General features: G+C 32.1%; 33 protein-coding genes, 3 long non-coding RNA genes and 3 pseudogenes across 63 annotated transcripts; 17 read left to right on the plus strand and 22 right to left on the minus strand.

The window, feature by feature from the left end:
• Positions 1-814: 814 nt before the first annotated feature.
• Positions 815-4,963, minus strand: LOC107622662 (uncharacterized; annotated as a pseudogene).
• A 93-nt stretch (positions 4,964-5,056) lies between these two features.
• LOC107622661 (pre-mRNA-splicing factor ATP-dependent RNA helicase DEAH10) lies at positions 5,057-13,186 on the plus strand. Of its 2 annotated transcripts, none has more exons than XM_016324642.3 (13): positions 5,057-5,487; positions 5,552-5,598; positions 5,684-5,764; positions 5,888-6,104; positions 6,464-6,887; positions 7,214-7,417; positions 7,907-8,067; positions 8,645-8,830; positions 10,101-10,332; positions 10,912-11,111; positions 11,634-11,768; positions 11,934-12,141; positions 12,628-13,186. In XM_016324642.3, exons 1-12 carry the CDS (start codon positions 5,396-5,398, stop codon positions 12,115-12,117), a joined length of 2,163 nt encoding a protein of 720 aa, XP_016180128.1. In that variant the 5' UTR covers positions 5,057-5,395; the 3' UTR covers positions 12,118-12,141; positions 12,628-13,186. The 2 variants fall into 2 exon arrangements, with proteins under 2 accessions (XP_016180128.1, XP_020969826.1); XM_021114167.2 differs by having other exon boundaries at positions 5,136-5,487; positions 5,899-6,104.
• Positions 13,187-16,107: 2,921 nt separating this feature from the next.
• Positions 16,108-20,579, plus strand: LOC148578925 (heparanase-like protein 1). 2 transcript variants are annotated; one of them, XM_016324702.3, is made up of 10 exons: positions 16,108-16,349; positions 17,530-17,794; positions 17,904-17,940; positions 18,171-18,351; positions 18,474-18,622; positions 18,704-18,937; positions 19,183-19,372; positions 19,490-19,615; positions 19,708-19,810; positions 19,901-20,579. In XM_016324702.3, exons 2-10 carry the CDS (start codon positions 17,585-17,587, stop codon positions 20,312-20,314), a joined length of 1,644 nt encoding a protein of 547 aa, XP_016180188.1. In that variant the 5' UTR covers positions 16,108-16,349; positions 17,530-17,584; the 3' UTR covers positions 20,315-20,579. The 2 variants fall into 2 exon arrangements, with proteins under 2 accessions (XP_016180188.1, XP_088359111.1); XM_088502985.1 differs by having other exon boundaries at positions 16,121-17,023; positions 17,208-17,794.
• Positions 20,580-20,625: 46 nt separating this feature from the next.
• LOC107622716 (SNAP25 homologous protein SNAP33) lies at positions 20,626-23,222 on the minus strand. Its single transcript, XM_016324703.3, has 6 exons — positions 23,041-23,222; positions 22,067-22,633; positions 21,790-21,883; positions 21,571-21,701; positions 21,087-21,184; positions 20,626-20,914 (listed from the first exon to the last, which is right to left on the minus strand). The coding sequence occupies exons 2-6, from the start codon at positions 22,556-22,558 to the stop codon at positions 20,815-20,817; spliced, it is 915 nt and encodes a 304-aa protein (XP_016180189.1). The 5' UTR covers positions 22,559-22,633; positions 23,041-23,222; the 3' UTR covers positions 20,626-20,814.
• Positions 23,223-24,465: 1,243 nt separating this feature from the next.
• LOC107623602 (uncharacterized) lies at positions 24,466-27,326 on the minus strand. The gene is made up of 3 exons (XM_016325933.3): positions 26,917-27,326; positions 26,153-26,545; positions 24,466-25,174 (listed from the first exon to the last, which is right to left on the minus strand). The coding sequence occupies exons 1-3, from the start codon at positions 27,151-27,153 to the stop codon at positions 24,653-24,655; spliced, it is 1,152 nt and encodes a 383-aa protein (XP_016181419.1). The 5' UTR covers positions 27,154-27,326; the 3' UTR covers positions 24,466-24,652.
• A 911-nt stretch (positions 27,327-28,237) lies between these two features.
• Positions 28,238-31,425, plus strand: LOC107624365 (uncharacterized). Of its 2 annotated transcripts, none has more exons than XM_016326863.3 (4): positions 28,238-28,593; positions 29,317-29,469; positions 30,342-30,421; positions 31,065-31,425. In XM_016326863.3, the coding sequence occupies exons 2-4, from the start codon at positions 29,356-29,358 to the stop codon at positions 31,141-31,143; spliced, it is 273 nt and encodes a 90-aa protein (XP_016182349.1). In that variant the 5' UTR covers positions 28,238-28,593; positions 29,317-29,355; the 3' UTR covers positions 31,144-31,425. The 2 variants fall into 2 exon arrangements, with proteins under 2 accessions (XP_016182349.1, XP_016182350.1); XM_016326864.3 differs by having other exon boundaries at positions 28,257-28,593; positions 29,323-29,469.
• An 814-nt stretch (positions 31,426-32,239) lies between these two features.
• On the minus strand, positions 32,240-34,438 carry LOC148578926 (septum-promoting GTP-binding protein 1-like). Its single transcript, XM_088502880.1, has 6 exons — positions 34,099-34,438; positions 33,910-34,021; positions 33,732-33,828; positions 33,575-33,614; positions 33,376-33,459; positions 32,240-32,791 (listed from the first exon to the last, which is right to left on the minus strand). The coding sequence occupies exons 1-6, from the start codon at positions 34,396-34,398 to the stop codon at positions 32,627-32,629; spliced, it is 798 nt and encodes a 265-aa protein (XP_088359006.1). The 5' UTR covers positions 34,399-34,438; the 3' UTR covers positions 32,240-32,626.
• Positions 34,439-39,946: 5,508 nt separating this feature from the next.
• Positions 39,947-49,467, plus strand: LOC148578927 (uncharacterized). Of its 2 annotated transcripts, XM_088502874.1 has the most exons (6): positions 39,947-40,463; positions 41,803-41,905; positions 41,988-42,053; positions 47,595-47,750; positions 48,216-48,312; positions 49,190-49,467. In XM_088502874.1, exons 1-6 carry the CDS (start codon positions 39,992-39,994, stop codon positions 49,310-49,312), a joined length of 1,017 nt encoding a protein of 338 aa, XP_088359000.1. In that variant the 5' UTR covers positions 39,947-39,991; the 3' UTR covers positions 49,313-49,467. The 2 variants fall into 2 exon arrangements, with proteins under 2 accessions (XP_088359000.1, XP_088359003.1); XM_088502877.1 differs by lacking the exon at positions 41,988-42,053.
• Positions 49,468-55,303: 5,836 nt separating this feature from the next.
• Positions 55,304-57,762, minus strand: LOC107624479 (uncharacterized). The gene has a single exon (XM_016326968.3). The coding sequence runs from the start codon at positions 57,126-57,128 to the stop codon at positions 55,482-55,484; it is 1,647 nt and encodes a 548-aa protein (XP_016182454.1). The 5' UTR covers positions 57,129-57,762; the 3' UTR covers positions 55,304-55,481.
• A 10,915-nt stretch (positions 57,763-68,677) lies between these two features.
• LOC107623000 (uncharacterized) lies at positions 68,678-72,885 on the minus strand. The gene is made up of 3 exons (XM_016325099.3): positions 72,060-72,885; positions 70,944-71,100; positions 68,678-70,551 (listed from the first exon to the last, which is right to left on the minus strand). Exons 2-3 carry the CDS (start codon positions 71,092-71,094, stop codon positions 69,086-69,088), a joined length of 1,617 nt encoding a protein of 538 aa, XP_016180585.2. The 5' UTR covers positions 71,095-71,100; positions 72,060-72,885; the 3' UTR covers positions 68,678-69,085.
• Positions 72,886-74,996: 2,111 nt separating this feature from the next.
• Positions 74,997-79,465, minus strand: LOC107624118 (plant intracellular Ras-group-related LRR protein 7). Its single transcript, XM_016326580.3, has 9 exons — positions 79,159-79,465; positions 78,322-78,391; positions 78,148-78,194; positions 77,347-77,455; positions 77,127-77,212; positions 76,523-76,613; positions 76,043-76,128; positions 75,628-75,714; positions 74,997-75,511 (listed from the first exon to the last, which is right to left on the minus strand). The coding sequence occupies exons 1-9, from the start codon at positions 79,255-79,257 to the stop codon at positions 75,401-75,403; spliced, it is 786 nt and encodes a 261-aa protein (XP_016182066.1). The 5' UTR covers positions 79,258-79,465; the 3' UTR covers positions 74,997-75,400.
• A 2,156-nt stretch (positions 79,466-81,621) lies between these two features.
• On the minus strand, positions 81,622-82,673 carry LOC148578928 (mitogen-activated protein kinase kinase kinase 20-like; annotated as a pseudogene).
• Positions 82,674-83,044: 371 nt separating this feature from the next.
• LOC148578929 (mitogen-activated protein kinase kinase kinase 20-like) lies at positions 83,045-83,936 on the plus strand (annotated as a pseudogene).
• A 2,931-nt stretch (positions 83,937-86,867) lies between these two features.
• On the minus strand, positions 86,868-88,594 carry LOC148578930 (transcription factor MYB98-like). Its single transcript, XM_088501851.1, has 3 exons — positions 88,083-88,594; positions 87,704-87,830; positions 86,868-87,515 (listed from the first exon to the last, which is right to left on the minus strand). Exons 1-3 carry the CDS (start codon positions 88,592-88,594, stop codon positions 86,868-86,870), a joined length of 1,287 nt encoding a protein of 428 aa, XP_088357977.1.
• Positions 88,595-90,826: 2,232 nt separating this feature from the next.
• On the minus strand, positions 90,827-94,263 carry LOC107623321 (triose phosphate/phosphate translocator, non-green plastid, chloroplastic). Its single transcript, XM_016325529.3, has 9 exons — positions 93,585-94,263; positions 93,069-93,191; positions 92,840-92,992; positions 92,521-92,606; positions 92,318-92,402; positions 92,058-92,177; positions 91,880-91,948; positions 91,344-91,473; positions 90,827-91,230 (listed from the first exon to the last, which is right to left on the minus strand). The coding sequence occupies exons 1-9, from the start codon at positions 93,954-93,956 to the stop codon at positions 91,154-91,156; spliced, it is 1,215 nt and encodes a 404-aa protein (XP_016181015.1). The 5' UTR covers positions 93,957-94,263; the 3' UTR covers positions 90,827-91,153.
• A 3,940-nt stretch (positions 94,264-98,203) lies between these two features.
• LOC107623147 (3-isopropylmalate dehydratase large subunit, chloroplastic) lies at positions 98,204-103,224 on the minus strand. The gene is made up of 15 exons (XM_016325305.3): positions 103,010-103,224; positions 102,792-102,929; positions 102,522-102,692; positions 101,953-102,105; positions 101,775-101,843; positions 101,564-101,680; positions 101,101-101,175; positions 100,885-100,962; positions 100,671-100,766; positions 100,247-100,296; positions 100,011-100,065; positions 99,778-99,909; positions 99,332-99,379; positions 99,035-99,193; positions 98,204-98,533 (listed from the first exon to the last, which is right to left on the minus strand). Exons 1-15 carry the CDS (start codon positions 103,064-103,066, stop codon positions 98,393-98,395), a joined length of 1,539 nt encoding a protein of 512 aa, XP_016180791.1. The 5' UTR covers positions 103,067-103,224; the 3' UTR covers positions 98,204-98,392.
• A 1,623-nt stretch (positions 103,225-104,847) lies between these two features.
• On the plus strand, positions 104,848-107,449 carry LOC148578931 (uncharacterized). Of its 2 annotated transcripts, XM_088506893.1 has the most exons (7): positions 104,850-104,989; positions 105,100-105,300; positions 105,596-105,709; positions 106,056-106,136; positions 106,209-106,381; positions 106,633-106,729; positions 107,149-107,449. In XM_088506893.1, exons 2-7 carry the CDS (start codon positions 105,175-105,177, stop codon positions 107,269-107,271), a joined length of 714 nt encoding a protein of 237 aa, XP_088363019.1. In that variant the 5' UTR covers positions 104,850-104,989; positions 105,100-105,174; the 3' UTR covers positions 107,272-107,449. The 2 variants fall into 2 exon arrangements, with proteins under 2 accessions (XP_088362785.1, XP_088363019.1); XM_088506659.1 differs by having other exon boundaries at positions 104,848-105,300.
• Positions 107,450-117,422: 9,973 nt separating this feature from the next.
• Positions 117,423-118,333, plus strand: LOC107622074 (uncharacterized). Its single transcript, XM_016323999.3, has 2 exons — positions 117,423-117,777; positions 117,876-118,333. The coding sequence occupies exons 1-2, from the start codon at positions 117,423-117,425 to the stop codon at positions 118,331-118,333; spliced, it is 813 nt and encodes a 270-aa protein (XP_016179485.1).
• Positions 118,334-119,338: 1,005 nt separating this feature from the next.
• LOC107624248 (uncharacterized) lies at positions 119,339-122,475 on the plus strand. The gene is made up of 11 exons (XM_016326733.3): positions 119,339-119,467; positions 119,595-119,999; positions 120,109-120,243; positions 120,805-120,902; positions 121,017-121,101; positions 121,198-121,275; positions 121,384-121,473; positions 121,563-121,697; positions 121,907-122,028; positions 122,108-122,177; positions 122,290-122,475. The coding sequence occupies exons 1-11, from the start codon at positions 119,339-119,341 to the stop codon at positions 122,473-122,475; spliced, it is 1,533 nt and encodes a 510-aa protein (XP_016182219.1).
• Positions 122,476-123,755: 1,280 nt separating this feature from the next.
• On the minus strand, positions 123,756-126,402 carry LOC107622873 (protein FAR1-RELATED SEQUENCE 5-like). Its single transcript, XM_021113195.2, has 3 exons — positions 124,228-126,402; positions 123,936-124,133; positions 123,756-123,812 (listed from the first exon to the last, which is right to left on the minus strand). Exons 1-3 carry the CDS (start codon positions 126,400-126,402, stop codon positions 123,756-123,758), a joined length of 2,430 nt encoding a protein of 809 aa, XP_020968854.1.
• Positions 126,403-130,873: 4,471 nt separating this feature from the next.
• LOC107622165 (uncharacterized) lies at positions 130,874-134,321 on the plus strand. Its single transcript, XM_016324056.3, has 8 exons — positions 130,874-132,186; positions 132,603-132,636; positions 132,739-132,966; positions 133,110-133,199; positions 133,288-133,353; positions 133,436-133,527; positions 133,629-133,676; positions 134,011-134,321. Exons 1-8 carry the CDS (start codon positions 131,771-131,773, stop codon positions 134,126-134,128), a joined length of 1,092 nt encoding a protein of 363 aa, XP_016179542.1. The 5' UTR covers positions 130,874-131,770; the 3' UTR covers positions 134,129-134,321.
• A 1,000-nt stretch (positions 134,322-135,321) lies between these two features.
• On the minus strand, positions 135,322-141,043 carry LOC107622162 (uncharacterized). Its single transcript, XM_088502904.1, has 5 exons — positions 139,119-141,043; positions 137,741-138,727; positions 136,792-137,017; positions 136,226-136,368; positions 135,322-135,903 (listed from the first exon to the last, which is right to left on the minus strand). The coding sequence occupies exons 1-5, from the start codon at positions 140,790-140,792 to the stop codon at positions 135,592-135,594; spliced, it is 3,342 nt and encodes a 1,113-aa protein (XP_088359030.1). The 5' UTR covers positions 140,793-141,043; the 3' UTR covers positions 135,322-135,591.
• Positions 141,044-142,984: 1,941 nt separating this feature from the next.
• On the plus strand, positions 142,985-145,248 carry LOC107622166 (uncharacterized). Its single transcript, XM_016324057.3, has 3 exons — positions 142,985-143,885; positions 144,463-144,510; positions 145,048-145,248. Exons 1-3 carry the CDS (start codon positions 143,060-143,062, stop codon positions 145,092-145,094), a joined length of 921 nt encoding a protein of 306 aa, XP_016179543.1. The 5' UTR covers positions 142,985-143,059; the 3' UTR covers positions 145,095-145,248.
• A 435-nt stretch (positions 145,249-145,683) lies between these two features.
• LOC107622164 (anthranilate phosphoribosyltransferase, chloroplastic) lies at positions 145,684-149,281 on the minus strand. The gene is made up of 10 exons (XM_016324055.3): positions 148,995-149,281; positions 148,761-148,904; positions 148,448-148,609; positions 148,267-148,350; positions 147,646-147,834; positions 147,018-147,108; positions 146,853-146,912; positions 146,574-146,692; positions 146,095-146,229; positions 145,684-145,973 (listed from the first exon to the last, which is right to left on the minus strand). The coding sequence occupies exons 1-10, from the start codon at positions 149,208-149,210 to the stop codon at positions 145,944-145,946; spliced, it is 1,230 nt and encodes a 409-aa protein (XP_016179541.1). The 5' UTR covers positions 149,211-149,281; the 3' UTR covers positions 145,684-145,943.
• A 2,120-nt stretch (positions 149,282-151,401) lies between these two features.
• On the minus strand, positions 151,402-154,331 carry LOC107622167 (glutaredoxin-C1). The gene is made up of 4 exons (XM_016324058.3): positions 153,885-154,331; positions 152,832-152,920; positions 151,879-151,977; positions 151,402-151,781 (listed from the first exon to the last, which is right to left on the minus strand). Exons 1-4 carry the CDS (start codon positions 153,986-153,988, stop codon positions 151,696-151,698), a joined length of 378 nt encoding a protein of 125 aa, XP_016179544.1. The 5' UTR covers positions 153,989-154,331; the 3' UTR covers positions 151,402-151,695.
• Positions 154,332-155,313: 982 nt separating this feature from the next.
• Positions 155,314-160,550, minus strand: LOC107622163 (uncharacterized). The gene is made up of 13 exons (XM_016324054.3): positions 160,146-160,550; positions 159,656-159,800; positions 159,428-159,564; positions 159,082-159,283; positions 158,742-158,980; positions 158,535-158,646; positions 158,309-158,450; positions 158,088-158,230; positions 157,821-157,987; positions 157,426-157,719; positions 157,275-157,330; positions 156,951-157,165; positions 155,314-156,617 (listed from the first exon to the last, which is right to left on the minus strand). The coding sequence occupies exons 1-13, from the start codon at positions 160,374-160,376 to the stop codon at positions 155,443-155,445; spliced, it is 3,258 nt and encodes a 1,085-aa protein (XP_016179540.1). The 5' UTR covers positions 160,377-160,550; the 3' UTR covers positions 155,314-155,442.
• Positions 160,551-174,521: 13,971 nt separating this feature from the next.
• Positions 174,522-177,277, minus strand: LOC107624451 (uncharacterized). Of its 2 annotated transcripts, none has more exons than XR_015902696.1 (4): positions 176,664-177,277; positions 176,467-176,579; positions 175,218-176,341; positions 174,522-174,761 (listed from the first exon to the last, which is right to left on the minus strand). It is a non-coding gene; the product is annotated as an uncharacterized LOC107624451 (long non-coding RNA). The 2 variants fall into 2 exon arrangements; XR_015902695.1 differs by having other exon boundaries at positions 175,218-176,319; positions 176,664-177,263.
• A 2,296-nt stretch (positions 177,278-179,573) lies between these two features.
• On the plus strand, positions 179,574-189,893 carry LOC107623478 (protein MICRORCHIDIA 6). 7 transcript variants are annotated; one of them, XM_088502919.1, is made up of 21 exons: positions 179,574-179,624; positions 179,784-180,099; positions 180,216-180,281; positions 180,815-180,889; positions 180,976-181,010; positions 182,321-182,399; positions 182,518-182,607; positions 182,690-182,765; positions 182,955-183,033; positions 184,567-184,695; positions 185,761-185,859; positions 185,948-186,049; positions 186,136-186,282; positions 186,537-186,629; positions 187,732-187,783; positions 187,887-187,998; positions 188,180-188,337; positions 188,420-188,526; positions 188,699-188,778; positions 188,999-189,041; positions 189,358-189,893. In XM_088502919.1, the coding sequence occupies exons 2-21, from the start codon at positions 179,799-179,801 to the stop codon at positions 189,448-189,450; spliced, it is 2,016 nt and encodes a 671-aa protein (XP_088359045.1). In that variant the 5' UTR covers positions 179,574-179,624; positions 179,784-179,798; the 3' UTR covers positions 189,451-189,893. The 7 variants fall into 7 exon arrangements, with proteins under 7 accessions (XP_088359045.1, XP_088359041.1, XP_016181238.1 ...); XM_088502915.1 differs by having other exon boundaries at positions 179,579-179,687; XM_088502912.1 differs by lacking the exon at positions 179,574-179,624 and having other exon boundaries at positions 179,711-180,099.
• Positions 189,894-190,300: 407 nt separating this feature from the next.
• LOC107624272 (uncharacterized) lies at positions 190,301-194,012 on the minus strand. Of its 4 annotated transcripts, none has more exons than XR_015907393.1 (4): positions 193,691-194,012; positions 192,883-192,972; positions 190,727-192,783; positions 190,301-190,616 (listed from the first exon to the last, which is right to left on the minus strand). It is a non-coding gene; the product is annotated as an uncharacterized LOC107624272 (long non-coding RNA). The 4 variants fall into 4 exon arrangements; XR_015907420.1 differs by having other exon boundaries at positions 190,727-190,789; positions 192,732-192,783; positions 192,883-194,012; XR_015907340.1 differs by having other exon boundaries at positions 192,883-193,820; positions 193,900-194,002.
• Positions 194,013-197,398: 3,386 nt separating this feature from the next.
• LOC148578932 (uncharacterized) lies at positions 197,399-200,725 on the plus strand. Its single transcript, XR_015902698.1, has 2 exons — positions 197,399-199,532; positions 199,682-200,725. It is a non-coding gene; the product is annotated as an uncharacterized LOC148578932 (long non-coding RNA).
• LOC107621725 (uncharacterized) lies at positions 199,558-224,279 on the minus strand. 12 transcript variants are annotated; one of them, XM_088502945.1, is made up of 10 exons: positions 223,968-224,272; positions 223,357-223,661; positions 222,959-223,042; positions 212,560-212,866; positions 205,020-205,110; positions 202,946-203,253; positions 202,339-202,579; positions 200,852-201,533; positions 199,920-200,674; positions 199,558-199,833 (listed from the first exon to the last, which is right to left on the minus strand). In XM_088502945.1, the coding sequence occupies exons 2-6, from the start codon at positions 223,388-223,390 to the stop codon at positions 203,074-203,076; spliced, it is 696 nt and encodes a 231-aa protein (XP_088359071.1). In that variant the 5' UTR covers positions 223,391-223,661; positions 223,968-224,272; the 3' UTR covers positions 199,558-199,833; positions 199,920-200,674; positions 200,852-201,533; positions 202,339-202,579; positions 202,946-203,073. The 12 variants fall into 12 exon arrangements, with proteins under 12 accessions (XP_088359071.1, XP_088359085.1, XP_088359088.1 ...); XM_088502959.1 differs by having other exon boundaries at positions 222,959-223,028; positions 223,357-223,622; positions 223,968-224,270; XM_088502962.1 differs by having other exon boundaries at positions 212,560-212,827; positions 222,959-223,028; positions 223,357-223,622; positions 223,968-224,232.
• LOC107622979 (F-box/kelch-repeat protein At3g23880-like) lies at positions 210,830-212,375 on the plus strand. The gene has a single exon (XM_021114175.2). The coding sequence runs from the start codon at positions 210,873-210,875 to the stop codon at positions 212,172-212,174; it is 1,302 nt and encodes a 433-aa protein (XP_020969834.2). The 5' UTR covers positions 210,830-210,872; the 3' UTR covers positions 212,175-212,375.
• Positions 220,610-221,914, plus strand: LOC110267845 (F-box/kelch-repeat protein At3g23880-like). The gene has a single exon (XM_021113673.2). It carries the CDS (start codon positions 220,610-220,612, stop codon positions 221,912-221,914), a length of 1,305 nt encoding a protein of 434 aa, XP_020969332.2.
• Positions 224,280-227,574: 3,295 nt separating the features above from the next.
• LOC107619891 (F-box/kelch-repeat protein At3g23880-like) lies at positions 227,575-228,933 on the plus strand. Its single transcript, XM_016322129.3, has one exon. The coding sequence runs from the start codon at positions 227,575-227,577 to the stop codon at positions 228,931-228,933; it is 1,359 nt and encodes a 452-aa protein (XP_016177615.1).
• A 1,503-nt stretch (positions 228,934-230,436) lies between these two features.
• On the minus strand, positions 230,437-234,855 carry LOC107619892 (uncharacterized). Its single transcript, XM_088502933.1, has 2 exons — positions 232,143-234,855; positions 230,437-231,063 (listed from the first exon to the last, which is right to left on the minus strand). The coding sequence occupies exons 1-2, from the start codon at positions 234,451-234,453 to the stop codon at positions 230,474-230,476; spliced, it is 2,901 nt and encodes a 966-aa protein (XP_088359059.1). The 5' UTR covers positions 234,454-234,855; the 3' UTR covers positions 230,437-230,473.
• Positions 234,856-239,032: 4,177 nt separating this feature from the next.
• LOC107619894 (uncharacterized) lies at positions 239,033-243,398 on the minus strand. The gene is given in 6 exon segments (XM_088503010.1): positions 239,033-239,782; positions 240,108-240,451; positions 241,046-241,258; positions 241,261-241,449; positions 241,944-242,010; positions 242,941-243,398. Coding segments are annotated over 6 exon segments (1,131 nt in total). The 5' UTR covers positions 243,043-243,398; the 3' UTR covers positions 239,033-239,566.
• Positions 243,399-261,493: 18,095 nt separating this feature from the next.
• LOC107623113 (protein neprosin) lies at positions 261,494-268,212 on the plus strand. The gene is made up of 7 exons (XM_088503016.1): positions 261,494-262,083; positions 262,187-262,273; positions 262,623-262,841; positions 264,010-264,174; positions 264,712-264,765; positions 264,895-265,041; positions 267,490-268,212. Exons 1-7 carry the CDS (start codon positions 261,772-261,774, stop codon positions 267,865-267,867), a joined length of 1,362 nt encoding a protein of 453 aa, XP_088359142.1. The 5' UTR covers positions 261,494-261,771; the 3' UTR covers positions 267,868-268,212.
• Positions 268,213-270,073: 1,861 nt separating this feature from the next.
• LOC107623961 (arginine-specific demethylase JMJ20) lies at positions 270,074-274,708 on the minus strand. 2 transcript variants are annotated; one of them, XM_016326374.3, is made up of 9 exons: positions 274,375-274,708; positions 273,675-273,833; positions 272,827-272,989; positions 272,622-272,739; positions 272,397-272,466; positions 272,228-272,308; positions 271,696-271,752; positions 271,484-271,595; positions 270,074-271,343 (listed from the first exon to the last, which is right to left on the minus strand). In XM_016326374.3, exons 1-9 carry the CDS (start codon positions 274,585-274,587, stop codon positions 270,877-270,879), a joined length of 1,440 nt encoding a protein of 479 aa, XP_016181860.2. In that variant the 5' UTR covers positions 274,588-274,708; the 3' UTR covers positions 270,074-270,876. The 2 variants fall into 2 exon arrangements, with proteins under 2 accessions (XP_016181860.2, XP_088359139.1); XM_088503013.1 differs by having other exon boundaries at positions 273,675-273,838; positions 274,375-274,594.
• Positions 274,709-281,855: 7,147 nt separating this feature from the next.
• Positions 281,856-283,782, plus strand: LOC110267382 (F-box/kelch-repeat protein At3g23880-like). Its single transcript, XM_088509761.1, has 2 exons — positions 281,856-281,977; positions 282,050-283,782. Exon 2 carries the CDS (start codon positions 282,051-282,053, stop codon positions 283,368-283,370), a length of 1,320 nt encoding a protein of 439 aa, XP_088365887.1. The 5' UTR covers positions 281,856-281,977; position 282,050; the 3' UTR covers positions 283,371-283,782.
• The last annotated feature ends 1,803 nt before the right edge of the window (positions 283,783-285,585 follow it).

Raw genomic sequence — 285,585 nt, forward strand, 5'->3', positions numbered from 1 at the left:
AGTAACTTAGTGCCTCCACATTTTTGGGATACAATGGCGAGTGCTTATATTATCAGTATGAACTTCATATATAGTTATATACACATCAACACATGCTAGCAAAGTGCTTGTTACCTGTAAAAAAAAAGTGTTTTTTATTAATGGCTAGTATGCACAAATCACTTCACCATGTTGGCCACTGAAAGCCTCTTGATGGTTAATGCCTTCGGTATTCCCGATCCGACAAGCTAAAGACTAATCCGTCACAAATCCGAGCATGCACAAAGTGAGATTCGAATCCCTGACAATTGTTTAAGTAAACGAGTGAGCTCACTGTTTAACTAACCCAAGTTAATTTACATAGCTTATAATTTATTATTAAGGTTTAAGTTTGGTATATGAATTATACCTTTTGTTGGAAAACGCTGGAATGTATAAACATTTGAATATCTTTGTACTTTTTACAAAAAATACAAAAATGAGCACGCATCCATGCTTTGATTTTCATATAATGGCTGTTACACATCTAACAAAAATACATTAATTTCTTTCGATTATTCGTAGATTTAGTTAATATTGATTTGAAGGTGAAAATACAAAAAAATTACCACCTTGCACAACTTTAACTCCCTAAATCATAGGATGACATGCAACTCTTATGGAAAAACCACAATTAATTAAAAGAAAAAATAGTAAATAATGAACTGAATTAATTGAAGTAGACATCTTCAACTCGTTATTTGACATATTTAACTAACTTACTTAATATAATACGTATTTATATATTTAACTATCATCTTTATATAAAAACATCTTCATGTGAATAGGCACCCTAATTAAAATACATTGTGATCTTATTCCCAAAACGAATATCTACTAAGGCATAGTACTTAATATAAAACATGATATGCAAAAGTATAACTACAATTCTACAAATGTTCCTTCCTCCTGTTTGCTGCTTCTGTATTGTGAGCCACTGAGCCCTCATTTACAATATCTTGCAACCTCAAATTTATTCTGGATGAGTCAAGAGGATTCGTGTATAAACGTTCAATTAGATTTTAACATTTTGTTGAAGGTAAGAGGAGCTTTGATCCACGGGAAACGGATCTTCTTAGGTTGATTTTTCACATAACCTTGTTAGATGTGATCTTTTACCCTTCATTTAAAATGAGGAATAATACAAAACACTTGACAAGCAGAATGAAAGGTGAGAGATTACACATGGAAGTTCGTATGAAAAATCAACATGAGAGGATCAATTCCAAGTTCTAAACAAACTTTACAAGGAAATTGTTTACTTTTACTGCGCTGCGGTGGAAGCAGGAGGTATAAATCTCATGAGGAAGCTTGACAGGGACCAAATGCAAATCACACCAAGGAATTGTAGGACATTCAAAAGGGTACCCAGAGAGTTATTTATAGCCATGTTGTGTGAGGTCATCTCAGCTCCTCTAACTGTAAATGATAAAGCAGTCACCAGTTGTGCTGCTCTATTTAGTTGGTGCAATCTATACACCTGTCAATAACAATCTATTAGTAGAAGTTGTTGATGTAAATTTGCATTAAGATCTGTATCATTGATGATGCACCAGATTTATCTCACTGAATCTAGACATAGTCCTTAGTTCCTTATTCATACATAACTCATCAAGTGAAATTTTTAGTCGATTCGTCCAATTAAGAAGACCTAGAGAATCAAAATGCTAATTTAGTGTATCAATTAGGCAGGCAAAACTCTGTAAGGAAAAGGGTGACTGGATAAATTAATCTTTTTGTGATTACACTTTACGGGGAGGACAAAAATACATAATTTGATCAGCATGGAATTGGATTGTACTTACTTGGATGATTAATGGAATAGCAGACCATGAAGTTGATTTTCGATATCTTGCATACTGTTCAAATGCAAATTGGACAACTATACCAACCAGGTATGGAGCAAGAGTTGCGGATGCAGCAGGACCAGTCCACGGCCAAGACCAAACCCATAGTGACCATAGGAATTGCGAGACTAAGCACCAGGGTAGCAACAGAAGAGACGTGATGTCCCAACAAGAGTTGCGGTTTCTTGTTGCATGGGTCTCCTTAATCGGTCTAGTAGATAAAGATATACCGCAACACCACAATAGAAAATTGCTTCTGTGAAGAATAATATGAGGAAATCTGTAGATGAAGAAAGCAGTCAGTTCAGAGAAGAGAGCCAAATATGTATAAAGAAAGAAAGAAAGAGAACTAAAAAGATTTCAAGCAAGCAATTATACATGCAGACCCCAAGAATTACTACAACTACTAAGTCAGCTAAAAAATTGAATTTCTAAACCAGGTTCAATATTTGTAAAAGTTTTATCAACTTCAGCCCAAAATTTATGATGAATTATGCTTGTGGTTTAATTAAGTCTCCTTTTCAGTCCAATGACTATTGTTAATTGATTTTATATCGAGAAACAATAATTCCAAATTAATCGATGAGCAGCATATCCACGTTCAGAAAGTCCAAAATGCTCCCCTAGCAATATCCAATTACTAAATACCCCAAATGAAATTGGTTCCCTTTTGCTCCACAGGTTTCTTCACCAGCAGATGGCACATATTACCCACATCGGTTCAATAAGTTACTTAATATGAACTACATCCAAAAGCAAGAACAGTAAGTAACAAAGATTGCAGAGTGAAGACAAAACAATGCATCACCAAAACACATACAATGAACAAACACAACAGAGAGGCTTTCTGCCATCGAAACTTTACCTGTTAACAAAGAGTCTTCGAAAATGATGGAGAGCACTTTGCGCAAATAGAGTGAAGGAAAAATGAAAGAAGCAACAAGGACCGCAGGACCCACAAACCACAAGATGCTATTTTGACTCTCTTCTTTTGACGATAGTGTCTCATTGTCTTTTCTATATGGACGGTTAAAGAATGATATAAAGCCTGGTTTTCCATCACTTCCCAATAAATTAAAAGATGAGTTGCCAATGGTAGATATGTCTTCAGCAATAGCATCTTCGCTTTCTGGAACTAAAGCAGCTTCATCAAGCTCAGTGCTTTGTGGTTGATCCTCAGAGACAACAGAGAGAGCATTATGACTGTTTCTGGAACCTTCCCTTTAACTTTGGAATTCCATATATAAACTTGAACTGGCATGATTTGTCTAACCATGATAGAAATACAAAAAAGAACATTAACTGAGAACACTTCCAGAGGATTTCATATATGTCAGGAAACCCATAGATCACATCATTTGCGCTGATGCAGGTACAAATTAGACTTGTGAACTTCACACTTTGTGCCAAAGGATTCCCTCCATTAAGCAACAATTAAATATCTGATGGAACTCTCATGAAATATGCACATGTAAAGCCTTTTCAGCATTAAAACCTCCAATAATACCATGATTAACAGTTCTTACTGGAGGGAATTTTCACTGAAGTGTGAAGTTCAGGGGTCATTTGCACTTTTCAACCCCAAGATCTAATCAGCACATGGACCAAGGTTTAAAGGTGTAGAGCCATTTACCCCCTTAATATTTATAAATTTATACAGCTAACAGACTTATCTAAGGAGTAACTTGTAACATTCATATCTCTAAAAGAGGAAGAAAAAGCAGCTGACAGAAGCTTACTGCAGAATGCAGAGATTCATGAATCACCGAATAGATAAGCAAGCTACCTTTAGCATATATTTGCAGCTGGGCAGCAGTTTGTTTGTTGACAAACAACCCTTGTGATAATCTTGACTGAATATAGAATGAAAAGAAAGCCACACAAGTTGAAGAGTAAATCAAGCAATACTCGAAGATAATGAAGCAGAACAGGATAATGAAATGAAGTTTAACTAGAAGATAGCAAGAGTGAGTTACTAAAGTAGCAAAGCAAGTTACACAATTGCTTGATTAGTAGTTTAAATATATGGAAAGCTCTAAGTAGACATCGTTGAGATTCATACATGTCACGCCTATCATCACCATATTGAAGAAAAATAATTATATATACAGTCACTATTGGAATGCATACATCCATTGACCAAGTGAATTGCGACCATTAGATTACATATCTTCCACTTTCGTGCAAGTTCTACTGATGAACGAAAATTCAGCAGCGAAACCATATCCAGTCTTAATCCAATGCTAACAGGGAGATCCACATTCTGCAACTTCAAGAGCTACACCGAAATCCAACAGATTCGAAATGTCCTCTAAAACCAAAAGCTGTCTATCTAAATCCAATAAGTTGCGTATAGTTGAAATCAATCAAAGCTTAAAACTAGGGAGAAATTCTTGGATGCTCCTAGCGCGCTCTTACCGTTGAGTGTGTCACCATAACAACAGTAAAACCATCAAATTGGAGACAGCAGCTAGCTAAACACACAAGATAAGTTAGGTAGCAGCTTTTTCCTCTTTCAATTTTTTCTTTTGAGCCCTAACACTAAGAATAGCTATCACCAAATGAGGGCCAAATTGCACACTACCTCATGCAAAAGCATAACCCTAATCAACAAATGCATAAGCCATACATACATAATCCTATTCAAGTAACTATTAGTCAATCCAAGCACTAAGTTTTCATGGAACGAAAATGGATACAAATAATTACACCCTAAACATGAAATTAATTAATAAAACAAATTAACACAGGTCATAATTAGGGGTGATTGATATAAAAACGTACCTGGAAAAGTGTTGTACGGTGAAAAGGGGAAGGAAGAGGAGCCACTAAGCAAGAAGAAAATGATGAACCAATTCTGCTACTGCTTCCCATAATCATAATCATAATAACAACAATAATAATAATAATAATTATACTAATGATATGTTAGTTAGTGTGATTGTAGAAGCTGTAGTAGCTTCGAATTAAGCTCAACCTGAGAAGAACAATTCCTGAACGAACATCAACCCATATTTGATGATTTTGGGGGAATATTAATATTAAATTAATATTAATACGAATTAGTGATGATACTTATATTATATTATATTATCATCTTCAACTTTTCACAATACAGCTAACTTATTTTCAATCTTTATAATTTTTTTTTCCTAAAGATATAAAAGTCATTAAAAGTAATTTAAATGCTTGTACTTAAAACTCTAACCGAACCGGTTCACTAAAAAAAGAAACCCTAACAAAACCAAAACACCCCCCCAAAAAAAACGTGACCACCTAGCCGCCGCTCAAAACACTCACTGCACTCTCTACAGCACTTCCTTCCAGCACCTCCCATCGCCGGCGAACCCCTTCCCCCTACCACCTCCCAACGCCGCCGAACCATTCCTCCCAGCACCAGCCAGCACCACCCTCGCGGACAGATAGGCCCTAACTCGGTATCGTCTTTGCTGCTCTTTTGCAGCAAGTCTTTGAAATCTCAGTGGTAGCCAGTGCCGCATCTCCAAATTAACAGTTTTGGATTTGTTGAAATGCCTTCCATGGCTAAGGGAAGCCATGGCCCTTGTTCTACCGGAAAATTCTCTAATGGAAAACAGAATCGTCAAACTGAGTTCTCTGCACGGTATGTATTTCTGGAAAACTTGACTTTGTTGTTTTTCAACATTTATAGTTGTTTTTTTTTTCAGGAGGCAAAAGATAGCACAGCAGAGGAAGTCTCTCCCGATAGCTTCTGGTATTGGCTGAGCTTGATTTTATATTTTTCTTCCTTGTTATTCGAAGCTTGTGTTGTGATAATTCGGATTATGCTTCTCTTGTAGTTGAGAAAAGACTCATTGAAGAGGTCCAAAAGAATGATATTTTGATTATCGTTGGAGAAACAGGAAGTGGGAAAACCACACGTAGGTTACATCTTATTTTTTATATAATTCGTGATTTAGCTTTTCTATGAAAGTAAAGGAAAAAAAGGCTTTTGGACATAGCAGGTTTTCACCATGTTCTATGTATTCCATTTTACTGTGTAGAGATTCCACAGTTCCTGTTTGGTGCTGGATTTTGCCGTGATGGAAAAGTGATTGGGATAACTCAACCGAGACGAGTAGCTGCCATTACAGTTGCAAAACGGGTTGCTGAAGAATGTGGTGTTGAGTTGGGCCAGAAAGTTGGGTACTCTGTTAGATTTGATGATACTACTTCCAGCTCAACAAGAATTAAATATATGACAGATGGATTGCTTCTAAGGTATACGTGTAACATGGATGTTTGGATATCTTTTTTCGTTTTCCATTAAGATTCATTTTGTGAGACTTTTACTGGGAACTTGGCCAATCAGAATTTGTTGCTCTTCTCAATACTGAAATACAGAAGAAATTATGACTTTGCTTTGGTGGAGGTGTCTTTCTGCCATTTGTTTTAAGTTGTTTTCTTTAAGAATGGACTAACCAAACCACGTTCTTCACAAATCGCCCTCTTTGACATGGATTTTAGTTGTATATGATTTGAAGCAGCTAAGGAGATTTCAATTTGAAATATTTGTTTTCTGTAGATTGTAAGTGCAGATTTTTGTATAGCATAGCTGATGTGTTTCTTTATGCTTATAGGGAAGCATTGTTGGATCCATATCTTTCCAAGTATTCTGTTATAATTGTTGATGAAGCACATGAGAGAACTGTCCACACTGATATCTTGCTGGCCTTGCTAAAAAATGTACAATCTGCTCGGTCAAGATCTGTTGCTGATGATCAGGGCATTAACTTTGGAAAAAAGAATGTGAATGCTGGCATGTCACTAGAGAAAGAATACGGTGGTCAGAGCAGCAGTTTTCTTAAAAAGGATAACCACGACAAGTATGCTCCATTGAAGCTAATAATTATGTCTGCTAGTCTTGATGCTCGCACTTTCTCCGAGTATTTTGGCAGTGCCAAATCTGTTCACATCCAAGGGAGACAATTTCCTGTGGATATATTTTACACATGCCATCCAGAAGAAGACTATTTAGATGCTTCCTTGATAACAATATTCCAGGTGATAGGTTTAATTAATAACCACTTCATTTAATCTAATATAATGCAATCGATATTTTACTTGATTGTAATGAGAAATCTTTGGATATTTACAATGCATCACTCTTGGTTTCTACATATGCATTTATGGTATTTACAGCTTCATAACTCATGCGATGGCTCACTCCATTCATTCTCATTAGCACATTGAATCATCCAGCGATATTGCCGCGTATATATTATAAATTAAATCATATGGTATACGGTTATAACAATGTAGTGAGTGATGGATGACTGAGAAACAAACTTCATAGCTCTGTTGCTTAAACTCATGTCATTGATCTATAGATTCATTCAAAGGAGGGCCCTGGTGATATACTAGTATTTCTGACTGGTCAAGAAGAGATTGAATCAGTTGAAAAGCTTATCAATGACAGACTCACTCAGTTTCCTGAAGGGAGTCAGAAGCTTCAAGTTGTGCCTATATTTGCAGCTCTTCCATCTGAGCAGCAGTTGCGGGTCTTTGCACCAGCTCCGTCTGGGTTTCGCAAGGTATCTCATCATTGGCTCTGTCTCTCAACTGATTCAATAAAACTAAAGGGAAAATATATTTAAGTTAGATGTTTGTAAAATTGGATTCACATATTTAAAATGATTGATATATTTGGTCTAGGTTTCCATTAAATATCATGAAGCATTCTGTTTTGTCTGACCATGTCTATAATTTAAAGTGAAATGCGGGTGGCCTCATTTTAGTGTTGAATATGCATATGCACATGCTTTTAAATTCATATATAATCTATTTTCAAGTAAGGTTCACTGTAAGTGCTACCAGCTTTTCCATAACAACTACCTTCTATGATTTGGTAAATTTCAGCTCAGCTAGACATAATCCCTATGAACACTATGATTTTTTTTTTTAAATAATTGAGCATCACCTGTTTAATGGGATCTGATGCAAATTTTAAATAATAATCTTTATCGAATGGGTACTCACTTGCTTTTAGTTGCATTCAAGTTATCTTTCTGTTTCTTTCTTAGGTGATATTGGCAACTAATATTGCTGAGACATCAGTAACGATTCCTGGAGTAAAGTATGTAATAGATCCTGGCTTTGTCAAAGCACGTTCTTATGATCCTGGAAAAGACATGGAATCTTTGATTATAGTACCTACATCCAAATCCCAGGCACTGCAAAGAAGGTATGCTGCAAGATTCTGTTTTAGTGTGCTTAATGTTGATTGTTGCTTTAATTTAGTCAACAAAAACCCGACAAGCTTTTCTCTGTTTAACCGAGGATGTCAGTTTTCCAGTGTTAATGTAGTTTAGTGTAGAAAACCTTTTCCGCACATCACACAGCATTGCTGAACAAATACCTTTTAGATGCAAACCTAGCATATTGTTTCTGGTATATTTTTCAATTTATTTTTGTCGTGTGTTTTTTTTTTTTTTTTTTTTGGCTATGCATGTCCATTGGGAATCTCTTTATTATAAAGCTTGTAATATATTTTATCAGAAAATGAAATTAAACTGAGTGATGTAACCTTTCATTTTTTTTTTCTTTATGATGCCTTTTCAAGTCTTGAACTCTCTTTTCTGTATAATAGCTCATTCTTTAATTGTGATTTTATGTGTAGCTGTTCTTACATATCATATGTTGGTTATAATGAGTGATATCATTTGCATAGTTACTCTCGCTAAACTATCTTACTGAAATTAACATATACATGGAATTCTTCATTAAGTACGAGCAAACTGATTGTTAGCTTTATTGTTCAGTGGCCGTGCAGGGCGTGAAGGACCTGGAAAATGCTTTCGTCTATATCCAGAAAGTGAATTTGAGAAGCTTGAGGATTCGACAAAGCCAGAGATTAAGCGGTGCAACCTATCTAATGTGATTTTGCAGCTTAAGGCCTTGGGTGTTGATGACATATTAGGGTTTGATTTTATTGAGAAACCTTCACGGTGAGAAACTTGTCAGCATTTTGGTTTCATTGTTTCCCTACATTTACATATTTATCAGTATTTATGTGCTCCATTTTTGCTGATAATTATTTGTCGTATCATTTTTTTTAGATATGTCTATGGTGAATCCTTTTTATTTTTGACATATGGTTTTTGATGGCACAATGGTAGAATTCTCCCTTTCCTGAACAAATTCTAACAAATTCCAACCAATATTTCAGAGGTAATACCCATTTTACTCTCTAAAATTGAATGAATGAGTCAATTTAGTACCTCATTTTTCAAAATGACAAATTCTGTCCCTCACTTTCAGAAATGTGATTCCCATGTTAGTCTTTGAACAAACTTCCGTGTCACAACCGTTAGTGTACTGCTAATTTGGTTAGTTAAATCTACTGTCATAGCTAGTTGACGTGGAAACATTTTAATTATGGTCAATATGGTGCTTGAAGTTGGTTCATGTGTCTTATTGATGTGTATCAATTTTTTTTTTAATTAAGACCTATGGACCAATATTAAATACCATTTGAATACAATTAAGAATTGTTACACATTAAAAAATTATTATAGTACCAGGGTGGCATTTAAATGTTCACTTCAGCATTACCCTAACGGATGTGAGACGAAAGTTTCGTTGTTTCTAAAAGTGGGACACACACTTGGTCATTTTGAAAAGCTGGGGATCAAATTGACCCATCCAATCAATTTCAGGAATCAAGATGCACATTACCTCAATATTTTAGCTTTTGATAAATAAATAAAGAAGGTGGAGTTTTGTGATTAATTTTGGAAGAAAAAAAACAACTTTCTGAATCCAAACAGATCCAAATGATTCTATTATCTTCATTATAACATCAACCACAACCACTTTCTAAGGTAGTAAAAATGAGTTTTAATGGTTCATTCCACTTATTATCATAGTGCAACCTGAGAACAACATATATGGTTGTTTGTACTGTGGTGCACATTATACTACAATCTTGGTACAATGACCACTATTTGGAAGCATACATGAGGTAAATAAAAATTTCTGTCTGACTAGATGTAATTTCTGATCTCTTTGATAATATATTAGTGAATTATTCTTCTGGCATCCCTTGTTAGTGAGCTTTTGAAATTTCTTTTGATCTCTTGTAAGCTGTATCATGTATTGTACTGTTGAACTGAAGTAGCCGCGGTCAGGGTCAGGGATATATATATTACTGTTTCTATATGCTAATATACTATGCAAAACATTATTGAAAGCTTGTTTCCTTTCATGTTTGAACAGGACAGCGATTATCAAATCATTGGAACAGCTATTTTCACTAGGTGCTCTAACAGATGACTGTCAACTCTCTGATCCTGTTGGGCATCAAATGGCTCGGCTGCCCTTGGACCCTGTTTATTCCAAAGCTCTTATCTTAGCTAGTCAGTATAACTGCCTAGAGGAGATGTTGATAACCGTAGCAATGCTGTCTGTGGAATCCATATTTTATGCTCCTCGGGAAAAGCAAGTAGAGGTTTGAATAACGAATTCTGATTCTACTGCATATCTGTTATATTCTCTTTGATGTTACTATGAAAAACAAGGCTTAAAAGGATTTTGATCAAATGCCTGTCTTTTTTTCCTCTTGTCCTTATAATTTTTTTGGTTTTCGTTTAGTAAAATTTCAAACTTGGTTATTTAAGTACCTACAATTAATTTGCTTGCTGATGTGATATGTCTTGCCACATCAGCATTCAACCTGCCAGTTCAGCACTTAATGGAACAAACTAAGACTAAAATAGGTAACTTTAATTTTACTCGACTAAAATCAGAAGAAAAATTTTAGGGACCAAAACATAAGAGGTGTTTCGTAGGGACCAAAAATTTATTTAATCCGACAAACAAATATGAATATTAATCATTGATTGTATACTTCCATAGTCTACCCCTCTATTGACTATTTAACAGGATGTGTAAATAGTGTATAAATGATTTATAAAATAAGCAATGAATTTCTGTAGGAAAATTCTAGTGTTGGTATAATTACAGGTGTCATTCATTGTCTATTCCTTGCATGCAATTGAAGTTACTGTTTTTCTCATCTTTTTACTAGGCAAGAACTGCAATAAAATGCTTCTCTAGTCCGGAGGGAGACCACATTACTTTGATTAATGTGTATCGAGCATCTAATGATTTCTTAGAGAAGAGATCAATAGAAATGGGCAAAGCAAAAATTGAAAAGGCTTTCAGAAAGTGGTGTAAGGATAATTTTATTAGTAGTCGTTCTCTTAGACATGCTCGTGACATCCACAGGTAGTTGTTATTTTAAATCTAAATTCATGATATCTTTAAGGGTAAATTACACTCACAGCCCCTGAGGTTTATCAAATTACAGGCACCATCCTTTTATTTGAATAGCATGCACGCACTTCCCCTCTATTTGTGTCATTATATTGAAATGACATTAAATAGGTTGTATAAAGTCATTTTTAACTCCACTCTCTTTATGCATAGAGAACTTGTAGAGACGAAAGAACAATGGCAAAATCTCTCTTTCGTTTAACATTGTTATGTAGGGCATTTTTGTCATTTCAATTCAGTAAAGTAAAATAAAACAAAATAAAAAGTATTAAGATACAGGTATAGGCACATGTATAAAGATTTGATAGTTACATTAATACCAGGAATCTAAGTGTATTATTTAGACGAACAATTGGTGCAATGTAGGGGTGGTGAGTGCATACTGGTCAAAAAATGTGGGTAGGGGTGAATGTAATTTACCTTGTCTTGCTTGAAATCTACTCTATGCATTCTCATCTCTGATAACTACTGCAGGCAAATTAGGGTACATGCTGAACAAATGGGGCTGAATCTAGCTTCTTGTGGAGATGATATGCTTCAGTACCGCAGATGTCTTGCTGCTTCCTTTTTCCTCAATGCGGCTGTAAAGCAGCCTGAGGGCACATACAGGTTGTTGTCTATTCCCTCTATTAAGTTCAAACTCCTGTGGAATTTTATATTTTTATTCTTTAGCATTTTGACTTGTTTGCTAATTGGCAACTGTATATAGTGTTCAACTCAGATATTTATTTTACTTATATCGAAACAATTTTCTGCTTTGTCACGACATGGCAGGGCCTTGGCAAGTGGTCTGGTGGTGCAGATCCACCCATCTTCTGTATTATTCAGGCAAAAACCAGAGTGTATTATTTTTAATGAACTTGTTCAAACTAATAGCAAGTACATTCGGAATGTAAGCAGAATTGACTACCTATGGTTAACTGAGCTGGCTCCTCAATATTATGCTGTGAAAAATTAAATTCTTCATGGTTTTGACAAACAGGTAATTAAAACTTTCTTTATTTTTGCATCTCATTTGTGCTTTGATAATTTTGGGCAGTTATATACTTTTATTATGTTAATCTTTGCCATTTTTACATCCATAGAGAATAAAGCAACTTGCTAAAGTGGCCTTGAAATTCCCAAAAGTTTCCTATATCTTTGTCGCCTTAACACTATGCTTGGCATATTAATCATGTTACACTTAAACTGGAATAACTGCTGATATCAGCTTAGTAACAAAATGGATCTGATTAGCTTGTGATGTCTCTAGGTTTTCTTTTCTTTCTTCCCAGAAATCCTAGCTTAATGGAACTGATAATCTCATGTACAGTCAAATTGCTTTGCACCTAATCTCAAGATGTGAAACATAATATGCTAATGATTGTTCAAACCCCTTCACCTGGAAAAATTAAAGAAATGATTTGTACAAAATTTATCCATTCATTCCACATATAAATGGCACTGAAATGATTGATTTTTATCGTAGGACATTTATCTATTACAGCAAGATCAGTGAAAGGTTCAGAATATGTCTACTTTATGGATGTTGAAGATCGACTTTATATGAAATGACAACAGTTTTAATGGCTTGTCTTTGCTATCATTACTTGTCTGAAACTATGGAGATGCGGCTGGATCCTCCAATGACATACACCTCTTACTGAGTTGTTCCTGCTTCATTTTCTACTACTTGGGTGGTTACTGCTATCGAGATTCGGTAACGGGTGAGTGATGGAACCGCAAACCTTGCCGTCGATGGCTACATTTGAGGTGGTGGATTAGCTTGAGCAAAGGAATTGAGTTAGACCAGTTAACAAATATTTTGAGCTGCCAAATTCTATCAAACTTTAGGTGCTAGTGGTATTATTTGTCTAATGAGTTCAATAATCAGTGTATAAAGTTATTTTTTCTAGATCTGCATATTTATCTAATCTTGTATATTAATTTTAAGGGTAAAATATGTTTTTTGTTTCTAACGTTTTCAAAATTTCTCAAAAATACTATTAATGTTTAATTCGATTCAATTTTGTCCTTAACGTTTAAAATAACTTTTAATTTTATCCTTATTATTAAATTTTAGGTGGTCAATCATTAGTCAACATTTTAATTCTAATTTTATCCTTTATTTTTTTCTTAATTTTCAATGTCAATCCTAATAATTCAAAAAATTCACCCCTCTTAACCTCGAATCCCACTCTTGACCATTGCCAAACAATCTAAACACTCTTCACCTCCACTGCCACCAGCTTACAACAATCATGTCATTGGTCCACTTTTTTTTTAAAAGAAAGTTCTTATGGTCCACACTTTCAAAAACTTTTTTTTATTAGTCTTTCGATACCTTTTACCACCATTCTATCTATGTCCCTCGTGGTATTGGCTCGATTTTCCCATGAAGAGCACCAATAAAATGTAACTTACAAAGACATTGAGTCTATATTCTTATATTTATTATATCTTATCGTTATAAACAATACAATAAATTTATAACCCTAATAATTAATTTATTAATTTCTATAAATAACTCATTAAATGTAATAAACATTCATATTACAAATGTCATCATATCGAATTTAACACAAAAAATTTATTTTCGAACTACACAATATCTCAAACTTAGGGAGCATCATTCTTTCGACAATATCATCAAACAAACAGACAATTATTTTATCAAAGTTCGCGTGGTTCATCTATGGAAAACATTAATTCCCACAAATGAAGAGAAACTTCTTTGCTTTAGAAATGATTATATTAGATGAAAAGATACAAAACAAACATATTTATTGTCTTTTTAAATTGAATTTACAAAAAAAATATTTTTATTATTTTTATTTTTTTATATTTTTTATATTATTTTATAATACTTTATATTTAATTGTATTTTTAGTATCATTAAAATTATACTTCTTTCAATATATTATTCATTGTTCCTTTTCTAATAACTTAGAAAAAATAAATGTAATCAATTTTTTTAATTAATTATTAACTATGATTTACTAACACTGCAGGGAACACATCTTCATGTAATTGTAAAAAAAAATATGATGAACAAATTCAAATATTTGTTAGAAGAAAAAAAAGTCTATACTATAAAAAATTTGAAAATAGAATATGCAAATGATTTATATAGAAAGGTATAATGAAAGCAAATTTTTTATTCACAATTGTTGTGAAAGAAATTAAAGATTTAGTTTTGAACATTCTCCAACACTATTTTGAATTTGCATTACTTGAGACATTATCTGACAGAATGGGTCAAAAAAAAATATTAACAAATAATTTTACTTTATACTATTTCAATTATTTTTATTAAAAATAACTTATTTAAACAAAAAATTTATATATTTTTATTCTTTTTATTGTAAATGTCATTAAAAAACTACATACACTAAGAAAAGAAGAAAAATAGATATTAAAAGAAAACCCACAAAAACAAAAAAAAAAAATAAAATTAATACTTAAAGAGTAAAAAAATATACCAATAATTTATTTTTTATTTATATATATAATTATTAACAAAATACTAATAATTTTAGGAACATCATGTTAAAAATCATATTGTAGAGATTTAATATCTAAATTTTTTGTACTACAAATTATTTTAAATAAAATATCTTTTAAATTTAACTTTAATTTACATATATTTAATTTAATTCTACAAAACATAATAATTTTTAATATTTATTATTCCGCACATCGAGTCTCATTTATGGGTGGATCTTATTCTACTTAAAAGTAATTTAAATGCTTATACTTAATTTAATTGTTGAAACTTGTTGTAGATTAAAGTATATAATCTTGAATAACTGTTTTTCTTTTTCTCCAATGATTTGTACTCAACTAAGCCACTTCTAGAAATAAATAAAATGCAATATGAGGTAATGTCTTCCCCCAAAAGAGTAAGCTTAATGTAACTACTAACTACCGACACCTTTGATAAAGACAACCCTATCCAAACCGCAAAATAATTATTTCAAAATCTAAGTCCCTATATTGGAGAGCTTACATTAAGTATTGTCGGTAAGCTAAATAGATCAATCTATTGAAAGTGAAAATTCAAGTTAAGAAACATTTTTCATGCTTATAGCAAGAGTTTAAATTTCTGACAACCAATTAAGCATCAATTATGTACTAGGCCTTATGCTTATTTAACTAATGCATTGAATTGATCTAATTTAATCTAAATTTATATAATTCTTTTAAAATATATTTTTAAACTATTAATATGATATCATATGATTTTCATATCTCAATTCCTAAATATATCTATTCAATTTTCGCGACTCTTGTTCAATTAACACACGTCATATTAGAATCTATTAATATTAGCTATAATGTATAGACACTGACACGTACACGGGACACTGACACGCCGACACGCGAATTTTAAAATCTTACATGACATGAGACACGCATATATATAAAATATAAAGTATTTTTTAGATAAATCGTAATGATATTTTGATATTTTATTGATATTAAAATATAAATTAAAATTTTTAATTATTTTTAATATCTTATTTTAATTATATCAAGTATTTAAAATATTTTTTTTGTTTTAATAAATAATAATATATAGTATATCTAAATTTATTTTAAAAATATATGTTAAGAATAAGACAGGACACGTTGACAGGTGATGGTATTTAGGTGTGTCCGAAAAAAAAATTTATTTTTTATTAAAACACGATTGGACACAGCAGACACACGTGTCCGAAATGTGTCCGACATGCTCAACAAAGTGTCCGTGCTTAATAGGATATTAATAATGATTAGGAATTCTAATTTATTTTTTTAATACTTAAAAAAATTAAAAATTTCAAATACATAATGTTATATTTTAAAAACATCAAAAAGAAAAATTATTGAAAACCTTTTTTTTTTTTAGAAATTAGGAGAATAATTTGAAGAATTAATTAGAATTTTTAATCATTATTATTATTATTATTATTATTATTGATTAGAGTGGGGTGGCTAACAACTCAGATAGGCACAACCGCTGTTGTACGGACACTGGAAGTGTCTCTGAAAAGTGAAAACCATATCAACATAAAAAAAGAAAAGAACCTTTTTTTATCAGTCACAAGAAGAAGCAGCCACCGCCATTATTGACCCATCACGCAGCTCAAAGAGTTGGATGGAACATTGATGTTTCTGAAGCTGCACAACAACAATTGACCCTTGTTCATTGATGATGTAACTGTAACTGTAAGCATTGTACTTTCTCTCATCTGGGTTCTTATGTTCTTATCAAAGTTTGTTCCTTTCTGTTGATCTGTGTTTGCATCTTCTTTGGGGGGTCTCTCATTTTTCTTTTGTCTTGTTGGGTTCTGATTATACATCTGGATTTAGCTTCTGGGAGAGTGATGGCAGCTGAAGAAAACAAACATCTGTCTATGACTTATGAATATATTTAGATTTAGATCTTTCATTATATTTAAATATTTTGTGTGACAATTTTTTATTTTAATCAGGAAAGATTTATTTTTTTTTTGAATTTCTTTTGACTGGATCAGAGATGAATTTATAGTGGGTTTTCTTAGATAAGAAAAGAATAATATAACTTGTTTGACTGAGTCTTCAAACTTCAAACTGAAGATTAACAATAGATCATGATTATTACTATTTTCTTTTTCTTAACTGAGATATCAACCATCAACCACTGCTCAACTGATTATCATGATTAATTAATGGCACAATGAAGTTATCCATCTATTTATTTATTTGTTACATGACTTTTCCATTCTAATGTTGTGATGGTATTTAGTTAGACATGTGATTCTGTTTTTGTTGAAAATTTGTTTTTCTGATAAAGTCTTTTCAGTGTGGGTAAAATTGCTTAGGGAATACTATCATTACCTGGTGAATTCATCACTAGAATTGCTACCTAAATTATCACAAAGCACTGGTGTTGCTCTTCACCATTACTATTTGACTATAGCTAATCTATATCACATGCCATCCTTAATTCAGAAGATCATAATATTCATCTCTTTTTTATTTTATTTTTTAAAGTATGTTATTGTTATATTCAATACTTATGTTATTGTTATATTCAAAATAAAGTATGTTATTGTTATATTCAATACTTATGAGTTATGACATGCCATCATTAATTCGGAAGATCACAATATTCACCCTTATTATTTTTCTGTTTATGAGTAAAGTATGTTATTGTTATCAGAATGTTCATAATATTTATGACATACCACATTAATTCAAAAGATCGTTGTATTCAAAATATTTCACTTTAGGCAAATCAAACATTTATGTAATATTAGTCTCAAAACATTTATCATTTCATATCTTCGAAATCAGACACAACAAAATTGCTATACTATATAGCTCCAGAAGATCTGTGTGTAATTTAGCTTTTCATCCCTTACAGAACTTAGTTTGGATTAGTTGTGTTGGACTTGGATAGCACTGTAACTGAGCCAATAATGGGAATCCATCTTGCATTGTTTCTTCTTTTGAGTGTTCTTCGCGTTACTTTAAGTCAAGATATTGCACATGGTTCACTTCTGGTAGATGGAGCTCAAGCAAAAGCCGAAACAGGTGATAACTATGTCTGTGCAACTATTGATTGGTGGCCTCATGATAAGTGTGACTACAACCATTGTCCATGGGGACATTCTTCTGTTTCAAATTTGGTGAGTATTTCTCTTAATTCATGTTTCTATTCAACTCCCTCTCCCAATTAGGACTTTGGAAAAAGAAGCTTTAGTCATTGTTCAATTCAATGTGGATTGATTTTTCCAGGATTTGACTCATCCTTTCCTTGCCAAAGCTATCCAAGGTTCGTGTATATTTGCATTTGTTAAGTAACAATATGCTTTCTCTAATACTTGCTCTGTTACTTTTTATCTGTCACTGTTACTTTTTGATACATCCTTGGATCTCTGTATTTGGATATTAGGAAGTATCAGAAATTGACAATAACATATAAAAGGGAAGGGCGTGAGTATCATATCCGGTATAGTGACTTAAAGTATGATGTTATTCTTTGAATAATGGTTGTGTGATTAGCTTTCAAGCCTTTGAGGATAAGACTTGGAGGTTCTTTGCAAGATCAGGTGCTGTATGATATAGGACTGCAAACTCCATGTCATCCATTTCAAAAGATGAGTGGTGGATTGTTTGGATTTTCGAAGGGATGTTTACACATGCAAAGGTGGGATGAGCTGAATCAGTTTTTCAATAAGACAGGGTGAGAATTTCTTCACCCTTTGTTGAGATTTCGGAATGACTTCCAACTTAGCTGCATTCTAATATTCAGTTGTATACTTATATGGCTGCTGTGGTAATTTAATTGGACTTTGACACTTGCAGAGTCATTGTGATTTTTGGACTGAATGCACTCCATGGGAAGCACCAGATTAGGCATAATGTTTGGGAAGGAGCTTGGGACCCTCAGAATACTTACGATTTTCTTAAGTACACTGTCTCGAAAGGATACAAGATTGATTCGTGGGAACTTGGTAGGAAAACGGATACTTATTTGTTAAAGTCATCCTCTGTTTGATGCTTGTGACTTACCTTTCTTGAATATTCTGCTGTAGGTAATGAGTTGAGTGGTAAAGGCATTGGTGCTAGTGTCGGTGTTGCGCAGTATGGAAAAGACTTGATAAAACTCAAACAAATTATTGATGTATTGTATGAGAACTCCAAGTTCAAACCTTCACTCGTAGCACCGGGTGGATTTTATGAAAAGCAGTGGTATGACAAGCTTCTTCAAGTTTCAGGTTCTGGCATAATCAATGTTGTGACTCATCACTTGTATAATTTGGGGCCAGGTTGGTCTATACTTACCTAACTCTTTCTAGTTTCTACTGCTGTCATTTTTACCAAATACTGTTTCCATTTCATTTTATCTATCATTGGAAGTGACAGTGACAGATAAAAGGGAATGGACCGAGTATTTGATATTGTAATATATCTATGTAATCCTTTCTTTTTCTACTTTTCCAATTTCTTGTAAGCAGTTTAGACTTTTGACTGGAATCAGTCAGAATCAGATGTAGTTAATTATCATTTTCAGGTAGCGACCAGCATCTCGAAAGGAAAATTCTGGATCCTATACGCTTGAGCAGGGTAGAATATATTTTCCGCAATCTTACAGAAACCATTCAAGAACATGGTCCTTGGTCTTCTGCATGGGTAGGAGAAGCTGGCGGTGCATACAACAGCGGCAGTCCTTCTGTTTCCAACTCATTCTTGAACAGCTTTTGGTAATCTTCATCGTCCATTCGAGGATTATGACATTGACATTCTATCGAGTTTATCTTGTATGCACTGACAGTACAGAGTGCATTAATTGTAAGTTTGGAAATTTCAATTTCTTACAGGTACTTGGATCAACTTGGAATGGCTTCCACCTACAACACTAAAGTTTATTGCCGGCAGACTTTAATCGGAGGGAATTATGGCCTTATCAATGTTACCACTTTCACTCCCAACCCTGACTATTACAGGTAAGTGGAAGTTGATAGCTGCAAAAACAACAAAGATTTATAACACTAAATCAGTGCTGAACATATCTATTTCTGTTCTTGTGTATGAACAGTGCACTATTGTGGCATCGGCTAATGGGAAAGAGGGTTCTTGCAGTTTCAAGTGATGTTTCTTCCCCATTTTTGCGCACTTATGCTCATTGTTCAAAAGACAGAGTAAGTGCATTAACTTGGAAAAATACAAGCTCTCTGTTTGTTTCAAAATTATCAAGCTTTGTTGAAATTCTCATCAATTTCATCATACAGGAGGGTGTAACACTACTACTTATCAACTTAAGTAATCAGACTCGTTTCATACTCAACATTCGGAACCCTGTGACCGCAAGTGTTGAAGAGAATAACACGGCCAAAACCACCCAGAAAGACGACGACTCATTCATTGCTCGCCTCAAGAGGGCGTTCTCTTGGGTCGGAACGAAAGGATCAGATGTGACATTCAGAGAGGAGTACCACTTAACTCCAAAAGATGGTTACCTTCGAAGCCAAACCATGGTGCTGAATGGTGTTCCATTGAAGCTAACAAACGAGGGAGATATACCAACATTGGAGCCAGTTAAAAGCAATGTGCATTCTCCAATATATATTTCTCCTTTGTCTATTGCATTTATTGTATACCCCAACTTTGATGCCCCAGCTTGTTCTAGGCACCGAAAACTTTAAAAGGATGTGTGGTTAGAAGAATGTTTTTATATCAGAATTGTTTTACAATATAAGATTTCAGCAATTTGAAAATCTTTTACAAACCACACGTCTTCTAAAGTTTTATCTATTGAATGTTGTACACTACACACTAGGACCATGGAATTGCATATCTCATGATAATTGTAAGTAATGAGCATTATTATAGCTTTTGCAATAACATAATATTTGAAGAAACATATAAGTTGTATAATGAACTTGTGAATAAAATTGCTGGTTTCAATTATTTTAGTTTCAGTTGAAGTTAACCCAAATTCTATCTTAATTGCACGTTTATGTATGAATCATATAGATTTCATAAATAATCTCAAAGATCAAATCAATACTATATTACATAAAAACTATAGTTTCATAGAATGTGCAAATCCCCATCCACAGAATAATGAAAAGTGTTGAAGCAGGGTAGGAAGGAAACAATACAAGTTGAAACCAATCTTATTATGATCTGCATCAGCACCGGCCTATTTTCTGAGTAGGTGACGCCCGCGTTGATTGGCACCATTCATGCGGATATTCAACATATCCGCATCAGTTTCAAAACCATCCAGGGCTTTGTTTTGTCTGCAACATTATCAAAATCACTTATAGTTAATTTCCAGTTAAACTATAACCGGAGAAAGCATCAATGTTGATCAGTTAAACTATAATCCTCACAAGAAACTACATTGGTGTTCAATAATATCTACAACTTATTAGAAAGTAAAATTAGAGAACACATAATCAATTGACTTACATATCGATTTCGGATCCCATGTCAATAGCCATGCCTTTAAGTTCTCCCAACAGATCACTTAAATCGGACAATGCATCGTCTTGCTTTCCATGTTCAACCTGTTTTGGGACACTATTCAGTATCTGAATTCAACAGTAACAACAAAGAAAACACTGTACAATAATATGAAGGGGAGTATGACAAACAAAAATTGCAGCATCCAGGCTGGAATAATAATAATAACTATAGCATGGTAGGTTATTGGTATGAGAAAAATACAATATTCTAAATAAGAGCAAACTACTAATTTGGTCCCTAGAAGATCAGTATGTATACTCTACACCTCAAGGCCAAAGAAGCTCGTGTATGCTACATGTCAAGGTATTAAATCATTCATGTGATGCTTCTATCAAAAGTTATTCGATGATATGGTTTATGACAATGGCAAACTATCTTGATCACAACACAAGATAATTGGACACACTTTCACTGCATTGACACATACCTCAACTTTTTCAAGTGCATTTGTTGGTTCAGAATGTGCCTTCTGTGTCCTTGACTGCCCTTTAGAAGCAGAAGTCAGTCCCAACTTCTCTTTCTGTTCCAAGTGGCTGCCCTTCGTTCTAACTGGATCATCTGTGTCATGAAGAACATAATGTCAATGGTCAAGATACTCCTAAAATTACTAAAATTTACAAGGTGAACAGATAAAAATAATATTAACCTCTGAAAACGACAGGTCCTTTAACTGTGCCTGGCTTCTTTGGTTTCCAGGTTTTGGAGAACATGCCACCAAGACTTCCCAAAAGCTTTTCTCCCTGCAACCAGTAATAAGATAACGAACATTTAGTCGATAATGCCATTCATATTCTCTTTGGAAAGGAACGCACAACAAAAGCGGCAACATTGTTTTCACCAAGGTATAACACCACAAAGAAACCACCAATACACTAGGCCCAAAACAACTGCGCTAATTAACTATGCAATAACAAGAACAATACCCGACTCAAATCTTGGTCAATGTCAACAGCGACATTGTGACTCCTGGTAATCTGCTCGCCTTGTTGATGCAGCATCACCAAAGTTTTGGTCGCATCCTCTCTTATCTCCTCGGCTATCTTCAACGAGTTCTTCACCGACTTGGTGGTCTCTTCAGCCTTGTAAACAGCATAATTCTCCAACTCTTGCACTGATTGACTCTCCAAACCTCCAGAGTCACGGAAATCACTCTTAAATCTGTTCCGATCGGCAGATGAAAAGGCATGAGATGAAGATGAACCGTGCCCGTGGGTATCAACATCATCAAAGGGGTTTGTGCTAACTTCATGCGAAACTAATGCATGGTGATCAGACTTCCTGGCCGAATTATACTTCCTGTTACCATTTGCCTCATCATCAGAATCAAACGGATTGGAACCTGATTTAACATGATAGGCAGGGTCGGCAGAGCTAGGCTTAGCAGCTTTCAGAGGAGATTTCTTTGAACCAAACATTCTCTCTCAGAAGGATTTGATCAGATATAGACAAAACAATTATCCTATCTGATATCAAGACAAATTAACTTGTACCTAAAAATGCAAGCAAGAATTATTCAATAATCATTGATACAAGCCAACAAACAAAACCAAACAAACAGAGTCGAGATTCTTAGCACACTCATCAGGTAATCAATTACAGCGAGTTTGGAATCCCCTCAAAAATCGAATTTAGGGATTCCTAGTTTTACTCTTCTCACTCTTCCTAGTCAACACGAAACCAAAATTCACAACAAACTTTGAAGTAAAAAAAATCGAAACTTCACAAAATAGCTGCTAAGAAAAACAACAAAAACAGCATCCCAAGTTTTTCTTTTTTCCAACAGAAACCATGTATAACAGAAAATGAGAAAGAAATCACGAAGGAATAGCAGAAACCACATGAAAAGATCGAAAATTGAAGTGATAAAAAAAGTAGGAAGCATGAGATAGTTAGTTACCTTGAAGAAATGTAAAGAAGAGCGCGAGAAGTGAGAAGAGCAAAGTTGAAGAACACGAGACGCGCAATGAAGAGGAGAGAGAGATAGAGAGGGTTGGATTGAAGTTTGAAATTGGCAAAGTAAACGCGGACAAGGAAGCTTTGTAAATGCAAAATGGAAATGGAAGCAGTCAAGATTCAACCTCGTCAAATAGAATTTATTTGATCATTTATTAACTTTTTTTTTTTTTTTTTTTACCAAAGATAGGAGACTCGAACCTGCAACCTCTTAATTGAGTATGGGGAATGGGGAGTCTATGCCATTTGAGCTATTACTCATTGGCAAAATTTGGAAAGATAGGAGACTCGAACCCGCAACCTCTTAATTGAATATGGAGAGTCTATGTCATTTGAGCTATTACGTATGGGGAGTCTATGCCATTTGAGCTATAACTCATTGGCAGTTAACTTGTTCTTTATCCATTCTGTAAAAAAAAAAAAATATATATATATATATATTGAATGATATTTATACATAATCCAATGCTAATAACTAATTAGTAATTACTGTAAGTATGTATCTTTTAAATATTATCTTTTAAAATTAACGGTAATACTAAAAAAATAGTCAAAATTTATTTTATTTAGTGTTCATTAAACAAATTCTGACTGATTTTGGCTAAATTTTTTTTGTTACTAAATATTTTCGATAACTAATAAATGATATGATAAATTTAAAAATTAGTTTTTTTTAATGATATGATAATATTCAATTGAATATTTGTGTAAAATTATTTTACTTTTTTATTGATAAATAAAAATTAAATTTTTAAATATTTTTTTTGGATATTCAAATTCTTAAATATTATTTTTGGATTTTAATAACTTACCAATTGAATAGTGAATATTATAGAAAGAAAAAAATAAGTTGCAATTAATAAAAGATATTTTTTTGTATATTTTTAAAATTTATAAATGTTCAATTAATTTACTGATTATCTTAATAAATATGATATATGATATATAATAAGACATAATGACATTGTTTAATCCATCTAATTAACCTTATCTAATGAAATAGTTATTGTGTTGTCATTTCAATAAATATGTATAGTTAAATTTAAAAAAATTTTGAAAGAAAGAGAGCACAAAAGTTGATTGGTGAACTATGCAACATATACATCAAAATCAGTAACTATAAATTACATATTAAAATACAAAATAAACATAAAAAGTAAGTTAAATACTACATGTAATTATATACATACATAATAATTAATTTTTTGTGTAGCCGTAACATTTTTCTATTAAGAATAGCATATCAATTTATCCTTTCTTTAAATTTGGACCTTGTTTTGAATTAGATGGTAATGTCAGTTTAAACTCAAAAATGTCAAACAGAGTATGGTTGACAAAATGTAATAGGATAAAGAAGATTTGATGTTACTAAAACAACAGAACTCTATTGTTCCATCTCCTTCCACCAATCCAAACATAAAAGTACGCCCTAAGAAGCTATACAATACAATGCCAGATCAAAGACTTTGAAATTGAAATGACAAGCAAAAAAGTAGTGATCACAGCATTAGCTCTACAAATTTTGATCACATGTTAGCACTAATAAATTAATAATCTCAGCTAGCAGTTGTCCCATTTGACTCCAAATTTTGCTTCTTCACCATAGCAGCATGTTTATGGCCAATAAGGTGAGCATTGAAAACTGTCTCGCTGTTGCATACAACATTACAAGCAGTGCACGTTCTAACAGAATCTGCAGCAGTGCCACCTTCTACAACCTTGAGCTTCTTTGCCTCGATATCCAAGTCCTTAGCCTTCTTTGCTTTTGGTTTATCGGTATCCGGCTTTTCCTCCGATTTCACTTTATCAGTATTCGGCTTTTCCTGCGGGCCAATTAACAGTTTGGCGGCATTTGCACTGGCTTCTGGTTTTGACTGTTTCTCCAAGTTTTTGAGATGTTTCTTCCCCGCTAAGTGTGAAACATACATATCCCTGCTATTACAAGTAACCTTGCAAGTGTCACACCATACAGGTTGCATAACCTTGACCTTCTTTGGTGCTTTTTTCCAAGGACCAATACCTTGACTCTTAAATGCAGCAATGTATGGACCAATCCCGTTGTTGGACATCAATGCAACCTGTCAAATGATCAAAGATGACTTGAGTTGGAAAAATCTAATTGTTCCCTTAACCCAGAGAAATGTGGTCTTTGAATACAACAAGCTTAATTGATCCAAGTATAAAAATACAAGCAGAAAAAGTGAGGACAGAGAAATAATAAGGATTGCAAGCAGTTAACCATAAGCCAATAACATCGACAGACCCAATTTTAAACCTGATAATATATAATTTAAAACACGAATTTAACAATTCATAGTATCCTCCGTCATCAAAAGTTAAATATCGGATAATGGATATACTTGATTGGCATATCATTTAAAGAGAAGTCATTAAATATGAAGGAGTAAGTATTCCAAAGTTATTGGCTCCAAGGTTAAACAGTCATAACCATTCCATTAGTAGCATTAGCGAACCAGTTCTACAAATCAAAAACCGTTTGGAATTCAGTGGTTAAGAATTCATAAGGTTTAGTGATTAATGCTTAGGAATAATAAGAGAAAGGAGCTTCAGATTAGCATTATGGCACATTCAACATAGCTGCAACAACTCGTGTACTATGAGAACACGATGCGCAAATATATTGCTGCAGCTTATGCCTATAATACTCTCATCATCAGCTTCTCCTTCTGCTCCTACCATACAATTCAACTTGCCCCCAAATACAAACATCGCCAGAAATTGGCACACCTTAATTAGGGTTTTTGGTTTCATCCAACTTTCGTGAGGCAGGGTGCAGGGCTACGAGAGATCCCTTTAAATATCAAGTGATTCATGCTGCGATGTCGTTTGGACACTTTGGAATTTAGCTGGGTAATATCAATTTCTTTGTGAAACAAGTTTAATACAACAAGTTATGCCTACAAGAGGGTGTTTGGATAAGCTCTAAAAGAAATCATGAACCATGGCATAAATATACATGAATAAGGAGAAAAAAAGGAAGCAAAATCTACAACCTATGCATCGAAAACAAAAGGATAATTCAAATTACAGTTCACCTGAGCCGCATGCTTTTTTCCTGCTATATGTTTGTTATATACATCTTGGCTGTTGCACACAATGTTGCAAATTGTGCAAATCTTCGTAGAATCAACCGGTGCACCACCATTTGAAAGCTTCCGTTTCTTTACCTCGCTGCATACACTTGTTTGACTTTGTACATTTGCTTGCATGGGATTAGCAATTATCTGCATATTCTTCTTGTGTTTCTTTCCAAATATGTGCTTTTCATAAACGTCTTTGCTATTACAATCGATTTTGCAAACTTCACATCTCATTGATTTGGAGCCTTTGGTTTGGTTAGCCTCCTCATGAGTGAAAATTTGCTGTAACCATGTGCCGTCGTAAGTCAAAGGCAAACTTGAAGACATTGATGATGATGATCCAACAGCCTGCATTATCAGAATCAATGTAATCCAGAACCAAAATGCAAATTTGAGTATAAATCATCTACAATCCAAGAGGACAAAGGTTAAATAAACTTTTCCTTTTTCGGTACTGATATCAAATGCACTTTACCTCCCTAATTGCATTTCTATCATCCCTATAAAAAACTAAGCATTCCATAATCAATACCTAAAATTCCATAATCAAGATTCCTCCTCCCACCGTTAATCATGTTTATATGCAAGTTATATAAATAAATAGCCTTCTAAGTTCAAACAATATCAATAAATGCACCCCAAGTAGCATAACACAAGAAAAGAACCAAGAAAAGAACCAATGTTATCGTTCCCAAAGCTGAAAACTTTGGTATACTTACAGCATCATATCCAACGGATTCAGGTTGTTTAACGATCCAATTCTGAGGATCAGTTGATTGTGGGGCAGCATAAGAGTAAGAAGGAGCAACGGAAAGGGTTGAATTTGAAATATAGGAGCTGCAATTGGGAACTGGGTCGGTTCCAGGAGGGTGAATAGAAGGTTCTGAAGCCCAAAGGAATGGGTTTGAAGATGGATAGAAATGTTGCATCTGCTGCTGCTGCTGATGTGGATACATATTTTTGGGGTTTAGGGTTTACAGTGTGGCCACTCTCTCAACTGATGATGTTACATTTGCAACAACAGAAACACCATGATCGGAATTCGGAAGGTCGAAGAAAGAGAAAGATAGAAAAGAAGCGCACACAGGTGAACCTAAATCGGAAATGAAATTGCAGAAGCAAATCTCCTAAAGAGAAAGGATTCAAGGGCTAATAGCTGCTTCTCTTTTTTTGGTTTCTGGGCCTTTTTAATTAATGGGCTTCCATTTTTTTGGTGACTAATGGGCTTTCATTTAATATCTCCACTTTTTTTTCTTTAGTTTTTATTTTTTTTAAGTTGACGAGGAAAATACTAAATTATCACCTTCATCGATTTCAGCTGAGTTTTTACCTTGTCTTAAACACGTGAAATTATTAGGGGCGGTCGTGGTACAGTTTGGATCGATTTTGAGTCAAAAACTCATCCGATCCGAACACTAGTTTTACTTACGGTGCGGTTTGGATTGAATGCTTTTTTTAAAAAAAAAATCTGATCCAATTTTAAATAGTTTGGATTAGATTGGATTTGTGGTTTTGTAAATTAAAAAAATTAAATACATATAACAAGTCTTAACATCAAATTTTAAATAATCAACAATGACACTAGACAAAAAAAAATAATCGATAATGACATAACAAATCTCAACAATATCTTTAAAAACTAATGATAACATAACAATGGAAATAAAATTTTAGATTAGTTAAAATAAATAAATAAATAACATTTTGAACATAAAATATTTATTAAATAATAATAATACATGAATAATATAAAAATGTATAACAAATTGAACATGTTAGAAGTATAATTATAAATATAATAATAAAATAATAATATTATAATACATTATGCGGTTTAGATTGAATTGGATTGGTTATATCCGAAATCTGATCCGATCCAGCGGTTTACAAAAAATAGAATCCAATCAAATCCAAATTAACATGATTTTAGTCTATTTTCAATTTAGATCGAATTGAATAAACGATTTAATGATCGGTTTGAATTTGAACACCCCTAAATTGTCAATTGCAAGTGAGTCGTCACCGTAAAAAATTTGAATAAATATCGAATTCGTCTTAAAAAATTGAATAAATTCGCCTTACTCACAGTCATCCCCGCCGTTTTCTCCATTGCCGGCACATCACCCTCCAGTCGGCATCGCTTCTTGCTCTCGCCGGCGCCCCTAAGCTCCGCAGCGATTCTCTTCCCTGTTTTGCTGACGTTCTTTCTCTCCCCGAGGCCTGAGTTCTGCCGCTTCTGTCTTGTACTCGAGTTCCGGTGCCGCTGCTGTCCGCGAGTCGTCGTTGCTCGGTGGCATCAGATCTGCTGCCTCAAGCTCCGCCGTTCCCTTCTCCGGCTTGTCTGCTGCCTTCCTCCACTTCTTCGAACTGTTCTGCAGCTGATCTGGCTCTCTGTGGTACTGTTTCCCAAACTTTGACAGTTAATTTTCAAACTTTGCAGCTGATAGACAAAAGCAACTGGTAAATATTTGCTGGCATAGAAGCAAGTGCGGTTGAATTTAGCAAGATTGCAATTGATTCTCGTGATATGCATGTTTGGATACATTTACCTTTTACCTAATGCCAAAAATTACAAAATTTCATCACTTACACTGCTGTATTATCAAACTATAAGTTATTAGCCATCAATCCAGCATTGAATTTTTCAATTGTTACAGAACTTTAGAAAACCGAAATTTTATAAGTTCATACAAAAAGTTGTGATATTAGTATTTGATATCAATTTAAATCGAACTGCATTGTGAATATATATCTGATATGAGAACATGACATTGCTACCAACAATATTAGGGAGATTTTTTTTTTCTTTTTATTTATTGATTTACAATCTCGTGGATCAAATGTTCAATGTTAAATGATAATTCTAATAAGGTTTGAGCTTGCTAGTACTGTACTTCCCCTTAACTTAGCATATTCTAGTATGCATAATGCGTTTTGATTTTCTTCAGTCATAAATTTTGATGTTTAAACTTGTTTGTGAATTTTTAATGATAAATTATAGAGAAGTTATTATGTAAAATTGTGAAAAACTTTGAATTTTATTAGCTTAGAAATCATTGAATTTAAATATTTAAAATTATATGTTGAATCTTTTATAATGTTATTTCTATTTAAAAAAGGTTCAGTTGAACTAAGAAGAAGAGGATTAGAGGAAGAAGATGAGCGAACCGAGGCCAGTGCCGAGGAGAGAGAGTCCATGGGGAATCACCGGAGAGGGTCATCGTGAACCCAAAGCCCACCGGTGTAACGACCGTGTTGAAGATGTCGTTCAGGTGAAACCCCCTTCATCAATTTCACCCCATTTTTTCCAGTTGTCTTCTTTTCTTTCAAAATCGTTTCATTTGTGTTCCATAGTTTGCATTTTTATGAGGTCCATTTTGTAATGTCTATTCTTGTGATCACAAACCGCCAACCCTTCGGCCATAGCCATCAGAGCAGAAGGACCGGGATAAGTTATATTGTTAACATAAAAAAATCCGATACAATCGGTTCCAAAATCGGGATGGTGAAAACTCAGGTGAAGTCGACTTCACGGGAAGCTGACATCTGAGAATCGTTGGATGAAAATTTAGTCAAATCAGTCAAATCATCTAACGGCTCTCAGGTATCAACTTCACGTGAAGTCGACTGCATTTGAGTTTCTACCGTGTATCTGGCCCAAGGGGATTTAACTTGGATCTCCTTAACCATTCATAAAGGGCCAAAACATATATTTAAGTCGCATGTTGCTTTTGTTGTTTTTCATTTTGATTTTATTTTGTTTTGTTTTGTTTTATTTTGATTCTTTCTATATTCATGATTGTTTGGTTTTCATTTCGTGCAATTTTGCCCTGAGAAAATTGTAAATGAGTCCCAAGTTTCATAGTTTTCACAGTGACAATGGAAGCATTCTTGCTACTAACATGACTCTTTCTAAATTGTGCCTCAATGTGTAAAATTTGTCGAAATCTCATATTAGAACACAAGATAGAGGATAGAAATATGCAAATTTTGTATATGTATATATATATATAAGTATATAACCTATTAGAATGGCCATGATAGAATGGCTAATGTGAGTTGAGTTTTGAGGTCTATGGTTATTTCAGCTTGTTATCTTTATTTAGTTGGTATAAACTTGTTGTTATTGTCTCAAATTGTGCAGGCTTGTTTCGAGGGAAACCCATTTAAGACAGTTCCAGGGCCTTTCAAGCTCTTCTGGAAATGCATGCGTTCTAAACCTGGGTGAGTATTATTGGTATCATCTATCTATGCTGGACTATGAATATCTTTACTACTGAATGTTGTGAATTAGTTCAACATTCAATTTCAACATATGCATGTCTATATAGTATATACTACAACAACAACAACAAAGCCTTGTCCCATTAAGTGGGGTCGGCTACATGAATCAAACGACGCCATTGTGCTCTGTCATGTATCATGCTAAAGTAGTTAGACTATAACCTTGACGAAATAGATGTTAGGGCAGTCGTTTCGGCATTCATTGAGAATGTGGACCCATAAGTAAGTAGGGCGCTTTGAGTCCGTTCTTTTGGGTATTATAGACCCTGGTATTCATTGAATTTCTAAACGATTGGGAGGATTCAATGAAAGAGAAAGAGTCAGCCTTCTTGGTAATTACCTAAGTAATATTGCTATATTACATTAGGTTACTCCATAAGTTCTTGAAACCTAGAGAGGCTTTATGCAAAGAGTTAGTCATTATTAGAATCATATCAACTATTTCTTGATGCGCATACAATGAAGCTGGCAATTTTATTGTGGGCAGGAGTTTTCCTATCTCACAAATAGCCCCTAAAAGTTTTCTAATTGCATTTTTGCGAGTGTTTTGTCATGTTGCTTATGACAGTTTTGGATTTTGCAGTGAGGAACCAACGGAGCCATTTACCTATCTGGATTTGGAACCTCCAAAGAGAGAGGAGAAACCTGTAAAAGTTGAGTAATGCCATTCCTACAAATCCCTTTGGTTTCAACTTTATCACTCAACATGGATGCTTTTTATGCAAATCATATGTAACTAAATCTATCTCTGTTGTTTTGCCATGCAAAATAGGCATTATATGCATCTTGTTCTGCGGTATATGTTGGCATGTTGCTTGTCCAATAAAAAGCATGGCCACTTGCATTGTTGAAATAACTTTAACAATAATTTCTTGATCACATGTTCATTGTTATAATCGCCACAAATAGCATGTTTGTTACGTAGAATATAAATTCCAGTGTTTGCAACTCCTTGCTCCACCACTTGCTGTAAAATTAAAATGATAAAACATACCTCTTTCCTAAGGAATGATAATGTTGTCTTTCAAAATTTAAATATCATTCTTATTACATTGGGACATTGAGTTACTTTTGAAATGTTTGGAATACAAATAGAAGGGAAAAAAAATTAGAAACAATTATTTATCCAAAATGCAGGGACAAAAATAATATTGTAACCAATAATTTAAATTAGACAAATGAGTTTGTAATTATATTTACTTTGTAAGGTACTTGATTATTATCTTTCAAATGTCAAAGAAAAACTTAAATAACGATTCCAACTTCAAAGATTAAATTGGCGCTTTACTCTGTAATATCTTATATCAATGGAGCCATGTGATAAGTCTTCTGTAATTAGTTTATATTAGGTTAAATTATACAGTTGGTCCCTACACTTTTAGTGAAATTGCAAATTAGTCCCTATACTTTAAAAGTTTGTAATTTGGTCTCTAAAGATAATTAAAATTTGTAATTTAGTCACTATCGTTCAAAAAGTGTTTGATTTAATAGAATATTCTCAGTATATTCTCTATTTTAACAGAATATTCTATTAAATCAACACTTTTTGACCGGTGGGACTAAATTGTAAATTTTAATTCTCTTTAGTGATCCAATTACAAACTTTTAAAGTATAGGGACCAATTTGCAATTTCACTGAAAATGTAGGGACCAACTGTGTAATTTAACCAAAATAAGTTTCAAAGTAAAATGTTCATTTGCAAAATGAGTTTATATTGAACTCATTGAATAAAAGTTGCCAAGGAAAACAACATAACATGAATGAAAAAGGCACAATAATTGTGATCCATGAGGAAACACGCCATTATTTTCACTCAATCTAAATACATATCACGTAGTCCTATTACATTTTGATGGTGGGTTGAACATGTCCCTGTCCCTCATATAAAAATGACAAGAGCATGAATTCAAGCTTAATCCTTGGTTCTCTATAGAAATATTTGTAGTACTTACTATTTTTTTAAAACACCAAGTTGATTCATCATCTCCACTTTTAAATAGAGTGTAGAACTTTAAAAAAAAAAAAAGGATCAATATCTCAACCTAACAACTCGATTGCCCTATGAGGTTTGCCAACTCTCTTGAGGCCCGGTTGACAGAGTACTTAATAAGATGAAAAGCACTTTGATCATTCTATGTATCCTTTTAGAAATCAATTATTGGCTCTCCAACATTAAGATTTCTTTCCAATGTCCATGGTAAGTCAAAAAGTTTGGCAGTGATGAATTTGAAGACCTTATTGACATTGATATTGTAGGTGGCACTTGAAAAGAACAATGTTGCATTGAGGGCTTTGGCATATGCTCTTGCCTGTTCCATGTGACAAACACATCACAAACATCAATTATCATCTTGTTTAATATATGATATTCTGTCTTCTAAAGCTTATGGTACTAAACATGCTGTGCTTGTTAATTAATAGGCATGAGAATATGGGGTGGTGGTGGATTCGTTTTCCTTTCCTTTAGGTTCAATGATCATTCAACATGCATTGTTTTTTACTTTTTTCCAAATAATCAAACATGGGGTCCCATATGATTAATTGAATATTAGGTATGAACCAGTTTGCAGAGATTCTTTAAAGTTATGCAGGCAATTCTACCCGGTTTTAAAGGGAAATAACTGGTTTATTTTGGTCTATTTTGATATACTATCAGTGTAAAAATAACTATATTGATACTGACCGTGTGAATAGTCATAAAAAAAATGATGTGATTAAACGGTTATGTAAAATGTTTTACACTGTCAATGTATCAAAATAAAACTCTTTTGACATTATATGAAATACTACTTGTTTATGACTGAGGGTTAATTTTATTTTCACTAGATGCAGGAGTATTATACCTTAACTTTTTTATGGTAGATGATCAATTAAGAATGTCTTTAAATTTTACCTGACTGGCTATGGTCCATTGCATATCAATTGGGAGCTGAATGAAATCATCAAACTTGGTTCCTACCAATACTGGAATTGCTGTCTGCAAAAATTTAAGCACACATCATTAATAAACATTCTTGCAAAACTGCCTTAACACCTCAATAAACAAGATTCATCATATATAAATCACAATGCCAAAATATATAATAATATACCCTGTTCCATTTCCTGGCTTCTTTATACCACCCTATGACACTGAAATCAACCAATTCACAACCATGCAATAAAATTGAAATCAGATTGGTGGGAACTGGGAACTCATCTAAGCCAACTAGATTGAATTCTAAAACAAACAGCAGATCATGTTCATACCTGTTTAGTGTGCATCTACTAGTGAGATCAAACATAATCAAAATTGCCACAGAGTCCTTGCATGCTAATGGGATTTGGTCCTCTGATTTTTCATCACCTGCATGGATTAATTAGTTAACTAATTACAACAAAAAATTCTTAACTTGTATCTTAATCATGGATGTATGTAGGTAGGTACCTGCTATTTCCCAGATAGAATATGAGATTCGAGCACCTTCTACAATTAAAGTTTTGCTATGGTGTTCACCTTGCTTGTTATCTTTTTCAGTTTCAGCACCTACATATTTCATCTACAACAATAAAAACCATTAAAATTTGAATTCAATAGCTGATCAAAATAGATTGAAATTTGATTAAGAAGGCTAACCAAGAAGCTTGTTTTTCCAATATGGGAATCACCCAAGAGGCTTATCTTCAATGAAACCAAGTCAGAGTCCATGTCATGTGTGTGAAGAAGCTGATGAGGTGGTGGTGTTACCGGCTCCACCAACTCCACGGCGGAGGAGGAGGAGGAGGATGGTAACAGCATGCGGCGGTAGAGAGAAGGAGGGGAGCAGAGGAGGAAGTGGTGGAAGAGGCGATGAATGTATCGCCGGAGGATGGAAATGCGGTGCTGAATGCGGCGGCAGAGGCTGCCTCGGATGATACTCCGGCGAAGCTGGAACATGTTTTCTTGTTTCTTTTCGTTGAAAAATATGTTTGCTGTTTTGTTGTGTTTTGTGTGTGTGCTTTGTTACCTTCATTCTCATGAGTATATAAAGAGAAAGGGCATTGTTGGAATAAAAAAATATGTATATATTATAGGAGTATTCCCTATTATATTTTTACATGTTCTCAAGAATAATTGATGATACCTTCAGACTCAAGTTACTTCAAAATTAGACTGTACATTTATGGAAGGGAAGAGGCACTTTAATTTAAATTAAAAAGAGTTGACTCAATTTGAAATAACTCTACAAAAAGAGGGGAAAAAATGAAAAAAAAATTTGGATAAATTGTCATTTTTAAAAAGTTTAATTATTTTATTAGTCTTTATAGTTTTATCAAATTTACAATTTTTTTTTTTTGGTGACTAAATTTTTTTTTCTTTTTTAATTTTAAAAACAGTGTAAAGACCCAATTGAAAAGAAAAAAAAAAGTATAGAGATCTAATTGAAAATTTGATGAAACTGTAAGGACCTTAAAAAAATTAGATATATAGTCATTTTCAAAAGGCTAACATGCTGAAATATGAAACAAAACTTGATCACAAGAGATTTATGTAGTTGTGAATTGATTTTTATTTATCTGAAGGTTTTCAATATTTGTTGGAGTAAAGCTAATATGAAATACATTAATCATTTGCACAGACACATCTTTAATTTCTTGATTTAATTAAGAATTATTTTAATTTATTAAATTTTAAGGCCATATTAAAAATGATGAAGAATCATTTTTGGCTTGCCTTTGTCTTTCTTTTTTTATATATATATTTTGGATTAATATCTGTGTATAATTTTGTTAGTTATATATTATTGGCAGTTCAATTAAGCTGGCAATAATATTAATAGACTATATCTTGCATTTTCCCTAGGCAAAATTTAAATTCTAAGAGAATTATAGACTACTCTAACTAACTCATATGATTGCATGATGAAAAATCAAAAATGTATTGTCAGTTATAAATATTAAATAAAATGTAATACCAAATACAAAGCATATATGAAATCATTTAAAAAATAAGCTTTTGCTTTACCCAGAAAGGATAAACAAATAAGCTTTGCAGCTGAAAAACAAGACAAGATCATGCATAGGTTGTAAACATGTTCCCATAGAAAACATGTGGAATGGGAGACTGCCCATATTGTAATATTGTTTATTTAGATGAATAATTTTAAAGTAAGTTTTATAATTATAGGCCATAAGACCCACATGCTGAAATTATTTAATCAGTTATGGAGTCTTGCCGAATTCTATAATAATGCATAACTATTTATTTATTTATGGAAAAGTATATGGAACCAAGAGGTAATCAGCCAAAACGTAAATAACTTAACTAATTTATAATTATATTTAATTAATTTTATTTATTTTTAATTTATAATATTTGATATTAATTGTTTCTCACCCCAAATTAAAATTTTGAATGATACGTTGGAGAAATAGGGACGGAAATCACGGAACTTCCAACAATCTCGATTCTTAGTATATAAAAGAACATCCATTTAGTATGAAAAATAAACATTCTGATACTTACTAGAAGAAACATCCTAATATTTGCACCATCCACGTAAAGATTTTAGATTTACCCAGAGACATTTAGCTGATTTTTTGCTGATACCCTCTTAGTTCCCTAGCATTGTGTCGTTTATTTATTTATTTATTTGTAAAGATTTGTGTATCTAACAATTATTATGACTATCTTCCTTTAAACAACAAAGAAATAATATTTTTAAAAAACAAGGAGCAAAATGGAGGCATCTCTCTCTATAGGATAATTATATATAGGTTTAGTTAATCAGTGTCTTAAGAACTTATATTAATATTATTATTATTATTAGAAAATTTTAAATTTTTATTTTAATAAATACATAGTAAATACATTATAAGTTTAATTTTTATATATTTTTTTATAAAAACTTTTTTAATAGATAATTTTATCATGTTAACACGTATGAGAACACCTATAAGCTAAATTCTAATTATAATACAGAAGTACAGAACTCATTAACCAAGAAAAAATCTTAATAATATGAATGCAGTTGGTGAGTTACAAAGATTCCTCTAAAAAATTACTAGCTTTGATGGTAGCTGAGGCCTGAGGGTCTAGATCTATAGGATAAGATCATTAAATTTAATTTGTTATATTTTATTGCAAGAGAGAACAATTTGTTACTGATTAGGGGCTAATAGCCTAATACTTTTGGATAAACCAATTAAATCCAAATTAAAACGTTTAACCCTTTGAATAATGTTACTTATAACAATATAAAAGTGGTGTTTCTTAGGATAAAATATATTTTTTATTTTTAAAGATTATTAAAAATTTTCAAAATATTTTTAAATTTTATTTTATTTTAATTTTGTATGAAAAAAATTTTATTTGTATTAAATATATTTTTTAAAAACTAATTTTTTTAAAAAATTAAAACTAATTAAGTAACAACTTCACAAAGATAATTTTTAACACAAACAATTAGCTTTTATTTGTCAGGTATTAATACTAAATTGGTCCTAAAATTTTTAAAAAGTTAGTTGTCAACAATACATTTAATGTAAAGAAAATTTTTAAGACAAAATTAATTATCAATAATATATTTAATATTAATAAAAAAAATTTAAAATAAAATAAAATTTATGAATATTTTTAAAAATTTTAACCAAATTTTAAGGATAAAAATTATTTTTTACTCTAATCCGGATCTTAGCATATATTGTATTCCTCAAAATAAAACTACTTACATTTTACAGTGTAAAAACACTTTGTATATATGATCATCTATACAATTGTATAACAAAAGTAAGAGAAAGATTACAAAGCATAAAAGAAAAACTTTGAAGGTTGATTAAGAGGGTTAGGAACTAGATTAATTCACCACGAAACTTGTACTTTTATCTCTCTAATTTCTGCTTAGCAATTTTGATTCTAGGCCTTGTTGATTGAATTTCTTCATCATCAGATTGCTTAGCCTTTGATATGAATTTGGTGCATTGACAAAGCATTCTAACAAAGAATACAATCAAAGCAAGGAAGCATGCAATGGCGCAATCCTGGTCTGAAAGCCATTTGTCATGGATCGAAGAATTGCAGCTGATAAATCATCAGCAAGAGGAAAATCCCTCTGGAATGCCTGTGATTAAGTTAACAATCATGAGAATAAGATACTTACTTAACAAGCAAGTAACAACCTTACTTCAATTGGAGTTCTAGAACAAAAAACTCTGGAAATTAAAAACAGACATGCATATGAAGTTCTAATACTGTGTCATGTGTGAGAAGAACATTGTTGAGAAACTAAACTTGCAAAAGTTCAAAGAAACTTATCTCAGTATAAGATATTACTTGAGGTTTAAGCAACCTGTGGAATGGTTTGAAAATATTAAATATACTAACCAACTGACAGTTACAATTTGTTAATCCCACAAAGAGAAAGAAAAATAAATTACCATTTGTACCAATAAAAGATACAGATGCTAACAAATGTACCCATATAAGAATAAAATGACAATTATAACTACGGAAGATGGTTTCCGTGTGCCAAGAGTACCCGGACATTGGTTACACAATTGGTCCGTTAGGGTATTCTTGGCACACGGAAGCTATCTTTATTCTTATATGGATACATTTGTTAGCATTAGGATATTTTTGTCGTTTTATTCTTATATGGATACATTTGTCAGCGTTTGTATACAAATGGTAATTTATTCGAGAAAGAATGCACCAATAACTAACCACATTTCAGAAAATGGAGAAAAGACCAAGGGCTAGATTTGTTACAATTGTAATATCTCCAACAAGTGCATCAAATTTCTGAACAAGGAAAGTACGAAATCAACAAAACTAAATGCTGATATAAATGGAAAAGTCTAAGGGGCCAGCAATTTTATTGCATTTTGGCCAGCATGTAACCAGCAGTGAAAGGTGAGCCATTGGATGAAATTTCATACCAATCTCACACCATCAAATCATCATTGATGGCTAATTGATGGCTACCAATCACAAATGTTGCTGCCCCTAGCATTGCTCGATATAAATAACAGGACCACTAACTTAGTCTGCAAAATAAACAAAGAAACTTACAATTTTGTGCAACCTGATTCACAAGCTTACTGTAATCTGGATCACTATCACCATCACCATCTCCATGGAGTATATATTGTCGCAGAACAAGTTGATTGCTGCTAACCAAACAAAATCATATGCATATAATGCATAAGAGTTTATGCCAGCAGTTACATTTTCAACCGGGAGATGAAACTCTTCTTGAAATCAGTATCAGGTGTGTGATTCCTCAAAGCAACAACACCTTGCAGGAGCTTGATTGTGTCATCATTAACTGTTGCAATCCACACATAGCCACTACTAATCATTCCATGCTTGTTAGCAATATCAAAAATTGATAAGCCAGAATCAGGATTAACATGCAGCACATAGATGTGAGATTCCATCAACTTCACATTATTCAACAAGTCACTGATGTCACTCGTTGCAACTCTTGGATACAGTGCCTAAATTTTCAAATAAGGATGCAATTAATTAGCTACAAATGAGGTTTGGGACTGTGGCGCGAGTCTCGTGTTAACTTTTGACAAACTCCAGAGACAATAAAAAAATATACTTTACTTATGTATTATTAATTATACGTAAGGTAATATCAATTTTATTAAACCTTTATTTACTCTAAAGTATATTAAAGTACATGAGAAATACTAGATGAACTTAGTCGTGTTAACTTAGTCATGAGAAATTTAATTACAATTCCGCTACCTTACCAACATCATTTCTGTCAACTTCTGCGAATTCTTATTTATAACTGTGTTTAATAGAAGTGTTTTTATGGATGTGTCTAATAAAAATATATTTTTTATACCTGTGTTTAATAAAAATGTCTTTATAGATATATTTTCTGAATGTGTCTCTTTATATATGTGTTTAAAATATAATAATTAATTATTATTGGTAATAAGTTGACAGATAATATGTTGTTACCTATATTTTTCCATTTAATTAAAGTACAAATTTAATTGAACTTAGTTAGTAAAACGACTTAGTCATGTAGGATGACCGTTTAATACACCTTAAAACCTGTGAAAAAACAGAGCTTTTCTTTTCAAAATGAGTTCAAATGCTATTTATTTGTAATCGATGAGAGCCACGTGTATTTTACTTTAAATTTATACTTGTATTTATTCATACAAGCTCATTCATGATCATGAAAAACATACTAATTTTTTTAAGATTCTTGAATATCATATTAAAAATGGTAACTTTTATTTTTACTTTTGTTTTATCAATTTTAAAACAATATCCAAGCAATGAATCATGGAAGAATAAGTTGATTGTTTGAGAGATAGATTCTTGGTGAGTCCAAATACTAATGACAGGCTAATATGTAGCATTACTAAATAATTAGAGCCATTAATTAACACACAGATTGCTCTATCTATGTACCTGTAACTGCAAGTAACTAATTCTAACCATGAATAACCGTTTTTCCCTCCCAAAACAATAGTAACATTCCTTTCTGTCTTTCTCTCCTGATTGAACTTTGAAAATTAACATGTCAAAGGTGGTGGTTTATCTCTTGATAGCCACCGCCATATTGGGCTTCATAGTCTTTTCACCATGTAACCCTAACGAGGAACCCAATGCTCGCCTTAACCGGAGGCTAGGGTTTATGCTACAAGATCGAGCACCGCACTTTGATCCTCTCATGGTGAAGATCAAGACGCATCCTCCTCGGAGTTTGGACAACAGCTCATCAGTGAAGGATGTTGCAGACACCTACCAATATCTGACGTCGGCCGGAAGATTGAACACGACGCTGCGATTGATTATCTTGTTTCCGTTGCTGGATCGAGAGCCCAAGGATGGTGCCGTTAGTTTCAATGAATTGCAGGCTTGGATCACGCAACGAGCCTTCGAGAGGTTGGATTATGTCACGCAGGCTGAGTTGGATTCCAAAGACATGGATCAAGATTCATCTCTCTCTTTCCGAGAGTATTTGCCTAATTTTTCTCAGAACGATATAGGTATCTTTCTTTTCATCTTTTGTGTCGGTGAAAACTCACGTGTAGATATTTTCATGCGAAATTGATAGTCGAGAATCGTTAAAATCAAACATGTTCCTAAATTATTAACTTTCAGAAGAAAACAACTGGTCGTAAATTTTTATTGATGAGAAAATATAGGGAGCTAATGACCTAAACGTATAATGTGTACAATGGAGGTTTAGAAAGTATTAGAGATATGACCATTAGTGTTACATTGTCCTATCAGGTTACGCTTTTGGGATGAGTGGTTTAATGACATGGTATTAGAGTTCTAGGTCCGAACTTTTGAGATGAGTGATTTTATGACATGAGATGTTTATTATGTATGGTATCCAGATGGTTATTCTAGATAGTATGGGTGGTATCCGGATAGTTATTCTGGATAGTATGGGTGATGTTCATTTTATTCATGGACCAAAGATTTAGCCCATTGTACACATTGTACGCTTAGGCTATTGGCTCCCTAGCAGTACTCTCTATCGATTATGCCCCTGAGTTATGACAGAAAGTTTATTTATTCACAACTCTTTTGTTAAGAAACTCAAAGATAATTAGAAGGATGAATTCGATTTTTTTTTTCAATTCTGCTATGTTATCAACAGCATTTTTGCCAATTTTTACCAATTCTTATTTATAATTGTGTTTTTAATGGAAGTGTTTTTGTGTATGTGTCTAATAAAAATGTCTTTTTTATGATTGTGTTTAATAGAAGTGTCTTTATAGATATATTTTTTAGATGTGTCTCTTTAAAAAAAAAGAAAAGTATACAGTATCAACATATTATCTGCCAACTTATTACCAACAATAATTAATTTTTATATTTTAAACACATGTATAAAGATACATCCAAAAAATACATCTATAAAGACACTTTTATTAGACACAGTCATAAAAAAAATATTTTTATTAGACACATCCATAAAGACACTTCCATTAAAAACTGTTATAAATCAGAGTTGGCAGAAGTTGGTAGAAATGTTGGTAACGTAGCAGGATTGTTTTTTTAATTGTAAATTACATCATATAATGTGCAGTCGAATTCACGTGAAGTTGATAAATGAGAGTCATTAGATAATTTGACTAGTTTAACTAAATTTTTATCTAATAACTCTTAACTATCAACTTCATGTTGAGCTGAATATATATGACTTCTAATGATAATTTAAAAAATGTGAGAGATCTAAGTCAAAACCTCAAAGGTTGATCATTTAATTGTGTATTTTACTGCTTTATAATAACTTGTTGTAGATATGAACATTATGAATGACTTAATATAAATTGAAAACAAGTTTAACAATGTAATTATTTTAAGAAACAGAGAAAAGAGAGATGGGGCATGGTGAAGCAGGATGGTGGATGGAGAAATTTAATACTGCAGATATTGATCACAATGCAGTTCTCAACTTCACAGAGCTTAGAGAGTAATATATATTTTATTATTTCTCCTTTTTTTTTTCATCTTTCATTATTTCAATATTCTTTTGGTTTACTCATATATTGCAGCTTTTTGCACCCTGAAGATAGTGAAAATCAAAATATGTTGAAATGGTTGTTACGAGATAGACTTAAGTAAGCATTATTCTTACCATGTTAATTTTCAATTTGGTTTTTAAAATTATCAGCGTTCATCAAAATAATTTTTTATTTCAAAAATAACTAAATTGGTTCTTAAATTGACAAATTATAATTTTTTATTTGTCTGTAATTCAACTGTTGTTAATACAATATTGAAATAGAGTATTATAATACCAACATAGTATCTCCAATGATAAGATAACATAGCTAAAACTTCTGAATGATTAAATAGATATCTCGAGTTGATTAATTTAACTCATTTTAGTGTCAATACTCAATATCAATATAAAATTAATTAATTAACTAAAAGAAAACTAATTCACCAATTAGCTAAAACTTCTATGTTTTAACCATATTTTGTTATTGTTGGAGATGCTACTTATTAAAGTCTTAATCACGATTTGTAATTTTAGAGGCTAATTTGATTATTTTCAAAAGTCAAACACAATTTTAATCAACTTAAAAGACTTAAGAGTCGAGGAGTTTTAAAAGTAATTTTTTTGAGTTTATAATTTATGAAAAGTAGTAGTATTAATGTCTAGTGTAATTTTTAAAATTAAATCGTAACTTTTTAAGAAATTATTTAGAAATTTATAAAGAAGTTAAAAAAATGACTTCTCTCATAATACTACTATTTTTTATCATATTTTTATAAAATAAACACTTTTAGAGCTAAAAATCTAAATACAAAATAACTTATTTATAAATTATTTTTAATATAGTCATTTATTATTTAAGCAATTTTATCAAAAAGAATTTAATTAAACTGTTTACCTAAACTGAACTAATTGAACATTATCATCTAAAGATTATTAAGGCGGCCATCACTGACTCGCGTGGAAGGACGCCATCCAATGTTGATGACGAAGGGGTCCATGATGAAGTTAAAAGCAGCCGTGGTAATGAAGGTCACAAGCGAAACGGGCGGTCAGGGGGTCGACGGTGTAGCGTGCTCTGCAAAGGGGATGAACGCAACCAAGATGACGGAGGTGATGCCAGGGACGACGAAGTGGGCAATAGTGGTGGGTCTGATCCAACAGCGGCTGTAGTACGTGATGAGCAAGCCGCGGAGGGCCCAGGTGTGCTGGTTGCTGGCGGTGGTTGCTCTCTTGAAGACTTGAAGGGGGGTGATGCGAACGTGATTGGTGACCACCCTAATGAATGTGATGTGGAAACAGGGGTTGGGGAGCATGTTCAAGAGGAACTCGTGGAAGATGATTTGTTGGTTCAAGACGGGGAGAGGGTGGATTCCGAAAACAATAGGGAAGACTGTGGAGAGGCTGAAGTTTATCAAGGTTGTGACATTGAGCGCGCCACGTTGGAGGAACAATTACTTGAAAACAAAAGAACCTGGGAGCTAGGGGTTGAGTCAGGTGCTATTTTGTATGACGAGGAGGATGATATCATGGCAATTCTCCAACAACAGAATGAGGAGATAGCAAAGAAAAGAAAAATTGCAAAGCAGAAGGCAAAGATGAGGCGATGCAGACCCAAACACAAAACACAGGTGTGTCAGAACAATTTTAAATGATTTTTGGTTCTTGGAATGTTAGGGGGCTACGGGGTGATGGGAAGCTAAGAATGGTAAAGGATCTAAAAAACAAACATAGATTAAGCTTGTTCGGTTTGATAGAGACTAAAAGACCCGTAGTGACGAGATTTGATGTTACAAGAATATGGGGGAATGATGGTGCAGGGTGGGATTTTGTAGGCTCTAATGGTGCTGCGGGAGGACTGTTGATCATATGGGATGAAATGATGTTTAAAATGAATAATTGCTATAAGGGGGATAGATGGTTGTGTATTGAAGGGGTCGTGTTAGAAAATAGTTTCAATTGTGCTTTCTTCTTGGTCTATGGTGCACATAGCAGAGAAGAGAAGAGTCATGTTTGGGAGGAGTTGAGCTATATAGCTGGGCTATGCCAGGTCCCTTGTTGCTTCATGGGGGACTTTAATGAGATTATCCATGTAGAGGAAAGGAAAGGTACAGCTTGTCTACCTCTGTCTGCTGAGGAGTTTAAGACTTGGGTACAGGATATGCACTTGGTGGATTTGCCGCTATCTGATCGTAAGTTTACATGGTTTCGGGGTCATTCCTGCAGTCGTATTGATAGGGCTCTGGTTAATGTGGAGTGGTTAGAAGAGTTCCCAGAGACCCGGTTAAAAGGTGGACCAAGGGGTTTGTCAGATCACTGCCCTGTAATTGTGGAAACTAATATGCAGAGAGGGGGGCCATGGCCGTTCCGTAGCCTAGATTCTTGGTTTACTCATGAAGGGTTTCTTCGAATGGTGAAGGAGGAGTGGAGAGGCCTAGGGGAGATGCAGTTCACTGATAAGTTAAAAGCTTTGACGGAACCGTTGGGAAGATGGCATAAGGCTAACTTCAGTGACATGGACAATAAGATTTCAAAGTTTGAGGAGGAGATAAAGAGGATTGATGATAAGGTAAGTAGTGGTGTGTATGATAGCACGATGGAGGCAAGAAGAAAGGCGTTAGTTACTTGCTGTGAGAAGTGGTACGTGAGAAAAGAAGTGCACTGGAAGCAGATGTCGCGATCTCAACAAGCAATGCACATGGACAAAAACACGAGATACTTCCACAATATAGCTTCAGCAAGAAGGAGGAATAACAGGATTGATACTCTGGTAGTTAATGGCCGACTCATAAGGAATCAAGCTAGAATCAAAATAGCTATTAGAGAGTTCTATAAAGAGCTATATCATCAGGAAGTGGGCCCGTTGGTGGGGTTTAGAGATGGTCTGGTGGGGAGGATAGATGAGGTTGATGCTGCGGACCTGGAGGCTTTGCCATCGGCAGAAGAGATCAGGGAGGCGGTGTGGGATTGCGAGTCTTCTAAGGCGCCCGGTTGTGATGGATATAACATGAATTTCATCAAGAGATGCTGGGATGAGATTGGGGCTGAGTTCACGGCAGCTGTCATGGGATTCTTTCAGACGTCCAGGCTACCGACAGACGCTAACATCACTTGGGTGGCTCTGGCTCCCAAGTACGTTGGTGCGAAGGAGATAAAAGACCTGAGGCCAATTAGTATGGTTGGGTGTCTTTATAAGGCTATCTCGAAGGTGCTTGTTAGAAGGATGCGATCAGTGATGCCAGGACTAGTTGGGGAGACTCAGAGCGCATTTGTAAAAGGTAGGAAAATTCATGATGGGGCTCTCATTGCATGTGAAACTGTTCACTGGCTTAAATCTAAGAAAAAGGAGGCAGCAATTATTAAACTGGATTTTCAGAAAGCATATGATAGAGTCAAGTGGAGTTTTGTTGACATTGTGCTACAGAAGATGGGGTTTGGAAGTAGGTGGAGGGCTTGGGTAATGGAGTGTGTGACTACCACATCCATGTCGATCCTGATAAATGGATCGCCATCTAGGCCATTCAAAATGGAAAGGGGGCTGAGACAAGGTGACCCGCTCTCTCCGTTTTTGTTTGTGCTGGTTGTAGATGTTCTGCATAGAATGGTTGGAGAGGCAGTCAGAAACGAGCGTATATCACCGTTGATGGTTGGAAGAGATAGCATAGAACTGTCGCATCTTCAGTTCGCGGATGACACTATTCTCTTTTGCCCACAAGAAGAGGAGACTGTGAAAAATTACAAGAGGCTTCTGCGGTGCTTTGAATTGATGTCAGGGCTCAGTATAAATTTTGACAAATCCAGCTTAATACCAATCAACTGTGAAGGGCAGTGGGTTCAGCGCATGTGTAGCTTGTTGGGTTGCAAGGAAGGTACCCTACCGTTTAAATACCTTGGAGTTCCCTTAGGAGCAAATCCGAGGCTAGTCAGGACCTGGAAGCCTATTATTGATAAGGTGGAGGAGAAACTTAGCCTGTGGAAAGCTAAGGTGTTAAATAAGGCTGGAAAGCTGGTACTTATAAAATCAGTATTAAATAGCTTGCCAGTGTATTACTTGAGCTTATATAAGATGCCAAAGGCTGTGGCTGAGAAGCTGATCTCTTTACAGAGAAGATTCCTGTGGAGTAAGGAGGATGGGAGGAATGGTATAGCTTTAGTCAAATGGGAAGTGGTACAGACTCCTAAGAAACTTGGGGGGTTGGGAGTTGGCGATGCTATGATTCGTAACACTGCACTGTTATTTAAATGGTGGTGGAGGTTTGCAAAGGAAGAGTGCCCATTGTGGAAGAAGGTGGTTTGCTCGTGTAATAATTTGACACCAAATGAGCTACTATCTACTCAGGTGCTACCGACTAGAGGGGGTCCATGGAAAGATATTTGCCAGATCCAAATCAAGGAGGGAAGTATAAGACAGAAGATGATTACAGGATTGTCCATGGAGGTTGGCGATGGGAGGCAGACTCGTTTTTGGGAGGATATCTGGTTACATGGTGGCTCTTTGAAAGTTCGGTTCCCCAGGCTGTTCTCTGTTTCAAACCAATGCGGATCGGTTATAGGGGATTGTGGTTTTTGGGATGGGCTAGAGTGGATTTGGAACTTCCAATGGAGGAGAGAGCTTTTCCAATGGGAGTTGGACATTCTGGGGCAGTTACATGAGGCTTTGCGACCTGTGAAGTTAGTCAATAACAGAGAGGATAGAGTGGTGTGGAAATATGATAGGCAAGGTGTTTTTACAACTAACTCATTTGTGCAGGTTTTGCAGGAGGAATTGTTACCAGAGGATATATCCAGTTACAACTTCACTAAGACCCTTTGGAAAGGCGTAGTCCCCCCAAGAGTGGAACTATTTGTTTGGTTTGCCTTAATAGGGAGGGTGAATACAAAGGAAAGGCTGAGTCGATTCGGAATTATTCGACAGGAAGATAATGGGTGCGTTCTATGCAACAAGGATGTTGAACGGGTCCATCATTTGTTTCTTGGTTGTGAATTTACATGGCAAGTCTGGTGTGCGTGGATAGCTGGGATTGGCAGGAAGTGGACTTGGCCGGGGTCACTAAAGGAGCATTTTCTTAGCTGGACAGAGGAGCCGTGTAGAAAAGAGGATCGCAAGCAGAGGTTAATGTGTTTCTGTGCAATAATATGGAATATTTGGCTAGAAAGGAATAGAAGAATTTTTCAGAACAGTGCTAAAGGTGTAGCTGAAATAATCAACTTGGTCTTGTCTAGCTGCAATGAGTGGAGATGTGTGGATCCCTTTAGTTGTTGATGGCTATGCCGGAGATGGCTTAAGGAGTATCGAAACGTTTTAGCTTGGTTTTGGTTGTCTTTTGTATTCATTGCCTAGTTCGTTCTGCTCCACCATATTGTGTTGAGCTCCTTTGTTTCAAAAAAAAAAACTATCGTCTTTACATAATAAAAAAACAACTTCATATATATGAGTAGTTACCATATTTCATTATGATTACTTATATATATGTAAAGATAATACGTAAGAACCATTAGATGATACTTAATTAAATTATCGTTTAATAATTTTTAACTATTATTTTTGTACGAAAATAATTTTATAATAGTAGTAAGCATCAATATACATTAACCCTTAAGCACAAGGTAATGAGTTAACCAAAAAAAATGTTGTTTAATTTTATTTATTTGAATACAGGCGCATTGATGATGGAACCGATGGGAAACTAGATTTTAAAGAATTTGAAGACCATGTATATGTCACATACGAAAGTTATATGGACTTTGAAAGTAATGGAACGAATGTACCCAATGCAAAGGACAAGTTTTCTGAGCTTGATGTGAATAAGGACCAGTAAGTGTTTTTCATATTATTTTTCTCATTCTAGAGCTTGTTTGGGTGAATTTCTAAGAAAAAATCTTTTTTTGATTTATCTTTTTTTAAAAATTTTATAAAAAAATAAAAGTAATTTTATGTTTAGATATCTCAAGATCTTTTTATTTATCAATTATGTTTTGGTATAATAATATAAAAGTACTTTTTTGTTTATTTATTACATAAAAAACATATTTTTTTAAGAAAAAAAAATCTTTTAAAAAAAGATGTGAATTACAGCTTCTTAAAAAAGATGTTTTTTTTTTTAATTTTTCTAGTATTTTTACTTTTACTACTAGAAATTTGCCAAACACACTAAAAAATAAAAAAATATATTTTTTAATTAAAAAAATCTTTTTTATCAAAATAATAACGCCCAAACAAGCACTAAATACTTCTTTTATTCTTTAATATTAATATATCTATAATATATATATTTGGCAGATTCTTATCACCGGAAGAATTAATACCAATACTCCCTTATCTCTACCCAGGAGAGCTAGCTTATGCTAAATATTACACCTACTATTTAATGAATGAGGTTAGTAATTTTTTTTTTTTATGAATTATACAATAGAAATGATGGAAATATTGAACATAACTTGTGCATTTTTAAAATAATTTAATTTTAATTTACGGTCAATATAAATATTCAATCACGTAAAATTATATTAATAAAAATAATTATTTTTTATATTAATTACATAAATAATTATCTAAATAAATAAATAAAATTAAATAATAATATAAAATATTTTATACTATGAATACATTAAAAATTAGTGATGCATGCATACTAATAGTTCATAACACAATTGAATGGAGACCACTTTAATAAAGACACTAAAAATGTCTTTTTTTTTTTAAAGACGTTTAAACATGTCATGTTATTATTGGACATTCTTATTAAACCGGTTAATAATTTATTTTTTATTATAAACCAGAACAAAATCGATTTATTATAGTAACAATAATAAACCTAATTGTCTGCATTATAATTATTAGACCCGATTTGATCCGATCGAATCATATCATCTAAACCGAATATCTTTAATTTTTTTGATAAAAAGACAATTATATCCCTGACTTTTTGTTTTTTGGACATTTAAATTCCTAAAAATTAAAAAATACAATTAAATCTCTAAAAAAATTGAATTTATTGTTATTTTCATTAAAAAATCAGCTTTATTCTAATTTGTTAAGAAATTCAAAAATAACTGGTTCATTAATACATCCAATAATAATACGACACGTAAATGTCTTTACAGAAAGACGTTTTACGCATCTTTATGGGAGCATCCCCCAATTGAATTACAGTGCCCATGATTTATATGATCTTTTAGTTTCTACAATAACAAGAAAAACCGTTTATTTACTTATTTATTTTGAATATTCAAAATTATTATTGATTGATGTAGGCTGATGACAATAAAGATGGAAAATTATCACTGGAAGAAATGCTTGATCATGAATTTATTTTCTACAGCACAGTTCATGCCGATGGCCATTCGGAAAGTGATGATGAACATGATGAGCTTTGAAGTTAAATGTTTTAAAAACAAGGTTACAAGTGTACTTAAATAGTTATTATTTTTTTATTTTTTTGTAAAGTATGAGATTCAATTCAATGCTTTTTTCTTTTACTATTCTTTTAAAGAAGACACAAACCGCAAATGAATAATAGCTCAAATGGCATAGTCTTTCATACTCAATTAAGAGGTTGTGGGTTCGAATCTCTTATCTTTGGCATAGTCTTTGAATTTTGTTTGATTTTGATAGGAATATCGATTAAATTTTGTATTAAATGATTTTAATTTGGAGAACAGATATGACTTTTTTTAAAAAGATAGTTTGATTATGAATTTAGTAACTTAGTATCAAAATGAGTTTTGTATATGGTGAAAAAATAATAAAATTCTCAATATTATTAATAATAGTTATAACCAAATGCTTAACATGAACCGAGATAGAACAGAAATTAAATAATTTCACAAATTAAAATTTAAAAGAAATTATAAACAATGTTGAGAATGATGATTTTAATAAAAAATATCAAAAATAATTTTAATAACAAATGATGATTTTAAAACGTATTGAGAATGATTTTAATAAAAAATATCAAAAATAATTTTAATCAAAGACATTATGAACAAAAAAAGTATTTAACTTTTTTATTAATTATCTTAGATTTAATACATTAAGGTGTGCATCACTTCACAATATAAGACAACGTAGTTAAAAAATCATGGAGGTGAGTTATTAAACTCCACAATTAAATACTCTTAGGGTAGAATTTTAGTATTTTTCTATATTTGTTTTGTGTACCAAATTTATTTGTAGCCTTTCTTTTAAATATTAGTATTTTTGGAATTTATTAATTTTTCAGTGTTTGGTATTTTTAATATTTTATTAAAAATTTTAGTTTTAGTGTTTTGGTGGAAACCTCCTTCAAATAACTGCTTTAAATTGAATTGTGATGTTAGGATAGTATGATGAATTGGTGACCCTTTTTTCTTTTTCATAAAATGGTGACCCTTTATAGTGCCAAAATGAGTAAGAATATGTGAACTCACTCGGTCCATTAGTCATATTTATTGGATTTATTATTTTGGCCCAATGCACATATCATGATATTTGTGGTATACCATTAAAATACAAAGCCAGAAAAAAAAAAAAAAAAAAACTCTCCATTAAGGTCTCATAAAAACTACTTACATTAAGTGTTTGTTTGGGTGTTATTATTTTAATAATTTTTTTTTTATTTTTTAATGTGTTTGGCAAATTTCTAGTAGTAAAAGTAAAAGCACTAGAAAAATAAAAATAAAAAATATTTTTTTTGAAAAGCTGTAATTTACATCTTTTTTTAAAAGATATTTTTTCCTTAAAAAAAAAGATGTTTTTCATGTAATAAATAAACAAAAAAGCACTTTTATATCGTTATACTCAAACATAATTGATAGATAAAAAGATTTCTTTACATATAAACATAAAATTATTTTTATTTTTCCATAAGATCTTTTAAAAAAAGATAACTCAAAAAAATATATTTTTTTTAAAAGCTCACCTAAACAAGTTCAGTGTTCGTATGAGAGACACAAAAGCATATGAGAGAATAAATGCTTTTCTATCAGGGTAAGTTTTCTAATAAACTTTTGAAAAGTTTTTAAGTATATCGGTATATAAGTAAATTTTAATCGTTGATGTTAATTATATATTATATAATTTTTTATAATTAAAATCAATAATTAAAAATTACTGAAATATCATTATATCAACACACTTTAAAAATTTGTTAAACTTTTAAGCAAAGATGTGAAAACTAAAAATTACTCTCAAAATTGTATTTAAGGATGAGAGTCCAATATAGAATGATATATAGGCTCATAAAATATACGAGATTAATTAATTACTAAATTGCGTTCAACTGAAAATTCCCATCACATACGCACATAACTATATATAATTAACTAAATGATATAAAATAGAAGAATTTTGCAAATAAATATATATTAGATCCTTGCTTTCACCACCTAATTATTAAGATGTAGAAGTAGAAGTAGAAATGTCCTTGGTTAGCTTTGATAGAAAACTGAAAAAGTCAATGATAAAATTAAATGGATGAACTAATGATTTTGTTGTGTAGTTCACGCCAACCAAGTAGTAATAACTTATAAGAAGCTAATTGCACATGTCCATCTATAGTACAAACAACACATTATTTATTCTCATTAATACTATACTCGTCATCCATATTAACTTCATACACTATACATTATTAATTACTATACACTTTATTTACAAATTTTAATTTTAATATTGACTTTATTAAAAGCATATATCTAAGTCTTATATATGGACTATGGAGTAGGAGTGTTATCGGTTCGGTTTAGTTCGGTTTTGGACCAAAAACCAACCGAACTGATATATTCGGTTCCTACAGATATACAACCGTTTGATTTGTTACTTTATAACAATTGAACCGAACCAAATCGAACCAACAGCGGTTTGATTTGGTCGGTTTTTCGGTTTTTAATTTCTAATGAACAAAATATGAATCACAATAATTAGAGGTTTAAAATAGTCAATAAACTGAAATAATAAGAGTAAAACATTAAAATGGTTAGAGATTGGGAATTTTTGTTGTTAGGTTAAAAGTTAAAATGGTTAAAACATTGAAATGGATGCATATTTTCTGTTCGGTTTGGTTCGGTTCGATTTCTATCGAGCCAACCAAAATCAAACCGAACAGATCGGTTTTGTCAAGAAAAAACAAAAAAAAAAATCGATTTTTTCGATTTTTAAATCGATTGTTATAATTTTCGGTTCGGTTTGCGGTAATTTTCGGTCCGATTTGGTAACTTACACCCCTAATATGGAGGATGTTAATTGTTTATACCATAAATACTAGAAAAATAATATTTAAAATTATAATTTTATAATATAATATTTATAATTATTCTAATAATTAATAATTAATAAATATTAAATAAGATAATTTTAAACTATTTAAATTAATTTTTTATTATTTCTTAAACATTATTATTATATAAGTGTACCATGAAGAAAAAAAAATTCAATAATAATGTGAAATCTATATTATCATCTTGTTATTATTTGTTAAGGAATCCACAACTTGTCACTTTATTTATTTATTATAAATAAGTTGACTAGCCTAACAAATATGTATATCTTAGCCATTTTTTCAGTATTTAACCTATGTATGCTAGCCAAGGTTATTAAGCATGATGTAAGCTGATGTCATACCAAATTTTAATTATAAAGTTCGTTTGCATGTGCATGACTTTTTTTTAACTATTACAAAGGTGAGTTAACTGAAGAATAATATATAATTTGAAAATATAATTCTAATTCAATATTTATAAATATATATGTAGCATTGAGATTGCTCTTAGTTACTTATACTAATTAACAAAAGGTTTAATTATTCTGTCGTTCTCTATAATTTTATCGAATTTTCAATTAAGTTTTTATACTTTTTTTTATTGAATTCCTATACCATATTGTAATTAAGTCCTTATCATAACAAAAATGATAAAATTAACAAAATATTCTGTTAAACAAATCGAGTATGTTTAACACTTTACTGAATATTCTCTATAGTTTAACCGAATATTCCGTTAATCTCAACGTTTTTATCACGGTAAGGACTTACTTACAAAATTTAATATAATATAGAGAGTTAATTAAAAATTATACATATAAAGAGCTAATTGAAAATTCGATAAAATTATAAAGACTCACAAAATAATTAAACCTTAACAAAAATATTAAAAAATAGGGTAGGACTAGCTATATATATCCTGTGAAATATAGATAAGATTTTTACAAATTTAGTTTCAAAGTTCAAACTATATTTAATGTTAAATAATTGTGTGTATGTATTTATAGAAATGAAGACACATCTTTTTGACAAATCAAGCATGTAAATAACTCTCCATACTGTGCAATGCAAGTGACAAAAAATTGCCATTTTCTAAGCTTATAAATTAAAGTCAAATATGTAACCATGCCCCTTTCCTTCAATGTCTCTGCATCTTACTCAATTAATAATAATCTTGCATCTCACCCTTTCCTCCACAATCATTACATTTATCCCACCATGTACTAAATCTTTCGAAAATGTTTGGTAACCAAAGAAAATCAGCCAAAAATAGCCATAATTTGTCTTATTTAGCATTTATTAATTGTTGCAACAATTAATTAATGTTAAATAAGACAAATTCTGACTGTTTTTTTTTTTTTTGTCTACCTATCATTATCCTAAATCTTTAGTTTGATCTATATATGCAACATCATCTTAAATTTTCATTTACTATATATTCTATTCTAGCATATTTCCATTAGAAAAATATATTATTAAATTTTCATTTACAAATACAGTTCAATTTACACAAATTTTTAATACAAGTTGTCTCTTTTTTTTTTCTTTCCTTTTTTGTGTTTGTCATCAAAACTCAAGATTTACTAGATTTCTATATTATCAAATACAACTTTTTTTTAACCTAATTTCAAAGATGATAGATAAACAACTTTATTTTTCTTTTTTAAATCCTTGTGTTTAGTTGAGCCTACAATAATCCTATTATCCAAGCATGATCCATGCAACAAACAAAACAATGTCATAATCTTTAATTAAAAAAGAAAAAGAAAAAAAAAGTTCCATTGTAGTCAACTACACTTCATGTCAACTTTATGCAGCCTCTAAATGTAAGGTAATTATTGTGGTCCAAATAAGCATATCCCTCTTGAGTTATTATTATTTTTATTATGATATGATGATGATATTAATGTTGCTATGTATACTCAGAGATACATAGTGATTAGTGATGAAGATTTAATAACACACCACTTGGGTCAGTGTGCCCAACCAAAATGAGAGAAAGGAAACAAATAAATAGATACATAGATATATAAGATGGCTAGTCATGTTTTATGGTAGGTGACTAAACAACCACCTTTTTTTAATCTTTTATTTATTTAATGAGTTTAATTTTAATGCATTGATAGTATAAAATGTTTTACCCAGTCTGTATAATCATATCTATTTTTTTAAATAATTATTTACGCGGTTAATATAAAAAGTAGTTATTTTCAATGATGTGATATTACGTAATTAGATGCACGTATAAAATTTACATTGTCTTTCAAAATTAAATTCTTATTTAATTTGTATTATAAAAAGAGGAAGTATAGGAAGCCAATTGAGTATCTGTACAATGTGTACAATGACATGTATTGTGTTCGATTCAATAGGATATCAGATGTTTATTATCCCTGATATCCGGATGGTTATTCTGTTTGATAAATTAGTAGTATTTTATCGTGGATGTTCATTTTTAACTCATATTGAGCCAAATAAACAGTCCATTGTACACATTGTACAGATACTCCATTGGCTCCCTAGCGAGATTCTGATAAAAAATATAAAAAAGAGAAAATGACAAATAGGTCCCTGACCATTGAAAAATACTTTTAAGTCTCCGATCTTCACAAAACTTGGACAGATCAATCCCTCCGTCTAAATGCCTCCGTCAGAACTGATCCGTCCAAATGCCTCCGTCAGGACTGATCCGTCCAAATGCCTCCGTCAGGGACTGATCCGTCCAAGTTTTGTAAAGATTAGGGACTTAAAAGTATCTTTCAATGGTCAGAGACGAAAATGTCCGCAAAACAAAAGGTCAGGGACCTATTTATCATTTTCTCTATAAAAAAATCTCCCTTTTTTTAAGTATCCCCTAAAATTTCAACACCTCATTCATTTCTCTTTGATGCAAAGAAAAGAGCCCACCAAAAAAAAAAAATTACACATAAAAAGGAAAATTTTCACTCAACTAGTACATTTCTATTATATATGCTATGCTAAGGGGAAAATAATTAATGTTGGTGAAAAATAAAGAAAGAAATCTAGTACCAAGAAGTGTAGAAATCTGTTAGAACTTACAATTTCTCATAATCTTATTCTATTAACAAAGTAATTAATAACATGATATCAACTTCCAAAAATTAAAAGAAAAAATGATGAATAAGAAGTTCCTTATGAACTACTTGAAGAATATATGAGCAGAACAGAAGCAAAGTACTTAAAATTAAAAGCAAAGACAATGAATTATGTAAAGAATTAATGAAATTAAAATGCATAAACTTTTCTATACAGTTCATATATATATATAAATATATTTGGGTTTTTTTCTAGTTAGACATGAGACCTACCAATGCTTCCTGCTTGTGATTTTCCCACCAAGTAGTGTAAGAATCAGAAGCATGAGGATTGATTTCTTCTTCATCATCTTCCTCAGTAGCAGCAGCTTCAGCAACAGGAAGATTGAGATCAAGCAAGTCCCTAATCTCAGGCACTGAAGATTCTTGAAGTACAACTGTTTGATGAAAGTTCCCAGTATCAGAAGCAGAAGCCATATGGGACCTCTTGTGTCCACCCAAGGCTTGACCAGATGAAAATACCTTAAAGCAAATTGGACATTCATGCCCCTTGTTCTTGTTTCCCTTCTTGGATTCTCTGTCAAAACCATTACTATTATTACCAAATTCATGTACTTGTTGTGATGCATCAGTGGGGGTGGGTGATGATGGTGGTGGTGCTTCTTCATGTTCTGCTTCAGCTTCAGCTTCAAACTCAATGCTGTTTTCACTGCTCTGATCATTATTATTCCTTGAAGCAAAAGAGCAACCTTTGATCTTCTTGTGACTTGCTCTGTGACCCCCAAGAGCTTGGTATGAATGGAAGATCTTGTTGCAGGTTGTACACTCAAACTTTCCTCTCTTATGATTATGAGAAGAACTGCTCTTGATGCTGAATTCACCTTCTGATGAATTAGGCTTTTTGTTTGATCCAGAATCCCAAAACTTTGCCTTAATTGAACTGTACTTATTGTTAGTAGTACCTTCTTCAAATGCAGACTCAGAATCAAGTTCATACTTTTTCTTATCCTTCCCAATAATCTTGCTGAAACCATTAACTGAAACTGTGGTGTTGTTCATCACCTTAACTCCTTTGGCACTCTCAGTAGCCAAAAATTCTGAACTTTTCTTCCCTTTGGAGCTTAGATTTGGAGAACTCAAATAACTGCCTAATTTTGAAAACTCAGAACCAATGTTGACAAGCTTCTTGTTCTTGTTCTTAGAGAACTCAGAAACAGAATTGACACCACACCATGGACTCAAATCCCTGCTTAACATCATCAAGCTCATAGCAACTTCTTCTTGTTCATGCTCATCAGCCTCAGAAACAGAAGAATCAGTTGTTGTTGCTGCTGGTGCTGATAATGGTGCTATGTACCTTGTTCTTGTTCTCTTGGATCTTCTCCTTCTGCTTGGAGCATTGGCTTCTTCATTATCAGAATGGCTAGCACTATTGTTAGTCCATGATGAATCTTGATCACACTCCATGCTCTCTACTTTCTCAGAAGAATGGCACTTCATGTGGCCAAATAGTGCTCTCCAAGACTGAAAACCTTTACCACAATCCTTGCAGAACAACAGAGAATTGTCTTCACTTGTTGAATTGGTTAGCCTCCATGTCTTCTTGGGATTCTCTCTCAGACCATAGCCTTCAGAACCTATTCCTGTGTTGTTTTCTGTAGATGAAGAAGATGAAAGCATCTTCTTAATTTTTGCTGTTGATGATGATGATGCAAGAAGCTTGTTATTGTCATGGTGATGATGATCTATGTCACCATTGATGACATGAGACCTCATGTGACCACCCAAGGATCTACCACAAGGGAAGCTCCTGCTGCAGAACTTGCACACATGCTTGTTCTTCTTGTTGATGTGTTGTCCTTCATTATAATCTTCTTCTTCCATTGTTGGATTCATCATATTCAAACAACAAAAAGAAGAGACACAGAGAAAAAGCCAAAAAGATTATTGAATCAACAACAAACTAACACTATACCGAGTCAGAGAATATTGAAGAATGCTGATGTAGAATTAATTCATCACACACATCATCGATCTCAGCACCAGAGAGAAGAAATAAATGGCAATAGAAAAAAGCAGAGGATGAGAAGAGAAAAGAAGCATGACCCAGATCAGATTATGGAGTGAGAAGCAAGAATCCACAACAAAGATCAAATTTTGCAAGCTAAGTATGTTGTTTGTTCAAGATCCAAGGAAGCCACAAAAGGTGGAAATTAAAAGAAAACAAAAGAATAAAAGCTTCTTGTTGTTGTTGTTGTTGAATTCCTATGTGGCTAGCTAGTAGCTAGTACTATAGAGAAGACATAGCTGGTTGTAACTACAAGAACTTGATGATATTTGAAGAATAGGAAAAGATCAAAGTTGTGAATGAATGAATGTGTTGGTGTGGTGATAGAAGAGTGTGTGTGTTGTTGTTGGAAAATGCTAATGATAGGGATGATGAGAGAAGAAAAGAACAAAGGAGAAGAGAGTGAGTGTGTGAGTGAGCGTTTGTTTCTCTCTCACACTTACTCATTCTCTCTCTCTTTCTTAATTAACTTCACTATATTTGGAGGAGAAATCCATGCATGGAAGCAAACTTCAGAATTAAAATATGTTTGTAACAGATAAAGAGAGAGAGGCCACGTGTACTCAACTTCATCATCATACTACGCCACCCCTTTAATTAATCTAATCACAACAATTATTAATTAGGTTATGTTACGCGTACACTAAAATCAGTCACCAGTATAAAATGTATGTTAGAATATAAATATATATTGAAAATAAATTAAATCACATATGTATTTATAATACATTGATGACTAATTTTAGTGACTAATTTTAATGTACAAATAACATTTCTTTTATTTAATTGCTTATTTACAAATAGATCACTATTTTATATTCCTGTCAAAACTCATGAACTAATGATACATACATTATAGAAAAGTTTTCAAATGTACGGTCGTATTGGTATTACGTTAATTTTTAACCGTTGATCTTAATTATATATATTATATATATTTTTTAAAATTAAGATCAACGGTTAAAAATCAATAAAACATCGGTATGACGATACATTTAAAAATTTTCCTACATTATAAATCCCGCAATGTTACGTGACTAATAAATATTATTATTTTAAGTTAGTATTTTGTTAATAATAATTTATTTTAATATTTATAAAAAATTATATATATAAAATACATAATTTAAACATATATTTATAAAAATCAAAATTTTAATATTAAATTATTAAATGTCATGTCCAGTTACACACTCTCATGTTAATATATATCTTGTTTGTTGAGAATTCAACACCTTAATTATTATGTTAAGTGATATGATTAAAGAAGAATATTAAGCTACAAAGACATATACAATGTTAATATTAAGAGTTTGTGTAACTACACTAAGTGCATTCCCTTCCAACAAATACTATTCTTTCCTTTGTCTTGCTATCAACGAAATCCCATCATTCTTCTTTATCTATTAGTAGGTTTAATTATTCTGTCGATCTTTATAATTTTATCGTATTGTTAATTAGATTTTTATATATATATATTTTAATTAAATTCTTATATCATATCAAATTTTGTAATTAAATTTTTGTCGTGATAAAAATATTAAAATTAATAGAATATTTTATTAAACAAAATAAATATATCCATAATATTTGACTGAATATTTTGCATAATTTAATAAAATATTCTATTAATTTCAACGTTTTTATCATAGTAAAGACTTAGTTATAAAATCTAATATAGTATAAAAATTCAATTAAAAAAATATATAAAAACCTAATTAAAAATTCGATAAAATTATAGAAACCGATTGGATAATTAAACTATTTTAATATTACAAAATTGAGATATCAACTTCTTTTGGGATTTATTTTAGAAGCAGTTAAAAGTTAAAATAAAAATGTATGGAAGTGAAAGATGCCACAGTGTGGCCGTTATTCTTTTATTTGGACTTGCCATAAATACCATGGTTTTGTTATTAGTGTTGTTAGTGTTAACAGTTTTTAAGATTTTGAAAGTGGGTCCCATTACATGGGTCACCCTCCCTCTACTTCCAGTTGCTTCAGGTTCCAATCACACTCTGCCACTCTTCTTTTCTTCATTCTCTGCAGGGATATTGAGTCTACGAATGCTAGGGTGTCCAAAAAATGGTGTCTATTTATTAAAAAAAAGTTAAAAAATAATATTTAATTTAAAAAATATAATAATAAATAATTTTTAAAAAATTAAAACTTACTACAAAAGATAAATTAGATAAAATTTAGACAACAACTCATAAACACTATAAAATTGGCCTATTAAATCACCTATAATAAATTATTTAATATGAAGATTATATAATTACATACAACAGATGGATAATTATAGAGAATTACTTTTTAATAATTAATATTAGTTAATTTTTTATTTTAAAATTATTATTTAACTCTTATTATTTAGTAAATTTAGAGTTATTTAAAATATAAAATTCTATAATAAAAAGATAATTTCAAAAGATTTAATTAATATTGACTAAAAAATGTTGAAATTTTAGTTGAATTTAAAAATATTTTTGTTATTTATTAAATTTAAATCTAAAAATTTTCTTAATTAAAATATAAGGTGCTTACTATTTTAACTTATCTGACATTAATTAAAATTTTACATATTTAATAGATAAAAATATGAATTAATAAGATGTATAAACGAAAACTAAAAATAGATGAAAAAAATGACATGTGAAATATAGCAAAATTCCTAAAACATTTTTATGGATAGGTCATTATCAAGTGGGGTTGCTTCGGCTATTATTTAATTAATTTTTCTATTTGAAGTTCTTGTTCTTAAAGATTGGTTGATCTTAAGGCCTACCTAGGGTATAAAATTCTGCCACATTATTATTATTATTTTTCCATCAAATTATATATTATTTGAAGAAAACGAAATTATCTTATATTTATTTTTATAATCAAAATTTATAAGTAATATATAACTAAATCAATTAAAAAAATAATGTTTATTTGATGTGAATAAAAACCATGCATGCATTTTAACCATAATATACCTTTTCAATTCTTGAAAAAGATTGTATATTAATATTCTTAACTACTTGCAAATAAATAATTTTGTTTTGCATTTGATGCACTTAGTAACTTTTTAAGGGTATTTTAGTTTATTATAATAAATAACAGAAAAAATCATTAAAAAGCAAATCATTCTTTGGAGTTTAGATAACAATAATTTTAATTTAACCATGTTGAATTATCAAGCCCATAGAAATAAATTTAAAGTAATGACAGAATCCAAATATTTAATTCTCCCTTCGATTAATTGAGAAGTCTTTTAAATACGTCAATAACAAAGTAGAGGAAGTAGTTCAAACATATGATTGACCCAAAAAAAAAATATATATATATATAAAAAGTCACTTTTTTAGATATAGATAATTTTAGAGCAGTTATATAGGAATTGAGTTGACTACAAAATTGAACAATATTAATACAAAGCTTTTTTATTATTTAATGAACGAATTCAAATATTCATTACAAGGAAAATTAAAGCAAGTTAATTAATTAAAATCTCGTGTCACAACCACAATTTAGTAAATATACTAATATAATGTGGTCTTTATTATTATTATTATTTGTATTAAAAGTTTGACTTCGTACAAATTAAATTACATGACATGACTGGTAAATTATATTTTTTAGGGGTAATATTAGATAGACAAAAAAAACAGTCAGAGCTTGCCTTATTTAACATTAATTAATTATCGCAACAATTAATGAATGCTAAATAAGATAAGTTATCGCTGTTTTTGTCTGATTTTCTTTAGTTACCAAACATTTTCGATTTTTTAATATGTGAATCTTAAACACCAATCCAAAAGATAAAGTTACATAAATGCATACAAAAGTAGGGGCAACCATTTGAGTATATATGGTTAAAATAGATAACCTAAAAGTTAATTTATTTAATTAGGCATAATTTTTTTTTGGTGACTCTTAATTAGGCATAATTAATCATCACTTAATGCACCCAAGCCAGATATAAATAATAATTAATTAGGTACAAGCTGTCTAGTTTTGTGGCTTGTGATTTGCATAGTTGTTTTATGACAAGGGTGCATTGGAATATTGGATCTTAGTTCAGTCATTTGCTTAGTTTTTTCACTATAATATCTCTAATAATCATATTATACTGTCACATACTAATTAATACTATAGCCAGCATGGCAAACCCCATATATGGTGCCGGCAATTTTTCTTTTTCTTTTTATTTTTTTAAAGTAAAATATATTTTTTGTCATTAAAATTTGATAAAAATTTAAAAAATATTCCTAAATTTTATTTTATTTTAATTTTATTCTAAAAGTTTTTAATTTGCATCAAATATATTTTTAACGGTTAATTTTTTAAAAAATTTAAGATTGATTAAACAACAATTTCATAAGAACAACCCTTAACACGCATAATTTTCTTACATTATTGTTAGATTAATCTTAAATTTTTTAAAAATTTAGCCGTCGAGAGTATACTTAATACAAATAAAAAATTTCTGAAATAAAATTAAAACAAAATAAAACTTAAAAATATTTTTAAAATTTTTATTAAATTTTAGAGACTAAAATATACTCTATTCTTTTTTTATATTCGTTTAAATTTGTCAGAGACTTTATTAAATTGGAATTACATATCTCATATATAACTTAATAATAGATTGCCCATAAATTAAGTCTACGTCACATATTTTAAAATTTAATATTACATATACACAAAGAATCAGCCATTAATTAATTACCGTATATAAAAATCATATTTGATACCTAAATTATACGATATTATTGTAAATAAACTTGATTATTTAATTATAATAGATTTAATTATTTATTTAAAAAAATATATTAAATTAACTTATATATAATATACATAAATACATAATAATTATTAATTTAATAATTAATTTTTAATGCACATAGAGTATTTTTTAAATAAATTATATACAATACAATTGTTTATAAATTTCGAAGCCTTCATAAAAAGAATAAAATGATTATAAGCCGCCGGCAATGTTCATTGCATTAACCGTAACACAAAATGTCTTTATGTTATCCTAAGAAGTAATTACAACTGCAACTTATTATTAATTAAGTATTTGATTAGTATAAATTAAATTTAATGACTGAATTTGTGCCCCTTTTGCCGGCAACTTAGCACAATGGTTAGCTGTACCTATTTTATATATATTATAGGGAGAGTTTTAAGTGTACCGAGAACATCGGTATTCTAATTGTTTTAACCGTTAATCTGAATTATAAAAAAATATTTATAATATATATTAATTAAAATCAACTGTTAAAATAATTAGAATATCGATATTCTCAGTATACTTAAAATTTTTCCTATATTATATATTTTATCGTTTTCCTTTTTTACTCATAGATTAGATCCCCTCTGTTGTTACAATATGTAGGATTCATAAAAGAGAATATTTATATTATTATGCAAATTAATTAATAATTAGATTCAAATTGAAGGGATTGGAGCAATAAATTTATCTTTTTTTTTTTTTAAATTAGAGGAAACATGTGCATGCTCATCATGTGTACAGTGTCACACGTTCAATACCAAAAGTCAATAATGTCTTGGATGGTTATATTGGTAAATAACTTAATAATCAATCAAATTACTAAAATTGGCAATTTTTTTTTTGGTACAGTATCTTTAGGTTAAAGTTTTATTTAAAAATCTTTTATTGATTAATAAGTTATTACGTGCACATAATGTAATTTGAACTCTCATCACATATTTAAATAGACGAATAATATAAGCTAACCATTCAACCAATTTAAATTAATTAAAATTGATATATTTTATCAATGTTTGGATACATGAATTTGATATAATTTTGAGTTAAATGATAGCTCTTAATAAGTAAAATTAAAAAGCTAAATTCATAAGCTACCGGTTGCTAATTAAATTGAATATAATATATAATAATTACTAAATATAGTACATTAATTAAGAAAGTTAATGGTAAAAGTAGTAAAATAATAATGGAGACCACTTCGATAAAGACATTAAAAATATCTTTTTTTTAAGACAGTTTATATGTGTCATGATATTATTGGACATCTTTATTAAATCAGTTAATAATTTATTTTTTAATAAACCAGAACAAACTCAGTTTATTATAGCAACAATAATAAACCCAATTATCTGCATTATAATGATTAGACCCGATTTAATCCGATCGATTTACACAATTTAAATCGAATTATGCTTAAATTTTTTTATAAAAAGACAAATATATCCCTAATTTTACTTTAAAAAAAAACAAAAAAAATGATCCAGTGAGTTATGTAAATTGGTCGATTCAACCAGATCCGATAACAATTAGATTTATTGTTATTGTTATAAAAAATTGGTTTTCTTCTAGTTTGTTAAAAAATTCAAAAATAATTAATTCATTAATACGTCAAATAATAATGCAACACGTATTTTCACAAAAAGATATTTTACGCGTCTTTATAAAAACATCCTCCAATAATACCATCAGCAGATTAAATTTAAAGTGTATAATTTTGGTACAAGTTGTTGAAGTTTTGCAGTGGGGTGGATCTATAGTATTGGTATACATGTTGCTGTTAGAGTACCATATATTCATTCATTCATTCAGAGAGATTCTGACATAGAAATAGAAAACTTGTATCTATCATATTATTCACATATCTTAATAATATCTCAGTGTCTCAATCTCTCTCATTCATTCATTCTCAGAAGCTTCACTTCAGAGGGAAGAGTGTCTCACTAGCTACTACTCTTCAAAGGAAAAAATAAAAGTGATGATAGAAATTGACAAATATATCTCGGTAGTGATAGAATAATTGACAAAAAACAATTAATTTAAACTCATTTTCTTTAGTATTTATTAGTTACAAGTACATTAAATAAAATAAAAAAAAATAAATTTTAACAATTCTTTATTAATATTTTTTAAATTTTAATTTTAATGTGTTAACACTGTAAAATTATTTTATACGTACATTAAATCACATAATATCACATTAATAAAAGTAACTACTTTTTATATTTATCGTTTAAATAATCACAAAATAAACTATTATCATTATATAATTATATAAAATATTTTATATTATTTTATTTTTTTTTATTACCAAATATTTCCGTATATATGCTGCTTCCAAGGAAAGTTTTGAATTACACACTACATTATGTGTAATAATGTGGCGTATTTAATTTAAATGCAAAGATGCGTTTCTTAGGGTTTATGCTAACTCACTACTCACTACTGTCGGTGGAAAAATATGGGGTTTAATTTGCTGCTACATATATATATATATATATATATATATATACACTCATTCATTCAATTCTAGTGTTTCCTCATATATAGTACATCAAAATATCACTCCTTTAATTTGCTTATGATTACGTGTATTGTGTTTATATATAGTTAATACAAGAAAATATTATATTTTTTTATAATAGAAATATAAAGATATTTAATAAAAAGATCAAATTTATTTGGTTGCTTGATTTAGATTTAAGAGTTTGTTTATTTGTTTTTATTTTAAATTAAATAATATAAGATAAATATCTATTTAAAGAATTAAACAGAAATCAAATTAAGCAAAATATTTTTGTCTTATGGTCAAATATGATCAACAATGTTCTATCTACTAAGAAAATAATATATATATATTTTCTTTATACACTAATTATTAGTTATTACTAAGAGAAATTCTCCACATACAAGCGTTTTCTTATACAAGTCTTTATAAGTGCACATTCTTCACGTTCTTCTTCCTCTTCTTCCTCTTCTTCTTCTTTTCTTTCGTTTCTTGCCTTCTCTTTCTCCTTCTTCAACTATTACTGCACGTTTTCACTGCACCTTTTTCTTCTTCTTGCTGCACGTTCTTCTTCCTCTTCCTCTTCCTCTTCTTCTTTTTTTTCGTTTCTTGCCTTCTCTTTCTCCTTCTTCAACCGTTACTGCACGTTTTCACTGCACCTTCTTCTTCTTCTTGCAGCACGTTCTTCTTCCTCTTCTTCTTCTTCTTTTCTTTCGTTTCTTGCCTTCTCTTTCTCCTTCTTCATTTACGTGCTTTTCTCTCTGTTCTTTTTTTGTTGTTCTCGATTTCCATTGTTTTTTGATATCAAGCTCTGAAATCGTTTTTGAAGAAGAAGAAGCAGCAGGAGATGAGGAGGAGAAAGAGAAAGAGTTCTGAATTATACATAAGGTGTACTTCAACGAATTTTGGGTGTATTTCTTAAACCCTTTGGGTGTAGTTTTTGTAATCATTTGGGTGTATTTCTGTAATTCTTTAGGTGTATTTCTATAATCGTTTGGGTGAATTCCTGTAACCGTTTGGGTGTATTTCTGTAATCGTTTGGGTTTGAGTGTATTTCTGTAATCGTTTGAGTGTATTTCTGAAGTTCCATTATCTTCAAATTTGGCAAGAAAGTCGTTTTCATGGAGGAAGAAGAAGAAGAAGAGTCGTTTATAATGCATGGTGAGTAGCGCGCTTTGAAAACAGGAAGTGGTTGAATAACGTGCGTTTATTTACTCTTGAATGTGGGAGTGTAATGCGTATTTTTTGTTGGGCTTATACCAACTTGTAAGACTTGTAAGCCAAAAAAACTTGTATGTGTAGCACGCCTCTATTACTAAACTATCTTGATAAGAACATAAATTAGTGAATATCTTAAAATATTAGTTTGATGATGTTGTTGTTATTAATAACTGTGACTATATATTATACATGTGATATTTTGTGAACAAATTTAAGAATTTGTCCCTTCAAAGCATGAACTGTAATTGATGACATTAATTTTTGTGCTGTGTAAAACACAAGAAGGATTTTTCTAAGTGGCCAATAATAGTAATATACAAGTGATGAATTCAATGCACATAATTATTGTCAAACACTTGATTGTTAGTTGATTATGTTTTTTTTTTTTTTTTTTAACCATCAATCACCACTCATTTCTGTTTTCTTCCTTTTCCAATCAGAAGATTCAGTAGTAGCTTTTTGCAGACAGAGGTACTCTGTTGCTGTAATTATCAAAAAGGAATTAAAAACTAATTAGGCAAATGTTAGTTGAAAGATGTAAATAGAGATATTTTAGAGCCACTTTGCTAAGGTTTCAATTTCTGATTACACCAGTTTAGATGAGGAGTGACAAATCAGTGATTATTGAAATATATTCTTAAATGATTAGAAAGTGTAGCACTTTCTTTTTCTTTGGTGGGTGATTAGATCATAGTATATATACTAATTAATTTAATGTTCCATAAGTTTATAAAGGTATAGCCTTTAATCAACTCATAAATAGTGGTTCTGGCAGTTGGAGCCTTATAGCTCAACCTCTTTTCTAGACAAAAAAAAAAAAAAAATCAAATGGGTAACTAACTTAAAAAATCATTTTTACAAAAATATTTAATTAAGAAAATAATTTATAAAAAAATAAATTTTTATCTAATATGCAAAAAAATAGTTTTATTTTATAAGTTTATTTAATCAATCAAATTCTATTTTTTTTTCATTTTTTGATAATATAAATAAGGTTTAATTATTCTGTTGGTCCTTATAGTTTTGCAAAATTTTCAATTAGGCCTCTATACTTTTTTTTCTTTTAATTGGGTGCCTGCACCAATTTTTTTTTCAATTAGGTCCCTTTTGGTAGTAATTACCTTAATTGTATAAGGATCCAACTAAAAAAAAAATTAGTACAAGGACTCAAATAAAAGGAAAAAAAAATATATGGACTCAATTGAAAAAAAAAAGTTGGTGCAGGAACCCAATTAAAAGGAAAAAAAGTATAGGGACCGAATTGAAAATTTTGCGAAACTATAGGGACCAACAGAGTAATTAAACCTATAAATAATTTAGTAAAAGTTAACAGATAATTAATTACGCACACAGGAATATCATTTCAAGTATATTTTAGACAAATATCAAAACTATAACAATTCTTTTGTCAACAAAACAAATTTTTCATTTTTTTTTTCAGTATTTTAATCAAGTACTCATGAATCAGAAGCCTTCTATATGTTGTTTTTTTTTTTTTTTTTTTTTTTTTTCATATGCATGTTAAATTATAAAATATATGTAGGTAAAAGGTGCATGTGTTATTGCTTCATACCTGATACCAGTAATAATGGTACATATGTTAGGGAGCAAAGTTCTCACCAGAAATGCTTTGAAGATACTCAAAGAGAATAATTAAATATTCATTCAGTTATTTAAGGGCAAAAAGGGAGAAATTTGTTTGTGAAATAAAAATAGAGATATTATTTGTTACTTTCTTCATCTCATATAATAAATATCTCTCTTTTTTTATTTTTATCAATTTAACTATTATTTTTGAATTTTAATAACTCACATTAATTAGTTCATGGGTATTATATGCTTCAAATATTTGTGAAAAAAAAAAGAATATTAGTATAAATTGCAATGACAGAAAAAGAAAAATATATTATAATTAATAAGTGTACAAAATTTAAAAAGAGAGAATTAATTTAAGAAAGGAGTAATATTAACATGTGGGGCAGTTCATATGCACCTGTCACTTAATATGCTAAGAGCTGCCATTATTGCATTTTCTACTAAGTGTTAAATTAAATGAAGTAAAAAATGTTATTAATATGCTAATAGTGCCTATGGTTGAACCATGTGAACACAAGAGACAAAAATGGCCAATAAGAATAACTTTGCGGCTAAATGGTTAATTAGTGGATGTGACTTCCTTAAGTTGAAAGCAAAAAATCTCAAAAGGGAATAAAAGACTCAACAAAGAAAGAAAAAGGAAGAGAGAGAGGGGAAGGGGGATGAAATGAAAAGAATAATTAATTATGATAGTAAAAATAATAATTTTATACTTATATATGTTGCCCATTTTTTTCCAGCTACTAATATCTGTATTCTGTAATTTATTGGATTACAGTTATTAGACTGGAACCTAATTTTTTGTTAACAAAAAAATTTCTAACACTTTAAATCAAGTAAGCTTTGATCATAAAAACACTTTTAAATATGACCTTAACCAAGTATATAATTGTCATAGTTTTATTTACCATATACTTTTAAGATTCACCATGTGCAACTGAATACTTAGTTAAAACAGACTTTTAAGTGGAGAGACTATACTATTTAAATTTAAGATTCACCATGTGCAACTGAATACTTAGTTAAAACAGACTTTTAAGTGGAGAGACTATACTATTTAAATTATAACTCGTTAAAACATTGACGTATCAAAAATTGGAAAAGATATATGTAAGAGCAAATCACATAACCACAACTCTTGATCTAAGCTAAATATCTAAGTTATAATCATAATTGGCCAAATTTTACACAAGCTAAATTAGTGAAAATCATTAGTATCCTTCACTCTTTTTTACCCCAAAGAAAGAAAATCAATTAAGTAGAAAGAACACATGGAGATGTAACAGCTGGAATTTTCATTAAAGATTGTGGTAAGAGAAAATTACATCATGAGATAAGATAACTCTTGGAAGTTAGAACCGAGATAGTTCTTTTTTCTCAGCTAACTATTATCCCCCTTGAAAATATTCCACCCTAACGAGGAAACTATAATTAAATTAAGGAATATGAAGTTTACAGTTCCTTAAGGACTTAAGAGGGAAAAGAAAAAGAAAAAGAAAAAGAAAAAAAGAAAGAATAAATGGGACATAACCGGAAAAACCAAATAACCTTCCAAATCAATTTTACAAAGAAGGTTATATTTTCATTCTTATGTCACATATACAAAGGAAAAATTTGAAGTCTCATTACCCAGCAAAAATTGATAAGCTGAGATTTACTTCAAACAAAAGCCTAGGATCAATTCAACCTTTTCTCATGTCTTGCCTTCTTCCATCTCCAAAGATTTCTTCTATCATGTTGCAAGTGGGCAAGAAGTCAATCTTACTTTTAGAGCAAGACAAAAATGCAGGATCCCACACTTTTGCATCGCAAGGCTCCAACACATGGCCATTGCTATAGCCATTACTTGCCACCTCATTATAGTTACCACACCATTGATCACCTTCAGCACCGCTCTTCGCTCTGGTCTCCTGTGAGGACACTACGGCGTCAGAAAAAGTGCATGTTTCATCTTTAACATTTTCATCATCCTTGTGAATAGTCTGATCATGAGGTTGTATTGGAGGACAGAATCGGTTTGTGACAGTGCTTCTCCCCACAGACACAGCATCATATTTAGAATCATCCTCATCATCAATGTTCCTTTCGGTCAAATCTACGGTTCCATTAACAGCACAAATTTCATCTGCAGCAAATTCATCATCATAATCAACTTGATCATTTTCATGGCAGCTGGTAAAACCAATATCATTCTGATCGACTGGAGAATCTACAACAGAGTCATCCTCATCTTCCTCTCGAGTTGCAATGTCAATGCCATCACTACCTTGCCATTCATCATTATCACTGTCAATGCTCAAGGCGTCGTTTCTGTTCTGCTCTGCCCGCTTTCGAAGCATGAAGACGTTAAAGTAGTAACTAACTATTTCTTTTTTGCTTCGTGAAGGGAGAGCAATGGAGAGATAGTGCCAGAAATTCTTGCCAAGGGATACTGGATTATTGAAGACAACTTCATGAAATAGGCGTTCTTCTTCTGCACTCCATTTTTCTGCCACACGTTCTCCCATGTCATTGAACCCCAATTCATCAAACTTCTCATGCCCAAACTCTTTCAAAAGTCTTTCTCTTTCTTCTGCTATATGCTGTCTAACACATCTGATGGATCCTCTATCTTCACACCAACAATTGGTTCTGCCCTTTCCAACGTCATCATTGTCAGAAGACAACTCCATCTGAGGCATTGGGATTATACATGTCCCCATCAGCCTTTTCTCATCTTCATCTCCAATGGGGAAGCCTAGATTGGAGACATCTTCAGAGGCATTTGGTCTGTCAATAGCAACCGAAGAATCCCAAACTGGAATATCAGCCTGATGGTTAGCTCCCATAGATACAAGTTTGCGAGGAGGATTTTCAATGAGTATGGAATAGATGTCCTCATAGCGAGCCAACGTCCTAAATGGTTTCTCTGGACTGAAATACTCAGGGAAAAGAGCAACATGTACAGATGGTTCTGAATGGAAATACTCAGGAAAAAGAGCAAGATGAACAGGTGACTCTGACTTGACAACTTGTTCAGTAGTGCTACTGGTAGCCCAAGCTACAGGAAAACTAGCTTCAGAGTCCTCGGCCCCTCTAGGGCCTTTACCGATACTTTCACCAGCAAGCTTCTCAATACCTTCATTACTACCTTGCCCACATCCGCCCTCTACAAATGATGAGGTAGACAAGATTAAGATATATTTTATGGAACAAGGAAAATCTCAGACAACAGTACAAGATGATGTCAGAACTGTGGCAGTCCAATTCCGTTCATAAAAGTAACAAAGGAATATCTCCAACATTGTACATTAAGGTTGACCCCACGATCAAATACAAAAATACTAACTTAAGCAAACAGCCTACTACTCAGTAATAAAATAGGTCATATCCAATTAATATGACGCACCATAGGTAAGTGGTTGAGTACTAGTGCAGAAACCACTAGAATTAGAAGTTCAATTGATCAGAAACTTGAAACTGTTTGAAAAAGCATTGTTTATTATTTCAAATTACAGTTTGTTTCTGAACTTTTTGTCTGGGGTTGAGACTAAATCCCACCTGAAGTTTGAGGCATATGGGTGTGGCAATCATCATCAGGAAAAACAGATTCAGAAAATGAAACAAGCTGATCACTGGGTTCTGCATGTTTCGGGTGTTTGAAGGAAACCTCGAGCATCTCCTCAGCATCAAATGGACGCTTCTGCACCATGATTACCTGAAGAAGAGGAACAAATGAAAAGTAAGGGCAACAGAATTGTTTCGCAATAAAACTATTTGAAACTATTAATTGTCATCCAAACAACATTTGCTCAAAGCACTTGAATATTTTGATATGATAGACAGCACATGTCACCACGTCCATATAAAAGTGCTTTCATTTGAACAAAAAAAAACTCAGCTAAGTATTCAATGCAACAATGAATACTGCTAGACTCTGATTAATACAAGTTAACTGACTCCACATTTCAAATTCTACATACATATGGTTAATGCACATATCATTTTCACATTTTGCTCCTAGAAATTATGCAATAGATGGACACTTCAACTTTATCAACTGTTACTCAAACCAAGAAAAATCATTCACTATTCATCGAAAAGAGCAAGCATGTTTGAATAATAAGTGCAAATCATCAAGCACCTGCCAATTATCCAATAGGCAGACATTTCAACTCAATCAACTGCTAAAAGTTACTGAGAACAATAAAGAGAGCAAGCACCTTTGACTAATAAAAGTCACTACTAAAACAATCTCACTTGCATATGATTACTATACACATTAGGCTTAACTAAATGTGCATAATATCCACTAAATGTGTTTAGATAGGCTAATTATGGTGAAGAAGACTAAGCAGTCAAGTAGATGACAAATGTTGACTCATATAGACTCAAGTAGACTGTCTTCAATTCAAATGGAGAACAAACCAAAAGGAACTTCAGACCACTTTTACTCATACAGTATTTAATATCAACATTCCCTAACATTAATATCATCATAAAAAGCTAGTGGGCCCAATCACTCATGCACCCTTCAATGAATAAACAGAGCCCAGAGAAATTTTCATTGGGAATAAATAAACTAAAAAAGAAAAAAAAAGACGATAAAATATAGCAAAAGAAAAGTGCAATATAATTGTCATTTTGTAAATAATAGTAATATAATAGTTATTATACCTTAAAACACTGTCGTACAAATATATGGCAGACTGCTGAATCAGGCAATAATAGCTCTAATTGGGAGTAATCAAACAGGGAAACCTTAATTGATCAAAGGAATTGATCCTTCCCACCAAGAATTTCAAGGAAACAAGAAAAGCCCCAAATTATGGAAACCCTAACCCTAGAAAATTCAATTTCCAACCAGAACGAAAGGAAAACGTATAATCGATTGACAATTATTACGATTCGAGTCGAATCAGGTCACGCGACACGAGATCTAACAACGCAAACAAGGTAATTGAAGGAACGAACAAAAATCAAATACACGTTGACCAAAAATAATTTACAAAATCGGAGAAAACAAAACGAGGAGAACAAGACCAGGAACCTAACAAAGCAAAGAATCGATAATTTTTTCAGATCCCGAATTGGGAAAAATAGATCAAGAATATTGGGCGACGGAAACCCTAAAATCAGACAACGAACACCGAAAGGCCAAAATTGGGATCGATCGATGCAGAAGAACAAGATCTAGAAGAAGGCAGCGACGATTCGACGATTCCAGAAAAAGTGAAGGCCGAATCGAGAGAGGGAGGAAAAGGGGATCGAGATTGGAAAACGCGGCTAAAACGAAAAAGGGGCGAAAGCTAGGGTTAGCTGTATTTTTCTTTTTTCTTTTTTTTTTTTTTTTTTGGGTGTGAGATGAACGTGCGAGAAAGGAATAAGGGATAGAAGAAAACGGCACCGTATTGAAAATTTATGTGTGTAATTACGGGGAATGCCCCTGAATGTGTGAGAGTGTGAGGACGAGAGAGTGCGGTATATATGGGACAGTGTAGGAACGAGGTTGAGGCAAGATTCTGAGTCATAATTGTAAATTGTAATTGCCGAAGGTAGTTCTGCCACGTGGCTTCGTACAAGTGGGTGGTTTTTCTTGCCTTCTGTTTTTGACTTCTAACCTTTTTGGGCCAACGTGATTTTTATTTGTTTGGTGTGAGAATCTGGGGATAATAATAAATTAATAACCAATAATAAATGTCTTTCTTCTTTTATTTAGGCTTTTTTATTTTGAGTTTAGTTTTGATTTATCATATAATTGTCTAATGTCTAATTATATTCATTTTCTTAATTATTATTTACATAATCAACTTATTATTAGTGGAGGCCTGGAGGGTTTCGTTTGTGATTGTTCTTGTTTTATTCAAAAAATATTAATACACTTTTGGTGACAAAAAATGTTTACATTTTGCAATACTATAAATTTAATTTTTTTATATTGATATTATAAAATAATTTTATACATACATTTAAGTAGGTAATGTTACATCAATAAAGTAACTATCTTTTATATTGACTGTGTAAATATTTATTCAAAAGAATAAATGTGAATGAATGATTGTGTAAAATATTTTATACTGTCAGTGCTTTAAAATTAATCTCTTTTTTATATCATGTTAGGATTTTCCCCCCTCAAAAATACTCTTAAGCATATTTAAGGTTTTGATTTAATTTTGAGTCACTCTCGGTATAAAATAATAAAATACTTTTATGCGTATATTCAGTTACGTAATGACATGTTAGCAAAAATAATTATTATTTATATTGATAACATGAATGATCATCTAAAAAAATAGATGTAATTGAAAACCAAATGAATTTACACTATTATTGTACCAAAATAAAACTCTTTAAAGTTTTATTAGTATCACAATTTTCCTTTTGAGCTTAACGCTTCAACAATTACATAATATTTTTTTGGTTTATTAGAATTTGATAGATTTAATATCTTAGTTCTTCATATTTATAATTGATGAAATCATGTGTACTAAATGAAGTTATGATAAATTTTTGCAATATTGATATTGAATATAACTTTGTTATAGCTTTGAATACAACATTGTTATGTCATGTGGTGAACTAAAAACAAATTTAGAGTGTCTTGGACGAAGGAATTTTAGAAGGGAATGTGATTTTGTAAGATAATTAAAGTTCTTTTTGTTAAAATATTTTGTTTAGATATTTATAGAAATCATTTTCAAAATCTCTTTTAATAAGGTGAAATTTTTAAATTCCCTCCATCACAAAAGGAAAATATAAATATATCTTTTCTTTTTTGTTTCCTTTTATTTTAGCATTTAGTTGTGTATGCAAAGTAAATTTTAAAATGAATGAAATTAATTTAATCATAGTCACTTTTGATTTTTGTTTTTCTCGTGCTCTGTGAATTTGTGGTAAATCAATTATAATTTTGCTTCAAAATTTACCAAACAAAATGAAGCTTTTTTTTTTGTATATGGAAGTAAAAGTAGTGATATATCTTAACATTGTAATTTTTGGTGTTTTTCAAAAGTGTGGAAGATACAAAAATCGGAGGGTCCGATTTCTATACTTCAAATTTTTTAAATTTTTTTTAACATTCTGTTCTCTCATAAATCCCTCAGTCCGATTTCTGTATCCTCACAAATCGGACGGTCCGATTTCTGTACTTCTCACAAATCGGACGGTCCGATTTTTGTTTATCTAATTAAACGGTTCCACATTTGAGAATAACACCTCATCAACCCACATTTTGAAAAAACACTATTGCTACTCCAATATCAAAAACAAAATCTGACAAAATGATAGTTCCACTTTTGCTGATATAAACTGAACCTTTGGACTTAGGTTGGTCACTATCAAAAGTATCAATAAAACCTAGTTTGTACCATTCAGTCTTTTCACATGGTCCACCTGTTTTTGGTTTTGGGTTGTCTATATAGACTTTCTCCTTAATTAGATTGTTAGAGGTACCATGTTAAAAAGGGACCCCAAAAAAAACATGCCTTGAAAATTATTCATTCTTGGCAGTAAGATAATTTTGTGATGATAAAAATCTCATCTTTCAGAAAAACAACCCTCTAACTTGTACTAATGTTTCTTCATATAAACATTATCTTCCATCTAAGCTTAGAATGAAACAAAGCACTGCATAAGATTTTTTCATTCTTTATCACCTGAAATAATATTAAGGGGCAAAGAATGCCATTGCAGCCCTTAAATATTACACATCCAAAGCAATGTTAATTTACATCTGCCAAGATACATATATAATCCCTTTTCATCATCAACAAAATGGCTTCAAATAATCCCATATATGAAAATCTAAAGATGAGTGCTGGATAATGGCTCCATTTACAAGCCAGCAATGCATATTTGCATGAAAATTTGGGTAAGGAGAAACAAAAATAGGGATCATATACAATGTAACAGAGGGATAAGATACCCTTTCTTCCATGCTACATAAAAAGTTTCATCCAAAATGTATGTCTATATATAGTTCCATTGCAAGTGGTGTCATTATCTAGCATAGGATGATTTTAATGATCAACACCCTCATCAAGACCTTTGGAACTAATCATCACGTTTGCATCAATTTGTTTGTCAAACTTCTTTCTCCTTCTGGCTTCGAATTCTTGGAATCCATCCATCTAGAATATTCATCAATGGTTCAAATTTACATTTAAATTGAACATTTATATTGACTTAATAGATGAAATACAGATGGGAAAGCAGAAGGTAAAACAATAAGAAAAAGGAAACATACCTGCTGAAATTGATCCATTGATATTGGATTGCCATGCAGTGATAAGTTCTGAAGAGCTTTACAGTCTTTCAATAAATTCGGCGGTATCTGTTTAGAAGTAAAGCAAAGAAAATCATCAAGACCTTTGCAATCACAGGAAATAAGTGTTGACCTTGAACAATTCGATATGTGAGTGTTGAACAGTAACATATAATGCAAGTAAAGAACATATAAGCAGACCAAAGCTTTGTATTTTGATTAGAGTATGCAGCTAATCTATGGTTTTACATTACAATCAGAAGTTTACCATAAATTGATAATTGAAATTTGGTGCCCATACACACAAAATAAATAACCCAGAGAGAATAAGATATCATTCAATCAAGTTCAGCATTGCATCAGTAAAGTTCTTCTTCTTCACATCACAAAATAATACCTGGTTCACATTGTTGTTATCTAGGGAAAGTGACTTCAAGTGAGAGAGATTGCATACTGAAGCAGGAAGCTCTTCAATTTGATTATCTGAAATGTTCAAAATTAGCCAAGTCATTACAATATGAAGCCATTTAACAAAAAAAGCTGATGATGTTAGCTGTTCCAAAGATCCAGATTAAATTATCATAGAAATTGTCCATCCCTAGAGAAGTCTTACAGTATATATATCACAGTCATTCTTCATCTGAAATTTTGACACTATCTTTAAGATTATAAACCTAACAATCAACTAAACTCAGTTTAGGAAGGTCAACAATCTTCCAAACCCAGTTAAGTAAGACCACATTGATAAAATAACTCTTTGATCACTTTACATGACTGGCAAGGAAAAAATGGATGCGATGGGAAATACATGCAAAATCATGCATTATCATCCTCGTCCGATGCATACACAAAGAAGTCAAGTCAAGTAGATACAAACCATTAGCTTGTATTTCTTCCAAAGAGTAGCAACTACCAACGGATTCTGGTAGAGACTGTAACTTGTTATTTGACACATTTAAAATCAACAGCTGCATTATCAAACATGCATGAAACTCTAAAGTTAAAAAATGGTACACATTTTATATCAAAATATCCTAAACTGTCAAAGAAAACACAATAACAGCAATTTCAGCTAATTTATTATGAATACATCCTTATGATCCAAGTGCCATAGGCGTTTACAGCATAATATAATATCAAAGGTAACAAAATAGCAAATAATAAAGAGAAATCAAGTCTATATCCAGACAATCATGTACAGTTAGATGGAAAAAAGCTATAAGAATGACACAACACAATCTAAAATGTCTTACAGTGTAACTAACTTTGCATCATAGCTAATGTGTCCATGACATGGAGAAAAGTTACCAATTCAAAATGTCTATTAATAATAGGGTAATCCCAAACCATTCAACATCCCTTGATTATGCAGTGGTAACAAGCATATCCACATAAAGATGCATCATGAATGGAAACTCCAAATCTGAGAAGGAATAGAATAGTGAGATGATATTTAGGTTCCATTAGGTATGATCACTTACATTTCTTAAACTGCCAATAGTTGCTGGCAAGGATGTTAACAAATTTCCAGAGATGGATAAGCGTTCAAGCCTTACCAACTGGCCCACTGGAAAAAGAATACACTGTCAGCTATAAATAAAATCTCAAAGAAAATGTTCCTTGAAATACATGTCATGGAAGAAAATAAGGTAAAATCATTTCTTTAAAAAAGTTATCTTATTGAATTAAAAAGAGAATTACATTCATCAGGCAAGGAAGAAATTTGATTTCCATCAAGGTTCATGAGTTTTAGAGATTGGAGTTTTCCCAAATTCACTGGCAGTCTCTCAATTACATTCTCCGCCAATATCTGTGATGTTAGCACAACTTGATTATATGGCAGTTTTTGCAATCAATCTTTAATAATACCATACGGCTAGGTTTGTTGAAAAATTTAAAACAACCACTGCTAAAACACCAACACGGAAGAAAAGAAAACAGAATAGTTTAAACAAACTCAAAACTGACAAATTCTATCCTAATCAATAAGTAGACAAACTTCTAAAGGAACAACAAAAATGTGATAGAGTTTGCGGTAGCAAGGAAGCCTGCCAAACCTAAATCGGTTATGTGGCTCCTTGAAATTTTTTGCAGGATTTAGAACTTCTTGTTCATCCCTGCTATTGAACAATGAAAAGACCAATGTGCAATGTAAACAAGGAGGATTTGAATGCACATTGAGAAATTATTTGTCTTCCTAACTCACTAGCCTCACCTTTTTGAGAGAGAGAATTATCGTGTTTTCAAGCTATGCAACTTCAAGAAACAAGTAAACAACTGAACTCAAGTCAATGACAACTGGCTGGAATACTAATATTTACAAAAGATGGTTACTTAGTATCAATATCCAAATCTATTGCATCCTATTTAATTTACAGCTCTAGTGCTCTTTCATATTTCAACACAAATAGATATAATCCATAATCACATTTCCCAGTTGAAAAAGATTGTTCATGATAAGTTTCAAAGCTTGAGGCATAGAGTGAAATTCTTGTTTCTTACCAGGCGCTGCATATTAATTAATTTGCTTATTTCCATGGGAATGTCAACTGCAATGAAGGAAAATAATAGTGGAAGGAAATTTTCAGCAAAGTCAAAAAGATAAAATATATTTTAGATCAAGCGCTTCTTAATCAAAATGTGATGAGAAAGAAAATCGGAAGAAAGAGCACACACCTATTCGATTATGTGTTAAGTCAAGTGTGCGCACACTTCTGTCTAGATCAAGGATTTCGTCAGGAAATGTCTGTTTACCATGAGAGCCAAAAGGTCCAAGGTAAGTACGTATCATAAAAGCAAACAGTTATACATGTTAAGAGAATCATTTTTGTTTGGTCGTCTTCCCTCTCAAAATACATCTCAGTTAGGAACATCAGAAGGGGCCACTAAACTTGACAACATATCAATTAACACTAGAGGACAATATCATATTTTTTCCCTTTTGCTCTAGAACAATACACCTTTATGTTTTGACCCACAATTCAGTGAACAAAAAATATCCTATCCCATGCATCAATCACCTCAATGTAGAACTGTTCATTGTATGCAACAGCTATAAATCTATAATACTTATGTTATTTGCACTCACTAATCATCAGTAACCGCATAAAGTCACTCTCCTGCGCATTCCATCTAATGTTGGAGGGAAGCGAGTCAGTTCAGTATCCAAAATGAAGTGAGTACAGAAACCATTTCTCAGTTAATAAATTTTGAATTCAAGTTGTGTAACACAACAAAGAAATAATTATACAAAGGAAAAAAAGACTAAACCCTTTAATTGATCACAAATTCAATGTCAACCACTGAATTGATCCCTATTCAGAGTTTACAAAACATATTCTTCATAATCATATCAGTACTTAACTTCGGGATCAATACAACAAATTACAGTCAGCAACCTCGCACTTTTTTTTTTTTTAAATCCTCTAAATTAACTCAACAAGGCACCAATTTAAGATTTCAGTGAAATCAAAATCGAAGAGTTAAAAAGAAGGAAAAAAAAAAAACAGTTACCTTCAATTTGGAGTCGCGGAGAGCAACAATGCCGGTGGATCGCCACCGCGCAGCTCTGGTGGCTTTGGTGTCAGCATTTTTGCTCTGTATACACCCCATTCCACAATTCCCAAAAAATAAAAAATAAAAAAACTCTTTTTTTTTTGTTGTGCTGGGTTTTGGGGGTGCGAAGTGAAATGGTTAGGTTATTTACGACACAAATTCAAATAGAAATCAAGTGAGGCTCAGAAATTGATTTGACAAAGAAGACAGAGTAGGAAGAAGAAGAAGAAGAAGAAGAGATTCAATAGTCAGAACCAAAAAGCGCGTTTTCTTTTTTATTATCGCCTTTTTTTTATTTAGTTTAATTAATTAACTAATTTTGTGATAATAACAATTTAACACGTTGTAATATAGTTTGGTTTTGGTTGGTTATTACAGTTGTGTTAGCTGTTGACAGAGGGGCACTTTCGTAAATGGCAACTGCCACTTCTACTTGACTCACCACGTCTTTTTTTTTAAACACAAAACAATTATTATATGGTGGAAACTCAACTGCAATTAACTTCACGTGAAATTGATATTTGAGATCCGTTAGATGATTTGATTGATTTAACTAAATTTTTATCTAACAGTTTTCAAATATCAACTTCACGTAAAGTCGACTTCACCTGAGTTTTCATCAAATAAAATAAGTGTACACAAAAAAATTAATTACTACACAAGTTACTTATATAAAATATAAAAATATTATATGTATACAAAAAATAACTACATTTATAAATTTTGATTTATTTTTTTCTAATTCAATAATTAATTATCAAAATAATTAAACTTGTAATAATGTAATCAAACTTATTTATAATAATATAATAAAAAAATTAAAATACCAAATACGTATTTTGATATAAGATAACTAATTGATAGATAATTTTTTAGGCATATATAATATAATTATATATATATATATATATATATATATATATATATATAATATGAAACAACACATTGATATATTTATATACACCTAAGATTTTTTATAAATGAATTGACTGGAATTGGTGTCCAAATTCTGCAATATGTTATTATTTATTAAATAATAAGTTTAAAAATAGTAATTTTTATTAATGATAATAATAATACGAAATTAAATTTATGAGTAAATTTCTTTAAACTAAAAGTGCATGAAAAATTCATTCTTCGAATTTATGGGTTTTTAAGCTAAATCTTTAAAAATTAAAATGTTTATTCAAATGTTAAAAATGAAAAAATGAAACCATTTGTATCGATCTTTTTTGTTAAAAAATATTTTTAACTGAAATATATAAAAATTAAAAAATAAATATTCAACAATCTTTACTTAATGAAAAGATTGATAAGTATTAAGTAATAACTATGCTCTGTTAAACGGCACTAGAAACAAACTCAAATCAGTTTCTATTGCTATGAATTAAGCGTACAAATCGAATTTATTACATTAATAAGACCTTAATTAATCTCAATAGAGAGTTAGAAACAAACACAATAAGTTATTAAGCTTAATTAATTCACTCTTAAATTGCTTCTTTCAAACATATTATATTGTCTTCTTCAATTTGTTTGGACTGTATGTATGTATCTATGTGTCGTATAATCCTATATTGATGAATTTATTACTCCTTGTACTAAACATTGTTCACCAAAATTAAGAACTTCTGTAAAATAAAATATATAGTAGCAGGGAAATAAATAAATAAACAAATAAATGAATTCAACTCTGATATAGACTTGTTTTACCTCTGTCCACCTAAATTTTGCCAATAAAATTTTATAATGATATTAATTTTTTTTAAATAAAAAATAGTTAATAAATATTATATAAAAACTCAAAAGATGATAAATATTTTACTGTTCAAAACTATATCGTTTTTATATTTATATAACAGTAACAGAATACGTATCATTGTAAATAACGAAATACATAAAGACATATATGTTACCATTAACATTTCAAATTTAAAATTATTGAGTATCTAATTATGACTTTACTCTTCTTCTTGTATCATACATTGTGTTGTGTACATATTATTATATAATATGAAATAGAAATGTACACAATATACAACTCTCAGTTTCACTTGCCTAACATTTCTCAATTTATCTTTCCGTAAATAAGAAATTAGCCACAAAACATTGCATACGCCATACATTTAGTTTTTAAGAATCAAATCTGGGACATTATCTTTAAACAAGTCAAATAACTACAACTTGTGTTAGTCTATTTAGGTATTCTAGTTTCTAATCAATTATTTATTTGATCATATACTGAAAGCAGGATTATAAAAGGAAAAAAGAAAAAAAAATTGAAACAAAAACAAGGAACTGATAACATCTGAGGCACAAATAATAAACAAAACTATTGTTATTAACATAGTTTTTTAAATCTTACAAACTATAAATATTATATAACAGATTCATTATTCATAAACACTTTCTACAATTTATCTATTTCCTAACACCGCCTGACTCCAACTCTCTTTCGGCAAAGCCATCAAAGAGAAGAAGACGGCCTGACCCAAGAGACCCTACAGCATAGCCATCAGGCCCTTGGATAGGGGACACAATAAACAAAACTACCATCCAATTTTACAATATCATAATTTTTCTAACTACATGTACCATAAAAGAAAGGATGATATGAATGAAAAAGTGTTATGTAAAGGAATGGATGATCAAGAAGCATCTCAGTAGTCTACCTCTTGCTAGGATCCTTCATAAAGCGCTTTTCCAGAAAATCATAACAAAAGACACTGATTCCTTTTGGCTTCTTAGGTGATAGTTCAAGATTCTCAACGAAGAACCTCAAATACTCCTCAGTACGCAAAAATCTCTCACCCCATGCAAGCAATCCGTCAACATTTCAATCACTATGCAACCAAGTGCCCATATATCGATATCGGAGCATCAATATGACCGGAAAATGTCTCCGGCGACAAGTACAATGGCGTACCTCTAGTCTTGGACTTCCAAACCTCAAACTCTGCTTCCTCCTCTTTGGTCTTAGATAATTTGAAATCCGCAATCTTCAATTGATAGTATGCACTCTCTTTCTCCAATGAAGGAAACAGAAGAATGTTCTCCGAATTGAGGTTACAGTGGACGATTCCTTTGCGATGAATATGCAAAAACCCTTTAACAATCATGAGTGCATAGACGCTCACGTCGGTCTCCGGGAGAGGTTTATTGTGGATCAAGTCATCCAAAGAACCGTGAGGAGCATACTCCAACAGAAGATTGTAAAAATAACATCCGTGCTTTACCGTGATCTTGGTGCCAAAGCATCGAATGATTTCTTCGCAACCACCGCTTTCACCTTCTTACAATGATTTGAAAATCTGTTTTCCTTTCTTCAGTGAGAATGCCAACCTGAGAATGGAGCTCTTCTCAGTAATGAAGCTCTGATATGGTGTTTGTGTATCAACAACAATTGCAAGATAAACAGTGTTATAAGAATCCACTCCCAAGACTTTCAGTTTCTTCCATTGTAAGCTACTCATCTTTGATTGATTTTTCTTACTCCCTATATCAACATCAAATGTTACATATAATGATAAAATAATATTATTTATCAATATACAAATTTTTGAATACCTGCAGGTTAGTTCTTTTGGCTCTTTTGTGGATTATGAACTTAGTTTTGTGTTAGTTCGTTACCTTGTGCTATTTATATGATTTTCAGTGATACAACTAATTAATATAAATAGCACAAGGTAACGAACTAACACAAAACTGAGTTCATAATCCACAAAAAGAGCCAAAAGAACTAACCTGCATGTATTCAAAAATTTGTATATTGATAAATAATATTATTTTATCATTATATGTAACATTTGATGTTGATACAAGGAGTAAGAAAAATCAATCAAAGATGAGTAGCTTACAATGGAAAAAACTGAAAGTCTTGGGAGTGGGTTCTTATGGCACTGTTTATCTTGCAATTGTTGTTGATACACAAACATCGTATCAGAGCTTCATTGCTGAGAAGAGCTCCATTCCCAGGTTGGCATTCTCACTGAAGAAAGAAGAACAGATTTTCAAATCATTGTAAGAAGGTGAAAGCGGTGGTTGCGAAGAAATCATTCGATGCTTTGGCACTGAGATCACGGTAAAGCACGGACATTACTTTTACAATCTTCTGTTGGAGTATGCTCCTCACGGTTCTTTGGATGACTTGATCCACAAGAAACCTCTCCCGGAGACCGACGTGAGCGTCTATGCATGCATGATTGTTAAAGGGCTTTCGCATATTCATCGCAAAGGAATCGTCCACTGTAACCTCAATCCGGAGAACATTCTTCTGTTTCCTTCATTGAAGAAAGAGAGTGCATACTATCAATTGAAGATTGCGGATTTTAGATTATCTAAGACTAAAGAGGAGAAAGCAGAGTTTGAGGTTTGAAAGTCCAAGCCTAGAGGTACGCTATTGTACTTGTCGCCGGAGACATTTTCCGGTCATATTGATGCTCCGATCGATATATGGGCACTTGGTTGCATAGTGATTGAAATGTTGACTGGATTGCTTGCATGGGGTGAGAGATTTTTGCGTACTGAAGAGTATTTGAGGTTCTTCGTTGAGTATCTTGAACTATCACCCAAGAAGCCGAAAGGAATCAATGTTTTCTGTTATGATTTTCTGGAAAAAGTGCTTTATGAAGGATCCTAGCAAGAAGTGGACTGCTGAGATGCTTCTTGATCATCCTTTGTTTTATATCACACTTTTTCATTCATATCATCCTTTCCTTTATGGTTCATATAGTTAGAGAAATTATGACATTGTAAGATTGGATAGTGGTTTTGTTTATTGTGTCCGCTATTCAAGAGCCTGATGGCTATGCCGTAAGATTTCTTGGGTCAGGCCATCTTCTTCTCCTTGACAGCTTTGTCGAAAGGGAGTTGGAGTCAGGCGGTGTTAGGAAATAGATAAGTTGTAAAAATTGTTGATGAATAATGAGTCTGTTCTTTAAGATTTAATAAACTATGTTAATAACAATAGTTTTGTTTGTTATTTGTGCTTCGGATGTTATCAGTTCTTTTGTTTGTTTCAATTTTCTTTTTCATTCTTTTTTTTATAATTCTACTTTCAGTATATGATCAAATAAATAATTGATTGGAAACTAAAATACCTAAATAGGCTAACACAAGTGATAGTTATTCGACTTATTTAAAGATAATATCTTAGGTTTAATCCGTAAAACTAAATATATGGCGTATACAATATTTTGTGGCTAATTTCTTATTTACCAGGAGGCTTATAACTTTGCTCTGTTAAACGGCACTAGAAACAAACTCAATTCAGTTTCTATTGCTATGAATTAAGCGTACAAACCGAATTTATTACATTAAGACCTTAATTAATCTCAATAGAAAGTTAGAAACAAACACCATAAGTTATTAAGCTTAATTAATTCACTCTTAAATTGCTTCCTTCAAACTTATTATATTGTCTTATTCAATTTGTTTGGACTGTATGTATGTATACATGCATGTATGTATGTTTATGTCGTGTAATCCTATATTGTTGAACTTATTACTCCTTGTACTTAACATTGTTCACCAAAATTAAGAACGAAAATATTTGATAACCAAAGAAAATTAGTCAAAAACTGCATAACTTGTTTTATTTAAAATTTATTAATTATTGCGATAATTAATTAATACTAAATAAAACAAGTTCTGACTATTTTTTTTGTTTCCTTAGCATTACTAAATTAAGAACTCCTGTAAAACAAAATACATAATAGCAGGGAAATAAATAAATAAACGAATTCAACTCTGATATAGACTTGTTTTACCTCTGTCCACAAATAAAATTTTATAATGATATTATTTTTCTTTTTTAAATAGAGAGCAGTTGATAAATGTTATATAAAAATTTAAAAGATAATAAATATTTCACTATTTAAAATTACATCGTTTCTATATTCATGTGACAGTAATGGAATATGCACCATTATAAATAACGAAATATATAGACAACTTCGTTTCATTTCACACTATTTATTAACGAAAAAACATACATACCACCATTAACATTTCAAAGTCGAAATCCTTGAGTATTTAACTGTGACTATACTCTTCTTCTTTTATCATAAATTGTGTATATATTATTATATAATATGAAATAGAAATATACACAATATACAACTCTCAGTTTCACTTGTAAATATATTATTAAATAAAGAGAAAATTCCACTCTTCTCCCATGCGAGATGCTAACATGACACTATCCTCCTCTCTATTTTATAAATGTACATTCTTCTCCTTTCTAACTTTTAAAAAACATCATCTTTAATCCATTTTAAATTTTTTGTGTAACTAATATTAACTTTATCTATTTTTTAAGAAAAAATAAATTATTTTTTAAAAAAATACTCATTAGCACAAATTTTATTTTTTATCATTAAATTTTGCTTACCAAAATAACCTTTAATAATTTTTTTATTGATTAAATTATATTTTATTAAAATATTTTTAAAAAAATTAATAATTAAATTATTTTTTCTAAGATACCTATCCTTCAATATTTTTTTAATTATTAAATTATAATTTTACCAAAATTTTTGTTAACAATTATTTTTATATTTTACTATTAATTTTTCGATATCAATATATATTATTTTAATATTAAATAAAAAAATCTTACCACTATTAATATGTATAACAATTAATATATATTGATATTGAAAAATAATCTTACTAAAATTTTTTATTTAATATTAAAATAATATATATAGATATCGAAAAATTAATAATAAAATATAAAAAAATTGTTAACGAAAATTTTGGTAAAATTATAATTTAATAATTAAAAAATTATTGAATGATATTTTAGAAAAAAATAATATAATTATTAAATTTTTTTAAAAATATAATTTAATCAATAAAAGAATAATTTATTAAAAGATATTTTGGTAAGCAAATTTAATGATAAAAAATAAAATTTTTGCTAATGCATATTTTTTTCTTAAAAAATGGATAAAGTTAACATTAGTTAACACAAAAAGTTTAAAATGGATTAAAAAGGAAATTTTTTAAAAATTAGAAGGAATGAGAATATACATTTATAAAATAAAGAAGATGAGAGTGTCATTTTAACATAACGTAGAAAAGGGAAGTAGAATTTTCTTTTAAATAAATAAAATAATTGGACATTCCAAAGCATAAGAATTAAGATCCACATTGACATTATGCATTCTTACATAATTAAATCCAGAAGTGCAAATGTACCACAGTGCTAAGTTTAATTTCTAATATAGTAGCATTTAACTTTATGGAATAGACTAAAAGCAAACAAAAAATTACTAATTTATTTCCATTTGTCTTAATAATGTTTCAAGGCTTATAACCCAGTTGCCAATTGGTCCCCTTTAATAAGGATCAAAATTTAACTACAAGCTTTATTTATCATATTCATAAACATAATATATAAAATATTAATACTATAATTGTTTCTAATAGTGATTATTATTACTTAATTTCCTCCTTCAAAATATTCTTGTAGCCCCACCTCACTCCCCATTCCTGCTCCATTGTTGTGTTGTGTTTAAATTTGCTACAAGTTCCATAAACTTTCTCTCTTAAAGGAAGCATATACATGAAGATAAAAAGATAAAAATAATTAAATGTGCATGATAGTTATAGCTACCATATAATATATGCACCAAGGACTAATAAGTAATAATCAAGCATCATCAATTTTTATTGACCTTTGTCACCATCTCCACCAAATCCATCTCCTTCTTGATTATTCCATCACCCTCCATCATGGATTCCACAATCTCTTGTTGCATATCATCACACTTGTAATCAACATCCACAACATTAATAGTACTAGTATCCATAATAGGAGCACAAGGAATGTCATCAAGCAATGAATCAATGCTACACCCTCCTTCAAACAAATTCTCATCAAAACAAAAATCCGGCATTACCTCATTGAAATCATAACTTGGCACCAACCGATCCGACATAGAGAATTGACTATTATTACCTACCGGCTGAGGTTGCGCCGCCGAAAGTGGTGGTGGTGCTTTGCTTGAGGCGGCCGAGCTAGTTTTGTTAGCATTGCCTCTAGGGTTAACAGATTTTCTCCTATAGTCCATTAGAGGATTTTTGTCCAAATTTAAACTCTTGATGTATTCTTGAAGGAGAGATGTTTTAGGGTACTTGGATCTACACTTCCTTTTTGAATATTGCCTTCTCTTGGTAGCATTCCAATGGTTCTTGATCGAGTTTTCAGTTCGTCCGGGCAATCTTTTCGCAATTTCTGCCCACTTGTTTCCTATCTCCACATGAGCTTCAATTAGGATCTTATCCTCATCTTCCGTCCATATATCTTTCTACAAAAAAAAAAAATCGAATCAAATCAAATCGATAAACAACAAGATGATAAAAATGTTAAAAATATCTTTTAATACAGTATTTAGTCACACTTTAAAAGCGTAGCTTATAAAAAATAGTAACAATTCAAAGAGAATCCAAGAGAAAAACATATAATACTATGATATGAACTAAAATTGGTACTAACCTTAATGTCAGGTCTTAGATGATTATGCCAACGCTCTCTACATTGTTTTCCAATTCTCCCAGGCAGCATTTGAGCAATATGAGACCATTTCCTTAATCCATATTGTTCTACCAGCTGAATCAATAAGCTTTATTTTGGTGCAGCAACATATACACACGTTATTTTCTTAGACACAATTTGATTTTATTTATACATGAAATAAAATTAGGTGAAAACTCAGGGTGAAGTCGACTTCACGTGAAGTTGACACTTGAGAGTCGTTAGATGAAAATTTAGTCAGACCAATCAAATCATCCAACGATTTTCAGGTATCAACTTCACGTGAAGTCGACTGCACCTGAGTTTCTACCATAAAATTGTGAATGAATTTTTTTTGTACCTATCTTCGCTTTCTGTCCATTGGCCCTTTACTATGTTAGACTTCTTTTGAAGTTTGTAGGTCTTCTTGGATGTTGGGTATAACTTATTGTTTTTGTTGACTCCATTGACCCTTTTGTAATAACCCATTGTTGATATGGATGAGACTTCATCTGGCAGAACGAGATTCGTAGGCTTGGTCTCTTGAAGAGGATAAAATGGTAAATAACCTTGGTTTCCAACTATGATATCCAATGGAGTACTTCGATTATTGTTATTAGTGAGGTTCAAATTACCAAAACCTCCTCCGTTATATTGGAAATCATCCATAACATGAACATTATTATTCTCCACAAAAGGCTTGCACTCATAGACATCAAAGGAATCAAGATTTGTTAGAGAAACTTGATGATTTGATGATGAGGAATTGCCATTCACATTCACTTGATGAAATTGATCAACATGGTGATGGAGATCTTGGTAGAATCCATGAGATGAATTAGAGATTCCAAATGGAAGATCAATTTCCTTCATTGTTAGTGAATATTGCATTGTTTGTGATGCAAAAGTTTCTCTAAGGTTTGTTTGAAAATCCTTTGACAAAAGAAGTAATAGAAAATTAAGTGATGAGCATTACTCTGTTTCAAGTTTCAATCCAACTTGTTTATGTTACTTAATGGGGAACGTTACCATAATAATGAATTAATTGCATGGGATATTGATTCACATCTTGATGGCTTAGTTTGTAACTTCAAACATTAGGAATCTAGCATTATATTTTTATTTAATTTTCTTTTGTCAATGACTTAGTTTGTAACTTTCACTAGGATTTAACGGTATTCAATTATGATATTTATTTATTGTTGATAGAGTTTATATGCTTATCTAGTGTAGAGTAATTTTATGAGAAATATTTTTGGAACAATATTCAATGACATTCTATCAATGTAAAGTAATGTAGAGTACAATCAAAAGCTTATGAATATCTATTTAACGCACTAATTAGTACTAATTGCAAATTTAACTTAAATTTACTTCTTTCAAAGTATACCCTTCATTTAGAAGAATGAAGAATAAACAATAAGGACTAATTACTCCTAGTTGGATGGTTTGCAACAAGGGAACACCTTAACTCTTTTTATATTCACCAAATTAAGGTGCAACTTCTGCATACTGCTATTTTTTTTAATAATCTCGTTTAAATGTGAGATAATGTATCAAAATTTAAATTATATGTTAATATAATTAGCTAAGAAAATATGTTCTCGTACCAATTCAATGAATTCATTCAAATTCGGATACAATCTAGTTGACCCATTTCTTTATTTTTAATTTTAAATTTCATTAAAAATAATTTGGAAATATGTAAAGGGTTGTCTCGTACTTTTTCAATGTCCATATAATATATTAATTCATAGGACTAAATTTATATAATTATTTAATAAAATTATTAACATTCTTTATATATGAAAGCTTAGATAGTTTTTTATTAATTAAACCGCATGTAGCTTCTTATTAGATGCAATTTTATTCAAGTAAAAAATAGTTTCTGTTAATTGACCTATTTGAACATAAATAGTTTTAAATAATATAATTTCCTAATATGTATGTAATAATCCTTTAATTTGTTCCCAAAGGTTTAAGGTAGCTTAATTTGTTTGACTTGCGGTTATACTTTTGACTTAATGATTCATTTCTTTGACCAAGTTGACTTTTCTGTCCTAGTTATACAGGTTTCATTGTTTGTCACTCTACATGCACATTGGTAAAGAAATTCAATGTATATTTTAATTTAGCTTTGATTTCACTTAATAGCTATTAGTTAACAAAAGGCAAAAAAAGAATTACTTGTTTAATTACCAAAAAACAAAGGGATGTCTTCCTGCTGAAAATGTAACCTTCCTTCAACTAACATTCTATGAACTATCCTTCTAAGCAAATTTAGTATGCTATACATAAATTTTCAATATTATTGAATATTAAAAGAAAACATAAATATTTAATGATAAACGATAAATATATGTTTTCATGGTACTAAATTAACATGATATATCTAATACTTTTCCATTTTAAAATATGTGTTACAAAATTTAGTCATATTAAAAAAATCAATGTATTTAAATATATAAACATTTTGAAACGAAAGAAATATGATATTGATATTGATATATTTCATATTTAGGGAACATTTACCGCATTAAAAATGGTCACTCGTAGAACTTTTTCACGTGGACTTTACGATGAATAATTGTTGCCAACAATTATTGATATTGCCGGTAATGACAAATTACGGTTTCTAACAGCCACATGGTGGTCACTACTACTCGCTAGAATCAACAATAATATATAATAAGATTGCAACAAAGTAATCTTTCAAAATATTAAAATACATTAATTTTAAAGCAACTTCCAAGGAACTTGACAAAATGCCTTTAAACATAAACTAAACAAAAAAATTGTTCTCAATAACACGTAGAGAAGCTTTTATAAAGAAAAATATCTGCCTAAGATGCCAAATACTCTAACATCAGCCGGTAACAAGTAACGAGTCTAATTCTACTTACCGAACAATAAATTGAAACGGTTAAACGCTAAGAGTAACAGAAAAGTTATACACTAAAATTACAATTCTCAATATTTTAATGGCACCAACAAAAATCATAATTGAAAATAGTTAAATCTGGTATAAATAAAAATATGCCCGTATGCAAAGGTATAATGTAAAAGTGACATTACTCTAACAGAAGAACTTGCACTAAGTCTATGTGTACCAAATCAATAGATGATTACATATATGCTTCATGTAAGCAAATATTACATTAAGAACACGCACACCTTCATGAGGTATTTGAGCAAAATTCAGAAGCTGATAAATTTTTTCATGTAGCAAAATCAATGGGCACTTACTCAGAATATTGAAATCCACAAGGTAGCTAAGAGAGAAAAAAAAAAAGAAACAAAAAACAAAAAACAAAAAAGGTGACGGATAAGAGGTAATCCTCAAGTTCCCTATCTGACCTACAAATAAATTAGAGATGTAGCTATTTGGCTGCTGCTTTTTTCATGCAACGACAAAATTTTACCATTTGAAAATTAAGCTGTCTTGGCCTTTGGCTTAATCCTCTTCACCCTTGAGTATAGGAAAACTCCAGCAAGAGCTACAGCAGTTCCTGTAGAAAGAACATAAAAATCTCAGCAAATGATAGCAGGGATACAATATAATTATTAAAACTTCAAACATCTCTTCAACTGTTTTCCAGTTGGAAGTGGGAAGAAGTTTTACCGAAAGCGTTCACAGGAGAGACAGGTGTTTGGAAGAAGATGACAGAGCTAACAATGACCACAACCCTCTTCACACAGTTGCCAACAGAGTGAGTAACAGGTGATACTCTCTGCAATATCATGTAAGAAACCTGCATAGCCAATTCACAGAAAACCATCAGTACCTATTATTAAGAAATGCAGAGTCTTTTAACCATTCATCATTATAGGATAAAACAAGTCATTTTCTAAATAAATTTAAATGTTCAACTTCAACAGCCCAATGAGGTAAGGGCATAGACATAAAATATCTCACAGCATAGTGGTCATACAGTCACTCAACTTCTGTAACATTTTTAAACATCTCACATAAAACAGATTTGCTTGGATATGTAACATTCACTTAGGTTTAACTTAGCATTCAAAATTTTTTGAATCGATCATCCCAGTGTTGGACTGGGGTTTGATGTTGATGTCAGAGATTCAATGCTCCACTAGGCCACAATATAGCCCCACATTTAACAAGTGCTTGAACCGAAAGCATATAAATCAACTCACTTGCTGATATGCATGGAAACAGAGTGCAGCAAGTACAGATCTAATGTACACTTGTCTCACATTTAAACCCTGTCAAGAAAAATGATGTAACAACGGATTAGCATTCTCAACACCATTATGTCTTTTGATTGTGGCAATGTGGATATGACAAAAGCTATGCTAACATCAAGATACTCACAGCAGATTGCAGGTAAGTAGGGGTAAATTTGACACCCTCCATGACGAAAGCCACAGGTGCTAACAAGAAGAAGGACATGATCGTTATTATAGAGAAGAGGGTTATGTTATCCATAGAATCCTGAGAAGAACAAAAATGCATGTTATTTTCTGCTTTCTAAATGTGAAATAACATTTATAAAATGCATTCTGAATTGTATCAATTAACATAAACAATGACACATATCCAAAACTTTTGGAAGTGTTCCTGCATTAAAATACCTCTTTCTTAACCATGACTTTTTTGCTAAGAACATTACGAGATTGATTCAACACGTTGGAAGCCATTGCACTCCAAAATCCAGCCCTATCCAATATTCCACCATGTTAGAATTCTAATGATCAAATCCTTTTTTAATGCATGATATCTCTTCCCATTCCTCTTCCAGAAGACCAGAAGTAATAAGACACAGAGGAGATCTTACCAATTGAAAGAGGCCTCAGTCACAGATGCCAATGCAACACCACCAACAATAGGCAAAAGGGAACCAACCACCCATGGTGTAGGCATCTACAAGAAAGTTAAATGATGGATTAAAATTGGAAATCATCAATTTACAATTTCTTGGATGTCTAAGGACTTTTTCTTCAAGAAACTGCTTCAACTGTCTATTGTCTCTAACTACGGGTAACCTTTTAAAATTCACTTTTTCATTGATTGCAATAGGCTACCCTTTTAAAATTTCACTTTTTCATTGATTGCAATAGGCACTGCGAGGTTGTACGAAAATATAGTATTCTAACCTCTCCAAGGAACATTGCGGAAAAGACCACTGAAAAGAAAGGCTCCATGGCTTTGATTGTGTGAGTGAACGACACAGCCACCTTTCCAAGACTCATATTGGTGAAAAGATTTCCGAAAGTATGCACGAGAGCCAGTGGCAATATTGCTGCAAGCTGCCAAAAGATTCTCAGTCAGTCAACAATGCAGAACACAGAATATACAATAATTCATCAACCACCACCAGAATACCTGAGCACCAGTGATCTTCGGTCTCTTGTACAGATTCAAACCCCACATAAACGACACAAGAACAGTTCCAACAGCAAATTGAACAAGGGTCACAGTCACCGGAAATTGATAAACCTTCAAGACCTGTAAATAACCATATATTTATTTATTTTTTTTTCAAAAAACGATCAAGCTAAATTCAAATCCAAATTATCAAGAAAATGAGAAATGACAATAACCTTCAGAACCTCAACAACAGAGAAAAACAATCCAAATTCCAGCACAACACTATAATCACAATTTGATAATTTCACATAGATCTATAAACTATAATTCAAAATTGAATTGCTAGCACATAGTAAGAGCTTTCACAACAAAATAAAACATTCGCACAAACTACGATTATCAATTCAGCTCAAACATGAAGCAAACATTTACGTTCAGATCAAATTACATACATCCACTTCCACCAAAATTCCACTAAAATTTTCTCATACACGTTGAAATTTTAAAAAATAATATAAAAAATCGAATCACCTGCTTATTGTAGATATTGAAGTAGATGTTGAATAGGTACCAGAGGCCGAAGAGGGAGCCAAGCTCAAGAGTCTTGAGCAAGCCGCCGGAGGCAGCGGCGTCTCCGCTGGCGCTTTCGGGAACGGAGGCGGCTCTTGCCTCGAAGCGAGCGCGGTCGTCGAGATCGGAATTGCGCGGGCGGAACTTAAAGGAGGAGGAAGAAGAATGAAGCCAGGATCGGCGCGTGAAGGAAGAAGAGGTTGCATTGGAGGTAAGGGGATCGGATTTGGAAGCAGAGAGACGCAATGGATGGAAAGAGAGGGAGGCGGAGCGAGGCGCGTGGGGAGTGCGGAGAGGGAGGGAGGGAGAGAGAGTGAAAGCCACGCTCTGCATTTTTGTAGTAAGGAGATCTGAGGCGAGAAATGAAATCTGAGAGGGAAGAGAAGGTAGTTATAGAATAGTTAGGGAGGGTTGTGATTTGTGAAATGTGAAGAGAGAGAGAAGAGAACTTCGGAGTTTCCGCCAGCAGCAAAGCAAGGCTTCGAGGTTGGTGGGAAAAGTAAGGGTAGTCGCAGTAGTGAATGACAATGTTTTTGCGTCTCTCTCTGTAATAATAACAGAGAGAACGGGGGAGGAGGTTTTTCTTTTCATTTTGATTTCTTTTATTTATTTATTAAAACGGTAGATACTTTCAAGTTTCACCAAGATCCAAGTGGCTAATTTTTTTTGTTATAGAAGTAAAAGTGGTGATATATTTTAACATGATAATTTTTTGTGTTTTTTAAAACTGTGGAAGTACACAAATTTTTACCGATTTCTGTACTTAAAATTTTTTAATTTTTTTTTAACACAAGTCCCTGGGACCGATTTGTGTACCAACACAAATCTCTGAGACCGATTTGTGTATCTCTCAGAAATCTCTGGGACCGATTTATGTACCAACACAAATTCGTGGGACTGATTTGTGTACCTCTCAGAAATCTCTGGGACCGATTTGTGTACCTCTCACAAATCGGTCAATCCAATTTCTGTACCTCTAGTTAAACGATCCCATATTTAAGTATAACATCCCAACAATCCACATTTAAGAAAAATACCACTATCACTCCAATATTAAAAATAAAAAATTCGATCCAAGTATCCAACACATGAAACCGAATTTTCTTTTTCTTTTTCCTTTTTTTTATATTATTTTTTTAATATTCAAAGTTATTTACGTATCACTTCCAAAAAAACGTCCAAAAAAAAACGTGAGTTAAATTGACATTTGACGATTTTTCACGTACAAATATTTTCTTATAAAAATAATTGTTTAGATGTTTATTGATAGGTTGATACGCATGTATAATTGTTAGGAAGATTTTCAAGTGTACTGTTATACTGGTGTATTAGTAATTTTTAACCGTTGATCTTAATTATATATATTTTTTATAATTAAAATCAACGGTTAAAAATCACTGAAACACCGGTACGACGGCATACTTAAAAATTTTCTTAATTGTTTTTATGTAAAGTTAATGATAAAGAGTAATTAAATTATAATTTAGTCAAATTTATTAAATTATTTAATAATTTTAAATTATCAATTTTACGTGAAGACAATTATATGTTTATAATGTGAATCTTTACTCTATTGATATGTATTATATTAAATAATTTAGTTAAATATATTAAATTTAATAAATTTTTTTATTATCTTTTATATAAAAAAGTTACGGGAATAATTATTAGATATTTTTTAAGATATATTTCAAACTTTTATCACCTGCGTTAGGCAACCTTAATTCTTTTCATCATTATTATCAAATTGTATTATTAGGGATTAATTAATTTAATTTATAATTTAAAATATAGAATTCAGAATTTACAGTAAACTTATTAAGGATTGTACTAAAAAAATTTTCATATAATCTTATTATATTGCAAATTGAATTACATCACGCTAGTTAACAAGAAAAATAAAAACGCATTTTAATATTATTCAAGTTGGTTAGGTGATAATATGTCAATAAAGAAGTGAATATTGTCGCTTAATTACAAATATAATTTTCAATTTAAGAAGATTTTGTTGTGTATGTATTGAAAGTTTGAGAGTAAAATTTTTAAAATAAATGTTGCATTATTAAGTTGAAAATAGCAATATCCAATCCCCATAAGTAATCTCAAATTTAGTATATGAAAATGAAAATTGAAAACAAAAATTCCTTCAAAGAAAATAATAAACTTCCTAATGGCATAGTTGATAATTGAAATACTACTTTGGTGGGGGTTGGTGGTGTGTGAGAAAGTAGGTATGAAATATGATGAGGGAAAAAAAGATGAGGGTCTTCTATCTTTTTGTCCTTTTATTTTTCTTTTTTCCTTAAAACGGAGAGATACTTTTAAGTTTTAACTTTTAACACGATCCAATGTAAGGTGCAATTAGAAAAAAAAAAAAAAAAAAAAAGGAGAAAATGAAAATATTTCCCTAAGATGACAATGGAAGCTAATTTTTTTTAATATTGAAAAAAAATTAGTGTAATACTTAGTTATTGAATTTTGTGGTATATTTTAAAATTATGGAAACGGAATAATACATTTTTCCATATTGACAATACTCTCTCATAATTTTAAAAATTATTATTTTAAAAAATATCACAAAATTTAACAACTCAGTGTTATTGTTATACCATAGCTTTATCCATATCTAAAAAAAATAAATGTACATTGGATTGTCCAATAATAAAAATATATTAAAAGAGACCATCACAATTTTATAAGCCAAATTAATATATATTTCGCATAATTGTGCACAAAAAAATTCAATCATATAATTTTGTTCAAACATCTACTCTATTATCTTTGCACTTTAGAATTTAGGTTTGTAATCTGAAGCTAAAGAAAAGATTGAGAAAATTTTCATAAAAGAATACATGTGGTATGTATGTATAAAAAAAGTTATAGAATATAGTTTGATGTTATATTAAATAATTGGTTAAAAGCATAAAATTTTTTTACAATAGTACACCAAATAAAATAAAATAATTAAAGGGAAAATGGGAAAACAATGAATCTAGATTCAAAAGACGGATATTCTCGTGTAGATATTTTATTCGGCGACCGAGAGGGATGTGGAAAGAGATTGAAGTTTAGGTACAGCAGTCCAAGTTAGGATACATCTTGGTACACATCAATATTTTCCCCTTTTAGGCGCTCACCAAAAATATTTATAGATAGTAGCTAAAACTTTTTTTTATTAAAAACCAAACTATTGCAATATATGAACAGAAGGTTGAACAAATCACATTGTTTTTGGCAATTTGTCTCTTCGCATCTTGGCCATTATTTATTTTAACAATGAGAAATGGGACAAGGTTTTGTTGGAAAATAAATTAAAAATAAAATTGAGAGAAAGATATTAGGAGGAGCAAATATGAATAGTTATTTCTTTGTCCAATTTTATCTCATAATTTAAAGGTTCAACTTTTGTAACTTAATAGTTAATACTTACATATTTTAGTTATCTTTGTTTCAGAACTTAAAAACTTTGGTCCTTCCGTTTTCTACCTTTTTTCATGCATAATTATTTGATTTTAAAATTACTTAAATTTGATAAAGTAAATATATAGCAAGAAATCCAACTTTATAACATCGACTCAAAAGAAAAAAAAAAAAAAAAAAAACTGAATCAACTTTATAAATTAAACAATGCCTTTTATGCCATGTTTACAGTAAAACTGTTTATATATAAATATCCTTTAATCACCTTGTATATGGTTACTTTTGGATTCATTGAGAAAAAAGAAATTAATAAAATCCATTCCCTTACTCCAACCTATTGATAATTAAAACCTATGAAGCACGAACACTTCGCTGAGTTGCCGTATTTGCATGTCGGACACATTTTGGACACGATACTCGTCCGACATACATGTCTGTCGTGTCCAACCGTGTCTTAATAAAAAATAAAAAGTTCTTCTCCAGATACGTCTGGACACACCTAAATACCATCACGTGTCAGCGTGTCCAGTCTTATTCTTAACATATATTTTTAAAATAAATTTAGATATAGTATATATTATTATTTATTAAAACAAAAAATATTTTAAATACTTGATATAATTAAAATAAAACATTAAAAATAATTAAAAAATTTAATTTATATTTTAATATCAATAAAATATCAAAATATTATTATGATTTATCTAAAAAATACTTTATATTTTATATGTATACGTGTCCCCATGTCATGTAAGATTTTAAAATTCACGTGTCAGCGTGTCCCGTGTCGTGTGTGTCCGTGTGATTGTCCGTGCATCATAGGTTCAAACCAAGTGAAACAATAAAATGAAAAAAGCTCGGAGGAAACATCTGGGAATAAAAGACCAAAAAGGAGGAGAAGTGTATCCTAACCTATGATAATGAAATAAAATTACCTGATTTTTATAGAAAAGAAATTTTAGTAGGATATACAATAGAGAATGAGCTGTGAGCAATCCTTCTATGGATCCATTAAAACATTATAATGCTTTTATCCTCTTGTATTCCCTTTCACAAAACTATACACTAGCCTTATACTTGAATGGTTATAAGATCAAGAAAATATTAAACATCTACAAAATTGTTACAGCAATGACCAACATAGATCTCAAGCTAAGTACTACATAAAATCTTATTTTATTATTGAAACTAAGCACCAGAAAGGATTAACAGTCGCAAGACTTCTTAAAGGGGGAAAACAGACAGATAGATCTATAAACTTCAATAACTTACAGTTTTAATGGCTACATAGTATACAAAACTTCCCCAGTCAAATAGATCGGAAAGGGTATTATCATAAAACAATAACCTTACTGCAAGAATTCTCTTGGATCAGTAACATAACCAGTCAATGCAGATGCCGCAGCTGTATATGGAGAAGCCAGATATATCTGGCCTTCCTTGTGTCCCATTCGGCCCGGGAAGTTCCTATTTGTAGTTGAAACACAAACCTGCACAATCAGCCAAAAATGGTGATTCAGATTTCAATCTCATTATCTATCAAGAAAGCATATAAATGTTGGCAACCATGTGGTAGAGGAGCAGCCATGCATAAGATACGACTACAAAACCTTTTTTTCCACTAGGTGGAGACAAAAGGACAGCCTGGCAAAAAGCATTTTGCGTTACGCAAGGTCCGGGGGAAGGCCAATCCATTTTAAACTAAGTGTTATGCTTTGAAATATTCGTACATTGAAGAAACGATTTAGATGGATACAATTATATGTAGATACATTGATTTTTCAATGTACAAATTCAATCCAAGTGACATTTATATTGAAATAGAGAAAATAAATAATAACCCGCTGCTTATTTCAGTTCACAGAATCACACGTCCCTATATTCTGTATAAATAAAGGAACTACCAAGACACAATAACTCTAGTATAGTATTATGAGGAATTTGAGTTGCTCTAATATAATACTATCCCAAACAAATGGATGGGAACTTGCCTGAGGTTCATTCAAGCGTGCATAAGTATCCTTTGGGCCACCCAAACAAGCACCACAACTAGGACTAGCAGGTGTGTCACATCCAGCTTCTTCAAATATCTGGGAGCAAGTCTTACCACCAGCTCCAGGTACTGGGATGCTATATAAGTCCATCCAAACCTGAAATATTTGATTAATTATTGTAAATCATCTTAACGGGAATTAGGTGGAACTAACTCAACTTTGAAAGCTAGCTCGAGGCAATATGGGACTCTAACATCTCTGATACAAAGAAACATGAAAAAAAAAAATCCAAACCTTCTGTGTTGCAGGCACAAGAAATGTGGGTACTTTAACTTTTTTACCCTGCAGATGCAGATATCAAGCTTTTCATCAGCAGAAATAATTTTAAAGTCCCAAGGCACATTAACACAAATGTCATAAAAAAAAGCATATCCATGACAAAATACCATACAGAAAAAAGAAATGTAGCAAATAGGCTCAAACATTTTAAGACAGAGATTGGTCATACAATACTAACAAATCATAGGTTGTAGTATATGTAATTTAGCATTGTACATACAACACCACCACCACCAAAACCCTATCCCACTAGGTGGGATCGGCTATATGGATCAAACGACGACATTTAGCCTTGTACATAAATAGAGTTATTCATCCATAAGACACATCAATCAGAAGTCAAATCAGAAGTCAGCAATATTTAGAATTTATATACGGAATATAAAAATACAATGCTTTACCGAAGCTAGAAAAACTTTTGCTGCAGCCATGAAATCCTCTGTTTTTCCACCCGTGCAAGATCCTATGTATACTCTGTCAATTTTCACGTCCTTGCACTCTCTAGCCAAAGCACGGTTATCCGGAGAATGAGGCTGCAACAACCATAGGCATCATATTAGCTTGTGGACGTAGGAGAAGCATTATACCAAAGATAAAGGAACATTCTCACTGAAAACACAATCAACGGGCTAACCTTGGCTACCAATGGCTCCAACTTTGAGACATCAAATCTATATTCAGAAAGAAATCTGAATGCAAACACGTAAAACAGGTTAAAATGGATTAACATTGTAGTGGATACTAATATACCTGTAATGTAAATTTAAATATAATAGACATATTTTCTTCATATAACCCCCTAGATTGACATGCTATGCCAATAACTATTATGAGAGGAAATGAACAAAATGATTAGAAAATTATGACTACCTTGCTTGCTGATCACTATAAACTGGTTGATATGGCACAGATGTCTTATCCTGAACAAGAACAGGAAAGGAAAATGAAGTCACTGCTGGCCAAACAAGAGCATGATATCAAAAGGAAAATCATCATTCACGGGGAACCCCACATAAATGCACCACACTAAACCTTCATGCAATGACCATATTAAAATGAAAAAGGGAAACATCATACCATCAGAATTAATCAAGACAATCTACAGAAGGGGCAAAAATACAGCACGCTCTGACCATTCAAGGGTCAAGATAGGAAAGTAAACATAGTGTTAACATAATTTTTTATTACACAAAACATTCAGAGAAAATCTAGACATACAAGCAAAGTGAGATATATGCATATAACTTAAGAGGTGGGACATAAATTTCACTGCCTCTGCTCAAATTGCACAAACCTCGAGATATTTATATGTAGTGCTATCAGCAGGAACAACGCCATTCTTTCCTCCAGCTTCAACAACCATATTGCACAACGTCATCCTTTCCTCCATCTACCAACATGAACAAACCGAAACAACACGTGATAAATTAATAAAAACAAAACATTATTCAGATTGAAGCAACATTTAGAGTCACATAATAGCATAGCATCTTGCAGAATGAACTCACATTTAAACTTTCAACAGTTGTGCCAACAAACTCCATAGCTTTATATGTTGCACCAGCCATAGTTATTTCACCAATTATCTGCAAGGTAAACCATTCAATCATGTCATTTCGTATCAGCTACATGCAATCAAGGTAATTAGACACCTTATGAGTGCAACATGTGTATAAGTATAAAATATCCAACAAATATGGAAGTATGGGATCAAGGTTACTTACTTGCAGAATCAGATCCTTTGCAAGTAAATAACTGGGCATTTCTCCATCCATAACAAATCTTAGAGTTGGAGGCACCTGCATTTAAGTAAGGTATATATATACACACTATTAATAAAGAAAACAGAACAGTGCTAAATGCAAACACCTAGAAACTTGGAAGGTTTAGAGGTCCAGTCTTAAGATAACAGACTGACAAGGGTGAGAAACAGAGAAAATAATAATGCTATGAAGCATGAACCACAAATAGTTTAGAGTATGATGATATGTGTGGGGTGAGAACACTGAACAGGTGCAACAAGATAGGCACAACAAAGGGAAGGGTAAAGATGTGAAAAGTAGCACTAAAAACATTTATGTTCTAGTAGAATAAAATATTGCCACTGAGTTCAGCTGCTCTGGTAAAATCAAACACAAAATGGTCATTCTTAACAATGTAAAAGACATCAGTGAAACCATAAGTTACCTTGAGGAGAAGCTTCCCTGTTCCCAACACAAAACCTGCATCAGTATTCCCAATCCCCGTAGCAAATTGACCAAATGCTCCAGCAGTACAAGTGTGAGAATCAGTGCCCAAGAGAACCTGCAATAGAACGAGATTAGCAAAAAAATAGGTAGTGGAATCCTTCAGATAGTCCTTCACTAGCCTTAAATTTAACTTGTTGAAATACTCTTACCTCTCCAGGCCTACAATGACCTTCCTGAGCAAGAGCAACATGGCAAACACCTTTGTAGTCTGGATTTGCCTACATAGTCATAATCCCACATTCAATGTCCTTGGCTATCACCTACTCGCAATGATCTTCTAAGAACGAAGCAATTGAATGAATATTGAAGAAATCATATAATGCATACCTTAAAATTACTAAGATCCTTAATATCGTAAAAGTACTTGATATTCTGCTCTTGGCAGAAATCTCTTAGTATGTCAACATTGCGATTGGCTCTTTCATCACTGGTGAAGATATAGTGATCAGGTATTATCACAAGCTTTTCACGGTCCCAAACCTTCAATTAGAATAATGCAGTCAGCAAAAGTACATCTAAGGAGAATAACTACCAAGTAATCCAATCAAGATAACAATCCTTAAATGAACCACATAAGTACTCAACCAAGAGCACTTCCCAAGAAGAAAAATTATCTTGCCATATCCATTATTACTAATTTGTCTACTACTAGCACCACTCGCATGACTTCTAAATTGACAAACAGAAACCACAACTAGATATTACTAATTTGTCCTCAAACATTGTCGCAACTCATCCATCTCCAAATTACCAAAAATTCATCTATATCCATATAATAATAATTATTATTCTAGTTACATGGAAAACAATCACACACATCAATCCCAATTCACGTTTGCATCCATCAAATTCAAGAGTAAGGCATTGAACATAGGGCAACCGAACCAATGAATTACCTTAGCATCCTCGCCAAATTCCCTCTTGAAAATACCAATAGAACCAGGGCCACAAACATCATGAGTCATCAAAATATCAACATTAACCCAAACATTATCCCCAGGGGTCAAATAGGGTTTCTCAGAAGCTCTAGCCAATATCTTCTCAGTCATCGTCATCGCCGTCTTCACCTAAACCAACAAACCACAGCCATCAACAAAACATTCATTACAAACACCGCAAAAACAAAACCAAGACGAAATTAAGAAGAAACAGAAGCAAAACGGAACTGATCCAGTCGTAGAAGGCTGGCGTTGAGATTGCTGTGGTGCTGCAACGGAGCAGCAAATTCTCCTGAAACCGGTTTTCTGGCATCGCTGAGAAGAAATGGAAGACGTGGAAGTCAAAGCAGAGAGACCGACATCTTTCTGAGAGAAAAAAGAAAAAAGAGAGCGTTAATTGTTGGGGAAAAAATTGAGGAGAAATTGAGAAGGAAAGAAGGAGCTACCTTAGAGTGAAGAATGGATGTGGATGATGGCGCAAGGAAGGAAGAAGAAGAAGCCATTGATGTTGGAAGCTGCGATTGGAGTAGCGGTGTTCCAAGTCTCTTTAACGAAGAGCCGCCACACGTTTCTCCCTTTCTCTTCTTCCACGTTCTTCACTCGACCAAAGTTTTCCTTACAAGGCTAACAAAATTCAGCTAAGTAAAGAAATGGATAAAAATATTTGAACAAAGTATCGTTTTTGTCCTCAATGTTTGGGGTAAATTTTATTTGTGTTCTTAATATTTAAATTGTTCTATTTGTATTTTTAATGTTATCTTACTATCAATTATACTAATAAATCAGATTATATTTTTCAATTATTCTCACTTGAATGTATTCATTCTCAATTAGGTCTCACTTGAATGTGTTCGATTTTAATATTATACCCATTATTTGTGTTTAGATTCAATTATGTGCCTAGAAAAGTGAACTATGTAAATGTTGTAGGAATTAGTTTCAACATTTGATGAGCTATTTTTTGGAGTAGATCATCGATTCTATTCCAGACATTTGTATTCTAACTTCAAAAAGAGATTTTTAAAACTCAAACTAAAGCACAAATGATATGTCATTGATGGCAGGATAACATTGACTCACTCTTAAAAACGTTAGGGATACAAATAGGACGATTTAAACGTTAGGGATACAAATAGAATTTACCCCAAATGTTGGGGACAAAAACGATACTTTACTCAAAATATTTTACATGATTCATTAATTTGTCTAATGAAATAATGACTTTAAACTGCTAAAAAATTAGACCCAAGAAAATGATTAAAAAATTAGTGATATATTTTAATATTATAATTTTTAGTGTTTAAAAATTTTGGGTATAAGAATTAGACCATTCGATTTGTATTTAAAAAATTAAAAAAATTTACAGTACATAAATTGAACATAAAAATCAGATTAAAAATCGGACGGTTCAATTTATACTCCCTAAATTAAATCATTCCACATTTTAAAAAAATACCATAACAGATCACAATTCAAAAAAACATTATTAATCTAATATTAAAAATAAAAATATAATTTTAAACTTATATTATTTATTAGATTATTTGTTTTTTTAATTTTATATATTTTTAAATATATTTAATATTATTTATACTTTGGCCCAAACCGAAAGTGAGGCCCAATAAAAATGAAAGGTCCACCCTTAAAGGTAGACCTTAACCATCTTTCTCGGATTTGATACTCACTGGAGGATGGGAATGAAGCTTACTTGCTTGGGAGGGTCGCCTATTTTATCTCTGCAGTATCCGAGGGATTAGTCATTGGGCTTCTGGTTTGATGGATACTCTGGTACAAAAAAAAAAAAAGCAAAAACATAAAGGTCATGCTTGACTAAACAAATAACTACCTCCTTAAGTTCCTCTAATAAACTCTATTTTCTCTATGTCGTTATCTATTCTACTATAAATACACTGACATCTTAGATATAATTCACGTTTTGATCTACTAAAAATCTGCCTTTACTAACTTAAGTATCTAATCAACGTTTCAGGTAATTTTCGAAACAAATATCTTTAATTTCAGTTGATTATTTATTTATTTTACTTTTTTTAGATAAAATTTTAATTTAAGAAATGTCTTTTCTATTAAAAAATATTATGTGTATACTAAAAAAATCATTAAATTAATTATGATATATTTATATATAAAATATATATATAAATTAATTTATTTTAATATATATTTTATATTCTAAAACAATTTAATAAAGTAAAACCGAAATCTAGAGAGAATATAGACAACGTCTAATTTTGCCGTAAACAACAAAATTTTTGGCACCTGAGCAGAACGAAAACCGTTAAAAACGGTCACACATCTTCCAAATATGAAAGAGGAAAAAAAATTAGAGAAAACCCGCGGAAAACGTGCTAGCACAAGAGCTAAATCAAAAGCAACGGATTAAGCATTTGATCTTGTTAATTGTTTGAGTAAGGATTATTGTTATCATTTTTTTTTCAGAATTGAATGAAAAATGCAGTTATTAAGCATCAATGGTGGTTGTTGCATGGAATTGCGGTTGCCGGCGATTTTCACGGAGTCCAAGGAAGCATTTACGTGGAGGATTGGAGAGGTAAATTGGAGGAACCGGCGGCAGGGAAGGAAATGCGGTGGAATGATCGTGGCGTGCGGTGCGAAGCCGCCGGAGATGAACGGAGGCAAGGTTTGGAGATCCATCTTCTGTCCGAGCCACAACTATGCTATCTTGAAGCATCAAATGGAAGCAGCTGCAAAATCTGAGGTCTGTTCTACATTGATTTGTTCCGACTATTTACGCCAGATTAGTTAAATGGTAACTGCAACTAAATGACTAGCGATTTTGTTATAAGATACTGTTTAAATCGATTGTTCTTATGGAAAACCTAATTTCCATGTACTTAAAGTGTAAAACTAACATACCAATATCCTATCATCATATATTGATTATATTCTGATTGGATCACATTGCATCAAAATTAAACTAATTTGATTGTTGTTGGTAAGTTTGGTTTTGGAATTTCCTTCCTACTTGGTTGAATTTTGGAAACTTGTGGTAGGATTATGAGGAGGCGGCGAGGATTCGCGACACGCTGAAGTATTATGAAAAGGATATGCCAGTTCTACGATTGCGGAGATTGTTGAAGGAAGCAGTTGCTGATGAGAGGTTTGAGGTGTGTGTGATCCTTTTGGAGATCTTAATTCTTAATGTCTATTTGTTATATGGTTTTTACCATGGCGAAGATTCACATGCAGTTGTCTTCATATAAAGTTGATTGTTGAAAAACGTTAGATGATTTGATAAATTTGACTAAATTGTAATCTAATATGAATACAGCTGCATATGACTTTTCACCTTTGGGCATTAGATCATATATGCTACAAGAAGAACTTGTCTCACTGTTTCAGAATAGTACATTCTTGTTCGTTATTTTGTTTCTGAACAATGCATATATCATCTTTCATCTCTCATCTCATTGACACATTCGTTTTTTTTTTCTCAAATCAATTTTGGATTAGGATGCAGCTAGCTACCGAGATGAGCTAATAGAAATTGCCCCACATTCTCTCTTGAAATGTTACAGTGATGCTACAACCTTGGTAGGGATATATGACATTTCATTTTATTAGAAGGGAACCTACAACATTTAATCTACCCCCCTTTTTTTCTAGGGAATCAGGGTTCAAGTCAGAAGTGAATATATACAGGATAGAAGTCACCCTTCAAAGGGGCTATACTTCTATGCATATAAAGTCAGAATTACTAATAACTCAATTCGCCCAGTTCAACTTCTTAGAAGACATTGGATTATAACTGATGCTCATGGCAAAAGTGAAGATGTCTGGTCAGTACATTATTCTTTTCTTTATGCTTTCTTTCCCTTTTCTTTCTTCTTTAAGTAGAAAAATTGAGGTGAATTTAACACTAATCGATCTAGTAAGATTGGACCATGTCCTTATAGGCTGGATTAGACTCTGCTATACCTGATTAGTTCTATATTCTATATATGTGTAATGTGTTTTGTATTCTGATTTAAATTCATATTAATTTAGTTTCAATATAACTACTTGATGTAATTTGCATTCTTGATAACAGGGGGCTTGGGGTGGTTGGTGAACAACCAGCTATACGTCCTAAGAGTAGTTTTGAATACACTTCTGGATTTCCATTAAAAACACCAAATGGAAAAATGGTATACTTTTTTTCCCTCTTATTGTTATTCATGAAGCTAAATATTGTTGCTTTTGTCTGATTCATTAATCATCAAATCATGCTTCTGGGAAAAAATAAATCAAGCCAAGTTCTACAGCCTTCTGTAGTTTTTGTCATAAGTTGCATGTTGCATTATTTCATGACTACTTCTAGCTAAAATCTTCACATAATGCTCATCAAATTTGAAACTGTTTTATTTTATAGGGGAGGAAAATTACAATTAACCCAAATTTGGAAGCTATTCTCCATCATTTGGATACATTATTTGTTGCATATATCTATTTAGGTTTATGATTGGTTTCAATTCTTTTTTCATCAAGTATGAATGGATTTATAGACATCCAATAACATGAATTTGGGTGTCTGAACTCTAATCTCATTGTATTTATTACAATGCAGGAAGGTGATTATGAGATGATATATATTGACAGAGCATTTACAAGAGCATTTAAAGTGGCCGTTGCTCCTTTTTCTCTTTCTATGCTTGGTGATTATGATGATAATGATGTTAATACTATTTGAAATAGAGAGCTTGTGATGGATTATTTTGGATTTAGAAGCTCTTGAGGAATTAAAGTAAGGTATTTTGTATAATTGTATATAAAGGATCAAATTTTCTTATTGTGAATATCAGCAAATGTAGCATCAAAATTGGGTTTGGATGAGGTAACTGAAGGAATATCATGTGTGTTAATACTTACTATTCGTGAAGTTTTTTTTACTCCAATATTAAGATAGATCTATTGACATAGAAACTTACTTCAAGGGGTGATCATCATCACCATTAACATCATATAGAGAAGTTAATCAATCAAGTTCACGTTTATATAAGACTTATGAGAGTCATAAGATTTTGTCACGAATCCTGTGAAGAGCAATATTACCGGCTCTAAGTAAGGTGAATGCATACATGCCACGTCATCACTCACCAGTCACCATGATTTATATGCAAACTTTTTAAAAGAATACAAACATTCTCATTTCTCTATAGCTTTATGCTATACTCTTAGGTAGCGTTTGTTTTGAGGTACTGGGACAGAGACTGAGACACAGTATTATGTTTGTTGGCTCAAAGACTGGCACTAAAATTTCTGTCTCTGTCCCTAAAATTTCAGTATTTCAGTACTTCCAAAAAGTAGGAACACAGGGGACTGAAATTTTTAGAGACGGAGACTGAAATTTTAATAACATTTTATACCTAAAATACCTTCATTTCAATTAATTAATTCCAATTTTATCCTTTGTGCAAATTAAATTAGAATTTTATTCTTGTTTCAATTTCTGTCTCTCATTTTGCACCAAACAGAATATTAAAATTTATTTCGGTCTCTGTCTCTTAGTCTCTGTCTCTCAGTCTCAGTCTTTTAGTCCCTATCTCTCTACCTACCTTAATTAACTAACTTCTCTCTGTATATTTATATGCTTTCATTATTATATTGCCATCAAAGATGAAAGGTATGTCTCTTATCTCTCCCACGTCAAAGTTTGTTCATATAAAAGAATTAGTTAGAATGTACTTATTCTACCACTTATAAAGTAATTAAAAGTAAGATAGTTTATTAGATCTCTTCACTTTTACTTGATAGTGTTCCTGAGGTGAGAGATTAAGATTACCTCTCAACATAAATTTATAAAGTTAGGACATGAGACTGATAAATTTTTTTGTTTCAGGTTAATATTTTTAAGATAGTAGAGTATGCGTGCAAGAGACTCTATTCAAGTTATTAAGGATTAGGAATAGATATATACTTTAGATGTGTATTAAGTCTTTTATTTATGATATTTAAAAAGAAACTTTGTAGAAAATTAAAATAGATCTGTGTGAAATATATGCAGAATTTTATGTACATAGATATATAATATAGATTATATTTATGTGAACTGACATACTGTAAAGAGAAACGTTCCCATTAACCAGTAACAAATTCTTAAATAGAGTTCTGATTTACGATGGATTAGTCCTTAATCTGTCGAAATGAGGAATACCGTAAAAAAAAATAAATAACAAATTTTCAATCAAAATAAAATAATCTCTCTACGAAAATATGAGATAATTTTTTTTTTAAAGAAAGAAGCTCAACACATCAAGTGGAGCAAAAGATAACAACAAAAAATTTAAAACGAGAAAGTATATGAAATTATTTTGTTTGAAATTTAATATTTAAAATTTAAAATTTAAAGTTTAGAATCTAAAATTTAAAATAAATAAAATAATTTTTAAAAAATTAGTTAATTTTACAAAAACAAACTCTCTAGCATTATTTTTTAAAACATTAGTTTTATCTCACATATTAAAGATCAAATTGTCAATATATTTTGATTAAAAGTCAAATTGCCTTTATGTAACACTATTCATATAATTCAAAAGTCTTAAACAACTACCAACAATTCAATAAACATCTTTCAATACATAGAGAGAGGATGAGAGGCAAGTTCCTCAAGGTTTTGGCATCACCTTAATTAGGGTTAAATGACATGCTAATTTTTGTTTGGGTGTGTATATTATAAAGTCATAAATCATTGATGTGTGACACCCCTCGATCAAATCATCTTAAAGTTAGTGTATTATTTACTCATAATGGATAATTGATAAATCAACAACCAATTAAACTGGTCCTCAGTCCTGGGGCATCTTTTTTTTTTTCTCTCTTTTTCTTTTACTTTCATCTTTTTGCCGATGTTTAATCAACTTTATGGACCATTATCAATCTTTCTCTCCCCTAGGATTCGAGTCAAAATTTTCACTAAGTCACTCATTATAATATCATTATTTTTTAGATCGCACCTATAATTATTCTTTTCTTGTTATATATTTAATAAATTTAATTTAATACGTTGACAAAATAAAACGTTTTATATAATCATGCAATTATATCTATATTTTTAGATAATTATTCACGCAATCAATATAAAAATAGTTATTTTTACTGATATGATATTACATAATATGATACTCATATAAAATTATTTTACATTGATATTACATCAAATTAAATTCATATTTAATATTTAATAATTGCAGTAAATTTGGTTAACCTTGACTGTTATTTCATTATCATGTGTTTTCATATTGGGACTCAATTTTATGGTTATAGAAGCCTTGTATGCGATGTGCCTAGATATGGATTTATGGGGTACAAGATAAATCTGTGGAACAGCTTTTTATGAGCGTTAGGATGTAGAACTCCAACTCTACAAGTTGCTTGATTTAAAAATTTTGCAGAATAAATCGGATGGTCCGATTTGAAATTGAAAAAATTTGAATTTCGGCAGAAGGAAATTGGACTCTCCAGTTCGTTGCCTTTAACAACTCGGACCGTCCGTTTACCATGAAAAAACTCGTATAGTCCGAATTTTGTTATTCTGACACTACACCGATGTAAAGCACCTGTGTTCTCTATATCCCAATCCAACCCCATTGTTATCTCCATGTTTAAATTTAAAAGCGCCATATTGAATGAATGTGCATAAACCACTTCAAGTTTTATATATATAAGTAATTTTTTATTATTAGTTGTATTATTAATAGGTAAAAACTCAGAACTTCACGTGAAGTTGATATCTGAGAACTGTTAGATGAAAATTTAGTCAAATCAATCAAATCATTTAACGGCTCTCAAGTATCAATTTTATGTGAAGTCGACTGCACCTGAGTTTCCACCTTATTAATAATGCAGCAAAACAATAAATAAATAAATAAAAATACACAGGTCTCGTGAGCACAGTGTTAGTACATCACTGTCACAAACTCACATTCCACCGCTCCACTTTAGGTGAATCCAACAGAACCAAACAAGGCATGCAGATGCAATTTTAATTTTTCTCAAATTATTTCATGGACCACATTTATATTAGGGCCAATGCTACGATGCTGAAGTGAAAAAATTTCAACATGTATTGAAATGAGGTGGATACCTCTTATGAAGGACGCGTGGTCGTGTTGATATGATAGAATGAGACACGGACTGAGTGGCATTAATAGGACGCAGAAATTTGTCGAGTGTTATGAGGCAATTAAATGAAAAAGTATGTTTAAATTAACTGCTTAATCATTTTCTTAATTTTGGAAAGAGTTGGGTTGGTATTTATTTATGCAGTTGGGCTTTTTTTTGCTAAATCCATGAATTGGACTGATATTGTATGGAGATGATCCAAATTAAGTCATAGTCATATATATAATAAATAAGTTAGCTGTTCGGGAAAAAAAAAAAAGAGAGAGAAAGTTAGCTCATGAATTGTAGAGGGAAAAAACGAGTTAGTTGAAAAATTATTGCTTAATAATCACTGGTTGCATCACATTGAAATTAATTAAATAATTTATTCTTCAAAATATTAATCTGTTAACAATGATTTATTTCAGTTAACCAAATAGTAACATTGTCAGTCATTTAAGGAAATAGGGACTAATTTATTTTATTTTTAAATCACGAAATCAATTTTTTTTACAGTATTAAGTTTGAAATAATTTAATTTATAGTCAATATTTTCAATATAACGCTAATAATTACCAATTTAATAAAGCAAATTTTTTTTTGATAACCAAATACACATAAGTAACAATATTAGAATATTACATGCTATCCCGTCCCAGCAAGCAATGGAGACATAGGCTGTGTAGAGTCAGAGGATATACAGTCTGTGTTAGAGAAGGGGATTTATGTGGTTAGATTTATTCATCCCTAATGATGATGATTATGATGTTGGGGTTTTCGGTGTAGGCCCAACATATGAATTTTGTTATGATGTGGGATGGGCTTTTTGGTTCGATTTTTCGGTAGGTAAAATTATGAGTTAAAATTTTTACGAGTTGGATAGAGAAGAAAAGTTTTGGTAAAAAAGATTGATAATTATAACAGTAGAAAACAAAAATACAATGGTAGTTGCTAGTAATTGGTTAATTTAGAAAGGAAAATATATAAACGAACTCGAAAAAGTAAAATAAAAAGAAAAGATGTAACTCGAAAAAAGTAAAATAAACAGAAAATATGTAACAAAATAACTTAGTCAGAAAAATTATGATTAGAATTTAGAATATTGTTCAGAGTCAGTGTCATTTTGATAATTTGAAAATTAATAAGATTTAACGATTGAAAAAATTAGAAAATGAGAACTTTGGTTTGAAGAAAGAATTGTTTCAATTAAAATATAAGTAGATGTTTATTAAACCAACTAGGAATGATAAAAAAGTATCTACGTATTTTTAGAGACGTTAACAGTAGTTGTCATTGTTAAGTATGAGTTAATATTTTTGTAATTTATAATTAAAAAATTCTTGAAGAAGTCATGGTTGTTGTCCATGTACGTTTGTGTATTTTTATATATTGTTTATATATTTATATATTATCTGGAGATGGTGATAATGCATTCAAAAGCGGGATTGAAAAACCTTATAACCGAGTTTGCCGCGGAGTTAGGCGAACTATATAAAATTTATAGAGTTTGCCGGAGATATGGCGAAGTTGCCAAATTTTATAGAGTTTGTTGGCGGTTCGGCGAACTTGCTTAAATGCCAGGAAAAAAGAAAATGGGATTTAGGGAATTAAAGTTCATAAATCATGTTGGGAAAAATTAAACCCTTTTTTCATTTAAAAAAAAATCCCTTAGGATATGCATCTGATTAAGCAAAATGTAACGCTCAACACAAGACACACCTAGCAAGTGATTTGTGATCATATTCCGCGAAGGCCGTTTCTACCGTGCTGTAGCCGTTATGTTTCAGCAGGCGATAAACTGAGCTGGAGGCATCTTCTAGTAGACGCGTATTGATAAACTCCGCACGTACGCCGTTCTCCTTCCCGAGCTAATTATGCATGAGACTGCATGTGGTGCTTCACGCTCCTCGCTGTGCTTGACGCTGTCAAACCGAGGACAGACAGGAGGGATGCTTGGTGCAGGTAGAGATTGTACTGGAGCGACAAATAGAGGCTGAAGAAGATCCAGAAGGAAAGTCCAAAGACAATGGGAGGCAGAACGACCGACAGGCACACTTTAAGCGGACCTACGGAGGCTACCATCATAGGAAGTAGCTGATGGGTTAAGAGAAGTGTGTTCTCGTAAGCCATGTCGAAGGGGCAGCTGACCTCCGTGTAGGAAGTACAAGAACGACGGACAAAGTACATGAAGGTGGAGAAGGTTGGCCGGCTAAGAGAGCTTGTCCGAAAACACCTTATGCCGGTCTTCTGGACGGAGCAGACATTTTTTGGTGCAAAGAAGTTACGCCGGTTAATTTGGTTAGACGTGTTGTGTAAGAATTACGTTTATGTAACCTTCAATTCTAATATACGGTTTACTTCTATCTAATTTGTATTTTCTTGCAGTGATCAATTATGTATGTTAAGAAAATTATATTTTGATTTCACAATAGTTGCAATATTTACTCTGGTGTCTCTAAGTTTCAATATTGTCCAAAGTTAGTAAGAGTCTTACTTGTTCGGACGATTGGCCCATGAGAAAGGAGTCGAGCCCACTATTCTCCAGTCACCCATCTTAAGAAGATATATAGTCTCATTATGTTCGGTATAGGAAATTACGTTACATTACCTGCAGTAGTGGTATTTTCCAACATATACTTGTACTATTTAATAATGAATCGGATGTAAAGTAGTTAAGAAATTATTGAAATTTAACAATAATTGTTATTTCATTATAAAAACAAATTAAAAATACGTATTCCAGGCTAAATATAGCAAAATATATTTTATTCTTGAACCATATTATTTAATATGCAGTCTGATACTCTTAAGATATTATGGAGAAAATGAATTTCGAAGTTAACTTCTAAATCGGTTATTATTTTTGTTTTGTAGTTTTGTAAGAAGTAGTATAAGCTAATCGTTTTAAAAACCGAACCGGACTGGGTTGGTTCAACCCGGTTAAAGGAGAACTGGTGAGCCAAGCGATCCGAGTAAGCGTAAAGAAAGCAATTGGCAAAGAACCGGTTATTGTACCGGCCAAACTGAAGTTAACCGGTAAATAGGTAAAATAAGTAGGTTTTTTTTATGGTTTTTAAAGGTGTAAAAAAGAAAAACAAACCCCCGGTAAGACAGCCCAACTGTCCCCTTTCTGTCAGAAGAAAATCATAAAACCCCTTTGTATCTCCATCCGAGTTTCACGCCGCAACCACCCCGTTCACTTCCTGCGCCGCTACCAACAACAGTAGTGTCACGTTCTTGGCTTCATAGTAACCCTCAAAGCACAATTTGAGCGTTACTATCTGCCGCCGTAGAATGTCCGCCGTAAAACGCCGGCGCCATAAAAAATATGGTGCTGCTTCATTTGTTTTTCGTGTTTTTTGGGTTAATGTTGGAGTATTTATGTTAATGGATGCTGGTACGGTGTTAAATTTTTTATAATTATTATGTTGATTTTAAGAGATTACACAAAAAAAATGATGCCGATAAGTACTACACGAAATTTATTTTATTTGACAATATGTAGCTGATAAGATTTTTTAAAGGATTTAAATTTAAATTTTTGATGACCGAAGTTATAATTTTTAAGATGTAATTTTTAGATAGTTTATTTAGTTGAAAATTTATTGAATGTACAAAATTAAAAAGGACTTCTTCATTTTTTATAATTGTATGTCATATGTTAATAAACTTTTTGAATCCCAGTTAAAGTATGAATAGACTAATAAACCGTTGAGTTGGTCACTCTATGGATTCATTTGGTGGTTCGATTTTTGCAACCTTTTATAAAATACATATTAAAATATGCTCATACATTGCGAATAAACTGAACGATAAAGTGTGTGTTTGGGTTAGAGTTGGTTAAACTGAAAATTGAAAGAAATTAATTCTGTAAAATTAATTTCGAAGATAAGTGAGTTTGTACCCACATAATTTATGTTTGGCAATTCTATATTAAAATTAATTTGATAAAATGAAATTGTTTGGATAATGTTGGTTAAAATCACTTTTAGATCGATAGTTAGTAAATTACTGAAAAATTATAATATTATTTTTAAGTATATTTAATCTTTTTTTATAGTTCTTTTAGTATTTTTTTTATATGATATTTTTTATAAAGATATGCTTTAGTTTGTTATAATTTTTTGAATAAAAGTTAATACTTATTTATTAACTTAAAAATAACATATAAAGTAATATATTTTTGCAGTTTGTATGAATACTATGAATAATCCTAATTTGTGCACTGTTTTGGATTCTAGTTTTTTACTAATTGTGTTTTTATTATTATTTAGGATAAATTTTTTACTTAATTTATCAATTTCAGTAGAAACAATAATACATATTATAACAAGTTAGAATAATAAACAATGAACAAGAAATATAATAATAGATTTTACAATGTGAAGAAAAAAAGAAATAGTATAATTTTTGGAGTAGTCTCAGTATTCTTTTATTTAAATGTATTTAGGACCGTCAAATTTTATTACTTGTGATTCTATTTTTTATGTAAAATTAATTTCTTATTTACGTTATCATTTTTAATAAGATCACTAATTCATATTATAATAGAATTACAATAACAAGAATTAATTGAGAATCAAAATATATAAAAATACTACAAATTGAAGCAAAAAATAATTATTTTATATAACTTAATACCAATATGAAAATTCTTTTGAAAAAAACCAATAATGATCACGAAAGGTGACCTCATGTTGAAGTGAACGCATATTTTTTGCTTCCAATACACGCACTTTTAAGCTACAAAATGAAATCTGCGTTTAGAAGAAAGGGTGTGTTTGGGAAACTCGTTGGAAGAGAAGAAGCACGTTTCGACTTCTTGAAAGCGTCAACTTTTGGTTTGGCAAATTTTTTTTTCATGAAAGCAGAAGTGATTTTGATACCGAAACAAACGTTTACAAGAAGCAACTATTTTTAGCTTCCGTGTTTTCCTAACGAGCTTTTAGCCATGGATACTTACCGTTTATTTATCTTTTACCAACTTTATCCTTCATGTATGTTATTATATTATTTATAAAATTCTTGTTATTTCTATTTATATTAGCTATATTTTTCTATTATTTATTGTTTTTATTTTTTTTTAACTTTTTGTTTGATATTATACACTTTTATCATTGTGATTCTTGTTTATTATGTTTGTTATTATCTTTTTATAATATGATTTATTGATTCTATTAGATAAAGTAAATTAAACAAAAAACTAACTATAGATAATAATAATAGTAAAAAATTATAGCATATTAAAAAAAAATACCAAGAATACTAAAAATATAATAAATAAATAGATCATAAAAAATTTTCAGATTTGTTTCAATAACTATAAAGTAAAAATTTAATTTTTTAATTATCTTTAGTATTCTCTGATATAATTGTAATTCTCATATACTATGTTTTAGTGTAATTTTTTACAATATAGATTATGATTCTATCAAAAAAAATAAATTAAATAAAAAATTAATCATAGATAATAATAAAATTATAAACGTTGGATTCCAAAGTAATACTAGGAATAAGATTTTTGAAGGTACTAGAATAAGAATACGACGTAAAAAATACTACAGTAACATTCTTAGTTAATACGTAAAAAAAATATAAAATATTTGATTAAATATTCTTTTTTATATATATATATATATATATATCTAAAATTTATATTGATTTATTTTGATTTAAAAATATATTTTATATATTTTTATATGTTATTTTTATTTTAGTAAGTAAATATTCTTTAAAAACCTTGATGTAAACAAAATTCTTTGTTCATAACAATAAGATCCTAATATTGGAAAAAATCTACGGTTAAAGAAGGAAATTAGTAAATTGCGTCCGATTTTATCTTAACCGAAAAAATTAATTATGTATAGAGGTTTTCGTGTGGGTGACGAGAATGGGGTTGGTTTACTGACACACGCAACTTTACTCGGTGTTCAGTTCAGGTCGTATCAGCGTCCATCATATGCCTGCAGCAATACTGTCACCGAGGTGAGAGAGAGACACCAGATAAGTGGAAGCAGCTCACCTCGGGAAATACATTTTCGCTTTTTTAAATAATTTGTTTTATCGTTGTGTTTCTCTGTAGAATTAAATATTTTTTACATGAAACCAAAGGATATTACTTCTGCTAAGACGTATAGTAACTAGTAATTAATACACATAGATAATGAGTAAAAAAATTAACTTACATAGTTAAGTTATTAATAAAATATTATTTTTTTTATTTGAAGTAGATAATAGTAAAATATACAAACTTTTGTTAACAAATATTTTTGGGCAAAATTATAATATAAAAATTGGATGATTTCTGAAGGATATTACACGAAAATCTAATTTTAGTATTAGCTTGTTTAAAAATTATTAATTAGGCAACAAAAGAGTGACTCATGAAATAATTATGTTAAGTCCAATATGGTAAACGATGAGGTCCAGTTTCGAAAATAGTTATTTAAAGGAACTTCGAAAATGATTTCATTAATTAACTTAGATCTTGCAGCCAAATTTTCGTTCCATAATAACATCATTGGAATTAACTTGCTAATTAAATATTTCAAAATGGAACGACAGTACGGTAAGTTAAATAAGAAACCGGCTCTGGTGTTATACTTTCCACCGGTTACCATCAAATATTGTTTTTCACGGGGCCTGGGTATATATCCATCGTGTGCGTCAGGGATACAGAATGAGCAATCCTCTTTCAGTGTGAGTGAAACCCACCCGTAAAATTTTCCACAGTCATTACCCATGAACACCGGCAAGTACAGGCTCTATGCTGTGCGCAAGGGACGTATTCCTGGAATCTACACAAATTGGGAGGACTGTAAAAAACAAGTTAATGGCTTTCCAGATGCAGAGTTTAAAGGTTTCCGCCTGCTGAGAGACGCCGAACATTGGTTGGGAGTTGTTGATCCAGCATTGACACTACCCACACCTCCGGAGGTAGATTCTGTAGTTCATCCTCACACGGGACCGTTTGAGCAACCGGTCTCTTTATCCAAACACTTCTACAACATGCATGTGGGCTCAGGAGTGGGTGAGTCATCGCAGAAAGCAGTTGTTCCGTGTTCTCAGATTCCAGAAGGTTTTGGTGCGACTGTTGGTACGATTACGCCAGTGGTTTCTCTTTTCTTATTATTTTTTCCCGTGTATCCTGGCATTGAGTAACTTTTGCTGTTTGTAATTGTCACCCGTGTTCAGGACCGAACATTGTTCCGGAGAATTGTATTACTCAGTTTGCAGTGTTTGAGGACTTGGAGGTCTATCTCATTCGTCTCTGCTGCCAGCTGAGGCTTGATTATCCGGTGTTTAACCGGCGTGAATTTTTCTCCGACAATGGTGAGTTACTTCATGGCTACTGGGTGACACTGCGATCACAACAACGAGATGTTAGCTGGATCGTGGAGGGTGGTTTCTCATCGGACGAGCAGACCGCAAGACAGGACGCCTCATTCAAAATGTTGGGTAAGGTGCTGTCTTTAGTGGGGAAGGAAATTCACGACTACAACTATAGGATCGTTGCCGCCTTGAGAGTGCGGGTTGAGGAACTGGAAAGGCAACTACGAGTATGTGTTCAACAGCGAATCCGGGATCTGGAACACGAGAACCGAAAGCTTAGGTCTGATCTTCAGAAGTATAACGACTTATTCGAGACTTGAATAGAGGGCTCACCTTGTTTGCAATTATCTACGCTTACAGTTTAGCAGCTTATTGTTAAGTCCTTCTCCGTAACTGATGTTTATATTTAGTAGTCATTCCAGTTTACGTTTCCGTTCTGTTAACTGCAACGGTGACTCTTGTAAGTTGGAGATAGGTAATGTTGTTGTTGGGGTTTAGGGTTGGTTTCCAATCATTTTCAACGAGGGTTAATGAACTACTTATGCAATTGTTCAGTTTAATCAGATATTGTCGTCGGGTTTGTCACTTAATATTACGCAAAGTTATTTTATTTAACTTTACGCTGCTAAACGTTGGCATGCTGTACTAACAAATATGGACCCAAGTATTAGACCTCTAATAATGAATTTAATTTACTAACCCAGGAACTCCACAGTGGAAGCAACTACTACAACACCACAAAATTTTGAGTACTAGCAGACCTTGATATGGTTTCTTGTTTAAATTAATATAATTTCTTTTCGTCCCATACAGTCGGGTATAGTCTGCTACGACTGCCATAGGATATCACTAAGACATCTGATCATTCTGATGGGAAGGAAGGTGATGTTTCTCCTGTGTAGTCACACAGACGTGAATAGGCCTGCGGATCCAGTGGACAAAGGTTGAAGTCTGGTTGGGTAAAGGGAGGGAGACTCCATACATTGAATTTGAAGTTAGGGTCAGCTATGAGTGAATTTTTGCTTGTGCTGTATTGTTCCAGAAGAGGGCCACAGATATGACGTCCTTCGGCCCATTACGCTCCATTGTTCCCAAAAAAACCCACGAATAAGATACCCAAACATGGGGTTGGCTATGCGGTATGAGTAGAATTGGGCCCTTCTTGATGACGTTAGGTAAATACAATTAGCATTGCCTTCATTTTTTATTAGTCACACGTGTCTCCTGTTTACAAACTGCGATGTTATTGGGATTCTTCTTAAGCACACTTCTTACCTTACCCACTGTACTCTCACTCTATTGTGCAGTTGCTTGTACTGTTCCTGATGGAGTTACAGAAAGAGAAGAGCGTTGAGGAGGCGGTGAAGCGTCGAAAGAGAGGAACCAAGGATGAATCTCTGGAGCCTGTAACCACCGTGGACGATGCAGTCAGTGGTGTAGCTGATCATACACAGGTATGACAATGTTGTTCTTTTTCTGCAATGCTAAGGTTTCTTTTTACTTTTCGCTTCTTATCACCCGTCTAAGCATCACTTACACATGGGTAAAGTGACGTGCTTCCCTTCTGTCAACGTTGTGCAGAAAGCATCAACTGGAGATAACATGATTTTGGGGATCCTGACGACGCAGGCGAACCAAATACAAGCCTTAACGGCAGTTGTGGCACAGCACGGTCGAGTGCTGGAACTTCTAGCATCTTTGAATGTACCGGCTTCTTGTGACAAGAAACCTAAGATGGATCTGAATCTAAACTTGCATCCCTCAGGCGTGGATATTTACGGTAAAAATGGAACACTTCAGGAGCCGGTGAAAGTGGTGGCGAATGCCGGAACTCTCTCAGGTGAAGCTCCGACACGCCAACAGTGTCCTCCACCAGAACAAGTGGACGTTGCCCGGGGTTTATCGGGCCAAACGCCTACAAGGATGTCGAGGGTCAACAAGGGAAAAGCCGGCACACGCCAACCAGCATCAGAACTCAACTTACAGGTTTTTATTTCTCAAAATGATTTTCGATTCGTGTTATTTTAACCTTTTTTTAAAAGAAATTTTTCGTCGTATTAGAATACATATGTATATGTAATTTCGTTCATCGCAGAGAAAGCTTTCATTTAAAGATGAAGGGAATTCCTCAGAAGACCTCATAAGAAACATAAGGTCAACAGGTCCTGGCTCTCCATGGACATTTTACACACACCGGAGCGCGGACATTAAGTCGGAGGAGACTCCAAAGGTACATGAAACACTGCATGGAAACCCTGGATGAACATTGATTTGATTCTTTATGTTCTTCTTGTTTAGTTTTCATCATTGATGTCGAAATGAAGAAATATTTTGGGTCTGGGATAATTTTTTTTTTGTCTACTTCCTTTGGCCAAGTTTTTGGCCTCTTTAACCTTTTTCTTGGGCCAGCATATATGCCAAATTTGGAATTTGAAATTTTTTGGTTAAGTTTTTTGCACAACATTTGCAAGTCCAGTATGGTTACCATTGCGGTTTCAGGGGCCACTAATAGATCTTGGGCCCTAGGTGGATTCAGTTAGGCCCAATAGCCTTGTCATAATCTGATTGGAATGCATTTGTTATTAATCACTATTGTATGGATCCCTTTATTTTTTTTTCCGCTTGGGTTGTTTACCGCGGAAACCGTCAACTGTTTATGTATTCCTATGCAAATGAAATATTCTTTCGTAGCATGTTTGGGTTTCTTAATGGTATATTCTTGTTGGGCCACAATACTAACATACTTATGAAAATTTATTTCCTAAAATCCAACACCGTGATCGCGAGGCAGTGCCTGGACCTCTCATTCTGGCCCCCGCCAGGGATGCAGTTTGTCGGCCACGAACTCGCTGTTGCAGCCTACATCTTCGGCAACGGGCTATCACCGAGGTAAGCCGTTACATAATTAGGGTTGTCTTCTTTAGAAGTGCACAATTTTTTTTAGCATCAGAAACTAGTTTCCCTACTGACCACGGTTTTCTCCTCGTTATGTCGACCTGTCAGCGAAATCCTGGTGGAAAATGAACATTGCATCGGGAATAGGGAAGCCCTCTTGACATTACGCCCTGGAGAGGAGGTCGTTGACGACGTAAGCAACTCCAACTCATTAATTTCATCGCAACATAATTTCGTTGTTTCAGATTACATTCGCTAATTGTTTGCGGCTAAATTGACCCACACGTAGGTTATCAACCTTGTCGTAGCAATGGTTTCCTCAAATAAGGCTGAGAAACGACGGTGGTGGCTACCAACCACCTTTGCGGTGATTTTCTTAACCGGTTACATTTTGTTTTTGCAAAATGATCTGTGGTTTTTTTTGGCAGTAAAACTCATTCATGAGCTTCCGTCCCCCAAATGATAATTGTTGCAGCAAATTGCTAGTAACCCAGGCCACCACTGCAAGGCAACTCTTGATTACATCGTAGCAAAGTACACGGGGTTCGCCGACAATTTATTGAAGGTGATACTTGTTAGACCTAAGAAATTTATTAGCCGTTTAGGAAGAAGTAATAGTTGCAATCTGACTGCCTCTGGTCCCTCTTGGTGCAGATTTATGTTCCGCTCCACATGCGAGGCCATTGGTATTTGATGATTGTTGACATGTGGGATGAAAATTTGATTTATCTAGATTCATTAAAGTCTAGTGTGGACCGACAGGCTCGAATAGATAAAATGCTGGAAGTCGTGAGTTACTCTGACATATTATTCTAGTCTAATTTCCTTCTCCTTTTCCAATTTTTTTTATATCAACTTAGTTATAGACTTTGTTCTATTGATACAAGGACATGACTGCCCCTTCAACAATAAGCAAAATTGGTTCCCCTTTTCTTCATAATTTTTAAGACTCATACCACCCATGCTTATAACAATATATATGTCACAAATCACTGTAGGCTCGGTTACTTGAGCTGTTGTTGTCGGAGACGTCTTCATACTTCGGCAAGACGACTGTGCCGAAGTCTATCTCCAAGTTTAGGATCCAGGAGCCACAGATTTCTCAACAGGCAGCCGACTCGTATGCTGTGAACTCTATATCACTTTCGTATCTGCCGTGGTTAATTTACTCTTTATAACCATAATTTCTGCGTTCGCAGCAACGACTGCGGAGTTTGGGTTGCAGAGTGGATGATCCAGTACGATTTATGGGCATCTTATGACCTTCAGGTTGGATAATTAAAGACTTTACCAAATTGCTTTCTTTGATGTAAAAGATGTGGGTTTTAGTACATGTGGTTGTAATGAATGTATGTGTTACCATTATGTGTATGCCTTACAGGTGATCAATGAACACACCAGAATGACCATTGCTGTTGATCTAGTTATGGGTGAGCACAACCCAATCTCCGAAGAAGTTCAACAAAAAGCGGTTCAATTCTGGGACACGAATATGATATGCTCTTACTTGAAAGGAGCTAGACCAAGAAAGAGGACCCGTAGTCCTGTGGGGCCACTAAGTCCCTAGGTTATATGTGGCTGAAAGTATAAACTTTTTTGGGTTGTTGAATGCAGTATGGAATGCTTTAATGGATCTTTGGTAATAGGAATTGGTCTTGGTTAGACACTTTTGTAGGTAGTGAATTTTTTTACTTAGAGTGACAGAACCACAATCTGGGTACAACCAACCTTGTCGTGTGACCGCACCTATTGGGGTAACATTAGTTGGAGTTAAATGCGTCAACAGAGATCTGCTTTGCTTTAATTTTTTTTTTGTGCCCATACATGCGCCTGATGAAATTTTTTGGATTGTAATTGTTGGTCACTATTGTACTCAGAAGTCAAAGTAATCGTATAGGATGATGTGAATGTTCCTCTGTAGATACAAATTGTATATGAAATGCTACTCCATATTCAGTAAGTACACTTGTTCCTGCCGATGGAAAGTAGTCCAAGTGATTGAACCAACCTCCCGAGGAATAACTAGTTTTAATATTACATTTGTTAACAACCCATGCACATGGAAAACATGAGCGAGTGAAATATTTAGTCTATGGTACCATAGACTCAATTCTAACCACTTATAAAGACTGTAATCAGAAGTCGCGATTGAATGTTCACTAGCTAGTTTCCTTGATTAAAGCCTTTAAAAATTTTAACTTACCACCGCTAGCACGAAAACTCAAATAGAACATGCCTGCATTTTTTTGCTCTTCAATAGAACAAGGCTGGTTAAAAACAGTTGAAAGTAATTTATGATAACGCTATACTGTCAAGTAACAACAATGGCATACTAAATGGAGGTGGATCTGCCAGCAAATGGAAGACTATCAAAAGTTATGTTACGCGTTACTGTTACTAGTCATACTATTGGATTCAGTAATCTCATGTTAATCCTCAATGATATATCAAAGAGTCTTAATTAATTTACGCCTACCCATTACTAATTCGTGTATTCACTTCGTTACTCTCATGTTAATCTTTCAATGGTCTCCTCAGATGCTAGTTGCACTTCATGCTACCATCAAAACAAGGCTATTAGACACACTTCATGTAACGAACGTACACAAATAGCAAATACTTCCCTGCAAGAATTTTCCACCCTAAACATATAACAAGTGATCCACATCTCATTAATCAGTGCTTGAATTTACATTTCATTGGCACTTAAGTAGCCATTCTTTTTACCCAGCAAATAATAAACTCAAGCATATATAAGAACTAACACTTAAAATAACAAAGACCATAAACCACTTCTATTATCACACGAAACAGAATTCTCTAAGGAACACCGAATTGGACAACTATTTATGCTGCGGAGCTCGAACCCAATCTTGAACTGAGATAAGTTATTTCAGTCATCAGCTGCATAGGTAAAAGTAAACATAATTACTCAATTCTGGTTTGAACATCTATTTTAACGTGCCATTAGAACATGAGTGCAGAAGTCAGTTATTTGAGTACGACTAGGAAACAAAAACCACATACCTGTGCTATTACTTCGTCGGTGTTACTTATCGTGTTCGGCTCCCATTCCATAGTCTCCTTATGTCCAGCTGCAGCAGAAATTTCATGTTGTGAGGTAATCTTCGAACCTGATGCCTCCAGCCAAATCGGTGCACACAAATTATTGGGACCGGTAACACCTTTCTTCCCTTGTTCGAATCGGATCTGCACGCCAAACAGCTGAATGAGGCCATCGTAAGGAAACAAAAACACCTAATTTTTTAAAAGGAAAACTATGCTTGCTACAATCAACATGGGTATGCGGTGTTCTCACCCATTCCGTCGGTGAAGACTCCTCCGACCCTAAAGTTGTAGCCTGAAAATCTTTGCTCTCTTCAGATTTGGAAACAAAGGACCGGTCGGCGTTGCAGTGTCGTTTTGTGTGACCCGTTTTGCGGCAACGGGTGCAGCGCCTCTTCCGTCCGCCCTGCCTCCTCACACGAGGGGCACCCTTAGTCTTCGCAACAACAGGGTCGTGTAAGTCAACCATATCAAGAGCTTTCTTCTGACCCCCATTTTCAGGGCCTCTATCCAGTTCTTGACACAGCGCATGGAGACCTTTAAGCGCCTGTGTGAAAGACAAAGGGCTCCTGGCTCCAACATAAAGCATCCACTGTGCGGCTGCATGAAGTGCACCATGGCGCAACAAGAAACCAATTTCACTACCAACTTCCGTGATCTCAGCATACTTATCCAACGACTTTGCATCCTTTCGCCACCTCTTCAGAACCAGGCTATCAGGAATTCGAGTCAAGTGCTCATGCTTCATTACAAAAAACATATGCCTACAAGGTATTCCCTTTTGCTTCCAAAAATTGCATGCGCACTCCATTTTCCTTGAAACCCTATCGTACAGGACAATCACCTCTCTACCTGGGTCACCGTATTCCTCCAACGTGTACACCATTGTAGTTGAACGTCTTATCTTAGCTACAAAATTAACTGCACCGACACCCACTATTTCCTTCTTCGCATCAACGAATATCTCCCGTGTGTATGCATCTGCAGCATACCTTTCAAGAGGATCCAAACAAGTTGTCATTACTGGCATCCCATGGAGTGATCTAAATTGTGCAACTAATTCGTTATTTCGGTACTCTCGCACGACCAACTCCAAATTTTTAACCATATCAAGGAGACTGTGCCTAGACTTAAGAAAATTCTTCACGTATGCGTTAATGCCTTCGCACCGGGATGTTGTCCGAAACCCTGCACAGAACTTGTCCTGTAAATACGCATTAGCCCACATCATCCTCTTCTGAAAAGTTTCTTTGGCCCAAAAACTGTTCTGCAACCCATACTCTTCAATGGCATCATCCCACTCAGCCTCAAATTCATCTATTTCCATTTCTGAATACAGCCACCGGGTGAAACATTGTCGTAGTCCCTCTTCCTTCACATTAGCGGTTACATTCTTCTCCATATGCCAAGCACACAATCGATGCGTTGCCTCCGGAAAAACAGACTTGATTGCAGCTTTCATTGAATCACAGCCATCCGTGACGACAACCGACGGCTTCTTGTTACACATGACTTCCAACAAATTTTCCAGCAACCACTTATAAGACCCAACGCTTTCATCTAACACCACGCCAAACCCAAATATTGTCGTCTGCTTATGGTTATTCACACCAGAAAATATCACCAGCGGCCTCTGATATTTATTTTTCTTGTAGGTCGAATCAAAGGCTAGAACATCCCCAAAGTATTGGTAATCAACTCTACTGCCACCATCCGCCCAAAACATATTGGCTAGCATATTATCCTTAGTAAGATTATACCTAGCCATCGACATCGGATCAGCCCCCGCTTTCCCCTCCAAGTATACAACAGCGGCGTTAGCGTCCCCATCAATAATCTTTGCACGCTTAGCCTTGTTAATATAATTGTAAGCATCCTTCTTAGTGAAGCCCATTAGAGAATAGCCACCAGACTGTCCAGCCATATACCCCAAAATCTTAGACGTCGGAACACCATGAGCCTGCATACCAGATATTTGTGCCTTAGCGGAACAATTTATTTCTCTAAAATTCGTCATCATATGAACCATATATGTCGGAGTTAAATCGTGGTTATGATCCAATACTATTTTTCTCACCCTCCATATACCACTGACCACATCAAGGTAGATTGACAACTTTGCCTCACAATTTGTCCGCGTTTCCGGTTTATGACTTCTCTGCCTATCTAGCCTATCATAGTGACGACGTTCTCTCAGGCCCGCTCTATTACAAAAAAATCTACGACGAATAACCCTTCCACTGTCATCTTTTCCCGAGTCACCCTTTCGAATACCAAAACCAAAACATTTGCCTAACATCCTGTAAAATTCATATGCTGCTTCATCGCTACGGAATGCCTTGTTCATTATATCTTCCTTACTCAACTGCAATACATCTCGATACTCATCGGCTTCTTCATCCGACAATTCATATCCACTCTCAGCCATTCAAAATTCTCAGTAAATTTTGGAGTTCACTAAATTCAACAACGAATACCCTGGAAGATTATTTCCATCAAGATAAATAATAAAAGTAACTGCTCAGTAACACAGCAACAACAAATCTCGTCACCATTGTGATTCATTAATTACGAAAATACAATACTGCAGTGGCATAATAGGATATTTCATAAACAATTACTCATCAACATGCAGCAAAAATATCTGACATCACAAACTACTCATCAACTTAGTCTAAACAATTTTACAATCAACCATTCAGCAACAATAACAACTTCTTTTTATTTCTAAAAATTATTCTCAACCATCATTACTTCAGAAAAATAATTTACATCACAAATTATATGAATTAGCAACAAATTCCCCATAAAACTTACAAATAAAGAAAACTTGGTATCAACTGCATATACTTATTTTTCATCACATCCTCAAAAATAAGTAGAAGATGAAAACTTACAATTTCGATGGCCAAAAAGAGGACTCTGATTCTTGAATTTCGTCTTCTCTTTTCTGTCTTCCTCTATTCAGATCTTATTGTTGGGATTGGATGAACTGGTGAAAGTTGAAACCTGAAAGAAGGGTTTAAGGAAGCGCTGTCTTGAGGCAACGGGGTTTCAACGGTAACAAGCATTATCTTCAATGTACAAAATTAAACTGTTCTGTTAGAAAAACTTACCGGAGTAAATGGTTTGGACATAAATCAGCGCCGCTCTTGCTCGTATCCCTTTGTACCCTTCCATTTTTTCGCCCTATCACTGTCTATGCCCGTCACCCTTCCCCTTCCTGAAATCGTTACAGCGTGGGTTACCCTAGTTCTTCCAAGGTTCCAACACTTATTATTATTATTATTATTATTATTATTATTATTATTATTATTATTATTATTATTGTTGAGAGTAAGCCCAGAGAGCATCCCAATCTATTTTTCTTCAACGCATAACATAGCTTCAAAAAAAATTTTTGGGCTTCAAATCAAATTGGCCCAAACACTTAACCACCTTAATTAACATAATCTACTACCTAACTTATTAATCACTTTGACAAGTTAAAGCCTGTTGTTTCTCTGCTTCCGTCAGATTTGTTTTGTCTTGGGAAACATCTTTACACGCGTCTAATATCCATGCACTCCACCTAGTTTCAGCATGAAAAGAAAATTCTTCATTTCATCACCGTAGCACTGCCCTTATATTAGGACCACCCATGCAAGCAATTAGATTCGAAAATTTCTAAATATTGCAAATACTACAAATATTGATTATTCTGTTTGCCCCTTCGTAATTGAACTTTTTATGAAGAAAACAATACAATTAGTTTGCATTCTTATAATATACATGTAATTTCTTTGCATGTCTTCTTCAATAAATTCTACACCATACTATAATCTTTATTTAATACACCCTAACTAGTAAAACACATAAAAGAAAGAAAAATAATTATCTCTTTTATTTTTTAATTTATTAAAAAATTAATATATTTAAACAATGAAATTACTTAAATACATTAAGTTTTTAATAGATTTATACAATGAAAATTAGTTGTCAAGCTTAATTACCTAACCCATTATGTGGCAGGCCATTTTTGGTGGAGTCATTTTCATTCAAAATTTTATAGTAAATTGCAAACATTCCAGATTCCACCATATATAATAGTTTAAAAATAAATAAATAATTAAATATTCCACTAGGATTATGTGGATGATGATGGTGAGTGGTCACTGTTGTTCTAACAATTCCAAGAAGTCAAGGTTGTCTAAATCGTGGGACCCACTCCATTGTTTGTCCCAAAAGCATCAACAATCTCGTGAGTCTTTTCTATGATCATTATGCTCTCTATAATATAATCTCACGATATATATATATATATATATTTGTCTTTTTATTTAATTTTTAATTTAACATATTAAGAATTAATTTGTTGTAATACTGAGTTTTATTTAAAAATTTATTATTAACTAATAAATTACCGTATATATAAAATAGAATTCAAACTTTTAATACTTACTTAAATAGATTAATAAAATAATTATTAGACCAACCTAACTTAATTATAATCTAGCATTATATTATACTAAACTAAACTAACCTTATTTCATTCCCAAAATAATGTAGTAGTAATAATAATCTATCCCTTGTAGATTGCAATTTCATTTGTGTGTCTTTTTCACCATGAGGCCCACTATAAGACACCATAGTCTAAGATTATTGATGAATCATTTGGGATCAACCATCATAATCATATCATAATCCATAAACATTAAAGTCTCCATACACTTAAATATACCATTTAATCATCATCTCAAAACCACACTTTTCTTAAGATTATCATACATTTTTTATTTTTTCTTAAATTATAAACACACCCAAAATTAGAAAAAAAAATCATAAGGTACATGAGAACAAAAAAAAAACCTTTAGAACTTTTTTTTTTTTATTGTCCACGGTATCCCCCAACTCGATAGATCAAAAACTAATCCGTCGCGAATCTAAGCTCCATTTAAGGGTCTACATGCATAAGGCGAAATTCGAACCCCCGACACTTGTTTAATCGAATGAGTGAGCTGACCACTCGATCGACTAATAAACACACAGTTATTGTCATAAAGAATTATCCATTTTTTATTAGCTCCACAATCACACATAATTATCTTAGTATTATTAACATTCATAATTAATTTTTACATATTATTTAGTAATTTTTAATGGTATGTGGCATGTCTTTCTCGGTTGGTTAAGCACTTTACTTGGTTTATCAGAAAAAACGAATTAAGAAAGACAACAAATCTAGGGCATGGATCTCCACTGCAGAGCATTCCCAATACAAAATCCATACTACACATGTTGTCCCAATGTCTGGTCCCTTTCTTCTATGTGTCTCTCTCTGTCACAAAATACAAAATGGAAATAAAAAAATAAAAATAATACAGAATCTAACTGGTAAGGTGTAAACACATGCATGCCTTTTCTGGATTATTTTATCATTTGCATGGATATATGTAAGATATCAACTCTGCAATCAAATTTTTTGGTAGTTTAAAAAAAAATGATTTTGTATTTTAATTTTTTTTTTACCAAAGATAGAAGACTCGAATTCGCAACCTCTTAATTGAGTATGGAAAAACTATGTCATTTGAACTATTGGCGGTATTTTAATTTCTTGACAACCGAAGGATTTAGTATTTTAATTTCTACACACTTTAAGCATTAAAAAAAAATGCTACAAAATATAGTTTTATATTATTGCATTAATAAACACAATTATTTAACTTCTTAAAAATATAAAGTTACCAATTATTTTGGCTCTCTTGCTATCTGTTTTTTCATATAAATTTAATTTTAATATACTATTAATATAAAATAATTATATATATATATATATATTTAATTATGTAAATATTTATTTAAAAAATAAATATAATTGAATAATTACATAAAATATTTTATGCTATATGTGTATTAAAATTAACTTTTTTTTTACATTACGTCAAGAGATCCAAGAGATTAATAGTTGAATAACTATAGAATATATAGTATGTGTTTGGATTAATATTTATTAATATGTTTTTGTAGAATAAATTTTGATTGAAATTGGATTGAGGTTAATGTAATTTTTGTTTGAATATTTTTTGTCAAATATAATTTTTAAAAATAGATATTATTTGAATAATATTAGCTAAAATTACGTTAGAATATAAAATTATTAAAACGACTTATTTAAATGGTAAAAATTCAGGTGCAGTCAATTTTATATAAAATTGATAGTTGAGCGGTTAAATGATTTGACTGATTTAAATAAATTTTTAGGTGGAAACTCAAGTGCAGTCGACTTCACTCATAGCTGAGAGTCGTTAGATGAAAATTTAGTCAAATCAGTCAAATTATCTAATCGCTCTTAACTATCAACTTCACGTAAAAGTCGACTGCACCTGAATTTCCACCAAATTTTATCTAATAATTTTTAATTATCAACCTCATGTCGCTTTTTAATTTGATTATGGAGGCAAAGCTGGTGCTGGACTTGGATATGGGGAGGAGTGGTGCTTAGCATTGGTGTGGTGTCATGCACAATTCGGACCCAACGATTTCTTGAACTTAATTCAAAAAGCAAATTAACAGAGAAAACGGACCATCCGATTTCATGTAAATCGTCAAAAAAAATTTTGATCATGGAGAAATCGCAGGGTCCGATTTACTTTATGTGAATTTCAGATCCTCTCTCCATGCAAAACGGACCCTCCGATTTGCTTCCAAAAACTTAAAAACAAAGAACTCGGAGGGTCCGATTTCTTAACACCAAATCTGAGCAAAATGCTATCCCACAAATTGGTGTAGCACCTCCATCATCCATAACCCGACACAACACTTTTACCTCTTCTATAACAAAAAAAATCAACTACTTCATGTGAAGTTGACTGCAATTGAATTTTTACCGAATATGAATTAGATTTTAAAAATTTAGACTAGATGAAAATTTAAAGTTAATAAGAAGAGAAAAGCATAGTAACAAGAAAGAAGGGTTAATAAGAAGAAGCTTGTGCTGAAAGCACAACATCCCTTTCTGTGTGTCTCACATTCTCTCTCTTTCTGAGTAGATTCCTGAACACAAAAGCTAAGAAGCAAAGCATCTTCTCTTCCCGTACCTATACATAACATAACATAACAAATTCCCTTCCTTTGCTTTCCCTTGCAAGTTTCAAACTTTTTTTTCCTTGCTTAACAAGAACAACACTTCAAACAAACATTGCCACCTTTGTTTTGTTTTCACATTTTTTAATAATCAAGTCTTATAACTGTCGGTGTTTCTTTTATGTGCATAAATCAACCCCAAAGTTTGGAATATCTACGTAATCCAAATAATTATGCTTAATGCAGTCAAAAAATGTGTCAAGAGTTTCAACTTTTTAGTCATTGAATGGCCCCCAAGTTTCAACTAGATAACTCTTCCTTCTGTTTGTGAAAATGCATGAGAAACTCATGAGAAACTCTCTCTCTCTTTCTCTCTCTCTCTCTCCCCATTCTGTTGCTTCATCATTTCTTCATGATGTTTATGGTGCAGAGTCCTCTGCTTTCCGTTTTGGGTTCTCTCTCCTTTCCTTAAATTTTAGCATGAGGGGCTAAAAAATTGAACTTGAACCATAAGTCCATAACCCACTTCACAAGTTTCAAACTTTTTCACATTTTTGTGTTCTTTGGTTTATGAGAGTAATCAATTTTTTTGGTGTTACTTCAGTTTGTTCATTCATTCTTTGAAGTTCAGCCCTTTTTTTGTGTTTTGTAAACACTGTTTAACATATTGGAGGTGGAAAAACAGTGAGAAATCTGAGAGTCACAATAAGAAGAAGAAAGTAAAGTGACTCAAAATGAGTTTTCTGACAGGAACTTCCAAAGGGTCATGGCAGCCAATAATGACTGCAAAGACAAACACTCAGAGTTACTGGCTAAACTGGAGGGTCTTTCTTTGTACCATATGGATCCTTGTTACCTTAATCTTCTCATCATTTCTTATTTGGAAGTATGAGCATGTGAGGAAAAAACCAGCAAGGAACAATGGTAATGGTGGCAATGGTGAAAACCTTGAAGAAGAAGCAGAAGAAGAAGAAGAAGAAGAAAGAACTTCAGCAACTTTGTATGAGGATGAGACATGGAGGCCTTGCCTTAAAGGGGTTCACCCTGCATGGCTTCTGGCTTTTAGAGTTCTTGCATTCATTATTCTTTTGGTGCTTCTGATTGTCAATGCTGCTGTGGATGGAGGACGCATTTTCTACTATTACACTCAGTAAGTTCTCATTCCTTATTGATGAGTTTTGTCTTAGAAATTTTTGGTACTTTTTAGAGTTTTTGCATTTATTGTGCTTTTGGTACAATACATGATACTAAACACAAGTTTAGGAAGCATATTTAATCTTAAAAAACCTCAATCCATAGTGAACCTAGCTAGCAATCTCTGTTCTTTGAATTTGGCATGTCATTTTCCCATTTAGTGCTCTTGAAGTTAAGCCTTTATAATTTTGTGATCAATCATAGGAATATTTAAAGATTCTCAGAAGAAACAAAGTCATTGTCTTACCTAATTTATGATAACATCTTAAGCAACCAACATTTATGGCAAGGTGGTTTGTTCTTAGCACTTTCTGTATTAATTAATTATCTTACAAGCTTCTGCATTCCATTTTTTGGTGGATTCTTAAACAGGTGGACTTTTACATCAATCACCATTTATTTTGGGGTAAGTATGAAAGGCCTAATGTCACTCTTATCTATCTATCTATCATCATATTTGTACATGATTTCTTATGTATATTTGTCCTTTGTGTGCTTGAATTTGCAGCTTGGATCTTTGCTTTCCATTCATGGATGTTACCAGCATCATAAGAAAGCAACAGGTGATAAGGTTGATAATGTGGATGGAGATGCAGAGCAAGGATTCAATGGTGACCCTGCACTTCCACAAAGTTCTAATGCATTCGACCAAGATAAAATCTTAGCAGCCCCGAAGGAACATCTCGTTCGCCAACATGCGGGAACTTGGGGTTATATCTTTCAAATAATATTCCAGGTATACTTCAATATTCACTCATTCAACTACAAGAATGATTGTATGATACCCTTTTCTGAATAATTGGAAAAATGAAGAATTATAGCTCAGTTCTTAGTACATTTGCATTGATCTTGTTATTTTGTTTCTTCACTTGTGAACAGATGAATGCAGGTGCTGTATTGCTCACTGATTGTGTATTTTGGTTCCTAATTGTTCCATTTCTAACAATCAAAGATTACAACATAAATTTTGTAAGTATCACCTAGGAATTTTCTATGATATCTTCAATCACATTAGAGAACTTTAAAGCTAAACCATATACAAACTCTTCTGTGGCAGTTGATAATCAATATGCACACAATCAATGCTGTTTTCCTCATAGGTGATACTGCTTTGAATTCCCTGGTGAGTTTCTGCATTTGATTCCATTGAAATTGTTCACTCTCTTTGCATCTTACCCTTCTTCTAATTACCTTCACCTCTTCAGCCGTTCCCTTGGTTTCGAATTGGATACTTTTGCCTGTGGACAGTAACATATGTGATTTTCCAGTGGATGGTTCATGCTTGCATCTATCTCTGGTATGAGTCTTCATTGTTATTTTGGCCTCCACTTTTGTGAAAACATCTTATGCATCATAGTTTAACCTCTAACATGACTATTTTTCTCTTAAAAAAAACAGGTGGCCATATACATTCCTTGACTTGTCATCTCCATATGCTCCATTATGGTATGAATTTTATGCCAAGGAATATATTCTCTGCTAGATATGCACATTTTTGTAATGGGAAATTCCTCTTATTTTTCCCATTCCCACTGTTAAAACTATCATTTCATTGTCAAATAATCAAACTCGTGAATATTTGGTAAATTTGATTCATTAAACTCAACTGTTGAGTTTACTAGTAACGCCATAAACTCGATTTCGGACCTAAACTTACAAGAGTTTACGAATTAACTCGAGAGACAACTTTTTGTTTATAAAACTGTTGAATGTTGATAGAGCCAAGAGTTAACCAATTTTGCTGACCCATTTTTTTCTATGACTTGTGATTGATTGATAGGTACTTTGCTGTGGCATTGCTGCATATTCCTTGCTATGGTGTATTTGCTTTGATAATGAAGCTGAAACATTATGTGCTGTCAACGCGGTACCCTGATAAATATCTATGTTCTAGATAGCTAGAAAGATAAAGATAGATTACATGACTTTGGCATTAGGATTAAGCAAGCTTTGATTTTCTGAAGAATATTACTTTTTTCTTTTTTTCCATAGGAATAAGGAAGAGAAGGAATGTACAACCAAAAATAGTCACAATGTAGTGTATGAACTCATATTCATATAGTTAAATATATCAGTCTTTCTTTTGTGTAATTTTCTTTTTTTTTCTTTGGGATATAACTATATTTGTGAAGTAATAACTTTACAATTAAGAATGGTGATGCAAAAATGACCACCGAAAGTGAACATGTTATCACCATGTAGCACACAAAAAGTTTGTTTTATTATATATTAGCTTAACACACTTACCTATGGCAAAGTTGGATATGATGTGCAAGCAAAGAATTAAGACTTCAAGAAATAGTTTTTCTTTGTAATAAAAATTTTATTAATAAATTGACTTCATATGTACATATATATATTATATGCAAGATCATGCTAACAAGTTCCTTGATACCACAAACAAATTTTTTTTTAATAGAAACATTTTTCTTTCAAGTTTTTAACATTAGAAGAATAAAAATTTTCTATTTAACCAATGTTTTTAAGGTACTTTTTAGCTATTTCCTTTTTTTTTAATTCATACCATTTACTCTCACCAAATTTAATATTCAATATAAAATCTTAAGAACTTCTAGTGCTAAACTTTTGGTCATTTTATTTAAATACATTTTCCAAGAAATTATGGCCGCTCCAAACCAACCCTTGCAGCCCTACCTAAAAGTGAGGAATCACTTTCCAGTTTCCACCACTAAAATAAGATATGTAGGGTAAACTATCATGTGCTTATTCTTACTTTTCATAGTACTATGCTTGATCATCTTTTATCCAGATACCATTATGAATATTTTTAAAGAATCTACCGACAAGAGTAAAGAATTACTATCAGTGATTATAAATTTCATTTACATTATTAATGAATTTGAGGGGCAAAAAGTTTACTTATGACATTCACCAAAATTATCACTAAATGTTCATAATCATTTATACATTGACTTACCGCTGAATATCCACATCAATAATGTCTAAGATAACTTTTAACCAAATAATTGTCTGGTTCTAAGAATCTTTTCCAGCAGTGGGACTGGGAAGTTCATCATGAAAGAAGGTACATAACTAATTAAGCAATCATATCAATGAGAACAAATGCACGTACAAAATCTGATAAAGCTATATAATGAATAGAACAAATAAATGAATACAAGAACAGAACAGAACAGAACAGCGTAGACCTTTTTTCTTTTTCTCCAAAGAAAATAGCCTAAACACTACAAAAATTTTTGTTACAAAAGGAAATGATGACCCAAAATTGACTACACAGACAACTGTGATTATTGAACAAACATCGTTAAGAATAAGATGCAACAAAAATGTATAGTACAACTAATCAACAAGAGATATAGACATAGGGCATAAATTTTCATTATAAAGAATTGCTTGGCAATGAACCCATTAATATTATATTTTCGTCTTTATGCTCTCTGGTCTTCTCTGGCTTCTCCCTGGAAAATAACCCAGAGAGTAGTTTAGGTGATAACCCAGCAGAACTAAGTCCCCTCCCTAACAAGTCCAAGGTTCCACTTGAGTCACTAATTCCCTTCTGGCTTGGAATCTTAGTTAAGCTCTTTGTCTCGTTTGATCCGAGCTGTGTGCCGCAAGGACAGTTCGCATGCTTTCTGAAGCAACGCTTATGGAAAACAGATTGACAAGCTTTACACCTTTCGATATCATCTTCCTGCTCATAATTAAGCTCAGGTTAAGAGTGTTGTTTTGAGTAGATCAGAAGAATTCCATAAGAAAAATGTGATTCTATGAGAAGTGTCATATTCCTTTATCCTAATAATAATAGAAATAAAAATAAAATTTGGGCTCAAAAATATCTTATATCAAATGGAAGAATACCACTCGCTACTTGAAACCTAACAATTGTATAAGGAATCCCAATGGAAGTGCTGATAAAAATAATATAGAAGGAAATTTTAGAATAAATTAACTTCCAGATCCCTATGGTACCCACAACAAATTCTGTGACAATCTTAGGCTACATGCAGACAAACCTGAAATGGGAAAATGAGAGAAGATGGGTCACTACAATCTTGTCGGCCACTACAAGGGACTCCCACATCACAGCATATGAGACACTGGTCAGTAATGTGTTCCATGATTTTACTTGACACAGTTTCCACCATAACCGGAAGTGCTGCACAACAGTTGTTATACATCAGGAACATTTTATATAGGAAATGCAGCACACAAACTTCACAGTATACCATTGGTTTGATTTAAAATATATAATCAATAGGATAGTTCTATTATCTCATCATCTCATGTGACCAAAAGAGAGAAATGAAAATTCAGTGAAAAGTATAAAGCAATGTGCATTAATTTACAGCATAGGTGATTTAATTAATCTTAAATCCGGATGCTCTGACCAGATGGATCTCTCTTCATGCATGCATCAAAGCATGTGTAGGTGAAAAACTAGGGTTTAGATATAAATATATTGTAGTGAAACCACATTTATTCATCCGAAGAGATGAAACACAAATGGAAATGAAATAAAAATGAACTTCCCATTCCATTTAACGTACAAATAAGCAATGAACAAGAAATAGAAGCTTACCAGCAAAGACTCCTTTGGAAAGATCAATCAAATCCCTGAGAGAAAAGAAGTCATTGCTTTCAAGGAGATACCTCCGGCTTCCAAGTGCTCTGTTGATAGACCTCCGGAATGGGCAGCGAACAAATGGAAGCATGATTCCTATCTTTTTCCTGACACTCATAACACGACGCAAGGCTGGGACCTTCAACAAAAGGAAGGGATTCACGGCAGTGACACAAAGCATAGGCTGCAGAGAAATTTGTCAGTGAAAATTTAAGTGAATGGGAAGACTTATTTAAAAATATAGAGAGTTAAAATGGCTGGCATTCTGGCAAGGAAAAGAAAATCATATGAATCTATGAATCATATGTATCTAGGAATTGATTGTTACAGAATTAGGTAACAGTAACTCCTTGCTGAACAACACAAATATTACTTCGAATCCTCAATTTTTTTAATAAAAAATACTTCCAATCCCCTGGTTAGGGCATTTTTTTTTTTTTTACTACTTTGAACTTCCTAGGGATCCCATAAAGAGGTTTTTTTTTTTTTTGTTTGGGGGGGGGGGGGGGTTATAAAACCCCATAGAAAGAATTTCAACTTTACAAGTCAACAGCAGCCAATCACAGAGAAAGGATATGGACAATTAAGCTATGAAACACCATGAAATTTAATATGCACATGTACTAAGCCAATTAAATCTAATTCTGTACAGACATTAACAGCCATTAATCAAATTGGTTTTGCATTACTTTACAAGATTTGCACCAAATGCATATGATAATTCAAACTGATGGCCATTCAATATTCAATATATCAGTGTTTACTGTATACTTGGACAGGAATTAGGATAGGAAATTCTTGTTTTTTACACTGAAAATAGAGAAGAGAAACATTATACATATATTTGGACATTAACAAACATACAAACAAACAATATTTAAAAGGCAAGCTTTAGTTTTAGAGTTACCTGCTCATGTATAGAATCCAGATATGACTTTGCTAACTGAGAAACAGGATGATGCGAGAAATCCCAATGATGCAAAACCCTTGCAGGCAAGACTGCAGTCTCATTTGTGTGGCAAGAAGTGCAGAACAACTGACCAGTGTATTCACAAAGTCGGGGCCTCCCCCAGCCAAATGTCTGTACAAGATCCTGAATCAAGGTTTTCTCATTATCAAGATGCTTATGGCATCCAGCACAAGTGTAATGCTGTGCTTCTAACAACTGTCTCACAGATTTGTTTGGTGGAATTTCAACTATAAGTGATATGGTTTTCCCCAAAGTAGAAGAGTTCCCAATGATTCCTCCTGTGAAAGAAGACCGAGACACTAGTGCATTTGACACATGTGAAAGAGGATCTGAATCTTGAGGGGATAAAAACAAAGCCAATGCTCTTGGAAGACTTGAATAGAACCGGGTACGGAGAATAGATTGTAAACACTCTTGAATGAGAACACTTCTTTTAGCAATAATATCAGGAGATGCGCTTCTAAACATCTTAGACTCCTTTTCAATAGAAGACCAAGGCGAAGGTAAATTCCAGCCTTGCTCGCTGAATAAGGTTTTTAAGCTACGATAGAGGCCAAGGAAATCACGATATCGCCTTTCGACCTCCCACTGATCCCTACCACTCCACACTTTTATTTTATATACAGTGTATTCCTTAACCCCAACCAATCTTTCACTGAAAGAAACATCTCCTTTCTTCTGCCTTGCACCAACAACTTCAATTCTATCTATTCTTGCCGGGCGCTGACCTAGCATGTAAGCATTATCTATACTAGAAGTAGAAGCAGTCAGCCCACCATCTCTTGAAGGCATCGACAATTGTGATTCAATCATTCTATTATGCATGGAATGCCTACCCCCAGGAGAATCCATAGAGTCCAATAAAATTTCTTCCATTTCCTGAACAACCTCATCATAGAATTCATTCAACTCAAAGTCCTCTGTCTGCAATAGTTAGTAGAACATATTAAACCCAATAGAGAATCCATCCGAGCAGAATATTTAATGATTATTGACAAAATGCGCAAGTACACAACTCAAATGTGCAGCAGAAGTGAGGTGCTTCAAACCATTTGTCTGTGACAACATTTCAAACAACCTTTTCTGATAGAGATTAGAGATGGGGGGATGGGGGTAAAACATCCTTTCTCAAACAGTAAAATAGCAACTTTGTTGCAAAATAGGAATGACAATGCCATTTTCATCTAACATATACACTTATTCAAATAATCTAACACAATCAATAATTCCTGAATGTTATGCATGGTTAGTATATATCAGGTAAGGGATACAGCATAAAATGACAGTTTGAAACACATGGGTACTAGTTGCTCACCTTAGATTTTGCAGGAGTTTTTTCTAAATGCTCTGTTAATGTTGAAATACTCTCTAATGTTTGCCTCATTCCAACATTTGAATGATGTAAGATTCGTTCATGACTATCAAATGTGTTTCCATTCATATTCCCTATATGGTTGGATGGATTGGAAGAACTTTGATCAACTCTGCTATCAGGAAAGTGATCAAATCTGACCATAGAACTACCCAAGTCTGTGTTTTTGACATGTTGAGCAAGATTAGCCTCAGTTGTAATTTGACTAATTTCACTCTTGGTGTGTTTATTCCCCTTCTCCAGATTTCCACTATCAGTAGCATTTAGACCCTTGTGCTGAAGACCTCCTTCTGTGATAGGATCCAAATATACATCATATGACATGGTGATTGAAGATGTTTTCGGACAATTAACCAATGCATCAACACCTTGGACCTGTGGATTGACTGTGTTTGGAAAATCAGTTAAGGTATGCGTAGAACTATCCATTTCGTTATTCAATTTATTGGCACCTTGAACCTGCCACATTGCAGGAGTAATATCTATAACCTCTTTCACTGCTTCAGGCTCATCTTTGATTTCTTCAACTTTTTCACTCACAGCAACCATGTTCATTTCATCTTTACCCCTTTCCAAACCCACTGAGCTCGCAGAGTCAAAGTTCACTGCATCATTTCTAACTTCATTGTTCTTTTTTTGCTTCTCGCGGAAAAAAACAGACATCTCAGGACTTTGATCAAACCTATCATTATCTAGCAGAAAATCATCCAAGTCATTTGAGCCAAAGGCCACAGAGGAGTTTATAAGCAATGGATTCTCGTTCCGTGCTTCCAATTCCTCGCGATATTGCACACTCTTCGCCACAAAAGACTCATTCCTATTGCCATCACTGCTGTCGCTTCCATAGTTATACATTGAATCCTCACCCTCTGAATGCTCAAAATCGGACAACCCTCCCTCCTCAACCCTCTCATTCTCTCTTTCCTCCTTGTCTTCCAACCTCAATTGCACACCAAAATTATCGAATTGATCCAATCCCTCACCCTCACCACACAATCCACCCTCCAATTTTACCTCACTATTACTTACCATGCGCATTGAATCTTCTCCCTCCAAATCCGATAACCCATCATCCTGTGCTCTCTCCACATCATCCAATTGATCCATTCCACTTTCCGATCTCGCATCGCCATCACCAACCCCGCACTTCTCACTATCCTCAACCCTAGCGCTACCATTATTATCACAATTCCCAATCCTATCATTACTAAACCCTAACAACTCCGATGAATCAAGCACAGTCATAGCGAGCTCATCACTGCAATCTCCGTACAATTCCAATCCGCTAGAACCGTACCGGAGGCTCCGCCCGCAATCATCGTCGTGATTCGTCTCCGCCCTACCTCCTCCGCCGAGAGTGAAATTATCTAAACCGTTAGCGAAATCAGCGTCGGAGAAATCATTGAAGAGTGTAACGGCGCTGCCGCAGACGCTAGGAGTTCCCATGAGGGAAGCGGCACTGCAGTAACGGTCGAACTCCGATTCGCCACCGCAAGACGAGTACCGCGACAGAGGCGAGACGGAAGCGGCGGCAGCGGCATCGTCACCATCGGATTGAGTGATCCGCAGCAGCAGTGGTTGAAACAGATCCGACGATTCCGGCGTCCTCTCGCCCATCGATCATTTAGAAATGAATTTCCAAACGAAACGAAATCGTAGATACAGAAAAAAATATAACAAAATAAAAAAAATGAAGGAAATGGAAATAAGAGAGGGGAAGCTGAGAATAGTTACAGTAAGGAGAGTGAGATTCTCGAAGAAACCGTTGCGGATGATTCGATCGAGAACGAGAAGAGAGCACAGTGATACATTGAAGAGAACCGTACAGAAGAAGAAGAATGATGACAATGCACACAAAAACTCAAACTGTGAGAATCAGCTTTTTGTTTCTTAGTTTAAACCATTTTTTATTTCTTTTTAAATAAATATTATGTTTACGGGAAAAACTCAGGTGAAGTCGACTTCACGTGAAGTTTATCGACTTCACGTGAAGATCAACTTCATCTGAAGTTGATACTTGAGAGCTATTAGATAAAAATTTAGTCAAATTAATCAAATTATTTAACGGTTCTCAAATATAATTTCACGTGAAATCGACTGTACGTGAGTATCCAGCTATGTTTACTTTTTTTTTTTTCATCTTTTTATTTATGAACATCCTAATATCCTTATCAATTATGACTAACTAATTATTTTATCATAAAATTCTTTAAAGATGAATCAACTATTTCCATTTCTATGGAAATGAATGAATCATTTATTGAATTAAATAATTATCTTATATAGGCATTAATCTTTAAAAAATATGTATTTGTTATTTTTATTGTAAATCATTATTTTATTACGATAAATTTAAGGTTTGATTCTTATTTTGTATTTGATAAATCGATAAGACTATTTGTTTGTATTTGTAATTTTATCAAATAAATTAGACAATTTTTTATTTTAAATATTATAAATTTACTTACAGCACATCAATACAAACAATTTTAAGAGTTTTATCTATTATTTAATCTAATTAAATTTTAAATTTAAATATATTTATTATAAAATATATATGATGACTACTAAATTAAGACTTTGCATTCAAGACATAATATTATTTAAGTTGGAGAAATGTAATGAGGATGTAGAAAAGTAGTTTGGTTTCAGAACTACCAGTCCAACTGTCGAAGTATATAAAATAAAACAAAATGGGACATATATCAAGATGAGAGTATGTATGTTGTTTATTTATTTATTTTACCTGCTACCTACCAATCAAAATATGTTGGGAGTTGTCTGAAAATTTAACAAGGCACAAGCACATTGCCCAACTAAGATATATGATAAATCATGATTAATACTTTATCCCTTTCTTTGGCTTATTTACTTTTGACCAATATCATGCTTTCCTTTTATTTTTGTTTCTATTAAATTCTTAAGTTATGCCATCCCCATCTCAATACTATGGGACTTGTTTGGCTTTTACATATAATTTTTGTGTAGTTTTCTCTGAAATAGTCCCTTAATATATAAAGATCGAAATGATAGTGCAAAAATAATATTCATCTACATAACACATTCAAATATGATACTTATAAATAAAATCAAATCAAATAGAGTGACAATAGATAAAATGGTTAATTCAAATCTTAACAAGAAATAATTTAAAATTAACAATAAAATAGATGTGACATTAATCATAAAAGGCGTGACAGCAGATTTTTTTTTTTATTTTATATATATATATATATATATATATATATATATATATATATATATATATATATATATATGCATGTCCCAATAAAACAAAACATAAGAATAAATGATTTGAATTTCTTAAAAAATTTTAATTTTTATTTTTTCTTTATTTGTAAATCAGACAAAAAAGAGTCTGATTTTTAAATCAACTTTCACACTCTTTAAATTTAAATTTTATTTCATTAATATATTATAGTTATTTCAAATCATGAAATTGAATTTTAAATAAAAATAAATTCTTTTTTTAAAGGTTTGAATTATTTACTTTAGTCAAACAAACTTGTTAAGTTGACTTGACAAAAATATAAATGTTTTTAGTATGACTTCTATAAACTTCAATGTTAAGATTAAAATTAGTAATAATAATTAAAAAATAAAAAACCAATTGCATAAAAAAATTTCTCAGCAGAAATTCAAAAGCTACAAAAACTAATCATTTCTGTACCCAACAAAAAGTAAAAGAAACCCATAAAAAAAATTGAACAAGATTCCCCAACATTACATGTGAGTAAAGCTAAATTTATTATTTATATCATTCGCATAAACCCTAAACTTGACACTACTCCCATCACTCTCTCCTCACAAATAATCACACTCATTCTTAGACACAATTCTTGTCCTGTTTCAGTTTCACAACCATGCTAACAACATTAACACATCATGTTCTATGTCTCATTTTTATTATTACTACTCTTTTTCCATTAATAAGTTCAACCTACATGAATTCATGCAGATCATTTTGTGGCAACATAACCATAGATTACCCTTTTGCCCTCCGATACGGTTGCGGCCACCCCGGCTTCAAGGACCTCCTCCATTGTATCAACAATGTCCTCATGTTCCACATAAGCTCCGGATCCTATAGGGTCCTAGACATAGACTATGCATACCAAGCACTAACACTTCAAGAGCCTAACATGTCGACGTGCGATACCCTAGTGCTCGGCGGCCAGGGCAACGGCTTCACGGTCGAGCCGTGGCGTGCACCGTACATGAATCCGGCACCGGAGAACGTGTTTATGCTCATAGGTTGCTCGGCTATGTCACCATTGTTCCAAGGTTTTCCCGGGAAGCACTTGCCATGCAAAAATGTTTCAGGAATGGGCTGTGAGGAGTACTATGGGTGCCGGGCCTGGGATGGGCTGGGCCACAATAGATTGGGCTCAGGGTATTTTGGGTCAGGCCCACCAGCATGTTGTGCTGTACCATATGAGGCTATTAAGTCCATTAACCTTACAAAGCTTGAGTGTGAAGGGTATAGTAGTGCTTATAGTTTGGCACCAATAAGGCTTAATGGGCCTAGTAATTGGGCCTATGGGATCCGTGTGAAGTTTTGGGTGAAAGAAAGTGAAGAGTTCTGTGGCGCGTGTGAGGCAACCGGTGGCGCGTGTGGGTATGGCCTTGATGGAATTAAGCAAATTTGCATGTGTGGGAACTCCAATTCAACCTCCAATTGTGATTCAGGTTTGTTAGTTTAATTAAGGTGAAGACTCACATGCAGTTGTCTTTATGTGAAGTTGATAGTTAAGAATCGTTAAATAATAATTTAATCAAACATGTCAAATTATTTAACGATTCTAAATCAACAATTTCACATAAACAAAACTGCATGTGAGTTTTTGCCTTTAATTAATCCTTCCATTTTAAATTCCCATTTTGTTTTATTAATCAATGTCTTCAAACGATATACTAAAATATGATAATGGAACCACTTAGATAAAGATGTTAAAAATGTCTTTTTTTAAAAATGTTTTTTAAAAATTAAAATTTAACACATAATCAATTAAATTATATTATTTTTTATTAAAAAATAGATTGGACAAATCAGTTTAACAAAAAAATAATACAATTTAAGTGATTATATGTATTAAATTTTAATTATTAAAAAATATCTTTAAAAAAAGACATTTTATGCATCTTTATTTTTATGGAGCATCTCCATATGATAATGGTAGATATTACCACGAATAAATGGAGTGATTAGCAATTTGCACTTTGTTTTGTTGTAAATTAACAAGTGACGGTTTATGAAAATTTGCAGTTAGTTTGTCTTCTAAAACAAGGCCCATGATGGTAGAAATAATAGCAGGTACTTATTGTCATTTTTAGTTTGACTCATATTAGATTTTTTTTTTTAATTATAGAATCTCCGATATTATATCATAAAATTGCTTATCCTATAAATTTAAATTCGAAAAAAAAATTATATAAATAATTATATTTTTAAGGTAAATATTTCTATAAAAATGTCATCACATAAAAATGACATTGTAAATAGTTAGATGGTTTAGCATGTTTGATTGAGTCATTTAATATAGTTTGCAATATCATCATATAAAAATGTCTTCACGTAAATTTTCACCTATTTCTAATACTTACAAGTTACAACTAAATTTAGTTGCTTCATTGATCGAGTTGAGTTAGGACTAAGCAACAATCATCTCTTAAAAAATAACAATTAATGATGAAGGAAAAGTGGAAAACATTTTTTTGTACGACAAATCTACATAGGAACATTGCTATTTCTAGCATTCACCTATGGGACCTTAATAATTTAATGAAATTTTGTATGAACAACCTCACTACTCCAATTTAATGAGTTTGCTATGTGTAACTCCTATTGCAGGGTTATTGACCTACATGCTGGCACGGACCACGACTAATAAATACTAAGATTATATCATTTATATATTGCATGTGAGAATGTGATGTTTGATGTTTAATTTGTACCACATATTATATTCCACGTTGTAAGTAAATGTCATTTTTGCCAAAGAAAGTACATATATACCAACACGAGAAACATGTGGGATTTAATTTTCATTCACAATCATTCATTTTGCATAGTACTTCAATACCTTGTTCAGATGTTCTAACTTATAATATTTTATTGACCATGCAAACCACACTCATATATTATATTGGAAACATTTCAAGTGCACCGGAGAGTACCGGTGCACCAGTTGTTTTAACCGTTGATTTCAATTAATATATATTATATATATTTTTTATAATTCAAATCAACGGTTAAAACAATTGGAACACCAATACTCTCGGTGCACTTGAAAATGTTTCCTATTATATTTACCATATGTACTAAAACAAAAATAATTTATATTTGTGGAGGATATCAATTATGATCCTCTAATTTAAGGCCTTGTCAAATTTATTCAAATATCTCATATTAATACAAAAAATGAGTTAACTTAGAATTATCTATTATTTGTAGAAACTAGAGAGCAATGTAATATGGCTTTTTCACTTGATCTTATTCTTGAAAATCTGACATAATTTGTATAAAAACAGCAGAACATTTGTTTTTCCAGTGCTGCCTCCTTTTGTTCTTGTAAAAATAAAACAATAAAAAGATAAAATGGAAAACTTCAAATCCCCCTATACATTCCTAAAACCCTTTTTCTTTTTTGGCAATAGTACTGAAGGATACATAATTTTACATCCGAGATTACATTAAATTATTAATGTACATCAAAGCCAGTCCATGCATCAAAATGATTCGAGCTTTTATTCAGTGACAGCATCCTCTTTTATTTTCTGCAATAGTTGAACACAGGAAGCAAAAGAAGATCAACCAAATGTGTGTGTGTGTGTGTGAGAGAGATACTCAAAACTCAAAAAGTAGTATATACAAGATCCAATTTTAAGTCTAACTCACATTTGAGATGTCCTTCCACAAATCAAGAGTCTTTAGAGCCTTTCCTGATTGTTGTGAGTCGCGCGCTACAGACACCCCTTCTGCTAGGTTCCTTACGCGGCCGCTGACTAGCAGAGCGGCTGCTGCATTGAGAATCTATAGCCATTTTTTTAATTACAAAGTTCAAAATATCTTGTAAGAGACAAGTGCAATCATAGTTCATAGAATTCGACACAAATTTCAAAATATTAGGCATGGTAGCAATATGAATTCTAGTCCAACAAAAAATGTTCTGTGCTTGAGTGTTTACAATTCAGAGGAAGGGGAATATAATGAAATAATCTGGCTCAAAATTGAAGGTCAATGGGTCAAAATTAAGATGGATGATGGGAACAAACACCATATGAACTTGATTTCATAAATTCCTGTATCAAGGCCAGGGGCCAGCACTTTCCTATCACTAGAATAGAGGTATTATCTGAAAAACAAAAGGTACTCACAATAGCATCAGCAATAGGCCCTGGCTCTCCGCCTAAAACGCGCCTCAGAACCTCTGCATTGTATTCGGGGCCACCACCTTTTAAGCCTTCAAGAGTGCACCGAGGAATGCCAAACTCCACTGGCCCCACAAAAAAAAAATATAGCTGATGTAACGAGTGCATTGAGGTAAACATATGCAAAAGATCCTTTATACAACTCAATTAGTAGCACATGAGCTATATCAATTTACTTCATTCCAGAAACAAATCTGGAAAACAATAGAAGTATCATAATCTTACAGGGATCAAATGAGAACTTATCAATTCTCTCTGGTGTAACATCAAGAACTATACCAGGGCCTGCATGAAATTCATACAAGATGAAAGTACTGCTCAATTCAGATTCAAATAAATAAATCTTCTGATGAAAAAAACTCCTGATTCAAAGCATGCAGGAGATCTTACCAAGAGGACTCATCTCATCCAAACCTTCAGAGTGAACCACTAAAGCTCTTTTCATGCCAAATCTATGAAGTGCTTTAGCCATTTTGTAGACCTATTTAATAAAAATGAAGTTGTAGACCTATTTAATAAAAATGAGGATGACTCTAAGCAATTAAAGAAGTGTAATTTGAACAGAAGAAAAACAATATGGATGCATTATACAAATAATTGAGTACAGAGAACCAACTCATACATATGCAATAACATGTAATTCGATTCAATTCATTTGAAGGATACTAATACAGAGATTGTTTAAAAAACGTATCAAAGCCTCAAAGGTTAGAGCTCCGCTGCCACACACTTTTATGGTATTAAAAAGACAAAATGACCTAAATGGGCTAATACTACAGGACGGGGTTGTAATTATTTACAAAGTTCCAATGTAGACCATAAAGAACCAAGTTGCTTTCACAACTATCAATGATTCATATGCTAATATTATGAGCAAACAGAATCTTTCTTGATTATGCATTCTCCCCTTACTATAAATTTATCTGTTGGAGAACTTGCAAAGATTACACTGCAGATGGAATAGAAAGTCATTTTTTCAGTGAAATAACACCAATGAATTCTACGCAAATAAACTTACCAAATCTTCTGTGTATACCCCAACAACTGCAAAAGGTGCTTGCGCTGGATTTAACAGGGGCCCCAATATGTTGAATACAGTTTTTACCTTCAGCTTTTTTCTAATAGGCCTGACAATCTGCATTGCTGGGTGATATTTTGGAGACATCATAAACCCAATTCCTGCTTCATTCACACATTTTCTTATCCCCTAATTTGCAAGGATAGGAAAATGAATCACTGAATGCATTCATCAATAATAATTTCTATAAGATAAATCCTATTATTTAAACAAAAATACACAGATAGAGCCTAGAAGACTAGAATAGTCACTTTCTTATGAAGATGTCAAGACTCGCGATATACATCAATGCATTCCAATAGTTTTACATTATGGCTTAGCTTAAGTAGCTTCCTTTTCCTATGAACGCGAAATAAGCAGCAAATTTTTCACTATTATGTTCTACAGTTAACCAGTGATATACTGCAATCTTTTAGAAAAACCATATTTCATTAATTATGCAAAGTTAACAAAGTAAGTATGCCTTCAGATAACAAACAAGGCTAATATGAACCATAAGTAACAGTATAACACATTCACAACTCAAGAAAACTAACTGAGATGTTCGTTTTTTTCACTAACCTCAGGACCTAGGTCAATGACAACCCCCAATGCTTCCAATACATCAGCACTTCCACATTCAGAAGAGCTCGATCGGCTTCCTTGCTGCAACAAGTCACACAATATCCAAAACAAGCATCAATACAGAAACAATTTCAATTCAAATATTCAATCACATCAACATATATTCACCCTAAAACACCTTTGCAACTTTGGCACCGCAGGCTGCAGCAAGTATCGAAGCCGCAGTCGAAATGTTAACAGTGTTGGCACCATCCCCTCCAGTTCCAACAATATCAACCACATCAAGCAAACCTTCCACCTTGGTAGCATGATTGATCATAGCCCTTGCTAACCCCACAATCTATCCACAAAATAATCGAAACAATGATCAAACAAAAGGAAACAACTCAGCATTTGCTCAAAAGCTCATAATTCCAATGTCAATGAACAAATTAAAAGCAGATCCCTTTATATGCAGAATCTGAAAACAAGAGCAACAAAAAAGAAGTTACTTCTTCAAAAGTCTCGCCTTTAGCTCTCAAGAGAACAAGAACAGCGCTAATCAAAGCCTCATCAGCTTCATTCAAGAGGAAGTGAAGAGAAGCTTCAGCTTCAGTTTCCGATAAATCAACTCCATTAATCAACGATTCAATTAGCTGCGCAAAACACACAAGAATTAGAATCAACTTAGAAATGAAGGAATTGAATCAATTAGGAAGTAAGTAGAATGAAAAATGGTTGATAACCTGGGTAATGGAGGAAATGGAGGAAGGTGAACGTGCATTGTTGTTAGAAACGGCGACGTATGCATTTGAAGAAGAAGCGGTGCAGGCGATGGAAAAGGTGGTTGCTTTCGGGTTGTTAAGGGAAAACGAGGTTGGAAGGCGGTGATGAATTGAAGGTGTGGTGAGGGAAGAAGAAGAGAGAGCATGCGGCTGCGTGAGTGTGAGTGTGTGCGCCATTGATGTGTGTGCTTCTTGGGTCAAACTTTGTTTAAAGAATGAAGAATGGGTTTTGAGACTTTTTAGATTGAAATCCAAAGTCTTAGAGTGTGTTAGAAAATGAGATCCAATCTAAATTAACCAACTTGGATTTGTTCGAGTGGTTAGCTCACTTGTCCGCTTAAATAAGTGTTGGGGTTCGAATCCTGCCTTGTGTATACAGCAATTCATTAGCCAGCGACAAACCCTTAAATAGAGCTCTGATCTGTGACGGATTAATTTTTATCCTGTCAGACTGGGAGAAGACAACCCAAAAAAAAATCCAATCTTAATTCAAATTGGTATAGTTTTGGGTTTTTACTTCTTTTGTTTTTTTTTTTCCATTTTGATTTGAATAATTGAATTGTTTTTAAACATTTTTTGTTTTTTTTTTTTCAAAGTGTCCTCAAACAAGACTGAGAAAAGATTAATCTGTCGCGAATTTGAGTTCTATTCAAGAGTTTGTTATTAGCTAATAGATCACTGTATGCAAGCGAGATTTGAATATCTTATACTTACTTAACTGGAGAATGAGTTGGCCACTCGACCATCCCAAATTGGTTAAATATTTTTTATGTTTAAAACATTTCTTTCAATGTCTTAAAAATTCGATGTATTTAGACATATAAATTTAATAATTTATACATAAACATGCTATATTAAATAAGAGTGTTGTATTTTTATTAATTAAATATTTTAGTATTTTCATTTGTTATATTTTATATTAATAATTTAAATTTAAAAGGATAATTTGCTAATTAAGTTAACTATTCTTTTAGTAAAATTATAAAAAAAATTCAAAACTTGTTAATTTATTTGTTGCTTCTAATAGTTGGTCAATTTTTGAGAAAATATGTGCTTACTACTTTCTTTGAAATGTATTAAGATTTATCCAATACATAACTTTCTTTCCTTCTAATTAAATTAGTGATCATTCTTTACTTCCTTTGGCATATTAGAATATCAATGTATTTAAACATATCTTTTTTATTATATTACATTACAAATTAATGTATTTTGGACAAATTATCCTATTTCCTTCCAAATTAACAAATTAATTATATTTTTTCCTTTTGAGTATATTAGAAAAAGAAATGTTAAGAGATTAACATTTTTATCAATATTAGTTGATATTTGACTAACACTTTATTTTTATACTATTAGAATTTAAAATGTTGACTAAATATTGATAAAAAAAATTCTGTTGATAATATAGCATTAAAAATCCTATGCATTTTGGCATGTATATTGTTAACTTTTCTGGATATAGAAAAGAATCCTATGTATTTAAACATATATATCTTTACTTTTATATTTAAAAATCAATGCATTTAAATATATATTTAAATCTATGTTATACATCTTCATAGCTGTGATTGGATCAAATAAATTTTGAAAATCAAAACCAATTCGATAGAAATGGAAATAAATCTCATTCAAATTACAACAATTCTGATTAAAACACTGCTACTAGTTACCCACCTTCTAATTTAATTTTATTATGGAGAAGGTAATGGTGTAGGACAGCAATATGGAGAAGTAGCATGTTTTACAGGCGTGTGGTATCAGGGAACTACAAATCGGACGATGCGAGTGCTCCCAGAGAAATCAGACGGTTTGATTTTCGTTTCATTAAAAAAAAAAAACTTTTCATACAACACGGACGGTCCGATTTGTTTCTTCCAAAATTCAAAATTTCTCCCTTGCAAATCGGACCATCCAATTTGACCATGATATTTTCTTTCCAAAACAACTCTCCCCCTTGCAAATCGGACCATCCAATTTGACCATAATATTTTCTTTCCAAAACAACTCACATGGTCCGACTTGTTTATATCACAAGTCAAAAAAGGCTACTCCCACATTTTAGTCTAGTACCACTATACCCCCATAACACAGCACATCACATACATGCCTCCAATAACAAAAAAAAAAAAAAAATGAGCCCTAGTTACCCCATCCTTTACCTAGTCATTGCAAAATATAATAAGCTATAGCCATTCCCATTATTGAAAGATTACAAATTTTGAAAATTTTATGTTACATAAAAAATAATAAAAATTTGAATATAAGAACTCTTGTATATTACCACAATTAAATATGCATTAATCCATCTACAACAATGCAAAACATATCCCATGTACACAAAAAAATCAATAATTAAATTAATTACTCATATAAAATACATATTAAAATATAAAATATATAATAAAAATATATAAAACAATATTAGTGACCGATTTTTAGGTACCCATCAAACTTTTATCTATCATTCTGCATTCACTCATATGACTAGACAAGTTCTGAAACCACCATCCCATATTTAATGCTAAGATTGCATTACAAACCTCTTGGTTGCACACTTGCACTTTATGTTCATACAAAGACAAAAACACTTTCTCTCCTTCCTTATTCTATTCCATACTATGCAACAAAACATTGTGTACTATTTGTGTGAGTATTGAATTCAGAGCTGAGCAGAGTTATTGGCTATGGCTCCAGCATCATTGAGGAGGGGAACAAGTTGGTTTGCTCGGTGTTTCTCCAAAACAGCTGCAAAGAACAGGAGTCATAAATGTTTTTTGACAAATATAAGGTAAATTTGAACAGTGATTTGGTTGAGCAAAAACAGAAGGAAAAAAGGACATACAATCACAACCACCAATGTGTTTCCCTCCAATGAACACATTAGGCACAGTATTCTGTCCTGTCCACTCAGCTAGAGCTGCTTGAATGTGACCACCATCTCCTTCAAATAGGTAAACAAAATTCTCTCAGCAAAATTATAATAACCCTTTGGACAGAATTGGATACATTAGGCTGCGTTTGTTTATTGTCTTTTAAATACATGGACACAAACACAAATACACAAAGAGACATATACACAAAGATACACAAATTTTTTATTGTGTTTGGTAATACTAAACAAGACACACAATATAAACTAAATATCAATTTTACCCTTGTATCATCATCAATGGAATAAGGACAAGAATAAATTACTAAGGATAAAAGAGTAAATATTTGTGTCTCATCAATATGTCTCCGTGTCTTATCTTTTTTGAAGGACACAAAATACATGTATTTTATGTATGTTTGTGTGTCACCGTATCCTTCAAAAATCCGTGTCTCAGCAAACAAACGATGGACGTGTACCACCGTGTCTATGTATTAGTGTCTGTGTCTCATCAAACAAACGCAGCATTAGAGAACAATATTCAAGACACTGATATTGAGTTCCATTTTCATTTTTCAATATTTTTTATTTTTAATGTTTTCAAAACTGAAAAGTGAAAGCAACAAAATATGTTCTTACTATTTTGAATTTTAAATATATTATGTATATCCGCTACCAAATCAACTATCATATATTTGTGTATAAATACACGTATTATTTCACAAACTTTGGTTATTTTTTTTGTACACATTGTATTATTGTTTTAATTTTTTCCTTCACAAAATTATAAAAAGCTGAAATCAATCATGCCTAAAAAATTGCTTAAATTTTCTGTTTCCATTATTGAAACATGGAAATGAAAATTAGATAATGCCACAATGATAAGGCAAATATCACAATTAAGAGAAGAAGCAAATCAAAGCTACCTTCCTCATCCAATTCAATGACTTTGAAAGATGCTGATAGCTGTGTGAGAAGATCTTTGACCCTCTTGCAGTATCCACAATAAGTCTTACTGCCATTACACAAATTAACAATGGAACCTTGTTCATATACACATAATTGCCTTGCCAATCAATAATGCCAACTATATAATGCTACAACTCATATTCTAATGAATTTTAAAAGATACTACTTCATGAACATCAAAATAGTAACCAAATCAATCACCACGTATTTGTAACATTTTTCTAGTTGTAAAAACTCAAATGCAGTTTAACTTCAGCTAATGTTGATATCAAAAAGAATACGGATGCTTTTTTTACCACCAAGTAGAGATGAATACTATATGGTAGCTACAGGAAATTCTTTAGCACTGAATCGAAGTATTCGGGAGGAACAGATTGTCCCAGCGCGATATCGTCAAAAATTTCTGACTATTGCATGGGAAGAGGTTCATCTCCGAAGTATTTTCCCCTTTTAATATTTTTCTATTGGAGCTTCGCTCATTCCTTTTATCGAGCATAATGATGCGAATCGAGCATTAATGAGTTCAAATATGCAACGTCAAGCAGTTCCACTTTTTCGGTCCGAAAAGTGCATTGTAGGAACGGGATTGGAACGAAAAGTGCTAAATGACAATTTAATCAAACTTGTCAAATTATTTAACGACTTTCAACTATCAATTTCATGTAAACCCTAAAATTAACTATACCTAAGTTTTCACCTTTCATGTAAACCCTAAACCCTAAAATTAACTATAGCTGAGTTTTCACCTTTTCTGGTATATTTTCCATAATCCGCTATTAAAAAAATTAATTTTTTAAAGTAGCATAATTAAATTTTGTGTTCATGTATCAACCAAAACAAGTATCATGGTATTTCAATTTTAGTTTTAAAGCTCTACTCTACAGTCTACACTATTCATGATTACAAGTCACAACCTGCATAACAATCAAGGTTTGAAAAGTGTGATCATATGATTGGGTCGTTGACTCGATTAAAAAAAGTCAAAATCCAAAATTGAGAACGAGAGATACCTGAAAACAACAACAGGAGCTGAAGATGCAATCTGCTTAGCCTTATTCAACGCCATTTCAAGTTCCTCTTTGCTTATTTTCTGTGAACTCAAGAAAGACCCCATTTTTTTACCCTTTTATCACAGAACAGAGGACAAAACCACAGGTGGAAAAGGTTGCAGCTTTCGGGAAAGGAAAGGGACACGTGTTACAAGCTCCCAAGAAGGGAATTAATGGTGGCAATGTCTGAGAAGCGCACGTGTTGGGGATTCTGCAGTTGATTGCCACCCCAACAATTGAAGGGTTGGTGCGATTTTCGGAAGAAATAAAAGGAAAATTGAAGTTAGAATTGAATGGAATTGGAGTAGCAGAAGAAATTAGGGTTTGATTTTGATTTTGCGTTTAGTAATGATCGGTGAGGGTTGTCGTCTTTGTCTTTTGGCTCTTTGATGAAACGACAATGTCGTCTATTTAAGGAAAAGGGATAAAGCTTAAAAGTCAAACATCAAATTTGGAAATTACTTTTTTTGAAAGGTCGATTTTATTTTATGAGAAAAGAACAAATAGATCCTTAACCTTTTGTCCTGCGGATATTTTTGTCTTGCGGACATTTTTGTCCCGTGGATGTTTTTGTCCCTAACCATTGAAAAATACTTTTAAGTTCCTGACCTTCACAAAACTTGGACGGATCAGACCCTGACGGAGGCATTTGGACGGAGGGACTGATCCGTCCAAGTTTTGTGAACGTCAGAGACTTAAAAGTATTTTTCAATGGTTAAGGACAAAAATGTCCGTAAGACAAAAGATTAGGGACCTATTTGTCATTTTCTCATATTTTATTTTTATTGAAAAAATAGTTCTATTGAGTCTTTAAAATTTAAATAAATTTGTTATGATACTGTTTTATATGAAGTATTGATATTTTTAAAATAATAAATTGTTTAAGCTTTTTTTTAAGTTTTCTAAATTTTAAAAATTATTAAAAGATACTCTATCACTCTAATTAATTATGTATTATCTCATATTTTACTAAATTTATTTTATCTCAAAAAAAATCATTTTATTCTACTATTTCTAGATATGCATTTTTTTTCCATTGCACAAATAAAGTTAATATATCAAATGAACCCATAAAAATATGTTTGATATACCACCATTTTAGAGACATAAAGAAAGAAATAAAAGGGAGAGAAAGTAAGTGATAAGATAAATAAAAAGATATGTTGGAAACTACTATAATTTAGAGATACTCTATAGTTATAAAAAGGTGAAAACTCAGGTACAGTCGACTTTACGTGAAGTTGATAGCTGAGAACCATTAGATGAAAATTTAGTCAAATCAGTCAAATCATTTAATAGCTTTTAGTTATCAACTTCACGTGAAGTCGACTGCACCTGAGTTTTCACCTTATAAAAATTCAGAATTTAATAATAAGTATAATTAAATAACATTTTTTAAATAAAAAATATAATAGATTTTACTATTTTTGTATCTTGTATGTTTGTATGACCTAAACTTTGTTACACATAAATAAGACTTGTCTTTAAATTAGACACAAATTTTTGTCTCAAGTTGAATTCACTTGGATGCAAAAATGGCTTCCAAATCTTGGTACAATGAACTAGGTTTTGACTTGAAATCAGATGAACTACCACTCTTTTTGGTTCCCCAAAAACCACTCCACCTACTAGTACCACTAGTGGAAGGATCATTCATTGCTCCACTTCTTTCTCTACCAAAACTAGATTTTGCAAATTCCCTCAACTGTTTAAGCCATGGTCTATCAGGTGTACCTGAACTCATGCTATCAGAGCTTCTATATCTGTCTCCCTCTCCGAAAACGTTGCCGCCGGTTCCTCGATTTTCGTGTCCATTTTGTGGCAACTCCTTCTCCAAAATCTTGATGCCCTTTTGAGGCATGAAGTACAAAAGAAAACCAATTGAAGCAATCTTCAATCCTTTGAAGAATGACTTTTCTTGAGGGTCAAGAAACCTTGTTTGTCTATATAATGCACACCATTCATTTGCAAGTTGAGCACAATACTCCACTAGGAACAACATAATCATGAAGATCCCAAGCTTTTTCTCAATTCCCAATGAGATATCCATCTTCAAGAGCACAAAGCAAGTAACAAAGAATGCAAACTCACATGAGAGTGAGATTATCTCAACTAGCTGAACCTTTTTCTTTATGAATGGCTTCTTTAGCAGCATAAAGAATAGCTGAAATGATGTCATTGAAAGAATAACAATAATTGGTGTCTTGGAACTTCCATTTAGCACAAATGCACCTGCCATTATTCCAAGGGTGACCCTCCTTATGGTTTCAAGAAACACATAGTAAATCCTGAGAATCCCAAAGAGCTTTTGGATGAAAGGCGCCTCGGCGTCTTCTGTTTCGTCGTCCGAGGCAATGATCCGGTCGCCTAGGCTTGGAAAGCGTCCGCCGGTTATTTGGGAAAGCATGTACTTTGGAGGGCCTCTTAGGTCCTCAAAGAGTGGTCCAAAGATGATTAGATTAAGAGATTTTGGTTGGTCCTTCCAACTCCATTGGCCTCTTTTACCTGGACCAAGAGTTACCCTAATAAGCTCTTGATACCAATGAAATTCCTCACCTTCTTGATGAACTTCCTTGTATTGAAGTAGTTTCCCAAATGTGATACCAATTGAGAGGAATAGGAACAAAAATAGAAGCACAATAGACACACAAACCAATAGTAGAATGCCAACTGCCATAGCTGAAGGACCTCCCCCTATAAAATCCACACATTCAAATGACAAAAATTACACCTGGTCATGACAGTTAGAATCTCGATTTAACTTCTTAAAGATATTACAACTTTAAATAAATCAACCGATTTTACAAAACTTTTACTAAGTCAAATGATTTTACCATTTAAATCTTGTTATAATTCTGTTATTTAGTTTACTTTTTCGATTTCACATGAAATCTCGATTTTCTCTACCTTGTTAACTGATACCTCTCTTGTTTTTTGTTCAAACTTCAAACTATGCAATTTGCTAAACAATACCCTAAGAACACAAGTTAAGGTTTCTAAATGACAAATAAATAACATTAAGATTACCACTAATAAGATCAGAAGAGGCCTTGCAAATAGCAGGTAGTGCAAGAACTACAAGGAATATCTCAAATCTTGGAAATATAAGTGCTCCATATGCCCTTGGCTTATCAGAGTTTCTCTTCCCATATTTCAGGATCATGAGGAGAAGAGCATGCAGAACCAGCAAACCACCACAGATCACAGCTAACCAAAACATGCTTCTATAAAAATCTATCCATCTATAAACAAAATAAAAGGGAAAGGAAAAAAAGAAAAACCAATTTGAAAGTTGATTATTGCATATATATGTAACATAATGTATAGACTATTAACATCCATAAAACTCACCCACTGTAATCCTCTGAATCCAAAATATATTCGGCTTCCGGCCTCACGTTTTCGCTCTACAGGTATGCATTTTCGTCTTTCATTAAAGGATACTAACCAATTTTCATTAATAAATTTCAGTAGCTTGATGAATAAGTTAACTTGGTCTTACCTCAAAAAATTGCTGGTACTCTAAAGAAGTAAGTGGTGATCCATACACTGATGAAGCTGCAATGCTCAAATTAAAGCTTTGGTGAATTGGTTTTGAAGCTTTGGTGAATGATGAATCAGAGCTTCCATAAGGACCAGAGGCTATAGTGAATAGGTTCAGTTGTCCAGGTTCCCATGGCACTGTAAAATAAGGTACAGTCCATCGGATATGCCTCGCGAATTCATAGAACTCGACCGGTAACTTGGCTGTTAACCATCTTGATAGTGCAAAGACTTGAATATGACACAAAATTCTCTGCATGATTTACAAAATTTGAGAATATATTGAAAGATATTGAAGTTAACTAAACAATTTCTAATAGTAAGTAAGGTTTTCAAGTTAGTTAAGTATCCTACAAAGAGATTCCTCGCCGGATCAACGATCAAGAAAGATGACTTGGTAAATGTACCAACAGATTGAAGGCTTGCTGTTGAGATAGTAAGCAGCCCTGCCACAAGTGCAGTCGCGATGAAAGAAGCAGTTGTAAATGCAGAAACCACTGATGAAATCACAGGCATAGTGTCTGCATCATTCATGAGTTGTATCAATGTCTAACAAAAATTATAGATAGCATCAATTTTTAAAAGAAAAGATTAGTAGTAATCATTAATCAATCATCTTACAGTGCCTAATTTGTAGAACATTGGAAGGTAGATTTTGATTTCCTGCTACATCACGAGTCGCATTCTCAGGAACACTGACATATACTAAATCATTATCTGCTTGTAACTCAACAATGTATGTGCTCCTTCTAAATTCATGGAAGCTAGAGAGACATGAAAAAAAGTTTGATTAATTAGGATCCATCATCAACTTTGCAATATAGAGAACAGAAAATGCATACCTTTTTACAAGGCCTCCAGAAACTGATATACAAGAAGTGTTGAAACCAAACACAGGCTTTGCAAATTCAACTAATATTTGGAGATTATGTTCTTTGGTCCTCATGCTATATGTACTCAACATCACAGCAGGCCTCTTAGAATCTGAATTCAATCACATGAAAGAAATATTAGCACTTGAATCTAGATTTCTAGATAGTGTTTTTTTTCTTGGTGGATAATATCTACCATAAAGGAAAGTAACTGGTGAAGTTGGAGAAAATTGAGTCATTTCTCTGCTTATTATAGACTCCGAATTGAAATCGACCGAGATAATTGCAGTATGGGAGATATTACCAACCTGAAATCATAGTATGTCAAAGAAAAAAAAACAGAATATAATGTATAATTATGAAGAGATGAAACTAGATTAAGCAAAAGCTATATTCGACCAACCGAGTATCCGAATCTTCTGTTTCCAAGACTCTCTTCATTGATTGGAAGAAGTGAACCCTGACTAATGCTGAGAGATTTCATGATTTCTGAAGATGAATTAAGAACTGGTGCTGAGAAGTACAAATATACTTTTAGTTTGTCATTGTCATTAGTTGCTTGAACTGTTCTTGTTTCACTGTTAAGTTGAAGTAGCTTCTCTGGTATATGAGTCCTGAGGTTCACATAAACCTTTCTTCTATCTGTAGATCATGTTAAAAAATTTGCAGGATTCACTATAGTTCTTGTCATTTCAAAATTAGAATTTTTGTTTAATAAACTATATATATATATAAATACTCACCAAAATGTACAAAGACACTTGAATTTTGCTTTCTTATAAAGCTGTTACCAGCCATGTCTTTGCAGAAATCTCTGTCCATTACAAGGATTGCGCGGCCGAATTGCGCAGTCGAGTTCAAACTAACAAGAAGAGAGTACATGAGGTTTGGTTTCAAAGTTGTAAGGGAAGATGGTATAACCTGGCCAGCACCATAGACAAGAAGCTGCAAAACAATTATAACAGAACTTTGTTAAAGATTCATTATTCAACATAGAATCTATGTCACTTATTCATTATTTTTTGTTCCTGTTTTGGTTAGAACAATTGGAATTAGTTAACCATGAAATGAAATCACCAACTAACTTACATTGCAAGCATTCACAGACTTGCATCCAAAACCTCCTCCACCCATACAAGGTTCACTGAAAGATATATTCACTGTTACATTTAAAGAACTTGTGAAATTTGTTGAAGTTGTAATATATGCAGTTGGAGGAACTGTATCTGAAAAAAGAAAATAAAAAATTAAATTAGTGATAAGTAAAATTAAATTCAGAACAAATTAAAAGCATAAAGATAGAGAATGGTTCTTCACCAATAGCCCAATTATAAGTAGCACATCCAAGTCCTTGATTCCCATTATTATTGTTGCACACTTCAAATGTATGATTTCCATCCTTCAAGCTTGAGTATGTAACTCTTTCTCCATTTTTACAATCTGATGCAATCCCATCATCCACCTGCATACATGGTATATATATATATATATAATCATCAAATTTGCATTATCCCATGCTAGATCTCACTCTACTTTTAGCTACAGAAGTACCTTTATACGATTTGATTCAATTTGATTCTAGTACCATAGGTGGAAACTCAGGTGCAGTCAACTTCACGTGAAGTCGATAACTAAGAGCCGTTAAATAATTTGACTAATTTGACTAAATATTCATCTAACAGTTTTCAGCTATCAACTTCACGTAAAGTCGACTGTACATGATTTTCACCAAAATGAAATTCTACTATTTTTTCTATAATGCAAACACTAACAAATGAGTTACTACTACAAAAAGAAAGAGACAAACCTTGCAACTGAGGCTGCAGTTTGATGAACATGTTCCACCATTACCAGAATCAACAACTTCAAATGAAAATGCTGCTGAGCTCAAATGAGAGAATGCATGAGGTGCCTTCAAGAACTTCAAAGAGAAATGATCTGAACCACCACCACCATCACATTTGGTTATTGAACACAGTAGTGATGAACAAACCAAACATAGTACCATACACAAGTTCAACACTTTATGCAAACCCATCTCAGAGAACACTCAAACTAACACAAAGTAGGAATTCTTCAAATTAATGGAGTGAAAAAGTGAACATTATGGTGAATTTGTGAAGTGAAAAAGTGTTGAAGGGTGTTTCTATTTCAAGGATAAGTGAACATTATGTATATATATATATATATATATCTTTGTTTATTAGTGACCATTGATTAATGAATAATGCATTATAAGGATAAGTAGTGAATGAACAATGTGACACAATTGTTTTACACTTCGTGACCTTTGAGGTTGTAATTAATATAACAGAACCACGTGTAACAATCACACGATAGAGAAACTGTCACGGGTATATATTAGTTCTTGTCATCTATAGAATCATAGAACCTGCATTTAATTATGAGTCCCGCTAGGGAGACAATAGACTACTTGTTGTGTACAGGCTATTGAGTTACAAAATAAACATCTCTCACCAAGGATCGAACTCTTAACTTTTGGGATCTAGCGCTCTAATACCATGTCATGATACCACTCATCCCAAAAATTTCAACTGATGAAAAAAGATAACACTAATGGTTATATCTCTAATACTCCCTAAACCTCCATTGTACGCATTGTATAAATATTTGATTGCCTCCTCGTACTTTTTCTAAATTATATATGTAATTATATATGTATCTTTGTTCAGGATTTTTTAATTTTTCTGTTTTTCTTTTCTTCGACTCTTCTTATTTTTTGGTTTTGTAAAGATGCAATAAGTGCATTTGGTCTTGTTTGGAAGAGAATGAATCACATTAGTTGAAAAAAACTCACATACAATGATATTCATTTTACAGTTGAGATTAGTAAATTATCTAATTATTTTATGTAAAAACAACTATAAATAAATTCACCATCTCATTAAATTAGATGTTATTCAAACTATAAACTAATTTAGTAGTTTTTGTGGAACTAAGGTTTGTTTGGGTGGGCTTCTAAAAAAAGATCCTTTTTTTAGTTATCTTTTTTTTAAAAGATCTTATGAAAAAGTAAAAGTAATTTTATGTTTTGATATTTTATGCAAAAAGATCTTTTAAAAAAGTACTTTTTTGTTTATTTATTATATGAAAAATATCTTTTTTTAAGAAAAAAAATATTTTAAAAAAGACGTAAATTACAGCTTCTCAAAAAAGATCTTTTTTTTTCTAGTACTTTTACTTTTACTACTAAAAATTTGCTAAACACGCTAAAAAAATAAAAAAAAGATTTTTTTCATTGAAAAAAAATATTTTTTATCAAAATAATGGCGCCCAAACAAATACTAATTTTCATAAATTAGTTTATAATAATGGTAGTTGAAAGAACCAATTAGCACCATAAATGCAAGATAATAGAAGGATTAAATTAAACCATATATATCTATAGGCATGAATGGACTTAAGAAAATGAAAGGAAAAAATGAAAAAAGTGTTCTTGGTCCAATTCAATTGTATAAGAAGACAATAAAAAAGGGAATTAGAAAAGGTAAGGGGAGAACATAGATATTATTGCTTATTATCATTATTTCAGAGAGTGACAAAATCATGAGAATGATTTGTCATATCAAAACAAAATGGCTGCGAACCACAACCTTAGAAACGTTATCCAATCACCTTATATTATTGCTCTTTCTTATTGGCCATTTGCATTTAAATAGAATAATTACTACACATCCAAATTTATCTGTTTTTAGTCTAACATAATAAAATCAGTTATAATTAGTATTATTTTAAGTCTTATTGTTTAACTCAATTAAATTTGATTTATAAAAAATTTTAAATATGTAGCGTTACTCTTAAAAATAATAAAAAAAAATTAACATGCAAAACATAATCCGTGAAGGATTAACTAATTGCTGTCTAACAACTAGTACTTTTTTAGTTAATTTCAAGTCTTAAATTAGTGAGACAAACACACTAGTCTCTAATTTATTGAAAAAAAATTTAGTAATTGAGTATAAATTTATCACTAAATTATTAAAAACTAATTCTATAAAAAAATAAACTAAAAAAATCGTTAATTAACAATAAATTTTATTACAATAAATTTATCGCTAAATTTAAGCTAACTTTGTGGACAAAATAAAATACTAAATTGTTGCTAATTTTCCTGTTTTATGAGATTTAAAATGAGTACCTAAAAAAATAGCACGATCTCAAGTATTAACAAAGAGAGTTTTAGGTAGTTTGTTAGAAGGGTTTGTTTGATTCATTCAGATTCGTCTAGTAATGTTCATGGATTGGATTCGATCTGCATATTTATAATGTTTATCTGAATCCGATCTGAAAATTGCGGATATAAATTCAATCCGCAAGGCTATCGAAGATCCGATCAACATACTAATAGGATTGGATGTGTAAGTATCCGCATATCTGCAAAAATAAAGAAATAAATAAGTAAATATTCTTTTTATGTTTTATTTCAACTAATAATTATCATATATGTTGTATTATTTTGATTTATTATTTAAGAAAAATATGTTTAATATTTTTTTAATAGTAAACATATTTAAAAGAATAAAAAAATGAATTTAATTAATATTTTTTTAATAAAAATAAGCTTTTAAAAATATTTTTATATTTTGCGAATATATCCGATATTAGATCCGATCTATAAATATGCGGATTGAATCGGATTCAAACTTAAAAACTGTGAATATTAAATCCGATCCGATCCGATCTGCGTTCACCCCTAGATTCGTCCGTTTAACAAAAAGTAACTAACTTGTCATATATTTATTAAAAAATTAACGTAACACTTTATTATATTTATATTATGTTAGTATTATTCTTTATTAGTGGCCTGGGTCTGCTTTTGAGAGCGTGAAGAGCTTGCATGATCTTTAATTCTTTACAAGAAGAGACATAAACATGTGGAGAATCTGTTTTGTTCTTTAAAAGTAAATTAATTATATTTGATCACATTTCTGAACGATGATTTGGCAGTTATATTAATTTAATAAAATATACTTTTTTCTCCCAACATCCTAAGTGTACGATAAATTAATTATGTTATCTATCTATTAAAATTAGTCATTAAAATATAAATATATATTAAAAATAAATTAAACTACACATATTTATACATAAATATATTAATAATTAATTTTAATAACTAATTTTAATATACGAATAATATTTTTATAATTAATATATCTATCATATATACATGCCTATCTTGGCAAAATTAAAGTCCATGCCACATAACATTATATGCTTGTGCTCTCATAAATTTAATTTAAGATCTAGAGTTTCTGAGATCTTATTCCGTAACCACAAATATAGGAGTATCATTAATTATTTTTCATCCTCTTGCTAGCATATTTTGGTTTTCCATTATATATATAATAAAAATTAAACTAATATGTATTTTAAGAACATGTATTAAAGTTATTAATTAAAAAAATATAAGACTAAAATTTTTAGTACGTTAATTGTATATTTATTAAAATTAAAAATTTTACAAATAATAATTTTAATGTATCTCTTTAAAATACATATTAAATAATTAAATCCATATAATAATGAATAAGATATATATGGACACAATGAATGCATTGGTATGTGTCAAAACTAAAATAATACTTAAAAACTATTGTTCAGAAAAATAAGATATAAAGTACCCCAAACTTTAGATAAGAACTACCACACAATATATTATCATTCTAAACCATGAATACTTGTAATTGTCAAAATTTCATTATCGTTATCAGCATGAAGATCACTCTTGTTCCCTTAACCATCAGAATTTCTTGCATGTAATAATAATAATAATAATAATAATAATAATAATAATAATAATAATAATAATAATAATAATTAATATTATTATTATTATTATTATTATTATTATTATTATTATTGAACTAATTAAGTAAGCTTAACTCATCTTAAAAATTAGTTCAAGAGGTGATAAAATTTTTTATTTATAAATTTTTTAGAGGTTATATTTTTAAGAGACGTAGGTTTTGTTTTATATGTATTATAATTATATAGAAAAACAATAAACCAAGTTGATTATAGATTATCTTAGATTTTTTTTTCACTTTGTTAAAATTGATCTTTCTCTATATATTTATTTGTAATTTTTTTATTGATTATTGTTACTTTACTCTTTTTTAAAATTGATCTACTTTTGAGATTCATATAATAATATATATACTTGATATTATTCTTGTGTTTTGTACAATAGAATACTAAAAACATACATAAACTAATTATGTATGTTAAAAATTTACATGAAAATATGTTATCCATAATATCTTATATATAGGATATGCTTGTGTGATGTTAATTTAGTCATCCATCAACATTTCTTTTATCAGATTTTAATCATGGGTTGCTGCTGGCTTATTAGAGAAATAGTGAAGCTAATTAATAAGTTTCTATTTGATCTTTAATTTAATTTTGTCAAAAATCATGTGACATTATTAGCCAAAGCTAAGGAAGAAATAGAATGAAAAGCAACATAAGAACATTAGCCAAGCAAATAGATTAGAGTATGAATTAAAATTTGATACATATTTGATCTATCTGTATTATTAGACATTTGTATAAAGTTCAGTACACTAGAGCCTAAAATAAATTAAATTAAATTAAATTATATCATACTAATATTATTTTTCTATTATAACTAGAATAACTTCTTAAAATTTATGCCAATGAGTAATAGTTTAAATAGTATAGTCTTTTCATACTCACCTCGTGGGTTCGAGTCTTCTTATCTTTGATAAAAAAAATTTCTTAAAAATTATCCAATCAAGGGCCCAAAATAAATATAGTGAACTTTAATTTATTTGTGTGTTATTGCACTTGACAAATATTTTTGTCTTAATTTGATAGATAATGAAGTAATTACTGGATCATCTGAAAAGTGTTTGCATAAGGAAAATTATGATGAGAAAGAAACAAATATTATTAATCATCAAGAACTCAAGGATGACCTTCTACGCAGACACAGTGGCTACATTACTAATCTGAAACATGAATTCTCCAAAAACAAGAAGAAAGAAAGGCTACCCAATGAAGCAAAGCAAATCTTACTTGCATGGTGGGATATTCACTTCAAATGGCCATATCCAACGGTAATATATATAATCAAACCATCTTTTTTAATGGGTGAAAACTCAGGTGCAGTCGACTTCACGTGAAATTGATAGTCGAGAGCCGTTAAATAATTTGATTGATTTGACTAAATTTTTATCTACCGACTCTCAGCTATCAACTTAATTCACATGAAGTCGACCGGACCTGAGTTTTCACCTTTTTAATTACTTCCACATTATCATTAACTAATGAAAAAGTAAAGGTAAACAGTTATTAACCAACTAACTTTAAACAACTGCAATTAATAATGATTGATCTTGTATTTTTTAAAAAAAATTAAATAATTATTAATTAATGACAATTTAAAATTAAGATGATCAATTAATGACAAATTAGCTGGTAGTGTCAATATTGGTTATCTAGCAGAGTTCATTATTTTCTATCATATTTTATCGTAAGATGAGTTTTTTTTTTATATAATTTTAATGAGATACTATTCAATTTGGTCTATGAACTTGCATGCGAGTTTTAATTTAGTCCCTAAAATTTTAATTGCTCTATTTAATTCCTAAACTTTAAGAATGTGACAGATTTTAGTTCCTAAGATAATTTTCGATGCATAGAGATTAATAAAACGCTTATATAGACTACCCCATTAGACTCTAAATGACATTACTTTTGTTTTGGCACTTGAATAATTCAAAAATAAATTTTTGGAGTGTCCATTAAATATAATTTAAATTATGCAAATGTTTATCAAATTTGATACTTATAAGAATAAAAATAACAAAGTTGCACGATATTTTATATTTAAATAAAATATATGATAAAATTTATTTTATGTATTAAATATGTGTACAATTAAACTTATTTTATAATAATGTATTAATTAAAGAGTAATTTATCCTCCAATTTTTAATAGATACATATGAAAGTAAATTGCCTTATTGCTAAACCAATTTGGGTTGGTCGAGTGGTCAGCTCACTCGTCCGCTTAAGCAAGTGTTAAACCCTTAAATGGAGATTCGATCCGCGACGGATTAATCCTTGGCCTGTCGGATTGGGGAAGATCGTGGGCAACCAAAAAAAAAATTGCCTTATTGCTTTATTTTAACTAGCAAGCCTCATAATTTTTGTAAAAGATAGAATTGAATAACAACTTTTAGATGGATCTAATTGATGCAGCATGCAGATAAGGTTGCCCTAACTAAATGGACCGGTCTTGATACGAAGCAGATAAACAACTGGTTTATAAACCAAAGGAAGCGGCATTGGAAACAAACAGAGAAAATGGAAACCACTGTAATTTTGGATGGTATATATGGCCCTATTTGTATCACTGATTAATAGGGATCTGCCCCCTATTAATTTGCCTACTATATAGAATAATAATTTAGAATAAGTCATTTTATATGAATAAATATGATTTGAAATGGATTTAATTTGTAAATTAAGAAGATAATTTTTTTTTAATGTTATATAGTTTTAATTTTATGCCTAATATATTTTTTATTTTATTTTTTAATGTTAGCTTTATCTCTAATATTTAAAATACGTTCTAGGGACCACTTCGATAAAAACATTAAAAATATTTTTTTTAAAGACGTTTATATGTATCATGATATTATTGGACATCTTTATTAAATCGGTTAATAATTTATTTTTTAATAAACCAGAACAAAATCGGTTTATTATAATAACAATAATAAATCCAATTGTTCGCACTATAATTATTAGATCCGATTTAATCCGATTGATTTACACAATCTAAACCGAATCATGTTTAAATTTTTTTATAAAGAGACAAATATATTCCTGATTTTTGTTTAAAAAAAAAGAAACATGATCCAGTATCAGTTATATATGTAAATTGATCGGTTCGACCGAATTTTATAACAATTAGATTTATTGTTATTGTTATAAAAAAATTGGTTTTATTCTAGTTTTTTAAAAAATTAAAAAATAACCAATTCATTAATTTGTTAAATAATAATGCAACACATAAATATCTTTACAAAAAGACGTTTTACGTGTCTTTATAGAAGATATCCTCCATAAATTTGTTATATATCTTCTAGAAAATTATCATTATGGTAAACAAATTTCTCTATTTTCCACTACTTATATATCCCTTATCTCACACACACACGTTAAAATAATTACATATTTTATATTAAAGGAATAAAATATAAATAATACACACACATATTAAAACAATTATATATTTTATATTAAAGGAATAAAATATAAATAATATAAAATATTATTTTTATTCTTTAATAATAATATTATATTTATTTATTTTTATAATTTAATTTTAATATTTTAACATTATAAAATATTTTATATAATTATCTTACTATATTCATTTTTTTAAATAATAATTTATACGTTTAATATATAACATAAATAGCAATACATAATTGAATACATTGTATCAAAGTTAAATTCATATTTTATTATAATTTTATATATTATTTAATTATTATTGAATCAAATGATTTAATCAATAATTCTCCGATTTGATTGAACTATTAATTCAATGACTCAATAATTTAACTGAATCAATTATCAATTCAATTCTAATAACTATAATTTCGTTCCTTGATTTTTGTTAGTCGGTGTACTTTTTTTGTGTATTTTTAATAGATTTTGTCCTATTCTTTTTTTTTTCTCTCTCTAATTTAAGAGATTTATTTTGGTTGATTTGAAGTATAAATTAAGCATATGTCTTTTTTCTCCCTTCTATATACTTATTTTTTCTATTTTAGAATAATGATAATAATAATTAGATTTTAGACATTTTAATTACAAAAGTTTTGATATCATAATATAAAATCAAGTAGAATCAAATGAGTGATTATTTATTTGATTCTATTTTCATAAATAAAAATAGATAAAAAGGTAAACTAATAAAATTCTATAAGTAGAGTTTAAATGAGAGAAGGTTGGTTGGAGAAAATAAAGTAGAAGGATCATGTTTAAAGAAGACTAACAAGAGGTTAGGTAAAAAAAAAAATATCCTGGTGCATAAGCAATCAATAAGATCTGAAAAAAAGGTTACACTCAAAAGACTCAACTTTATCCAAAATAATTGTGTTAAAAGAAATCTTTTATCATGTATGAAGTTTTTTTTTTTGGTTTCCCACGGTATCTCCCAACCCGACAGGTTAAGGACTAATCCGTCGCAGATCTGATTCGAACCTCCGACACTTGTTTAAGCGGACGAGTGAGCTGACCACTTGACCAACCCAAATTGGTTAAGGACTAATCCGTCGCGGATCTGAGCTCCATTTAAGGGTCTGCCGCTGGCCAATGGGTTGCTGCATGCACAAGGCGGGATTCGAACCCCCAACACTTGTTTAAGCGGACGAGTGAGCTGACCACTTGACCAACCCAAGTTGGTTATATATGAAGTTATGGAGATGGTGAATAGTATAAGTATCAATAAAGCCTTTAACGGTAGAATTCGTAATAAGTTCTCTTTAATTTTTTTGGCCCTTAGCCCAAAAATTAAAAAAAAAATCTTATCTGTCCTAATCTAAAAACCAAAAAAAAAAAAAAAAAAAAAAAAAAAAAAAAAAAAACAAGACATGCTCCGCTCAATCCTACTGAACACCACTTCATATACAAACATAAAACATAACTAAAAATAAAGTGGATTCTATATATAAAGCTATGTGGTTGATGTACGGATACCTATTAGCAATTTGTATTAGATTTATGTGGTATTATTTATTCTCGAATTAAAAAAAGAAGAAGAAGATGGAAGGTTTTTCTATTTGTATTAGGGTATTAGCGTGACTCTTATAAAAAGGTTTTGTTTTTCTCTATTTTGATATTACAGTTTTTTTTATCTTCTTTTTTCTTTGGAACTTATCTTTGCCACCACAAACCCAAATCTTATTATTTTGTCTGTAATTCTTTTAAACTCTCATAAAATTTAAAACTTTGTCTTCACACATGAACACAATATTTTTTGCCTCTCTCTGACAAAAATTCAACTTAATTACTGATATACAAGCTTTTTTTTTATTATTGTCTCAGTCCTATTTTTTTTAAATATTCTTTTGGGTATTAGGATTTTGAGATAGTTGTGGATCTTGATATAAGAAAAAAAAAGAAAATTTACTATTCGAAATATTTTTTATTTTAATTTTTTAAATAAATTTGAAAAAGATTTTGGTCTTTTTAAAAATAATTTTAGTATTAAAATAATTTTTTTTATATTTTTAGTATTAAAATAATTTTTTGTTACCAATTTAAGTATATTATAGCTTATGTTATGATTTTACTTTTTTTTAATCTATTCTTCTCAAGTTGAGATCAGCCTGTTACATTCAATTCTACTCGATCCTAACACTACTTCACAAACAAACATAAAACGTAACTGAATAGAGTGCGTTCTATATATAAAACTAACCCAGCTTAGCCTCGAGACCGACAAAGAGTAATATAGGGATATTCACCTATTATTTATCGACTACGCCTTTCGGCCTGATTTTAGGCCCTGACTCACCCTGTGGACGAACCTTGCGGAGAAATCTTTGGGTTTTTGAGGCATTGAATTGTCACCAATGTTTGCATTATTCAAGCTGACATTCTCGCTACCGCTTCGCCTACTACTACTCGTGTGGATCCTTTCTTCTAAGGTGAAACACTCCCTTACTGATTTATTTTCACATCATTATATGGTTGACGTAGGGATAATTATCAGAAATTTACATTAAATCTATCCCTAACTCATTGAGTTATGTTGTCTTCTCACTCAAACCACTGGACAAGTAGAATCAACTAGGATTTTTATATACTTATACGGTTGGCTTTGAGTTTAGGGTTGATAATGGCACTGCAGAAAAAGATAATTAATACCAGGATGATATTTTTTTTTTTTAGTTTATTTTTGGTAAATTTTGAAATTTTTTTGTTGGTAATTGGGTTTTAATAATAAATTCTTTTTTTTTTGTGAAAATACAGAGCTTAACACAATAAAGTGGAGTAAACAGAAATAGTAGAAACTATAATCCAAAAGTAAAGTACGTACAACCATATCATGAAGAATAATTCCTATGTCATTTTCGGCATAGTCATCAACAACTAAAGGGATCCCCACCTTTCTACTCGTTAGAGCTCAATAACTCTTTAGTGAAAAAAATGTGTATGTTGGGTTAAATGTCTAGTCAATAATTAATACAAAATGGAGAAGTGTGAGCTAGTAGAATATTAGTGGTGAATTTTAAATTGTGGGTATATTGACCAAAGTTTTAACTTTGTAGTTGCTAGAACTATTTGAAATATTTATCCTACCCTCTTAATTTGACTGATATGTCAAGAGTGGTTTAGTGTTTTATTTGAATTTGGGTTAAATATTTTCTCGAAACAAACTTGCTCTTTAAAAATCATTTTAGTTGGAGTTTGTTGTAACTTTAAGATCACATATTCAAGTCGTAGAAACAATCACTAATAAGATTAGATTGCGTATATTATGCCCTGTAGATATGATTCTTCTTCAAATTTTATGTTAATATAGAATACTAGTATATCAGATTATTTTTTTATTATAAAAGAGTAAAATACTTTAAAAGTATGTCACAGCTTAAAATGAGTCATAACTGGCGCTCAGAAAAAATAGTTCCCCATCAAGCCTAACTGATTCGAAAATGAGATAAATAAGAAGGTTACACATATTTTTGATAAATTTACAAATTTTTTTGATGAATAATTACATATTTTTAACAAAAATAAAATAAATAAATATGAATAAATTCTGCCTGTGACATATGGAGCAGATGACGCCCAAGAACTCAACAAGAAATAGATATCCATTGCAGATCATTACTCTTAAATAGAAATACTCACATAATCAAATATTTATTTCTGAAAAATATTAAAAAAAAAACAGAGTGAGTTTTGCAACTCAGTGACTAGACAGTACATCTATAATTCTCATGAGACCATATAAACATTATTATAAAAATAATTTTATTTAGAAAATAATAATTTATATGAATGAGTGAATCAATAAGAAATTTCTCGTACAGAATAAAATCAAATAATCCACACTTGGGCGGCTCCACCTTTAAGGGTAGCCCTTTCCTCTCGTGTGTCTGTACGGAATAACAGATCCAACGTGTGGCCTACACGTTAGGCTAGCAACGCCCCTGCTAGCTGAGGTCTGAGCCAGATGCATCTAGGTTAACGTCATAACCGCCGCTAACTACGGTTTTCTAATACGAGCCTCCCAAACCAATTCAAACATATAATTTCAAATATAACAAATTATTCGATCTTTCAAGCACGAGGTATCAAATCAAATCAAATAATACTTTCTCATACAAATCTTATTCAATTATATTTTCTCAATCTTAAGGCATTTCAAATATATTTTACAATTTCAAAATAAGTGAATACCAACAAATACTTCAATGTTTCAAAAATACATATTCGAGTAAAATCAAATGCTTTAAAATAATATAAAACTTCTTCAAACATACATATAGACTCATAAAAACATATAGTCTCATGTGCACATTAAAATGAGCTTAACAAGGATAAATATTTAGTTCTAATAAATCGATCATTCAAATTAATTTAAAATCTTTTGATAAAAATCTTTGTAAGTATAACTATAAATTCAAACACCGTATATTAAAATAATTATAGCTAAGCCAAATAATTATAAATGTAAAGCATACTCACAACATGGTCCTAAGAGACCGAAGAGGCCGAACTCGGGTGCCAAATTAAAAGGGTACGAAAGAGCGCAGAACTTGAACTGGGACAGTGCAGCAACTTCAATTCTTACGATAGCAACAATGGCCACAACACCAGCCAAATGTAGTAGATTCAAATCGAATAAAAGACAAATACAAATATAGTTCTAAAAATTCAAAACAGAATAGAGGTAAAAAATAAATCAGAATAAGAGCAAGACAGAGAAACGAAATGGCAGCAGAGACAAGGTGAAAATGGAATAGATCAAGGGAAGAAGCTAGACCAGAACAGTGGCAAGACAGTGTTGCCGGCAAGTTTGGAAGTTGTAGCATGTTTTCCGGCAACAGTAAAAGCTACACTGGTGAAACAAAACAGCGGTGGCATTAGATCCTCTCCTCCGGCAGTGGCATCAGTAACTCCGACAAAAACAGGGAGGCTAGGGGTCAGCCACGGTGGAGCAAGTTAGGGGATGAAGTAGCTCCAGGTGCACCAGCGGTGAGCTCCAGTGACGGCAACGGCAGAAACCTCCATCGTCACCTCCTCTCACGAATGCCATCCTCCTTCCCTCTATCTTGTAGCTCTCTCACCCTCTCTTTGTTCTTTGCGCTTTCCGCTACAACGACAAGGTCTCCCTCCAACGGCGATTTCTTCAGCGGCGACGATGCCGCGCCTCCTCCCTCTCCTCGTCGCGTTTTCTCTCTCAATGTCTCTCTTTCTGGTTCGTTCTTCATCCCTCCCTCTCCTTTTTGGGTTTGTGCTTGTCATTACCTCTTCTCTGATTTGAACCTCTCTCGCTCTCTCTCGATGTCAACAACGACAGTGGCTCCAGCCCTGCTGGCCCTCTTCCTTTTCTTTTTCTTCCTTTCTTCTCTTCCTTCTTTCTCTCATTCGCTCTCTTTACTTCTCTTCTCTGATTTGGGGAGAGAGTGTTGGTAATTTAAGAAGTTAGGGTTTGGTTTAGGAAAAAAGAGGAATAAGGGTATTGTAGGAATTTTACAAAGCATATACAAAATTTTGTGAGATTGACATGGACTAAATTATTGGGAATAAATAGTATGACCACAATCCAATCAATTATGTGTCAAATAATTTATTATTGTTATTATATTAAAATGTTAATATAATAAGATCTTTGATTAAATTTAGATATTTATCATTGTGATAATGATAATAATATTGAGAGATGAATCTATTATAATTTAATCTAAATTGTTCTTGGTCATAGGATTATTAAAAAGGACATTATAATCCGAAAAGATATATATATATATATATATTAATAGATCTCATTTATTAAATTATATATATAGATGGTGCATATAGAGATATCACCGTTGAACTAACTCATTTTGAGAATTTCTAATAGTTATAATTATCACATATTTGTCAATAGGATATTCTCAAAATAAACATAGTAATAGAGTTTATTTGACTTGAGACTATTATAGTAATTGAGAATGTATTAAATACTTTGATTCCGGACAACTAATACCCTAGGGTGCTAGTTGAATGGACATTGAATATGATTTGAATACTTGTAGAATTAATGATTAATCAATAAAGAATCTGTCAACTCTCGGTAAAGAGTTTGAGCTCTATGATTATGATAATTGAGATGAATAAAACCTTGGCCAAGGAGATTGAATGAATGAAAAAATGAGTTTCTTAGGTTATTATAATAATGGTAACAAGTTAGAATTTGACAATTAAACCATATTTTAAAGGTTAACCAAGAGCGAGAAAGATGAAAAGAATTATACTTTGTTTTTCTGAGGTTCTTAGTAAAAATAGATTACTTCATACTATTGGGTTGTTGAGGAGTGTTGCTAGACGCAAACCTTAATTAGTAAATTTAGTATGTCTAATTTACTACCCTCTTAGTATTGAATAGGGGTGGCAAACGGGCCTAAACCCGTCGGGTCGGCCCGCGTAACCCGCCGCTGAAAAATTGGGACCGCCAAATAGCAAAAGCCAGCCTAACCCGCACCGCTTAAACCGCGGGCTTTGGCAGGGCGAGCTTCCCCGCCGGACTTAATATTTTTTTGACAAGGGGTATTTTTACAATTTTTTTTTGCCAAAACCCAACTTCCCACAACCCAACTTACAAGAGAATGAAGATGAAAATTGAGTATTTTGGATTATGTTTATTTTGTTTTAGAGACAATATTTATAATTATGTTTTCGATTATGTTTATTTTGCTTTGGGAACAATATTTATAATTATGTTTTGGATGAAAACTTGGTTTATAATTATGTTTATTAGATATTTATAATTACAAATGTAACACCCTCACTATCAGAAGTCACGCTTCGGGCTGCGCTACTCTGATAGCAAGAAGTATTAGGACTACTTTACATACTAAATAATAAAATAGGAACCTGTGACTCGACACTGTATCGCTGAATTCTTCGAAAACCAGAAATAAATACTTTATCTTAAGAAAAATACAAACAGACATAGATTCATATACAAGACTCCTTACCTAATAACTCAATATATTATACATATAAAACATACAATTCCTATCCCTCTTACAAACTTGTAATAACAAGGACGAAGGAAGAAAATAATCAAATTAATACAGCAACATATATAAACCAAACGCAGTATAACTCCCTATAACGCTTCCTCATCTGGTTCCTGAAAAGGTAAAGCTGTAGGGGGTGAGAACCTAACCACACGGTCTCACCATGGAATTTCAAAGTTGTCATAAGAAGATATTTAATAAGAAAACTGTTCTCAAGCTCAGTGATTATCATTGCCTTATGAATCTTTTAAAACCATAGGAAATCGTTCAAAACTTTTTTAAAGAAACAATGTTTAATCTTTTAGAAATCCAAAACCTTTCCTTTCTTATAAGAAAATCTCAATCAGAAACCAACCACGCAATCAAACAACACCATCATTAATTCAGCACTAAAGTTCATTCTCAAATGTAGCACGCCAGGACAAACACAGGCAAGACAGACAAGGAAAGCACAAGTAGGTAGCAGTTACAGTAAATAATTCAAGTAGTAGTTAAGTACAGTCTAGCAATTAGGCAAACCAAAACAAGTTCAAACCCAAGCAAAGCATACAAATGCATATAATACATACCTGTCCTATGGCTGATGAGTCTCATCTGTCGGTTATATAGCCAACCCGACATGTCTGGTAGCTAACCCGGAAATCGTCCTCTTGAAAACTGGTGAGCGGTACAGTACCACGATCCTCACCTGGTGGGCGATAAACCACCTCGATCCCCACCATCTGCGGGCGGTAAACCACCTCGATCCCCACAGACGTTTTCAATTGGAAAACAGCACACACGTGGGCAGTAAATAACCACGATCCCCACAAAATAATTTTCATATCAAATTCATCCTCTTTATCTTTCAATTCATTCAACAATTATTATCATTCATCAGTCCATATCTCATTTCCAAATTCATTCAAAATCATATTTCAAAGAATATCCTCATCATCCTTCTTTCCATTCCGTTCACTAACAATCCCAATCCAAAACACAATTCTTCCTTTGATAAATAAATTAATCTTAAACCATATAATGTTTAAAACGAAACCTTTTAAAATAACTACTTCAAACGAAACTCCTAATTTTATAAAATTTTGGCAACATCTCCTCTAAAATTCGGACTCTGCCACCCTTTTCGGGTCCCATCCAAACATTTCTCAAACTTTTTCTCAACCATTTTCAAATCTCAAACAATTTTCCAGAGTTGAACCAGTTCCAATATCAATTTATTTTCAAATCAAACCAATTCCAACAATAAAACTCTTTTTAAAATCAAATCAACTCAAATATTAAATTATTTATAAAATCAGACTAACTCAAAATCAAACCGCTCCCAAAATCAACTCATTTTCATATCTCAAATTATTTCCAAAAATCGATTCATTTATATTACCAAGTAAACTCTAAAACCAAGAAAATTCACCTTTCATAATAATCAAGTAAATAACATTTCAAACCGATTTTTACCAACAACCATACATCATTCACGCAATCAAGCACTCAATAATCCAATCCAACAAACCATCACATCCACAAGACAAATATAATCACAGAAGTATATCTTTTTGCGTCAATATCTATTTATCACAACTCTGTAATGTAAAATAGATTTAAAAAAAATCCCTACCTCGACAAGCCGAAACCCGAAAACCAAACGCGTCAACTGAACTCTTTTATCTCAGCCTGAAATAAAAAGCAGCCACAACTACAGCAACTCTAATTACGGCACGTAAGGACCGAAACTCGAACCTAAAGAATTAATGTTGCAAGGACTTTAAAAACAGATAACAGAGCAGCTACCGAGAGAATTCGGAACAGGAAACAGCTTACCAAACTTACGAATAGCCGAGAAAACTGAACGTCGGTGACTCCGTTGGCGACGCGGCAGCTCGATGTCGCATGCACCACTACTAAACTCAGCATGCGAGAACCACAACTCGACCCTACGTTACCGTCATCACAATTACTATAACAAGCTATGACGAAAAAAACTTATTTTTAAAGGTTTCAGAGACGATAAAGCTTACCAAGGGAAAAGGGACTTCAGTGGCGGTTTCGGGCGGCGACGTGGCGTGGTGCGGCGCGGTGGACGGTGGCGGATCTGCGGCGGTGAAAGGCGGTGGAGGCACGGCCGCTCGAACAAAAACCCCCTCCGTCGATCTTTCTCTCTCCTCGAGCTTCTCTCTCTTTGAATCTTGCCGACGGCAACCATGGGAGCTCGGCGACGGCAACAACACACGGCGGCGCAGTGTTGCGTAGCGGATCGCGCTCCTCCTCGCGGCACTGGCCCGCGTCTTCTCCTTCCCCTGTTCGTGATTCCAGCGGCGACGGCAAGGATCCGACGAAGCTGGCGGCGATGACGCGAGCAGTAAGACGCCAAGACGACGGCAAGCTACTTCCTTCCCGACGCTCTTCCTCATTGGTGCGACACGGCGGCGCGGCGGCAGTGACGCCCGCCGGCGCCGTCCTTCTTCTCTCCCCCTTCTTTCCTTTTCCCGCGGTCCCCCACTCCTCTCTTCCTTTTCTTCTTTTCATTCTTTCCTTCCTTTCTTTTTTTTTTCTTTCTCTCTTTAGTTTTTCTGAAGCTGGGTTTTGGGGAAGGTTAGGGAAGAAGGGTTGGTGGCGGTGAATAGAAAGAGACAAGGAAAACTGGAAAAGAAAAAGTAATAATAAAGTTAAAGGAGAGAATTAGTATTTAAAATTTATATAAATATATAAAAGAAAACATAGTATATATTATTAATTTTAATTTAGATTTGGGGTTTAATTTAGATTTGATTAATTTTAATCAAATTAGGATATAGAGTGTTAATTTAAAATCTAATTTAATCTTAAAAATTATTTTAAAATATCATTTGTTGTATTAAAATATTAATTAATTTAAAATCAAATTCTTTAATTGAATTTATAAGATAATAAGATTAATTTTCTTTATTCCTAAAACATGAAGTATTAAATTATAGAAATATCAATTATTTGAATTAAATCGCATAAAATTTTTTGTCATTTCGTAACTACTAATTTTATAATTTAAATATAGAAAATAATTTAATAATTATAAAATTAGGTAAAACTCTAATTAATTATCAAAATCTGATTTAATTTTTGATTTAATTAGCTTTGATAAAATAATTTCTGAAGATAAAATTTTTAATGAATTAAATGAATTGAAATTAATTTATAATAAGATTTATTCGAAAATTCTGGATCTTACAACAAAGGCTTTAATGTTTGTGAATATAAAAATTATAATTTGTTTATATTTTTAAAAATTATAATAGTTAAAAGTAAAAAATAGAGGAGATTTTTTTTATGCCTTTATATATATTATTTAATAGTTAAAAGTAAAAAAAAAAAAGAGGATATTTAGCGGGCTTAACTCGCCGGCCCGCCAGCCTGTCGTTAGGCGGGGCGAGCTCGGATTCTGGGACCGCCTAACTAGGCGGGGCGGGGCGGGCTTCCCCACTTGCCACCCCTAGTATTGAACCTATGGAGTCACGTATTAACGAGTGTTTTAATTTTTGCTGTAGAATTGATTAATTATTATTTTGATTTGATCAAATAAATAATTATATTAATTCAAATTGAATATTATTATATTCTTTGCTAGTACTAAGAATATAATAATAATATGATAATTGAGAATATTAAATGAGATTTGAGAATAATTAATTATTCTATCTCTAAACTTGAATTCTAAATTTGGATGAAATCCTAACTGATTCTGTTTCAAATTGAATTATGATATGATTCATAAATTTGAAAGATTCAAGTTTAAAATAGTAAGATATGATTCAAATTTAAATTGAGATTCAAATTTAAAATAAGTAACAAATCTCATACTATATATATGTATGTCAAGAGTAGAGGAAAGATAGATGAGAAAAAAACACAAGAGTTTTATTCCTTTACCTCTACACACATAAACATATGTGAGTCTATTTTTAGAGAAGAATTTTATGGTGTGCAAAGAGTTGAAAGAGATTTCTCAATTTAGATCAAATATTCATTGGTCGAGGAGTTGACAGCAAAGGTTGGTTTCGGTGTGGATACGCATAGCGCCTTTGTACCATCGAAGGGAGAAAGTGATTTTTACTAGGTATCTAGATCTGATCTATATATTGTTTATTTGAATAAAATTTAAGTACAAAATAGATCTTTAAGATTTATTTCTTTTCTTCTGCGGCATGTTATGAACACATGGTAATCCTTCATAAACCTAATTCATTAGGAGTAAATATTAAAAAAAGAAGCTTGGGAGAATATTGTGATTTGGCATTTTATTTGAGTTTAGGTTAAATACTTATCGAAACAATTTGCGCTTCAAAAGTTATTTTAGTTAGAGTTTGTTGTGGCTTCGAAGTCACCAATTCAAGTCGTGAAAACAACTACTAATATAATTATCAGGTTATGTTATGTATATTATATCTTTCAAGTATGGTTCTTTTTAAATTTTATGTTAATGTAGAATATCAATACACTAGATTGTCTTTTTATTATAAAAGAATAAAATACTATAAAAGTGTATACAAAATTTTGTGAAATTGGCATGGAGTAAGTGTTTGTTTGAACGTTATTAAATCAATAAAAAAAAGATATTTTTTAATGAAAAAAGATATTTTTTATTTTTTAGTGTATTTAATAAATTTCTAATAGTAAAAATAAAAATATTAAAAAAATATATTTTTTGAAAAACTACAATTTATATTTTTTTAAAAATCTTTTTTTTAAAAAAAATATATTTTTAACATAATAAATGAACAAAAAATATTTTTATCTTATTTTATCTAAACATAATTAATAAATAAAAAAATCTTTTTATATAAGATATTCAAACATAAAATTATTTTTATTTTTATAAAAAATTCTTTAAAAAGATATTTAAAAAAAATTTATATTTTTCATCAAACAAATTCTAAACCTAATTCATTAGAGCAAAGAAGTTAGAAGTTGGGGAGAACATTGTGGAAAGTTCTTTAATTGAATAGGTAACTCTATATGGAAAATTGGGAATGAAATGTTATTTAGGGATTTTGTGTGTGTACAAATAGGTGAGTCCTAGTTTATAGGAGGGAATAAATATGAACTTGTTAAATTCCCTTTCCATTGTTTCACAATGCTAACTCAACTTTGTATGCTTTGCTTAGGTTACAGGGACAAACATGGAAGACAGAGAAATTATTGATTTATCTAGTGATGATGAGAGTGAAAACGAAAAGGTTATTCCCACAGCTGTGAAGCAGGAGCCAGATCTTGTTTTCGATGTAAAGCAAGAAAAATCGAGGAATAAAGGTGAACTGGCGAATCGAAATGGACCTCGCATTCATTCTGTTCGAGCAGCTGATGATGATGATTCAGACGTTTCTTATGCGTCAGCCATTTGTGCAGCACCCCTTACTCGGCAGTTTTGGAAAGCTGGGACTTATGATGATGCCGCCGCTTCGAAAAAATTCACACTCCAAAGTAATTTTCCAAATTAATGCAGCTTCTAGTTTCTTCCATGGCCGTTAGTGCTTATATTTTTTTGTTGGACACGGTATCCCTAGCCTAGTGAAGGACTAATTGGTTGCGAATCTGAGTTCCATTGATAGGGGTGGTAATATGTACCCTACCGGCGGGTATCCAATTCGATTCCATCCGATCGGGTAAGGTTGCCAACTTGATCTACAGCGGGTAGGGTAGGATGTGGGTAGGATTTTCGTGTGAGCTGGATAGGGTGCAAGTTGAGTCTCAATCCTATCCGACTGACCAACCCGCACTCTATATATGTTTATGTTATATATTTATATAAAAATTTGTTTTAAACGGATGTTGGATTAAAGACTTCTCACTAAATATAAAAGATCATTAACCATCAAAAGAAAATCATTAATTAATAATTTAACTTTTTTTTACATAAAATTCAGTTCTATTTTAAATTATTATCAAGTTATATAATAATGTTGTATATTTTTTGTAACCCGTGGGTAGGGTCGAATATCCACGGATTAATAATGGGTAGGATTAAGGTTGAGATATTCTCAATCCACGGGTAGGATTAGGATTGGATCCAAACCCTACCCTATTCATTGCCACCCCTACCATTGAAGGGTTTGTCACTTATGGGTTGTTGCATGTATAAGGCGGGATTTGATTAGTGCTTATATTGAGTTGTGACAGAATTTTTCTTTGATTTCAGATGTCAAAAACTATCTACATGTACACCCGATGTTCCTTCACTCGAATGCAACTTCACATAAGTGGGCATTTGGTGGTATGTTCTTATGACTTATATGAACTTGTTCATCCTTTTTGTTTTTATTTTAATGTGTTGGTCTTTTTCTTTGATTTTGGTTGCAGCCATAGCGGAGCTTCTCGATAATGCAGTTGATGAGGTGATTATTAGTGATGTTTCAGTTGTGAACTGCATGAATTTTAAGGATGAGCAATGCTATATGACCAGTAAATAGTATTATTTTTTTAGCCAACAATAATTTGCACTCTTATTTACATACCTTTTGCAGATAAAAAACATAATTTATAATTATATTTATTAGAGTTTTGCACACATGAATCAATATAGTTTGCATCTATGTTTGGTAGAGTTCGCACACATGAATGAGTAAAATTTATTTGTTAAAAATAATTTAGTGTTTGTGCTAGCCAAATGATGGTAAAAAATACTAAAAGTTGCCGGCTCCCAAGAATTTCCTTTTAAGCATTGTATATACTATGTTAGTTTTATTTTTCATTTACCTACATACTAATTTTGGCATTGATTTCTGATGGTGCATTCTTTATTAATTGTGATACAACAAACAACAAATCCTTATCCCACTAGGTGAGGTCGGTTACATGAATCAAACATGTAGATCTTGTTTGACCACCTCGTTGATGGTCTTTCTAGGTTTTTTTTTTTGCCTGTTACCCTTTGTCCATTTTTCATCTCATCCACCTTTTTGACTGGGTGCTCTGTCAGTCTTCTCCTCACGTGTCCAAACCACTTAAGACACGATTCTACCATCTTTTCCACAATATGTGCTACTCCAACTCTCTTATATTTTCGTTCCTTATTCTATCCAATCGCGTATGATCTCTCATCCATTTCAACATCTTCATCTTTGCCACACTTAACTTATGTTCGTGCTCTCCTTTGACCGCCCAACACTCTGTACCATAAAGTATATCCAGTCTCATAGCAGTGCGACAGAATTTACCTTTAAGTTTTAAAGGCACTTTTTTGTCATATATGAAACCAGACACACTCCGCCATTTTGACTAACCTGCTTGATTCTATGACTTATATCCTGTTCAATCTTTCCATCATCCTATATAATGCACCAAGATACTTAAAACTTTTAATTTTTCGTAGGATGTTTTCTCTAATCTTCACTTCTGTATTAGGGTTTTTCTTTTAGCAGCCGAACTTACATTAACTGTGATGTTTTCCAGAAATGATTTCCGTTTTGTACATATCCTTCGTTTCTGGTTTCTACTGTTACTATACCTTTTTTTAAGGTTCATGTTTATTCCGATGTTCTTTACTTAATTATCATTCCATAGATTGGTGTAAAACCATAATTTTTGTTGATGTGATTTTTCCATTTCTTGTTTGAAATCATCATTTAACATCTTACATCTTACATTTTACATTTGTTTTATGCTCCAATTTGTATTGCATTCTCGCCATTTGTGCTTAGGATAGATCCAAAATGGGGCTACCTTTGTCCTTGTAGATAAAACTTCGAATCCAAAGGACGGAAGTCCAGCATTGCTGATTCAAGGTACAATGGTTCTGGAACTCATCAATTTTAGAAATTTAGTAGTTATTGAAAATCCTAGCCTGACTCTTGTTAGCATTTGACATTTTTTATTGATTTTGTACTGACATTGGGTAATCAGATGATGGTGGTGGAATGGATCCAGAAGCAATGAGGCATTGCATGAGTTTTGGATTTTCAGATAAGAAGTCAAAGCTGGCTATTGGGCAGTGTATGGGTCTTGGCATTGTTTCTTCAACTATTTTTGTATTCGTGCTTTATTCTTTTTTTGAGTTTTAGATTTATTGTTGCAGATGGTAATGGCTTTAAGACCAGTAGTATGAGGCTTGGGGCCGATGTCATAGTCTTCAGTCGGCATATGAGTAATGGGTATGTCCGTATGTGACAAAAACTTAAAACATCTATCCATGCTGAAGTTATTTAGGCTTTTAAACATTATACCTTCTGGTCTTTCATTAGAGTGAGGCAGGGTGATTTTGGGACAAAAATTGAAGTTACAGTGGAAAAGAAAAGTGAAAACTATGCTTAATTTTTCTTACTGTTTTTAACCTGCATCAGGATATTGACGCAAAGCATTGGACTTCTGTCATATTCATTTTTGGCGCAAGAAAAGCTTGACAGAATAGTAGTACCCATGGTGAGTGGTATTCCACATTTTTTTATTATGCAAAGGGTTTGGTTTATATTGTGCATAGGCTTCAAATGCTACTCCTCTTCAACTTATTGCTTGAATTAAGGGGTGCCGAAATAGTAATTATACTCCAAATAAAGTTAGATTGAAAAGGGATCATTAAAATTTTTTAGCAATCCTGCTACATCTACACCCTTTATAATAAACACCGTTTTGACACTAGTATTTTCTTAACAACTGAACACGTGTTCTCTTTGTTTTGTTAATTAAAGAATAATTTAAATACACAATTATTTAGTAGCAACCATATTTTTATATGGGTGTTAAGAGTATTTGGTGTATGAATAGGGTTTTTCTTTTTTAGCATTCCTTTTCCACTAGATACACCAAAACATATAAGTTGAGGGCTACCATAAGATTCTTGCTTCTTACAAGGATCTAAAGCTTTTCAACTTAGTGAGGTGTTGATGCAAGTCCATTGTCAATGGACACGTCCAAGCATTCCAAAAAGCTTCTTCTAGAGAGAATGAGAGACTACACAATAGGGAACATCAGCAATTTTAATGATTTGCCAAAAGATGAAAATCAACCAATCACCATTTGGTAAAATCTTTTAAAAAAATTAAAACGAAAAATTTATATATATTATTATTCAATTGAAACATCAAGTGCTAATTAAATGCAATAAATATACATTAAAAGTGTCATAAAAATAATAATTATAAAAAATTTCAGTTACAAATATTTAAATTCTACAATTTATACATATTAAGACTCCTACTATTCTTTATTTCTTAATCTCTCATACCAATTGTAAAAAATTTCTTAAATTTAAGATATTTTTATATATTTTTTATTCTAATTCATTCGTTTTTTTAATTATTTACAAATAAAAAAATGCATGAAAAGATAGTGTAGCAATTAATGCAAATCGAAAAATGAAAAAAAAAAAGATGCAATTTTATATAACTCTTAATATAAATAACTTATGTATTTTTCTAAAATAAATAAGTTCAAAATCTTAAAATAATATGTTTTGTAAAATATTTTTAATATAACATTTATTAAAATACACTATAGTATAAATAATATTAATATATCTCTTCGCGCATTGCGCGGGTCTCACTCTAGTTAGAAATAAATGAGCTCTTGAGCAATCTCTGCACACTTTATTCATATTTTTGTAGATAAAGTTGTGAGATGCTAGTGCTTCTAGGGGCGAATTCCGGTTAATCGTGTTAAGAACATCTTGCCAAAACATTGTGGGTCTATAGGGAGCCTGAGTTGACAAAAATGTCAGTGGTTAATTCATTGCTCCAAGGGTCCCTTTTATTTTTCTTTTGTTTTATTTGTTTCCCCTAAAATAATCCTAAAAGGACCCTTATTGCAACATGCTTATGGCAGACTTTTAAGAGACTTCTGAACACTGATCATTTGCTAAATCATTTTTTATGCTCTTTCTCATAAGAATCTTTTCTGCAATTGTTGATTCTACTAGTGGAGTTTATTTACAACACTAACTGTTCTTGTCAATTTCAGGTAAACTATGAGTTTAATTCATCAACTGGATCATTGGAGATATTAAATGGCAAAGAGCATTTTGTCACCAATTTATCTTTGATTTTGCGCTGGTCTCCATACTCATCAGAAGAGGAACTTCTTGGACAAGTTAGTTTCTATGTTTCTCCTTTCATCTGTGACTATTGGCTGGAAGTTGTTAGATTAAAATGATTTCAATAATAATACTATGTATATTATGGAGAATGCTTTTTTTTTTTTTTTTAAATTATTTTATGTTTTCAAGTAATGCTAAAAATGAACTTCGGAGATTTTTCCTCTCAAACAGCTTAAATTTTGTAAAAGAGATTAAATTGTCTGTGCACAATTTTATTAGAAAAGGAAATGAAAGCTGTTTGAGTAATTTTATTAGAAAAGAGAATGTATAGAAGTGGATGAGACATCCTCACATATATCCAGAAAAATATGGTTGACCAGCAAGAGAATAAAGCATGCAACAATGCTTGTACCCATATGAAGTAATTTGTTTGACAAATTAGTTTGTTTCCTAATGCTGAGTACATTTCTAATACAAACATGCTCCATGAACGCCAAAGGTTCCAGAATAATCAAACCTTGACATGGTAGAATAATCAAATCTATCAGACTGCATTTGGAAGAGAGACTGAGACTAAATTAAGTCTCTATATTATGTTTGGTGTAAAGTGTACAAGACTGAGTTATGTCTTAGTATCTTGTTTGGTTCAAGATAAATATAGAGATGAAATAAGAATATTTACTGAAATACCCTTAATTATTAAGGAAAATGTTATTAAAGTTTCAGTTCCATCTTCAGAAATTTCAGTTCCTTGTGTCTTCATTTTCTAAAGGTATTGAAGGGACTGAAATTTTAGTTCCGATCTCTGACCATCAAACATAATATTGAATCTTAGTCTCAGTCTCATTCTAGTCTTTGAAAACAAAAACTACCTCAGAGAAGAATAATCAAATGTTTTTATAGCAATGCGATCAAATTTTTTTCATAAGCACCAAATACGTATCTTTATATGGTTGGCTGATTGATGGTTGATTTTTGGTGTACACGTAGTATGATTGTTTTTGATAGTTAGTAACATTTTCTTGTATTCTTATTCTCTATTTCTTAATGATATTCGTTGTTTATCCTCTCAAAATGAGCATGTTCTTAATCAGTTCAAATATTCTTCATTCTGACAGTTTAGTGACGTTGGATCTCATGGTACTAAAGTCATTATCTACAACTTGTGGCTTAATGATGATGGGAACTTGGAGCTAGATTTTATTACGGATCCCGAGGTGATATTTCCTTTTTATTTCTACTGTACTGCCTGTTTTAGAATTTTGCTTTGATTGCTTAACGAGGGGGCTTCTATTCATATGCCAGGATATTCGAATCGCTGGGGATGTAAGGAAGATTGACACAATTCCTGCCTGGAGGGAAGCAAATGAGAAACATATTGCTCATCGGTTCCGTTTCTCTTTACGTGTATGCTGGACTTTGAAATTATTCTTATACTTGTGTGGCCGTGTTAAAGGTTGAATTTATTGGTCTAAAATTCTCGTGTTTTGCAGGTTTATATGTCAATATTGTACTTGCAGATACCAGATAGTTTTCGTATGTTTTTGAGAGGCATAATTGTGCAGCCACATAACATTGCTGATGATCTTAAATATATTGAATTTATCTTGTATAAACCACAAGTTGGTGGAACCGTGGAGGTTATTGTCTTACTTTTGACTGTTTTCATATTATTTGAGGGATAAAAGTTATCTTGAGCTGAATGTTTTAATTATTCTATTTTGCTATTAGTAATAAAAGATATTAAATACAAAACTAATAGAAAGTTAAGAGAAATGAAAGGTCTCAAAAGCTAAATTTAAAACTTATAAATGGTAATTTCAATTACAACATACTGTTTCAATTTACTCAACATTTTTTATAATTTAATTTCTTTTTGGGGCTCAATGTGCAGGCAACAGTTGTGACAACAGTTGGATTCCTTAAGGAAGCTCCTCGAGTCATTATGCACGGTTTCAATGTATATCACAAAAATCGGCTAATACTGGTAAATTATCACCCAAAATGTTATATGCTACATAAGTGGTTGTTAACCATTCTCTGGTGTTAAACAGTTAATGATTTGATAATAGTGCATAAGAGCTAAATAACATCACTTTTTATTCTATTATTAACTTGTATTTATAGTTAAGGAAACAAGGGAAAAAGTACTTTGAGCAGAACACAAAAACATTAAGATTAAGTCCTAAATATTCGTAGTGTAGCTGAACACAGTTATAGCAATCGCAAAAGCTGTCAAGCCGACCTCTTCGCACTTAATTGACTATAACTTGAGCTACAGAGATCCAAATGATGTGGTTCCAGTTGCGTTGGAAAGCTAACATTCGGGGCTTCGAAATGATATAAGATTTGCCATAGTTGCATCACGTTTAAGGGGGCGCACACGCGCTGATTTGCACGTGATTCATTAAAAGCAAATTAGTGGCCAGCAAATTCCAAGGCATTTTGGGCCCAATCCAACTCATTTCTGATGCTATTTGGAAATGGAAGATCAATACACATTTTTTTTAACTTATTAGTTGTATATTGATTCAACCTGAAATTAACACGGTTAAGATGCTGTGCACTTTTCAAAGGGCATGAGTTTCTTTCCCTTAATACTAGTGTGTGTAATGTGGTGCTTACTCCAACTTGTTTAACATTTTTCATATATTTTTCTCTTGCAATTTCCTTATGGAACCTTTTACCAATTCTTTTATGAATGTTGGAAATCTTGTGCTAACTCGTTGAACTAGTTTTTGGAGTTAGCCTCCATAGTTTGGGGTGAAATAAAATAGGCTAGATGTTGGTTATTTGCTATCTAGTCCACAAATGGTCCTAGCTTTCATTTTACTATAACTCCTATTTTTAAAAATAGATCAATTTTATTATGACAAATTTTGGCTGCTGCTATTTGGAGACTAATGTAGAAATTAGAAATTATAAGTCATGTCATATCATGCTCTTCATTGTTGTTTTTTGTCTGCTTTCTCTTTTGAATAAATTCTTATCTAGGTTCATTGACAAATAATGCCAGTTTGTAGCATATAGTTATTATGTAGCTTCTCTTTTATTCTCTCTCTAATACAATTGCTACTTTTCAATATCAGCCATTTTGGCAGGTTGTGAACTATATAGACAGTAGAGGCAGAGGAGTTGTCGGTAAGTAAAACGTCACCATGAGGTGTCAAGTTCTTTTCAATTATCAAGACATACCGAGCCGTTATAATATGCTACATACTAAATTATGTTGATCTCGTGTTAGGTATCCTGCAAGCGGATTTTGTTGAGCCAACTCATAATAAGCAAGATTTTGAGAAAACTTCTTTGTTTCAAAAGCTTGAAGCGCGATTGAAGGAAATGACATGGGAATACTGGTATAGTGTTTATGCTTGTGTTAAAATCTATGATTATCCAGGAAAATAACAGAGTAAACAGTAACTCAACAAATGAAAGAATACTGTCATCTATTTATAACAACGTAAAACGCTAAGACTAGTTTTAATGATTTGTAAGCATTGATATCTGATATGTCTAGGACTCTTAAAATATATGAAGGGACGTGCATTGTAGATTGCTTGGATATCGTGAAAATTATCCAGTTCCTAAAGCGAAACAAGCCGAACTCAATAGAAAGTCCTACCTTGTTGATGCTAAAGCAGCAAACGAAAATGCTGAACTACGCAAGAGAACCATGCGAAACACATCTGAGCAAGGTAATTGCTTATGTGATAATCAAGATTTTGCATCACTATCTTAATCAGTGTAATCTAATTTGTATATCCTGATTTGGTTCAGGATCTAATAACAAGAGGAAGATATATGAACAGGTAGACCTCCATAATTCAAAAAAGCGTGCAAAAGAAGAGAATGTTAAAAGTGTTGGCATATCTCAGAATATGCAGGTTGGTAGTAACTTCGTTTGTTATGTTGAAATTTGTCCATCTTGTTCATATGTATATGATGATGTGAGAATAGTCTTCATGGATTTTCTGGTTTTCCTTGAACATCATATTCTTCCGATTTTGATAACTTAAGTATTCTGATAGCAACTTCTGCCTGTGTATTTTATGGTAGGTTATTCCGGCACCTGCAGCGCAGGTGCTAGACCAAGAGACCTTAACATTGTTGGATGAAAACCAGAAACTACAGACAAAGTGAGTATACTTCTGTTTTGTGTTTACCACCACAGCAACGGTCTCAATTGCGTGGGATGCTGTTGTTCAGCAACTTGGATTTTCTTGATTCTTGATCAATTCTTGCTGTCCAACACAACTTCCATTCTGTTTTTATCTCAGTTTTTCAATTTGTTATTCACAATGGTGTTGTAATATGGTTAGTTATATATTGACCTGCTTTTAAATCTTTACCCTGCAGATGTTTGGAATCTGAAAAGATACAAGAAGAACTTAATCTTAAGGTAATCTGCACGGTCTAATTTTATTCATTCATATATACTATTATCCTTGAAAGGGAGCCTTAGAGCAACGGTTGAGTTGTCTCTGTCGTGTGACCTCAAGGTCACAGGTTCAAGCCATGAAACCTAGTCTCTATGTCCATTGTCTCGATATCTCTGTATATTTGTAACTTTTATTCCGAGATACTTACTAAACACAGTTGCCTGATGCAATTGAAGTATTTTAAATTAGATAATTCTCTATGAACTGCATAGAATGAAATAGTTAAGTTGTTTTGGCTTCTGTGATTTAAGAAAAAAATGATTTATGATTTTACAGGTAACAGATCTTAGAAGTAAAATAGAAGCAGCCAGAGAGCAGCAAAATCTACTATTGGCTCAACTACAACTGCTAGATGTGAAAGATGGGTAGTAGTAGTAGGTGTAGCTGTCACAAATGGCAGTGTTCAAATTCTTTGATTTGTAGAAGTGTTGTACCAAATTTGAATCCTCTAGAGTGAAAAAGTTAATAAAGTGGTAAAGTAAAGAGTTGATCATCATTGATTTTGTGATTTCCAAAAAATGTGTGTTCCATTATTTTAATTTCAGAATGATTCTCTTCATTTTACCACTTTACTAATTTCCTCACTTTAGAGATTTTCAGTCGGGTTGTACCATATGTATAGTTTCACTTTCACCCCTTAGATAGGTGTGTGGCTAGCTAATTTTGGTTTTTGGAGGGCCATAGTGGTCATTTCATGCTGTAAGCCAGTTTGGTTAGTCTTCTGTATACATGTAACTAACAAGATACCCGCGCGATGCACGGACAATACATACACAGATTAGAATGACGTGAATATAAAGAATTGTTGGTTATTTTATCTAGTGTAAAAAAGAAACGATCATCTTTATTATTTTTAAAGTATTTGTAAAATTTAAAGTAAATTGTAATCATTTCAATTAAAAAAAAGAAAGACATGAAGAATAGACTATTCTAGTGTTATTTGTAGATGTAGTGATAATATGAATAATACTATTATGATTTCAATTTATTCCAGTGTTAGAATTTTTTTTATACTTAAGTGTAAAAAGTTATGCAAATTTGATTTCTAGTAAGAATTCAATTTTCATGATTCAATTTAAATCAAATCACACAAAAAATGGTCTAATTTTCAATTGTATTCTCATGAGCTATGATATTACTAAAAGTATCCTCACTAAATTCTTTAGTGGTAATAGTTAAAGGATAAAATAATTATTTCAAACACACTCTACATGTTCTATTTCAATTATATTCTTTTGGTTCCTAATCAAATAATTCTCTCCATAATTAATTCAATTCTCTCAAACATTTTATTAAACTCTAACTTATTAAAAACTTCCAAACACCCTCAAAATTAACTCCATTCTTTCAACATTGTTGTTTAACATACTCTTCCTTGTAGTCATTTGGTAAGTTGGAAACAAAAGAACATAATTCATGGAATATAAAATTATACACAAACTAAACAAAAAAATTCCTAATGCCATATCTTTCAAGTGATGTCTCCATTCTAATTACACCAATGATGGACGCACTAATTGTTGCGGAGAACTTCTCTATAATCAAGTCATCATTAAAAATAGAGCATCAGCGTGTATTCCTAAAAGTACAAAAATTAAATGTAAGAAGAAGAAACAAAAAGAAAGAACAAACTTGCAATATTTACCTAAGGCTCATTGGAAGCATCATATGGACTTTAATCTACTTGTTTTTTGGCCTCCAATGTTCTCTAGATAAAAAAAGTGCATATCTCAAGAAGCCATTAGATTTATCAACTAAGGCATCTAGCAACTAAACCATGAAACCAACAAAAAAATATTTTTTTTTATGGAATTTGTAATTTGCTTTAGCCACTTAAACAATGTTTTCAAAATCCGTAACTCAAAATCATAACACAATGAACGTGTAGGGAGCATTTTCATCAAAAGTGTTGTGCGAAATGAGGTTCGTGACCAATTAAGCCTCAACCTGATAGAGCCGGGTCACTAATCACATATTAGTCATTCGACACCAATCAAAACAACAATAAATAAACAAATTGATATTTAAGAAGTTCAAAAATGTAAAAAAAACTTGAATGTGGCCATGAGAATTGAAAATTGCATCAGTTACAATGGCAATTAGCAATGTTCAATTTAGATGAGATGGTACGGGACCTTAGGTGAATAACATAATTTAACTATTTAAAATTTTATATCACCTCACTTACCTTATTATCAGTCTAGACATATGATATATGTAAGTAACTTAAAGTAAAATTACAATTCTCTTTTATGTATAAAACAAATATTATAAAAGAATAGATGCACCAAAGACAAAGCTGCATCAAAATTTTCTTGTTTTGATATTGTGACAACTCAGTTCTTGCTTAAAATAGAATGAATTGTAAAATAGAAGTTTTGGTTATTAATTACACTTGTAGTATGATTGAAGGGGGAAAAATGCCTTGATATATCTCTTATATCTTCAGTCAACACACGTTAGAATTTCACAAATGAACTACTATAAGTAAAAAATTAGATGAAATCAGTAACTTTGATGCACACAATCAAAAACAGAAAGAATCATTAGGGGCAGATGTGGCATAATAAACACGAATTTAAAAAAGGAATAATAATTTTTTAATCGTGTATATGAAATCCAAAATGAAATGAAATAAATACCTGGGTATCATAGCCAAAAAACATGCCACCAATTCAAGCAATCACACTATCAAAGAGACCGAATAATTAAAGTACTTACCTAATGATGCATGAATGCAAATTCAATAAATTATGCCTCTTAAATAGAAAATGTATATATCAAATGAAATCTAAAAAATAGCAAAGGTCTTGAAATTACTTTAAGATCAGACTCTTGTATTTCAAAATATTGCATGAATTCTTTCCACTAGGAACAGAAAATGCAGCAAGAATTTTTGAATTGACAAATGAACCAATCAAAGATGCACCTAGTAGGAAGAAAAGGTTAAAAACAATCAATGCCATCATCTTAACTTAAACTAATGAAAAATAAACAATGAAACAAAATAGTAATCACATTGTGTCATTTCAAGTTCTTTGAGTTCATCAATTGTTGCAATAACATCATCAGTTACAAATTATTCTTCCATATTTACTGTTGCTTTTTCTTAATTTAAATGAATTAGATCCTTGATAAAAAATTAAAAATTATCAGTATTATCTCTTTTTATCTGGCATTTTTATTCTCTATTTTCACTCATTTTCTGTTATGAATTTTATTGTAAGATAAAAAAATTAGTATTTTCTAATATTTTTGAATATACAATCATTTTGGATAAAATCCCATTTTAAAAAGATACCTATCTTGAAGAAAGTTGTAATACACAGACATGGCAACAAACTTTATTGACCTTTTTCTGCTAGTATCCTCTACCTCGTCAATATAGAGATGTTTAATGAAAGATATTTACAATCAAGATATTAAAAGAATATATAATGAATTTGTCACTCATAAGAAGGGCTATAGACCTATAGTTATAGTGTCCAAATTTATTGCCAAACCAAGATATGTTTTGCCTCTGCTGATCTTATCCCACATTTTAGTGCCATTTGAGAAATAAAAAGTAGAAGTCAACTAAAATCAAAATTAATCTCAAACCAAAAGTTTCAAATAACTTTGAAAACCCAGAGGCTGCAATAGACGCTCACCTTCACCCAATTTACTGTCAACTTTGTACAAAGGTTATCCTCCAACTTGAACCTTTAGAAGCCAAAACACAAATAAATGACCAAATATATAAATAAATGACAATTATAGATTTGATGAAAGAAATTTATTAGAATGGATGAAATTAGTTACCATGTTCCCACCTATCCTCCTAAATATAGAGGTTTGAAAGAGTTAATGGATCTCTTGCAATGAACAAAATTAATTAAATAAATAAAGGACCTGAAAACAGAGCATGCACAATATCAGTTAAAACAAAGTCACCAAAATAATAGAATTTAAATAAATAAATAAATAGATAAACTTGATGAAACAATGAGAACTTTTTATATGTGATAATGAAATGTATTACAGAGCAATAAAAAATATATGAAATTCAAGTATGCGAAGCAGTAATTAGCTCAGCCAAACCAATTAGAAATTAAATTGGAGTTTGTCAAAACACTATAGGGGTGATTCTAAATAGATACTTATTTAATTCACAATTTTAATTGAAAACATATTTTTATCAAACATGAATGACATGAAACAAACAAATGAATAATAGGTATGATAGGAAATAAAAAAAGAATGCACACAATATCAAAATAATGCTGTGACGTATTGTCTGAAAAATCCTGCAAGTGTTTAAAGAGATGTTCTACACCTTGTTCCTCCTAAGGAAAATAAGAAAAATGGTCAAGAACAAAAAAAAAAGAGAGACAGAGATATTAATAAAATGATACACATTATCTGCTTTCTCAAGCTCTTTCAATTTTTTCTGCATAGTTTAAGAAAACACAGAAAATGAATTTAAAAGAAAAATAGATAGCAATAAACTTGGCAAGAAATTTTGACGGATAACAGACAATTCAGAATTCGCAAAGAAGTTTGCTTGCAACAAAATTAGATTCCACTTTATTAGTAAGCAAATCAAAATTATAAGAAAGAAAGAAAAAACCTGAAAAAATTTGATGTCATGATCGAGGCGCTTGAGTTATGCAAGAATCCTATGCTTACCCGTGAATTATAGAACCATTACCGAGAACACTTTAAGTTGCAACTCGTTTGAATATGTCTGAAACCCTAAACTGCAAAACAAAAAAAATGAATACTTATTGAAACCTGAAGCCCAATAGTGTTAATCCCACTTTGGAATAAATAACTAACAGTAGAAATAGTATGCATTTGGAGGAAGAAGAAGAAGTATGCAAGGATCTTTTCCTGCTTTCAAGCGCATGACGTGCAGCAGATTCCAACACTTCTCCAATTTCTATTTATTGCTGCGGTTAGGGACGGATTCAAGGGGGGCAAGTAGTGGCCTTGGCCCCATCAAATTTTAAAAGCTCATATACTATTATAATAGATATCTTGTATAGAATAAAATTTAATAATGTAGTGATAGTAAAAAGAGTTATTATTCTTGTTAATGAGCTATAGTTAAATGACATAGTCTCTCTATTCTCAATTAAGAGGTCGCGGGTTCGAATCTCTCTATAGTCTCTCTATTCTCAATTAAGAGGTCGCGGGTTCGAATCTCTCTATTTTTAGTAAAAAAAAAAGTTATTATTCTTTATGTAATAGGGTTTAAATTTTTCTACATATATTTATATTATTTGTATTTTTTATTTAATTCGGACTTTTTTTTACATTTTTTTTTAAGATTAAGTTTAACATTTATAATCATATAAAAATACTTTAATACTATTTATAATAATATTATTTTTTTCTAATTTTATTTAGTTATTTTTTTATTCTTTTTTAATTAATTTTTACCCTATTATTATATAAAAATACTTTAATATATTTTAAATTCACGTAACAAAATTGTTAGTGCAATTAACTTATATTATTTTATGTCATATTTCTTAATGATATAAAACATAAAAATATAACTTACCGTCACATAAATACTTAATAAAGTAAATTAATTAACAAAATATTTAAAAATATATAATTTTATATTTTATTAGATATAAAACCATAAAAAAATTATGAAAAAATTATAAAAATTGAGATAATTTTTTTATTTGACAAGTATTTATTAATTTTTTAAATTAAAAAATTAATTATAGTTATATCTATTATCAAATATATAACATTATATTTAATTAACAATATTTTAATTTTCGCCCCCTCCACTCTTAGATTTTTGGATCCGTCTCTGGCTGCGGTGGCACGTTCTTGAATATCCTTGTTCTTCCCCATCGTGCTTCCTCCATCTCTGGGTCGCCCTACTTTTCTGGACTTCCGAAATCTCCTTTTCTATTTAGTCTGACTTTTAAGATAAACTTCAAATCTTCAGCTACAATCTCGACCCTACTGGTTGCTGGGATACCGTCCGCTGCTCTCTTCACCTTGTGCTATAGTTTCTGCTGCTTAAACTTCTTTATCTGAGTTCACTCAGTTTTTTCTCCTTCGACACAAGGCTTCTTCTTGCTGCCACATTTGCAACTTCCAGCTCTATTCTGATGAATGGGACTGCCCAACCGATCTTGGTGACTTGAAACACAATTTTTAGTTGGTGACATGAAGAGAAAAATGAGAAGGAAAAGGAGGATAAGAAGATGTGGAGTGTCGGGGGTGGTGAGATGAAGAAAAAAATTAAGTTTTTTTTCGTTTCTTTTTAATTTTCAGTCACCAAAAGTAAAAGGGAAGAGAGCAATTTAATTTTGAGAATGAAATTATGCGAAAAAATCTCGACTTTGACGCACCGGAGGAAACACTGTTCTTTATTGCAACGTGTCGTCATTACTGATGATGCTAAATTGGGAAAATACTGCCTCGTGTATTGAACTGTTTAACTTTTATATTTTAAATAGATATAATGATTATTTGTGAAATGAGTAAGGCAATTTTTTCGTTTCTCTCTATGGTCTTCTTTAATATGTGTACATATATTTATTGACTTGAACCAACGTAAAGATGAATGGAATAAAATTTCATGAAATATGGAAATAATTTAATATTTTAACATATTACTTTTTCTATATAAAAATAATTTGTAAATATAAGTATACTACTAGATTTTATATTTAATTATTCTCTTTATTAAATTTATATTAAATTTTTATATATATTTTTAATTGAGTTTATACATTATTTTTAATTTTATAATTAAATTTTTTATATTAAAAATATTAAAATTAAAAAAATATTCTTTTCAAAAAATGTCAAAATTTTAATTAAGTTTTAATTGTTAATATTTTTAATTTATAAAAAAATATTTTATTAATTTTAATATTCTTTATATTGATAATAATTTAATTATAAAATTAAAAATAATATTAAAATTTAATTACAAATTTGATAAAATTTAAATTTAAAATATATTATCAATATAATATAATTCAGCGATAATTTGATGGAATAGTAGTTATTAAAAGTTAAATTTTAAAAAAGAATAGCTAAGAATTAATTGTCTAAAAATTAATAATAAAAATAGAATGAAAATATGTTACTAAATTAATTTCATTAAAAATTAAAAATAAATTTAAGAACATTAGGAATAAAACGATTACTTTTATTTTTCATACTACTGTTTTTTTACGACATATATATAACATCAAAATATTACAAAATTGTCTTGCATTTTTTTTTTTGTTGACTTATCATCTTGCATATTTAGAAGTATATAAATATGGATACGAAAATATTTATGTTTTTTTATTTTCTACTTATTAAAAGCCTGAATTGAATTGGTCACTTATGCTAAAGCAATCCTTGATTTACGCAGTATAATTCTTGAATAATAGAATTAGTCAAGCCAAAACGTTTAATAATTCTTTTTGAATGTTTACTGTTTAGACTTTAGATTGATTCTTTTTTAAGAAAAAAGTATTTTTTTTTCTCTAATTAAAAATTATTTTTATATAATTACATAGGTGTATGAAGGTTCTAACTTGTAAAACTTATTGGTTTTTAGTTTTTTTGTTTTTTTTTTTTAAACCCTATTAGGTGGAGTGAAAGAACGGTGCCACCTAAAGAGATTGGATGCACTGATTGCCAACACATATGAGTTATATGCATTTCTACAACACAACACACTACACAAGTTGCCATAAAATATAGTCCAATACACATAATAAATTCATAATCATATTATGTATTATATATATATTTGATACGCAATCATTTATAAAGAAAATAATAATAATAATAGAAATTAAAATTGATAATCAAGTAATATAAATTCAAGAATATTACGTGTAATTATTAAATTAATTATTTATATAAAATATATAATATTTTTTTATATAAATTTTAGATGCATAACTTCTAAATTTTAAATATTACATTTTATTTTTAGATATATAAAATTTTACCGAAAATTATTAATTAATTTTTTAATATACAGATTTTGAAAATTAATATTGTTATTTTTATTTGTAATAATATTATTTTATTTATAATTTTTGTATTATATATTTATATAAATTTATAAAAGATAGTAAAATTACCGAAATAGCAATGATAATATTTATTTGTATTTTAGTAACAAAATAAGATCTACTTGCAAATTCTTATTTATCTTAGATCTTACGGGCAGCTAAACTGCCCGTTGCCCGAGCAAGTTGCATTGGCAAGTGGTGGATAGTTGCCTCATTACTTTGCCCTAAAAACAGCATTTGAACCTCTTTATAAAAACCTCTCATTTTCTTATCATCTTCTACTCTTCACAATACATCTAACTTATTTTCGCACACTATATTTTTTTTTTTCCATTCATTCTTATATTTCCTATTTTTCTTTATTTTTTGCTTCATTGAGTTCTTCATCTATGTTCATCATCATGTTGTGTTACTTTTGTGATTCTAATATAATTATTTTCTCCATTTTAATTAATTCTTATTGGTTATATTTTGGTGCAAAGCTTCCATCCGCATGTGATGCACAGTATGAACATGACGGCCATATTTTGCACAAATTGACTATGTGTCTTGAAGCACCATTTATGTGTGCTTTAAGCTGCTTCAATAATCATAAGAGGTTTATATGGTTAGTTTTTTATTTTCCATGTTTATATAAACCTCTTTGAAATAGCAAGCATATATGTATATATAATAAAGTATTTTTATTTTCAATGTATATCTTGAAGTATTTGCTTATATAAATGAGATGAAGGTTATCTAACGAACAAAAAATGTCTTAAAAGGTTTAGTTTAAGTACATCCAAAAAATGAAAAAGTGATTGATTGGTGGAAAAGTAGCTTTTCTTACCGATTTAAAGTTGAAAGTTTTGACAAGACAAGTGAAAATGACCCACAAAAGGAATATGGAATATTCTACAAACGGAATATGATATATTCTTTCGTAAAAAAGTATTCAAAAGATGTGTGCTAACACTAAAAAGTAACTATTAGTTTGATTTAAACTAAGATATAAGCAAAAAGTTACCAAGAGTTTGATTGAGAGTAACTATTAGGGTTCTTTTGTTTCAATTTTAGGAGTAATTTTATAGTAAATGTTTTAAAAGTTCATTCAAATGAGTAACATAGTATTTATATTTTTTAACTGGAAGAGTTTTTGAAGTTTCAATACCCCATTCACTTTATTTTTTAAGCTCTATTTTCTTCACTGAATACAAGCCCATTGCATTAAACAATAATACTTTTAAAAATAAATTTTAGGATATTAATAGTATTGGGCTACAAAAATATCTGTGACCACAAAAGATTGATCTCGACCTTCATCAATCAGAAAACTTAGACTCTCATAATATGACCTATAATATATGAGGAACAAAAAATTAACCAAAAACAAAAAAAAAACAAAACAAAAAATTTTACAAATCATTATAGTCATTATTAATTATTACTGACTTATAATAATAATAATAATAATAATAGATTTCTATGGGTTGATGACATTATAAAGGCAATGTTAGTAAGTATTTATTCATAATTCTTTAATAATTTAAAATTATATTTAGTTGACATTTTTATATAATAATGTTTAAGTATAGGGTTCCATTTGTTACAATATTAAAATTTATATTATTAATATAAAAATATAATTATTTGTGTATTTTTTTATTGGTTTAAATTTTTAGAATAATTAAAATATTAGAGATATAATTATTAATATATTTTTTATTAATTTTTAAAAAAAAAATTATAATATGACATTAACAAATTACAATTAAATAGGCAGGATAGAAACTGCTATCACATTATATCCTTAAAATTTTTGAATTTATCAATTAACTGATATTATTATACAAAATCAAAAGAAAATGTCTACAGACCTAAAAATATTTGTTTTTTGATATTTATATAAATATATTTTGGACTATTTAGAATGACCAAAATTTACATAAACAACTAAAAACAAAGAAACAAAAAGGAATGAACTAATTAAAGGAACTTAAAATCTCTATTTTTTGAGACACTAAAATGAATGAGAGTAGCATCAATGGAGTTCATAACTTCATATTCAAATACTCTCCATTCTGTGTGTTAAGATCAGAAAAGCAGAATCTAATGCCCTCTTCCCTCTTATGATTCTCATCAACTTCTTCGCTTGAAGTAATAGCTACTTTTCTCCAATTGCCCCAGATTCTCAACATTACATATAACATCACTAAGCATATCAATGTTTTTTTTTTTTTTTTACCAAAGATGAGGAGACTCGAATTCGTGACCTCTTAAGTAAGTACGAGGAAACTATGCCATTTGAGTTATAACTCATTGGCCTAACATATCAATGTTGAAGGGAAAACAATGGCAACTATTATTGCTGCCACTTGTGTGTTTGACATCTGAATTTTCTCACTAGAAGATTCTGTGCAAGAAACCAATAATGTAAGTATTTAGTAGCAGATTCACCTTGTGCATGATATTACTTTCCTTTATATACTTCAACAATTTCATCAAGTTGATATTGTCTATATTTAGTTCAAAGATAAAATCATTGATGGCCATAGTAAAATTAGATGTTCTACTTTCTTCAGAAGCCTGTTCTATGTGATGATGGTAAGAATCCATCAGATTTCCATTCTTGAGTCAGAACCATCAGAGTTTGAATATATCTCCGGTTGGCTGGTCCCAAAAGACTGCGGAATCTCACAAAGTGCCGTTCTACATGGCAATGCACATTCTCCAGCTGTACAAATAGGGAACAGAACAATTAAATTCAGAAGTAAATATGACTTGTTCAATGTCTATGCTACATAAAATTGACGAGCATACCCGTGATAAAGTAATTTTTGAGTCATACATGCTGATGAATGAATCAGCTAAATCATGTGCCTCATCTATTATAACAATATTGGATATCAAATTCAGACCAAGAGCTTCAGGAGATGATTTCTACAAAAGAAATTGACGGAAGGACAACAAGATCAGCTCTCACAACCATGTTTCTAGAGCCGTAGTACGGACAGGTTCCCAATGTTTATCCAAGGTTTGCAAGATCTTCAATATCCAAGGGTCCTCGTTCAGATACCTCATTTCTGAATTCATGTTGTAGTTTATGTTTTCTAAGCATTGGGCAACCAGAAGAGGCCTTTGTTCCAAGGAACTAGATTGGCTCCCCAAATCGGAGCCTCCCAAGGGACATCAATCCAACAGATAGACGGGCAGGGACGAGGCTCAAATCGGAGTCTCGGATTTGTTCCTCTGTCCAGGTGTCGCCCATGCAGATCATTGGCGTGGAGGGTCTTCACTCTTCTCTCTCCATTCTCTTCGCGTTGCGCACTTCACTCATTTCCATCACTCTTTGTTCTCATTCCCAGAAACAACAATTTTGTTCCAGCACTCCACCTTCTTCTTCCTTAATCATTGTCGAGTAACTTTCTCAATCACTCTTTACAGCCTCAATATTTTGTGCCACAAAGACGTCACTTGCCGTGAATTCATTGGATAAAAGGCCACTAGATGTGATCTTCGTAGAAAGAGTGTGCTCGAACACTTAGTCTTGTTGTCATTAATGATATCTTTTAAAACTGAAAAGCAATCTTTTAACTTGATTCCAATAAATAAAATGGAATAGTAAATCATTTTCTTAGTTTTCTCAATGAGTGAGTAATCAGTATTAAGACAGGAATTTTTGAAAAAATAAAATAACATAATTACCAAATGGACCAATAATACATAATCAATAATCGACCAATAATACATACCTCTTTACTAAGAGGAGAAATAAGGTATTGGATGTTAGTAAATCCGAAAGTTGGAGTTGGGACTCCTCTTCCTTGTCTTTCTCATTCCTCTTCCTTGTCTTTCTCATTCACATCTAGCTTAAACTGCTTCTAACTTCCTTCATCTTGCATCCTGTTCCTCCTTGGCAGGGGATTCCAAATGAAACCAAATGAAACCCCTTGTACCTCTTTTCATCTCCCGACGAACCGCTGTCATTGGGAGGTGACTTGCCGAGACAATTTGAGCACCTATCCCCAGCATATCTTCAAGTTATGATTCATTTGCCATCTCTTGAAAACTAACAAAATCAATGTAATCAATCCAGTATTTAGAACATTGGTTACTGATGCGGTTGATTTTGTTGGTTTTCAGGAGATGACAAGTGAATCATAACTTGAAGATGTGCTGGAAATAGGTGCTCAAATCGTCTCGGCAAGCTACCTCCCAACCGCAGCAACTCGTCGGGAGATGAAAAAAGAGACCAGGGGTTTCATATGGAATCCCCTACCAAGGAGGAACAGGATGAGTAAGTTGAAGATTCTATGTGCCATTTTTCAAAAGAACAGTGATATACCTTCACCCTTGTGGCTTCATTTTTCTTTTTCTTCTGGAGTTCCAAGCATCGCTCATTTATGCGTGTGGAGTTTCCAAGTGAAAGCACATCTATGGTAAAATACAGCATTTGTTGTTAGCCATTTCAGCTTAATCAAATGGAAAATGATAAAAACTTCTTCAAAAACTCAGTTCCAAGTTAACGCAAAGATTTTTCCTTGACCCTAAACTCACAACAGTCATCTCACACTCCCTAAATCCCCTTCATCTTCACTCTCATACTCTTCAAGTAGAAACTCCTTGTCATCAACATCTGTTGTATCGATTTTCTTTTGTGAACTTTGACATACTTTTCAGCAAGAGAATGTTCACAATCCACAGCCCCAAAATCTTTACAAATTTCCTTATTCTCCTTCTCCTTCTTATCAGATACCGAAACTTGTACTCCTTGTTTTTCACTTTATCCTCTTTAACTTGGGGGTCTTTGTTAACAACAAAGTTCCTCAACCAATCAGGGTCATCATCCGAACCAACACGCATCCTGTGATTCCTGCTGTCCCCTCTGATCAAGCACCCATTGCAAAGCACTACAAATAACACTCATAGTCTTCCCAGTAACCTTTTATAACACAAAAATCTCACCAAAATGAACCTAATTCTTTTATCTTTTTTTTTTTACTAATAAACAAAACAAAGCAAAACAACAACATGGAATTGCTTCCAATAATGCAAGACAGACCAAAAAAAATAGTAAATTAATTGTCTTCCACTCTTCTCCTAACTAAAACATAATAACATCACCAAAATTAAACTCATTTTGCAAACAATTAATAATGCAAGTGTGATACAGCAAAACCTCCCAAATAAAATAACGTTAAATTTAAGATTAAAAAAAAATAAATGAATGTTGAATTACCAGTAGGGATTTCTAACATGGAGACGTCACCTTGGTTGAGAGAGTGATAAAGAGCCTTCATGAACTCCATCTGAATCGAATATGGCTTGAAAGGGAACGCTGGGAACTTCACTTCTTCTTCTTTTAACTTCCATATTCCTAATTCCTTCACTTCTTTCGCAGCGTTGATTCAATGAGTTTTCTTTTTCTTTTCCTTTTTTGGGTAATAATCATCGAAGAGAGAAATGAAGACTTGGCGCCACTACCAACAAAAAAGTGATTTTATAATTTTTTTTATTCAGTAAAAAAAAGTTGAAAATTTAAACAATAAAATTAAACAATCTACAACCCTAATCCTCTATGATTTCTTTTGGAAAAATAAAATTCCGCTCAAAAAGGAAACCATAGTTATAAGTAAATAGTAATTGAGAATATTTGTCAGCACCAAGACATAGAACAAGTATACATATAGAGCAGTACCAAACAATCCAATTCTCAATTACATGAATCATAAACAATAGGTTGTCTAAAATATCCACAGAATCAATCAAATTCAGCATTAAAAAACATCAAAAACCAAATTTTGCAGTTAAAAAGAATGAAAGTAAAGATGGGATTTTATACTCACAAATTCCCCTTAATCTTGAACCATGTCTCAGCATTTGTGAACAGCAGCAAGATCATCTTTACAAGCACAGTCCAATTTAATTGGAACACCAGACTCAACTATCACTCTCCAAACCCATGTGACAAATTCTATAATTCCCCTCCCAGGATCATGAACAACAGCAGCAGCTTCAAGATCAGAGACACATAAGAAGCTGCAATCATCAAATGCTGAACCACCATCACCATGTGTTGAATAGAAATGAGAATGGCTTGAACCACAGTCTTCTGCATCAGAGAAATACACGCTACCATCATCATCATCATCATCTATTTTTTGCAACAGCAAGAAAATTTCAACAACACTTTTAGAAATTGAAAAATCAGCAGCATCACAAAATCAATGAGCAGAAGCACAAAATTTCAGTAATTATTTGATTTCCATGTTTAGCAGCTGCAACCAAATTTCAACAAAAGTTTCAGAAATAAAAAACACGGCAACAGCACAAAATCAATGAGTAGCAGGCTAGCAGCACAAAATTTGAATATTGATTTCCTTTCCATTAATCGATTCACAAGAGAACATTCAGACTAAACAGATTGATAAAAGGAAGAAGTGAAGAACCGAAGAAGTGAAAGCAGTGCCACTAACTTTTGACGGAGAGACGGACGGCGAGCGGCGCCACGATGGCGACCTGCTCCAACCCTCGAACAGAGAAGCCAGCGACGATGCGAACGACGTTCCGAGCTACAGCCAACAAGAGAGGGCTTGGGTTCGGAAAGGGGGAAGTAGGAAGGCACGGAGGCGCCGAGAACACGGACGGCGGCGGCAATGCGGCAGAACCGTTGAGGAGGAAGCTAGGGTTTTGGGCTTCGGACGGGGTGAAGGAGTGTGAGATTCGCGAGTGAGAGAGAGGGGGGGGTGAGGGTGACTGACCGGGGGATTTTTTATTTAAATAAATAAAAAAATATAATAATTACCAAAATAAATAATTTAAAAAATAATTACCGATTTAAATTCTTTAGTCTTATCTCGTTTACACTGTAAACGAGATAAGACACGTCAGTTGTAACGTATCTATAAAAGGATGTGTAACCTTTGGTATTCTTTACAAATTTTTTCTATCTTTTTTGTGTTTCTTATTTCCTCACGAATACAAGGCATTAACGGCCAGTAATAGTCCATAATAGTTGTGCTTGTTTATCCCAACTGTCGTACGAGAAACGACGACAACGGGGTGACATTTGAGTGTGAGGATCCAATATTGTTTCGCACTCAGCGTGTGGAGACGTTGTCCGATTTGAGGAGTTTGATATCGAACAAGCTCGGTAGTTCAGAAACGAGGGAAATCGGAAGGGTGGCGTACAGGTTGCTGGTACCCATGAGTAACCGAGTCTTCCGGTTACGACTATTCCGACTTCTAGGGGACGAGCTTGTGCGAGTCAGATCGTCGGCACGTCTCCTCCGATCCAGCACGCCCTTCGGGGGGCAACTCTACCAGCCTGGGGTCCTCCAGAATCTCCTGCCCCGATAGATGCCTCACACGGCAAGTCCCCCGCCACCAATCGTAGTACTCGCTGGTAGGCCTAGTGTCGAACGTATGGTGGATGATAATCCTGCGACCGGGCTTGAACCTCTGCCTCCACCCGTCGTACCACTGCTGGAGTCGCTCTGGCCACCAGACATCCTCACCACGCCCAGTGGTGGTCAGATACCTATTGTTAAATACATTACGTAAATAAAGTAGTAAATCTATCAGATTAACATACAACTACAAATGTATAACTTTGAAGAAATTATAATCCATTAATACGTGTCAAGTTCACTGGAATGCCTGGCACTGGCTGCTCCCCGTTGAACTGCCGTTTCACCCTATCAACGTGGTGAAACCGGATAATGTTGAAGCAGACCAGCGAAACGGCCGACAACTATATATCCCACTCCTCCTCCTCACGGAATTGCAGGCACAGGGCGTGCAGTGCAGGGTCATCATATATCCTCCATGCAAACTGAATAAAATTTTGTGTAACAAAATAACAAGTATTACAACACAGCAAGAATTTAAAATAACAAAATATTTAATTACATGACTAACCTCATCGAACCGTAACCGGTCGATCGAAACCCTCCAGTACAGGACTTTGGCCTGATGCTGATCCCTACTCTGCTGCTGCAGTCCAACCAACCTGACAGTAACAGAGATATATACAATTCATTAAGTAACAAACCATGCGAATTAACAACAATGTTTAACGCGAAATGAAAAAGTAACCTCTGGTTACCTCGCAGCTAACAAATACTGGTAGACTCCTCTGTCTAGTGGACACCACTGAGAAAATCTCTAGTAAATCCAACTCATCAGCAGCGGAGTGCAACTAGCGATGTCCGTGACGCCCCGCTGTGCCGCCAAACATAGTGACTGGTAAGTCCAGGCCAGCACAGCAGAGTCCCAAGATAATGCCTTGCACTCCGCGAAGTCCCGGAGTAGCGGTAGCCACCGTACGTGAACCAGGTTGTTGGACTTGGCACAGCCTGCTGTGCCGCCACCGGAGGCCTGACACCAAGTAGCTGGTCAACCATGGCCCACGTGTCCATGCCATACCATCTACCAAAGTCACGAAGGCACCCCCAACGGGGTTCCCGTGTGAACATAGGCCAAGGTGGTACGCCACGTTCTACATGGTGATAGTGACCTCACCCCACGGGAGATGAAATGTGTGCGTCTCCGGACGCCATCGCTCCACGAGTGCTGAAATCAGGGAATTATTAAATGTGAAGTCCTTGAGGGGCAACCCGAATCCAGCCTCAGCCAGATATGGGACAATGGCGTCCAGTGGAGGAAAGGTATGGCTAACTCACCGGGCAGTAAAAAGCGAGGCCTCTACGGAACGAAAAAAAATATTTTTAACCTATAAAGAGGTAATAATAAATTTTTGTACACTACTTAAAAAATAAACTACTACTACTACTTAGGAACATACTACCGTGTTTCTACTCTACAGATGTCTATAAATTACTTATGTCGGTAAGCAAATCTTTAATTAAGTCATATCAATCTTACAGAAGCAAATATTATTCCAAATTCATCATACAGTCAAATTCCTAAAGCATTTTACTCAATTCTTGTCACTACCAGACTACCCTAACAATATCTACATACTTAGATTAACCGAACATAACGCAACTAACCTCGAAGTCGGCCGTCCCGGTGTAATGCGACGTCTCGTTTAGTCTGTTGATGTCCCCATCGTTCCCTGCTTGGCATGCCATCACCGTATCGGACTCAAATATGGTAGAAAAGGGTACAAAAGAGGGGAGAAAGAGTTTGACTAAGTTAAAATGGGGTCCAGAAACTCCTTGTAAACGACTTATACTTATAGGTGCCATTCGCTCTTATCTCGTTTACAGTGTAAACGAAATAAGACTAAGGAATTTAAATCGGTCATTCTTTTTTAAATTATTTATTTTGGTAATTATTAGATTTTTTTATTTATTTAAATAAAAAATCCGACTGACCGGGTGGATTTTTTTTTCCTTAAAAGGTCAAAACGGCGTCGTTTATACAAAACCGGCCAGTTTTCAGTCCGGTCCAACTGGCCAGTTCAGCAGTTCGGAAATTGGCGGTTTTAGAAGGAAGATCGGCCCATTTTCCTTGTCGGTTTCTGGTTGAACCGGTTTGTCCGGTCGGTTCGGTCTGATTTTAGAACATTGATAAAAATTGAAACAGTACTGCAGAGAGGAGGTTACCGTGTTGGTGGGCGTCTATCGGGGCGAGCAGGGTCGCAAGCTCAGTGGTGAGCAAGGGGAAGGCTATCAGGGCAGCATGGGGTGGCGAGCGTGCCTTCGATAAAGGGCAGCACGACAATGCTGCGGCAGTGGGCGGCAGCAGGCTTCAGCGGTGAATGGCGACATGGGAGAGGACGTGTCCACCGAGACGCGATTGAGGAGGGCCACGCGAGGGCCGGGGGCGACGCGAGGGAGAAGAGGCAACGCCAACATTGAGAGGAAAGAAGAACGATGCTGAGAGAGAATTAGAATTAGCGTAAATGTTGACAAAAGTGAAAAAAAAATTCTGATTATATTTTATTAATTAAAAATCTAAATTTTAAAATTGAAATTAACTTTTTTTTTGTTTAAGTTGTTTAGAAAAGCATTGTTCCATCTTATTCATACCAGAGAAATTATTCTCATATTCAATAAAAATATTTATTTTTTATTTTATTTATGTTAATAGTCAAATTCGATTCTGAAAGATCACTTATTCTTTAAATTAGTTCTCAAATAATTTTTTTTGTCATATTAGTCATTGAAAGATAAAACGTAAGTTAAATTAGTCCTTTCATTAATTAGATAATAATGTATCATGTTAAATGCCACGTAGCATGATGACGTCGTATGTTAATGCCACGTGTCATGTTAGTGACACCTAACATGCTATCACTTGATGTAAAAAAGTTATTTATAATCAAAATAATTTCTGAAAGTCTAGACATAAGTTATTTTTATCCCTAAAATTTTAAAAATTAATCAAATTAGTTATTATATAAATTTTTTTTATCTTTTTTCATAATATTAAATTTAAAATATTTTTTATTGTACAAATTTTAATATTATTTTTTAGACCTTAATAAACAAAATTTTATTTACATAAAATTATTTTGTCATTTGTATTTTAAAATTTTACATTTTCAAACTGTAATATTTTTATAGTGAAATTTTTTTATTTAAACGAGTTTTTCAAATTATTGTTGATTATATATTTTAAAATTTAAATCTTTTAATTTTTAAAAACGATCATTTTTATTATTGTTTAATTTATATGGCTGAACTCAATAATTGAAAAATCGATTTGTGGAATCACTTGTTGAATCTTAATATTTTAATATAATTTTTTTAAAATAACTACTGTATTTATTTAGTGAGATTTAAAATATTAAAACATTTAAAATAACTACTATACTTATTGATTGAAATCGAAAATATTAAAACTAGTTATATACTAATTATATACTTGTAGTACATTATCAGATACCAAATAATAATAAATATTTTAACATAAAATGTCTGTCTAATTTAAAATCATTACACATATAAAATATTTTAAATTAATTTAAATGTCTTATTCATATATTTTAAAAGATTTAAATTTTGTTGTCGAGGTTGGTCTGTTTCAGTCCAGTTACTTGTATGGATTGTTTAGATATAAATTTTTTGTCTTGAAATATTAAAGGGGCGTCTAATAAAATTGTCCAAGTTCATTGCAAAGAATTAATTCACAAATTTTATCCAACCTTTTTCATTCTTATTGAAACGCATATTCTTTTTTGAGAGAATGAAAAGTTTTTGGAGTAAACTTGATTATCAGGATGGAGGTGTGGTTGAGGCTAGAGGTTACAGTGGGAGCATTTGGATTCTTTGTTCCAATTCAATGATTACTGTGAGAATGTTGGAGGTGATTGATCAATGTATTAGTTTTGAAATTTCTATGGGCAATATTTTTAGTTTTTGCAGTGTTGTGTTTGCTAATCCTCATGACCTGAGCAGGGTTTCACATATGATCCAGGGACCTTGGATTGGGTTAAGGAACTTTAACGAGGTTCTGATGCAGAATGAGGTTAGAGGAGGGGCCTTCAGTGATACTAGAACATAACTATTTGCAGATACTTTGGTAGACAACTGTTTGATATAGAAACTATTGGGAGAAGTTTCACCTGATATAGGAATGTGAGAGGGGCTACAAGTTGTAAAGAAACTGAATAGAGCGATCATTAATCAAGAGTGGCGGTTTTTGTTCTCTAAGACTTATAATGAGGTTTTAACTTGTCTCCATTCTGATTACTGTCCCTTACTCATCAGATGTTTAAAGGTTGGGATTCCTAAGAAGGGTCTACGTCCGTTCTAATTTTAAGATACCTGGATTACTCATTTGCTTTTTCGAAAAGTTACAGCTTGGAATAATGGATCTCCGGATGTTGTCTAGAGTTTGCTGGAAGTTCAAAAGGATGCACTTACTTTTAATAGAGAAATTTTTTGAAATGTGTTTGTTAAAAAGAAGAAGTTGGAGAGGCAGCCGAATGTTATTCAGAGCTCTTTGGGGCATAGGAAAGATCCGGGGTTAAAGGTCCAAGAACAAGATATTAATGAAGAGCTAAATATTATCCTTCTTCAACTAAAGCTTATGTGGTACAAAAAATCCAAAGAGTAGTGGGTTCGATTTGGAGACAAATATACTAAATTTTGTCACCTGCAAACAGGGGAGGCAAAACAGCAATAAGATTAAAGGGTTGTTCATAGATGATGGAACCTGGGTTACGAAGTCACGGGTGTTGAAAATGAAAACAAATTTTTTTCTTCAAAAACTTTTTTCTATAAGGGAGGATATTGAGTGGAAGACACGTAACAAAAAAGAGTGGTCATAGAACCGAAAGTTAAGATATTAAGTAAGGTGAAAATGTTTGGTAACAAAAAAAAAATTAACTAAAATAAATTATAATTTTTTATTTAATATTTATTAATTATTATAAAAATTAATAAATATTAAATAAAGTAAATTCTGACTATTTTTTTTAGTTTATCTGACATTCCTATAAGTAAGGATGTTGAAACTGTTGAAGAAATTTTCTGTTAGTAGAACAATATGTATTTCATCTACAATCTACTAGAAAAGATTATCATAAGTAAGGATGTTGAAATTGTTGAGAAGTTCTCCTATTAGTAGTACAACATGTATTTTGGCTTGGTTTGGTAAAGTTTTTTGAAGAAGTTCTTGTCAAGTTCTTTATTTTGTATTTGGTAAATCAAAATGACCATGTGCTTGTGCTTTTTAAAAGTTCAAACTCTTCGTTTTGTGTTTAGTAAATAAAAAAGACCATGTGTTTGTGCTTGCAGTTTTTAAAAGATTCGGGTACTTTTGAAAATACCTAAAGTAGAGCTTTTCAAAATTTAAAAATCTAATATAACCTCATATGATAACTAATTTTCAAATTCAATGCTTACATTTATGTCTATTAAGGTATTTTTAAATTTTAAAAGCTATTTTACCAAACGTAATTATTGTTTCTTGTATTTATTGAAAGCTATTTTTAGTCTGATTTACTAAACATAAATGCTACAATTTTTAAAAAGCTATCTTTTAAAAATTAGCTTTTATAAGTTACTTTTGAAAAGTAAAAACTTTACCAAACTAAGGGTTTGTTTTGGTGAGCTTCTAAACAAAAGAACTTTTTCCGAGTTATCTTTTTTTAAAAGAATTTATGTAAAAGTAAAAGTAATTTTATGTTTGGATATCTCATGCAAAAAGATATTTTATTTGTCAATTATGTTTGGGTATAATAATATAAAAATATTTTTTTTGTTTATTTATTACGTGAAACATCTTTTTTTTTTTAAGATAAAAGATTTTTTAAAAAATATAAATTACAGCTTTTCAAAAAAAATATTTTTTTATTTTTCTAATGCTTTTACTTTTATTATTAAAAATTTGCCAAACACATTAAAAAATAAAAAAGTGATTTTTCATTGAAAAATGATTTTTTTATCAAAATAATAAAAGATAATTTTTTAATTATTTTGCTAATATTTTATTTTTATCATTAAAAGTTAACAAATACACTAAATAAATGAAAAACAAATATTTTTTTACTGAGAAAATATTTTTTGATAGACTTTAACAATTTGATCAAGTTAATATTGTCTGTTTAATTTAAAGATAAAATTTTTGATGGTCACTTGACCACAGAAAAATAAAAAATCAAAACGGAATCACGAATATAATTGTAATAAGATATTATGAAAATGAAATAATTAAAAAATAAATTATTTAAAATTCTTTTCTGAAAAGAAAAAAGATAAATATTTTGAATATTTTGAAATAAATGAAGTGAATTGTTAGAATTATACTGTTTTTTATTTCTTATTCCTGCTGTATTGTTGAGTTTTGTTGTAGAGAATGAAGAGGGCTCCCATTCCTGATGATGATGATGATAGTGTTGCGAGAAAGGGCAAGGTTGTCACAACCACCGAGGGGTGGCCGGAACTGCTCCGCCGTACCACCACAAAACCACCGCCTATCCTGCTGGACGAGCTCATAGCGGAAATCCTGCTGAGGATTCCGGCAAGGTCTCTTGTTCGTTTAAGGAACAGCGTCTGCAGTTCATGGAGAACCCTAATTTCCAGTTCCCAATTTGCCAAGGACCACCTTCGACGTTCAATGGCGGTGGATCCAGCCTTGACCCACCCACGTATTGCCTATTATAGCTCCAGGTACTCATACCCCACAATCGGAGTTTTCTCCATCCAATCTGTGTTCGAGAACCGTCCCCATGAACCCACCAGAGTAGTTGCCTATGAGGGACGACGCCACCGTCTCATCATTGGCTCTTGTAATGGATTGCTGTGCTTGCACGATAACGAGCGTGCCATGCTGTGGAACCCCTGCACCGGATTCACATCTCAACCGCTTGAAATTGGTCGTATCTTCTACGTCTGTGGATTCGGTTATGATCATGTGAACGACAAGTATAAGCTTTTTCTCATTGAGGAAAAGAAATCAGGTGGATCTGTCACCAGAATTTTCACATTCGGCCCAAAATCTACCTGGAGAACAATTCAGGATTTCCCATATAGACTACGTGACCACAATAACAAGGCTATTCTGATTAATACGGCAGGGCATTTTGTAAGTGGCACTGGCACCCTTAATTGGCTTCTTTGCAGCTGTCTTACTAGTTTTGTCGAAGTTCTTTCCCTTGACTTGGTGAAAGAGACTTATAGTCAGATTTCCCTTCCCAGTAGGGATTCAGATGATGATCTCAGTGTGTTTCCCCAACTGGCTACCTTGAGGGGTTGTCTTGCTGTTTGTTATGAGACTAAGAAAACTCATTGGACTCTCTGGATGATGAAGGAGTATGGAGTTCCTCAATCTTGGACTAAATTGGCCATAATCCCCCGCCACCCACTACTCCTTGATCCTCCTTTAAATTGTGCATTAGAGCCTATGTACATGTTGAAAAATGATGTTCTACTGGTGAATTCTCCTAATGGCAAGTTTGTTTTATGTAACTTAAATGATGACAGCATAGATTTTCCTAATATTGACAGCTCCGGTGATGGCATGACCAAACTCCGTCCTTTGTCTCGGTGTTCAGGCCCAAGGATCTTTCACATCTATCATGAAAGCTTAGTTTCACCCTCGCACTTTGGTCTTCCAACTTGCTCATCTGAAATGTGGTTATTTAAGCCAAGCCTTTAATCTCTTAAGCCTATTCATTTGGTGAAGAATATCCTATATTGTCTCTTGAATCCATAACTTTATTATCATTAATGTGGTGCCTTGTTTTTTTCTATTTTTTTTATAGACTCTGTCTTCGATTTAATTAGAATATTAGAATATGTATTTATCATGAAATTCTATATAATAATTTATGTTTTAGACGAGTTTGATTTTACAAAACTGCGAGTGCAATTTCTGCTAAGGTTCAGGTGCAAGTGCTATGTAACACCTTATTCAACATGAATCATAAACAATAGGTTGTCTAAAAAATCCACAGAATCAATCAAATTCAGCATTAAAAAACATTAAAAACCAAATTTTGCAGTTAAAAAGAATGAAAGTAAAGATGGGATTTTATACTCACAAATTCCCCTTAATCTTGAACCATGTCTCAGCATTTGTGAGCAGCAGCAAGATCATCTTTACAAGCACAATCCAATTTAATTGGAACACCAGACTCAGAACTATCACTCTCCAAACCCATGTGACAAATTCTATAATTCCCCTCCCAGAATCATGAACAACAGCAGCAGCTTCAAGATCAGAGACACATAAGAAGCTGCAATCATCAAATGCTGAACCACCATCACCATGTGTTGAATAGAAATGAGAATGGCTTGAACCACCGTCTTCTGCATCAGAGAAATACATGCTACCGTCATCATCATCATCTATTTTTTGCAACAGCAAGAAAATTTCAACAACACTTTTAGAAATTGAAAAATCAGCAGCATCACAAAATCAATGAGCAGAAGCACAAAATTTCAGTAATTATTTGATTTCCATGTTTAGCAGCTGCAACCAAATTTCAACAAAAGTTTCAGAAATTAAAAACACAGCAACAGCACAAAATCAATGAGTAGCAGGCTAGCAGCACAGAATTTGAATATTGATTTCCTTTCCATTAATCGATTCACAAGAGAACATTCAGACTAAACAGATTGATAAAAGGAAGAAGTGAAAGCAGTGCCACTAACCTTTGACGGATAGACGTACGGCGAGCGGCGACACGACGGCGACCTGCTCCAACCCTCGAACAGAGAAGCCAGCGACGATGCGGTCGACGTTCCGAGCTACAGCCAACAAGAGAGGGCTTGGGTTCGGAAAGGGGGAAGGAGGAAGCCACGGAGGCGCCGAGAACACGGACGGCGGCGGCAATGCAGCAGAACCGTTGAGGAGGAAGCTAGAAAAAGGGGGGGGGGGGGGCGGGGGCTGAGGGTGACTGACCGGGGTCCGGGTGGGTTTTTTTTTTTCATAAAAAGTCAAAACGGCGTCGTTTATACAGAATTGGCCAGTTCTCGGTCCGGTCTAACCGGCCAATTCAGCAGTTCGGAAATTGACGGTTTTAAAATGAGAATCAAACCGTTTTTCTTGTCGATTTCTGGTTGAATCGGTTTGACTGGTCAGTCCGGTTCAATTTTTAGAACATTAATAAAAATTGAAATAGCATTGCAGAGAGATGGTTACCATGTTGGTGGGCGTCTGTCGGGGCAAGCAGGGTCGCAAGCTCGGTGATGAGCAAGGGAGAGGCCGTCGGGGCAACATGGGGTGGCGAGCGTGCCTTCGATGAAGGGGCAGCGCGACGATGCTGCGGCAATGGGCGGCGGTGGGCTTCAACGGTGGATGGCAACATGAGGGAGGACGCGTCCACCGAGACGCGATTGAGGAGGGCGACGCCAGGGCCGGGGTGGCACGATGGAAGACAGCGACGCGAGGGAGAAGAGCCAACGTCAGCGTTGAGAGAAAAGAAGAATGACGTTGAGAGAGAATTAGAATTAAGGTAAATGTTGAGAAAACTAAAAATAAAATCTCACTATATTTTATTAATTAAAAATTTGATTTTTAAAATTGAAATTAACTTTTTTTTGTTTAACTTGTTTAGAAAAGTATTATTTTTTTTTTACTAAAGATAGGAGACTCGAACCCGCAACCTCTTAATTGAGTATGGGAAACTATGCCATTTGAACTATTACTTATTGGCTTTAGAAAAGTATTGTTCTCTCTTATTCATACGAGAGAAATTATCCTCATATTGAAATTTTTTTTATTTAAACGAGTTTTTTCAAATTATTGTTGATTATATATTTAAAAATTTAATATTTTAAATCTCACTAAATAATATAGTAGTTATTTTAAAATTTATAATCATTTAACTTTTTAAAAATTATAATTTTTATTATTGTTTAACTTATACGGCAGAACTCAATAATCGAAAAACCAATTTGTGGAATCACTTGTTGAATCTTAATATTTTAATATAGTTTTTTTTTAAATAACTACTGTATTTATTTAGTGAGATCTAAAATATTAAAACATTTAAAATAACTACTATACTTATTTAGTGAAATCCAAAATATTAAAACTAGTTATATACTAATTATATACTTGTAGTACATTATTAGATACCAAATAATAATAAATATTTTAAAATAAAATATCTGTCTGATTTAAAATTATTACACATATAAAATCTTTTAAAATAATTTAAATGTCTTATTCATATATTTTAAAAGATTTAAATTTTGTTGCCGAGGTTGATCTGTTTTTGTCCAGTTATTTTTATGGATTGTTTAGATATAAGGTTTTTGTCTTGGAATATTAAAGGGGCGTCTAATAAAATGGTTTGAGTTCATTGCAAAGAATTAATTCAAAATTTTATCCAACTTTTTTCATTCTTATTGAAACGCATATTCCTTTTGAGAGAATGAAAAGTTTTTGGAGTAAACTTTGTAAATCTTGAGTAATTAGTGAATAATTAGCTAATAAATTAATTATTAATCAAATAAATTAAAAAATAGAATTTTATGATTTAGTGAGGTAAAACTAATTAAAACAAGAATTTTGATACTACTTTTAAAGAATTTGGCCTAAAATTGAGTCGAACGGACCGAACCGGGCCGTATTGGGTCCAAGGCGCAACGCAACCCAATAATATAAAAGAGCTTCAGCTCTTCCTCTCTCCTCCAAATGAAACCCACGCTGCAAGCTTGCATGAGGGAGGAGGAAGAAGACCAAACCCTCACTCAATAATTAAACCTCACATAACTTTTGAATCGAAGCTTCAATTGACAAGTCGTTAACGGCCACGTGTTCGTCTCGGAATCCTCTACGAAACTCACCCCATAATTTGGTAAAGAATTCATCTTTTTCTACCCAAATCTTCCCTTCTCAGTTTTGAATTTGAGGGGTGTTGAAATTGAAAATTTATATGATTTTGGTATCTTAGGTTCGATTTAGCTTCGTGGATTTGCCGGGTCTTATCCCAATTTCGCATTGGTAAGGTGAGAAACGTTTAATCCTTTTTAAGTTATCTAATTAGTGAACCCTATGGTAATTTAGTGTTATTTGGTGAAATTAGTTTGGATTGTGTACTTTGGAAACAAATTGGTGGTGTTAGAGACTTGGTACTGGACTCTGGGGAGCCGGAGACCCGTTTGATGAGACTTTGAAAACTTGGGTATCATGGAACGGTAACAAATTGTGACGTTCTGAGTTTACGAGGAATCGGCCAAGGTATGGTTTTGGTTTCTTGTCTATAATATGTAATGTGTCGTGAAAACTTAGGCTAGTTGACCCATACGATATTGTTATTTTTAGATGCAGGTTGAGATGCGCCTCGCTAGGCATCTGAAGTTCTATTGCAGCGAAGATGGGAGTTTGGGCTTTTATATTTTGCTATGTGTATATATATATATATATATATATATATATATGCTTAGTCTTCTCCTTTTATGTATTTTACCTTAGTGCCTCTTAGAGGCTTTTGTTGGAGAACTAGGGTTTATTATGAGAACTTTAAATATGGGATTATAAGTATGTATGTATGTAAATATTCTCCAGTCAACCCTAGCTTCGCAGGCTGAGCTTGAAGCTTGACTACTTTGTATCCTTGATCCTCTATTCTTATGTATATATGTTTATATGTATTTATTTGCGCTTAAGTTTTTCTTCGTTACGTTGTCGCTTCGTGAGTGTTACGACTTTTGCTTTAAACTTTTCTTCAAAAGCTCATAGATATAAAACTTTTTCAACTATATATATATATATATATATATATATATATATATATATATATATATATATATTTTAGAGGTCGTAATATCTCACCACCTTCGTTTTATGAGTTAAGCATAAGACTCTGTATGGTAGGGTGTTACATTATGATATCAGAGCAGTTCGTCCCCGTAGAGCCTGAGAAATGGACTGACTATGCCTCTGAGCATACTCTGGTTGTGTGTACATGCTATTTAGAATGTCTGCTTGACATATATAGCATAAATATTCATGAGCGTTACCTTTGGAGACTCGAAGCACTAGACTTTAAATATTAAGACTGATCACCTTAATATCAATTGTTCGGTGTGGACAAGACCCAAATGGCATCTCATGGACGCGAGCGAGATGATACGACTGATTTTAGGGTTGCTGTTGTGCAAGCTATTGCTGAAAAAGGATGGAGCGGGTAACTTAGGAATTGTGATGGAGGCGGTGATGGATTAAGTGGAGAGACAACCAAGGACTAGAACTCGTACGGCTGAATAAATGGTCGACAGCATTTAGTTAGAGAGATAAAGAGATTCAAGGAGTGTTCTGGTAGAATATATGACTGACTAAGATTTTAGTGGCTTATAATCAGAGTAACGCTGTGAAAGCGCAGTGAATTTGGTGGCCCTAGAATTGTAGAGACGAGAGAAAGGAGACTTGGGATATGGAATGATTTCGAAGGTTGTCGTAAGGTCAGAGATGGAAAGTGTGAGTGTGTGGTTTAGGTTTTGTGGGATTGACTTCGATCAAGGAATTGAAGAATTAATAAGTATTTGAAATAGTTGAGAAGGATTAGAGATTAACTTGAATTAGATGGAACTCTACAAGGGTAAGGAAGTTTGCAGTCATCGAGAAAGAGTTAGACGAAACTAAGAATGAAATATACGGGTTTAGCTTAGGCTTGAATTTGATTAAGATTATGATGTTGTACCTGAGACTAGAGAATGTGAATTTGTGTTTGAATTTAAGTTGGAAGAATAGCAAAATGAATGATAAGAGGTCGGTTTTGAGAGTGAATTTTCGAAGGTGAAAATTTCTGTTAGGAGGGTAGAATGTAAACTCCGAGTAATTAGTGAATAATTAGCTAATAAATTAATTATTAATAAAATAAATTAGAAAATAGAATTTTATGATTTAGTGAGGTAGAACTAATTAAAACAAGAATTTTGACACTAATTTTAAAGAATTTGACTCAAGATTAGGCCGAACTGGCCGAATCAGGCAAACCAGATCCGTATTGGGCTCAAGGCCCAGCCCAACCCAATAATATAAAAGAGCTTCAGCTCTTCCTCTCTCCTCCAAATGAAACACACGCTGAAAGCTTGCACGAGGGAGGAGGAAGAAGACCAAACCCTCACTCAATAATTAAACCTCACATAACTTTTGATCTGGAGTTTCGATTGATGAGCCGTTAGCGGTCACGCCTTTGTCTTAGAATTCTCTATGAAACCCACCCCATAATTTGGTAAAAAATTCATCTTTTTTTATCCAAATCTTCCCTTCTCAGTTTTGAATTTGAGGGATGTTGAAATTGGGAATTTATATGATTTTGATGTCTTAGGTTCGAATTAGCTTCGTGGACTTGCCGGGTCTTATCCCAATTTTTCATTGGTAAGGTGAGAAATATTTAATCCTTTTCAAGTTATCTAATTAGTGAATCTTATGGTAATTTTAGTGTTATTTGGTGAAATTAGTTTGGATTATGTACTTTGGAAACAATTTGGTGGTGTTGGAGACTTGGTATTGGACTTTGGGGAGTCGGAGACCCGTTTGGTGAGACTTTGGAAACTTGGGTATCATTGAAACGGTAACAAATTGTGACGTTCTGGGTTTTACAAGGAATCGGCCAAGGTATGGTTTTGGTTTCTCGTATATAATATGTAATGTGTCGTGAAAACTTAGGCTAGTTAACCCATATGATATTGTTGTTTTTCATATGCAGGTCGAGATGCGTCTCGCTAGGCGTTTGAAGTTCTATTGCAGCGAAGATGGGAGTTTGGGCTTTTATATTTTGCTATGTATATTTATATGTATGCTTAGTCTTCTCCTTTTATGTGTTTTACCTTGGTGCCTCTTAGAGGCTTTTGTTGGAGAACTAGGGTTTATTATGAGAACTTTAGATATGGGATTATAAGTATGTATGTATGTAAATATTCTCTGGTCAGGCTTAGCTTCGCAGGCTGAGCTTGGAGCTTGACTACTTTGTATCCTTGATCCTTTATTCTTATGTGTATATATATATGTATCTATTTGCGCTTAAGTTTTTCTTCGTTACGTTGTCGCTTCGTGAGTGTTACGACTTTTGTTTTAAACTTTCTTTCAAAGGCTTCTAGATATAAAACTTTTTCAACTATATTATATATTTTTTTATTTTTAGAGGTTGTAATATCTCACCACCTCAGTTTTATGACTTAAGCATAAGACTCTGTGTGGTATGGTGTTACAAACTTGATTATTAGGATGTGGGTGTGGTTGAGGCTAGAGGTTATAGTGGGAGCATTTGGGTTCTTTGTTCCAATTCAATTATTACTGTGAGAATGTTAGACGTGGTTGATCAATGTATTAGTTTTGAAATTTCTATAGGCAATATTTTTAATTTTTTGCAGTGTTGTGTATGCTAATCCTCATATTCATTGGTGTATGGACTTGTGGCATGACTTGAGTAGGGTTTCACATATGATCCAGGGACCTTGGATTGTGCTAAGGAACTTTAATGAGGTTCTGATGCAGAATGATGCTAGAGAGGGCCTTCAGTAATGCTAGAGTAGCGCTATTTGCAGATACTTTGGCAGATTGTCAACTATTTGATATAGGAACTATTGGGAGAAGTTTCACGTGGTACAGGAATGTGAGAGGGGGCTACAGGTTGCAAAAAAACTGAATAGAGCGGTCATTAATCAGGTGTGGCGGCTTTTGTTCCTTGAGACTTATAATGAGGTTTTAGGTAGTCTCCATTCTGATCACCGTCCCTTGCTCATCAGATGCTTAAAGGTTGGGGTTCCTAAGAAGGGTCTTTGCCCGTTCCGATTTCAAGCTACCTAGATGACTCATCCGCTTTTTCGGAACATTGTTCATACAGCTTGGAATAATGGATCTCTGGATATTTGTCCGGAGTTTGCTAGAAGTTCAAAAGGATGCACTTACTTTTAATAGAGAAATTTTTTTAAATGTGTTTGTTAAAAAGAGGGAGTTGGAGAGGCAGTTGAATGTTATTCAGAGTTCTCTGGAGTATAGGGAAGATTCGGGATTGAAGGTCCAAGAACAAGATATTAATGAGGAGCTAAATATTATCCTTCTTCAAGAAGAGTTTATGTGGTACAAAAAATCCAGAGAACAGTGAATTCGATTTGGAGACAGATATACTAAATTTTTTCACTTGCAAGCAGTGGTGAGACGAAACAACAATAAGATAAAAGGGTTGTTCATAGATGATGGAACTTGGGTTACGGAGTCGCAGGTGTTGAAAACGAAAACAAATTCTTTTTTTCAAAAACTTTTTTCTATAAGAGAGGATGTTGAGTGGAAGACACATAGCAAAAAAGAATAGTCATAAAACCAAAAGTTAAGATATTAAATAAGGTAGATATATTTAATAATAAAAAAATTTAACTAAAATAAATTATAATTTTTTATTTAATACTTATTAATTATTATAAAAATTAATAAATATTAAATAAAATAAGTTTTTTGATTTTTTTTTAATTTATTTGACATTCTGATAAATAAGGATGTTAAATGTGTTGAAAAAATTCCCTAATAATAGAACGGCATATACTTCATCTACAATCTACTAGTAGAAAAGATTATCATAAGAAAGGATGTTGGAATTGTTGAGAAGTTCTCCTACTAGTAGTACGGCATGTTATTCAGCTTTGTTTGGTAAAACTTTTCGAATGGGTGTTTATACTTTTTAAAAGTTTAAACTCCTCATTTTATGTTTGGTAAATTAAAAAGATCATATGTTTGTACTTGCATTTTTTAAACTCCTTTAATGGTTACTTGAGCATAGTAAAATTAAAATCAGAACGGAATAACGAATATAATTGTAATAAGATATTATAGAAATTAAATAATTAAAAAGCAAATTATTTAAATTTTTTTTAAAAGAAAAAAAGATAAATATGTTGAATATATTAGAAGGAGAGATTAGATAAGATAACTCGTTAAAATAAGATAAAATACTGATTTTTTACCTTTAATTTTATAAGTGAGACCATAAATAAATAAGAAAGAGAGAATAATAAATAGTTAGAATAAACACTCGTCATCATCCAATTTTTTTCACTTGGGAAGATCTACTCACTCACAGGTTAACTAGTTAAATAACATTGGATTTTGTTTTTGATTTCTTATTCCTGCTGTTGTAGAGAATGAAGAGGGGTCCCATTCCTGATGATGATGATGATGATAGTGTTGCGAGGAAGGGCAAGGTTGTCACAACTACTGAGGGGTGTCCGAAACTGCTCCGCTGTACCACCACAAAACCACCGCCTATCCTTCTGGACGAGCTCATAGAGGAAATCCTGCTGAGGATTCCGGCAAGGTCTCTTGTTCGATTAAGGAACAGCGTCTGCAGTTCATGGAGAACCCTAATTTCCAGTTCCCAATTTGCCAAGGACCACCTTCGACGTTCAATGGCGGTGGATCCAGCCTTGACCCACCCACGTATTGCCTATTATAGCTTCAGGCACTTATACCCCACAATCGGAGTTTTCTCCATCCGATCTGTGTTCGAGAACCGTCCCCATGAACCCACCAAAGTAGTTGCCTATGAGGGACGACGCCACCGTCTCATCATTGGCTCTTGTAATGGATTGCTGTGCTTGCACGATAACGAGCGTGCCATGCTGTGGAACCCCTGCACCGGATTCACATCTCAGCCGCTTGAAATTGGTCGTATCTTCAACCTCTGTGGATTCGGTTATGATCATGTGAACGACAAGTATAAGCTTTTTCTCATTGAGGAAAAGAAATCAGGTGGATCTGTCACCAGAATTTTCACATTCGGCCCAAAATGTACCTGGAGAACAATTCAGGATTTCCCATATAGACTACATGACCCCAATAACAAGGCTATTCTGTTGGCTCCGGTAGGGCTTTTTGTAAGTGGCACTGGCACCCTTAATTGGCTTCTTTGCAGCAGTCGTACTAGTTTTGTCGCAGTTCTTTCCCTTGACTTGGTGAAAGAGACTTATAGTCAGATTTCCCTTCCCAGTAGGGATTCAGATGATGCTCTCCGTGTGTTTCCCCAACTGGCTACCTTGAGGGGTTGTCTTGCTGTTTGTTATGAGACTAAGAAAACTCATTGGACTCTCTGGATCATGAAGGAGTATGGAGTTCCTCAATCTTGGACTAAATTGGCCATAATCCCCCACCACCCACTGCTCGTTAATCCTCGTTCATCTTATGCATTAGAGCCTATGTACATGTTGAAAAATGATGTTCTACTGGTGTTGTCTCCTAGAGGCAAGTTTGTTTTGTGTAACTTAAATGATGGCACCATAGATTTTCCTAATATTGACAGCTCCGTTGATGGCATTCCCCAACTCCCTCCTTTGTCTCATGGTGCAGGCGGATGGATCTTTCACATCTATCATGAAAGCTTAGTTTCACCCTCGCACTTTGGTCTTCCAACTTGCTCATCTCAAATACGGTTATTTAAGCCAACACTATAATCTATTTTTTTTTTTTACCAAAAATAGGAGACTCGAACCCGCAACCTCTTAATTGAATATAGAGAGACTATGCCATTTGTGCTATTACTCATTAGCCAACACTATAATCTATTAAGCCTATTCACCCTCGCACTTTGGTCTTCCAACTTGCTCATCATCTCAAATACGGTTATTTAAGCCAAGTTGCTCATCATCTCTTAAGCCTATTCATTTGGTGAATAATATCTCTTTTGAATCGATAACTTTATTATGATTAAGGAGAATGTTAGGTAAACAATGATTTTTTTAAACAATATAAACAATAGATATTTAATTTATTAAATGTGCGAATAATTATTCTAATATTAGATTTAGATGGATAATTTAAGAGTGTAATGTACTTTTTATTTTATTTAATCTTCCAACTTGCTAATCTCAAATGCGGTTATTATTTAAGCCAAGCGTATAATCTCTTAAGCCTATTCATTTGCTGAAGAATATCCTACACTATCTCTTGAATCCATAATCATTAATGTGGTGCCTTGTTTTTTTGTTTTTTTTATAGATTCTGTCTTCGATTTAATTAGAATATTAGAATATGTTTTTATCATGACATGCTATATAATAATTTATGTTTTAGATGAGTTTGATTTTACAAAACTGCGAGTGTAATTTCTGCAAAGGTTCAGGTGCAAGTGCTATGTAACACCATATTTAACATGGGAGTATCTCAATTATAGTGAGATTAGTTTATCAAATAAACCATTTCTTATAATTAATTCGAATATAAGAACGATTCAATCAATAATAATAATCTTATATATTAATTTTGGCCTTCTTAAAATGGTAAAAACAGAATTGCTTCTAATAATGTAAGACAGACAAAAAAAAAAAAAAGTAAATTCGTTGTCTTTCGCTCTTCTCCTAACTAAAACATAATAACATCACCAAAATTAAACTCATTTTGCAAGCAATTAATAATGCAAGTGTGATACAGCAAAAAATTCCCAAATAAAATAACGTTAAATTTAAGATAAATAAATAAATAAATGAATGTTGAATTACCAGTAGGGCTTTCTAACATGGAGATGCCATCTTGGTTGAGAAAGTGATAAAGAGCCTTCATGAACTCCATCTGAATGAATATGGCTTGAAAAAAAGTTGAAAAATTAAACAATCCACAACCCTAATCCTCTATGATTTCTTTTGGAAAAATAAAATTCCGTTCAAAAAGGAAACCATAGTTATAAGTAATCGAGAATATTTGTCAGACTCAGCACCAAGACATAGAACAAATATACATATAGAGCAGTACCAAACAATCCAATTCTCAATTACATGAATCATAAACAATAGGTTGTCTAAAATATCCACAGAATCAATCAAATTCAGCATTAAAAAACATCAAAAACCAAATTTTGCAGTTAAAAAGAATGAAAGTAAAGATGGGATTTTATACTCACAAATTCCCCTTAATCTTGAACCATGTCTCAGCATTTGTGAACAGCAGCAAGATCATCTTTACGAGCACAATCCAATTTAATTGGAACACCAGACTCAACTATCACTCTCCAAACCCATGTGACAAATTCTATAATTCCCCTCCCAGGATCATGAACAACAGCAGCAGCTTCAAGATCAGAGACACATAAGAAGCTGCAATCATCAAATGCTGAACCACCATCACCATGTGTTGAATAGAAATGAGAATGGCTTGAACCACCGTCTTCTGCATCAGAGAAATACACGCTACCGTCATCATCATCATCTATTTTTTGCAACAGCAAGAAAATTTCAACAACACTTTTAGAAATTGAAAAATCAGCAGCATCACAAAATCAATGAGCAGAAGCACAAAATTTCAGTAATTATTTGATTTCCATGTTTAGCAGCTGCAACCAAATTTCAACAAAAGTTTCAGAAATTAAAAACACAGCAACAGCACAAAATCAATGAGTAGCAGGCTAGCAGCACAGAATTTGAATATTGATTTCCTTTCCATTAATCGATTCACAAGAGAACATTCAGACTAAACAGATTGATAAAAGGAAGAAGTGAAAGCAGTGCCACTAACCTTTGACGGATAGACGGACGGCGAGCGGCGACACGACGGCGACCTGCTCCAACCCTCGAACAGAGAAGCCAGCGACGATGCGGTCGACGTTCCGAGCTACAGCCAACAAGAGAGGGTTTGGGTTCGGAAAGAGGGAAGGAGGAAGCCACGGAGGCGCCGAGAACACGGACGGCGGCGGCAATGCAGCAGAACCGTTGAGGAGGAAGCTAGGGTTTTGGGCTTCAGACGGGGGTGAATGAGTGTGAGATTCGTGAGTGAGAGGCGGGCGGGGGGGGGGGGCTGGGGGGCTGGGGGAAGGGGTGGGTGAGGGTGACTTACCGGGGGATTTTTTATTTAAATATATAAAAAAAAAAAATAATTACCAAAATAAATAACTAGAAAAAGAGAGAGAGAGGGGGGGTGAGGGTGACTGACCGGGGTCCGGGTGGGCTCTTTTTTTTCTTAAAAAGTCAAAACGGCGTCGTTTATACAGAATCGGCCAGTTTTCGGTCCGGTCCAACCGGCCAATTTAGCAATTCGAAAATTGACGGTTTTAAAATAAGGATCGAACCTTTTTTCTTGTCGGTTTCTGGTTGAACCGGTTTAATTAGTCGGTCCAGTCCAATTTTTAGAACATTGATAAAAATTAAAACAGTATTGCAGAGAGGAGGTTACCATGTTGGTGGGCGTCTGTCGAGGCGAGCAGGGTTGCAAGCCCAGTGACAAGCAAAGGGGAGGCCGTCAGGGCAGCATGGGGTGGCGAGCATGCCTTCTATGAAGGGGCAGCGCGACGATGCTGCGGCAATGGGCGGCGGCGGGCTTCAACGGTGGACGGCGACATGAGGGAGGACGCTTCCACCGAGACGCGATTGAGGAGGGCGACGCGAGGGATAAGAGCCAACGCCAGCGTTGAGAGAAAAGAAGAACGACGTTGAGAGAGAATTAGAATTAGGGTAAATGTTGAGAAAACTAAAAATAAAATCTGATTATATTTTATTAATTAAAAATTTGATTTTTAAAATTGAAATTAACTTTTTTTTTGTTTAACTTGTTTAGAAAAGTATTGTTCCCTCTTATTCATATGAGAGAAATTATCCTCATATTCAATATTTATTGTTTATCTTTTATTCTTAAATTTTATTTATGTTAATAGTCAAATTCGTTTCTGAAATATTACTTATTTTTTAAATTAGTTCTCAAATAATTTTTTTAGTCATATTAGTCCTTAGAATATAAAACGTAAGTCAAATTGGTTCTTCCATTAGTTAGATAATAACGTGCACGTTCAGTGCCACGTAGCATAATGACGTGGTAGGTTAATGCCACGTGTCAGGTTAGTGACACCTAGCATGCTGTCACTTGACGTAAAAAAGTTATTTATAATTAAAATAGTCCCTAAAAGTTCAGACGCAAGTCATTTTCATCCCTAAAATTTTTAAAATTAATCAAATTAGTTATTATATAAATTTCTTTTATCTTTTTCATAATATTAAATTTAAAATAGTTTTTGATAGTACAAATTTTAATATTATTTTTTAGACCTTAATAAATAATTTTTTTTACATAAAATAATAAAAATAATTAAATTATTATAAAATTATTTTGTCATTTATATTTTAAAATTTCACATTTTCAAACTCTAATATTTCTATAGTGAAATTTTTTTATTTAAACGAGTTTTTTCAAATTATTGTTGATTATATATTAAAAAATTTAATATTTTAAATCTCACTAAATAATATAGTAGTTATTTTAAAATTTAAAATCATTTAACTTTTTAAAAATTATAATTTTTATTACTGTTTAATTTATACGACAGAACTCAATAATCAAAAAATCGATTTGTGATATCACTTGTTGAATCTTAATATTTTAATATAGTTTATTTTAAATAACTACTATATTTATTTAGTGAGATCTAAAATATTAAAACATTTAAAATAACTACTATACTTATTTAGTGAAATCCAAAATATTAAAACTAGTTATATACTAGTTATATACTTGTAGTACATTATTAGATACCAAATAATAATAAATATTTTAACATAAAATATTTGTCTGATTTAAAATTATTACACATATAAAATCTTTGAAAATAATTTAAATATCTTATTCATATATTTTAAAAGATTTAAATTTTGTTGCCGAGGTTGGTCTGTTTTTGTCCAGTTATTTTTATGGATTGTTTAGATATAAATTTTTTGTCTCAGAATATTAAAGGGGCGTCTAATAAAATGGTCTGAGTTCATTGCAAAGAATTAATTCGAAATTTCATCCAACTTTTTTCATTCTGATTGAAACGCATATTCCTTTTGAGAGAATGAAAAGTTTTTGGAGTAAACTTTGTAAACTCCGAGTAATTAGTGAATAATTAGCTAATAAATTAATTATTAATCAAATAAATTAGAAAATAGAATTTTATGATTTAGTGAGGTAGAACTAATTAAAACAAGAATTTTGATACTACTTTTAAAGAATTTGACCTAAGATTTGACCAAATGAACCGAACCAGACAAACCGAGCCATATTGGGCCCAAGACCCAGCCCAACCCAATAATATAAAAGAGCTTTCGCTCTTCCTCTCTTCTCCAAATGAAATCCAATAAAGACCAAACCCTCACTCAATAATTCAACCTCACATAACTTTTGTATGTAGAGAGAGAAGATTTTGTATTTGTATTGTGTGTATTTTCTTGTCTCAGATCATGCTTTTTATAGGCATACATAGGTTTGCTTTTCAAACCACATTTATTTTGCTTCATCCTAAGGACTTATTTCAACATAGAAAATGGATTGCCCATAAATGGATATCCATTCTTATCCTATTCTAGTCACAACAATGCTTACATTTATGTCTATTATGATATTTTTAAATTTTAAAAACTATTTACCAAATACAATTATTGTTACTTGTATTTATTGAAAGTTGTTTTTAATTTAATTTACCAAACATAAATGTTACAACTTTAAAAAGATTATCTTTAAAAAAATAAAAATTTTACCAAACTTCCTTTATTTATAATCTACTGATAGAAGAGATTATTTTTTTTTAATTATTTTGTTAATATTTTATTTTTATTATTAAAAGTTAACAAATACACTAAATAAATGAAAAACAAATCTTTCTTTATTGAGAAAATATTTTTTATAGACTTTAACAATTTGATCAAGTTAATATTGTCTATGTTTAATTCAAAGATAAAATTTTAAAGAATATTTTTTATAGACTTTAACAATTTCATCAAGTTAATATTGTCTATGTTTAATTCAAAGATAAAATCTTTGAGGGTTACTTGAGCATAATAAAATTAAAATCAGAACGGAATAACAAATATAATTGTAATAAGATATTATGAAAATTAAATAATTAAAAAATAAATTATTTAAAATTTTTTTTTGAAAAAAAAAAAAGATAAATATGTTGAATATATTAGAAAGGGAGATAAGATAAGATAACTCGTTAAGATAAGATAAGATATATTGTGATTTCTCACATTTGATTCTATAAGTAGGACCCGAAATAAATAAAAAAAAATAATAAATAATTAGATTAAATCCTTGACACCATCCAATTTTTTTTTTTTCATTAAAAAGATCCAATTTCTTATTCCTGCTGTTCTAGAGAATGAAGAGGGGTCCCATTCCTGACGATGATGATAGTGTTGCGAGGAAGGGCAAGGTTGTCACAACCACCGAGGAGTGGCCGGAACTGCTCCGCTGTACCACCACAAAACCACCGCCTATTCTTCTGGACGAGCTCATAGAGGAAATCCTGCTGAGGATTCCGGCAAGGTCTCTTGTTCGATTAAGGAACAGCGTCTGCAGTTCATGGAGAACCCTAATTTCCAGTTCCCGATTTGCCAAGGACCACCTTCGACGTTCAATGGCGGTGGATCCAGCCTTGACCGACCCGCGTATTGCCTATTATAGCTCCTGGCAAAAATACTACCCCGTAATCGGAGTTTTCTCCGTCCGATCTGTGTTCGAGAACCGTCCCCATGAATCCACCAAAGTAGTTGCCTATGAGGGACGCCTTCTCATCATTGGCTCTTGTAATGGATTGCTGTGCTTGAACGATAACGAGAGTGCCATGCTGTGGAACCCCTGCACCGGATTCACATCTCAGCCGCTTGAAATTGGTCGTATCTTCTACGTCTGTGGATTCGGTTATGATCATGTGAACGACAAGTATAAGCTTTTCTTAGTTGAGAAAAAGATCGAGAAATCAGGTGGATCTGTCACCAGAATTTTCACATTCGGCCCAAAATCTACCTGGAGAACAATTCAGGATTTCCCATATAACGAGGATACTCTGATGAATACGGCAGGGCTTTTTGTAAGTGGCACTGGCACCCTTAATTGGCTTCTTTGCAGCGGTCGTACTAGTTTTGTCGCAGTTCTTTCCCTCGACTTGGTGAAAGAGACTTATAGTCAGTTTCCGCTTCCCAGTAGGGATTCAGATGATGCTCTCTGTGTGTTTCCCCGACTGGGTATCTTGAGGGGTTGTCTTGCTGTTTGTTATGAGACCAAGCAAACTCATTGGACTCTCTGGATGATGAAGGAGTATGGAGTTCCTCAATCTTGGACTAGATTGGCCATAATCCCCCACCACCCACTGCTCGTTAATCCTCGTTCATCTTATGCATTAGAGCCTATGTACATGTTGAAAAATGATGTTCTACTGGTGTTGTCTCCTAGTGGCAAGTTTGTTTTGTGTAACTTAAATGATGGCAGCATAGATTTTCCTAGTATTGACAGCTCCGCTGCTGGCATTCCCCAACTCCCTCCTTTGTCTCATGGTCCAGGCGGATGGATCTTTCACATCTATCATGAAAGCTTAGTTTCACCCTCGCACTTTGGTCTTCCAACTTGCTCATCATCTCAAATACGGTTATTTAAGCCAACCCTATCTCTTAAGCCTATTCATTTGGTGAATAATATCTCTGTTGAATCCATAACTTTATTACCGGGGGATGTTAAGTAAACAATATGAACAATGGATATTCAATTTATTATGATGGTTATTTTAATATTAGATTTAGATGGATAATTTAAGAGTGTAATGTACTTTTTATTTTATTTAATCTTCCAACTCGCTAATGAGTTATGGCTCAAATGGCATAGACTCTCCATACTCAATTAAGAGTTTGCGGGTTTGAGTCACATATCTTTTTAAATTTTGCTAATGAGTTATAGCTCAAATGACATAAACTCCTCATACTCAATTATCTTTGTTAAAAAAAAAAAACTTGCTAATCCATCTCTTAAGCCTATTCATTTGCTGAAGAATATCCTAATTTATGTTTTACATGAGTTTGATTTTACAAAACTGCGAGTGCAATTTCTGCAAAGATTCAGGTGCAAGTGCTATGTAACACCTTATTTAATATGGGAGTATCTCAATTATAGTGAAATAAACCATTTTTAATAAGGTAAAAACTCAAATGCAGTCGACTTCACGTAAAATTGATAACTGAGAGCAGTTAGATGATTTGACTGATTTGACTAAATTTTCATCTAACGACTTTCAACTATCAACTTGAAGTAATTACACTTGAATTTTCACTTTCTTATGATTAATTCAAATACAAGAACGATTCAATCAATAATAATAATCTTATATATCAATTTTGGCCTTCTAAAAACAAAATTCCGTACATTATTAATTGAGATTAATTAGTTCACTTCAGTCTCTATTTTTTCCATCAAATGTTAATTTGTTAGGTAATATAGCTGAGCAGGGCCTAATTGTTTTTAAATTGACATATTTTTTGGAAAGAATATTTTTTTAATTTTAATACTTTTAATACAAAAAAATATAATTACAAAATTAAAAGTAATGTATAAATCCAATTAAAAAAATATAAAAATCTAATATAAATTTGATAAAATTATAAAAACAAAGAGAGTAACTAAATATAAAATTTAGTTATATACTTATATTTACAAAATTAACTTTATATAAAAAAAAGTAATATATTAAAAATTTACTTTTATTTTCATATTTCATGAAATTTTATTCCATTCATCTTTATGTTGGTTTAAGTCAATAAATATTTATACACATATTAAAGAAGACCAAAGAGAGAAACAAAAAAATTACCTTATTCCAACTAAATGATAGGAATGTACACTCTAGATTCAAAATAACTAGTATATATGAATATTATATGTGTAATATCTCACATGACTCACCCTTTTTGCCAAATTAAATAGGCAAGATAGAAATTGTTATCATATTATATTTTAAAAATTTTTTAATTTATCAACTAATTGATATTATATATATAAAAAAGAAAAGTATAGGGTATCAATATATTATCTGCCAAGTTATAAATAAGAGTTGGCAGAAGTTGACAGAAATGCTGTTGGTAACATAAGGGGATCGAAAAAATTTGATATTTATATAAATATTTTTTGGACTATTTAGAAAGATCAAAATTTACGTAAACAGAACTAAAAACAAAGAAATAAAAAAGAGATGAACTAATTAAAGAAACTTAAAAATACTATTTTTTCAGAGATTAAAATGAAAGAGAGGTAGCATCATTGGAGTTCATATTCAAATACTCTCCATTCTTTGTGTTATGATCAGAAAAGCAGAATCTAATGCTCTCTTCCTTCTTATGATTCTCATCAACTTCTTCACTTGAAACAATAGCTACTTTTCTCCAATTGCACCAGATTCTCAACATTAAATATAACATCACTAAGCATATCAATGTTGAAGTGAAAACAATGGCAACTATTATTGCTGCCACTTCTGTGTTTGACATCTGAATTTTCTCACTAGAAGATTCTATGCAAGAAACCAATAATGGTGGTCCACACAAGTTGGCATCATTGTTGAGGAATGAACTCATTGGAAACTGTGAAAATGTTGAAGGAATCTTGCCATGAAGGTGGTTGTTTGAGAGGTTCAAAACATGGAGGCTTGTGAGTTTGCCAAGTGAAGGAGGAACTTCACCTTCAAGTTCATTGAAAGAAAGATCAAGTCTTTCAAGCTTCATTAAGTTTCCAATGGATGATGGAATCACCCCAGAAAATTGGTTTCTGCTTAGGTCCAATATTACTTGCAGCTCAGTTACCCCTCCAAGCTCAAATGGTATATTACCTAATATGCATATCAGCAATATACATATAATTCCTTACAATATATCATTTTAGAGTAATGTCCTAAAGGAAAAGCCTAGTGGCCAGCAATTTTGTTAAATTCTGACCAGCATGTGTAAAAAAAAGTGAGTTATTTGATGAAATCTCACACCAATCTTACACCATTAAAACCATCATTGATGGCTATTTGATGGCTACAAATCACAAAAATTGATGGCCCCATAGCATTCCTCATGTCCTAAATTCGTTTTCAAAAAGATTTTAGTTTGACAATTTAACTCTCAACGAATTTTAATTAATAAATCAGTTTTTAATTTTTTATTTTGTTGGACATATTAATTTTCACATTAAATTTTGTCTAAAATGTTAGATAAATAAGATATTAAGAATGTAGTATTCTTTGTAGTAGTAGTTCTTATATATTCACAATTAAAACATAGTCGAAGAAAAAATTTATATTTTACAAGATTTCTTTGTAAAATTATCTAATATGTCACATGGACACATATACAAATATTAGATACGATACGATAAAAGGTATAATTTTAGAAAAGTATTCTAAATCCATTCTCAAAGAGTTTTTAGTCGAACAATTTAATCCTCAACGAATTTTAATTAACAAATCAGTTTTTAATCTTTTAAGACATTAATTCTCAAGTTAAATTTTGTCTAAAAAATTAGACAAATCAAATATCAAGGATGTAGTACTCTTTGTAGGAGTGGTTCTTATATATTATATTAACAATCAAAAGATAGTCGAAAGAAAATATCTCTATTTGACATAATTTTTTCGTATATTTATGAATTTTATTGGACTTAGAAATGATACATTGGAAGACTCAAAAGATTATGTTAAAGATACGATAGTTTTTAAAAAATTTTAAAATTCTCAGATCAATTCCTTTATATAGAGGAACAATCTGATATAAAGACTGATTTGTTGAAGACTAAATTGTTTGACTAAAACTTTGTTAGGAGCTGATTTGAGTTATTACTAAATATTTTATGTTAAGCATAAGAGTATATAATATGTTATTGAAAATGAAAAATGTATAGAAGAAGAATCTTAGTATAACTTACCAGTTAAGAAGTTCTGTGAGAGCCTTAGCTCATAAAGCTTTGTGCAATGCTGAATTGTTGATGGAATGAGGCCAGAGAGGCTATTACTTTGCAAGTTCAAGACATTGAGAGAAGTGAGGTTTCCAATTTCATGAGGGATTTCACCTGAGAGATTGTTGTGATGGAGAGAAAGCTTAAGTAGATTTGAGCATTCACCAATCTCATTAGGTACCTTGCCATGGAAGTCATTGAATGAGAGGTCTAATTCACCAAGTTCTTTCAGTTTTCCCAACCATGGAGATATTTGACCAGTGAATCTGTTATTATTGAGCAGAAGGTGTTCGATATTATGACACAGTGAGAGTTGTGGTGGCACATCCCCTGTTAAATTGTTGAATGACAGATCAAGAAAGTTGAGAGCTGAAAGCTTGCCTAATTCAGAAGGAATGCTTCCTGTAAGGCAATTCTGCGCGAGCCGGATACGAACGAGGTTCGACGACTCTGCTAGACTAGAAGGGATTGGACCCGAGAAGCTGTTGTTGGTTAAGTCCAAAACAGTGAGAGAATTTGAGCCAGTGAGAGGAAACAAACTTCCACTGAACTTGTTGTGTGAGAAATTAATGATCTTTAGGTTCTTGAGAAGAAAGAGTGAAGTAGGAAGAGGTCCTTCAAATGAGTTATTGTAACGGGTAATGGTACTAAGTTCTGAAAGGTAACTGAATGTGGAAGGTATTGAACCTGAAAACCTGTTATCTGCTAATGCCAACAACTGTAGCATCTTACAGTGTCCCATGCTTGAAGGAATTGGACCTGAAAACTCATTCTGCCTTAAATGGAGAACAACTAAGTCCTTAAGCTTACCAATATTCTCTGGTATGTTCCCAGAAAATTGGTTTCCAAAGAAGTCTATTTCCCTTAGGCTTGTGCAGTTTGTTAACTCTTTTGGTATAGGTCCATTCATCTGATTATCATAAAGGTAAATGGTGTTCAATCTCTGTAGTCTTCCAATCTCATCTGGAATTCTTCCTGTGAAGAAGTTGCCAAACAAGAAAAGACCTTGTAAGGTACTAATATTTCCGATTTCTCGAGGCAGAGAACCGGTGAAACTGTTGTTATTCAACACAAGATCTGTGAGGTTCTGTAGTTTGTCCAAATCGGAGGGAAGTTCTCTGTTGAAGCGATTATCCGAAAGATCTAACTGTTGAATCGAGGAGCAGTTGAGTATCTCCAATGGAAACTTCCCAGATAGCTCGTTCCTTGCCACGAACAACTGCTCAAGTTTTGAACCTCTGAAGCAGAAGCCACTTGGGATACTACCTGTTAAAGCATTATCCGACAGAACCATAGTTACAAGATTCTGTAGTTTGCTGTTAAGGAGTGTCAGTGATCCAGAGAGGTTATTTCTGGACAAGTCAAGCTTCTGCAGCCGGCTCAAACCATTGAGTTCCGAAGGAATTTCGCCATTCAATTTGTTTCCAAGCAAATTCAGGTATGTCAAGTTTGAAAGACTACTCAATGATGAAGGGATTGAACCAGATAAACTGTTATTAGCCAAATTCAGAATCTTCAATGTTTTGAGTGACCCTATAGAAAAGGGTATCTCTCCTTCAAGCATGTTGTTCGATGCTGCGAAATTTTCGAGCTCTTCACAAGCTTGAATCTCTTGGGATATGATGCCACTAAGACTGTTAACCTGCAAATCAAGTGTTGTTAGATGCTTCAAGTTACCAATCTCAGTTGGTATGCTTCCGTTAAGGTTGCAATTGGCCAGTCCCAACACTTTCAACTCACTCAATTTTCCAATGCTATTCGGAATTTCGCCTTTCAGCATGTTATCTCCAAGTCTAAGAACTTGCAACTTGTTCAAATTACCTATCTCTGCAGGAATTTTACAAGATAGATTGTTTGAGTAAAGTAGCAATGTTCTTAGATTTTGAAGATTACCAAGCTCAGAAGGGATGCATCCGGTGAGAGAATTCGAAGACAAATCAAGCTCCTGAAGATGAATGAGGTTGCTGAAATCAACAGAGATAGAACCTGAAATTCCTGAGCTAGAAAGATTCAAGCCTACAACATGTGTCTCATCATCATCATTATCATCCACTTCTTCACATGTTAATCCATTCCAGCTACACAGATTTGTTCTTGGAGACCAGTTTCTCATGACTTCTAATGGATCAACAAGTTCTGATTTGATTCTCAGAAGCCAGTAGGAATCTCTTTCACTATCTCCAAGAGTTGTAACAAAAACTGTTTGCAATATGGTAAACAATAGAAAACAATGGCACATGAAAATGGAATCCATTTTGGATTGGACCAATTTGAGTTTCATGCTAAGGATTTAAGAAACTGATAAAATGGTCCAAAGGGTAATAAGCTCTGAGAGGCAAAAAAGAATCAACAAAGGCTCAAATTCTGAGAAGCAGAGAAGGAAAGTAGCAAGAAAAGAATAGGAAATGAAGGAAGAAGCAATAAGCAACAATTGTACATGAAATTCTATAAGAAGATGTAAGATCATAATCAAACTAATAGTAGTTCTAGTGGAAGAGTAGCCATGCTAAGTGTGAAAATAAAGTTGAGTTTTTTGCAGATATGGTAGATTATGAACTTGTTCAACTTACAATTTATCTGATAAAAGTGTAGATACCTTTACACCTTTTGAGTTTCAACAACTTTTTCATCCTTTCCAGTATTGGCAACAAATAAAATATTTTACTTTGTGGCATGTGTAATTAAATTGTTAAGCATAGGATATGGTGGGTTTTATTAATGGTGCACTCATGCATAATAGAAAAAGGTGACATCATAATGAGGTCACTTTCTATCCTTCTACTAATATTGCTTTTAAGGAAAAGAAAATCATAATACAAATTCTTAAATATATTGAAAAGAAGTTTTGTCGTAAGTCAACAGGATTGCAAGTGCTATGGTCAATTCTACTACAAAATTGTCAACCAAATATGCATAAGTTGGTTACAATTTTGCTACATTTATAATTTTTTTTATATAATAAACACTATTTTAACACCAGTATCTTATTAACAATCAACGTAGATTTTCTTCGTCTTATTAATTAATAACAACCGTATATTTATATAAGTACATATACGTGTTTTTTTAAAGATATTTTTTAGTAATTAAAATTTGACATATATAATTAATTAAATCGTGTTATTTTTGTTAGGTCAGACAAATTAATTTGATCGAAAAAATTGTGAATCAAATCTTGAATGGTCTAAAATAATATTTTTTTATAGAAAATGACTACAATATTTTTATTATAGAAAATAACTAAAATACTCCTATTTTATATATATTAATTTTGAAAACTCTAAATTATAACCCTATGACGGCAGATAAGTAAAGGATTCGAATTTAGGATTCTTAAAATTAATATATATAATAGGAGTATTTTAATCATTTTCTATAATAAAGATATTGTAGTTATTTTCTATAAAAAATAATATTAATTTAGACTAGTTTAAGATTTAATTTACTATTTTTTCGGTCAAATTAATTTATCTGACTTAATTTTGATAAAAATAACACGATTTAATCAATTATATGTGTTAAATTTTAATTACTAAAAAATATCTTTAAAAAAAATATTTTAGACGTCTTTATTTAAATTACTCCGTTTATACAAATATAAAAAATATTTGGTGTATGAATAATATTTTTATACCGATTATGTCGTCTAATAAATGCAAAATTGCAACTCCAAATATGTTAATATAATATTTGTATAACATACATGAACCTGTCCAATTACTGTGACCTTAGTGTGAAAAGAAGCTTTTAGAGTTATCAATATCCACAAAGAAAGAAAAGGCAATAAGAGCCTAAGATTACAAGCGTGCATAATGGTATCTGAGAAAGTGAGTATGAATTCATCATTATATATGAGAAAGTTGAATCACCATAATATTATGAATTTTACATTATGCTAGCTTATTGCTTTCCTTGGTTAACTTGTGTTTGCTTTATCCACGTGTGAAGCACATCACATTCTTAAGTGTCCCTAGAGATTGAGATTTCAGAACATATCCTTTATCTTAGATTAGATTTGTTTTGTGGCGTCATGTCTTGTTGCAGCTTACTAGGTGGTTTGTGTTTTTTCTTCCTCCTTAATTCGATGTTAAATATGATAACTAAACATAGGAGAAAACAAACACAATAACTTGAGGTTACAAGTTAATGAGTGTTAAAAGTTAAAACTATTTGAGGTTTGGTGTATTACAAGCACTTAATCTAAAAAGTAATTACCCAAATTAATTTTAAGGTTTTTAATATCGGACAATTTAGTTTCATAAGTTTCAAAATATACAAAACAGTCTTAATTATTTTAAATTTGATTTATTTAATTGAAATGATTGTTTTAAAATTTTTAAAATTTTTCAAGAACTATTTGAGATTTTAAAAATTTTTAGAAACTTATTTGTATCTCACTTTTCAAATTAAATTAGAGTGAATCTGTATTATTGTCTAAAGAAAATAAATGTTAAAAATTATTTATGTATTTTAAAATTTAAGAGATTAAAATGTTCAATTTTAAAAATCTCATGAACTGATTTGGATAATTACTCTAATTTAAATGAGATATATTGTTTGCATTTTTTTTTATTTCGACACTCATCTAATAATAAAAAATTGCTATTCTAGTATGTGAGGGACTGTTTTGATTATCGAAATAATTGTTTTGAAATTTTTTAAACTTTTCGAGAACTCTTTTTATATTTCATTATGTAAACTAATTTGTCCATTTTGTACATGTAAACACTTAATTAACGACTACGTGTGCGAGTTAACATTGTATTGAACAGTTAGAGAATATATTATCAAACGGAAGTAAACGTTGAGAATTGTTTTTTGTCTATTTTAAAATTTGAGAGATTAAAGTATCCAATTTAAAAATCTCAAAAACTAATTTAAATAATTACTCTTAAAATTAAGAAAAACCGAACTAAAACAAAAAAAATCCATCTATAAATTAGGTAGGTTATACCAATGATAATCATAATCGTAATGTGATTCAAAAGATTACTTTATCTTTGAGTCGTGACCAAAATAAGTTAGTTACTATAGCATATGTTTGATTCAGCTAACATTCAACTATTGAATGAAATGAAATAGAGTAATAGACTAGAGAATGTGGTGTTGGTTAAAAATTGAAGGACGTGTTTGGTTTATGTTTTCATTTTCTGTTTTTATTTTTATTATTTTTTATTTTTTAAATTTTGTAAAAGAAAAAGTGAAAACATGAGTTAAAAATAAAAAATAAAATTTTATTATTTTTATTTTTTTTTCACTCTAGAAAATAAAAAATACTAAAAATGAAAACAAAAAATGAAAATACAAACCAAACGTACTCTAAAATTGTTTGGCAAGATGTTCTTTTGCCTAATTGCCTTTTGTTTAATGAAAAATTTGCATCCGCATGAGATTAGTTTTTACTTTTTATTTTTATGAAGATTCTATATATATGTTAACCAATCACATAAAAACAAGGCACGTAATCTTTCATATTTCAGTGTTATACTGCTATCACCATCTTGGCTCAATATTTCTAAAGATTCATGAACAAGCAACTCATAAAAATAATGATGAATATTCAGTAGAGTTTGCTAAAGTCCTAGTCATGAAAAAAAAAATATTGTATACACGTATTGTAGTTGTAGATGTACAAAATGGAAACTATTTATTTACGATATTGTAAGATATGTAAGTACAAATAAATAATGTCGATGTGAAGCACTAGTAACTTAGGCTGCGTTTGTTTACAGAGACAGGATACTGAGACATAAAATTGTATTTAGCAGAGGAGATATGGACAGAGACAATGTATCCATAGACAATGAATTAGTGTATTTTGTGTCCATCCTGACAGGAAGAACACGGAAACACTAACAAGAGACACAACTTATTTTTTATTTTTTCATTATTTTTGTTAATTTTTTATAATTATATTTTTTTATTATTATATTTTTCATCTCAAATTTTTTGAATAAAAAAAAAATGAGAATAAATTAGATTTTTATAATTTGTTCTAGTTTATCACCAAACTGAATACAAGAACATAAAATTTTTATATTTATGTCCATCAGTGCCTTGTCCTGTCCTTAGTGTCTTGTTGTCCTGTTCTCGGAAACAAACGCAGCCTTAGTGCTTCCACATTTTTGGGATACCACGAGTGCTTATATTATCACTATGATCTTCATATATAGTATATACACATCAACACATGCTAGCAAAGTGCTTTTTATTAATGGCTAGCATGCACAAATCACTTCACCATGCTGGCCACCAAAAGCCTCTTGATGGTTGATGCCTTTGGTATTCTCGACCCGATAAACTAAAGACTAATTCGTCGCAGATCTAAGTATACACAAAGTGAAATTTGAATCTCCGACACTTGTTTAAGCGGACGAATGAAATGACTGCTCGAATAACTCAAATTGGTTTACATAGCTTATAATTTATTATTAAGGTTTAAGTTTGGTATACAAATTATAACCTTTTGTTGGAAAACGCTGGGGTGTATAAACATTTGAATATCTTTGCACTTTTTACAAAAAATACAAAACTGATCACACATGGATGCTTTGATTTTCATATAATGGCTGTTACACATCTAACAAAAATACATTAATTTCTTTCGATTATTCATAGATTTAGTTAATATTGATTTGAAGGTAAAAATACAAAAAATTACCACCTTGCACAACTTTAACTCCCTAGATCATAGGATGACATGCAGTCATGCAACTCTTATGGAAAAACCACAATTAATCAAAAAGAAAAAATAGTAAATAATGAACTGAATTAATTGAAGACGACTTCTTCTTCTCGTGGGAATGATAACTCGTGAATTATTAATTTATTAGATTATTTGACATATTTGACTAAATTACTTAATATCATAAGTATTTATATCGTTAACTATCATCTTTATATGAAAACATCTTCATGTGAATAGGTACCCTAATTAAAATACATTGTGATCTCGTTCCCAAAATGAATATCTACTAAGGCATAGTACTTAATATAAAACATGATATGCAAAAGTATAACTACAATTCTACAAATGTTTCTTCCTCCTGTTTGCTTCTTCTATATTGTGAGCCCTCATTTACAATATCTTGCAACCTCAAATTTATTCTGGATGAGTCAAGAGGATTCGTGTATAAATGTTCAATTAGATTTTAACATTTTGTTGAAGGTAAGAGGTGCCTTGATCCATGGGAAACGGATCTTCTTAGGTTGATTTTTCACATAACCTTGTTAGGTGTGATCTTTTACCCTTCATTTAAAATAAGGAATCAATACAAAACACTTGACAAGCAGAATGAAAGGTGAGAGATTACACATGGAAGTTCGTATGAAAAATCAACATGAGAGGATCAATTCCAAGTTCTAAACAAACTTTACAAGGAAATTGTTTACTTTTACTGCGCCGCGGTGGAAGCAGGAGGTATAAATCTCATGAGGAAGCTTGACAGGGACCAAATGCAAATCACACCAAGGAATTGTAGGACATTCAAAAGGGTACCCAGAGAGTTATTTATAGCCATGTTGTGTGAGGTCATCTCAGCTCCTCTAACTGTAAATGATAAAGCAGTCACCAGTTGTGCTGCTCTATTTAGTTGGTGCAATCTATACACCTGTCAATAACAATCTATTAGTAGAAGTTGTTGATGTAAATTTGCATTAAGATCTGTATCATTGATGATGCACCAGATTTATCTCACTGAATCTAGACATAGTCCTTAGTTCCTTATTCATACATAACTCATCAAGTGAAATTTTTAGTCGATTCGTCCAATTAAGAAGACCTAGAGAATCAAAATGCTAATTTAGTGTATCAATTAGGCAGGCAAAACTCTATAAGGAAAAGGGTGGCTGGATAAATTAATCTTTTTGTGATTACACTTTACGAGGAGGACAAAAATACATAATTTGATCAGCATGGAATTGGATTGTACTTACTTGGAAGATTAATGGAATAGCAGACCATGAAGGTGATTTTCGATATCTTGCATACTGTTCAAATGCAAATTGGACAACTATACCAACCAGGTATGGAGCAAGAGTTGCGGATGCAGCAGGACCAGTCCACGGCCAGACCAAACCCATAGTGACCATAGGAATTACGAGACTAAGCACCAGGGTAGCAACAGAAGAGACGCGATGTCCCAACTGAGAGGGCAGAGTATCTCGACTGGTTGTAGCGGTTTCTTGTTGCATGGGTCTCCTTAATCGGTCTAGTAGATAAAGATATACCGCAACACCACAATAGAAAATTGCTTCTGTGAAGAATAATATGAGGAAATCTGTAGATGAAGAAAGCTGTCAGTTCAGAGAAGAGAGCCAAATATGTATAAAGAAAGAAAGAAAGAGAACTAAAAAGATTTCAAGCAAGCAATTATACATGCAGACCCCAAGAATTACTACAATTACTAAGTCATGCTTTTCCCCGCTACTCGGACTAAAAAATTAAATTTCTAAACCAGGTTCAATATTTGTAAAAGTTTTATCAACTTCAGCCCAAAATTTATGATGAATTATGCTTGTGGTTTAATTAAGTCTCATTTTCAGTCCAATGACTATTGTTAATTGATTTTATATCGAGAAACAATAATTCCAAATTAATCGATGAGCAGCATATCCACGTTCAGAAAGTCCAAAATGCTCCCCTAGCATTTTCCAATTACTAAAAACCCCAAATGAAATTAGTTCCCCTTTGCACCACAGGTTTCTTCACCAGCAGATGGCACATATTACCCACATCGGTTCAATAAGTTACTTAATATGAACTACATCCAAATGCAAGAACAGTATTGCAGAGTGAAGACAAAACAATGCATCACCAAAACACATACAATGAACAAACAAAACAGAGAGGCTTTCTTCCATCGAAACTTTACCTGTTAACAAAGAGTCTTCGAAAATGATGGAGAGCACTTTGCGCAAATAGAGTGAAGGAAAAATGAAAGAAGCAACAAGGACCGCAGGACCCACAAACCACAAGATGCTATTTTGACTCTTTTCTGATTTTGACGATAGTGTCTCCTTGTCTTTTCCATATGGACGGTTATAGAATGATATAAAGCCTGGTTTTCCATCACTTCCCAATAATTAAAAGATGAGTTGCCAATGGTAGATATGTCTTCAGCAATAGCATCTTCGCTTTCTGGAACTAAAGCAGCTTCATCAAGCTCAGTGCTTTGTGGTTGATCCTCAGAGACAACAGAGAGAGCATTATGCTGTTTCTGGAACCTTCCCTTTAACTTTGGAATTCCATATATAAACTTGAACTGGCATGACTTGTCTAACCATGATAGAAATACAAAAAAGAACGTTAACTGAGAACACATCCAGAGGATTTCATACATGTCAGGAAACCCCTAGATCACATCATTTGCGCTGATGCAGGTACAAATTAGACTTGTGAACTTCACACTTTGTGCCAAAGGATTCCCTCCATTAAGCAAACAATTAAATATCTGATGGAACTCTCATGAAATATGCACATGTAAAGCCTTTTCAGCATTAAAACCTCCAATAATACCATGATTAACAGTTCTTACTGGAGGGAATTTTCACTGAAGTGTGAAGTTCAGGGGTCATTTGCACTTTTCAACCCCAAGATCTAATCAGCACATGGACCAAAGTTTAAAGGTGTAGAGCCATCTACAGCTAACAGACTTATCTAAGGAGTAACTTGTAACATTCATATCTCTAAAAGAGGAAGAAAAAGCAGCTGACAGAAGCTTACTGCAGAATGCAGAGATTCATGAATCACCGAATAGATAAGCAAGCTACCTTTAGCATATATTTGCAGCTGGGCAGCAGTTTGTTTGTTGACAAACAACCCTTGTGATAATCTTGACTGAATATAGAATGAAAAGAACGCCACACAAGTTGAAGAGTAAATCAAGCAATACTCGAAGATAATGAAGCAGAACAGGATAATGAAATGAAGTTTAACTAGAAGATAGCAAGAGTGCGTTACTAAAGTATGGCAAGTTACACAATTGCTTGATTAGTAGTTTAAATATATAGAAAGCTCTAAGTAGACATTGTTGAGATTTATACATGTCATGCCTATCATCACCATATTGAAGAAAAATAATTATATATACAGTGACTATTGGAATGCATACATCCATTTGACCAAGTGAATTGCGACCATTAGATTACATATCTTCCACTTTCGTCCAAGTTCTACTGATGAACGAAAATTCAGCAGCGAAACCCTATCCAGTCTTAATCCAATACTAACAGGGAGATCCTCATTCTGCAACTTCAAGAGCTACACCGAAATCCAACAGATTCGAAGTGTCCTCTAAAACCAAAAGCTGTCTATCTAAATCCAATAAGTTGTGTATAGTTGTAATCAATCAAGGCTTAAAACTAGGGAGAAATTCTTGGATGCTCCTAGCGCGCTCTTACCGTCGAGTGTGTCATCATAACAACACTAAAACCATCAAATTGGAGACAGCAGCTAGCTAAACACACAAGATAAGTTAGGCAGCAGCTTTTTCCTCTTTCAATTTTTTCTTTTGAGCCCTAACACTAAGAATAGCTATCACCAAATGAGGGCCAAATTGCACACTACCTCATGCAAAAGCATAACCCTAATCAACAAATGCATAAGCCATACATACATAACCCTATTCAAGTAACTATTAGTCAATCCAAGCACTAAGTTTTCATGGAACGAAAATGGATACAAATAATTACACCATAAACATGAAATTAATTAATAAAACAAATTAAGACAGGTCATAATTAGGGGTGATTGATATAAAAAACGTACCTGGAAAAGTGTTGTACGGTTAAAAGGGGAAGGAAGAGGAGCCACTAAGCAAGAAGAAAATGATGAACCAATTCTGCTACTGCTTCCCATAATCATAATCATAATAACAACAATAATAATAATAATAATTATACTAATGATATGTTAGTTAGTGTGATTGTAGAAGCTGTAGTAGCTTCGAATTAAGCTCAACCTGAGAAGAACAAATCCTGAACGAACATCAACCCATATTTGATGATTTTGGGGGAATATTAATATTAAATTAATATTAATGTGAATTAGTGATAATAATTAAATAATATTATATTATAGCATATTATATTATATTCGGCGTTTGAATTTGAGCTCAAGAGTGGAGAGTGAAGAGAGTGTGGTGTGTTTCTGTGATCTGTGTTGAACCGATTTGGCTTCTCTTTCTGGTTTTGGATGATGAACCCTCCAACATATTCCACATTTTTTATTCTTTCTTTTTGTTTTTTTAGGAACAGATTTAGCTTTGAAATTAAAACAAACCTAAAAAATTTCGCATGGGACAATTTTGTCTCTAAAATTTTTTTATTATATTAGGTTTTAGAATTTTACAAAAATAAAATGAAAAAAAATTCTAAACGGCCCTTACAATTATTTCAAAAAACAATGAGACCCTTAATAAAAAAAATCTAATCCGACTGTTGAGCTTTACTTTTATGAGACTAATTAATTCTTGTACAAAAAAAAATTAATGTTATTTTTTTTTGCATAGGAGCTAATCAATTTCAAAAAAAAAGATCAGAGACTGAATTTGATGTTTTTTTTTAAGACCTCGTAGTCCTTTCGAAGTAATTATCAAGAGTCGGGTGGAGTATTCACTCAAATAAAATATATAAGTCCTTATCTTAACTAAATGTATTATTTTTATTTGGATAAATAAACTTTTAAATGTGTGATAGAAGAATATATATCTCTTGTTTTCATAAAATTTAAAAATTTTAATATATAATATTTTTTTAGAGACGAAAACATTTAATGCAAAATTTGTTAAAAACGTATTTAAGTATATTTTCTTAAAAAAAATGTGAAATGAAAGGAACAAAATTTCATTAAACAATATTCTTTTCATTACATTCAATTTGTAATTTAAAGTTTTTTATTTATAAATATTGATTAAATATAAAAAATGAGTCGCTAATTAATTATTATAAAAATGTATATTATTTTAGTAATTAATTATTTTATTAGAAAAATGTTATAAAAAAAATTGGAAGCAACTATGCTTGAGTATTTAAGATTTTCTTTCTGTGTAATTTAAGAAAACAAAATAAAACACTCAATATACTCTTCTTTTTTTGTCCTAAAAAGAACTCTATAGTATATATTTGAAAAATATTTTTTTTTTTTTTTTTTTTTTGGTCTTGGGCTAAGCCCATAAACCCTACCCAAACCCATAATCCAACCCGCCCAAACCCAAACCCCAAACTGATCTTTTCCCTCTCAAGGCGTTGAATTGCAACAGCAAGAGATAAGCTTCCATGGCATCCAAGCTAAGATCCTGGTTTCTTCCACTTTCCGATTGATCTTGTCTGGAATCAAGGCGTGGTTTGGTTCATGAAGTCCACATCAGGTCTCTCTGTTGGCATCACCTCCGCAAGAAGCTTCGCCCCAGAGGTTGAGTCACTGCCTGAACCCATGATTTTTCAGGTTCTTCTCCTATATCCTCTATTGGTAACCTCGTTATCTTACCTCTACTGACCCTATCTTTTCTGAATTATCAAGATATTCTGAATTTATCTTTTCTTAATATTTCCGCAATTTCTTGTGTAGGATATATACACCACGACGCATGCAGTTTGTTCAAGTTTGTTAGCTGAGCAATTATATGAGCCAGACGATTTCCATTCCTAGGAATCCAGGTAAACCCACTGTCTAGCAATCGGTTTCTTAGAATTTGAATATCTTGCAGAATTGCTTCAATTTCTCCTATTGAACCTTGAGATTTTATTGCCTGAATTAATTGCTGGTTGTCTGATTCAATAAGCGTTCTTCCCATTCCCAGATTTTCCACTATTATAAGTGCTTGTCTAATTGCATTTGCCTCTGCTGCTAAACTAGAGTGAGCTTTAATTCTTCCGGAGAATCCCAGCTCTAATTCCCCTTTATCATTCCTGAATACTACAGCAATTGCCCCATCTCCAGTTTTCTTGTCAAAGGCGGCATCAACATTAGCTTTAAGCCAATTTGCAGGAGGAGGTCTCCATTTTGCTTGTTGAGTGCTTCTTTTTTTGAACTCTTTAGTTACTGTCTTGTCCTGTTTTATTGCTTCTCTGTGAGTTCTTTCCATTAATTTAGCTCTTATGATAGTGCTTTTGGGATTTGTTTGTTGTTCCTCGAATACTGCCTTATTTCTCGCTTTCCATATTTCCCAAGATAGAAATCCAATTCTACTAATTCTGTCTTCGTGGTCATCCCCTCCACTCCTTTTGATTTTCAAAATATTGTCTATCAACCAATTACCGAATGATGTTACTGTGTATTTGGTGGGTATGCAATGACATTGTGCACCAAACCAAGTTCCCCTAGTCCATTCACAAAGCAACACCGCATGCTCCACCGTTTCTTCCTCCTTTTTGCAAATTGAACATATTGGGTTGTCCCGCAGCCTTCTTTTGTATAAATTAGAGTTTACTGGAATAATGTTTTGAGCTGCCTTCCACAAAAACATCCTGATTTTCGACGGAACATTCATATTCCAAATTTCCTTCCAGAGTTCCCGGTTATCAGTGCTTGTAGATGGATTCTCGCTCAAACCTTCCAGTGTCTCCAATTTTGCTACTTGATACCCTGTTTTTATGCTATAGTTGCCATCCTCTCTGAAGGGCCAAAATAATGAATCTTCCTTTCTTACTATGCTTATGGGAGTTTTAAGAATCTGCTCACATACTTCCGGTGGGAAGAGGTCTTTGATTTTTGATACATTCCACCCTGTTCCTTCTGTTATAATTTCCTCCACTTTTTGAATGTTTGGATTTTCAGTAATTTCAGATCTGATTTCTCCCGATATCCATCTATCTCTCCAAATATTGACTTGAGATCCGCTTCCTATACTCCATTTACCCTTCCTTTTGAGAAGCTCTCTTCCTATTAAAATACTCTTCCATAACCATGACGCGTTTCTCTGAATTTTGGCATCCCAAAAGTTGCTATTAGGAAAATAGACAGCCTTAAGGACTTGAACCCAGATTGCATTTGGATTTTTCATAGCTCTCCATGCTTGTTTAGCTAAATGGGCCACATTCTGGCACTCTAAATCTTTGAATCCTAGCCCTCCATCTCTCTTACTCTTGGTTATTGAGCTCCATTTCTTCCAGTGGATGCCTCGTTCTTTTCCCGACGACGCCCACCAAAACTTAGCAATTTTTGAACTAAGTCTTTGACAGAAATATTTTGGGAGCTTAATCACATTCATTGCATATGCTGGTATGGCCTGTATGACTGCTTTAATTAAAATTTCTTTACCTGCCTGACTGAGAAGCTTTTCCTTCCACCCTTCTAGCTTGTTTAAAACTTTTTCTTCGATCCATGTAAGTACTCCGGCCGTTGATCTTCCCCAATATGCCGGCAATCCTAAATATTTCCCTGGCGAGTCCCACGTAGTCATTCCTAAAATCTCTTCAATATTGACTCTAGTTTGTATTGGGACTTGAGATCCAAAAGTGATTCCCGATTTCTCCAAATTTATTCTTTGTCCCGACGCCTCTGTATACTTGTTTAAGATTGAAATGATTTGGAAAATCTCTTCTTCACATGCCTCAGCCAAGATTATGCAGTCGTCAGCAAATAATAAATGAGTAAGTGTTGGTGCAGTGGAAGCTATTTTAAATCCTGATATGAGCTTTTTATCTTGTGCTTCATTCATAAGTATTGTAAGAACCTCAGCTGCGATAATAAACAAGTACGGTGACAATGGATCGCCCTGCCTTAATCCTCTCTGTGGTATTATCTTTTTGGAAAGCTCCCCGTTAATCTTGAATCGATAGTGGGTGCTCTTAACACAAGCCATCAAGCGCTTAACCCATATTTCATGAAACCCGAATGCTCTTAGAACCTTTTCAAGAAAATCCCATTCTAGTCGATCATAGGCCTTATTCATATCCAATTTTATGGCCACATTTTGTGATCCTCCATTTTTTCTGTTATTTAAACTATGATAAACCTCTTGTACTATAATAACATTATCTTGAATTAGTCTGCCGCTCACAAATGCACTTTGCGTTGGAGATATTATGTCTTCTAGTATACTCTTGAGTCTCATCACCATCACTTTTGCAATGATTTTATAAATAAAATTGCAACAGCTGATAGGCCTAAGTTGATTTAAGCATTCTGGATTTTTAGTTTTAGGAATGAGAACCACCACTGTTTCCCCAAATTCCTGAGGTAAACTCCCTTCATTAAAAAATTCTTTGACTGCACCATAAACTTCCTTGCTTATGATTTCCCAATGTTCTTGATAAAATAAGCCATTTAGTCCGTCCGGACCAGGTGCTTTTAGGCCCCCCATGCTGAAAACTGCATCTTTTACTTCCTTTTCTGTGACTTCTTGTAGCAGGTTCTGGTTCATCTCTTCTGTGACTTTCCTTGGAATTTTGTTGATGCAATCTTCCCAATTCAGCCTCTTTGTTGAAGAGAATAGATTTGAAAAATGATTTTCAATCAGAGACATGAGTTCCTTGTTCCCACATACCCACTGTCCTGCTGTGTTCTTAAGCTTCTCTATTTTGTTTTTGTTTCGCCTTTGAATGGTTGTTGCATGAAAGAAAGCAGTATTCTTGTCGCCCCATTGTAGCCATTTTAGCCTTGATCTTTGTCCCCAAAATTTCTCCTCTTGTCTCCATAAGAGCGTAATACTTTCCTTTAAGGCTTGTATCCTTTCTTGCTGATCCGCTGTGAACTCAGAATTCTGCAATCTGCTCAATTCTTCTTTCTTGCTCTGTATTTCTCTATCCGCTCTCTTAAAGGTGCTTCTACTCCATTTTTTTAATTCTTCCTTGCAATTTTTTATCCTCAATCCTACTCCAGCTCCTTCACTATCTGTCTCCCCCCCTCTGTTCCATCCCTTTTTAACAATTTCTTTGCACTCCTTGTGATCTGTCCAATATGCCTCAAATTTGAATGCTTTTTGAATTCTAATATTCTGCTCCAGCTTCAGCACCAATGGACAGTGGTCTGAACTCACAGCCGGTAAGGCTGAAAGGGAAGCATGTTGGTTTAAACTCCACCACTCCCAATTAGCCATGGCTCGATCTATTCTTTCTCTGGTTACAAACCCATTTCTTGGGTTACTAAACCAAGTAAACCTGCTGCCTTTTAAATCTAAGTCTATCAAAAAATTAGCATCCACAAAATTTCTAAATTCTCTCACATGTGCCTGAGGTTTTGGATGCATACCGATCTTCTCTTCTTGACTCAAAACATCATTAAAATCGCCTATGTACAGCTGCGCCTCCCCTACATTGGTAGTGGTGGCAGTGATATTTCTCCACTGTTTTCTTCTTTGCTTATAATTTGGGCAACCATACACAAAATTACCAATCCATCTGTTACCTTTTCTATCATCAACATAGGCTTTAATAAGATTATCATTCCAAAAGTAAACCTCAACATCATATTTTTCATTCCAAAACAAGGATAGACCACCGGACAAACCCCGGGGTTCTACACAAAACATGTTTTCAAAATGTAACCTTCTTTTGATTCTGCTAACATTTTTTTCTTTTGCCCTGGTCTCTATGAGGAATACTATGGCTGGCTTTATTTTTTTACATATATTTATAAGTTCCGAAACTGTCGCGGGAGCCGCCAGCCCGCGACAGTTCCAACTTACAATACTCATGGCTGAGTTGGGGGCATGTTAAGGCCCGCCTCCCCAGCCATTAAAATCTTCCCTATTTCCTCTTCGATCTGCATCACTTTCCCTTCCTGTTCCTCATATATTGCCTCTTTTCTGCACTTTTTCCTTCCTCGCAAGTGTAGACCAGCACTTTCTGCGTCCTCTTCTTCATTCTCAGCACCTTCAATCATCATTGGTATTTCATCATCCCTTCTTCTTTTTAATTTCAGACTCTTGTTAATGTGGCTAGCCAACTCTGTCTCCCAAGTTTCTGCTATAGATTCCGTTTGTTTTGCTACTTCATCTTTCTCATCCTCTTCATTTGCTAATTCCACGATGTATAGGTCTCCATCATCTGAGCTGTAAATTTGTTGTCCTGCCTGTAGATAATTACTAACTGTCTTTGCTTGTTCCCTATAATTCCACCATAAATGTCTTTGGTCAAGGTCATTCTCCCCCTGCACTCTTTTTCCTAATTCATTCTTTTCTTTCTTATCCTGTTTGTCTCCTTCCATGGCCCTCTTAAAAAATTCCACCTCTTTTCTTCTTATCCCTATCATTGTTGATATATTTTGTTCCCCTTTAGTTAGCCCAATTTCTGTTATGAAGTTAATGCCAATGGGCTTGGATGTACTGCTGGCCCAATATTTTCTTTCCTCTGGACTATTACTAGGCTTCTTTGATTCACTTGCTTCCCTTTCAGCATTCTCCATTTCTTTTATCTCTCTAACTTTATTTTGCTTGTGGGTTACTTGCATGGGCTCAACTCCTTTCTCTTTTAGTTTCAAATTATGGAAATGACCTTTTAAAGCTGACCCAGTCCCCTTCTCATAAATTACTTTCTCACCCTCCCCCTCTTCTAATGTTATTCCAACAATTCTTTTATCTTTTTTTGTTTCTTTCCCAACGTTCTGACCAGCACTATTTCCAAGATATTGTGTATCTTTTTTCCGGTTCATTTCTTCTATCTCCATCTGTTGTTGGAACCTTCTAGTTACCTGTAGGTCTGCTCCTGTGCCACCAGCTTCTACAGTATTTGCCTGCTCTTGGATAGGACTGCCTTCTCTTCCTCCTTCCGAATCCCACTCTCTATTCTGTGTGTTTTTTCCACGCGCCACCCATAAATTTGACTCTGAAATTTTAGTTCCGTTGCCGTCTTGCCTGATTCCAGCTTTTTCAGCCAATGAAGAAATCGACCGGAGTCCCAGAGCTGAAAGATCTGGCCCATATCTTGGTAAGTTTGAGTTATCAATAGCCATTGCCTTCTCCTCTTTGCAGCTTCTCTTATCATGACCTATCCTTCCACAATTATAGCAATAATCATATAACCTTTCATATTTGAATGAAGCCCAAGAATAGCTGCCATCATTTCTCTTGTACCAAAATCCTGTTTTCAATTGCTCCAACGCATTCACTTCTACTCTAACTCTCAAAAAGTTTCTAAGCAAATTTCCGTCAACGTAAGGATCTTCTGCTTCTAATAGTTTTCCCAGAGAAGTTCCTATCCTTTCAGCACTACTTTTATTCAACTTTTCCAAGGGCAAGGCATGAACTTGGACCCAGAAAGCGATGGAGTTATAACTTACCTCTTCAAATGAAAGCTCTGGCCTCCACCATTGCAAGCTAAGCATATGTCCGTCCACCCTCCATGGCCCTTCTCCATGAATTCTTATGGCATCTTCTTCATGCTTGAAGTTGAACAAATATGTGTTTGTGCCCATGCTTGAGATAATCAAACCCTGAGGCTCTCCCCACATTCTCTTGATTGATTTTTCCACAGTGACCCTGTTTACATTCTTCTCTGTCAAAATTCTTCCAACCAACTTCTTCCTGATCTGCTGTTCCTCGACAGCCTGGTCTCCATCAAGGTGAAGAACTTCTCCACCCAATGCTGCCATGAGTTTAAAATGTTAACTAGCTAAACTGAAAAACTAGACTCAGAAATTTGTGATTGTTTTGGTTGCTGATGTTATGATTTTCTCCTTCTTCCTTTAACAGAGCTCCACTACCGAAGATAAACAAGCTTCCTGTCGAAGTAGTTGCTCTAGCTATCTAGAGAAATCAGCTCTCCTTCCGAGAGAAAAAGCTATCACATAATTTGTTCTGATGCTACATGTTCAAACTCTGGCCATCTATTTGAAAAATATGAATAATAAAATTTTTTCATTTTTCTCTTATTTTAATAGTAATGGCCCAAACGAAAAGCATGCATTAGGGCAAAAGCTTAAAGTCAACAGGGGCCTTTTCATGACCCAAAAAAAAAAAAATAAACAGGGGCCTTTCCAGCCGAGTGAACTAAATTAAGTGTTTTGAGTTTCTATAACCAAAAACTGAAGTGGGCTATAGTTTTTCTAAAAAAAAAAGGATGTGAAGTATAAGAGTCGTAAATTTATAAGAAATAGAAAAAGAGAAGGGCCTTGGCCCCCAATGTTACCAAAAGAGATTAGAAAAAAAAAAAAGACTAAACTTAAATTAGTCGAATAGTCAGCTCAATTATTCATTGTTTAATCAAGTATCAAGTATTCTTCATTTTGATTTTTGACATACCATTCTCAACAAATTTATAAACATCTATATAGGACGAATGAGTTAATAATTTTGTTGAACTTACAATATGATTTTAACTTTTTCTAGGATAGAAAAGTTATATGTAAATAAAAAATCAATTATCATATATTTAATTATTTATATATATTTTAAATATGTATTATATATTTTTAGATAAAGTTTATCTAATTTTCTCTTTTAAATAAAAGATAAGTTATTCTTATCATATATTTAATAGATATTAGATAAAATAGATTATTACATCATGATTAATATTAACTCTTAATTTAATTTGAATTTTGACAATCAAACTAATTAATTATAATAATAAAAAAATTTTGTAAATTATAAGAGTTATATAAAAGACCTTATTTTTTACTTTTTTTTTTTTTAGAATAAATTATCATTTGTATCCATAAAAGATACAAACGCTGACAAATGTATCCATATAAGAATAAAACACGGAAGATAGTTTCCGTGTGCCAAGAATACCCTAAGTCCTAACAGACCAATTGTGTAACCAACGTCCGGGTACTCTTGGCACACGGAAGCCATCTTCTATGGTTATAATTGTCATGTTATTCTTAAATGAGTACATTTGTCAGTATCTGTATCTTTTATGAGTATAAATAGTAATTTATTTATTTTTAAACTATATATGTATTAATAAGATCTGACAATATAAAAAAAAAAATACTAAATAGAACGAATGAAAATAAAAACCAAAAGGCTAAACTAGGGGTGTTTGCGGTGCGGTTTGGTTCGGTTTTAAGAAAAAAAGTCATCTGATCCGAACACTTAATTTATGTGCGGTGCGGTTTGGATTGGATGAATTTTTTTGGAAATCCGATCCAATCCGATTCGATTACAAGCGGATTGAATCGGTTTGGATTTGCGATTTTTAAATTAAAAAAATTAAATACATATAACAAGTCTCAACATCAACAATGACATAATAAGTCTTAACAATATCTTAAAAAACTAACGATAACATAACAATAGAAATAAAATTATAGGTTAGTTAAAATAAATAAATAAATAACATTTTCAACATAAAATATTTATTAAATAATAATAATACATGAATAATAGAAAAATGTATAACAAATTGAATATAATAAAAAAATAATAATATTATAGCACATTGTGCGGTTTGGATTGTATTGGATCGGTTATGAAAAATAGATCCGAAATCCGATCAAATCCAGCAGTTTGTACAAAATAGAATCCAATCAAATCCGAATTAATGCAATTTTAATCGATTTTCGATTTAGATCGAATTGGATGAGCGGTTTAATTTGAATCGGTTTGAATTTGACTAGTTTTTTTCATTGAAGGCACAATGTAAGCGTGCGGGTATAAGTATTGAGCATTAGTTGACCCTAAAATATGTCTTTTCATAGAGTGATCAATATTAAATAGATATGTTTTTTGTCTTTTTTTTTTTTTGGACACATTCACACACACTACACGCTCGCTCGTTTAAAAATTCTATCTTCTACTTAACTAATGATTACCATCAAAATTTAAATTCGAATATAATATATTAAAAGACAACACATTTAACCACTCAATCAAACTTTCAGTTGTATATACTTTTTGTTTTAACAATACACACTCTACTAATCTATTACTGTTACTAATATAGTTTTATATTTCACTTGTTAAGTTTAATCTAAAATTCGAATTTAATGTAACTTTTTGTGAGACATCTAATTCCGTCACTTAAACTAATTAAGTCTTTGACCACATCTAATAAAAAAAAATGGTCTCTAGCCATCATTACATTCTATAAAGCACGGACACTTTGCTGAGTTGTTGTGTCTGCGTGTCGGACACATTTTGGACACGACACTCACCGACATTCGTCCGACACGCGTGTCTGCTGAATAAATTTAGATATAGTATATATTATTATTTATTAAAACAAAAAATATTTTAAATACTTGATATAATTAAAATAAGGCATTAAAAATAATTTAAAAAATTAATTTATATTTTAATATCAATAAAATATTAAAATATCATTACGGTTTTTTTAAAAAATACTTTATATTTTATATGTATGCGTGTCCCCATGTCATGTAAAATTTTAAAATTTGCGTGTCAGCGTGTCCCGTATCGTGTCGTGTCCCGTATCCGTGTCAGTGTCCGTACATCATAGATTACATGTCTCTGAATTGGAAAATGTGGAGGCATATTTGAAGGCTTTGTCTAGTGCTCTAGCCACTTTAGGTAAATTTTTCAGTGAGTGGAAATAGTTTGTTTAAACATTTTAAGGTGGGTTGGTTCTTACTTATTCCTCTTTTATCATGAGATTTGACTTTCTCACATGGAACTTCTATATATATAAATACAACTTTTTTTTATGGTAGACTTTATATATTTGTTAAGTCATATTGATTAAGAAAAGGTTTAATTATTCTGTTAGTTTCTATAATTTCGCAAAATTTTTAATTAGATTATTATACTTTTTTTTCTTTTAATCAAGTCCTTGCACCAGTTTATTTTTTTAATTGGGTTCTTATACTTTTTTTTTGTTTATTTGAGTCTCTACACTAATTTTGTTTTTTAGTTGGATCCCTATACAATTAAGCCAATTACTGCCAAAAGAACCTAAATAAAAAAAATTTGGTGCAGAGACCCAATTAAAAAAAAAAAGTATAAGGACCTAATTAAAAATTTTGCGAAATTATAGGAACCAACAGAGTAATTAAACCTTAAGAAAATAGACTAAATAGATAAACACCTATAATAAGAGCATTCAATTAATATGATGATAAAAATTAACATATAAAAAATTCACTTAAAATGCGTACATGAGACAATGCCAAATACAAAATGGTCCAAAAAGCGGTTTTCATAGTTTAAAGGTAGTTGAAATTAAGGTTGAAACATTTAAAAAATTAATTATTTTAGTGGTTAATTACTTAGCTAAAAGAATATATTAACACATATATATAAACAATTATATATATGTGATGACTAGTTTTTAATATTCATAAAATAATATTTTTTATATTAACGAATTTTTTTACTACCTCAATTATTTTATTTTATTTATCCAAATATTAAAAATACTATATACATACTAAAAATTAGCTATTATATATTAAATACATATTATTTAACTCATTTCAATAAATATTTTATATTTTAACGTATATTATACACGAATATAAATGATTTAATGGATAATTATATATTAATATTCACCTTATTGCATGATTTAATGGATAATGTACCTCTGATCTTTTTTAATAAATATCATTTTTATATCAGTATTTTTTAATAATAAAATGTATATTTTCTTTATTTTATTAATTAAAAATAATTTAAATATACAATTAATTAATAATAACTGTATTTTTATATGTATGGGCGTAAAAAATATTTGATATATAAATAGTATTTTCCTATTACATGCATACAAAAAAATTGTCACCGATTAACTATTATGTATAGAAATACGTATTCGATATTTTATATTTTTTATTATACTACTAAAAATAAGTTTGGTTATTTATTTATTACACAACATTTAATTATTTTATCATGACATATTTGACATTTTGGTATCTTTATTTAGTTAAAAAAATATGTAAATTAATATATATATATAAATATAGAAAAAAATCCAAAATAACCCCTAACGATTATTTCGAAAGACAACGAGGCTGTTGTAAAAAAAAAGATTCACATCCGACTTCTGATAATTACCTCAAAAGGACAACGATGCTCTTGTGCAAAAAAAAATCAATGTGATTTTTTTTTCACATGAGCTAATCAGTCAAAAAAAAAATCAGGGAGACGGATTGAGTGTTTTTTTTTCTTGTGGGCCTCGTTGTCCTTTAGAAGTAATTGTCAATGGTCGGGTGAAGTATTCACTCTATAAATATACAAATATAATATATATTGACTAATTTGGTTTTTTTATTTTTAATATATATGAAGTATTTTTTTTATAATCATATTAGATTATATGTAATATAATAAATATGTATTAATGATAAATAATTTAAAAAATAAAGCATAGTCAAATGGATGGTACAATGAAGTCATATGGTGATTTAATTTACCTTTCATGCTTGGTAGTTGTTTTTACTTTTTATCACCAAAATAGGAGATATATTATTACATAGCATAGGTACATATACAATAGAGAAAAGTGCTAGTAGGTGGAAGTTGAAACTGTGAAAGATGAGTATTTATTAGAGTGCTAAATTGGTACATGGAAACGCGTATTTTAAGCTATGTAAATTGGGTTGGGTTGATGATTTATTAATGAAAGGCATAAATATTGCATTAAATGTAAATAAATATGTTTGGGCCAGTTTTGAGAAAAACAAGAAGAAATGTAATGGGAACAATCAAAGCTAAAGTCACTACTTTTAAAAGAGTTGAGTGTCCGTTGTCATCATTTTTTCAACCCCACATTTCACCTTACTCTTTCCTAATTATTCTTCTCATTTTTTTGGTCATTTTGGAACCTAGATAAACATACTATTCAATATAGAGAAACTAGTAGGGGTGTGTTTTTTCTCCTCCTTATTATCCAACCAAAGACACTGGTGTGTTTTGGCACTGAAATTCAAAATGGTCCATAAGATTTGGATTGTGTTTTAATTTAGGTCTTTTAAATTTTAATTTATCTAAATTGGACTTGAATTTTGAATTATTGATAGAATAAAGGTTAGTCGTAAAATTTAAGGATAAGTATTATTTTGGTTTCTAACGTTGAGAGTCAAAATTAAAACCGTTTCCAACATAAATTTTTTATTTAAAATTATCTTTAATTTTTTTTCGTATTAAAATCGTCACTTTTAATAAAATTTTTATTTTATTCCTAAACTACTCCTACTTTAATAAAAAATTATAAAATTTAAAAAAAATAAAAGAAAAGGGTGCAGTGGGCGGGGAGGAAAAGGGTACACAAAGGGGGGAGGGGAGGGAAAGGAAAAAGGGAAAAGGGAAAAGGGAAAAGGAAGAAGAAGGGGGGAAGGGGGGAGGGGGACGGCGCCGTCGGAGCTTGGAGCTGCCGTCGTCGAAAGAAAGAAGAAATGAGAGAGGGGCTACGACGGGGGAGAAAAGAAGAGGGAAAGGAGATGCGCCGGCGTTGCTAGGGCTCGCCACTGCCGTCGCGTCGTCATCGGGAGACCACGCTGCTGAGCCGTCACCGCCGATTCACCCACGAGCTGCCGTCGAGGAAGCGTCGGTGGTTCTGCTTCAGTTTCTGCATCTGCTTCTTCTTCTGAATCTGCTTCTTCTTCTGCTTCGGCTTCTGCATCTGCTTCTTCTTCTTGCTTCGACTTTTGCTCCTTGCTTTGGCCTTTGTTTTCTGCTTCTGCTTGAGCTTTTGCTTGAGTTTTTGTTTCTGCTTCTTCTACTTCTACTTTTAATTTTGATTTTGATTTGTTATTTTCTGATTTTATTTGTTGTTGTGTGTTGATTTGGTTGTTGAATTTGTGTTGATTTGTTGAATTTCTGATTCCTTGATTTGTTAAATTTGTGTTGATTTCATTGATGTTGTTATTTTTGGTGGTGGAGGGTATTTTTGTCTGGAAAATGTTAAAAGGACGATTTCAATACGAAAAAAAAAACATTAAAGATGATTCTAAATAAAAAATTACATTGGAGACAATTTCGATTCTGATCCTCAACGTTAGGAACCAAGACAATACTTATCCCTAAAATTTATTACTGATAAAAATAATTTTAAAAGAAACAAACATAATTTAATCCTTAAAAAATTATTAAGTTTGACAAAAATAATGAACCGTCGAATAATATTGTTTCAATTAATGAAAATATTGAACTGAATAAGAAAAGAGATGAAATGACAAACTCATCAATTGATAGTAGTAATATAAATTTTTAGGGTTCATGAGTGGTAATATTAAAAGTCATGGAATGATTTGAAGAGGAAACTAATTTAATTTCTTTATTGAATAATATATATTCATATAGGCTTGATATTGCGAATTAATTTATATAATTGGTGACAGAGTTAGTGGGTGTTTGTGAAAAGAAGAGAGAAATAGTAAAGAATACTAATATTTCATTAAAGTAAACTAATTACTCAATAGGTATAGCATCATAATCAATATTAATTATTTGATAGGTACAACCCTAAAAAAAGATAACTAGTGCAAGGGACCATATTTTGAATTTTGTACTGCTTCATATACAAGAGATTTTTTCTTTTTATTTCTCACGGTATTTTGTCGCGACATGATTGGAGCTGTCGTTAGTTAATAAATCACTATATGTATAAAATAAGATTCGAATTCATAATACTTACTTAAACGAACTAATGAACTAACTATTTGATCAACCCAATTTGATTATATACAACAAAATTTTAATATATAATTATGTTCATGTTAGATATGGAAGAATATCTTTCTTAATCCATTTGTGGAATTGATTATGAGCTAAAAGTATGGTGATTAAATTGTTTAATTATAGTAAAGTACAAAGGTTAATGTGGCAACGTGCTTTCCTCTTATTATGCAACCTTATCCTTTTAACACTTTTTTATGGTTCGATCATTTTTTGAAAAAACAAAGATGTCACTTTTTTTTTCATTAAATATCTTTTTAAAGACATGACTTTTATTAAATCCTTAGGTTAGAATTTTATTCCAATGTATATTTTTTAGAACAAAATTTTGAGCATTGGTTATCAACTTTCTTCTAAGAGTACAGTTCATCACTTGCGAAAAATGTCAAACTATCGCTAGTATTGAAAAGGAAGTGTCTAAGAGTCAACCTATAATTGACTAAGAGAAGTCAATAACTAAAAAACATATTCTATTTTATTTTCGTACTTCTTATAGAATATTTTTTAAGTAAGAGAAGCTAGATTTCTAAAAAAAATTTGTAATGCATTATAAGTCTTTAAAAATAAATATAAGTATCAACTAATAAGTTTCTAAAAAGAACTATGATGAACTAATATATATTATGAAAAAATGGTAATGTTACTTACGCTTTATTATTCCATTAGTCTTTCATTCTTTTTTAATCTATTATGAATTCTGTTTCGAACGTTATTTGAAATGCTGTTTTGGGTCTTAACGTGAGGTTTAGATTCCTCCTGAGGCAGCATTCGACTTGTACAGGTGTCGAGATGTTGCCGTCCGAATTTCTCGTGAGGAAGTGGGATGAACAAGGGGTTTTAGGCAGGTTTTTAGTAGATTGGGATGTGAATATATCTGAGAAGTGTCAGTGTATTTATAGTGGAATAGATAACTATATTTTTTTGAGTAGTTCTATTTTTATTAATGAATAGTTGTTCTATTTATTTTGGGAGTTTATTAAGGTCTATCTTTTAGGAGAGATAGAAATAATATGAGAGATTCAGAAAGACAGTTACTTATTTAGATAATTAAAACTAGAAATCATTCGTAATAAGTGGAGGAAGTCATTTGTAATAAGCCTTTATCCTTAATGAGCCTGACTTTATTTTGGAATAGATTATGAATAGATTTCATAATAAATAATATTAAGATTAAAATTAAAATATGTTTAAAATATTAGAGACCAGATTAAAAATAAAACTTTTAAATATAATTAAAATACTGAAAGAAAAATTAGAACAATAATTGTATAAAAATATTATTGTTAATAAGATTGAAACTAAACATAAATGTTAATGATGAAAAAATATACTTTAAAAAAAATGCAATATCACCACCCAAGAAAAAGGGAAAAAGGTGGTGTGGCTAAAAAAAAAAAAAAAAACCATGCTACTCAAAACAATACTAATGATATTCTAGATTTCTCTATCTTGTTTTGCTTCCATTTTTCATAGCATGGGAGATAAGTTATGGTTGCCATTAACAACACCATCTACAAATTGTCGGCATAATATTAAGAGGACTTTGACACATTCACATTGGTTAATCAAAGCTCATCACTTTGGTAAATTTGGACATAGTATTTATAGTGAATATTCATATCTTATATCCTAAGTTGTTGGTCCCAACTACCTTATATAAATCTTATTTTTCACATAATAATAATAGAAAACAAAAATATTTGATAATAAAAAAAATAACTAAAAATAATTAAAATTAATCTTATTTAATATTTATTAATTATTACTAAAATTAATAAATACTAAATAAAATAAATTTATTTATTTTTATTTCTCTAACATCATAAAAAAATGTAAACAAAACCAACATTATTAACGAGAGATTACTCGAGAAGACGGAAAAAAAATTACTTAATGAAATCTTATTTTATCGGGTGTTAGTCAATATTTAACTAAACAAACTAATAATTAAAGAAAAATAAATATTTTATTACGATAAAAAATTTATTTAAGTCTCACTTTATTATAAATATTTATATTCTTTTCAAAATAACTTAATTATAATTACTTTTATATTTTTTATTTTTTTCTTAAAAAAATATATAAAAAAATAAGATAAATCGATTGAAAATGAAAAAAAATGTTAAGGAGATAAAAAAAACTTAAACTTATCTTATTTAGTATTTATTAATTTTATCAATAATTAATGAATATTAAATAAGACAAATTCTAATTATTTTTGAGTAATTTTTTGTTATCAAATATTTTTGAAAAAAAACTTTAATGAATATGTAAAAATTAATAGAAAATTAATAAACTATATATATTATATAGGCTCCCTCCACTGTCATAAAATCATAATGACATAATTGAAGAAAAATGATTAGGCATGGCCCATAAACGATTTCGTGCTATCTTCCTTTGGTGTCATTTTTTTCTTGGGCCAAATCCTAGCAATTAATAATTTGAGTTAAAGCTGATTTATGCAGATGAGAGTGCTACATCATTATGTTATGTACCCAACAACACAAAATGTGAGTCATATTCATATATTTGAAGGTGGAATGAAAGTGAAAATAACTACTCATATCTTTGGTTAAGTCTTCCTCATAATAAATGTCTACTTTACTATTTTGGACAAAATTACTTTTGGAATACATATAGAGAAAGTATTGGGAACAATATTAATTGTGTACAATGAATTAAAAAAAATTAAAATTAAAAATTAGATTATTAATTAATTATTTAATTTCAAATTTTAAAATTTAAAAATTAAGATTAGTATTTAAATCCATTCACACTATGTACGGTTATTTCTAATCTTAGCGTAATCTTCAATATACGTCCAAAACTCACCGTCATCTTTTTCGATTCTCACCTCGCATCACTGAATTTTTTGCCGGCCATACGGAGGCCGCTGCATCCTCTTACTGACACTGTCCTCATTAAAAATATATATAATAAATAAATTAAACTCAAATAAAAATATATAAGAGGTAAATGCAAATTAAATTGTAAGCTTAATCACAACGATTATATTTATTTGTTTAGTACACTATGATTTATAAAAAAAAATTACTGAATTAATTGAGCTTTTTACTTTAATAAGTAGAAGGGTTTATTTTTCTCAATTATTATACTTTTGAAGTTTAATCATCTATCTAAACTAATATAATAGAGAAAGTGATTGTACTATTTAAGTTTGGCTGATAAAATATTATTAACTTAATCCATTTTTTTTATAATAGATATTATTTTGACACTAGTATTTTATTAACAACTAATACGTATTTTTTGTTGATTAAAAAGAATTTAAATACATAATTAACTAATAATAACTATATTTTTATATAATTACCAAGAGTGTTTGATGTATAAATAATCTTACTGGTTGCATTAAAACTCAAAAAATAAAAATAAATAAATAAATTATCATTCTATTTTTTTTCTATTTATCATTTTATATGATTTTCTATATAAAGAGAGAATACATGTATATTAGATAATTTTGTTTACTAAGTGATCCAAATTTCAAAACCAACGAGTAATAGCTCAAATGACATAGTCTCCCCATACTCAATTAAGAGGTTGCGGATTCGAGTCTCATATCTTTGGTTAAAAAAAAAAAAAGTGATCCAATCAACCTATATCCGACAAAGGTTGACCGAGTTAATATCAATTAAGCTAAGATTAATTAGTGAAAAAAAAATATACTTCAACAAAATAATTAAAATAAAAAATAAAAAAAATTGAAGTTTGGAAGGTGTAATGCAACCCCACCTATAATAAGTATTATATGTATGGTTCCTAAATCTTCCATGGTGTGTGTGGGAAGCACAAAATCAATACAACCCTTCTCTCTCTCTCTCTCTCTCTCTGAAGAAGGGAAGCAATGAGGACCAGTTGAAGAAGAAGTTGTTTATTCTTTATTCATTTTCATAATTATATTTATAAAAAAAAAGGGTGTGAGAAGAGAAGAAGAAACTCATAAAAAAATATCAAACACCTTTGTCTCTGTTCTGTTCTGTTTAGTACTTCACTTCACTTCTCTGTTCTGTTCTGTTCTCTGCTCTGTTCTTGTGAATAATAATAGAGACATGAAGAAGGTATATTCACATTGCAATAATCATCATCATCAGAAACAATTCAACACAAGAACAAGAACAAGACAACACAATCATCATTCTCATTCTCATTCTCAATACCAAAACATTAGACTACAAAATCTACTACTTCTACATTCTTTGCTTCTTATCATTGTTACTCCAGCATTGTGCAATGTTCACCAACCATTGTTGAACTTGAAGTCTAATAACCAAACTCTAAGATCAAATCTTGAGTTACTCAAGCTGAGAAGGATTAGAGCACACTTGGCCAAGATCAATAAACCTGCTCTCAAAACAATTCAGGTACTTGTCTTTTTTTTTTTTTCTTTTTCTTATAACATGTTTTTGGTTTGGTTTTTTGGGTTTTGGTTTTGACCAAAGTTGGTTTTGTTTTTTTGTGTTGTAGAGTCCAGATGGTGATTTGATTGATTGTGTTTTGTCTCATCAACAACCAGCTTTTGACCATCCTAACCTTAGAGGTCAGAGACCATTGGTAATGTCATCATCTTGATTTCCATGCTTTGATTTGATTTGATTTTATAGTTCTTACATTCTCATGATTATGGAAAATTCTATTCCTGTTCCCTTCATGATTTAAGGTTCAGCAATAATATAAGAAAATTTTTAAATATTCTTGGAACTTCAGTGTTCGTATTCTAGTAATTTTAACTGTTGATTTTAATTAATATATATTTTTTATAATTAAGATCAACAGTTAAAATTATTAAAACACTGATATTCTGAAAGTATTTGAAATTCTTTCAGTAATATATTATGTCGTTGTTTAATTCATGTAGTCAACGTCAAACTCGACTTGAGATTTGACTTCGTCTTTTTTTTAGGATCCGCCGGAGAGGCCAAAGAGATACAAGAACAAGAACAATGAGAAAATGGAAATGAAAAGCTTTCAACTATGGAGTGATTCTGGTGAAGAATGCCCTAATGGAACTATTCCAATTAGAAGAACAAAAGAGGAAGATGTTCTAAGAGCAAGTTCCATTAGAAGATTTGGAAGGAAACCAAGACATGTAAGGAGAGACTCAACCGGTAACGGCCACGAGGTTAGTTATTCGAACCTTATTATCAGATTGTAGTGGTATAGAGAGAATATAATTTTTTTTATAGTTATTTTTTATTATTTTATTATTATTTAAAATGTGGGTTCTACTTTTATTAATCTCTTTTTCATTCTATTAAAGGAAAAATCTGTAAACTTACATTTTTGCCATATAAAAAACTATTTTTTTAGCTTTTGACTTATAAAAAGTTACATTAATAGTGTTTGGTACAATTTTTTAGATAAATTTTTAACTTTTCAAAAAATTATTTAAGAGCTTTTGAAGAAGTTAAAAAAATGTGATTTCTCCTATTTTCAAAAGCTATTTTATCACTCATATTTAATGCATAACTTTAAAACAAGGACTTCTATAATAACTTTTCAAACACAAAATAACTTATTTAAAAGTTATTATTAATAAAAGTTCGTATATTTTAAACTTCTTTTTCAAAAGAACTTATTTAAAAAGTTTAGCCAAACTTACCCATAAGTGTTCTCAATCAAATTTAAACCCTTTGCATTTTTCTTTCATTATTATTATTATTATTATTATTATTATTATTATTATTATTATTATTATTATTATTATTATTATTTTAATTTATTTTAGTTTATTTTATTTTCATTGCCAGCAAGAAAAGAATAGCACTACTTTTTCCGTATTTATCATCAATATGAGAGACAATGAAGGGACACCACTATTAAAAGGTTGTCCTCTTATATGCACCTTAAAGCCATATCAAAATCATCACCAAAATGAAGATCCTCTCTTTGCATCTATATTGGTTACATATTTATTAGATGAATTTAATTCTGATATAATGCGTTTAATTGTATATAGTCGTATCAGTAAAAATAATTATATTTTTTATTGACTACATAAAAAAAATAAATGCGATTAAATATTTTACACTGTCAGTATATTAAAATTAAATTTTTTTAATAAGAACTCAAGAAAAAAATAAATTACACTAATCTTCTTTATGTTTTATTTATCATGTCTAAACTGACTAGATTAATATAATATTTATAAATGTGACAGTGTCATATTTTATAAAATACATAAATACTAAATATTATATATTTTTATAAATACAATTCAATCTTTTTTATATATAAAAAAAGGTAAGATAGAATAATTGTTATTTATGCATATGTTAATTTGAATGCAGCATGCAGTTGTTTTTGTGAATGGAGATCAATATTATGGAGCAAAAGCAAACATAAATGTATGGACACCAAGAGTTACAGATCAATATGAATTCAGTTTGTCACAGATTTGGGTTATTGCTGGCTCCTTTGGTTTTGATCTTAATACTATAGAAGCTGGTTGGCAGGTACACATTTATTTCAATAAATTTAATTTTGATACATTATTAATATAAAAAAATTTTACACATACGTTAAATCCGTAATGTCTTATTAGTAAAATTTTATATCGACTACCTAAATGATCATCTAAAAGAACAGCTGTCATTTATTGGACGACTATTTCAATATATTTTTTTACGTGATATCTTTTTATTTATAAAAATGTATATTAATCTTCTTCATAATCTAATAAGTGTAATAGAGATATAGTCATTCATATTATTTACTCATATCGACTTAAGCTTTTGGGATGAGTGATTTTATGATACAGTATTAAAACTCTATGTCTGAAAGATTTAGAGTTCGATTACTGAGAACTTCAAAATGAAAAAAAAATAACATAAAGTAAATAAAAAGAAAAAAGAAAAAAATATGAAAAATTAAACAAATTCAAAAAAGATTCTATCCGTTTAAACTTTTGAAATGAGTAATTTAACGACAAATTCAGAATTATTATTTATTATGGATTATTATGGCTGAAACAACTATAATAACACTTTCAGGTAAGTCCAGAATTATATGGAGACAGCAACCCTAGGTTCTTCACTTATTGGACAGTAAGTATTATTGCTAAGCCAATTTTTTTATTTTTATCTTCCAATTTATTTATTATTTATTTTTTCAAACCCCCAATAATTTTCTTCTCTTTATTATCTCACATAATAATAATTATAATAAAAATGTAGACAGATGCATATCAAGCAACTGGGTGCTACAATTTGCTGTGTTCTGGATTTATCCAAACTAACAATAGGATAGCAATAGGTGCAGCAATCTCACCAAGATCTACATATAATAGCAAACAATTTGATATTGGCCTAATGGTTTGGAAGGTGAGCATAATTTCTTGGTTAAATTCTTAATTACTTTAGATATGTCAATAATTAATTTAAAAAATATATTTTGAACATTTCAATATTAGACTATTATTTTTTAAGTTTAATTATTCTGTTAATTTTTATAATTTTATCAAATTTTTAATTAGATCTTTATACCAATTTTTTTTATTTTAATTTAGTCCTTAGTCACAATAGACGTTAAAAAATGTTTACTTGTGTTGAATTCAGAATTTTTTTTAACGTCTACTGTAACTAAAGACTAAATTAAAATTAAAAAAAATTGGTATATGAATTTAATTGAAAAAATATATATATATATAAATTTAATTACAAATTTGATCAATCAATAAGAACTAACAGAATAATTAACTCTATTTTCTATCATTAGATCTTGTGTTTTTTAAATGTTCAAGTAATAACATTACTTAATTAATTTTTAATATCTAGATGTTATACTAGTAAAATATTAAAAGTAAACAAACTTTAATTTTAGTTTGACCCACAAAACTTTAATGCATGTCGAAGATTGATTTTATATATGCTTGAATTCAAAATTTTGATTCAATCCAACAGCAATTAAGGAGAAAAGAGTTATTGGCCCTTTTAAAAATGTTAGTATTTTTTAAATAATATACACATACCATGTTCTGACAAAAAGTTTAAACCTTAAACAATGACCGTCACCATTATCAAGTGATATATATTAGAAACTAAGAAAAAAATTGTAAATACATAATAAAAAAATATATATTTATTTTATTTAGTATTCATTAATTTTAACAATAATTAATAAATATTAAATAAGATAAATTTAGACTGTTTTTATTTTTGATTAATTTTTTTTATTAAATATTTTCGATAATCTATTTACTACTTTTATTTTCCCTAACTTGTAAATACATAATAAAAAAATATAAATTTATTTTATTTAATATTAATTAATTTTAATAATAATTAATAAATATTAAATAAGATAATTTTAAATTATTTTTGACTAATTTTTTTATTAAATATTTTTGATAATCTATTTACTACTTTTATTTTCCCTAACTTTTTGCATATTTCTATATGTTATTGAAATGGAAGATTCCTTTTGTAACCTTAATGGGGTCGACCATCCATGTCTTTTGCTTTTTTAGTTTTCTTTATTAAAGCAATAGTTCATGCTTTTCTTTGCTTTTCTTATGGTCTTTGCTGTAACTGGCTTCCCAAAAAAAGCTATAAAACTTGACCAATAATTCTTCTTTTTCTCATCATTTCTACTTTTTACTATCCTTATGTTTCATTAATATTATTTTAATTAATATATTTTGGATCAACTATATTCTTTTTATTGTCAAATAGCTATAGTTCAAATGACATAATCTCTCCATATTTATTTAAAGGTTGCGGGTTCGAGTCTCATTCTTAATTTTAGAAAAAAAAAAAAAAACTATATTCTTTTTACGGCTCACAATAAATAAATAAATTAATAATAAGTATTTAGCAATTTCTTTACTTAGTAATTATGAAAATTATTATAAATATAACTTAACAAAATTAAGTATTGTTTTATCAATAATGACAAACAACCATCTTAAAGTAAGACGTTTTACCAAGAAAGGAAAAACAAATTGAACATTGTTAATAGAATTCATGGCAACTCATGAAGTATAGAAACAATGCAAGCAATACAAATCATTAAATTAATCTATCTAAATAAAATATCACAATAGGCAAAAGGGAAGAGAACAAGTAATTAATAATTTTGCATTATCCTATTTTTGTTTCTATTAGTACTAAATGAAGTATACAAATTTTTAAAATATACTAAAAATCAATCGCTAAATCAGCAAGTATATTTATGTATTAATTCACACATTTCTCCAACTAAATAATCAATCATAAAATCAATTCTGCAAAAGGAAAATAATCAAACTTGTATATAGTAATATAATAAAAAACGTCCCTAACTTTATAATTCGAAGACACATAATTCTCTGACTAATTAAAAATACAAAAATATTTTTTATTTTTTAAATACGAGACATTTAAGTTCCTCTGTTCAAAATATATAAGGACAAATAAGTCCTCCAGAAGGATTAGATGTCTCACATTTTAGAAAGTGGGAGATATTTTTGTATTTTCAATTAGTTGATCACTTATTTGTCTGAGATAAAAGGTCAAAGACCTATTTGTCGTTTTCTCTAAAATTTATGAGATTCCAAATTAGTATTTCTATTTAGATGTCTCACGTTTTAGAAAGTGGGTGATGTTTTTGTATTTTCAATTAGTTGATCACTTATTTGTCTGAGATAAAAGGTCAAAAGAGCTATTTGTTGTTTTCTCTAAAATTTATGAGATTCTAAATACGTATTTCTATATGCTGTAACCGATTAGTGACTGACTTTTGGTGTACAATTAACATGTTTAAATTAAATAACCCTCTGTGTGTGTGTGTAGGATCCAAGACATGGACACTGGTGGCTGGAATTTGGTTCAGGATTATTAGTTGGTTACTGGCCAGCAACCATGTTTAGCCACTTAAGAAGCCATGCAAGCATGGTTCAATTTGGTGGAGAAATTGTGAACTCTCGTTCAAGGGGTTACCACACTGGAACTCAGATGGGGAGTGGCCACTTTGCTGGTGAAGGTTTTAGAAAAGCAGCATATTTTAGGAACTTGCAAATTGTTGATTGGGACAACAACTTGCTACCTCTCTCAAACATTCACCAATTAGCAGATCATTCTAATTGCTATGACATTAGGCAAGGAAGCAACAATGTTTGGGGACATTACTTTTACTATGGAGGTCCCGGACGAAATGTCCGATGTCCTTAAAACATATACAAATGTCGAATTTATATGCATTCACATCGCATTTGGTAACTGTCCTGTGACATAATACGTAGACGTTGAAACAGTAAAGATAGAGAAAAAGATGGAGACTCATATACAGTTGTCTTCATGTAAAGTCGATAATTGAAAATCGTCAAATGAAAATTTAGTATCAATCTCACACGAAGACAACTGTATATGAGTTTTTCTTCCTAGAGAAAATTTGTTCTTTTCTTAAATATGCGTATTTCACAATGCTTCTGTATTATCGCTTTGAGACCGTCGCTAAACGTAGGCTTATATGATAAAATAACTTTACACTATCAAATTATAATGGTTTGTTGCAAATTCTGTAGATTAATTGATAGTGTAAAATTATTTTTGATGGTTTCTCTATGTGTGTGTGTTTGTTTCTTTTTTTTTCTTTTTGTCTCACTTTCTAGGGTTTTACTTTTTTCATGGCATGCTTCACATGCTTTAGTGATAATCTATAGAGTAATTTGTTTTGTTTGTATTCTTGACTAACAATTTAATTAGTGACAGTTCAAGTTTGATTTTTCCAATTCTTCCTAGCTGTTACTATTTCTTTGTTTAAAGAGATCTTATCTTAAACATAGTGAATGATGAAATTGAATTTGACTAACATTATGAATTTTCCATATAAAAAAACCAATGCAAATTTTTTATGTATCTAACAGCTGAAAATCATGTGGAGGATCAACAAACAAGTATTATGAAAATATCAAAGACTTGGCTATTGAACCTTCTATGCTATATTCTATTATTATTTTTCAAATTGCATCCCTCTATAAGAGTTGAAAAACTGAAAGGAATATTTTAATGTGTCATAGAAACTACTACTACGAATGTTGCAATGGGAAAGAAAATTTAAAATAATTTTTTTAGGTCAGTGAACCAAGACCAATTAATTGCAACAATTGTTTTCAATCCCATATTGTGCTTTCCAATGAACAAATATGAAGGCATCATGCTATGTATTAGGATATTGGGAAAAACATTTCATAATAATAATAATAATAATAATAATAATAATAATAATAATAATAATTTTGTCATGTTCTGAACTTTGGCTTGATGATAATTTTAAGGACGTGTTTAACAAATTATAACAATGTCAAGTCCATTAAGTAGCGTTTGGTGGAGAGACAGAGACGTAAAGACTGAGACTGAGAGACAGAGACTAAGAGATAGAGATTGAAATAAATCTCAATATTCTGTTTGGTGTAAAATTGGAGACAAAAATTGAAACAAGAATGAAACTCTAATTTAATTTGCACAAAAGGTAAAATTGGAATTAATTAATTGAAATAAGAGTATTTTAGGTATAAAATGTTATTAAAATATCAGTCTCCATCTCTAAAAATTTTAGTCCCCTGTGTCCCCACTTTTTGGAGGTACCGAAATACTGAAATTTTGAAGACAGAGACAGAAATTTTAGTACTAGTCTCTGAACCAATAAACATGATACTGAGTTTCAGTCTCTCAGTCTCAGTACCTCAAAACAAACGCTACCTTAGAGACATATATATAGTGCCTATAGATACGGTGACTATCCTAACTATAAAATTTTAGCAACATTTTTTAAAGTGTTGCTAAAACAAAAGAACATTTTTTATTATTTAATATTATTTTTTAATTTAAAAAATAAAAATAACCAAGTGTTATTAAAACTTTGAAAAATTTAACTTTAATTTTAACAATATATTTTAAATATTAACTAAAGAAGCATCATTCTCAATCTAAACCAGTAGTAGTAGACTAGAAGTAACACACAACAAAAGGTGAGAGTCAATGTCAGCAATGCATCATTTTATTTACTATTCTTAGATGATTCACACCAGACAAAAAAGAAAGAAATTGACTAGGGTTTATTTACCCAAGAGCTAAGAATTGACACTTCTATGTTTCATGTGTGAGTGACACATGAAGGTCCCCTACCATGCCCTCATTTTCAAAAAAGACAAGTGCATATATAAAATAAAAAGTGCTAGTCTACTTCAGTTCAATTCAAATGTTTCAGCTTTTAACCCTAAAAGTTGTTCCTCTCAAATCTCAATAACAGAAAATTACTAATTCAAGCAAATTTTATGTGTATCTCTTTAGAGTTTAATTTTAATATATAGACAATGTAAAGCGTTTTACACAGTCGTACAGTTACATCTGTTCTTTTGTATGACCATTCGCGCGATTAATGTAAAAGGTAGTTATTTTTTACTGATGTGGCATTATGTAATTGGATGCACGTATAAAATTACTTTACACTGATAGTGCATCAAAATTAAATTCGTATCTTTGATGCTACAGTGCAAATATTTTAATAATTAATAACAAAACACCAAATGTGTAGGTATCCCTATGAGATCTTGAGGTGAGAATCTTACTAACCTTCCTTCAAAATCACACTACTTCAAGGAAACACATAATAGGCTTCAACTCCCTAGTTTTCTAGGACTTCACCAAACAACTCTTTTTCTCTCTCTCATTACAGAAACATTGAGAGCTTGACATCAAGGAAGCATTGGTTTCTGAAACATGGACCACATAAGAAAGCAGGGTAACTCATGAAGACAAACAAAAACTATTAAGAATTTAAATGTAGCATGAAATGCGGAATAAGCAAGATGGAGGATCAGTTAAACACAGTAATGAGTATAGATTACTCAAACATGGACAAGTTCCAAAAGGGTCAGTTAAAAATTGTAAGAATGCAGTTGCTGGATCCTACTTCATGTGCAGCCGTAACATCGTTTTTCGTTTAGAACTTCAAAACCATGGCATGTACTCATGTAGAAAGAGGCTAGTGATGCCGATAGGCTCAACGAGTGCTTACAGAAGTTCTTATAGATCGTTGATCAAAGGAGTCCTCGCAACAGTAGTGAGAACTCCGAGAAGAGTGTAGCTTTTGCCCAACCATGGTTTGCAGCTTTCTAAACGGAAAATCGAACATGGTATTACTTATCAAATATGAACTTTGGAACGCATTGAGCATGGTCATATTGCAGATGAGTTGATGTAACAGTCACCATGTTCTGCAACAGCATTGTCTATAAATTCAACAAGATCTTCAGGTGTGTAGAACTGAGATGAAGTGTATGCTTTCAAAACAGTGAGATCCGCTATTTCACCAGCCGAAGCGCTCTCGAAATCAAAGGACAAATGAGACTCTTCATGTATCATTGCATATGTTCTTCCAATATCCATGCACAGTTTGCAAAACCTAGGATCTTCAAGTGTTTCTATAATGTCCACAGCGCGATCCTGATTTCCTTTTAGAGCATGCCTGTCTTTCATCTCCGATGCAACCTTCCTTATGGATCCAAGATTCATCAATAAATGCCGAGCTATTGTTGATGAGATTTGAGTGATATTTCCATGTCTTCCATTTATATAACAAAGCAAGACAATGTTGGCCAAGGTGAAGCGTGATATGAAAGCAAAGAAGTCATAAAAGTTCATCCCTGTTTCAAATAATAATAACAACACCACTACTATTAATCATAAAATATATATCCCTTTATCCGTTAATTGAATTATCAGAAATTTCTTTTTCAATGAAATAAATCAATCTTTGAATGATAACTGATTATGCCATTAATACCCGTGTTAGCAGCAAGATTGCGCTGGCAAAGACCTTCGAAATCCTCACATACATCCTTGATGTCTTCTATGTATTCGATGGCCTCATTGTAGTCCCTCAAAAGTAAATTCCACTATAATAGTACAGAAAATTATGATGCAAATTTAGTCAATTATATATTTCTCTTTAAATTTGATTCCCACACATGTAGTTGATCACATTGCTCAACTTACCACCCATGAAAGGTTATACGCATTGAACCAGTTGTGGTTTATAGATATTGTATCCTCCTGAAATGTTAAGAAATACCATTGAATGATTACATCATCTAAAATATCCTTGATAGGTTCATCTGATGATTCTTGTTTAGAATAAAAATCTAAGGCATATTTTGTTTCTGCTTTCATGTTCAGTGATTTTGGTATTAGGATTTTGTTAAGAAAACATGATTATATTCTTTTTGCATTTTTCTTCACAAACTTTGAAAATTGAAAAAACTGAGAAAAAAAAAAGCTAAAAAGAAACCATAATATGCTTCAAAACTCCATCTTTCAGAAGCTAGCTATATCGCTGCCTCTACCATGTAATGCAATCGACATCTTTTTAAACAGGGGAGTAAACAATGTGAGCTAAGTGATCCCAACAGAAGCATTACTTTATTTGGTCCATAAAAAATTCCAACTTTAAAGGGATTGTAGGAAACGATTTCAAAAGCAAGAGGGTATAAGTGTATAACATCGATAAACATAAGAAGCTAGGGCATACCAAATTATGAACTTGATGGTACCATCCACTGGGAACAAATATAATTTCACCTGCTTCTTGCATGCATTCTAACCAGATAGCCTGCATACATGGGCAAATTGCTGAAGGCTAATGCAGAAGTTTCTCGGAATAAATAGGATTTACGACAAGATGGAGAGCTAAAATTTACCTTTTTGAAACCAGGAAATTTTGAGTCAGATACTTCATCAAAGATATTATATACACAATTTTTCATATTCCTAAATAAAAGTTGAAAGCAACTTAGCTCTGACAACTATGTACAAAACAATTCATAAAGTATTTTGAAACAACAACCAAGCGTTGTCTCATTGGGATCACTGTCTTCTGAAACAACATCATTAGTTTGTATTTGGCAAAAGAAATGCATTCATACCTGTCAAATACAAGATGATGTTGGGAAGGATCTAGAAAAAGCCATCTCTTTTTTCCACAAACATTTGCCGACCAGCTATATGACCGGAAAACATCGGCATGAAGAGGAGTCCAAGATCCTGCGAGAAGAATAAAAAGCTAGAGGTTAATAGTGGTAAGATTAGTACATAATCATCTGACATTAGTTGCTACTAGACCAATCGAACCTTTAACTCCCATGTATACAAAACGATAGTCAGAGCAACATATTTCGTTATTTTCTTGGTATGTGTCAGAATCAGTATGCATTCTGTAGTTGTCAAGATACAGGTTAAGCCAATCATCACAAAAGAACATTGGAGTTTTATATGCTACATATTCTGGATACTCCTGCCAGAGAGAGAAAAGACAAAACCAGTGAGGAAAATGTCATCTACAAAAGCAAGAATATATAACACATAAAAGCTCTGAGCCTCTGAATCTGATGTAAGGAGAGGATTCTCCATGCCAATAAGACAAATAGTCACCTGTTAACTTCTGTTTGTTCTTGCTAATGCTGTGTGTTTATTATATAAAGAAGCTACTAGGTCACAGAACACAGATTCGCAACTTGATATATAGGAAGGTTGCACTATAAATAAATAGTAAAACAAACAGCCAAAAACTTTATTGACTACAATTCAAGGAAAGCAACGGTGGCAATCCTATTTAATTGCACCAGAGCCTTAATGAAAAGATACAAAGTGAACGAGAATGATAAACAATGCATGACAAACCCTGCTGAAAGGCTTCCTTATTTCATTCACTAATCAGAGTCTAATATTGATATATGAAGGATGCCATGATTGAGAATGAGACAACATAAAATACTAACTTTTATGGAGTGTTTGGTGTCCCCTTAAAAATAGGGTGAGATAAAAAGACTCAAGCATGTATTTCTGAATTCCAATTCAGGTTATTATACAAAGTTTATCTCTAAATTTTTGAGGAGGGACCAAAACCCACACGGTGAAACTTAAATGATGACCTGTGCATATCAGAAACATAGACTAGGCTCCAGCTCCATAGGGCATACCTTTACAAAATGCCAATCCTTCAAATACGGTACAGAGTGACTATTGCTAGATTGGACTGCAGAACCTTCAACATCTTGAAGGCAACGTCCTATAAAATCCGAAACCAGCATCTCCTCCCTTTTCTGATCGGTGAACTCTCTTGTGTCACAATCTGCAACCTTCCCTTTGACAAGCACAAACAAATTGACTCATTATTGCTATTCACCAACCCTTTTTTTTCCACTTTAAGAAATCCAATTCAGACCATTTGATTATAATCATCCATAATAACTAATCAATAATCAACCATATCTAAGAAATCAAATCTCAAACAACAAAACAAAGCACAAAAGATTATATAGCCATTCACCATTTTTACTTTTAGGAATCAAATTCATTCCATTTTTATTACAATCATCCTTAGTCCTTAATATATTACATCCAACAAAAACTAAAATTCCCAAAAAACACAAAAAAGAAAGAACAACATTACATATTCCAAAGTACCAACACAAACTCCTCTTGCTACCCAATTACAATCAACTAATCATTTAATAATCAAGGTAATCAAATTCAAGAGTTCACCTAAACTCCACACACTTAGATAAAACTTGAATCAACTTTAAAGTAAAAAATAAATAAAATTGGGCACCTAATATTAGCTCAAGGGTTTGAATTTGATAACATTGCACTGAACAAGAGAAGCAATGGATAATGTACCTGAACTTTGGAATCCCCAAAATTTGTGGAGAAAAATTGAAAATTGGGGTGGCCAAGAGGGGTGACCCAATCAACTGAAGCTCTCCAATTGTGATGTTCCGAGAATCCATTGAGCAACAAAGGTTGGTTTTTTTGCATGAATCTCTCCACAAATTCACTGTAACTCAAATTCTTCCAATTCACCTTCTCAATCTCACCCTTTTTTATGTTCATCTTCCCTATCAAACAATTCAATTCACACAATCAAATATCAATTTCACAACCTGCTTCTTTCAGCTGGTAAACTAAAAATTTTATTTTTATTTTTAGGTCAATTTTCGGAGAAGAAGATGATTTTTTTTTTTAGTCTGGTTTCAGAAAATTGGGCCATGAAAATTTAAAAACAGGCCTAGCCTGATAGGAAGAGTAAGAGTTTTTTTTCTTGGTAAAAATCAAAAGTAATGAGATCTTATGGAAAATTATATTATATTTTATGTAAAGTTAATTTTAATAGAGAAAAATAAGTTATAAGTTAATTTAGAAAGAAAATTTTTAAATCCTTAATGTCAAAGATATTCAATATTTTTTGTTAAAGACTTCTGATTTTTATAAAGAAGAAATTGTAATATTTAAAATATATTAAAATTCAGTGAATATATATAATTAGGTTTTGTTTGGGCGTCATTCTCAAAAATTTTTTTTTTAAAAGATCTTTTATAAAAGTTAAAGTGATTTTATGTTTAGATATCTTATGTAAAAAAATTTTTTATTTATTAATTATGTTTGAGTAAAATAAGATAAAAGTATTTTTTTTGTTCATTTATTATGTGAAAAAATATCTTTTTTTTTAAAAAAACTTTTAAAAAAAATATAAAATATAACTTTTTAAAAAAATGTTTTTTTAATTTTTTAATTTTTATTATTAAAAATTTACTAAATAGACTAAAAAAATAAAAAATATATTTTTTATTAAAAAATATATTTTTTATTAAAAAATATATTTTTTTATTGATTTAGTGATGACGTCGAAGAAGCACTTAGTATAAGCAATATAATTCTCATAGTGTACTTGAACTTTAAAATTATTCTATTTTTTTTTCAAAAGGAGAGTGACAAATTTTCCACATTTTATATTCAAAATAAATAAATCTATTGAAGTCTTTTGCCAACTCCAATAAACAAATAGCATTTAATTTTAAATAAATTTTGTATGTGTATTTAATTTTAAAAAAATACTAAATCTATTCATAATTTTTAGATATGTTTGTTTTGTTGTGAAATAAAAGATATATATATAATAGAGATGTATAAATAGAAGATTCTAATATTAAAATAATTAGCTCAATAATAATTTATATATATATAATAATATTATATGTTGTAATGTATATATATATACAAAGATAGAAAGAAGTATTAAAAATAAAGAGAGAGAGAATTGCATATGTTTATTGTTATTATCTCAATATAATAAAGATGATTAATATTGCTATTAATATTATATGTAAAGAGTAATAGAAAAGATAATTTAGAATACTAATAAAATAAAAGAAGAGAAAGAATTGTAGTAGAAATATAAAGAGAAGAGTATTTGATTGCAACATAAAGAGAGAAGTGATTTTATTATTACTTGCTTGTGTTGTATCACGTACTGAGGTTTAGCCTCTATTTATACAAGTAAAGAGGCCACCTTATTCCACTGTTATTAAATACAAAGGCTTTGGTAATAATGAACTTCAGTATGGAAAATGTTAGCCACCCATGGTCATTCATTGTTGTTCTTATCGTAACACTCCCCCTTGAATGACCATTTAGGATTATGCCTCGTTAAAACCTTACTAAAGAAAATCCAATGGGAAAAAACTTTAGTGAAGAAAAAAGAGTACAATATCCTTTGTGATGGGGACTGCCTCATTAAAAACCTTGTCAAGAAAAACCCAATGGGAAAAAAAACCTGACCAAGGGAAAAAGAGTACAATCTCCCCCTCTTGCCGACATCATTTAATGTCTCGAAATCGGCGCATCCCAATCTCATGTACTAATCTTTCAAAGGAGGATTTTGGGAGTGACTTTGTAAATAAATCTGCCAGATTGTCACTTGAGCGGATCTGTTGGACATCAATTGTCCCTTGATTTTGAAGATCATGAGTGAAGAAGAATTTGGGAGAAATATGCTTTGTTCTATCACCCTTGATGTATCCACCCTTAAGTTGAGCAATGCATGCTGTATTATCTTCAAACAGGACAGTTGGAGCTATCTTATGATCAATTAGTCCACATGATGACAGAATATATTGAATTAAACTTCTCAGCCAAAAACACTCGCGACTAGCTTCATGAATCGCCAGTATTTCAACATGATTAGAGGAGGTTGCTGCTATCGTCTGTTTCGTGGACCTTCATGATATAGCTGTTCCACCATATGTAAACAGATATCCTGTTTGAGATCTCCTTTTATGTGGATCAGACAAGTATCCAGCATCTGCATAGCCAACTAGTTGTGACTTGGATTCATAGGGATAAAACAATCCCATATCAACCGTTCCATGAAGATATCGAAAAATTTGTTTGATTCCACTCCAATGTCTTCTGGTTGGAGAGGAACTATACCTTGCTAGTAAATTCACCGCGAATGATATGTCAGGTCGCGTATTATTAGCAAGATACATTAGCGCTCCAATGGCACTAAGATATGGTACTTCAGGACTAAGGATATCTTCATTTTCTTCTTTAGGACGGAATGGATCCTTTTTCACATCCAAAGATCTTACGATCATTGGGATACTTAATGGATGTGACTTATCCATATAAAATCTTTTCAAGATTTTTTCTGTGTATGTTGTTTGATGAATAAAGATCCCACCTTTTATATGCTCGATCTGCAGGCCGAGACAAAACTTAGTCTTTCCAATATCTTTCATCTCAAAGTCTTCTTTTAGAGTTTTTATAATTGTTGGAATCTCTTCAAGAGTCCCAATGATATTTAAATCATCAACGTACACAGCAATTATAACGAATCCAGATGCAGATTTCTTTATAAAAACACATGGACAGATATCATCATTCTTGAATCCGTTTTTGGCCAGATACTCAGTAAGACGATTATACCACATTCGTCCAGATTGCTTTAGACCATATAAAGATCTTTGCAATTTGACTGAGTATAACCCTTGCGAATATTCATTGGATGGTTTAGATATCTTTAGTTCTTCAGGGACTTTCATATAGATATCTCGATCTAATGAGCCGTATAAGTAGGCTGTTACCACATCCATTAAATGCATATGCAGTTTATGATATGCAGATAAACTGACCAAATAACGCAATATTATCGCATCCACTACAGGGGAATACGTTTCTTCATAATCTATACCGGCCCTTTGTGAAAAACCTTGTGCCACAAGTCGGGCTTTATAGCGCACAACTTCATTTTTCTCATTTCGTTTTCTCACAAATACCCACTTATATCCAACAGATTTTACATCTTCAGGTGTACGGACTACAGGTCCAAAGACTTCACGTTTTGCAAGTGAGTCTAATTCAGCCTTCATGGCTGCTTCCCATTTTGGCCAATCATTTCTTTGTCGACATTCTTCAACTGATCTTGACTCAATATCCTTACTTTCATGCATGATATTTAATGCCACATTATATGCAAATATTTCATTGACAATTGTCTTATTTCGGTCCCATTTCTCTCCTGTAAAGACATAATTTATCGAGATCTCGTCATTTTCACAATTTTCAGGTACCTGAACGTCTTCTGGCGTTATATCAAAATTTTGGACAAGTGCAGGTGTCTTTACTATGTCTTTTTTAACAGGAATATTATTTACCTCTTTTCTCTTTTGAGGATTTTTGTCTTTGGAACCGACAGGCCTGCCACGCTTCTGGTGTGTATTTGCTTTCGTGGCTATTTGCCCTACTGGGACATCAATTCGAATTGGGGCATTTTCCGCCCTGCCACGCTTCTGGCGTGAATTTGCTTCAGTGGCTACTTGTCCTACTGGGACGTCAATTCGAATTGAGGCATTTTTTGCTGGTATGTAAGATTTGGTTATCCTCTTTGTATCGGAAAATGCATCAGGCAATTCATTTGCTATTCTTTGCAAATGTATAATCTTTTGAACTTCCAGTTCACATTGCCCTGATCAAGGATCTAAATGCATTAATGATGATGCATTCCAGTTAAGCTCCTTTTCAGGAAGCTTATTCTCTCCCCCTAATGTTGGAAATTTTGATTCATCAAAATGACAATCCGCAAATCGGGCTTTAAATACATCTCCAGTTTGTATCTCAAGATACCTCACTATAGAGGGAGAATCATATCCAACATATATTTCCAATTTTCTTTGGGGTCCCATTTTGGTGCGATTAGGTGGTGCAATAGGAACATATATCGCACACCCAAATATTCTTAAATGGGAAACATTTGGCTGCTGGCCAAAAGCTAATTGCATAGGAGAGAATTGATGATAACTCGTTGGCCTCAAACGAATAAGTGCTGCAGCATGTAAAATAGCATGCCCCCAAACCGAGGTTGGGAGATTTGTTCTCATAAGTAAGGGTCTAGCAATTAATTGGAGGCGCTTAATAAGTGATTCTGCTAACCCATTTTGCGTGTGAACATAAGCTACTGGATGTTCAACACTTATTCCATTAGCCATACAATAAGCATCAAAAGCTTGGGAAGTAAATTCACCAGCATTATCAAGACGAATTGCTTTGATTGGATTTTCTGGAAATTGTGCTTTTAATCGAATAATTTGAGCCAATAATCTCGCAAACGCCAGGTTGCGAGAAGATAATAAGCACACATGTGACCATCTCGAAGATGCGTCTATTAGGACCATAAAATATCTAAAAGATCCACATGGTGGATGAATAGGTCCACATATATCACCTTGAATCCTTTCCAGGAATTCAGGAGACTTAAATCCAATCTTTACTGGTGATGGCCTTAAAATTAACTTTCCTTGTGAACATGCAGCACAACAAAATTCACTAGTTTTAAGAATCTTCTGGTTCTTTAGTGAATGTCCATGAGAATTTTCAATAATTCTTCTCATCATGGTTGTTTCCGGATGACCCAATCGGTCGTGCCAAGTTATGAATTCATTTGGGCTAATAAACTTCTGGTTTACAGTGGCATGTGATTCAATTGCACTAATCTTGGTATAATACAACCCAGATGAAAGTGAGGGTAATTTTTCTAATATAACTTTCTTATTTGAATCATGAGTTGTGATACATAAATACTCATGATTTTCCTCATTCATCGTCTCAACATGATATCCATTTCGGCGAATATCTTTGAAACTCAACAAGTTCCTCAGAGACTTGGTAGATAATAGTGCATTATTTATTATAAATTTTGTTCCTCCAGGAAACAAAATTATAGCTCTTCCGGAGCCTTCTATCACATTGCCTGAGCTAATAATAGTGTTAACATATTCCTCTTTTGGCACAAGATGGGTAAAATATATATCACTTTTGAGAATAGTGTGCGAACTTGCACTATCCGCAAGGCATACATCTTCATTACATATCCTTGCCATTCTTCAAAAACAAATAATAATAAAATGAGTAGTATGCACAGTTAAATTGAATACTTGATCAGAATTATTTTTCTAAGAAACACTGTACATAAAATAATGTCATATACTAAAATTTTATTTTAAAATTTGACACATTTAATAATTTCAAAATTCATATTAATATTTCATTATTTATGTACATCACATTTGAAACTTAAATACATAGAAAATAAAACTTAACAATAATTTCTTTACATTATTTATTTACATATATACTTCACAATCCCACATATTAAACTATTCCATCATTGATCAAATGACCAATATTTCCTTCAGGGTCCTCAAAGAAATCAGATACATCATAATGAGTGGTGGAGTTCTCAGCATCATTTGAAACAAAATTTGTTTCCTTTCCTTTGTCGTTCTTTTTCAAAGATGCCTGGTAAAGATCGACTAGGTGCCTTGGGGTACGACAGGTACGTGACCAATGGCCCTTTCCACCACAGCGGAAACACTTCTCCTCGGTTGATTTATTCTGCCCGATATTCCTTTCTTTGTCCCACTTCTGGTGAGATCCTCTCTTTTGAACATAATTCTTTTTTCTTCCATAATTTTTCTTGTTATTAAAAGCTTGCCATTTACCTCTTCTGGGGTAACGATTTGCCGCATTTACTTCAGGAAATGGGGCGGCGCCAGCTGGGCGCGCTTCATGATTTTTCAATACAACTCATTGTTGCGTTCGGCAACAAGAAGGCAAGAAATTAACTCAGAATATTTCTTAAACCCTTTCTCTCGATACTGCTGCTGCAGGAGCACATTCGAGGCATGGAAGGTTGAGAAAGTTTTCTCCAACATATCATGATCAATTATTTTTTCCCCACACAATTTCATTCGTGAGGTGATTCGAAACATTGCAGAATTATATTCATTTATAGATTTAAAATCTTGTAAACGCAAATGCGTCCATTCATATCGGGCCTGAGGAAGTATCACCGTTTTCTGATGATTATACCTTTCTTCAAGATCTTTCCAAAGATCTGCAGGATCTTTTAATGTAAGATTATTCATTTTTCAATCCTTCGTCAAGATGACGACGGAGAAAAATCATGGCTTTAGCTTTATCCTTCTGGGATGCATTATTTTCAGCCTTAATGGTATCTCCAAGATCCATTGAATCAAGATAGATTTCAGCATCTAGTATCCATGATAAATAATTGTTTCTAGATATATCAAGAGCATTGAATTCAAGATGAGAGAGCTTCGACATAATGAAAATTTGTTACCTGAGTCTTCCTAAAAATTTGATCAGAGTCTCGTGCTGATAACGTGTTGTGAAATAAAAGATATATATATATATATATATATATATATATATATATATATATATATATATATATATAATAGAGATGTATAAATAGAAGACTCTAGTATTAAAATAATTAGCTCAATAATAATTTATATATATATAATAATATTATATGTTGTAATGTATATATATATACAAAGATAGAAAGAAGTATTAAAAATAAAGAGAGAGAGAGAGAATTGCATATGTTTATTGTTATTATCTCAATATAATAAAGATAATTGATATTGCTATTAATATTATATGTAAAGAGTAATAGAAAAGAGAATTTAGAATACTAATAAAATAAAAGAAAAGAAAGAATTGTACTAAAAATATAAAGAGAAGAGTATTTGATTGCAACATAAAGAGAGAAGTGATTTTATTATTACTTACTTGTGTTGTATCACGTACTGAGGTTTAGCCTCTATTTATACATGTAAAGAGGCCACCTTATTCCACTGTTATTAAATACAAAGACTTTGGTAATAATGAACTTGAGTATGAAAAATGTTAGCCACCCATAATCATTCATTGTTTTTCTTATCGTAACATGTTTTAATTTTTTTAAATTATTGTAATAAAACTATTTTTAAAAGATACTTAATTGAATTGAAATAACATTGGATAGATCCGGATTCGGGAGTACCAAAATTTCATCGAAGAAGTTGCGGCGGCCCCGTGCCTCCTTCCCTCGTTCCCTGCTGACCGCCGTCTTCCTCCTCCTCTATCTCATCTCAATGTATGTTTTATGTTGAGAGCAGAATTGTTAGAATTATATTGTTTTTGATTTCTTATTCCTGCTGTTGTAAAGAATGAAGGGGGATCCCATTCCTGATGATGATGATGATAGTGTTGCGAGGAAGGACAAGGCTGTCACAACCACCGAGGAGTGGCCGGAACTGCTCTGCTGTACCACCACAAAACCACCGCCTATCCTTCTGGACGAGCTCATAGCGGAAATCCTGCTGAGGATTCCGGCAAGGTCTCTTGTTCGATTAAGGAACAGCGTCTGCAGTTCATTCAGAACCCTAATTTCCAGTTCCCAATTTGCCAAGGACCACCTTCGACGTTCAATGGCGGTGGATCCAGCCTTGACCCACCCGCGTATTGCCTATTATAGCTACAGGCTCTCATACCCCGCAATCGGAGTTTTCTCCATCCGATCTGTGTTCGAGAACCGTCCCCATGAACCCACCAAAGTAGTTGCCTATGAGGGACGACGCCACCTTCGCATGATTGGCTCTTGTAATGGATTGCTGTGCTTGCACGATGAGGAGCGTGCCATGCTGTGGAACCCCTGCACCGGATTCACATCTCAGCCACTTGAAATTGGTGGTATCTTCTTCGTCTGTGGATTCGGTTATGATCATGTGAACGACAAGTATAAGCTTTTCCTCAATTTCCTCGTTGAGGAAAAGAAATCAGGTGGACCTGTCACCAGAATTTTCACATTCGGCCCAAAATGTACCTGGAGAACAATTCAGGATTTCCCACATAGACTATGTGACCCCGGTAAGAAGGCTATTCTGTCAAATTTGGTAGGGCTTTTTGTAAGTGGCACTGGCACCCTTAATTGGCTTCTTTGCAGCTGTCTTACTAGTTTTGTCGCAGTTCTTTCCCTTGACTTGGTGAAAGAGACTTATAGTCAGATTTCCCTTCCCAGTAGGGATTCAGATGATGCTCTCAGAGTGTTACCCCGACTGGGTATCTTGAGGGGTTGTCTTGCTGTTTGTTATGAGACTAAGAAAACTCATTGGACTCTCTGGATCATGATGGAGTATGGAGTTCCTGAATCCTGGACTAAATTGGCCATAATCCCCCACCACCCACTACTCCTTAATCCTCCTTTAAATTGTGCATTAGAGCCTATGTACATGTTGAAAAATAACGTTCTACTGGTGATTTCTCCTAATGGCAAGTTTGTTTTATGTAACTTAAATGATGGCAGCATAGATTTTCCTAATATTGACAGCTCCGATGATGGCATGACCAAACTCCCTCCTTTGTCTCGGGGTGCAGGCGGAAGGGACTTTCACATCTATCATGAAAGCTTAGTTTCACCCTCGCACTTTGGTCTTCCAACTTGCTCATCTCAAATGCGGTTATTTAAGCCAGGCCTATTCATTTGGTGAAGAATTTCCTACCCTGTCTCTTGAATCCATAACTTTATTATCATTAATGTGGTTCCTTGTTTTTTTGTATTTTTTTTTATAGACTGATAGACTCTGGCTTCGATTTAGTTAGAATATGTTGTTAAGTAGTAATTAACACCACACAGAATAGATAAGTCCCCAGCTGTTCTCAGTTTGCCTCCTTTGCTGCCAGAATGCCTCCCTTTGCAGGATTGTTCTAATCTCTTGTGGTTGGCTATAGCAGCAATTCTGATTCTAAAAGGAGGCAACCACATTAGCTTTTAGACCATTTCATAAAGGATGCCTCTTCTTAGGCAATTGTTGATCTTAGTGATGCTGTTGCTGCTTGAGTATGTTGTCTGCTCTTTTTGGCTGTTTTAAAAGTTCTATCCCATACACTTTGCTTTGATTATAGTATACCTAACAATCACTTTTTTATTTTTTGGATGTACTTAAACTAAACCTTTTAAGTAAAACTTTTTTTTTTAGTTAGATAACCTTCACAATATGGAAATTGAGAAATCAGGCGTTCTTTCAAAGTGTAGAAAGTTGAAAGTTTTGACAACTTATGATCTAGGAAAAGTTATCATGAATACCAGTGTTCCAGTTGTTTTAACGGTTGATTTTAATTAATATATATTATATATATTTTTTATAATTCAGATCAAGGGTTAAAACAACTGGAACATCGGTATTTCCGATATACCTGAAACTCTTCCTATGATATATTCTTCCGTATAAAAGGATCCAAAACTCTTGGCCCATCATTATTTCACTATAAAGAATGAATTGATTTGGAATAAAGATGTGGGATAACACTAAAAAATAGATATAAGCAAAAAGGCTACCAAAGAGTTTGATTGAGAATTAGCATTCTTTTGTATCCGGCCTCAAAACCCGCTTTTGGTGGCTCCCAACTAACCAATTTTGAAATAGGTTTTTTTCAAGGACCCAAAGAGTTTCTCATAAAACTAATGGTTCGCTGAGGCTCAAGTGCCAGAAGTTCGAATCCCGCCTTGTGTATACAATAACCTATTGATCAGCAACAGACCCTTAAATAGAGCTCAGATTTGCGACGGATTAGTTCTTAACCTATCGGATTAGGAGATACCGTGAACAATAAAAAAAATAATTAAAGAAGATTGTGTTTTATAGAGTAGAATGAGATAGCATAAGGAAAGGGCATTAGGTATGAATTATACTAATAAAAAAATAAAAATGAAAAATATGATCTACATGGAACGAGGACATTATGGTAAAAGAGGAGGAAAGTTGGGCGGAGAGTATTATGTTAATTGTTAATGAACTAATGAAGTCAAATTAACAGGGTTTGAAAATTAGTTAATAAGTTGATAAGTCATGATTATGAAGTAGTGTAATTAAAACTTACAATTGTAATGTAACTTAAGTCTTTTTTTTTATTATAAATAATATTATTTTAAATTTTATTATTTAACTTAGTTAAATTAGTTTATAAAAAAATTTGGATGTATAATATTATTTATATTATATTATTACATATGGTTTAAACTTTTATTGTACGATGAAGTTAATACCGGTTGCTTTCTATATTTCAAGGAGAACTTTTATTATACGTTAGTCTCAATACCCATTCACTTTGAATCCAAGCCCATTAATAGTTTTTAAAATGCAGTTAATAAGAGGAAGTTCAGAATACAAGAGATCCAACTTTTCTAATTACAATGTTATAAGGCATTAAAATAAATAACAATGTTCAAGGATTAAATCCTGTGTGTCAGCCTCGATACGAGGGGACACAGATCAGGAAAGTTGAGTTACAGCAGTGGAATAATGCGGTGGAACAATATGAATAATGGCTAACCAAATGAGATCCTCGAAGGAGGAGGATGATCGGACAACCAATCTTGGAGACATCAGTCATCCAGGATATCCTCTAAAATTGGAGGGCAATCCTGCTGTTAGAAATGAAATTACATAATGGAGCAGCTTCTTAGTCTCACCTCTAAAAAAACAAAATAAAATTATTACTAAAAATACATAAATTGATGGACGAGATAATACATGAATAAACTACTAAAAATAAATTACATGATGGAAGGGTTGATTTAATCTATCGGGTGTGGGGGAGCTCCACATGGCTGAGCTACTTAATTAAAAACAATATATAAATTGCTGGAGGAATTTTTCCAATAGAAATTTCTCCAATGGGAATCTTGACGTCGGGCAATTTATA

This window comes from Arachis ipaensis, chromosome B10, assembly GCF_059453495.1.
Source record: "Arachis ipaensis isolate K30076 ecotype BB chromosome B10, ASM5945349v1, whole genome shotgun sequence".
In the NCBI taxonomy this organism is placed as follows: Eukaryota; Viridiplantae; Streptophyta; class Magnoliopsida; order Fabales; family Fabaceae; genus Arachis; species Arachis ipaensis.

Coding starts and splice junctions, on each gene's coding strand:
- LOC107623000 (XM_016325099.3), bottom strand. CDS start 71,094: ATGGTGCAGAAGCGTCCATTTGATGCTGAGGAGATGCTCGAGGTTTCC. Junction 70,552..70,943: donor CCATATGCCTCAAACTTCAG/GTGGGATTTAGT, acceptor CATCATTTGTAG/AGGGCGGATGTGGGCAAGGT.
- LOC107623147 (XM_016325305.3), bottom strand. CDS start 103,066: ATGGCTTCTTCTTCTTCCTTCCTTGCGCCATCATCCACATCCATTCTT. Junction 101,844..101,952: donor AGGATCTTAGTAATTTTAAG/GTATGCATTATA, acceptor ATGACTATGTAG/GCAAATCCAGACTACAAAGG. Junction 100,066..100,246: donor TATAGTGATCAGCAAGCAAG/GTAGTCATAATT, acceptor GTTTGCATTCAG/ATTTCTTTCTGAATATAGAT.
- LOC110267845 (XM_021113673.2), top strand. CDS start 220,610: ATGAAGAGGGGTCCCATTCCTGATGATGATGATGATGATAGTGTTGCG.
- LOC107622167 (XM_016324058.3), bottom strand. CDS start 153,988: ATGGGGTCTTTCTTGAGTTCACAGAAAATAAGCAAAGAGGAACTTGAA. Junction 152,921..153,884: donor GCTCCTGTTGTTGTTTTCAG/GTATCTCTCGTT, acceptor GTGTAATGGCAG/TAAGACTTATTGTGGATACT. Junction 151,978..152,831: donor CATTGAATTGGATGAGGAAG/GTAGCTTTGATT, acceptor ACCTATTTGAAG/GAGATGGTGGTCACATTCAA.
- LOC107623321 (XM_016325529.3), bottom strand. CDS start 93,956: ATGCAGAGCGTGGCTTTCACTCTCTCTCCCTCCCTCCCTCTCCGCACT. Junction 93,192..93,584: donor TCAATATCTACAATAAGCAG/GTGATTCGATTT, acceptor GGTTATTTACAG/GTCTTGAAGGTTTATCAATT. Junction 91,949..92,057: donor CTACTTACCTGCAATCTGCT/GTGAGTATCTTG, acceptor TTTTCTTGACAG/GGTTTAAATGTGAGACAAGT.
- LOC107622166 (XM_016324057.3), top strand. CDS start 143,060: ATGCTAACAACATTAACACATCATGTTCTATGTCTCATTTTTATTATT. Junction 143,886..144,462: donor AACCTCCAATTGTGATTCAG/GTTTGTTAGTTT, acceptor GAAAATTTGCAG/TTAGTTTGTCTTCTAAAACA. Junction 144,511..145,047: donor GATGGTAGAAATAATAGCAG/GTACTTATTGTC, acceptor CTCCTATTGCAG/GGTTATTGACCTACATGCTG.
- LOC148578925 (XM_016324702.3), top strand. CDS start 17,585: ATGGGAATCCATCTTGCATTGTTTCTTCTTTTGAGTGTTCTTCGCGTT. Junction 17,795..17,903: donor ATTCTTCTGTTTCAAATTTG/GTGAGTATTTCT, acceptor TGATTTTTCCAG/GATTTGACTCATCCTTTCCT. Junction 18,938..19,182: donor CTTGTATAATTTGGGGCCAG/GTTGGTCTATAC, acceptor TATCATTTTCAG/GTAGCGACCAGCATCTCGAA.
- LOC107623602 (XM_016325933.3), bottom strand. CDS start 27,153: ATGTATCCACATCAGCAGCAGCAGCAGATGCAACATTTCTATCCATCT. Junction 26,546..26,916: donor AATCCGTTGGATATGATGCT/GTAAGTATACCA, acceptor CTGATAATGCAG/GCTGTTGGATCATCATCATC. Junction 25,175..26,152: donor GAAAAAAGCATGCGGCTCAG/GTGAACTGTAAT, acceptor ATCATTTGACAG/GTTGCATTGATGTCCAACAA.
- LOC107622661 (XM_016324642.3), top strand. CDS start 5,396: ATGCCTTCCATGGCTAAGGGAAGCCATGGCCCTTGTTCTACCGGAAAA. Junction 8,831..10,100: donor TTTATTGAGAAACCTTCACG/GTGAGAAACTTG, acceptor ATGTTTGAACAG/GACAGCGATTATCAAATCAT. Junction 11,769..11,933: donor CAGCCTGAGGGCACATACAG/GTTGTTGTCTAT, acceptor ACGACATGGCAG/GGCCTTGGCAAGTGGTCTGG.
- LOC148578931 (XM_088506659.1), top strand. CDS start 105,034: ATGCAGTTATTAAGCATCAATGGTGGTTGTTGCATGGAATTGCGGTTG. Junction 105,710..106,055: donor TTGCTGATGAGAGGTTTGAG/GTGTGTGTGATC, acceptor ATTTTGGATTAG/GATGCAGCTAGCTACCGAGA. Junction 106,382..106,632: donor GGCAAAAGTGAAGATGTCTG/GTCAGTACATTA, acceptor TCTTGATAACAG/GGGGCTTGGGGTGGTTGGTG.
- LOC107622162 (XM_088502904.1), bottom strand. CDS start 140,792: ATGGGCGAGAGGACGCCGGAATCGTCGGATCTGTTTCAACCACTGCTG. Junction 138,728..139,118: donor AAACTCCTGCAAAATCTAAG/GTGAGCAACTAG, acceptor TAACTATTGCAG/ACAGAGGACTTTGAGTTGAA. Junction 136,369..136,791: donor TTCCAAAGGAGTCTTTGCTG/GTAAGCTTCTAT, acceptor ACTGTTGTGCAG/CACTTCCGGTTATGGTGGAA.
- LOC107622074 (XM_016323999.3), top strand. CDS start 117,423: ATGAACACCGGCAAGTACAGGCTCTATGCTGTGCGCAAGGGACGTATT. Junction 117,778..117,875: donor AGGTTTTGGTGCGACTGTTG/GTACGATTACGC, acceptor ACCCGTGTTCAG/GACCGAACATTGTTCCGGAG.
- LOC107624248 (XM_016326733.3), top strand. CDS start 119,339: ATGGAGTTACAGAAAGAGAAGAGCGTTGAGGAGGCGGTGAAGCGTCGA. Junction 119,468..119,594: donor GTGTAGCTGATCATACACAG/GTATGACAATGT, acceptor AACGTTGTGCAG/AAAGCATCAACTGGAGATAA. Junction 121,698..121,906: donor TAGATAAAATGCTGGAAGTC/GTGAGTTACTCT, acceptor AAATCACTGTAG/GCTCGGTTACTTGAGCTGTT.
- LOC148578930 (XM_088501851.1), bottom strand. CDS start 88,594: ATGAAGGAAATTGATCTTCCATTTGGAATCTCTAATTCATCTCATGGA. Junction 87,831..88,082: donor TGGACAGAAAGCGAAGATAG/GTACAAAAAAAA, acceptor ACCAAAATAAAG/CTTATTGATTCAGCTGGTAG. Junction 87,516..87,703: donor ATCTAAGACCTGACATTAAG/GTTAGTACCAAT, acceptor TTTTTTTTGTAG/AAAGATATATGGACGGAAGA.
- LOC148578927 (XM_088502874.1), top strand. CDS start 39,992: ATGTCAAAGGTGGTGGTTTATCTCTTGATAGCCACCGCCATATTGGGC. Junction 41,906..41,987: donor AACTTCACAGAGCTTAGAGA/GTAATATATATT, acceptor CATATATTGCAG/CTTTTTGCACCCTGAAGATA. Junction 48,313..49,189: donor CCTACTATTTAATGAATGAG/GTTAGTAATTTT, acceptor TGATTGATGTAG/GCTGATGACAATAAAGATGG.
- LOC107622164 (XM_016324055.3), bottom strand. CDS start 149,210: ATGGCGCACACACTCACACTCACGCAGCCGCATGCTCTCTCTTCTTCT. Junction 148,351..148,447: donor GCGGTGCCAAAGTTGCAAAG/GTGTTTTAGGGT, acceptor GACTTGTTGCAG/CAAGGAAGCCGATCGAGCTC. Junction 146,693..146,852: donor TAAGTTCTCATTTGATCCCT/GTAAGATTATGA, acceptor TTGTGGGGCCAG/TGGAGTTTGGCATTCCTCGG.
- LOC107623113 (XM_088503016.1), top strand. CDS start 261,772: ATGAAGAAGGTATATTCACATTGCAATAATCATCATCATCAGAAACAA. Junction 262,842..264,009: donor CAACCGGTAACGGCCACGAG/GTTAGTTATTCG, acceptor ATTTGAATGCAG/CATGCAGTTGTTTTTGTGAA. Junction 265,042..267,489: donor TTGGCCTAATGGTTTGGAAG/GTGAGCATAATT, acceptor GTGTGTGTGTAG/GATCCAAGACATGGACACTG.
- LOC110267382 (XM_088509761.1), top strand. CDS start 282,051: ATGAAGGGGGATCCCATTCCTGATGATGATGATGATAGTGTTGCGAGG.
- LOC107621725 (XM_088502945.1), bottom strand. CDS start 223,390: ATGCTGAGACATGGTTCAAGATTAAGGGGAATTT. Junction 223,043..223,356: donor TTCAAGATTAAGGGGAATTT/GTGAGTATAAAA, acceptor CTTTTTTTCAAG/CCATATTCATTCAGATGGAG. Junction 212,867..222,958: donor CATGTTAGAAAGCCCTACTG/GTAATTCAACAT, acceptor TGCAAAAAATAG/ATGATGATGATGACGGTAGC.
- LOC107622979 (XM_021114175.2), top strand. CDS start 210,873: ATGAAGAGGGCTCCCATTCCTGATGATGATGATGATAGTGTTGCGAGA.
- LOC148578926 (XM_088502880.1), bottom strand. CDS start 34,398: ATGTTCCAGCTTCGCCGGAGTATCATCCGAGGCAGCCTCTGCCGCCGC. Junction 33,829..33,909: donor TTCTATCTGGGAAATAGCAG/GTACCTACCTAC, acceptor TAATCCATGCAG/GTGATGAAAAATCAGAGGAC. Junction 33,615..33,731: donor AGTAGATGCACACTAAACAG/GTATGAACATGA, acceptor GGTTGATTTCAG/TGTCATAGGGTGGTATAAAG.
- LOC107622163 (XM_016324054.3), bottom strand. CDS start 160,376: ATGGGTTTGCATAAAGTGTTGAACTTGTGTATGGTACTATGTTTGGTT. Junction 157,166..157,274: donor GATTCAGAGGATTACAGTGG/GTGAGTTTTATG, acceptor TTTTGTTTATAG/ATGGATAGATTTTTATAGAA. Junction 156,618..156,950: donor CTCTTCTGATCTTATTAGTG/GTAATCTTAATG, acceptor TGGATTTTATAG/GGGGAGGTCCTTCAGCTATG.
- LOC107619891 (XM_016322129.3), top strand. CDS start 227,575: ATGAAGAGGGGTCCCATTCCTGACGATGATGATAGTGTTGCGAGGAAG.
- LOC107619892 (XM_088502933.1), bottom strand. CDS start 234,453: ATGAAACTCAAATTGGTCCAATCCAAAATGGATTCCATTTTCATGTGC. Junction 231,064..232,142: donor CTCACAGAACTTCTTAACTG/GTAAGTTATACT, acceptor TATGCATATTAG/GTAATATACCATTTGAGCTT.
- LOC107623478 (XM_088502919.1), top strand. CDS start 179,799: ATGGAAGACAGAGAAATTATTGATTTATCTAGTGATGATGAGAGTGAA. Junction 188,338..188,419: donor GCGAAACACATCTGAGCAAG/GTAATTGCTTAT, acceptor GATTTGGTTCAG/GATCTAATAACAAGAGGAAG. Junction 188,779..188,998: donor AACCAGAAACTACAGACAAA/GTGAGTATACTT, acceptor TTTACCCTGCAG/ATGTTTGGAATCTGAAAAGA.
- LOC107623961 (XM_016326374.3), bottom strand. CDS start 274,587: ATGAACATAAAAAAGGGTGAGATTGAGAAGGTGAATTGGAAGAATTTG. Junction 272,309..272,396: donor AATTTCCTGGTTTCAAAAAG/GTAAATTTTAGC, acceptor CCATGTATGCAG/GCTATCTGGTTAGAATGCAT. Junction 271,344..271,483: donor CAATCTTGCTGCTAACACGG/GTATTAATGGCA, acceptor TATTTGAAACAG/GGATGAACTTTTATGACTTC.
- LOC107622716 (XM_016324703.3), bottom strand. CDS start 22,558: ATGTTTGGTTCAAAGAAATCTCCTCTGAAAGCTGCTAAGCCTAGCTCT. Junction 21,702..21,789: donor AGGACCTGTCGTTTTCAGAG/GTTAATATTATT, acceptor TTCATGACACAG/ATGATCCAGTTAGAACGAAG. Junction 21,185..21,570: donor ATGCACTTGAAAAAGTTGAG/GTATGTGTCAAT, acceptor GTCCCAAAACAG/GTTGAACATGGAAAGCAAGA.
- LOC107624365 (XM_016326863.3), top strand. CDS start 29,356: ATGAGCGAACCGAGGCCAGTGCCGAGGAGAGAGAGTCCATGGGGAATC. Junction 29,470..30,341: donor GTGTTGAAGATGTCGTTCAG/GTGAAACCCCCT, acceptor CAAATTGTGCAG/GCTTGTTTCGAGGGAAACCC. Junction 30,422..31,064: donor TGCATGCGTTCTAAACCTGG/GTGAGTATTATT, acceptor TGGATTTTGCAG/TGAGGAACCAACGGAGCCAT.
- LOC107622165 (XM_016324056.3), top strand. CDS start 131,771: ATGAGTTTTCTGACAGGAACTTCCAAAGGGTCATGGCAGCCAATAATG. Junction 132,637..132,738: donor CAATCACCATTTATTTTGGG/GTAAGTATGAAA, acceptor TTGAATTTGCAG/CTTGGATCTTTGCTTTCCAT. Junction 133,354..133,435: donor ATACTGCTTTGAATTCCCTG/GTGAGTTTCTGC, acceptor TCACCTCTTCAG/CCGTTCCCTTGGTTTCGAAT.
- LOC107622873 (XM_021113195.2), bottom strand. CDS start 126,402: ATGGCTGAGAGTGGATATGAATTGTCGGATGAAGAAGCCGATGAGTAT. Junction 124,134..124,227: donor AGTCTTCACCGACGGAATGG/GTGAGAACACCG, acceptor GGCCTCATTCAG/CTGTTTGGCGTGCAGATCCG. Junction 123,813..123,935: donor CCGACGAAGTAATAGCACAG/GTATGTGGTTTT, acceptor TTACCTATGCAG/CTGATGACTGAAATAACTTA.
- LOC107624118 (XM_016326580.3), bottom strand. CDS start 79,257: ATGGGGTGTATACAGAGCAAAAATGCTGACACCAAAGCCACCAGAGCT. Junction 77,456..78,147: donor TAATTAATATGCAGCGCCTG/GTAAGAAACAAG, acceptor CTAACATCACAG/ATATTGGCGGAGAATGTAAT. Junction 76,129..76,522: donor GGAAGAAATACAAGCTAATG/GTTTGTATCTAC, acceptor TGAACATTTCAG/ATAATCAAATTGAAGAGCTT.
- LOC107624479 (XM_016326968.3), bottom strand. CDS start 57,128: ATGATGAATCCAACAATGGAAGAAGAAGATTATAATGAAGGACAACAC.